The 230590-nt window shown below is 46.7% G+C and overlaps 3 protein-coding genes, 1 long non-coding RNA gene and 1 pseudogene across 4 annotated transcripts; 2 read left to right on the top strand and 3 right to left on the bottom strand.

Annotated features, from left to right (window-relative positions):
* Window positions 1-47782: 47782 nt before the first annotated feature.
* LOC121836442 lies at window positions 47783-48435 on the bottom strand (annotated as a pseudogene).
* A 19531-nt stretch (window positions 48436-67966) lies between these two features.
* LOC120848992 (protein fuzzy homolog) lies at window positions 67967-98033 on the top strand. Its single transcript, XM_042291338.1, has 10 exons — window positions 67967-67984; window positions 76583-76704; window positions 81617-81770; window positions 87615-87731; window positions 89030-89227; window positions 91758-91853; window positions 92531-92664; window positions 93449-93642; window positions 94637-94763; window positions 96703-98033. The coding sequence occupies exons 1-10, from the start codon at window positions 67967-67969 to the stop codon at window positions 96758-96760; spliced, it is 1218 nt and encodes a 405-aa protein (XP_042147272.1). The 3' UTR covers window positions 96761-98033.
* Window positions 98034-107916: 9883 nt separating this feature from the next.
* Window positions 107917-185866, bottom strand: LOC120836177. The gene is made up of 21 exons (XM_040222056.3): window positions 185765-185866; window positions 177224-177334; window positions 176740-176804; window positions 171258-171438; window positions 167343-167473; window positions 163642-163768; window positions 160549-160631; window positions 158507-158590; window positions 157794-157894; window positions 156436-157708; window positions 152285-152433; window positions 150608-150722; window positions 147312-148550; window positions 145732-145896; window positions 141339-141452; window positions 133563-133670; window positions 132094-132206; window positions 114455-114764; window positions 112913-113054; window positions 108704-108836; window positions 107917-108112 (listed from the first exon to the last, which is right to left on the bottom strand). The coding sequence occupies exons 1-21, from the start codon at window positions 185864-185866 to the stop codon at window positions 108039-108041; spliced, it is 4920 nt and encodes a 1639-aa protein (XP_040077990.1). The 3' UTR covers window positions 107917-108038.
* A 4843-nt stretch (window positions 185867-190709) lies between these two features.
* LOC115323820 lies at window positions 190710-195293 on the top strand. Its single transcript, XR_005717799.1, has 2 exons — window positions 190710-190770; window positions 194849-195293. It is a non-coding gene; the product is annotated as an uncharacterized LOC115323820 (long non-coding RNA).
* Window positions 195294-225273: 29980 nt separating this feature from the next.
* On the bottom strand, window positions 225274-226452 carry LOC120849758 (zinc finger MYM-type protein 1-like). The gene has a single exon (XM_040222006.1). The coding sequence runs from the start codon at window positions 226450-226452 to the stop codon at window positions 225274-225276; it is 1179 nt and encodes a 392-aa protein (XP_040077940.1).
* Window positions 226453-230590: the final 4138 nt, after the last annotated feature.

The raw sequence follows: 230590 nt of genomic DNA, 5'->3' as shown, positions 1-230590 counted from the left end.
TGGAGACTTTAGTGTGAATAAAAGACATCGAACGAGAACTAACGCGCCCTGTGTGCTTTCAATTCGGCTGAAAGGCGCGCGGCTCGCTGGGCTCGTCTCTCGCCTGTTCTCGGCCGCTGGCCGCCATGTTTCATAAGGAACACGCTCGAAACGGTTTTGCGGAAGGCAGACACAGTGTAGCGTGTTAAGTTTACACAGCACCTCATGTGTAGACGAAAAACACAGATGGCCTCGTGTAAAACGAACACGTTTCGACGTGTCCGCTATGGGACAACGGTTTACACGTCTGGGCGTGTTATTTTTGCTAACAGTGTAGTCGCTCGCTCACCAAGGTGTAGTGTCCTCGATGGAGGTGGATCGCGGGGCCCCTGGGACTTGTCACGGGGTAACGGGGAAGCTGGTCCCTGGTCGGTGAGCTGGCCGACCACCGCGCGGGTCCCGTTGAAGAGCGAGCAGTCCCTGACCGGATGTCGATCCCGACGCGCACGACGACGGCAGGTCGCTGGTTCGGCCCGGGTCCGGCTGGGGTAGTGGGGCTGCCGCGCGGCCGTGGTCCGTGAACGCCGCTGAACCGCCGAGGCCAGGAGACAGCAGCTCCCGAACGGCGCGAAGCCCCGTACTGGCTGAGGATCCTCTTCGTGGATGCGGGGACGTACTGCGGTCGAGTGACCACTTGGTCTCCGACCGCTTGTGACGACGCTCGCACGGTCGCACCGCGTTTCTGCGGTGACGTGTTGGAAACGTGAGCGTAGGTGGCAATAACTGACCAATGGCCGTTATGCTTCCCTTTCCCTCGGATGCCGTAGTTCGGGGGATTCCCCTACGGGTTGATCCGGGAGCGAACGCTGAGGTGACCTTTCATCTAGGTCACTTGCCAGTAAAACAATGATGTCTGGCGTGTTCGCGAAGGCAGCAGGTGCATTGTGCTTTGCACTTCCCTTAAAGGCCGACTTACGAAACCATTTTCCGCAGGGTAGGAAAGTGCTCCCCAGCGACTTTCGCTCCCTCCCCTCTCGCACTCCTTCCTCCTCCTCCCCTGAAAAGGGCGGGTCCGGAAGCTAGTGTCCGTGGAAAGGAGAAGGGGTTTCCTCCTTTCTGGGTGGCAAGGAGGAAACCTCTTCTCCCGCGGAAAATGGTTTTGTAGGTCGGCCTTTAAAGGAGTCATGAAACGCTTTTTCAACTTTTTCTGTTCAGCTTTCCTCCTCAACTCATAAATCGCGCATTGTACCAAACAGTTCAAGAAGTCGGAAAGAAGGGAGCCCCCTCTTGCTCGGAATCTCGCTTGTGTAGCCCGGACACAGCCATTGTCCCCCTGGAAGATTAGCCCGTCGCTCAAAATTCCGTTCACCCCGAAGCTGACAGTGCTGTGGAAGCTACGTGCTCGTTGGGCCAGCCACACATTTTCCACGTGATCACGCCCTCTCGCGCATACCGACCCGCAGAGAATAAGGTCAGGTGATGAAAGGGAGGCGGCTGATTGGTCCGGCAAGCGCGTAGCTTCCACCGCAATGTCAGCTTAGGGGTAAAGGGATTAAGTGAGGTCCGGTGTCGTGTGACGTGCGCTTGGGCCCTGGTGACGCGCTGCGGGGGCCCGGTTATGGTGGCTAGTAGCCCGGTGACGCGCTGCGGGGTCCGCGGATGTATCACAGTGAAAAGGCGGAGAGTTTACGAAGGGAAGGAGGTACGAAATAGTCCGCTGTGTTTTGCAAATTTTTGTAGCGAAAGTCAGGCTTCTGACTTTCTACCTTTGTTCTTTTCGCCCACTGAACGATGTGCTATTAGTAAAATCCCAATATAAATTGATTTACTCCAGCCCAAAATTCGTTTCATGGGTCCTTTAATGTGACATTTCGCCACTTACTGGGGCTGCCTCTACGAAAACTTCGGATATTAGTTTTTCCGAGTTCGCAGATTGTAGCGAGACGCCTGTTGTTCATCGTCGGCGTCGTCTCGCGTTTTGCGTGCATATTGCTGCGGGGGCTGCGTTTGTTCGTCCCCTTCTTCTTCCCTTTCGTTGTAGGGTTTGAGATCGCAGACATGCACAGGCCCGCTGACTTTTTTTGAGTTCTTCTCAGTCAGCTTGTACACGAGTGGTGAAAATACTTCGTGCACTCGGTACGGGCCCAACCACTTTGGTGCCAGTGAAGCAGAAAGGCCTTTGCTGGCGTCGCTCAGAACATGGTTTCGTCTGAGCACGAGATCGCCTACTTTGTAGCGGAGATCCCGGCGAGAGCGGTCGTACTGAGCTTTTTGTTTAGCTCGTGCTACCCCGAGACTGCGACGGGCCTCCGAGAAAGCTTTCTTCATCCGGGTTTGTAGCGTGCGCGCATGTTCAGTCTGTTTCGACTGTGCGTCGCTCACCCCAGCGTTTGCCCCCAGGACGCGGTCCATTGGATTCGGCAATTCTCTCCCAAATGTGAGGAAGGCGGGGGTGAAGCCTGTCGAACGATTGACAGTGGAACGGAGTGCGAACCCAATCTCGGGAATGTATGCGTCCCAGTCGCGGTGCTTTTTGGCAAATGCTGTCAGCATGGGTTTGATGTTTCGGTTACATCGCTCCGTGATGTTCGCCTGTGGGTGGTAGGGTGTGGTTGTTCTGTGCTTGATGCCCAGCGCTTTGCAAGCGTCCACAAATACCTTCCCGACGAAGTAGCTTGCTCTATCTGTTAGAAGAGCTTCAGCGAACCCGAATAGGGTGAACACCTCCATGAGCTTTTCAGTGATTGCTCGGGCCGTCAGCTTTCGTAGTGGGAAAAGTTCTACCTATTTGCTGAAGTGGTCAGTGACAACCAATTGATACTGGTGTCCTTTGGGGCTCCTTGGTAAAGGCCCGACCACGTCGCAAGCCGCCAAAGACCATGGTTCTTGGCTGTGGATCGGCTGCATTAGGCCCGGAGGTTTGCCGCCTCTTGGTTTGAAGCTTTGGCAAGTGTGGCACGTGCGGGCGTAGCGGAATACGCCCCTTTTCATGCCCGGCCAGGTTGCGATGTGGCATAACTTTGTGTAAGTCTTGGAGCCACTCGCGTGTCCGGCCAAGTGCGAGTCGTGATAGTAACGCATTACTGCGCACCTCAGACTTTTTGGCACTACCACCTTGAACACATTATCTGTGTCCTTCTCAGATGGGATATACTTCAGCAGGAGCCCGTCGGCGTTCAGCAGATATTGATCCAGCGTGTCAGTACCAGTACCAGATACATCCCGACATTCGGCGTTTACTGCAATACCAGCAGTCGCCCGGCGGACGCGCCGCCCGACTCCACAGAGTCCGACTCACTCGAGAGTCCGTCGATCACCTTTCGACAAAACGGATCATTCTGCTGAGCTTTCAGTAGCTCTTCTTTGCTGAACACGATCCCCACTGCGCTCACTGCGTCTATGTGGTTCACGTTTTCGTCTGAGGAGGTCTGTGGTGTTGCCTCCATTTTGGACTGATTTTCGGCTCCGCGTGGCTTGGGGTTTGCCATTGGCTCGGCCTGGGTCCTCGCGGAAAGATTTGCGCAGTCTACGGGGGCTCGCGACAGTGCGTCCGCCACCACGTTTGTGCTGCCTTTCCTGTGCCGCACGACATAGTCGTATTTTTGCAGTAGCAAGGCCCATCTCGCTAACCGTCCTGCGGGTTCGCGAAGTCTGGACAGCCATATTAGGCTCTGGTGATCTGTTTCGATCGTGAACGTGGTCCCGTCGACATATATGTCGAAGCGCTTCAGGGCGAATACAATGGGCAAGCACTAGGGCTGGGCAATTGATCGATTAACCTTCCGATTAATCGATTAAGGGTTTAATCGCGACCAATTCATTTACCAGTTAATCGGTTTTTTAATCGGTGCTCAAACAGAAGTCAACTGGACGTACGGATGGCTCTATCCTGGACGACCTGCCTGAACGGGGTGACTCATGCCCCCCCCCCCCCCCCCCCTCTCTTCCCCCGTTAAGGAAAACGCTGCGTGGCGTGTATCCGGTCGTTCTGTCCCGAGCGGTTTTCCGTTCCCAGCCAGGTGCTATGAGCAAGGTTAGATTCTAGCGCTGGCGAAGCGTCACGTGCTCGAGGATAGACATTACAGCTCTGCCGAAGCCAGACGAACAAGCCGGGCCCGCAATTGATTCCCGGGCGACCGCGAAACTTCACGTCTTGAGGATCTATTACACATCCTGCCCAGGCAAGACAAACAAGCAAAAAAAAACCTGGGAAGCTAACAACGCCATGGTTACTTGTTCCAGTATTCGGCCCGTAAAAATGAACGAGTACACGAGTATGAAAGGCAATCTCGCTGGAAAGTTTGGGTTTAAGCCTTTAAGGTAAACTCCAGCGGCGAAGTTTTTAACTCGAAGGAAGTCCACTGCATCATCTGCAAAAAGCAATTTTCGTACAGTGGGAGCGTAAGTTCGCTTCAGTATCACCTACGAGCGAAGCACCCATGTACGCCGCTGCGGCAAGGACGATCCGCCAAAACGCAGACAAAAATCAACGCCTTCTCATCGACGCCCCTTTCTCTGAAAAAAGAAGAAAGCATCGACCAAGCCCTGACTTCTTGTGTTCCTGTCGGAGAATGTGGACAAACTTCTTTGTCTTCGGAGCTGGAGCAAAAATATGTCAGTCTGAATCGTTCAGCTATATGTATCCTCAATTCTAAATGTCTTTTGCGCCGTGTAACAGAGAGTAAAATAAGTCTTCAAAGGCAAGAGAAGTTGCTGCACTCCTTTTAATATAGTATTTATAAAAATCAACGGCAACCGATTAATCGATTAATTAATCGATTAAAGGGTGGCGATTAATCGGGTTAAAATTTTTAATCGACGCCCAGCCCTACCAAGCACTCTTGTTTACATGGGCTGTAGTTCACCTCAGCGGGTGTCAGCGAGCGGCTAGCAAATGCTACCGGACCAAGCACTCCCTCGTGCTCTTGGAGCAGGACCGCTCCCAAGCCCAGTTTGCTCGCGTCCGTTTGGATCACGAAAGGCTTGTTCAAGTCGGGCAGCTTTAGTTCAGCTGTGTCCTCGAGCGCTTTAGAGGTGCAGCGAAATGCCGCCTCCTGCTCGGGACCCCAACTCCATCTCACGGTCTTTCTCAGTAGCCGTGTCAGTGGCGCTTGAAGTGATGCGCAGTTTGGGATGAATTGGCGGTAAAAATTTATCATTCCCAGATAGCGACGGAGCGAGTTTACGTCCGTCGGCGCCGGAAACTCCCGGATAGCCTTTAGCTTCTCGGGGTTCGGCGTGATGCGCCCGCAATCGAGCGTGAACCCAAGCAAGTTGATTCGGGTTTCGGCTATTTGGGCTTTCTCTGGGTTTAAAGTGATACCCGCAGCCTTTAGCCTGTCAAACACATCCTTCAGATCTCGTAGATGATCTTCGAAGGTGTTGGAGTACACGACAATGTCGTCGAGATAGGCCATTGCATGTTTCCATTTGGCTTCTCCCAGTACTCGGTCAATCAAGCGTTGAAACGTCATTGGCGCTCCGCACAGACCAAAGGGCATTCTTGTGAATTCGAAAAGCCCGAGGTGACACACAAAGGCTGTTTTTGCCTCGTCACCTGCCTCCATTTGAACTTGGAGGTAGCCTCGGCTAGCGTCCAGGGTTGTGAAATACCGTGCGCTGCCGAGGTTGGAAAGGATCGAGTCAATGGTCGGAAGGGGATATGCGTCTTTCCGCGTTATGTCATTTAGACGGCGGTAGTCTACGCAGAGCCGTGAGCTGCCGTCCTTTTTTGGGACCAGCACAACGGGAAATCCCCAGGGACTGTTTGACCGCCGGACAACTCCGGTCTCGATCATTTCGTCCAAAGCGACGTCGATGGCTTTTCGTTTTGCCAGACTGACGGGTCGTGCGTTTTGCCTCCGAGGAAGCGCATCGCCCGTGTCGATCCGGTGTCGCACTTCGTTTGTGCAGCCGGGACGCTCTGTGAACATGGCGTCATAGCGTCGCAATAATGTCGACAAACGGGCTTTTTCTTGCCCTAACCCGCAGCATGACTCAGTCAGCAGGGGGTGGGTGACCTCCGACGCTTCGGCGCTTGTTTGCAACCGCGTCGGGGTACCTGTTGAGGGGTTGATACCCGGTTTTTGGGATTCTGTTGCCTTGTTTTGGCAGCTGCTGTCTGCCCCATTGACCAGTGTTTTTTCTAGCGTTGGGGGTTCGCAGCGCAGAAGGGTTTCAGAGGTGCGAATGTGCCCTCTCGGTAGCCACCGCTACTCACGTCGATCACGATCCCTGTTTTGGCGAGAAAATCTCTGCCCAGGATGATCGGAACGGAAAGACTGGGAAGATGAACGAAGCGTTGCCGTCTTACTCGATTCTCCCATCTCGCAACCAACCGCACAGTACCGCTTGAATGGGCGGTACCGCACGCGAGTCGAAAGGCTGTGTTGCCCTCCCTCATATGCACTGAGTTTTGCTGGAGGTGGGTCAACACTTCGTCGCCGAAAAGCGAGGCGCTGGCTCCTGTGTCCAGCAGTGCCTTGAACGTCCGATCGACAATCGTCAGGGCTATGAATGGCGCTAGCGTGCCGGTCGGAAAGCCTATTCTGTAGGCTGTAGGCAAAAGAGTCTCTTGCTCCGTGCCGTTTTGAGCCACCGGGTTGGTTATCGGCGGCTTTGCTCGTTTCCCGACTGTTGGGGAGCAGGGTTCTGCCGTTCTGGGCATTGTCGAACCAGGTGGTTGGCGCTATTACAGCGAAAGCAACGTTGTTGCGGGACTTTCCTTGAGTCCTGTCGTGTGCTTTGATGTGCGCCGCGCCTTTCGTCCTGTGTGTTTGGACGCTTTGGCCGCGTTTCCTCCCGTGGCGTCGGTAGCTCTGTGGTCCGATCTCGCCTGTTGAACTGCGGCGCAGTCTCTGCTGCCCGCCGTTCATAGGAGTACGGGTCGAGCGCACGATCTGATATGTCGTACGTGTTTCGACTTCGCTCGTCTGCGTAGTGGGCGGCTTCATGTCTCCTGTTTCGGGACGCGGCGTCACCGTTCCACGCGCAGCGCGGCTCAAGTGCCGCTGATGCTGGGGGTGGGGGACGATACGCTCGTGCGGCAAGAATGTCTCCCTGAATCCGCCGAGCCTCCGAGGCCAGTTCGTTCAAGTCGCGAATGCGACTGCCTCGGAGATACGCCGCAAAAGTCGGGTGCGATTGTCTAATGACTCGCTCTACCCGCTCTGCATTGGGCGCTGAGGGTTCTGCTAGCTCAAAGAGCTCTTGCATCGCCCTAACGAACTCCAACAGTGACTCGTCTGGGTGTTGGGTCCGTTGTTCGAGCTCTCGCCTCATCCTGCGTTCGTAGTCTGCAGGGAGGAATTCCTGGCGAAATGCCTTGCGGAACTGCTCGATCGACGACAGCTGGCTTCCGGTTAGTCGGAGCCACCGCGCCGCTTGGTCCACCAACGAGATTGGCAAGATGCGTTCAAGTATCTCGTGGTCCGACATTCCCATGGCCTGTTAGTACTTTTTCAGGTTTTCGAGGAAGTCTGTCGCACTCACTCGGTCTCCGTACCCTTGGTATGTCTGGATAGGGATTCTGACCGGTGGCCGTGTCGGCGGCGGGGGCCTAACTGCTGTTTGCAGTGCGCCCGTCAGGCTTTCGATCACCCGAGCTGCGTTTTCTAGCAGGGGGTTGTATCCGCCTAGCGTGTTTTCTCTGTGGTGAGAATCGCTCTCCGCATGTGCGGCTGGCGGGTTGTTCCCTCTGTATGGGCCCGCCAAGTGGTTTGTTGTGCCTGTAGCAGCTGTGCTGTGCTGCGGCTCGTAGACGGCGTCAGTGTTATCTCGGTGCGGAGAAGCTGACGGCCAGTCTGGGGTTAAGAGATCGAGGCTGTAAGAGGCTGCATTTGCCTGCTGTTGCGTCATTGTCTCTTGCCTCGTCGGACCCGTGTTGACTTCGAAAGTCGCGGGTGAGCTTGGCTCAGCGATGAAGGCTGGCGCGCACCGAGAAGGAGTGCCACGGTTGCATTCCGGGCATTGTGAGTCATACCCATTAGGGAAGCTCGGCTGGAAGGACACTTGCTCATTGTGTCCGTGCGTGGCTGGCGTGGCCACAAAGCCGTTGAGTGGCATCGGGTGTCGGGCGTTTGCCTCTCCCTCCGTCCACGAAGTTCTTGGCCGGAAATTGGCCTGGTTCGCTGTCATTGCGAGAGTGCTGCAGTCGCCGGACAGGCCCCACGTTGGGCGCCAGATGTGGGAATCCCCTTCTTTGGGGGTGCCACTTAAAAACACAGAAGATTCCTTGGGTCCGGATAAAGACGTGTTTGTTGACTGCAATGCCAACACGCTTGCCCGAAGGCCAACAATGCTGGATATGACGGCGCTGTCTCTTTTGACAGGATCACCGGTCGGAGTCCGCGCTGCCGCTATTGACACTATCACGGAGGGGGAGGATCAGACAAGGATATGAAGGCTCTGTCGAGCAGAGCCTCCCCCAGCGAGAGTCCCGCCCGTTGGATTAGGGCCGTCTTATATAGCCTGCGGGAATGGACGCGCCCAGGGTGGGTCGGATGTAGGTGGCTCCCCGGAGGGGCGGACGCGTCCAAGTCATGATCCCGAGGGGTGTGCCTTAGGCAAATCACCCGAGAAGGACGAGGGAAAGCCGCCCACCAGGGAATACGGCTTCGCCCTCGCATCCGGGACGCGCTCCCACGTGGCGACGTCCTACGGCCTGCCTGAGCTAGGCCTAGATAGGGATGCGGGGAACACCGTGGTTCCCACAATCTATAGAGCAAACAAGGACTTAAACGAATCTGCGCTTAGACCCTTTAGTGACAAGCAACGGAATTAAACATATTGAAAAGTTTTTGAACGCAAGTATGGACAAAGGCCAAACAAGGGCGACAGACAGTGTGTGTCCTTCGTCCATACTTGCCTTCAAAAACTTCTCAATGTGATCAACCAACAGGTTTTCCTATTACTTTCAAAATTAAAGAGGATTTCACAGGAGACCGTTGTATGACGTTCCTCCAACCCGTATACTGTCCAGTTTGAATAGCTTAAGTGAAAGCACATTTGTTTGACTGATTTTACTATTTTTGTGTATTGGCGTCTAATTCGGGGCATTTTTTTTTAATACATCGTGTAGTTTTTATCTCTAGAAATACGCGATTTAATAAAAGAAACCTCGGTGCCTCTCTAAGGGTGTCCCGGAAAAATGACAACGCTGGGAGTCGAGGAGAACTGGGTTGAACGTCCTGCATGCTTGAAAAGAATCGGAAAACAGTAGCGGCGGTCGATGTTTTTTTTCACAAGCTTACTGCCTCCCGAAACTCACCGAAGTTAACTCTCAGCAAAACGCCCGATGTCAATCCGAAGTTTGCACGAAAATTATATTTTCAAGTTATATATTCCCAGCTTCGACATCCTTCGTAATCTTGCTTGCTGAATTTTTTTTTTCTTTTATGCGCCAGAGAGGTGCAAGTTGTTTTCTCTTAAACACACTGCAACTTGTTTGTTGACCCATTTTTAAAATAATTGTGACTCCTAAGTCACGGTTAAGTAGTCACAGAACCTGTACCTCTCTTCAATAGAGATAACCGACAAATCTATTTGTATTTCCTGCGTGTTGTAGCGGTGGCCGTAAGCTTGGTAGCATGGTCGTGGTATTCTTTAAAATTCCACTTGCATTAGCTCCCGCTGATCATTTACCGACTGTAAAATTTGGTGCGGAAAATACGGCTGTTATTCATCGACTTGCTGCCAGCTGTTATGAAACCTGAACTGAAATAAAGTGGTGGTAATGCGGAATGGGCAAATTTCCGTCTATTATGAGAGGTTCTCGGTTAATTCAGCTTATTTTGCGATAATAAATTGTACGGCCGGACCGTGTGTCACCCTGATACACCTTATTCGTAACTGACGGTTTTGGAAACGGACCGAGCAGCTGCAGGTCTTTCCACGCAGCCTCAGCACTTTCAAACCTGCAACTTCGCTTTCTATTGTTTAAGGGGGAAGGGGACGCGAGGCAACTGATGGTGCTCTAGAATATGGCAACCCGCAGATGATTGATCGTTGTTTGGAAAGGTGCGAACCAGACACGTGCGCGGTAAAGACAAAACAAAAAGAAAAATCACAAACCTTTACAGTTCACTTGCTCAAATAATAGTTTCCTACATTACCAAGTCTCGGGTGCATGGAAGGCGTTACTGTGCGTTGATTGCAGCGCGTGACTTTACTTATTATTTTTAAGATGAAACGAAAATGAAAACTGACGGGACGCTATATTTTGTTTCAGCATATCTCGGGATTTGTCAAAAGCCACCGGGCTCCAACGAGCCAAGGGGAGAGTCAGAATCTACACAATTGCACTGCTGCGTTGTCACGTGTCTCTCTCCCAAGCGCTGGTTGAACAATTGGGGCCGTGGCCATTTCCCAAGATATGCCGAAACGGAGTACAGCAAAGGAAAGTGCGGCTTTAAGAACAAAACGAAGCGCTGAATTGTTGGTGCAACACACATCGTGCAGTTTACCCGTTTTCTTGGTGTTCTCTTTTATTGTTTCTTGGGTACCGTGCGACAGAGTTGGTGTATCTAGCGTTGAGAGCAACGGTACTGTCCTATTTTGTACATACGGTTTTCCAACTGTCCTTTTTTGCGCTTCAGAACACTTATATAAATAAACATGTTGCGAAAAGACAACGGCCTTCAACATATTCGTCAGCTGATTTTTGCCGTTTTGTCAATCGTTTTTTCAACCCGATCTAAAAAAGTACCACCTGAGCCCTTTCCGAAACTGACATACTCTTCTCAGGCGCTCGTCACTAGCTCAGCAGCGCGACGTCGGTGGTTCCACTAAAGACACTATGCCGATATTGGGACGAAGTAATTGAAACGACCATTTCACTCGACTTCAATAGAGGCAGGATTTCCGGCGCCATTTTTGCTTCCAATCTCAAAATCTGTCGCCAAAAACGTGGAAAATGATCGATTAATATCCTAAAACCGTTGTCTTTCCGCAATCGTTTTTTGATCTATTGAACTTGTCACTAATAGTAATTTCCGTCAATACTGCAGTTTTATAACGACCCATCAATCCGTCAATTCAAAAATTAATAACATATATCTGATGTACCGGTTAATTTCGGACAATGCGAGGATATATTTATTTAACTGTTTAGGTTACAATCGGTAGGTGTTATGAGAAGCGTCTTGTTTGGTCATGCGACCGCGAAAAATCTGTGGCTTCCAGGCGTCTCGTGCTTGCCCGTGGCTCGCTGTCCACCGCCGGCGTCTCCGGTTGTATCCGCCGTCGTTGCCTGGGCTCAATAGGTCGTGCAGCACATAATACAAGTGCCCAGCGGCGCAGGTGGCTGGTGCGTTTGTCTTGATCTTCTGAGAAGAGGAGGGCTGCTTCCCGTGCCTTGGTCACGGGTGCCACTAAGCGGTGTGGCAGGCGAGCTTGGATTTCCTACGTGGTCGTGGTTGGAAAATCGTCGCTGGAAATTGGAGACAATGAACCGTTTCGCTGATTGATGCCGCGAGAAGGGGCGAACTTTCTCGATATTTTAGCTCGCCTGAGGCTATAGTCTTGAGTCATAGATGTCCCCTTTTCCTTCTTGGGTACATGTCTCAGCTATTCCATGAACCGTTTCCAGGTATTTCCGTCGTTCGTGAGGATCTCATATGTTCGGTTTCCTAGAACTCGGACGACGACGCCTTTCGACCATTTCTTGCCGTTCCTGTTGCCGTTCCCCAGTCCTGGTCGTTCTGAAGTAGACGGTTCTATAGAGTTGCGCGAGGCGTGCCGCTTTGCCTGTTTTGATCGCACGACATCAGTTATTCATGGTCTAAGAAGCTCGAACCTTGTGCGAAATATCTCTCCCGTCACCATTTTGGCAGGTGTTGAGCCAGTTGTCGTGTGCTAAGTCGTATGGTATTCCACCAAGAAGTTATGGCATGCCTCTTTCATGGTCAGTCCCGACTTCAGGTTTGCGTTTACAGACTTCTTGAATGTTCCCACGAAGTTTTTTGCCGCACCATTAGTTGCGGGATGGTTTGGGAGTAAGAATGACTGCTGCACTCCGTTTCTTGTCATGAAATCCCGGAATTCGCTTGATCGGAATTTCGGGCAATTGATTGTCATAATCCTTTCTGGCAGTCTATATCGTGCAAAGAGAGTTATAAACACTCTTATGGTGGCATCCGAAGTCGTCAAGGTCATGGGCACTGGGAGGCACTCACTTGATCGAATGACGTTTTAACGAATACCGACGTTTCACCAAATGACACTTTAGCAGCGCAGCGCGGGGGCGGAGGGGGGGGGGGGGGGGTTACCACGCGCTTCCGTTATTCGATAAAGCGTCGATTCGCTCAAATGTCGCTGTTCGCTAAAACGTCATTCGCTCATGGTATATAGACCTCATGGACACTACGTCGGGCCAAATCCTTGAAAGGGTCCTGCAAAGTATGCATGCAAACGATGCCTTTTTTGGGGGGAAGGGGGGGGGAGGGGTATTTTAACGGGTGTAGGTGAACTTAAGGTGTCTCGTTGCTCACTCCCTGGCACAGCCGACAACTTCGGACCATCGTTTCTATGTCATGATCCAAAAGCGGCCGCCACACGTAGTGTCGTGCCACTACCTTCACCTTTGTCATATCCGGATGAACTTGAAGTCGTGTAAAACTTGTTTTCAGTACCTCGAGGGTACGATGACGCTTGTTCCCCACATTAAACATTCGAGCTCCACGGTTAGTTCCGTTCTGCGATAAAAGTAAGGCTAGAGGTCATCGGAATTCACTTGTCCCGGCCATCCAACCATGGTGAGTCTTAAAACTTTGGTGTACATTCTTGTTTCTCCGCTTATCCGCTTATGTGTCAGTGGAAGTGCTTGAAACTTTTCTAGGTGGAGACATTTGATTTCGCCGATTATTATAGTTTCTGATCTTGTATCGCCCTTGTCAGTCATCGGGAGTCTTGACAGTATGCCTGCGACTACGTTCTTATCGGTCAACACATACTTTATATCGAAGTCATACCCTTACGAGATGATAGCACAAAACTGCATTCTTTCTGCAGCCGTGACTGGGATTCCCTTACTATGATTGAAAATCGATACCAGGGGTTTGTAGTCCGTCCACAGCGTGAAGTGTGGTCCAAACAAATACTGGCGAAATTTTTTTACACCTTCAACTTGTCTGCACCAATGCCATGGCTCGATTCGTCACAGTGCAGTTTCAGAGGAAGATCAGGGTCATAGTGCACTAGCAGACTCTGCTTGGCAAATCGCTTCTTCGCTTCGTTGAAGGCTCTCGGGCATGATTTCGACCGTTACCACCTTTTATATTTCCGCAGCAGTTCATGTAGCGGATACGGGGTGTCGGCTGCGTTGCTGATGAACTTTCCGTAGTAGTTCAGAAGTCCCAGAAATTCTCCAAGTTCCTTTTGATCCTTTGGGGCCATCGCTTGTAGGATCGCGTCCACCTTCTTGAGATTTGAATGGATTCCTTGCTTGTCTACGACATGTCCTAGGTACTTGATAGGGTCCTGCATGAAGCAGTATTTTCCCTTTCCCAAGCGAAGGTTTCCTTGAGCTTTACCAGTGCGATGTCCAGGTTCTGGAGGCGATGGTTATCGTTCTTGCCAGTTACCAAGATGTCATCCTGAAATGCACCTGTGTACGGCAAGTTCCCAACGAGTTCTTCGATGACGCTTTGGAATATTGCTGATCCTGGGGTTATTCCAAATGACACTATGTTCACCTGATAGAGGCCTTTGTGTGTGTGGATCGCAGTGACATTTCTTGATTCTTCCGCTAAAAAGATCTGAAAGTAGGCTTGTTTGCAAGCCTACATGGGCAATCTTCACAAAGAGATCTTGAGTCTTCGGTTGTGGGTACCTATCTGGCTTCAAGGCTTGAGTGTAACCTTGTAATCCCGCTTATGCGAACTTGTATGTTTGCCCTCATCACTGGAACGATTGGAGTCACCGACTCACCCTTCATCAAAGGAGTGAGTATGTGTTCTTTCTCAAGACGACCGAGCTCCTTCTCCATCTGTTGTCGGAGGGCCTATGGAACTGACCTTGGTCTGTGAAACATTGGTTGAGCATCATCATTCACACCGAGTTTCACGGCGTAGTCCTTCAGTTCTCCCGGACCTTCAAAGATGGGACCGTGTTTCTGGATCGCACTTGCGAGAGTTACGGTTTCTGCACGCACGTTACGTAATTCCTCCCAGTTACTTGAAAATTCTGAAGCCATATCCTTCCCAGTATGGGAGGTCCCCTATTCTTCACACTTGGATTTCATGACACTTGAATTGCCCGTTGTACCACATCTTCACTTGAACCATTCCCTCTGGAATGATGGGCTTGCCGGTGTACGTGTCTTCAGCGCTACTCCCGAAAGTTACAGCTGTATGTCTGGAATAATTTCTTGAAACGTCTCAAAGTTTATAACAGTCACGGGTGAGCCTGTGTCAATCTCCATCTGACTACCCTATCGAAAAAAACAGCACAAGCTGGTCCCAGCATCCCAGCTTAATGCTGGTTTATTGCTCCTGCATGCCAGGTCTGGCATGCTAGTCATGCTGCTTAAGCTGGTCATGCTGGTTGATTTGGTCCTAGCTTCAAGCTGGGTTATTACGGCAGCATGCCCATTTTGATATGATGGTCATGCTGGCTGAACTGGTCATGTTGGTTAAGCTGGGGGATTTCCCCACCAGTTTGACCTGTTTAGATTGATAAACAGGGTAAACAACCCAAATTCTTCAGAAAAGCCAGCTCGGCATCCAATTTATTATTTCGTACTCGCGGCCTGCTCACATGACCTCAGATGCTAGACATCCTCTGCGCTGACACAGTACTAGCCCTCGCACAGAGAGTGCTTCTCGGTACAAAAAACAAACAATGCTATAAAAACTAGATTCCTTATTTCTCAACACGGATAATACAAGACACATGCCAAAAACAGGCAGTAACGATACAAAATACTACACGGATGAAAGACGCGAACCTGGGCCCCGCCAGTAATGGGGGCAAGCGACCGCTTGCGTAGTCGGCAGAGGTGGGGAAATCCGTGTGGCTTGGATGGCATTGGCGATACTCCTCGGGACCAGTGTCATTCACGAGCACACACATGTTTGAAGACATGAAACGATACCTCAGTTGGGGCGTCCGACTTCATCCCGCGCTGAACGGACTGCCGCTCGCTGTCTTCTCAAATTCCGCCCTGCATGCACCGTCGCTCAAGTAGCCTCCAGACAACGTGCAGGCAGCCGTCCCTTCGAAACTCTGCCCAAGATAGCCAAACGTAACTCAAATTCTCCGTTCCTACCACTCTCTCTCTCTCTTTTCTCGCACACAAAGGAAGCTCGCAGCGCGCCTGAAGCGCCCGGTCGTCTACCAAAAACGGGAGTACAAAGAACAGGACGTGGCCTCATCCCAGCCCAAGCCGTCCTTGGCGCGCGCGCTCCAAGCAATGCGAGTTCGACCAGCTCTAGCCCACTTTGGTGTGCGCGCCCCAGCAAGACCAGCTTGACTACTCGAACCAGCTTGGGCCAGCTCCAGCACCAGCTCGAACCAGCTCGACAAGCTTGAACCAGCTTCAGTACCAGCTCGAATCAGCTTGAACCATCTAGACCAGCTTGAACCAGCTTGACCAGCTTGAACCAGCTAAAACCAGCTAAACCAGGTTGCCGAACTTCATTTTCTTGCTGTTTTTTTTTTCTATATGGGGGGCTTGTTCCGAATCTCCAAAGTTACTGTGATGCGTTTCGGGCACCTTGAGTCGATTAAGTGACACGGAGTTTCGTTTCCCGAGTTCTGTGTAGTAACATGGTTGGTCGAGTGGTTTATCCTTTTTTTCCTTGAACCTTTTTTATCTCGTTTCCTGTCTGGGTAGACCATTTGGAAGTGTTCTGTTCTTTTGCATATTTTACAAGTCTTGTCCCATGCGAATCAGTTTTTAGGGTCGTGATTGCTTTTGCCGCAACGGTGACGTGTGAGATTTTCCTTTTCCCTCGCTTGCGTTTTTCGGAAGTGACGTCTTGTATTTCCGCCTTTGCGCCAAGCGATTGACATCTTGTTGGGTCTGGGTCTCGCTCCTTATTTCCTTCGCATCGTTCATGGCTACCTCCATTGAAGTGGCAAGGTCAACCGCTGCTTTGAATGTCAGCGAAAGTTCAGCCAGCAGCTTTTAGATAATGTGTCCATACTTAATATGCCGTCAATTAGCTTGTCTCGAAGTCTGTTTGAGCGCAGCTATGTAGTCTGCGATGGTTACGGATTCCAGCTGCTTCAGGTGATGGAATTCGTAGCATACAACCGTTTATTTGGGGATCGGGCCGATGTGGTTCTGCACCAGTTGAGCGATCTGTACGTACGTCTTGGTGCTTGGATTGGCAGGTGCCGCCAAGCTCCGTATTAGTCCGTACATTTCTCGTCCGACGATAGAGAGAAGAACATCGGCTCGCTTTGATTTCGGAATGTCGTTCGCAGAGAAGAACACTAGGATCCTTTCGACGTGCGAAGACCATGGTTCCGATTTCTGATCGAACTCTCTCATTTTCCCGATGCGAGGCATTCTTTAGGTTTGAGATGGGGCGTCAGTCAAGGTAGCGCTGTCTCCTTTGTTCCGATGTCACTCAGTTGTTTTTATCCGTCTTTGTTGCATGTATCCCATCATCGTCGCCATTGTGATGTACCGGTTAATTTGAGATAATGCAACGCTATGTTTTTTAACTGTTTAAGATACAAATGGCTTTTGCCATGAGAAGCGTCTTGTTTGGCCTGCGATCGCGCCCACAGTTGGCTTCTAGGCGTCCCGTGCTTCTCCGTGGCGATCGCTCTCCCACGCCGGCGTCTCCGGTTGCATCCGCCGTCGTTTGGGCTCAATAGGTCGTGTTCGCTTTACTTGCCGAACACGCACATAATTCACGGCAATATCTTGATTAGTCTACTAACTGTGTCGCTTATCCTCCCATCTAATGTTTGCAACCTCGAGAGACACATAGCAAAAACAGCATTATCATAGCAGTTATCTCGTTCTTTTTTTTTTTGTTTTATACAACGAAGCGCCCTGGATACCTGTTCTATATATCTTCCTCCGTAAACAGAACAAATCGCTTCTACAAATATCCCGTGAATTATGCTAGGCATGTATCTATAAAAATACCACACAAAAGAATCTCAATTGCGAGTCGGCGGGTTACTTGCAATCTGAACACGCCGATCTGGATTAAAAATATGAAGACCTCAAACTTAAAAAATAAAAAAAGACAGCGAAAGTCTGGAAATTAACCGAGTTTACTCGACCATCCAGTCGCGGCTCTCAAGCCATGCACGCGTGAGATAGGCGATGATTGAAGGCGACGCAGCACGGGTATCGCTTCTTCCGTCCTGCCAGGTGTTAGCTCTACCTGCATAGTTCAACTCGTGCACTCCCTCTAAACCCAATCTGCGTTCTCTCGGCGCGGTGTTGGTTTCTCGGCCCCCCCCAGTCGGTATTTGGGTCAACTCGACGGTGTTCCATTGAAAGTCACCTCTCTCTCTCTTTCCCCCTCTCTCTCTCTTTATCGCCCCTGCGTCCAGCCCAGGTAGCAAGCAGTGATTATTTTACGTGCCCACTTTCCACTGCGAGAGGCGAGGGTACCTCCAACCCGTTCGCGCAAACGTTAGGGAGACCGGGCGGTGCATTAGTCACTTCTAGAGCAACGCTGCGTGAAATCGGTCTTCCGGTAGGTTAAAGCGTCCCCCGTCGCGTATACGCCCATGCAAGCATAGGTGCTCGAGGTGGAGATCACGAGATTCAATCCCCGCTTCGACGGGGATGGCCGATGTGACACCGAGCCCGATACTTGGAATGGTTACGTCACTTTCAATATTACCATAGAGTGCGCTAGAGTCGTGGAGTGTTGCGGCCAAGCACATATTGCTAAAACCGCCGTCAGACTGACATCATAGAAAAGACATGTTCGAGGCAAAAATGATGACAGAATCGTCTGCGAACACAGCTTTAAGCCGGGGTCACACTGCATCATACCAAAAGACAGTCTGCATAGAGATTCGAACGAGAGTCACGGCGTGATCCGTGTTTCAAATGCCGCGCGCCAGTGAGTTCAAGGAGGAAACTTGGCCAGCCGGCATTCGATCCACGGATATTGCGGTGACACGGGCAGGAAGTATGAGCGGTGTGACCCCGGCTTTGAGCATGCTTCATCCATACGCGTGCTTCGAACGTAGAGTGACCGTGTGTGACCGTGATGCAAGCAAGAAACTGTTTCCGGACTGTCCTTTGCATGATGTAAGGTTATAAAGGCCTTCACAGGTGCACGAACGAAAATGGGGGCGCTGCGAACGAGATGTTTGTGTGTTCCGTTAAATCGTTCTTTGATGACGCCTTTTTCAAGGTCAAACGACGCACCATTGTGGCCATCTTTCTCTACCGGATAGCAGCGATCTAAGCATACGTGCTTAGTAGCTCTCTTTCGCGAAATATCGTACGTCGCACCTGCGTCTACAGCCGGTGAAAAGGCATAATTCAGCCGCACAATAGGGATTGGAATGATGCGAGTATAGATAGGAAAACTGGATATTGGAACACGGCTATAAGTGATAGTAATCTGGAACATGCTCCTTGAGAGCAGTGTTGGAACTAACGTGTTACAAATAACGACCTTACTTGTGACGCGTTAGTTGTTTTCCTAACGTACTAACGTACTCGTTAGAATCCCAAATGAGTAACGAGTAAATGACTTTTAATATATCACGGTATATTCTCTCAAATCACGTTACCCTTTACTCGTTACTTTTGATTAAAAATGGCCGCGCGATCGTTTGAAAACAAAATAATTTTTATTCTGTACACTACGTGAAAGTGCCAAAGAAACCTCGACAAAGCTATGTATAAGCGGCTTAATTTCAAACTCTATCTGAAGGCTCTTTTAACGGACCCACGACCGGGCTGCAAAGGTGCGAGATTGTAGCTGCGCGAAACCCCTAAGCGTCCTTGGTTCAGTCTTTGTGTAGAAGCTGCTAAGATCACCGTCACCGTAACCTGATCATCCGTCTCGCTGGAAAGAGGCATCCGCTTAGAAGGCAACAGTCTGCCGCCGCTCGAAGGATTTTGCCTCAGCGTCCTTAGCTACACCAGCTGGTCACGTCCTTCTCTTCAAAGCAAAAATATTCTCGTTTCGTCAAAAACTAAAAGGGCAAGCTTTAAGTTTGAAAGCGTTGACATTTCAACGCTTTGAACGAAAACAACTGTGTTAGCGGAGACCGGGTGCTGACGTGTCGTTAATTGCAAATGTTGCGTTGCATTGTGAACGAATAAAATGACGTTTATTTTACAGGATTAACTTTGATTACATGAAGCAGTCGATTTTGCGTCAGTTACGTGTCTCGCATCCGGTTGCTCTTTTGAAAGCGGTTTCTTCTTCCCAGGCAGGTGCTATGGGCAAAGCTTAGTTTTCCAAATCGCGCTCGCGAAGCGTCACGTGTTCGAGGATATACATTACACATCTGGCCGGCAGTGATTCCTTTACTAGCCTGATCAATGCAATGTGAATTTCTATGTTAGTGTTTTTAGCGTTATTGCGATTTCGAAATTTTATTATTCTGTGTTGTTTACGGGTGCATATCGCATGAGCGAATGACGTTTCAGCGAACAGTGACGCTTTAGCGAATTGACGTTTTAGCAAATTATGGTGGCGGTTGTAAACCTCCTCCCCAACACACACACACACACACACGCGCGCGCTTCGCTTAGCCTCTGCGCGGCGGCAGTCTGCAGCGGCTCATTACAAAAATGTTAACCCACTTGGCCCACACTTAAACGTCGCCTCACGGCGGCCGACTATTCGCTAAACTGTCATTTAGTGAAATGTCGGCGTTCGCTAAAACGTCATTCGATCAAGTGAGTTCCTCTCTTGAACGAGCGTGTTGTCGCCGAGGTTTATAGAGGTGGTTTATTATAAACAGCTGTCATATACTAACAGTGAAACCCAAAGCAACGACAAACGTGCGTAAACGTTACGTCCGTTAGTTATGGCAAGAAACGAGACCGGTATTTCATTACATCTGCAAAATGGTAAAGGAGCTCTGTAATGCGTTAGCTTTTCTCTATTCTAACGAGTAACGCTGTTTGACTACTTATTTTCGGTAACCCTTACAACATTGCTTCGGGGTAGGAAATTTCATTTTAATTCATTTTATCCCGTGGCAATGTAGAAGTATAAACGATATAAAGGCAAAAATAAAGAAAAAATTACTACGAGACATCATTTAACAAATTAGTAATGGTATTCCTAAAATCAGCTGCGTTAGTAAATTAAAACTATTACTACGGGAAGGCTATTCCAACCAATGGAGTTTTGGTGCAAAGAGGAGGCATTAAAAGATGTCCCGTGAAGAGGGATCCTTACTTTTAGTTCGTGATTGGTTCGGGATGATATGTATGATAGTTCTGAAAATGCCGAATAAGTAGCGGTAGAAAATAATTTGCGTCGCTGTACCCTGATTTATGGGATGTGAGCGAGCGAATCTTTTTAGAAAGCTGGCCCGAGAAACATCGCTGAAATTTGTCTGATATGCGTCCCCACCGAGCGCCGAGCTGAAGGTATTCGTAACGGTACTCCCCATGTCATAACGCAGACTTTTTCCGTAGCAAGTGTGCCTAAGCAAATATATACACTAAGAAGCATTGGGCGGCGAAATGGCATCAGAGTATCTACATCCAAAAAGACATGCTCGGGCAGAGAGGCGCCGCATTGTGACGCCTACATTTCACGAGCCTCTGCGTACTCTTGTGTCTTCCTTTATTTCTTGCGACGTACTGCGAGCCCGAGGCCGACATTCGACGTGACAGTTCGGCAGCGCAATATCTTGCGGGTCTAAACTAAGACACCGACGATGTTCGCGGGAGACGGAAGGCGCCAATCGACAGTGATTCACGGTGATCCAAGCGGATTCACAGACGACAATGCGCAAGTTCCGCTATTGCTTTTTCTTTTTTGTTCGTTTTTGTGACAAGATTAATATTATACGTATGTTCGTTCCTTCCTTTCGCGTCACGCTTTGGCGCCTGTATCTCTCGCGAGTTTCCGTAGAGTCGTTCGGGCGGTGATATACAAGAACGGCTAGAATCGCTTTTGTCGCAAAAAATAGTTTTCGCGTAAGTAATGCCGTTTTTGTCTCTGAAGTTTCCGATTTCTTTTAATGCGGAAATAAACGAGGCATTTCTGCCAAAAATTGCCTAAATATATTTTAGGGGGAAAAGGGGGGGGGGGGGGGGGGGGGAGGGGGCTGGAGCCTTATAAGCTTCCTGGCTACGCTACTAGGCCATAGACTAAAGCGAGCTCAGGAAAGACATCGTTCGTGATTTCAGACGTAATATTTAAAGAGGGGAAATTAAATTAAATGCTTCTTTCCAGAAAAAGAAGTTTTTAAAAGCATTGTTGTTTTGTTCTCACAAACCACTATAGTCGGTTACAAGTCAAGAAGGTAGGAGAAGCTCCTCCCACAAGTGTGATGCGCCCGTTTCAAATCTCTCCGCAGTCGAAAGAAGAGTTCACTGGAAACGCTCCTTGTTCCGCTTCTATGGATTCCCACTTGTCTCCGATCCCACTTTTTAAGAAAGCGACCTTTGTATTTATCGGAGAGGGAACCGAGCCCCTGAAAGCAGCCTTTGTATCCATCGGGGGGGAAGCTAATCCCCGAAAGTCGTATTTGTTTCCGTCGGTGGGGGAGAACTCTAATCTCCCTCTCGTGGCTTCCACAATGCTAAGTCAAAGTCAAAAGGTAAAGCAAATATGTACAGAAAGGCAACACCCTCCTCGCGCGTTGGCCGCGACGTCACGGAAACGGTGGGACGCTATTGGATGCGGAGGTGGCGGAGGGATATCTGATTCCCTTTGAGCGGCATTTGCCGCTACCTTCTTAACCTGTAACTGACTATAGTAGCATTGGAGGGAGGGAGCGCTCGGCCCCAGGTCGACCTTTTCATAGCAGACCGACACTCGCGGCCTTGAGATCCATCGTAGCTGACAGCTTGAGAAGAGCAGAGTGTGGCTTGTTGTGGAGGGTAAGGCGGGGCAAAATGAGACATTTTGACATCAGCGCCATCTGTATTCGAAGCGTGCAATGTGATTAATTGGGTATTTGGCGAACATGGGCCGGCACTTCTCCGGTTTACTTCGTAAACAATATGCTACAATGGTGAAAGCACGCCGAACGTTCGTGGGTGTACGAGCCACCAAAGCGAGGTTAAATCCTGCACTTGCATTCTTCTGGAGGCGTGCAGCTGAGCTTCACTGTACCAGGTTAAGCCTTTATCACATTTGTCTGCTTCGCTATCTAACTCGGGATAAGGTTTTATCGCTTTAGTTTTGGATTGTTCATACGATGAAATTGTTTAAATAAGAGCGTATTCAAGGGGCAAAACGCGACAATATTGCAACGCTCGTTGCAGACCGAGCGAGAGTGGCCAAATGGTTACCGTACAATTGGCATTCGCGCGGACGCTTCTTTTTTTCTTTAATTTTTTTTAAAATTTAGCATACTCGTAAATTCGGTAACCCTGTCGCCTCATCGACATACGAATGTTCTACGCACCAAACGTTCTACGTCGAATGTTCCGAAAGCCTATAGGTGGGTTCTAAAGATGCTCCGAGTGGCGTTCGGGGACCAGTCTCGCTCTTTCGCTCGGTCGTGCTATTCCGCCGACCTCCGACGCCGGCGACGCTACCTCCTTTGTTTTATTTCTTTTTGTTTTGTTTGTTTTCGGCACAAGTTTGCCCATTTAAACGTTTAGTTTCTCTTTATTCGTTGCCTCATCATCTACCATTCGTGACAATATCCCCACCAACAGGCGCAAAGTGATCCTTGGTGGTGCAGTGTTACTGCCTGTTCTAAAGCCTCTTTTTATTATTATTATTAGGACAATCTGGACGTCTAAGAAAACAGTTGTTAATAACCCATATATCACAAGAAGAAAGCGCTTGAAAGTGCGCATCAGCAGCGGCAGTTCATTTGCGCTGTAGAGAAAGTCATCGGTAAACTAAAGACGTAGTCGGAGGCTTGCAATAAATTTCAACGAATAGAAAAAAAAACAAAAAAACAAGTTATTTGGAAAAGTCAGTTAGGGTTCAAATAAGAAGTTTCTTTCGATCAGCAAAAAAAGGAAAAGCTCGTTTAGCATATTGTGTGCACGCAAATGTTCCTTTTGGGGCTGACGTACAATGATGTGCAGAGAATAGTTTACGCTTACTGCGGAACAAATGAACCCTATACCGGGTGAAGGAGCAAAGCTTCGGACTATTTGTCCACTGAGTAAGCCGGTAACACACAAGCTTCCTACAAACCGCGCGACGAACGCCAAATGGGACTGACTGTGCCCGATATGCTAATCACTATGGAACAAAACAGCTCCCGCGTTGTATGGAACGAATGCACGACGAATGAAGTGCGGGATCGCGAAGATTGCGCAGGGGTCCTGGGAGTACACTTTGAGTGTTCCGAGTCCAAGGACCGAGCTCTCAATTTCTTCTTAACGGGGTGTCTCATTTTGCCCCACTAGCTGACTCGTTTTGCCCCGGGGATCGGGGCAAGGTGAAGCATTTGTAACTTTTTAATAATAATTATTATTTTGTAGTTCTACTAGCTCGAGTCTAGTCATTTTTACTGGGCACATCACCAAAACGCCAAAGCAAAAAAAAAAAAAAACTGTTTTCGCACTGCTTTTTGTTTTTAAATTTGGAATAATAATGGAAAACAAAACAAGGTATATTTCAAATCTTTGTCTCATATTCGCCCGCCTTACTATACACACTTCCTGTTTTGTTATTATTTTGTCGTTCTACTAGCTCGAGTCTAGTCATTTTTACTAGGCACATCACCAAAACGCCAAAGCAAAAAAAAAAAAAACTGTTTTTGCACTGTTTTTTGTTTTTCAATTTGGAATAAAAATGGAAAACAAAACAAGGTATATTTCAAATCTTTGTCTCGTATTCGCCCGCCTTACTATACACACTTCCTGCTTCGTTGTTCGGCGTTCATATTGGCAGGTGCGGCAATAAGGTTAGCTGAGGAACTTAAGAAGCTCACGGCTCGCCATGCTCTTCTCAGACTGTTGGCGACTCTGGGACGCGTTGGTCTAACCCTCATTACGGAACCGTAATGCACGACTATCTCCCCTCTCTCACGTACCTATAGCGATACAGCAACTTTAGATCCAAACATTGAAAGGTCCACGAACTTTTTTTTTTTTTTCGTTTTGATTTTACTAAATACCCTTTATACGCAGTCCCATATATTCGTGATATAAAAGAAAGGCGTTCGTGTTTAGCTCTACGCTCTACTCTGTTGATATGCGTTTTGATGGTGGTAAACAACTATACTACAAATATAAGTAACGTAGAAAATGGTAAAAAAAAAAAAATTAAGAAAATATCGAACATCGCGCCAATAATTGAAAAGAAGGAAGGCTGCAACGAGTGAGACGAATCCGATTACAGTCAATATCGATTCGACATCAACACAGAACCGAAACCAGCGAACAAGTAAATATATAGAAAGCGCCGCACGGCACGCGTGTATGGAAAGACTCACGCGTCGCCTTCCTCGTCCCAGTGACAGATTAACCCAACTGCTTGACAAGCACACGCCTCGCATATAGTTCTCAAGACGGAAATGGCAACGCGCTTAGAAACGCTTCCCTGAAATGCGCGGTTCTTTGATGCGACCGCCGTAGATCTGCTACCCGAAAGCCGCTACGAGACACTCTGCAAACCAGCACCCGGGCAGGTCCCCCGCCGCAGCTCGTTGCGTTCATTTAAACTCTCGTCTTGAAAAGGGAAACCGTAATACATTTTGATCGCGTGCCACATTAGAAAATGCGCGACGCTGTGGATTTACTTCATTTTATCGGGAAGCTTGCAGTCGCACTGTTCGTAAAGTATGCGGAGAGCAAGTCGTCTGCTTCTTCCGCAAGAGTTGCGGTGACGTCAGAAAGACGCCGAGCACTGATTGGTTCTGATTGAAGGATGGTGGGTAGACCTTAAAGCAACCTGCCTTGAGGTCTACCCTCTATCTTTCCTTTAGAACCAATCAGAGCTTGGCGTTCTGACGTCACCACAACCCCCAGCAAAAGAAGCAGACGAACTTGCGGTCCGCATACGAAATACACGGCGTTCAGTGCAGACATTACGAGAAAATTACCTGCGGGCACTCCTCAAGCATGTTCGAACGTTCTATAGATATGAAGATATATCTATAGAACTTTATATAGATATATGCATGCTTGGAGCAGGGCTGCAGACATTTTTTGTATGTCCAATGGGACCGTCACACAAGGAATGCCTCAGACACTGTTTGCAGATTGTCTCTTGAGGGATGTCAGTGTGACAGCGGCTTAACTGTCCACAACATGCCATCGCAACACATCCAAATCGACCACAGCGACCTGTGAAATATTGGGACTCCTAGACAGCGAGCATAAAGTGCCGAGTCGAATCGAAATCGCGTCTTTAGACTGTTCGACGCAAAATATCGGCCCACCAATATAGGTGAGCGCCTTTCGCGTGCGAAACCTGTCGGTGACAGGCGCGCAGATTGCTTAGCGGGGGTGTCTCCCACGCTCGAGGTTTCGTTCCTTGGGAAGTCAACGCGGTGTCTTCTTATTGAACGTCTGCAGCGTGTGGCTGCTCGCCGAGACACGCGGCCGCATCGATTCGGGTTTTAATTAAAGACGTTAGCGTCGGAAGCGCTCTTGCTTGAGCGGCGCCCAAGCCAGCTTGCTCCACCGGGTGCCTTTGCTCCACCTCACCAAAGAAGGAAGCAGAACTCGCTTCCGGAGTAGTTCTCGCGCATGCGCGCCGGTAGCAGACGAGATTTTTTTTTTTTTTTTGCCCATGTTCAAACTTTGTCCGGGTTTGTATGCGCACGAGGATTGGTAGCAGACGGACATGCGCCCTTTTTGCCTACTGTGTGGTTATACGCGACAGGGGAGTGCACTAAGAAAACGGCAGGGTTCCGAACGCCGATGGCTGATTGCGGCGCTCGGTATTTAACCGTTATGTACAAAACTACAATAGGGAGTTTTCGTAGATCGTTTCCGCTGTCCCGCAACGCTCTCCGCAACCAGCTACGCTAGCCGGAACTCTACAGTCAAGGCAATCGGCGCGCCGGTGCAGTAGCGGCTGCTTCGTTGCGGAGGGCTTAGCGGAGGGGGAAACGCGGTCTACGAAAGCTCCCTAATAGTGACAACTTCCCTCTCCTACTTGAAAAAAAAAAGGAATTTTCGGGGTGACATTGCGCTAATCAGCAACAAATTTCGAGCATCACTGAAAGTAATTTTAAAATATTCGCAGGTTTTATTATATGGTCGTTTTGACTGAAATTAGATAAAGACAAAAAGAACGGAACGTGCAGCACAAAATGTTAGCCTTCCAGAGTGGGGGCAGCTTTTTTGTACTGCATGCAAAAATAAAATCAATATTAATTTTTTTTTTTTCTGTGGTTGTTTTTTACACCACTGAGAGCCGAAGGAAAACGTTGAAGTCACCCGTTTCGTTGGCACGGAGAAATAAAAACCAACAAAAAGTTTTTTTTTCCCTTTATTTTATTTTTCCAATATGGAAAAATAGAAATAAAATACTCGTACTGCTATATCATCTTCATCACTGGTCGAATCGTTCTGCAAAAGTTCCTCGAGTGTGGCTAAGGCGGTTGTTGCAAAACATGGCAGCAGAGATCGCGAGTACTTCAATCACATAGCTATGCGTGGAGTCGAAACAGATCCCTAAGCTGTCTGGGTTCAATCCCCACTCCTGCCCGCTTCGATCTGGATGAGCATTGTACCGGCGTGCGGTCGTGTATCACTACTGCGTCGTGCACGTTAAAGACACCAGGCTAGCGGTTCCACTGCACTGGCTAAATTGCTCATCTACAGGGAGTGACTTGTCGCAACTTTGAAAAGGCTGGCTAACTACACGCTGTATAAATATCCACACAACCGCCAATTATCTCAAAGCTGCAGCGCCGTGACCTTTCCAGGTCATCCCTTTTGGACTGTGTCGCCACGGCAGTTCCCATACCCATCTCTATTGTTTAGGCCGAGCGTCGCCAGAAGGACTTGATTTGTCTGCGACCTTAAGCCCCGCTTCACTGGTATTAGACAGTGTAAACCCCGTCTTGGACGCACAGCATGCATCCGTAGTTATGAAATAATATCACCAACAAATATCCACTGTGAATTGTAAACTCAAAATTTATTTTAGCGTCCCTTTCACCTCCACTGTTTTCATACTTTTCACATCCAACGAAAATGAGTCCAATGCGGAACGCCAGTTAGTCTGCTGCTTTTGCTGGGGTTGTGCTGACCTTAGAACGCAGAGCTCTGATTGGCTCGGACTGAGAGCTCGTGGGTAGACCGCGAGGCATGCTTGCTTTGACGTTTACCCACTATCCTTCAATCAGAGCCAATTAGAGGTCGGCGTTCTGACGTCACCACAACCTCAGCAAAAGAAGCAGAAAAACTTGCGCTCCGCTATATTATCGCGCTTAGTCATATTTCTATATCTGCCTATTGCAGCGCTCTGTGCTCTAGGACGCTTCGTCGCAGCAATCGTATGATGGATCATAAAAGGAAATTGACGGCAGTGACGTCGATTCTTTTTTCTCAAGTTTTACATCATAGCTTCTCAGAGGACTCTGGACTCGATCCCAGCACTCGCCCACTCTGGCACTTTACCCATTCTAGTAGCGGCTGCAACCAGTTACCGTAAGAAAGTGGGGTGCAGCATTCTGGCGCTAGTGGTAGTAGAATACTTATTTACAAGGGCACGAAGGTGTCAACTTGGTTGGAGATGCTAGTGTGCAACGCTCTGGGAAAAAGAAAAAAAATGTTGAGTTGCGACATGCGGCCATTTTGGTACTATGTCGGATGCAGCGAAAAAGAGAGCCGTAATGGCGAGTTAGGCGTTCTTTTCAGGATACCATCAATGATGATTATATGACATCAAAATACGTTCGCAAAATATGTTTTAATGTTTCTTTATCGTTGAATTGTCTTTTTTTTTGTGGCGGCATTCTCGAAACGGAGTTTGAAAACGCGCATAAAAAATTTACAGAGTGTGTGTTCACTTCTTGCCAATGTCGAAGTGCAGTCTGCAGGTGATATGATTACTGCGCGATTTGCGCCGAACTGCGCCGAAGGGCTTACCCTGTTACCTCCTGCTACATTCATCCCAAATATAAAGAATTTATGTCAACATTGTTCCAAAACTTGATTTCATTCAATTAAAACTTGGGTGGAAAATAAAAAAAAATCAATATAATTTAAACCACCATAGCGGAAAAAAGAAGAAGAAAGAAACGAGACGTGCAACGGAAAAAGGGGGACCGCCACAACGGTGTTGTGGTTGTCCCCTTTTTTCGTTCCCTGTCTGGAGGTTTTTGTTTTTTCCCTATGATCGTTCCCCAGCTCGATTGCGCAAAAACTCTCATTTCACGATGTAAAGGGCAACTCCGCTCAATTCCGAAAAATTTAGGCTTCCATGTGATTCCACTTCACAAAGCACTACTAATCAACTCTACGTCTTCGGATTCGCGAAATGTGGAATATTATTTGTGTAATCCTAGTTTAAACATCAGCAGATACCGAAACCGAAACTTCGGTAGCGTCAGGCAACATTGGTCTCGAGTCGTCAGAGTCATGGCACGTCACGTCGAACCACGTGGTCCTGTGACGTTCGGGAGGCGTATTGTGAGACCCCCCACGGCAAAGCCCCGCGAGAGAGAAAAGAAGGAGGGAAAGGAGGAAAGGGAGGAGGGATGAATACCGCGATTGGCTGGCGCAGTCACGTGGTACGCGCGCGCTACGGGCTGTTCTAAGCTGCGTGCAGCCCCCCTCCCCCCCGCTACCGCCGACGCGAGCAGACGCCCTGCCGTTTTGTTTTGGAGTACTCCACGCCCCAGTCGAAAAAGTGCATTGGTGCAGTCCTAGATATTGGAAGGTATCGTTAGTGTGAAACTGGATAACATACGCGCACAGGTCTCAATGCTGACTGGGCAGCTACGCTACGGCCGTTTTATGCTTTCTGCCGTAACGTTCGCGTACTCCAGGGCGGAAGGGTGTGTTTAGGCCTAAGGACCCGTGACCGCTGCCAGCGTTCCGAAGTCATTTACGGCCTGGAAATAAACCCAGCTCGTTTGGCTTTCGCTAAAACGTCCAGTGTAGCTAATGTTTTATTTCATTCGAACGACGCGCCGCTGCGGTGTTGTGTAGTCTGCCCTACAGCGATGCCCAACTCGCCGCTTGGCAGCATTATTCACGGGTGTAACATCATTCGCCCGTTGCTGGCCTCAACAGGAATCGCGCCAGGTACGTATGAGACGCCAACGGAGCACAAGCGGTGATCTGGACCGCGAGTGCACGTCTGAATTGTGCTTTGCATATACACTGTCACGCTTCTGCAAGAATCAATCGCGCTCCCCGCAGCTAGTCGAAATGGAGAAGTGCATTGTCAAGCCTGTAACTTTGCGGCGAAATTGATCTATACCCGATGTCAGCTTTTTTGTGCTCCACTGGAAACGGTACTAAAGCGTGAACGCAGCTGCTTCGACCAGTGCTTTTTTTTTTTTTTTTGCGCGATCACTCGAGGGGCTGAAGCATGTCCGCGGGCAGCGTGCACGCACTCGTACACCCACAGTGGAGTGACGCGAAGTGACGTAGCGATTGTTACAAATTTAGCGAAGGAAGCGGGCAGTGAGAAAATATTCCACAAGCCGACTGGCCATCTACTGTCATCGTCCTCACCTGCAGCGACGACTGGGCACGTGTGTGAACGAATTGGTTGATGTCAAGGGTCGTCCTCGCTGTGCTTACCAATTAGCCTCTGCAATGTGATATGCCCACATGCCCACTGTTATGCGTACGCATGCTGCAGACAGCAGGTGTCAGATTTGTCCTAGCTAAGCTTACCTCAGAATATCTTCAAAGGATTGTATTCACACATGTCCGCAAGCCTCGGATAGTTTTGCCCGAGTGACTTGGAGCCTGTGCTCGTGTGAATGAACGTGTCTTGGCAACTTCTGCAGATACTGTCATCAGCGACTACACCAATCAACATCCAGCGAGCATCGTTGACGTCACTTCCTTCTCCCTAGTCTCCTGGGAGTCCAAAACGTGCAACATAGCCCCCCGGTGCGAGGGCTGGCTTTGCCTGCCTGACCTCCATCTTTCTTTGCGACTACGAAAAGCTGGCCAAACTGGCACCTGGCATTGGTGAATAGGTAGTCTAGACATAAAGGGAAACCGAGGTCAGCCAGCGTGAACTTTGCTTCAGCAACAGGGTTTCAAAATGCAGCCGCAAAAAGATGCACTACATGTTGGGCACATTGCCATTGACGTTTCTGTTTCCAGCAGCTACAAAAATAAGCACTCTCATCTCAGTTCGTCCTCTTTTCCAAACTTGGTGATGTTAACCACTTGCGAGGTTCCATCAACCCAAATTTCCACTACAGAATACTGACACTTCTGGCTGCATGACCTCCACTGGGCCATGTGCAGTCAAATCATGGAATGCCTAATTTTTCTGAAACCAGTAGGGAAAATATACGAGGCAAGACATTCTCAGATGATCAGCATGGTCGACTATATATGCAGCAGACCCGACAACAAAACTCCCTGCACACAACTTTAGAAATCCATCCATTTATTTCAGGCACATTGCACTTGCGAGCAGGCAAGCACGAAAGCAAGTTTACATCACGAGCACTGGCAGTGCAACACAAGGCGCGCAAATATGCCCAACAAAAAATATGAAGCATAACGAAAAAATAATGGTTATCTCATTATTGAAGACGGCAATAGAAACAAGGTTGTCGTGATTCATGTATGTGCACTACACAGTAAACAGCGTCGTGACAACAGGAAGGGCACAAAAAGTGCATTAAAAACAAATCGCAATAAGGAAACCTTGCACTCTATGCAACCAAAAAAAAGAAGAAAGCCTAATTCCTACCAATAAAATCATACTATTTTAAAATAAAATAAAATACTATTTTCTATCAAAAGAACAGATGCGATGCGAATACACGAGTCTTGGTCAGTCATGTATCGGAGCCGCTTCTAGCATCTCCCTTTCCACTTCCTTTCCTACGCCTTGCCACTTGCACACCGTTCAATGCAGATGAACATCCATAAGCTTTGCAGTGCATTGGCAGGTGTGATCCATAAACACTGATAAGTGAGGCCGCACTGATTACCATGCCTCTTACCACAAACCAGCAACTTAACCTTTGGTCCCGAGCATTGCAGATATTGGAGAACTTGCAAAGGGTCGTAATGATGACAACCACACAGAATTTGGCTGCTACTCTTTTCAAGCTGTGCAATATTTTATGTACATAAGGCATGACTTCAATTTTTTTGTGATGTTTCTTGAGTACAGTATTATGGCTTTTAAGTTCTGAAAGGGACAGTGACACCCCCCAAAAATTGCTTTTATTTTTTGCCAGGCAATACATTATGGTGTCGGAAGACTACCCTATCAATATTTTGCGACAGCGTCACATATATTTTTTATAAAGTAAAAAAATGCAACTGCTTGAAACCGAAACTGGACTGGGGAAGAAGAAATATAGAGAAAGTTACCAAAAATCACATGGTTTCGCAACTTTTTTTTTTTTCATTCAACATAGTTGCAGCTTTTTACAAGCCACGAAAAATGGGCATCATATTTTTTGTCTATATTTAGCATCGGGTGTGTGCCTTCGATTACCCACGACTTTGATTATCTTTGGTGATTGTGTCTCAACCATAGAAATCGGCACGTGACCATGGAGAAGAGGGTGAGTGCGACTCAAACCGTCCAGTTTTCGAGCGGAAAGAAAACGAATTTCGAGCCGCAAATTGTGTTGTGTAGCCGCCGCATCTGTTCATTTAATGGAAAGAGTGTGATTTTATCAAGAGGGATTAGGCTTTTTTCTGTTTTGGTTGCGTCGAGTACAGGCAGTTTCCTTGTTCTGGTCTTTTTAATGCTCATTTTGCGCCCTTCCTGTTACATCATGACGCTGTATTTAGTGCACATACATGGATCACGACAATTGTTTCTATTGCCACCTTGAATCACGAAGATAACTTTGTTGTTGTTTATTTTTTTTTTTCCGAATGGGCTGTGTTGTTGTTATTCATCAAGATAGCTATGGCATTGTGCCACGTGTGTGTGCACTAGATATGTTTGCTCGGCAGAATTTTTCAGTAAACCTTTTAGTTGCAAGTTAGCGCTCGTTTTGCGTTCTGCTTCTTCTGTGTCCCGTCTTTCTTGTGCTACTTGTCAGCGATCCGGAAAAACGTAATGCCGCGCTCCTTTCACTCTTTGCGCACCATCTCAGGACTCTGTGAACGAGAGTATGATTCTTTTACTCTGGAGCAGCGTGCACAGAAAGTCGCTTTTTGCTGTCTAGTGGAAAGAGCGCAAGCTCGTTGACTCCCGGAGCCGCTACTGAGCGCATCTAATCATCATCTGCACTGGGGTTTTGCACCAAAAGTAGTATAGCCTCATTTCACTAGGGCAATAAACAATTGTTCCACTAGTGCAACAAAACAGCAGCCGTTCCACTAGTGCAACAAACAGCAACCAACGAAAACAAGCAAAAGAGTACACTGGATAGATTACCTGTTTGTCGGAGCTCACCAACCCATCTGGCGCACACGACGTAGAGCACACTGAATGCATATTTGTTTCTCTAGAGGGACCTAAGCTGGCAACAAGACTATGAAATAGACAAACAAGCAGTGTCGGATGACACGGCTTTCGTGTTTAATTCCCTGGGCGAAATGCACACTGACAAACGCAGTATCGGTAGAGGGAGTTGGTTTTCTTGAGTAAGGATTTTAAATCAACCACTTCTTTATGTGTTGTTGACTCTTCGCGTGACCAGTGTGTTCACAACGCTATTTTACTCGCACCCCAAGGTATCTCTACCGCCAGTGTTTGCAGACATAATGGTATGAAAGATGAAGAGGATAAACCATAGCAAATGGGATCATTGTCACTTACAGGTCTGCAATGTTACTAGAACACTCGGTTGGGAAACTCGCCGTCGAAACTTGGGCCGCTGGGGTCCACCGAGACCGAGCTAAATACGACAACAGCGCCACTCTTTATAATTTGTCTGTACTGTGGTCACCTTGAGCTTTTAGAAAGCATGTTTTTGCATAAAAACAAACGGAAAAGACTCTTTTTGTATGAAATTTATTGGAGTTTAGTACCAAATGATGGGCGCGTGATGTTTTTAAAATCTTTAGGTTGCAGGGTTTTGCAGCACAATTAATATTGTTTTTATACAACCATGCCTCACCGGTGCTTTCAGGTAGCGCGTCCCGACCTAGGTGCATTTTAACTTCAGTAGTAAGTCGCGGTGCGTTTGCTGGGGAGACGGGGGTGGCACCCCTGTAACCTCTTCCGCTGTATTTGTTTTGGCTCAGCAACGGCCGATTAAAGCCAAAATAGAAGTAACGTACAGTTCCTCCAGTGGCCGCTGCGGGAGAAATGGCGGCGTTGTGTTCGTCATTAGCTCGGTTCTTGAGGACAGATCGGGGCCACTTTTTCAGATTAGTCTCTGTGGCAGTTTTCCAACTGAGTGTTTTATGGCGAATTCCACTGGTCGTTTTGGAGCGCGCCGGGATCGACTTTTCTGGAGTGAGCCTATTTCACTGGGCGATCAAAATCGAGGCGACCCCGTTCGGATCGTGTGCTCCAGTCCGGATTTGGTCAACTGATCCCGGCGCGCTCCAAAACGCCCAGTGGAATTCGCCATTAGTAACGTTGCAGGTCTGGTTGTGGAAGGGTTGAGAGGCTAGTCATTTTTTGTGGCTTGTGACATAACTGGACACTGGAGTATCTACAAATGGAAGCTGACTGGAGTCATTGTCAGCACAATAAGTAATTGATCTCACGTTTCATTGTATGAATATTTAATATTAAAAAAAAAAGTTTAATAAAGTATTAATAGTCTCATCGTGGTCCTCAGTACAAGTTAAGGGAAAATAAACTTATCGTCATATATAAGCCAGCCACAGTTCTGAGTGCGAAAATATTGTGCCCAAACCTCGCTGTCAGCGTTCTTTGGTGGGACTGCCGCTCTGCGATTGCGACAATAAAAGTCAGATGGGCCTGTTTTGTGCCTGTCAGGCAATTGCCGTCCTTTTTATGTTGCCTCTCTCTCTTGTGACAGCACGGCGCTATGAGGTTTTAAAATTAATACAACACGACAAACAAGGACTTGTTCGTCGTCAACCGTTGATCGGAGTTTGTGCTGATACGTCAATGTCTGAGGTGTCCAGGAAAAAATCGCTGTTGGGCGTTCCAGTAGTACGACACAATTAGAAACGACCAAGGACATACTGACTTTTGGTTTGCAGCTAATTAACATGTATAATTCCTGAGCAGAACGTAAGACTATCAAGGGGAATAACAGTGAATAACCTTAATAAAAACATCAGCGCGATATCCACCACAATGAAAAGCGATCAGACTGTACCAAAACTCCAGAAGGACAAAAAACAGGACCAGTACCTCTTTTTTTGTGTGTAGAGCATGTAGAAGTTAAAAGAGACGGACAACGCGAGAACGAACCCGAAGACTGTTCGAAGAGCACCGACTCCGAGCCAAGGAGGATTCTCCGAAGATAACGGCGCCATTTTGTCCATATGGTGGTGATGATGATGATGATGGTGGTAGTCGTGTGTGTCGTTAGCGTCGTATTTGCGTGTTCCAAAATGCACTCGATCTTACTCTAGTGTTAGGTGTTTTTTTTTACTTAGGCGTTCTAAAACCTGACCACGTCCCACCGTTACTAGACCCGCGTCCAACGTTTTTAATTAGTTTTTGTCAATTTGTGATGTCACGTGACACAACCCGCCAGAGCACTAGTGCGCCAGAGTAACTCGAATTCATTTGGAATACGGCCTTGGTTTCGTTGTTTCGTAACCATAGCGTAATTAATTATTTAAAAAACTAAAACATTTAAATTTAATTACTAACACTGTTTACAAGCGTTTATTTGATTTTGAAATCTACTCAGGCGCCTTCCAATCCACAGAAAACTGCACGCACATCGACATTATCAATGGCGGCCGTCGATGGTTTAGCTGCAGCTGCGCTCCTCTTCTGCACTATAAGGTTTGGAGTGTGTCTTCTACATATACGGTTTAATCGCCTAGTCGTAAAGTTTGCTCTGGGGAAGGTAAGAGTGGGTGCCCATTGTCCAGGCAGGTGTTTCCGCTTCTCGAGTGCTCGCGCAACGAAAGCAGTGGACGTAGCTTCATGTACGTACGTATGACACCTTCCCCAATAAAGCTCGCGCGCACGGACGCGCACAATGTTTTGTTTGAATTTCTAAAAAGCTTTGAACTCGCGCCAAGGGGTGGGGGATCATGGTAGCTAGCGTGAGCAACGCAAAAGGAATAAGTCTCTTAGCGGAACCTTATATCCCTTTTTGAGGCTTCTACGAATTTCCTTTACAATTTTAGCGCTCTGCCTAATACAAGAAAAAAAAAAAAGAAGAGAGAGAGAGAAGACATCTGAACAGTTGAACAAATGAGTCAGTAAAGAAGAGTGTGACATAATTTTGTTGACATTAAGGGCTTCAAACTGGGAGAGGCAAGAGTTGATAGTACACTGAGTATACTGAGCACCTCTGCAGTTTTAAGCGTTAAACGTGTGGTGTAATGAACAACCTGACAGCACTTGAGCACCTGCTGTGCACCTGCAACTCCCACATAGCTCGCAAGTGTCGCCATTGCTGGGTACTGACAGATTGTTCCAGTTAGTGGTTTCTTCAAACTACAACTTATGTGGTGTGAAGCTAACACGACGAACCGAACGCTCGCGGCGCATAAAATATTGGCATGGCTGAGAATGACGTCACATGCAAGCTGTGTACCGTAACCACAGAAACATCCCAGGTACAGTCAGCATCAAAATGAGGTGGAGCGACGGCCAGATTCAGCTTACCCCTGACGGGATAAGCCGTGTAGAGCAAGACTGGAACAGGCTGCTGTGATTTTATGCAAGGGGGAGGTTAATGGTAATGATAAGCTGTGCATTTAGCCAACAACAACTGATTGTAAACAAAGAAAACATGACAGGCGTGATGATGCATCAAAACCAACAGCTGGCCCTGCAACGAGTTCTCCCAACCTTGGAGCCTCGCCCATGCATGAAATCTCGGTGGTCCGTTCCAGCCTCGCTCTCAGTGCTATTGCGACAGTGGCACCACATGTGAGATTTTTGCCACTCTGGCCGGTGTGGCGACAAGCCAGCTCATTTTGATGCCGCCTGTACAAGAGCGAATCCAGCCAACGTGTTGAAAGCCCATTGAACAAGCTGACCTAGCAGAGACGATTGTTGCACCTTTAGCAACAAATACAAAAATCGCACAACCGAATATGCTTACTCTTTGGCCTCCCATCAGCAGGAGGATGGTAGGACTCTTTGCTAAAAAATCACACTTCAATAATGTTACGCCCTCGCTAGCCCACACAAAAGCTGGTTACATTTTGAACAACATATTACTCTGATCATATCTAACAAAACTGATGTACACTGACTATTTACACCTCCACCCGCCCGCTAAATTTACCAGCCGTGTTTATTGTTTTTATCATGCCCTAGACTTGGAAGCAAGCCCTATAACACCTTCGATGTTAAGACCCGAAATCACAGCATGTGTGTGCTTACGCTAACTTCCTACCAGTCCAGACGAAAGATAGTTGCACTCTTAAAGGGGCCCTGCAAGGACTTTTTTTACTGGTTTTTAATTTGCACCGAACCTGAGCGCATGGAACGTAGTAACTCGAATTTCGCTTTATTTTAGAAGTTATAGGCAAATTAAAATTACAAAAACAAGCAAAAAATAACCTCCTTCATGACGTCCTTGGTCGCTTGAGTGGCCGTGAACTAGAGAAGGGGTAGCGAGCTCAGCGAGCGCTCACGGCTGCCGCACTCCGTTTTGACGGCTCAAGAGGACGCCACTAAAGCATGTTCTGGATATGAAGCGGGCAGCCAGGGTGGCTCGCAATACATGTGCTGCGCAATTAAACACCAATTCGGCATGACATTTCATTGGCCACAAACGACAGCAAACATACGGTAAAGATCAGTTCAGAACAAGAGCCACTTTGTGCTGCCATACCGCGCAACGGCCAAACCGCAAGCGAAACCTGCTTCGAAGGCCTTCAGAACGCTCGGAACCGGTTGTATCCTCGAGCCGGTATACAACCACAGCGCCGCCGCGTACATCCGGGACCTTTGTAACTCACTGCTCGTTCGTGCCTCATCCCACTACCCTTTTCTAGTATGCGCAGCCTTTTCCACTGCTTGGTGGCGGGTATGTCGACGGGTCATTTCTTGTTTCCGTACTTTATAAACTGCATTTGTTTCTTTTCTGATCTAAAATACTGAACAAAAGCTACTTTCATAAGTGATTGAAACAGTTGTCAAGATGTGGAAACCACAAAAAAGGTAGATGCTTAAATATGATTGCCGGGCCCCTTTAACAAACCACAAACTCTTACAATAGGTGAAGAATTCATTAGATGCCTCTGCCACAAGTGTTATGCACAGGCTTAAAGTCGCTGGTGCAAAAATGATTTCATAGAGATGCCCCTGTGCATTGTCTGTTTCATGACATTGGCTGAGGTGGGGGGAGGGGGCATACCATTTTGGATGGTAAGAGCGACAACCTCTTCTGTCACCCCACACAAACCCTTGCGAAGGAAAGCAGATAGCGCTATGACTTTGCTGCGTAACTTGAGGCAGGGGCTTGTAGAGAAGCAGAGAGTGAAGTGTCTCCCAATACCAGCTATGACACTACCATAAAACACTGATAAGAAACTACAGCAAACAAAACCACATATAGGCATGACTTGCCAACATAAACCCGTGTACCGTAAAATCCTGAGCAAGCGCCCACTCAAAATTTCTAGACATTTCCTCAGAATTTAGGGATGGGTGCTTCATAGGTCATCAATATGCAAAAAATATGTGTCCAACATATGGAAGGTTACTTAAAGGAGGGGATGGACAACAATGACTTCCAATAGACAATATGCGAAATTGTTTGAACGCCTGGCAACACTCTGTGCGCTGCCATCTTTGTTGCGTCGAGATTTCTCTGCTGTTTGTCACTTTCATAGCGTTGTCGGTAGCAATTGCGGCCTACTGCTCATTCTCATCGCTCCTCATTCACACCTGCGAGCTAAGGGTTAGTATTGTTTGACGCCTCTCTTGCGCATGTACATGCTTATTGCCACACCGGTCGCTGGTTTCTCGCCGCAACCAACATGGCAGACATAAACTTCAGCTTGAAATTTGGCTTTGAGTGCCGGCAAAGGCGCGGGCACGGGCTTGGGCTTCTGGTTTTCGAAAGCGCTTTCTCTGCGCAAATGTTTGTGCGAGTAAAGGATTTTTCAGAACTACGCTTTTGCACCCTGGCCTTTGCCAGCACCGAAACCAACTAGTGAGACAGAGCATGCTCTTCGGCGCCTCACTAGATGGCACTATGCATTTCGCATATTGTCTATTGGCAAATGCATTTACTGACCCGAAGTTCACATATATAGGTGAAGGAGGGAAAAGGGGAAAGTGAAAGCTGCCACAGTGACAAGAGAAAAAAAAGTAATGTTTCACCCTCACCTCTTTTTCCTTCTCCTATATATGGTAACTTCAGGCCAATAAATGTTGTTGCAAGTTAGAAGTCATTGTTGTTGTCTGTCCCCTTCTCTGTGTTACCTTCCTTATGTTGGATACTGTTATCAAATCGCTTATTTTGTACTTAAAGGGGCCCTGCAATCATATTTAAGCGTCTACCTTTTTTGCGGTTTCAAAGTCTCTTGGAGTTCGGGCAAGGCAGCGGGCACGGGGAGAGTAACTAAATATCAGTGCGCCATATTTTAACCGGACGACGCGGAAACCTCCTTCGCCGACGGGAGCGACCCACAGTACCGAAAGCGCGCAAAATGTGACGTCTTTGGTCCTGGGCTTACTACTGGTCAGAGCCGCTAAAAGCTTCTTTTTAGTCGAAATACAAAATGTAAGTGGCGCGAACCATTTTAATTATTTATAAAAATAGTTTTTGTTCAGTATTTTAGGTCAGAAAAGAAACGAATGCAGTTTATAAAGTACGGAAACAAGAAATGACCTGTTGACATACCCGCCACCAAGCAGTGGCACCGACACGGAAAGGTCCCGGATGTACGAGGCGGCGCTGCGGTCGTATGGACAGGAGGATCCGACCGGCTCCGAGCGTTTCGAAGGCCTTCGGCGAGAAGCTCTGTCTTGCGGTTTGGCTGTTTGGCGGTATTGCAGTGCGAAGTGGCTCCCATTCTGAACTGATCCTTACCCCATGTTGCTGTCATTTGTAGCCAATGAAGTGTCATGCCGAATTAGTGTTTAATCACGCAGCAAATGCAATCAGAGCCGCTCTGGCTGCCTGCTGCGTACAACCTATTCAGAACGTGCTTTGGTGGCGCCCTCGCGCTGTCGACACGGAGTGCGGCAGCCGCGAGCGCTCGCCGAGCTCACTACCCCTCCTCTAGTTCACGGCCACTCAAGCAGCCAAGGACATCATGAGGAACGTTATTGTTTGCTTGTTTTTGTCATTTTAATTTTCCTATAACTATTAAAATAAAGTGCATTTTGATAAAAATAAAGTTTAACTAAGTTACTACATTCAGTGTGCTCAGGTTTGGTGCAAATTAAAAACCAGTAAAAAAGTCCTTGCAGGGCCCCTTTAACTTTGTACACAAATATCCTTAGCCTATTTTGCAAATGTTGCACAAAGTGGGGGTGGGGGGTTATTGTTGCATGGGCAGATTCTTAATATTTCACGGTAGGTAAAGAGAAAAAAAAAAGTGTCTGTGAGAAGTTGAGGCAGCTATGGTCGGAGGTGACAACAGTGTTCTTGCCAATCTCCTGTTTAGTGTCCGGTTCCGTGGTACTTGACGTGAGGCACCCACTCTTGATGCGGAAGTGCAGATCATGTACCTGCTTGCTCCTCTTGGTGCCGGAGCCTTTGGAAGGGCTGCCGGCGGACACTGGACCTGCGCCTCTAGTGATGTCCGGTCAACACCTGGCAATCTCTGTGGGCTGCACCTTGATGCATCGCCCGTGCTTCCTGGCACTGCTGTAGGCCGCTTCCAAACCAGGTGCAAAGGAATCGCCTGCAGCTCCTTGTGCGCTTCATTTCTAACAGCACCTGCTCCAGGCAATGGTACCGCCACTGTTCTTATTGAATCTGCTGCAGTACGTCAGCAGCATCCTTTGAAAGAAAGTATCATGGTGTATCTTTTACTAACAACCCGTTCAGGACCAGCTAATATTCATCCTTTCTTTGTTCCTCATGTGTCACTACTTTCCTCTCCTTGCAAAGTTCCATCCTCTTTTTCAACTACTGCCTGTTAAAGAGACTGTAACAGATATGTAGATAGATAATTGACAGTTGCCAAGGTGCTGCAGAACAAAAACATTGTGCAAGTTTTAGCATGTACAGAGAATATCATCCCATGAGTCGACTATGCCACGCTTTCATACGATCCGAGGGCCGTTTTGAGGGGGTGCAGCAACCGCAGACGAGCCTGGAGGGGCCTCATCACGACCAGCATGTGTCAAAGGAACCAATTAGAAGTTCCTAATGGTGGCCGTGTAACCCATTAACATTCATACAATATTAACAGAAAGTATGGTCTGTGACATATGAGCAGGGAAAGTAGGCAAAGTTTTTCCATTACCTTGTTGGGTTAGGAAGTTCCCAGTCCATGATCCATGACATATTCGTAGCTTGGAGGTAGCTTTCCAGCCACTGGTAAGTATCTCGGTCACTAGTGAGAGTGACGCGAAGCACGTCGATGTTGTCAATGCAGTTCTCGGTGTCTCATATCTGTCCACCTCGCACGTAAAAAATCTCAAAGTCCATCATCATCACAGGTAGAACGAATAACGGAATTCAGCTGCTGTAATGCAAAACCTTGCAATTTTCACGCCCTCGTGTCGGTAGGCACGAGTGTGTTCGCTGCTTGTAGCGCGCATGTTTAAATTTGCAAAAATAAAAATGCATGTGAGCTTATTAGTTGTAAAGGCTGAACTGCAAATTGTGCTAGAACTCTGAGTGTATAATCTGTTTTCTTTAATTGAGAAGTTCTACTGAGGGGCGTCTGCTTTTTATAAATGGCGGGGCGTGCTGGCTGTAGCATGTAAGACCTTGCTGCGCAATCACGTAGAAATACAAGTTGAACAACATATTTAGACTTGCTTTGGTGTTGTATGATATGCTTTACTGGTGCGTTATCATAAATTATGAAACAATGCTTCCCACACTTGCGGGAACAGAATCTGCTCTAGAATCTGGTTAAATAATGCATACTCATCGATATCAGTAATGGTAACAACTATGAAAATAGCAAGAAATAGGAGGCGACATACCAACTCAAGGCGGCCAAACAAGAAAATCCCAAGTGAAGCCAAAAGTAGAGCTCGCGGTCGGTGGGAACGCCCCTGTGGAATTAGGGAAAGAACTCATTGTTTTTTAGTGTAACAGAACATGGTTTATTTCGAGTGAAAACTGATTTCAGTAAAGCAAGCGAAGGCACGGCCACCTTCGACCGTCGTTTGAACAAGAAGGGAGAAGTGGCCCCCAAGCGTGGGTAAAGAGGGGGGCTCGTCATTTATGACCCCGCGGTGGGGCGCGCTCTCCCTGCGGCTCCCCGTCCCTCTTCGCAGTTTCCTGAAAAGGGGCCGGTGCCTCAATCTCGGGTCGTCCTAGTCGTTTGCCGCCCTTTCTTCCCTGCTCGGGCATCTCCAAGTTCTCTTCTTTTTATTTTACAACACGTTCCCCCCAAAATGACAGCGTCATTTTTTTTTTGTCCCGTTATGCGATCTCAAGAGGGTGCAATAACTGTACTATAGGTTTTTTGAGCGTTGACCCTCTGGGCATCTTGAGCAGGCATGATCATACTTTGCCGTCTCTTCCCGGAAACACCTGTTGGATCCTAGCGAGTCCCCACCGCTGTCGGGGTCGCAGGCCGTTGCGAAGAAGAACCAGATCACCCCCTTCCAGCAGTTTTTCTTGGCGTTGTTTCTGGCTTTGCACATTCCTCAGTTCCGCCATGTACTCTTGGCTCCATCGGCGCCAGAAGGCTTCCGTTGTCATCTGTCGGTGGGTCCAAAACCTGCGAAGGTTGGTGTGAACACCTTAGACATCTTTCCTCCCTATGCTTGGCTGCGTCGTCAGTCGTCTGCCCGTTAAAAAGAAAGACGGACAGAGTGGCACGGGCTCTTTGGGTTCAGCAGGGCAGGCAGCTGTTGCACGGTTTTTTCTTTGCAGAAGAAACAGCTATCAAGTTTCGTTCATTGATGCAGTGATGCAGTAATGCTGCGGAGGATTGATAGCGTTCTTCAGGACTTCCCTTCTTCTCGTTTTTCTTCTCTGCCCTTAATCCACGTGGCTGTTGCCTCGTGCCTATAGCTTGTTGTGTAGCTAGGTTCCCGCGGTTCTGGACTTCGACTCTCAAAAAGGCAAGCAGTCGTGAGATTAGTGGCACGATACCTCGTTCAATGGTGCTTGTCTCCATCGGCCGTTCCCGAGAGTCCTCAAATCTCGTGGACATCCCACCAGCTGAAACGTCCAGCATCGACACGTCTGATGCCTGCTCGTTCACGATCGTTCTGTTAAAATTCAGCAAGATTTCTTTTGTCAGTGCACGGTAAACCATTGGAAACAGAGGAGCACCAAAGGTCTGATGCTTCTGTCCAAGTGCCTCCAGCCTTTGTAGATGGGAGATGATGGTGTCGTAGAGTCAACGGAGACCCCGGACGTCGTCGGCGTTTCGCACTGGCTGTAGATCTAGGAGCTTCTGCATGTGTGTCTGAACGAGGATGTCCTCATTTCTGAAGCGTTTCTTCAGCAGAAGCACCGCGTCCTCGTAGCACCGTGATGTGAGAGGCAAACCCCTGATGGCACTTGACGCCTCGCCGGTCACCGCAGCCCTGTGGTACCCGAACTTGTCGAAGGTATTACTTGCTCGAACTGCTCCCAGAACTCTTGCCAGGAGAAGCTTTTGCCGTCATACTTGTGCAGCTCGAGCTTCAGGTGCTTCACTCGACAGGCAGTCGTTGTCGCGTTTCCGTTGTTGTGCATCGCCGATGAATCCGAATTTTGTGGTGCCCTTGCTCGGACTTCCTTCAACTCTTCCTGAAGTGTTGCAATATAGGTGAGGACCTGATCATTGTATTCAATTGTTTGCACAAAGTTTTGCTCGGCTTCTTCCGGCACCAGTGGCTCGATGGCGGCGTCCACCTCGTTCAGTTGGGCTTGGAGGGCACCAAGCCTTGCGGAAAAGATGCTGAGGTTCTTTTCGTTTTTCTCATTGCTTTTGATGTATGAATCAATTTCAGAAAGGAGTTTGGTCACCTGTGTTTGCAGGGCAGTTCGTTTCCCCTTGAGTTGTTCCATGGTCCGGAGCTCGTTGCCTCAGCCGTTGGCGAATCCAAGATGGCTCCTGCCTTCTTCTCGTTCGTCTTTTTCCCTTTTCTGTCGTTGGATGTTCTGCGTTGGAAGTCACGTCCTAATTTCCTTCATTCCCGGGTTTCGGCACCAACTTTTTAACAGTGTGGAATTAGGGAAAGGACTCATTGTTTTTTAGTGTAACAGAACATGGTTTATTTCTAGTGAAAACTGATTCAAGTAAAGCGAGCGAAGGCACGTTCACCTTCGACCGTCGGTCAAACAAGAAGGGAGAAGTGGCCCGCACAAAGCAAGGTCCAAGAGGGGGGCTCGTCATTTGTGACCCCACAGTGGGGCGCGCTCTCCTTGCGGCTCCCCGTCCCTCTTCGCGGTTTCCTAGAAAGGGGCCGGTGCCTCGGTCTCGGCTCGTCCTCAAAGTCGTTTGCCACTCTTTCTTTCCTGCTCGGGCATCTCCAAGTTCTCTTCTTTTTATTTTACAACAGCCTCTAAAGGTGTCCTTTCTTGTCTATGGAAGTAGGAAGCTTCTGGAGGCGACATGAGGTTACCAGGGGTGAAGCCAGAAGCGTGGAGGGACACGCCCCCAATGATAACCAAAAACCAAGAGATGCTATTGGACAGCTGTTGAGCCAGCTCTCCTTTTCGTCCACAAGCGTCTCTTGGTTTTCGCTCATCGTTGGGGGCGTCGTGTCTCCTCCACAAGCTTCCTACCTCCATGCGAAACGGCGCTCTGTTGTTTGCAGACCAGTGGCGTCGCTGCGTTTCCATAGGAGCTAAGCCTTTTTCTTTCTTTACTTTTTCCTCAGGTAAAATCGCTCTTTGCAAATTTTACAAAAAAAATGCACCATCCGTGGGCAACGCTGCACAAAGTCGTAGAGCGATAGGTTAAGAAAGCGAATTTTCCGGTCGATTTAAAGAGCCTGGCGTCTCCTTGTATCACCCTGTAGAATGCTTTCTTGCTGCACTTGTGAAGACAATTGTATCTGTTTTTGTATTTTATCCTCGCAGTACATGTATTGCAGTATTTGTGCTCCAGAATAGGTTTTCGAGTATATCTGACCAGCCCTGGCTATCTTTTTCCTGGTGGGCAGCTTCTATATAGCATACAGATGGTCTTCGTCCCAAATTCAGAGGCTAGAAGTATTCGATTTCATGTGGCAGACTACCTACCGAGCAAGTGCCCACTCAAAATTTTGAGATAGTCACAAACCATTGGGGGATGGGTGCTTGTTAGGTCATCATATTAACATGTATATATGTGTACTGTGCACATTTTTTTTCTTTCTTTCAAATGTTATAAAATTTGGGGTTGGGCACTTGGAATGGGCAGACGCTCTAAGCACTAGAACAGCGACCACGATCATCATTCTTGACCCCAAGTACACATGGTTTAAACTTTCAATGTTATTTTACACTAATAGGTATGGGGATGGGTTAAACTAGTTGGTACGTGTCTGTTATATGCATTGGCTTGTGCAAAATACACAAACACACACAGGAAGGAATGGGGCTCTGACCGCTGTCTACAAACTAAGGTTTACTACTCCTTCCTCTTCATTCCTGTTTACTGGGACCACTAATAGTGTTCACTTTTTTGATGGCTACTTAAAAATGATTACCCCTCTCATTGGATTCATATGTGCAATGTTTGACAAGTAGTGAGCCTGCTTAAAAATAAGCAAGCACATTAGAAAAGAACCATGCCAGTGTGTAGTTTTACTTTTCCCACATCATTTTAACAGCAATCCATCGAGCTTGGCATGTTGTAAAATTGTGAGCCACCATTGTCGAGAAACATCACAGAAAACTTGGGCGATGTGACTTTCCTCCAAGACATTCCAGCTTGTCTCACTACCTGCCCCGCAGTTCCATGAATGTGACTTAGAACTCTTATGCCTTGGCACCCTACTCACTGGATCTGGCACCATCGGACTTTCATCTATTCCCTGCGCTCAAACAAGATCTGTAAAGACAGCCGCTCCAGCAAGGAAGCCGTCGTAGACGCTGCACGTGAGTGGTGTGAGGACCAAGAGAAATTACTTTTTTCTCAGTGGGTGGGCTCCACTAGAAGTGCATAACACTCAAAGGAGACTTTGCAGAGAAATAATAAAGGGCCATTTGCATGTGACAGTCCCATCAAAAATAGGCTCACTACTTCTCAAGCTTCCCTTGCAGACAGGTTGTGTACCAATCTTTAACAACTTTCTACAGTACTAGCCCACAGTTCTTCGTTATGCTTCATATTTTTTGTTGGGCGTATTTGCGCGCCTTGTGTTGCACTGCCAGTGCTCGTGATGTAAACTTGCTTTCGTGCTTGCCTGCTCGCAAGTGCAATGTGCCTGAAATAAATGGATGGATTTCTAAAGTTGTGTGCAGGGAGTTTTGTTGTCGGGTCTGCTGCATATATAGTCGACCATGCTGATCATCTGAGAATGTCTTGCCTCGTATATTTTCCCTACTGGTTTCAGAAAAATTAGGCATTCCATGATTTGACTGCACATGGCCCAGTGGAGGTCATGCAGCCAGAAGTGTCAGTATTCTGTAGTGGAAATTTGGGTTGATGGAACCTCGCAAGTGGTTAACATCACCAAGTTTGGAAAAGAGGACAAACTGAGATGAGAGTGCTTATTTTTGTAGCTGCTGGAAACAGAAACGTCAATGGCAATGTGCCCAACATGTAGTGCATCTTTTTGCGGCTGCATTTTGAAACCCTGTTGCTGAAGCAAAGTTCACGCTGGCTGACCTCGGTTTCCCTTTATGTCTAGACTACCTATTCACCAATGCCAGGTGCCAGTTTGGCCAGCTTTTTGTAGTCGCAAAGAAAGATGGAGGTCAGGCAGGCAAAGCCAGCCCTCGCACCGGGGGGCTATGTTGCACGTTTTGGACTCCCAGGAGACTAGGGAGAAGGAAGTGACGTCAACGATGCTCGCTGGATGTTGATTGGTGTAGTCGCTGATGACAGTATCTGCAGAAGTTGCCAAGACACGTTCATTCACACCTACGTCACTTCCTTCTCCCTAGTCTTCTGGGAGTCCAAAACGTGCAACATAGCCCCCCTGTGTCGAGCACAGGCTCCAAGTCACTCGGGCAAAACTATCGGAGGCTTGCGGACATGTGTGAATACAATCCTATGAAGATATTCTGAGGTAAGCATAGCTAGGTCAAATGTGACGCCTGCTGTCTGCAGCATGCGTACACATAACAGTGGGCATATCACATTGCAGAGGCTAATTGGTAAGCACAGCGAGGACGACCCTTGACATCAACCAATTCGTTCACACACGTGCCCAGTCGTCGCTGCAGGTGAGGACGATGACAGTAGATGGCCAGTCGGCTTGTGGAATAATTTCTCACTGCCAGCTTCCTTCGCTAAATTTGTAACAATCGCTACGTCACTTCGCGTCACTCCACTGTGGGTGTACGAGTGCGTGCACGCTGCCCGCGGACATGCTTCAGCCCCTCGAGTGATCGCGCAAAAAAAGAAAAAAAGCACTGGTCGAAGCAGCTGCGTTCACGCTTTAGTACCGTTTCCAGTGGAGCACAAAAAAGCTGACATCGGGTATAGATCAATTTCGCCGCAGGGTTACAGGCTTGACAATGCACTTCTCCATTTCGACTAGCTGCGGGGAGCGCGATTGATTCTTGCAGAGGCGTGACAGTGTATATGCAAAGCACAATTCAGACGTGCACTCGCGGTCCAGATCACCGCTTGTGCTCCGTTGGCGTCTCATACGTACCTGGCGCGATTCCTGTCGAGGCCAGCAACGGGCGAATGATGTTACACCCGTGAATAATGCAGCCAAGCGGCGAGTTGGGCATCGCTGTAGGGCAGACTACACAACACCGCAGAGGCGCGTCGTTCGAATGAAATAAAACATTAGCTACACTGGACGTTTTAGCGAAAGCCAAACGAGCTGGGTTTATTTCCAGGCCGTAAATGACTTCGGAACGCTGGCAGCGGTCACGGGTCCTTAGGCCTAAACACACCCTTCCGCCCTGGAGTACGCGAACGTTACGGCAGAAAGCATAAAACGGCCGTAGCGTAGCTGCCCAGTCAGCATTGAGACCTGTGCGCGTATGTTATCCAGTTTCACACTAACGATACCTTCCAATATCTAGGACTGCACCAATGCACTTTTTCGACTGGGGCGTGGAGTACTCCAAAACAAAACGGCAGGGCGTCTGCTCGCGTCGGCGGTAGCGGGGGGGAGGGGGGCTGCACGCAGCTTAGAACAGCCCGTAGCGCGCGCGTACCACGTGACTGCGCCAGCCAATCGCGGTATTCTTCCCTCCTCCCTTTCCTCCTCTCCCTTCTTCTTTTCTCTCTCGCGGGGCTTTGCCGTGGGGGGTCTCACAATACGCCCCGCGGTGACCCAACTGGAGGCAGCTCGTTCACGAGTCCCCCTTGCCCTGGGGTTGGCGATGATGGCAGGACACTCGGTATCAGCAAACCACCTTCCTCCTCCTCTGGGGTAGAGCTCTCCCGCTACCGCAGGTGGTCTTGGTGTCGCCGCCACACGAAGGTCCCCCGCGGTGTGGTCACGCGAAGCCTGTAGGAGACCGGTCCGGATCTAGCCATGACGACTCCGTGCAACCACCTCTCACCCGGCCGGAAGTTCTTGACGTACACCTTATCACCCGGCACGAAGTGTCGGTGTTTGCCACTGTGCTTCACCTGTAGCACGTCCTGCTTGCGGTGAACAGTTTCCTCTGCAGAGGGTCGCAGTCTGTCGAGACGGGTAGTGAGCCGCCGCCCAAGCAGCAACTCCGCAGGACTCTGAAGGGTTGTGGCGTGCGGTGTGTTTCTGTAAGCTAACAAGAAACTTGCTAGTCGACGGGACAGAGGCCGGCCCGGCATCTCTTTTCGTAAGGCCTCCTTCAGGGTGCGGATGAAACGCTCAGCCAGCCCATTACTTGATGGATGGTAGGGGGCGGTCCTGACGTGCCTCACACCGTTCTCTCGCAAGAAAATCTGAAATTCTTGGGAACAAAATTGGGGGCCATTGTCACTGACAACAACATCCGGCAGACCGAAATGACTAAACAGCTCCCTCAGCTTTTCAATAGTTGCTTCGGCCGATGTGCTGTTCATCACAAAAACCTCGGGCCACTTGGAGTGGGAGTCGACGCTCACCAGAAAATGACGGCCCTGGAAAGGTCCCGCAAAATCCAAGTGCAGCCTTTGCCACGGACGAGTTGGCCAGGACCACGGATGCAGCGGGGCTGGACCTGGAAGACTCTGCTGCTGTTGGCAGGTATCACACGACCTGACGCGATATTCAATATCCGCATCGACCTCCGGCCACCATACATAGCTTGAAGGTAAACATCTTCGACAGACGTCTGTCTGGTTGGGAAGTGATAATGGAAAAATATTTGACTCCAACCAAAAATTAAACTCGGACCCAACGTTTCAAAACCAGTTCGGTTTCTTCTTCAGGGGCGATTGATCTCGTGCGTGGGAGCAGCCTCGTCTTCTTTGGTGATACGAATATTTTCTAATCGCGCTTCCGCCTTGCCATCCAGTCATTTTCTAATCACGTGTCGTAGTCCGCTCACATAAACAGATGGTAAGGTACCCATAGATCTGTTGATGTTTCCTGGTGTATTTTGGATGTGCCATGATTCAAGGTGATGTCTTCTTCGGAGATTGGTTTCAACATCAAGAACGGACGCGTTCTTGATGTTGAACGCGTCCGTTGCAACGATGTTGAACGACCGAGAACGCAGTGCTCTTGCGGAGCACTGTGACACCTTTGACCATCCGATAGACTTCGCGAACGCGTCCGTTCTTGATGTTGAAACCAATCTCCGAAGAAGACATCACCTTGAATCATGGCACATCCAAAATACACCAGGAAACATCAACAGATCTATGGGTACCTTACCATCTGTTTATGTGAGCGGACTACGACACGTGATTAGAAAATGACTGGATGGCAAGGCGGAAGCGCGATTAGAAAATATTCGTATCACCAAAGAAGACGAGGCTGCTCCCACGCACGAGATCAATCGCCCCTGAAGAAGAAACCGAACTGGTTTTGAAACGTTGGGTCCGAGTTTAATTTTTGGTTGGAGTCAAATATTTTTCCATTACCATACATAGCTGCGTGCCAGTTCCTTCATCCTTACGATTCCAGGATGCCCTTCATGCAGCTCGTCCAGTACGCGTTCGCGCAGTCCCTTCGGGATCACAACCCTCATTCCCCACAAAAGGCAATTCTGGTGCCACGTCAGCTCGCTTCTTCTTGCAGAGTAACGCTTCAGACAATCTTCTACTTTTGCGGGCCACGCACCGGCAAGGAACCTTGCCACTTGACAGAGCTCTTTATCTTTTGCTGTAAATTGTGCGATCTCTTGGCTGCTTACCGGAAAAGACTGCAGGCGGAGACTGAGAAACGCCGCGACGTCATCCTCGTAGTCTTCATCCTGAAAGCCAGGAACTGGAAGTCGTGACAAGCAGTCCGCCTCCACGTTGAGTCGACCCGGTCGGTAAACCAATCGGTACTGATAGGCGGAAAGGGTAATAGCCCATCTCTGCAGACGTGCGGCAGCAATGCTCGGAATTCCCGTCTTTGGACCAAGAATGGTTTGCAACGGTTCGTGATCAGTGACCAACACGAAGGATCGTCCAAACAAGTAGATGTGAAATTTCTTCACGCCAAACACAATAGCCAGTGCCTCCTTTTCTAGTTGGCTGTAGTTCTTTTCACTCGATGTCAAGGTTCTCGACGCAAACGCGATAGGCCGTGTGTCGCCGTTGGAGTACACCCTGGACAGGACGGCTCCGAGACCGTATGCCGAGGCATCACATGACACCTGAAGGTCTGCCTTGGGGTCGTAGTGTGCCAGGACAGGTGCGTCAACCAGAAGCCTCTTCACCATGTTAAAAGCGTCTTGACAGCGCTTGCTCCAGGTCCAGACGACATCTTTTCTTAGTAGCTCGTTCAGCGGTGCTATTGTGGTCGAGAGGTCTGGGAGGAACTTTCCGTAGAATGTCACCATTCCCAAAAACGACCGTAACTGTTTTGAGTCTTGCGGTTGAGGTGCATCGAGGATCGCTTGCACATTTTCTGCCAACACAGCTACCCCTTGCTCGCCGACTTGGTGCCCCAGGAACTTCAAACTTGCCTTCAAGAACTCACACTTTTCTTTCTTGACTCGGACGCCCTTGTCACTCAGTTTCTTTAGGACTTGCTCCAAATTCTTCAGGTGATCCCCGGCGGTCTTCCCTGTTACCAGGATATCGTCGAGATAGCAGGTTACTCCTTGAATTCCCGCCAGCAAGCTGTCCATTATCTTTTGAAACAGTGCTGGAGCTGAAGCGATCCCAAACGCCAAACGCTTGACGCGGAAGAGACCCTTGTGCGTGTTGATTGTCAGATAGGGTTGTGACTCAGGGTGGACCGGAACTTGCTGGTATGCACGACTTAAGTCTATTTTCGAGAAAACAGTCGCCCCAGCTACCGTTGCTAGAATATCTTCCAACCTTGGCAACGGGTACTGCTCCACGTCCAGGCAAGGGTTTACCGTTGTTTTGTAGTCCCCGCAAAGGCGTACAGACCCATCCTTCTTCAAAACCGGGACAACTGGTGTAGCGTAGTCACTATGGGCCACCGCTTCAATGACACCTGTCACCTCCAGTCTCTTTAGCTCTTCTTCTACAGCTGGCTTCAGGGCGAACGGCATACTTCTAGCTTTCAGAAACTTTGGACTCGCACCTTCCCTTAAGCTTAGCCGAGCCTCTTCCCCCTCGCATGCATCCGAGCTCGTCCTTGAACACATCCTGGTAGCGTATTAGGATGTCTTGGAGAGACGCTTTTACATCAACGCTGACCGCGTTTAGCGATCCCAAGTCAAACTTGAGCTTGTAGACCCAGTCTCTGCCAATCAAAGGTGGCCCATCTTCTCCCAGTACGTGAAGCGGAAGTTTTCCTTTGAAGTCTCGGTACTCTACGTCCACCGTCGCCACTCCTTTTGGCTTGACACGCTCGCCGGTGTACGTGCGCAGTATTAGTGACGCCGGAGACAGCTCTGTGCGAGGAAACAACGATTGGAACTGGCGTTTCGAAATGACAGACACGGCAGCACCGGTGTCTAGTTCCATCTGAAGAGGAGCGTTCCCGACCTTGAGCGTGTAGTAGAACGGCGCATTCATGTTTCTGTCTTGAAGCCCGTATATCGCTTCACTCTTTTCTTCCTCAGCGGAGAAGTTTTTGAACTGATTTGCTCTGCCTGGTGTATTGGCCAGTGATGCTTTACAGAAACGTTGGAAGTGACCCTCACGGTTGCAGCGATAACAAATAGCGTTACGGTGCGGGCATGACGAGGCAATGTGCTTAGGGGACCCACAACGGAAACATTTGTCCTGAGCCCCCACTACCGCTTTCGGTTTCACCGCCGTCAGTTTCTGCAGTTCGTGGTCGTTGTCCGCCTTATTATGACACGCCTGCACATTCATGGTGGCTCTTTCAATAGTTAACGCTTTTTCCACCGCTTTCTTGAATGTCAGGCTCTCATCTTCGGCAAACAAAACTCTCTGAATGTCAACACGACTCAGACCGCTGACGAATCTGTCTCTGAGGGTTTCTTCCAGGTTACTTCCAAAATTGCACGTCTGTGTCATTCTTTTGAGCTCGGCGACATATTTTCCGACCGATTCCCCTTCCTGTTGTTCTCTCTTATGGAACGTTGCCCTTTCTGCGATGACCGACGGCCTCGGCGACAAGTGGTTTCGCAAAACGGCCAGCACATCTTCAAAACTCTTCAATGCCGGGTCCTCAGGCGCTACTAGAGTCTTGAGCAACTTATACGTGTCAGCTCCTATGAGGCTTATGACCACGTCAACTCGGTTTGCGTCCGCTACCCCGTTTGCTCTCAAAAAGGCTCGCAACCTTTCCTCGTAGGATAACCAATCACACTTCGTGTCATCAAAAGGTTCGACTTGCCCGAATAAGGCCATCGTGACTGCCTTCCGGTCCTCTGGTCCTTGATTCAAGATGCCAGATACTGGAACATCAGTTGAAAGGCCCTCAGTTGCTGAGTCGTCCGACGGTCTCTGCATCCCGTTGTAGCAGCGAAATCCGTGTCCTCGTCGCCACTGTGTGGTATCTGGAGTAACAGGCCGATGGGGTTCTTCGCTGGCACATCTTTATTGCAGGACTACCGGAGTACGACACATAGTCACGGGCGTGAGAGAGCGGCAGGATAGCAGCGGGTGGTGCAAACGGTGCGCTGGCTCAGATAGATATGGCGCCCCGGAACAGTGGCGCGAGACGCACGAGCGCGCGCTAGCTGTTGCCCGCTTATTGTGTCACCCATACAACAGCAAACTCCACGTCTTCTCTGCGATATGTGTTTAAGTAAGTGTGTATGCTCGTGGTGTACTGTGTGGTCCAGCCTCAACTGCGCTGGACGTATAGTGGAGCAGCAGTCGCGTCCAACCCACACCTACGCAGTGGCCTTCGGTGCGTGACGTATGGAAGATATAGGAGTAGGCCTTGTTACGTAGGGGGGTGTATGTTCGCGGGACGCAGGAGGAGCGCCCCTGGCGCCCGGTCCTTTCGGAAGGGATAATTATAAGGGCAGCCCGTTGACGCGCAGAAGTGGTGCACTACTTACCCGGAAAGTTCTCCTCTCCGGGTACGTGTAGCCGGGTCGCTGGGAAAAAAAGGCCGCCCCCTGTGTACACCACCGGAGAGTAGAGTCAGTTACGTTTTACCTTTTTTTCTCCTTCGCCTTGGAAGCTAAATTACTCGGGAATAGCCGCTTCACTCGGAGCTGGGGTAATACTCTCAAATTTGTTTCCTGTTCTCGTTTGCGCCCTATTGCCGGTAACGTATACGCTTACGTTGCAGTCGGGCATGTCGTCATCATCATCATCATCGTCGTCGTCGGTACTCGAGGGAAAATTCCGTCACGGTGGTGTTTCGTGTTATCTCTGCGTTACGTGAACCGCGCGAGTACGCGAAAAAAGAAAAAGAAGAAAAAAAAAAAGAAAAAAAAAAAAAGAAGCGTTTTGCATAATAAAACTGTTCCGCTCTCGATATAGGTAATTTACTCGGTGTCTGTGCAGTTTTGTGATCGGGCGCGGAACGTTACTGCTGTGCTCGGTGCTCCCTGTGCTCCTTCTCTTCTTCTTTTCTTTTTTTTTTTTTAGGGGGCGAAGTTTTTCAGGGTTTAGCCTTGTCCGTCCGGCATCCATGCTCACATCGATTGCCATCCCATTTGTCTTCTTAAAAAAGAAAAAGAAAATGTTTGCGCAGTCGACAGGATTCGAACCTGTGCGGGGAGACCCCAATGGATTTCTAGTCCATCGGGGTCTCCCCGCGACTGCGGGACGAGTAGGGGGCTATGAGATGTGGTAGTAACTCAAGAGCTGGGGTTTTTGTCATGGATGAAACGTTGCATGTAGCCGCTCAACGTCTATACAGGAGAGGGCGCTGCGGTTAAACGCGTATATAATCGCGTTAAACTTTGCATGCATTCGCTCAACGTTTATAGACGAGAGGGCGCTGCGGTCAAATGCTCAAATGCGTATATAACCACGATCCACACCACACATTCTCTTTCTGACATGGACCGTTGACTTCAGCGGTGGAGATGCGTTCCCACGGCTTCTAGCGGATCCAAGCTGATCCGCTAGAAGAACCACTGGCTGTGCATTTCACCGACCATAAAGCAGTAATAATGAAGTCGAAACGGCAACCCCGAACTCAGCACTACCTATGAGCAATAAAATAAAAAAAATTGGCACCATCAGCACTACGCACCATCAGCACTACCTATGAACAATAAAATCAGTATCATCAGCACCACCAGAGCTTCGCCCCAATCAACATCATTCACCACAAAAGGATGCGGTCATTTTTTTTTTTTTTTGTGTGATTGCGGGTAGTTTTGGTTACGTGTGCCATTGTGATCTGTCGCAATCTGAGAGGTATACAGGAAAGTCTCATGCCCGAATACCCAGATAGCGATGGCGTCACGACGCCACCCAGTTGGAACGCATCATTTTCCTGACGGTCAGGAGTATCCGTCATAACAAGCGATTTGGTCTTTGTATATATATATACGGCGTTCCCATTCACTGCGGGTCCCCGAAAGGAGTCGAAGAAAGAGTGCGCGTGCTTTCGCGGGAATCTTCGAAGTCCCTTCGAACTTGAAGAACCGTTTCAGACCACGTGACACGCTTTGCGCGCCGTCCATTCTTTCGATAGAGGGAGAGAAGCTCGAAGAATCCGCGCAGGTACACCGAAAGAGGTTGCGGAGAAGAGGTGGCGGGGAGAAGCCGATGGGAATGGGTTCTTTCGATTGTCGAAGCGAACTTGGAAACCGTGTGGCGCGCAGCCATTAATAATTATAGTACGAATAATAAAACAACAATAATGATAGCGAGGAAGAAAAATAAAGAAGAAAAGACACGGGAGATGATGTTGGCTTGGCTCGAAGGGCTTTTGGGAACGGGGACAGTTGTTCGAAAAGGAGGTCGAACGATCGCTCCGTTCTGCTTGGACAAAATACTCGTTGCGTTCTAATTTCGCGGGATGCCGATCAAAAAACGTCCATTTAAAACATGATCAACAGAAAAGTAATGGGCAGTAAGACTATTATCGACGAGTTAATTTGTCGAGAGCAAAGAACTGCGTGTCTCTTCTCTAGGCGAACGACGAGTAGATCGTGTCATTAAGGCCAAAAAGCGCAATTTCACGGCGTTCGTGATGCTTACTTTTTTTTTTTTTTTTGTGAGGGGTGCCCTGTTGTTGGCTAAACCAATAATCGAGCGCATTAATGCACCGCGCAGTACATGTGTTGCTAAAGTTTCTGTATCTGGGAAAGTAGTGCCCGATTGTCGGGTACCACATGCATATGTCGTGCCCGACAGAGTTTCCGTCACATCACAGTTTGAACATTTATTGAAGCATGCATAATTTTCTTAAGAAACCATAAAGTAAAGCAAAAAGCAACGTCAGAAAATATCAGTCACGGTATCGATACTGTGATACCGCCGATGAATGTCAAGAACGAAAATATATTCAATCGAAGAAGTTGTACTCGCACCTAGTTTTCCTACGTAAGAAGGGAGACGACAATAGGAAATACAATTTCTGATACCACATTGATCAAAAGTTCAAAACGAAATTTTTAGGCATTTCCTATTTCCTACAAATAGGGCATATGCTTATAATGTTTTCTTTTTATTTGTTTAGAAACAATAATTAATCATTCTAGCTTTAGAGCAAACCCTTTTTTAAGGTGATACGCCAAAAAATATTGAAAACTCATATGAAAGAAGAAAGTAAGACAGGGGAAAACGTAAAGCAATAACGAGAAAGTATGCACCAGAGGCCAGATTCACGAAGAGCTTCTTAGTTTACGACAACTTAGTTAAGAAGTTCGTAAGTTAAGAACATCGTAAGAAGAGGAGAAATCGGTATTCACAAACGCGTTCTTAAGTGAGACGAGGAAAGCAACGTTGTCCTACGGAAAAACTAAAACTTACCGGTGCTGTTCTATGGCGACGGCGTCTTCGGCAGCACGAACAACCAATCGGAGAGCTCGGCATTTGTTCGGAGCCGTTCGGAGCCGTTCGGAGCACGTGGATTTTTCATAACAAACACAGGCGGCCTTTCTGCCACCGCTGGTCTGGGGTTCGTATCCGTGCAGTGATATGTCGACGCTAACACGATTTAAACTCGCCCGAATGCCGAGGCCGGGATGCGTAACCACCCCCATTGACTGCTACGAACTCGATCGCTACCAAGTCAACACAACTGTCATCGTTGGTAAAAGACGGCCCGCAGTCGTTTGCAAAGCGAGCGACGTAGCTGGGAACAAATTGCCGCGGCGTTTTTTGCGGCCTCGGAGATGCACGAGCGAGCCGACGTTAAAAAAGATACGTTTGAACTACGACAGTGTAAGCAAGAGCCACGTAAATGCCTGTTCACACTACGGAGCGGACGCGCGCGTTTGATCGAAGTGCTGGATTTGCGCTGTTGGACCGCGAATTGATAAGCGCTTTGGGACCGATCCTTTACAATTGCAACTCGATGCTGACGTGACACCCGGCGAAGAAAGGTTGGACCGGCATTGCGACCCACGAACTGTTGCAGCGATCGACAGTGAGGTGCAGTCGTGTCAGAATAAAATGGAATACTAATAACAAAGTGTACATACCATGTTGCGAAGGTAATCCATACGGCGTTTATTTGGGCTTGATATCACACAAAACAGAGATAGAATCGATGAGAGCCCCTTTTCGACGACAGTGTTCGTCACCGTTGCCTCGGAAAACAAGGAGATGACAAGAGGAAGAGTTTGACATCTTAATCTAGAATTGAGGTCAGCGATCAAACTATAATACGGGAAGGGTTCACAAGGGTCGCGCGGGCATATTCCACTCAGCACGCCAGCCGGTCGTGGGCAGACGGTCTTCGCCAAGAACCGTCAGATCATCGCTGCGCCGAGTCGGAGTGCCTGCTAGGCCTATCTGCCGATCGGTCGGAGTCCGTACTCGTGGCCCTTGGAGTTTTTCCCGGGTGTCTGTGGATCCAGCGTTCTTGTTCGTTCGTCGTGGTCTGTTTCAAGTTCTTTTTACTTGTTTCTTGCTGCTTGAAGTCGGGACGCGTGAGAAGCGCACGTGGAAAAATAAACATCCGTTGGTTGTCGCGACCAACTGAGCGACGCTGTCGGCCATGCTGATTTGATCGTAAGAAGTGCGTAAGACAGCTTCGGAGCTGTCGTAGGATTTCGTCGTAACCTGCGCAAAACTTACGAAAATTTCGTGTCGTGAATACGGATTTGTTCTTAAGTTTTGTCTTACGCACATTTTTGGCGTAAGATCGTTTCGTGAATCTGGCGTACACCATACACTTGCTGCATGCGCACCTACGAACCAACGTTGTGAAACAAAAAATTGGGTTGTGTGTGTGTTTATACAGCCTAGAACTTGGTCTGCCTCACAGGGGCGACGAGTCTCCCAGCTGTAGATGAGAAATTTAGCCAGTGCGGTACAGCCGCTAGCCTGGGGTCTTTAACGTGCATCACGCAGTAGTGATACACGACCGCACGCCGGTACGATGCTCATCCAGATCGAAACGGGCAGGGGTGGGGCTCGAAGTTGTGAAACACACGCTCATATATGCAGCCGATCTCAACGCAGTAGCGCAATAAATTAACGCGTACCAGAAATTCCAAAGCATATGCATGCTCAATACTCTTCAGACCCGCTGAAGATGCACGTCAGAGCTCTGGGTGGCACTCAGTTGGTCGAACGACGTTTTGGCGAACGATGTCCCGCCCCCGACTTTTCACCAAAAAGAGCGACTTGAGACACGCGGCGTGTACGGGTGGGCCAGGTGGGTTGACAGTGTTCGTAAAAACGTCGTTCGCTAAAATGTCATTCGCTCATGGTATTTGGACTCCACTGTGCTTGATTGGTGCGCTGGTACGAAGACAACGAGCGTCGTGACGATGCAACAGTCGTACCGCACTTGCGTGTGTCTTATCTATAGCGATAGGCGCCCACTGAGACTGGATAACTTCCCGCTGCCTAAACAAACACGCAACACAATTACTTAAAAAAGAATTAATTAAAGCGTCGGTTCTCCTCTTCACTTTTTTCTCGCGCGCCTTTTAAAAACGCACGCACGGAACTTTTATTTTTATTTTTTATTTATAGTTATACCAACGCGGTGTGCGATAACAGGCGAAACCTCTTCTCTGTTCTCCTTCATGTCGAAGGAGCCAAGGAGCAGCGCGGACGAGAGGCGACGAAACGGCTCGTACTCTGATGCCACTCGCTCGAGCAAACAACGGTTTCGCGCAAAATAAATATTAAGTATTTTTGTTTTTGTTCTTTGTAGAAATTAGGGGGGGTGTACATCCCCCCCCCCCCCCCTTCCCCCTATATGGGGTGTGTAGGGAAATCACGGCATATACATGTACGCTTCGAATTCGTATGAGCAGTGCGAGAGGACCTCCATACAATAGGAAGAAACGCGCCTCAGTGCCTGCACACTGTCTTTTGTATTGTATATTAGCAGCGACAGCGGTTTTATGCTGTCACTGACTGTAGGGACCACTATATGTACTCGGGAAACTCGTAAGCGCCTAGAGAACACGAGGACGGGGACATGGGCGAGCGTATACCCCATCCTACTCCGGGTTCCCGGATCAAGAACCTCATTTTAACGAGCTTCAATCCATCCTGGTGCCTAGCTGGAAAAGCATTTTTGTTTTTCTTTGTTCGATGCCCGCCAGCTGGTAGCTGTTGCAGTTGCCGCATCGCACTTTCCGTAATGGCGATGATGATTGACGTCGCGGCAACGCCCGTGGCGTTCATGAATACTAAGCAGGGTGCTGCCATACTGTTGACTGCTAAGCTGGCTCCTCCGTTCGCTGCAATGTGACGATTACTTGTGTTTTTTTTTTTGTTTTTTTCGGTAGGTGATGTTTTTGGAGTTATGCCCGCGTGCGAGTGATCATTTATTCCGCATACGCTTAATCAAAATTCAGAGATAGTCACCGTTGTTCATTGAACAGTAAAGCGCGAAACAGGAGTTATGAAAAGATTGTTGGTCCCGCCTGGCCCCCCTTTCCCTCTTTTTGTATCAGTAAGCAGCTACCGCTTGAATATTTTTTTTGTTGTTTTTTGTATCGCTTCCTTTTTATGATGCGAGTTATATATATATATATTTTAAATACAAGGATATAAATGATAGCGACATACTCGCCGCAAGGTCGAAATAATTACTTGGAGGCAGACAGTTGGGAGCTCGGAGCACGTGGAGCGAAAGCTCGCGCTGCAGAACCTAGGGATGCTGGGCTCAATCCTCACCCCTGCCCGTCTCGATCTGGATGAGCATCGCACCGCAGTGTCCAATCGTGCAATCACCACAAAAAGAAAAGAAAAAAATGGTCGTGTGTATGTTTATACAGCCTAGAACTTGGTCTGCCTCAACGGGTGACGAGTCTCCCAGCTGTAGATAAGCAATTTATCCAGTGCAGTAACCGCTAGCCTGAGGTAAGTAGTGATACAGGACCGCACACCGGTACGATGCTCATTCAGATCGAAACGGGCACGAATCGGCATTGAACCCAGGATCCTGGGTTCTGCAGCGCGAGCTTTCGCTCCCCGTGCTTTGAGCTTGTGTGCGCTAGTGTGCGCTAGACCGCAACCACTACTGCGTCATGCACGTTGACCACCCCAGCTAAGCAGTCGCGCTGGATTGGCTACAATTCCTCATCATAGAGCGTGCGATGTCGTCGCCGTACTCTGACCGACCAAGCTGACGCTGACTATACATCGAACTTCTAATTAGCTTTAGCAAATAGTGTTTAGCGATTTTTCGCTCGAAGCGCGCGGTCACACGTGCTCGTACATCAAACCAAAGTCACGATGCTCGAATCATGTTTGCTCCATACATGCCGACCACATGTGTGCACGAAGTTCATCTATGGCCAATGTGACAGGACTCTCGTGCAAGGAAGCAGGACGCCTCAGGCGGTGTATATATACTCTATTTCACCTTAAGATGTACCGCAGGAAAGGCTAGAAGCGCGAGCTCCCTGTTCTAGGGCACATATCGGCGGCACAAGCTCTCGTGCACTAGGAGCAGCTCCCAGCGCTATGAGCTCGCGCTTCTAGCCTTCGCTGCGGTACAACAGAAGGTGAAACGGAGTATATGGTGTAGACCGTTCTTTGTACGGACAATTCGACCACGGTTTTATACCTCCCACTGCAAAAGCATCTGAACAATCGAGAGGAGCGTTTGTGTGAAAGTGCGTGTGGGGAAAGGCGGCGTTAAAGCACCCTGCATGGTGCTCTATACTGGGGCGCTGTAATCTGGACAATTGGCGAAAAAGTCGGCGAGGAATCTGGCGGCTGTGATTGGCAGGCGCCACGCTTGACCTTGGCGTTGTCCAACCACGGCGGTCGAATTCCTCGCAGGTCTTTTCGGCAATTGTCTAAATAAAAACCTCTTTACGCTTTTTTTTTTCTGGGACGCCATCGCAGAAGCGGAAGATGACATCGCTGAAATTTCGCTTGTGTATACGCGTCCTTATCGAGCGCTTCAGCGAACCCTCGGCGTGTTCATAACGCTGCGCCTGTTTTCTTCTTTACTAGATAAGCTCAGTTGTGGAACTCCCACAGAAAGAGGCAACCCCCCCCCCCCCCTCTCCCCTCTCCCTCCAGTTCGCCGATGATGTGCTGCGCTGTGCCTCCATAATCTTGCCAAGGGCTGCACGTTGCACGTCACTCTTGCATGGACGCACCATGCTCTGCTTTTAAAACAGGAAGGGGCTTTACTACAGAGTACGGTGAAGCTGTGCTTTAAATCATATGTCCCATAGGATACACTGATCAGCCAATTACCATGGCAGCCGCCATCCCCGAGCGATGGCGCGTCGAAAGACGGGAGGAGGAGGAGGAGGAGGACGGAGGGGCTCGTGGAAGCAGCGTCCATGGGCAGTGGGCAGTTCCGTCACTGAGTCGATCCCTTTCACAGGTAATGAGGATGCGTCTTGCTAAGAGTTGGCTTTGTGTTCGTCTTCCTGAATGCCGTCATGTCCCTCTGGTCACAGACACGCCGTGTTCTTCTCCAGAGCAGGGAAAAGCAGAAAAAAAAGAGACGCTCAATTTTGTTAATTTCTTTTTTTAAATAAATAAATATTAACATCGCTGGAACGCGCGTTTCTTGGTATTCATTTCGCGTTTAATATTTCTTTCCAACATTCATCTTTAATAATCATTGCCTCCCGGTTCCTTTGACATGGACTGACCTCTCCTGCCCCCATACTCCGTTTCACCTTGCCATAGACCGCAGAGCAGGCTACGAGCCATCTGCAGCCAATCTCATTCCGCGTAGGTGTCACGTGACTTTCGGGAGGGGCACAGGGACGCGCGGTCACGTCCGGTGCGGTAATCTGAAACGCAGTATTGTAAATGACCTGCCCCATGCTGCTGCGCTTGACCCCACTGTCTCGAATAGACGTTTTGTTATTTGAATTTTCGATCGTCCCTTCCCTATAGTTCAAGCCCTGTCCGACGAGGACAATCACGCAAAATAACAACAGAGACGGCGACAGCGACAATGAACCTCGAAGAAAACAATGAAGAGAGGCGGTATATGTAGGTGTTTTATTAAAGGGGTACGCACCACGTGAGCGTTATCGTTCGCCGTGATCGTTTCTCAGCGCAGACGGCACTTTGGAAAACGACGCTATGCTAATGAAAGTCGGCAGGGGTTCTTCGCTCGTGTCGCGGTGCCGGTTAATTGGCGAGTGTGGAGCGCTGCCCCGGTGCGGCGACCTTCTTCGGAGGTCTTTCGACGAAAATATGTGTAGACGTCGCGAACCTGCCAAGGTCCGCGGGTTCGACTTTGTCGAAGTTTTTTTACGGAAAGTTGGACGAAAGCTCTAATGAAGTTTGGCTGTTACGCGCAGCGCTGATCGTCGGGCTAGTGTGTGCCGAATTGAAGAATACAATACTCGAAGCCGCGGACAAAAGGAGGAGGACAGCACTGCGCGTCAGCTTTCGTCTGTTTATGTTTACCGCTTCCATCTACTCTCATGTCTTGCACGTGCCCAACAATTGAGAACGATCGTTGCAGACGGCACCTGGCGGACGAAGGTAGCAAACTTTAACTAAATTATTAAAATAATGCGTTTGCTTTTACATTGCGTAAACATTGGCGAAATCCGTTTTCTGAAAAATTTTAACTATTTTCTTAATAACTTTTCTTGGCTTAAATTATCCCTAAATACGTCACGGTCGCAGCGGCGGCACCTCGGTGTGCTGCACCATGAAGGCTGCTCCCTCCGTCTGCTGCGGAGACATACGGTAGTTGTTTGTTCCTTCGGCGCCTGCTTTGATCGCGTACTTTGCATCCGAATGGCAAGTATGCATCCTGTAAGCTGCGCGCTGTTATCGTCGTCGAGCGAGAAAATGCGTCCTATATAGCAACACCCATCCTGGATTACGAGGCCGCCGTGCTGGGATTTCTACGTCACCCACTGGAGGCTGCAACCCGAGGGGGGGGGGGGGGGGGGGGGGGGGATTTGGACACGATTGCTGCGGCAGCGTTCGGCCGGGACGATCGCGTGCTCAGCGTTCGAACACGAGTACCGTGCCGAACGCTGTGACGCAGTACTCGTGTCCAAATCGTGCCCCCGGCTGGCCTCCATTTGGTGACGTAGAAATTGCGGTACTGCGGCCTCGTCGTCAAAGCGTCAGCCGTATACATACGTTGCTGGGGTGCGGTACTCGACGCCTATTCTTCACCTGCGTGTCCTCTATCATAGCGTATGCCTCCACACCAGACTTGTACGGTACTCCTTGCGAGTAATGATTGGAATCGATTACTTTTTGGAGTGATTTTGCAATAATTTGTTCGCTTTTATTAGGAAGTAATCGCGAGAGCAGTCTGATATGAGTTTTGGAAGTACCCGAAATTACTCGTAGTCGCCCCTTGTTCGTACGAGTTTCCTGCCCAAGGAATCGTCGAACTGAGTCTCCGAGAGGATCACCGTGTACTGAAACTGTTGGATTTAAGAAGACGAGTAGTTTATAGATGGGTGATTTTAATCCAGTAACGAGCGGTGTACGAAAGGGTCACCTTTTTCGAACCAGCAGCAAAATCCGTCGTCTTGGGAACCGGAAGGAATCGGTAAACTAAGGGTTTCTCTTTCGAGTAACGACGAATTACGTTTCTTCTCAAGTATAATCCAGTAATCTGATTAAATACATTTTAACCGAGACTAATTGCGGTCAATGACCTTTCTCGAGTAACGTGAACACAATCTGTGCCCAGAGCCAATCATGTGTTACGCAATCAGCCAATAAGAACGGCGAAGAAGAGATTCCCACGTAAGCGGCATGAAGCCACGCATTGCGTTTTCTTGAGGCTGTCGGCGACTGTACGGCGAGCAAGTGTCCCAAAACGCGCGCTCCCATCGGTTGAGGTGGTCGGGAAACAGAAGCACGTCGCGAGTGCACGGAGCAGACGAACGCGCACGTCGTATGGCGAACATTAGTCCGCGATTGAACGTCGGTCGATTTCCAGCCTGAACACTCGTGGAAATCGACCGTACCGCCTTTTGAGAACTTTTTCACCGGAAAATGACGTCTGCGAGGTGACACCATATACGAACTATTGTTTCACAAGCTTTAGCCATTCTGAACACACACACACACACACACACACGCACACGCGCACGCACGCACGCACACACGCACAAACAAACAAAAAAACACTGCGTTTTGGAGAGTTAGTTTGCAATATGGCCATAGCGTTTTTTAGGGCAAACAAATGAATTAACCATATACGGCGCCGGCGAATCTCGACGGTGTTTTCACATAAAGTCAATCCGCCATTTTCTTGTTACAGTGAGTAAATAAAAAAAATTATTCCTTTATAAAAAAAAAAAAAAAAAGAAGAAGAAAGGAGTGATGAAAACTTGTAAGCTTTTGCGCACTCCCGATTTGAGCGTGTCGTGCGAATCTTGGGAAAGACACGCCTTCAGCACGCGCTGCAGAGATCCCATAACACCAAAATGGCGGACGAAATTACGTCAGTGAAAAGAACCACCCTATATGGAGCTAAAACGGACCACCCGCTCGCGCCATGCTCAGTCTTACTACAGTCTTACAGCGTAGACTGTTTTATGTGGAAGCATATTATCAGGAGAGAGGGAGAGAAAGCGTTGTGAATGTAGATGTTGGGAGGGGGGGGGGGGGGATAGGGTGTATGCGCAGTGGGCGCTTTTGTCACTGGCTCTATATTATCAGGTTCGTCAGTGGCCGAGCTAACTCCGTAGGTTGCACCGATTGGCTCTCCCTCACCCGGAAAATATCAACGCACCAGATTTTTTTACGTGTGAACATAAGCGAGCGACACTCTGCGTTCCATAACAGTGACCCCTGCAGTGGTGGTGACAACTGACGAGACGTTCGCGGCTCTTGGTACCGTTCTCCTCTTGAAAGAAATAAACGCCGCCGATTCAGGAAGGCCCTGCATTTTTCTCTTTTTTTTGTTTTTGTTTTCTTGTTTACAAAAAAAAAAAAAAAGAAAAAAAAAAGTGGAATGAATAAAAAAAAAAAAAAAAAAGAAAAGCGAAAGTAGAGTGGCGCCATCGCGTGAGAAGTGTCGACGTTCCGGGTCAGCGCTATCTACCTGAGAGGAATTCTCTCCTTTCGCGTGCACGCGATGGATAATGTCAGGGGCAGAGACAGTCCCCTGGTCGTCCGCTTTTCAGCACCGTCCGATTTGGTTGCCTGTGAACCGAGTTGCGTAACTACAAAGAGTATGGCCGTTCGTAAAAGGGACTTTTTCTTTAAAGAGGAGGATATATAAAAAAATAAATAAATAAAGAATGTGGTCGTAGGGACACTGCGCGTCGAGCTTCTAGCTGCATCTTGCACATCTTGCCAAAACGAGTGCTGGAGGACCCCCAAATTTAATTAAAACTAACTTAAAAAAAAGAAAAAGCTGTGAAAGGTGTAAATTAAAGAGAAGCTGAAGATATCCTTTTAAATTCGAACAAAGAGTAAAAGTTGTAACGTACATATCTTAATAGTTAAGTGTCTTAAGTTTTATTTCGATCTTATTAGTAGGAGCGTCGAAATGGCCAATTAAAATTTCGAGGTATAGCTTCCGGTAGGAAGGGTAGGTTAAGAAAGCGCGAAGGCGGAGAGAAAAACCAGCAAAAGTGCCGTCATCAGCGGGGTCAGATGACCTTCGCTCGCCACTAAAAACCTGGCTCGGGATGTGATCTCCCTAAACACCCCCTCCCCCCCCCCCCTAAAAAACATGTAGACCCCCCCCCCCCCCTTCAATTTCGATTCCTGGGGAAAGATTTGGGCTCGGGGACGCCGTCAATGACGTCACGACGCTCTGGACAGATAACAGGCGCCAGAGAGGATCGCCGGATGAACCGGCGGCGATCGCTGCAGGTATTTTTTAAAATAAATGCGTTTTACGTTTACTTCCAAGTGCGATCACTGAATTCACGGGGGAAAGGCGATAGAAGTCCGCTCCTGACTCAGATTCCTGGAAAAATGCTTCCCTTTAATGCGGTCTGTGCAGGTGAGTTATACGGCCGAGGAGGGGGACATGATACAGGTGTCTGATCGCCACGATAAGTCGAATGATTACTTAAGATTTGTGCATACGGTTCCACTTAGAAACTTGATCCGTCGACTTGAGAAGGACTCAAAGCACGTGGTAAGCTCGGAGGACCGGTAAAGTTACCGCTTGTGCTCAGACGCAAGGCTGGCGGCGCAAACATGCGGACGATAAGATCATCATCCGCCGGCCTTGCCCCTGTTGCACTTTAGCGCATCCCCACGCTTCCCGTCAAACGTCGCGCGTCTCTTGTTGAGGCGCGCGTTCACTCGACACTGGGTTCCGATCGATGGCTTCTGCAGCACTCGTGTTCCACGAAAACTCAGTGTTTTATAGGTAACATGCCTGACGTCCCTGCCAAAAATGTGTGCGCTGACCAGGCGCGCGAGCGGTCGGATCGGCAGTCAGCAAGCAACACTACTAGCGTCTCCATTGTCTGCGGACAAAAGGTGACTGAACCGTCGTTCGAACCGTCGGAGCCGAACAAAGGGGAAGGGGGCTGTTTAGGCTTCGTTCGGGGTCCACGGGCGTCCTTCGAACCGAAAGGGTACCGGTTCACCGGGCACATCCCGGCCGGTGCTTCCCGGTCAGGCACCGGAGCGTCGCGGGTAAGCCCAGCTCCTTTCAGCTGAAAGATGCGGACCAATTTTTTCGAGATGAGCTTCCGGGCGAGTGTGATCGGTTCTTGTTTCACAACACTGATCTTTGTTGGATCGATGGCTTGTGGATGTTTAGGCCGCGCGCGTTGGAGGCTCCGAAAGAGAACCCGACCGGATCCTCCCTGTCTCCACTGCGCGTCACTGCATGCGCACGTGACTCGGAAGAAGGTGGTGTAAGAGTTGAGGGTGGATTGGAGGCCCCCAAAACCTCGATTGTCTGACTTTTTTTCTTTCTAAAGAACTAACGCGCGTAGGCAAGATGTGTTTTCAGTTCTTTAGCTCGCACGTGACTGGGAACAACTAAATAATTATTTGACCCAAGTTCATATATTGTTGCACGGCCCCTTTGAAACCTCTGTTAAAGGAGCCACGAAACTAGTCTTCTACTCTCCCTATATACTACCTGAATCACCCTCTAACGTTAATAACTAAATAAACTTGCCTTATTTTTTTTCCCCCTGGCAGTCACCGGAAAAGTTTCAGAAATATGAGCATCGTTCATCCCCTCACCTCGGAGCCAGAACAAGCGGCCACGTGGCCTGGTGCCTATCCTATGCCGCCAACGTTAATCGTAGCCACAAGCTGGGGTTGTCAAAGTAGACAACGCGTGCTGAACTCCAAGCATTGTTAGAGTTCGGCTCTTCTCATCACCGCAGTGGTTGGACACGAGCCACTACCCAAGACACGAGAACTGCGTGAGCACTCGTCTTCGAATCCATGAGCCGCGCTCGACTGTCGTCGGGCGGGTGCTTTCGATCCCACTGTTACGGCATCAAGCTCTGCGAAGGCAAGACTGGAAGAAACAGTCCCCCTTTATCCTCGCAATTTCACAGCGACAGGGAAGCTTCTGAATCAGTAACGGTTCGTGCGAGAATAATTCGGCCAGACTGGATCAATACGCCTCTGCAAAGTCATGAACTTTCCAACGCGATACCGTTTCATAACCCCTGTCAAGTAAAAGTATGTAACAGATCCCATTAAACTATACTTTCGCTTTAGCCGTTCACTTCCAAGTTGCTGGGGAGCGGGAGCAACTGGCAATTGAGTGCATTTATCTACGAAGGTTGCGTCTTTCAGAGCCATAACACTTCTCCTGCCTGCGATCAACTTTTTGCGAAGGCAGGTACGCATACACAAACGCAAAACACCGGGCATCACCGAGAAAATAATGCCTCGCAAGAGCGTTCTACTCGCCGCAGGACCTACGTCGGTAATGACACGTACGCACCTGCGAGCGCGGCCCAGATTTCGGCGGTCGCAGTTAGGCCTAGTTGTTGCCCTTATGCCTTAGAGACCTACCAGTTTAGATACAACTGTTTACGTTAGAACATGAGAGTTTTGTATTGTTCTATAGTTTCGAGGACCAGACGCCGTAGCTTTGTTGCGCGAACTATTGGGAGGGGAGGTTCAGCCGTCTGGGACGACTTGGCGTTGCGGTTGGGCGAAAGTTAGGCCTAGCACTTGACGTTAGGCATAACTGTGAAGCCCGCGGCGATGCTGCCGCTGTCCCGTTGGCTCGCCAGGGTATTCTTGGAAAAAGTAGAAGGACCTTTTGACCTTCGTAAACTTGATTGCACACCTAAATGGTTCCAAGGAATCGGTCTTCTTTTTTATTTTAGTTCTCGTGACGTATGGGGCAAAAAACGGTTCGTCCGGAGGGGAGTGGCGAGTGGACGGTACTTCTTTTTCTCCTAGTATATGAATTCTTTCTGGCGTTTGTTGCGGCGTAGCCGATTTTTTTGTGTTAAGATGACGGTGAAGGTCTACGTAAGAGGGTTTTCTCTGCCACTCCCAGGCAGGTCGGAGAATTTTTGCGCAGTTGTTTGTATATTGACTGCGGCAGCTTCGGTATTTCCGTCTTTCGGCGTTCGGAGAGACTTGCCCCCATTGTTCTTTTTGTTGTTTTTGTATCCTTCGGCGGCTGGTATGTTTCGGCTTTGAAGATTGGCTTTTGGCGGAGGCAATTGTTCCTCTCAGCGGGTTGCAGGGGACCGCGCCCATGCCTTTACCCCGCCAGCGGTGTTTCGAGGGAGCCTCCTCCCCTCCCCCCCCCCCCCCCATCCCCCTCCCTCCCCCCCTCATCATGAACGGCGTTTTGGGTTGCATCTTTGCCGTATAATTGTTTCCTGCACTAGACTGTTTGGCTGCTGATGGCCCTGATTAGAGGACGCACCCCTGTTGCGAGGCTCATGGTTCTTCGTCTCTCGGAATCGGAGATGTGCTCTGGGTTCGCTTCGGGGCGCTGATGCCCGTGGGACTGAGCTCCCGTCGTAATAGTGATTACGCCAACGAGAAAAGAATAAGCGGATCTCGGTGGAGATATGCCCCATCCGTCAGAAACCATAAATAGCGGCTGCGGATCTTCTGATTTGTTTTCACGTCGTATCACTGACAGAGCGAGACCGGCAGGGCGTGTCTTTCGAACGCCCGGCTTCCAGCACGCGCTCCGTGCCTTCCGCCGTGCTTTGGATGCGGGCGCTCCAAGTGTACGAGACGCCAAAGCATCGTCGAAGATGGTGGACAACCGAAGCACCTTTCCTGCCGTTCCCACCTGTAACTATAGTATTGTCGTTTTGCTTCGTTCGAAAGCGTGGCATGCTTTAGAACGGGAGCACCCTACTTCAAAAAGTTTTTACGTCGGTGCGCTCGCGCATGCCTTGTGGAAGGGCATGTCAGCATAACCGGTTTGGGTATACCGTGACAACATAAGCGAAACAATGTACAGAGGCACTTACTCGGAATTAGACCACTCTTATTCGTCCCCCAACAGGAGTCGAACCCAGAACCTTACCGATTTTCAACCCGATGCTCTACCTCTGCGATGGCTGGACGACCTTCTATGTGCACCGGCTAAGGTGCATGCTCGTCTCTTCCCACTACAGTTGCCACATGCCAATACACTCCCGAGTGCAGAGTGATGTTAAGGACGGTGCTTAAACTCTCCCGTAAGTCGCGGGGGGTCTCTACAAACTGCGGTAAAGAGGGAGGAGAGGTAATATTAGATGCACACAAAACTGACTTGATTAAAACGTACGCGTGACCCGGCATGTTTCTCACGAGACAAAGCCGAACAACAGAGTGGATTCCGATTACTTTTCTCGCCATAGTGTCCCCGAAACATACGCCATTTTGTTTTACACGAAATCGACATGACTACTCACAACATAGTTTTTCTCTCTCTAAAGCCTAAAACAAGGGCACTTTGCACGTGCGTTCATTAGCGCCTTCTTTCGGTTACTTCGAATCTTTGACGCCGATAAAGCGAGCGCGCGGGCAGCGCGTGTACCATACGCTCCTAGCATTCTCCCTGGTGCTGGGTAAATTGGATATTCGCAACTCCAGAGCGGGCGACACCACCCAGCGGCAAAGACGCGACTTTGAGAAACGAAACGCTCGCACCTGTTGAAATGTGCTGCGAAAGCTTCCACAGCCTGGCGGCGAATATGTGATACAAATGAACGAATATTTAATGCGCACCGTTGAAATCGCCGAAGTTTTCGTCTACAAAGGGCGACGAAGGCGCCGCGCTTTTGTCGCAGAATCGGCGCGCTCCGCCAACTTTCGGCTCGAACTTTGTGTTTGACGGTCCCAGACGGTTCATGGTGCGAGGGGGTCCTCGTACCGCGAGGACACTTACCGCGGCAGAAGAACAAAGTTGGCCGCGCTGTACGGCCCGGAAAAGACGGAGGTGGGTGTGGAGGATCAGGTGCACACCTCGCACCGGTCAGGGTCAGGGAGGGGTCAGGGGGGGGGGGGGGGCCCACCGGGGAAGGGGATAAGTGGGGCCTTCCAAAATTAATTGGGGCTGCTCGCTCTCCGGACGTCCGGCACGCGGACACTGAAGGTCCACACTTTAGAGTTTTGTATATGTGTGTGAAGAAAAAAGAAGACCGAAAAGAACAAAAGCAAACTGTGATGTTTCTTTTTTTTTTTTTTTGTATTTTTTCGTCGTTATTTGTGCCTCAGAAAGGTGGGTTTGTAATTTTTTTGTTTTCGTCCGTTCACGGTAATTGTAATGGGGGACGGGCGTAGAAAAATGCAAACGAACGGCCGCAGTCCAATCGTACGCTTTTCGATTTTACTTTCGTCGGGAAGAGGGATTCGTGTAGTCTGTGGCAATCAGTTGGACGAATGACGTTTCATCGACGGTTAGTTTCATCGCAAGGTTCCCGCGACCGTTTCATAAATTCCTGTTTTTTTTTTTTTTTTCTTCCATATTTTTCAAGGAGAGAGGTTAGAGAATTTCAGAAAGTTTTGTGGTGCTCAAGACAAAGTCAGTCGCCTGACAGAGGCACCAAGGCCAGAACACAGACCTTGCGACGTTTCGTCGAAAGCGTCTTTCCGCGCCCTTGGCGGTACCGACGAGGCCTGATCCAAGCTTGGGTCCAAGGCTCTTTTAAAGTTTCCGCGAGCGGAGCGAGGGGTGCCCGCGCGTAGCGCAGACCGTTTGGAAGCCTAGAGTTAGGGCGCGCGAATTTGTTTTTGCCCTGTCGGAGCCCTCTGGCTGCGTCCGCTTTTGTTCCGGTACGCATTCGGTAATCCGATCCCATCCACTTAGTAGAAACAGCGAAATAAATACGCTGTCGACGAGACAGGTTTTCGCGCAACATCGCAGTGTCTACGAAACGCGTGTCCATGAAACGTATGTCCACGAAACATGTTTCGACAAAACAATACCCCCCCCCCCCCCTAAAAAAAAGTTTTTGTTAGTGTTTTTTGAAACAAAAAGCCAGTCTTGTAAAGAAAGGTTTTTAAAATGAGGCCCAAGTAGGTTAGAAAAAAAAAGTATACCTGACTTTCGCAGCGGTGGTGCAAGATGATGTATGGTTTCATCTAGACCTCCGTGGCACATGCAGCATTCCTGAGACCCCGATATATTATTTTTGATATGATACTTTATTGACGAGAAAAATCAACGTGCTTGCAACCTTATCGATTGCTGGGGCAATCGCCGGCGAAACGAGTGCTCCTCAGATGTCGAGTGTACTTTTATAAGGGGGGGGGGGGGAGGGGGAGGGGGAGGGGGAGGGGGAGGGGGAGGAGCGGATCAACGTTGCTGCTTGTTAACCGTGTGGGGATGTAGGGTGTCCAGCCGCAAGGAGTAGAATATCTTTAGAGCGCCGCTTGAATCTCCAGCATCTTTCTTCCAGGACGGAACGCTCTTGGCGTGTTGGCTCTGGAACAAACTGGCTTACACCCTTAAGGGAGTTTTTCTTTTTAGAGCGCAGCTCTTAGGGGCCCGTTCCCGGCTTGAGCGGCGTCGCCGTCGGCGTCGGCGTAACCAAGGTCATCCCAAGGTCACGTGACCCCCAAGGTCACGTGACCCCTCCCAAGGTCATCTCAAGGTCACGTGACCCCCTGAAGGTCACGTGACCCCTCGAGGTCACGTGACCCCTTCCAAGGTCATCTCAAGGTCACGTGACTCCAAGATGACCCCACGTGACCCTTTGAAGGTCACGTGACCCCCAAGTCACGTGACCCCTCTGAGGTCACGTGACCCCCGAGGTCACGTGGTCGCCTCCCCAAGGTCACGTGACCCCCGAGGTCACGTGACCAACAAGGTCACGTGACCCCTTCCAAGGTCAAGGTCACGTGACCCCACGTGACCCCCAGGTCACGTGACCCCTCTGAGGTCACGTGATCCCTCTGAGGTCACGTGACCCCCCGAGGTCACGTGACCCCTCCAGGTCACGTGACCCCAAGGTCACGTGGGGGTCACCTTTGGGGTCACGTGGCCTTGAGGTCACCCCCAGGTCACGCCTCCCCGAGGTCACGTGACCCCCTCCCCGAAGTCACGTGACACCCCCCCCCCCGGAGCATATTAAAGAATGAGGGGAGGAGGAGGAGAAGGGGGAGGGGTCTACCCTCCCCTCAGTACCCTTCACTCCTCCTCCTCAAGAGCTGCGCTCCAATTCGGCGTTACAGGGATTTGTAAACGGCTTTCACTTTTTTTTAGTGTGTACCGCCTTCTTCGGGGTTAAAATGTCTCGGAAGTTCGTCGTTTCACTGGTTCCCGTACGGTGAGCCAAACAGTATGGATAGCGAGGTGTGTCAATAATTCTGCCTTATTTGTAAATATGGGGCTCCTGAGCTTCGCTGCGTCGCCAACCATAGGAAACAGAAAGCACAAGAAACCACCCAAGGAGAGCGTTAGGTCGGGGTGTGGCTGTGCAGCTGTTTGCTTTTTCGTTACATTTCATAGGAACGATGTCTCAGCCAGTTACGGTCGTTTCAGCGAACGTCGTAGAAATCGAATCATCGGAACGAAATCGACAAGCTGGTATCCGACTGTCGCTGGTATCAGGAGACCGGGAGAGGGGTGGGGGACTCCTTTGCACTCTAAAAACAAGTATGTGCTTCTACTTTCCCGCACAACACTCGGAGAGCCGATCACCGCAACTTACGGAAGCAGCTCAGCGAATGACGATGCCGAAACATATGTTTAGACCAAAAAAGGCTGTCTGAGTTGTGACATTAAGCAATGCAAAACGTCACGCTTGCATTGCTTAATGCCACAACTCAGTCTGCGTTTTTTGGTCTAAACAGATGTTTCGGCATCGTCATTCGCTGAGCTGCCTCCGTAAGTTGCGCTGATTGATTCTCTGAGTGTTGTGCGTGAAAGTAGACGCACAGGCTTTTTTTAGAGTGTGGCGTCCAGATAGTTTTATTTTTTCGAGACCTCCCAACTGCAAGGTTTCTTTAAAAGTAATTGGATAAAAAGAACACTCATCACTCTTCCCTACACCAGTGCTTCCCACACTGCCCTGCACAAAGAGAAAAAGGAGAAAAAAGTGGGTTGCAGTTTTTGTAAGTGTGGCGAAGTCTTTTCGAATCGTCGCAGCGTCGCTTCGTCTTCTCACTTGCCTTTTCCTTTTTCTTTTGTTGTTGGTGATAGCTTTTCTGCAGATGGCGAACCCCATTCTCCGACTGTGCCACGCCATGCGAGCGGAAACTGACTTTCGCTAGCGACGCTCGCAAAAGCTAGTTTCCGTAAAAATGCAATTCTAAAAAAATAAAAATAAAAAAAAATAAATAAATAAAGGAGCGAGAAAAAAAGGCTCCGATTTGAGGTCGCATACCGATACACCTCCATTAACAGCAACGCGTTCCAGAACCGCGTCGCCGTTCCATTTAGCGAACACGGAGTACGAAGGTCCCCCCTGGACGGACGCCATGTTTTTGGAAGGGACCGTGAAACCGCCGGTCCGAGTCGGTTCTCACGCCGCGCGCGTGCTGGCGTTTCGAATGGGCCTTTCCCCCTTCCTGGAGAGCTGCGCCTGAGCCGTCTTCCACGCTCCGCACACACAGCGCCGTCAGAGCTTGGTCCGAGGGAGGTCAAAGTTGAGGCAGGTGCATCGGGGAGGTGCCTTCGCCAGGACACACCGCACGGCACCTGACGCCGCGTCTTTTGAATTCGTCGTGGTTTTAATGGTTCTTTAAAGTTTGCTTTCTGTCCTCTTCGCTGCGTATGTATACATGCTCCACGGCAGCAGGGTCAGGTGATGAATGGGAGGCGGCTGATAGGCCCGGCGAGCACGTAGCTGCCACCGCACTGTCAGCTTACATAGGAGTGCGTGGCGTTCGTGTGTCGTGTATCTTTGGCCGGCGTCGGCTGGAAGTGATTGACCCGGATCGGGTACGATGCTTCGCGGCTTTGATGTCTCTACTTCTTGGGGGTCTTTAAAGTCGTATAAAAAGGGCTCAAAGAAGGAAAGTGGGTAAGACGGAGGTCGATGTGGGTGACCCTCTTCAGGTTATTTTGGATCGGGTTTCTTAGCGGAGAATCTGGTATGGATGACCTGGGTGACCTGGCAAGGAGATTCTAGAGAGACCGGGGAAAAACCATCGCGGTAAAAAAGCAAAATTTAATAATGAAGACCGGAGAGATTGGTGCCGAGTTTGGAATGGCGGTTCAAGAACCGGCCCGTGCCGAAAAGAAACTCGTATTTTGCTCGCAAAGAAAGACAACGTTAGGTACACTCTCGTAAGCGTAAAAATAGCCTGTATACTTACTATTAATAAAACCTGGATACGTGCTCAAAACAGTCGGTGAACCGCGGTTTTTCTTGTTTTCTTTAGTTGTAAACGTTTGAATTGCACGCTCATCATTACCTTTCCCCGATTATGCCTACAGGCAGATACGTACCTTTAGACTTTTTTTAAACAAATATACCATGAAATATATATTTTAGAATTATACTTCAAGTTAGATCTCAAACGTAAAAAAAAAAGACTTCTAACCTCTTTAAAATACAAGGTGCTTTTTGTTTGTTTGTTATAAAATGCAAAATATAAAAAAAAAAAAAAAAAAAAAAACGGCGGAACGTACACAAATGCGGTCTGCGCGAGTTATACTGCCAGGTGGTCATTATGTTCAAGAGAAAATGCAACTAAAAGATAAGTAATTAACAAAAGTTAACTATCAGACGTTTTAGAACACAAGTGACAATTAATGTTAAAAGCCAACCCATTTTTCTTTTTCCTAAGTCGCGGTTTGATTACGCAGGTTGAGTTATTCATTGTCCCATTTTGTTTTGGAAATCGGTCGTTACCGAAGTTAAACGCCCGATGCCCGCCGGAAGGACAACCCTCGTTTGACGCCGCGGAGGGCCACGTGCTGCTAAGGACGAAATATGCGTCACAGCGCGCCGGAGCTGGTTCCAGTCGGCGCTCCGCGGCTGGCCGCCGTGACAGCTTGCTTTGCTTTGCCGGGCGATATCTCCGAAGGACAAGTAACCCTCCGATGTCAAACGGGGGTTGTCCTTCCGGCGGGCATCGCGCGTTTGGTTTCGCTATCGACGGATTTCCAGAACAAAATTTGACAACGAATAATACCAGACAGACCCTTTCCGAAATTCAGTGCCATCTGGTGGCTGAAATGGCGGTTTAACTTTTGTCATACGAGTGGCGGCAATGAACTTGTAGCCTGCAGTATTTTATCGGGCCCCGTCACTTTTGCATGTCAACGGCAGACGAGAATAAATTTTTCGCTATACAGGTTTTTCTGGATCATCTCTTCCAGTGTCGATTCCCACAATGATGCAACCAGTCAGAACGAAGCGCCTTCCCAGACAGACACCTTGATAAAGTTCTATAAGTCAAGGGGTTTCGAAGTCGATTTTGTGCCACTAACAGGTTCACTGAGCTTGAATTAGAGAAATGAACACTTACGCAGCGCTTGCTTTCAATTCCGGTTTCGCAACGTGCTAACGTCTAGAATGTATAGGCCTCGAATCCTCAGCTTAGGAGTATCTTCAACATGTTCTTTCATCAGTAAATAGAAAGCCGCCATTGGTATGGCACATATGCCATTTTTCAGATGGTGATGATAGTGATCAAAGTGGCCAGACTGAATTTCGGAAAGGGTCTATACCAACTGCGTAATCCAAAAAAAAAGAAAAAAGATTAATTAATATATTTCTTTAGCTGGTTTTGGCGTTGGTGCCACTGCCACTGGCAATACTAACTTGTCGCACGGCAAAAGTTGCGCACATCTGTGGCTTCTATAAACGTCGATACCTTAAAAATAAACTGCCGCGCGAGGTGGAGTGGTAAAGGATGCAATAGGGAAGCTTCAACTGCCCCTCTTCCAATTTTATGCAACCTCTATGGCCCATAACTTTAACTGTTACAAAAACACAACCTCTCCTTCCTCTTTAAACACAAATAGTATGGCCCAAACTGGAAAGCAATTCAGAGGCTTTTGTCGTGACCCGAAATTACAACAACATGTCGTCCTGAACCTTGACGAGATTAATCGCTAAGACCCCTTTTGTCAATGATCCGAGATTTGAATGGTAACTGTGGTGGCATTTCCCCGGGACCATTGACCTTGTGCGCTGATTGAGCTCAATTGTAAAATACCGTCTTTATTTAGTTTTTTTAGGGGGGGAGGGGGGGGGGGCCATTGGCACATCAAAATTTGTAGTTTATCGGATAAATCCGAATTCCCAAAATGTTACCGACAAGTGTTTTACGGTTTAAGAAAAAAAGAGACTACTTTGCATATTTGGTCTCCTTTCCTAAAAGGTTATACACTAAAAGTATACCAATTTTGTACTTGTATAAAAAAACTGCCAAAAGCATACTTAAACCATTACCAGACTGGGTAGACTGGAGGATTACACCGCTAAAATGCCAAGTACACTAAAGGTATATTAAAATTAGGCCTCACATTTAAAAAAAATACTAATATAAACTTTAACTGCCCTTCTGTGTTTCACAGTAGTACAAAATGAGTATACTTTTAGTGTATCACATTTTACCAAGGGGCGTGTTAGTATAATTGAAAGCCATGGCCATCAGCACGTTCGAGAGAAATATTTCTCAGCACACATTTACGAGTGTACTTTTTGTTGCTCGCAGCTCCCGTTCGCGGTGGTGGGCACGCTGAACGGCGTCCACCTTTTCTCTCGATTGCGAGGTGCCACCCTGCACAGCACGGTCACCAGGGGTGCCAAGGTGGTGTGGAGGACATACCACGACAGGTACTGGTGTTTCTCCCTTTGTACTCCTGTTGGATGCAGGGGTTGAGGCTTCCGAGAGAAGAATCAATATACAGGGTGTCACAAAAGAAAATTTACACGGTCTTTTTAACCGCTAAAATAAACTAAGCATCGCCGAACGCTCATTCTCCGCCCAAAGGTAGAGCTAGAGGTCACAACCAGATGCCAAAGTGTCAGCCCGATATGATAACTTAATCAAAAGTTATAAGTGATTTTCTGAAAATTTCAATGGGAAAATGGCGGCCGACGGAGTTTTCAAACATATGGGGCTCTATGGTATCAGAAACCGAAAACGGGCAAAATGGGGCTCCATTTTCCCATTGGAATCTTCAGAAAATCACTTATAACTTTTGATTAAGGTATCGGATCGGGCTGACACTTTGGCATCTGGTTGTGACCTCTAGCTCTACCTTTGGGCGGAGAATGAGCGTTTGGCGATGCCTAGTTTATTTGTGCGGTTAAAAAGACCGTGTAAATTTTCATTTGTGACACCCTGTACTTGTTGGCTTTTTTTAATTACGCCTTAATTTACTCATGTTCAATGTGTGGGTAGTGTTTTCAGGAGTGGAACCATCGATATCCGGGTTGGTTTACGTTATTGCGACACAATTTCCTTCCTTTCTGCTCCTGTCGGAGGTGGGGAAGTGTTTCAAAGTGGGGGATTATCTACATGTGTAGGGTGGCTCACTTCACTGTACCATCATTCACTCCCTTTTTAGTACTGCTAAGTGTGACCTAGTGGTTCCAAGAGGGAAAAAGTTGTGAGACTGATTTTGTAGCGTAAAAAGAAAAAAAAAAGGGCAGCACGGTGAAGCGCGCGCAGCAGTCTAAGGAACGGACCTTCGTGCTAATTGTTATACCAAAGGGCGTCTCTCTGTGGACATTTGGTGCTGCGCTACACAAGTTTTCGTGATCAAGTGCACGGGCACTATGATGATTTCACTATAGACTGTAAATTAGAGTAAGAGCGAACATCGATTCTGCGTCATACTGGGCACATAAAAAAGAGACTTTTGAAATGATTCAGCAGGCTTGTGTCATAAGGCAGTGAATTTTGCGAAGTGTTTTAAGTGGCACTGGCGCTTCAGGAACGGCAGAACATTGCTGGAAGACGAAGGGCGGTATAGGGCGACCTTATCCGACCTCTCCTTGACTTCAGTGACACTCTGCCGTTCTTGAGGCACGAGTGCCACTCAGAACACCTTGCACTCCTCACTGCTTTTTGACATAAGCCTTCTAAATTTCAGAGGTCTCTGTTTTAGGTTTGTAGAGTTTGATGTGGTCAAACAAACTCTTTCAGCGCAGTTCCCAATGTTCACAGAGCGATGCCCTTTGCAGTGGTGGAACTGCCTGCGCCAATTGTGCCAAACTGCGCCAGAACGAATAACCTGCTACATGCTGCCCCAAAGGCTGTATTTGTACATAATTTGCGCCATGTCTGCGCCTGAAAGGAGCTGTTCCCGAGAAGGAAATTCACGTGACATTGTTGGTGACGCCACTGAAAATTAAGAAAGTACAGATATTTTTTTATGCTAAGTACTATGTGCGAAGAGTAAGGCTGCGCGAATATACTAATTTTCTAATAGTAGTTTTACATAATACGTTATTTGATATTCGCTCGGGTTAGCCCCCTTGAGTGCGCTTCTCCTCAAGCACAGATGCACTGTGGAGAAGCAATACCCGCGGAGCGGACACAGCGATCACGCGACTCACTTCGCCGCAGCGCAGCCTCGCGCTTAGGCGAAAAACACACCTTCAAACTAGTATAGTGCACGCGCGCGCCTAATGTATTTAAAAAAAAAAAAAAAAAAAAGACAGGGAATTTTGTGATTGTTGAAATTACATTGCAGTAAAATTTTCAAAATTTAACTGTGGCTATTATGCAAGGATAAATGTTAGGCAGCGATGTTCTAGGTACCTATGTTCATCATTTGTGTGCTTGTTTCTTTTTAAATTCAGAATCGAAGAAAATATTTTCATATGGGAAGAAGATTTATAAATCCTTTCAATTAGGTATGGCTGGGCTTCTTTATAGGTTTAGTTTTATGTCCAATCTGTCATTTATTTGAAATTCCAATGTGGGTACTGGACCTTCTGAGGCTACAGTCTATAAATATAGCTAGATTAAATTGAACTGAGCTCATCAATGGACAATTAGGAACAGCCTTCGTAAGTCCAGCTGAATTTTGTTTAAGCATGGTGTAACAGTAGTAAAAAGCATGGAGAAAGGCACAAAAACGTTTCAATATTTAATAAAAACATATTCGGCCAAAACCACTATTCACTTTGAATTTGCTTTGAACCCAAAATGCATTATTTGCACATGCCTAACGAAGAGTTATCAGTTTTTGTGCGAATGGTGCTCACATCGATCGCAGTGAATAGCTAGCACTACTCGTGATCGGTTAGAGTAGCTATGTGCTAAAACTGTCCGTTCAATGTCAAACTCATGGAAATTACGTCACCGTGATACAAACTTTCTACAAAATAGCCAAAAACATATTTTTACGTCCAACACAGATTTCAAACGCCATCGGTACTCCTAATAGGTTAATTGAGAAATCTACAAGATTGCCGGCGTATGATTTTTCAATAAATAAATAAATATTTGTACAGGCCAGGTCTTCTGTATGCATAACGCTCGAGTCTCCCAGCGCTCCAATAACTGCAGTTTTTTCTACGGGCTAACTTTCAAAGAGATTGTATAAAATTTTCTGACATGAAAGCTCAAAATTGTCTGCTCCCAAGCAGGGGAATGTCTGCCCCGAAACCCGTTTTTCCCTGCTACAAGGGCTGCTCCAAATCACCACTTGTCAGTTCCACCACTGCCTTTGGCATAATGACACGGGAAGGTCCCATGCCTTCGACTACTGACCGCGCATCACTGTGCTGCCCTCTCATTTTACGCTACAAAATCAGTCTCGGGACTTTTTGATCACACCTCATACAAAGTTGTTCACTTTATTGCACCATTTACTCGCTTTTTACTCCTGTTGTATGCAGGGTTGCGTGTAGGATGTTTTTTTAATGTATCGGCATTAGAACGCTTGTTTTGACAAAAACCCAATGGTGTCTTTCGTTTGTCATTGTTGGGGAGAGGGGGAGAGGGTGAGAGTGACACATGCGGCGCTCCCATTGGTCCTAAGCGCTGACGTCAGCACACGTCACCCTCTCCCTTTCTCCCCGGCACTGACAAACTGACAGACACCTCCGGGTTTTCGTCAAAAACGAGCGGTTTTGTTTTCTTCAAAGGGGCATGCACAGCTGATGCGTTGCCAAATACGAGGAGACACCGCGGCAAGGCAAAATATGTGCGTACTCAGTTGCCGCTCTGCTGTCACCAATTGTTCTCCGCTCTGGGTTTCCGTAGTAGCGGTGCTTGGGCTGTGATGCGTGTGTGTGTTTTTAAAACGATGGATGCGGTTCCCTCCACGAGTCATATGGCGTCGAGAGTATGTTGACGCCATACGTCGACATACCTGTCAGAGTCCTGTCTGCCTGTCAGAGTATGCGTCGACATACTCTGACAGGCAGAGTAAAGAAAAGGGGTGAAAAAAATTACCGGAAGATTCATTGGTGGATTCTTAGGGAATGCCTTAGCATAACCCTTAGGAAACACCACATGGGAAATGCTAACATTATGGAAAGTGCTAATGCTGTCCCCATAACAAGGCCAAAAAGAGGCAAAATTAAATAAATAGAGCAAGCAAAAGAGAAAGTAAAAAGAGAAAGCCAAAAGAGAAAAGTGAAGGGGTCAGCAGTGGCGTTTCCCAAAGAGGGACGTGTGTGCTGTTTCCCACATTCTAAAGCATTCCCTAAGAATCCACCAAGGGATCTTCTTGTAGTTTTTTTAACCTGCCACGGCTTACTTTCTTTTCACTACTGTTGATTGTGGGATAGTGTTTCTAAGAGAAGGAGCCATCGATATGCAGAGGGCTTCACTTTATCGTGTTGACATTTACTCCTTCTTACCCCAGTTCGACGCTGATCGGAAGGAGGGGGGAGGTAGGGAGGGAGGGGAGTGGAGGGGTTCAAATAGAGGGAACGTGAATTTATGAATTGCATGCAAATCGGTTTTACTCCACAAGTAGAAATATTCTACAGTGATGCAGTTGAGGATGTGTGTGTAGTAATTTAGCCCCGTAGCCTGTTGCCTGCTAAGCCTATTTTTCGCAAAAGTAAAAACATGCATCCTTTATAGGGTGTCCATAATCGACAGCATAAGAAATGGGACTTTAGGGTGGGGGAGCAAAGCTGGGAGCTGAGACATAAGAAAGAGCAAGCTCTGCTGCTATTCAGTTCGCTGTACAAATGCACATTTTTCGAAGTTCTTCAATTAGTTTAGTACACATGCACCTTTCTTCTTCATTATTACACAAAATCGAAGCATGCCAAATATAGTAATATGGAAAAGTGAGCCGAAAAAATGTCTGTGTCAACATAATGTATTGACAGATAGAACCACAGAAAGAGGTCTAAATTTACTCTATGGGAGGTAACAGTTTTATAGTATTTTTTTAAATAAAATGTATTATGTCTTCTTTTCGATTTCTTCTATCTGCTTAGCACTCACTTTGCAACTATGCATGCACGTTCCCGCTGAAACGGGACGCAAGGCTTCGTTGTATGACAAAATGACAGGACGGCAGAAATGCACCTCTTCAACGGGGCTGTCCCTACCAAAACGGCACGTCTGGTCACACTAATCCGTGGGCAACCTTTACTTTGACAAAACCCTGAAACATTGGGAACGCTATTTACCTTCTCGTTCCTCAATCACTGAATTGCTTAGCAAAAACAAAAACAAGAAAAACAACCTATATACGGAAGCTTTTTTAATCATTTTTTTATTGTGACAAAAAGGAAACAGCCGAGCTCGCATTACCTCTCACAGTGTGGTGTTACTGGTGGTAACGTGCGACGACGGCGCGAGCGACGACCACCTCGGCTTCCTCTTGGACAACGTGTTTGGCGCCATGGTGATGTCCGTGGGGTTGGACGCAGTGCAGGCGATACGCAACGTCGACAGGCTCAAGCGGGACCTCAGGGTGAGCGTGACGTACAACACCATCTGCTGTCGTCAAGATTCAGATCATGCAAGCAGAAAAGTCTAACAAAAAGTCGAAGAAAAAAGTTGAACAAAAAGCCACGAAAGCTAAACTACTGTAATATCCTGAGAGATAGCCCACATAAAAGCGAGAGCAAATAGAATGAAACTAACTAGTAGATTAACTTTTAATGTGCAATCAAGAAAAATTTTAAAAATGCTATTTTTGTATTTTATGATTTGCCAAACTTGTTCTCACATTGAGAAGCAATACCGTATTTACTCGCACAATGAACGCACTCGCGTAATGAACGCACCCCCCAAGTCGGCTCTCAAAATTTCGACTATTTTTTCCCTCGCGTAATAAACGCACCCCCAACTCGGACGTCAAAATTTCGACCCCCTCCTCCCACGCGCGCGAAATGAACGCACTTTTCTATCCTGGTGCAGCGAGGTCGCGAATGCATGGGCAGCGTGGTCGAACAAAACGCCTTGCAAAAGGCGTTAAAAAAATTCGCAAAGATCCAATGGAAGCAAGAAAAAAAAACATGCGAGAGGAGCTTTTTTTCTTTTTTTTGCACAGCGCAGTCTGGATTTTGGGTTCGCGCGCCGCCGCGCGCAAGGAGGTAAGAAAGAGAAGCGGAGAAGCCCGCTAAGCAAACGAAACAGCTTGCGAAAGGCGGCAAAAAAAATAAAAACCCACGGAACTGAGAAAAAAAAACAAGGAAAAGAGGAGCTTTTTTTCTTTGCACAGCGCAGTTTGGTTGGTTTGGTTAGGGGGGTCGTGCGTCGCGCGCGACGAGATAAGAAAGATAAGCGGAGAGCCCTCGCCTAAGCAACGTCTAAGCAAACAAAACAGCTTGCGAAAGCCGGCAAAAAAAAAAAAAAAAACCCAAGGAACTAAGAAAAAAAACAAAGGATTTTTTTTTTGCACAGCTTAGTTTGGTTACGGGGTCGGGCGCCGCGCGCAAAGAGATAGAAGGGTGATTCCACGTCAGTTCATGCAATGATGGTCCGGGTCATAATTTAGATATTTTTGTTAAAAATATATATGAAAGCCATGTTCTTGGGAGGAACATTCAGCTAGATATGAACGCCGTAACAATTTTTTTCGCTGAGAAATAAAATGGAGAAGCTTGAGGCGTGGAAATTGAGAAGATTTCACAATGCTACTTTGCACAGTCGTCATTTCCTTATCGAACCTTTCACGGCACCATAACTTTTTTAATAGGTTTTACAAAGGTTATACAACAGATACATAAAAAATTAAAAATATCCATAAAATATTTCAATGCAAACAAAAATATCAAACATGGCACAAAAACGCGTTTTAGAGACATATTCACAATTTTTTTGCAAATAAACCATCTTTCATAATACTTCACAAAACATATCAAAATGCGCGTATTTAAATATTCTTTACGAATATATAAAGATAATATGCCCACCCTTAAACATATTTTTGTTATCAACGCGGAAATTCGGCTGATTTCTCGAAATGTGGCAAGATTGGGCGTCGATATTTAAAAAAACTCCATCTTTTATTTTCTTTAAACTCCCCTTGGCACTTTGCAGTGACTTGAACTAACCTGTGATGGCAAAAGATTGAGTAACATATGACCTCCAAGCGGGAAAAGCTACGACAAACCTTTATCGGAGCGAGCCGACGTCATCGTCATAGCGGCTTTGCCGCACAGCACCAAACGTTTGGGCGTTAGTTATGGCATGTATTTTATATTATTAAAATTCTTTTTTTATACGCGGTGAGTATTAGTGACGTGAAAAGGAGCTTTGAGCTGGAATGCCATTAATTAGCTTACAATTCACAGGAATAAAACGGCCCCACTCTGCAAATTCGCTACCTATGCATCATACATAAGCTTAAAACTCTCAGTTGCGCGAATGGCCATGTATACATCTTGCCTCTCGGCATATGCTGACTTTCACAGATGAGTTTCCTGGAGAGTTTCCTGGATTCCTTTGACAGGTTTTACGGTGGTCCACTTTGCTTGCTTCACCGCACGAAACTCTCGAACTCGAAGACAGTTGTGAGCACTGCGCAGAGTGGTTTGACGCGTTTTGCGAAGTGCTGAAGGCATGTAGTTCTCACCAGGAACGCAAGCGATTGTACGTGCTTCTGCCATCAATCATCCTGAAGAAAACAATATTGCGTCTGGTGTCGGGTGCGACTGCCTACATGATTGATCAAACATGAAAACTGAAGCGCAAAGGTGGTGTTTGGGCAACCCCTGATCCCTACATGGGGAAAAAGGCGAATGCCGAAGACGGGGGGGTTGCAATTGAGTACTACACACGCGACGACCTCGCATGCTCTGTTCAAAGCCCCGACAAAAAGGACGTCGTCAAAGTCATGATCAACGACATGTTCAAAGTCGTAAAAAGGTTTATGACCCGCTCTATTAAGGAAGCTTACCAGCTGTTTAGGAAGGACCATCCCCAACCCGAACTAGGCATCTCCAAATTTTATTCCCTACGACCAAAATAGGTCAAAAAAAAAAAGTCCCGAGCACGAGGTGTGCGCATGCATATATTGCGTCAATTTTCAGTTGCTTTTAACGGCAATAACAAATGCCCCAAAGAAGACATTTACTGAAGACGACCTCAAGCGCATCTACCTCTTCTGCGCTCCACAGAACGATTGCTTTCTGTGCCGTTGCGAAAAGTGCCCAAAAACGCAGAGCATCCCGCTGCAGTCGCTTCATCTCGACGAAGACCAAGAGATCTGTTTCGCGTTATGGGACGCTGGCGAACTCGTCAAAAAGGTTATGGACACTTCTGCCTTCCTGCGGCAATAGGAGAGCGAAAAGTATATGAGGCATTCTTACATCCTTGACCTTGAACGAAGCCTGATACATGACGCAAGAACCGCCTTACCACCCAAGGCAGTGATGTTCCACTTCGATTTTGCGGAAAAATGGACAGTACTCTTTCCAACGGAATTGCAGAGTTTTCATTGAAAAAAAACTCGTGTCTCTCTCCACAAGTGTGGTTACGTCCACGCAAGGCACGCAAAGCTTTGCCGTTGTCACCAATGGTACACGAAACATGACACAGCTCACGCTCTTCTAGCCACATAGGCCATAAAAGAGTATGTTAATGTTCATTTCCCAGTCTTTTTTGAAATAATTTTTGTATCAGACGGAGCGGCGGCGCATTTCAAGAATCGCTTCCAATTCCACGAATTGTCTCGGAAGCCGCACTCTTCGGCAAGATGGATCTTTTCAGCCACTGGACACGGAGAAAGCGCTTGTGATGAAGTAGGTGGAAGAACCAACGCTCACCAAGTTCCTCGCTTGCGTTGAGTTGAGCGAGATCTTCGCTCAACTCAACGATTGCCACCGCTAAAGACTTTGTGGAAGTGCTACGTAAAAAAGTAGCAAATGTCTGCATGTTCCACCTGTCTGTGGAACGGGTTCGAGAGTTTCGTGCGGTAAAGCAAGCAGAGTGGACCACCATAAAACCTGTGAGAGGAATCCAGGCTTCTCATCTGTGGAAGTCATCATATGCCGAGAGGCCGGATGTATACATGGCTACTCGCATAACTGAGAGTTTTAAGCTTATCTATGCATAGTTAGCGAATTCGCACAGTGGGGCCGTTTTGTTCCTGTGAATTGTAAGCTAATTAATGGTATTCCAGCTCAAAGTCCATTTTCGCGTTACTAATACTCAGCCCTTATGAAAAAAAAATTTTAATAATATAAAATACATGCCATAACTAACGCTCAAAACGTTTGGTGCTGTGCGGCAAAGCCGCTATGACGAAGACGTCGGCTCGCTCCGAGTGAAGGTTTGTCGTAGCTTCTCCCGCTTGGAGGTCATATGTTACTCAATCTTTTGCCATCACAGGTTAGTTCAAGTCACTGCAAAGTGCCAAGGGGAGTTTAAAGAAAATAAAAGATGGAGTTTTTTAAATATCAACGCCCAATCTTGCCACATTTTGAGAAATCAGCCGAATTTCTGCGTTGATAACAAAAATATGTTTAAGGATGGGCATATTATATTTATATATTCGTAAAGAATATTTAAATACGCGCATTTTGATATGTTTTGTGAAGTATTATGAAAGATGGTTTTTTTGCAAAAAAATTGTGAATATGTCTCTAAAACGCGTTTTTGTGCCATGTTTGATATTTTTGTTTGCATTGAAATATTTTATGGATATTTTTAATTTTTTATGTATGTGTTGTATAACCTTTGTAAAACCTATTAAAAAAGTTATGGTGCCGTGAAAGGTTCGATAAGGAAATGACGACTGTGCAAAGTAGCATTGTGAAATCTTCTCAATTTCCACGCCTTAAGCTTCTCTATTTTATATCTCAGCGAAAAAAATTGTTACGGCGTTCATATCTAGCTGAATGTTCCTCCCAAAAACATGGCTTTCACATATATTTTTAACAAAAATATCTAAAATATGACCCGGACCATCGTTGCATGAATTGACGTGGAATCACCCAGAAGTTACTTCGATTTTTCAGGATAAAAGGTCCGTTCATTATGCGAATAAATAACGCACGCAAAAATTTTACTTCGCGTAATGAACGCCCCCCCCCTAACTTTGCATCGATTTTTCGGAAAAAAAAGTGCGTTCATTCTGCGAGTAAATACGGTATTTCACATTGAGAAGCGAGAGATAAGCAATATTTGCTTATCTCTCACCATAGCTGTCTAACACCATTTTGGCCGAGGGTGCACCATGGCCAATTACTAAAAGTAGGCCATCTTTCAATGTTTTTGAAAAATGGCAAATCATATAACAAATGGGTGGGCTATCTTTCGGGATATTACGGTAGTGCGGTTTGTGCACGCGAATTATACAGCCAGGGGAACATAACATAGGGGGCTAATTGTCATGATAAGTAGGCTAATTAACTAAAATTTGTTCATTAACTTTTTAGTTTGTAAAAATAAACGTACGGTTCCAGTTGGAGACTCGCCGAACATCTTTGAAAACCACCGAAGCAGTAAATTCTAGAAAAACTGAGCGCGTGGGAAGTGCGGCGGCGCACTAAAGTTACCGCTCTTGCAATGGGGGCTTGACACTGGCAGTGTGAAAACGTTGTTGATGAGTGCCCGGTCGCGTCACCATCTGCGTTTGGTGGTGGCGTTAAAGATGCGCCAAAGACGTTTCGGAGATCTTATGCTCTTGGTGTTAACTCATTGTACAAGATCTTAGCATCCCAGAAATCGAAAAATTATGATCGTGCAGCGTTTATTTCCCTATTAAAAATGTGATGGAAGTTTCTGCCACGCTCCTTTCTGAGTGAAAAAATCTGGAGCACAGAATTCAGCGGAAGCGCTGGCGGCGTGACGACGGGTGCGCGTCAGCCAGTCACAAGCAGAGGCACCTCCGCTGGATTCTGTGTTTCAGATTTTTCCACTCAGAAAGGGGCGTGGCAGAAACTTCCATCACCTTTTTACTAGAGAAATAGACATCGCACGAGCATAATTTTTTGATATCTGGGATACTAAGATGCCAAGGGACGTGGCACAAACTTCTATCACATTTTTAGTAGAGAAATAGATGACGCACGATTATAACTCTTGGATTTCTAGGATGCTTGAAGCCCGTAAGATAAGTTATCACCAAGAACAGACGATCTAAGTCCTTCGAAGAATCTTTGTTTGAAAACAATATAAGAGGTTTGTCGGGCTCGATTGTTTTACGAATGACTAAAAAAATGCGACGCGGGGTTATTGCGGGAAGATTCGGTTCGGTTACCGCCGCCCTTTACGTCGTTAATGCGCAACTAGTAGCGACATGCAAACCGTGGAATCCGAAGTGGCGGGTACTGACACCTGGAGTTTTCTGCCCGCGACCTCGCAGGGCTGCTACCCCTTGGTGGACCACTTGCTGAGCCAGCTGGACCAGGACTCCTGCACGCTCGGGGACCTGACCGGGGTCGCCGACTTCCTGCTCTGTCCGGAAAGCCAGGCACTCCAGGTACGTGTCCCAACTATGGAGCCCGAACACGTGACGTCGTCGTAGAAGCGTCACGCCATTGCCTGCCACGTTGCTTACCACGGCAGCAGAGGTTCTGAAGCAGGTTGCTCTCCGGCACGATGGCCCTTGGAAGCTTCGGCATCGCGGAGTCAGGATGCTGCAAAGACGGCGACGTTCGCATTCTCTCGTGGTTTTTGCCGAAAGTTAAAGGCCCGTTCACACTCTTTCGACTGAGTAAGACCGAGAGAGACCAGACCGGTTTTTAAGCCTCTTGCGATCTCTTAGGACCAGCTCCGCTGCATTGCATCTGGTCCTAAGAAGTCGCAAAAGGCTTAAAAACCAGTCTCGTCTCTCTCGGTCGTACTCGGTTGCAAGAGTGTGAACGGGCCGTAAGACCAACCGCTGGGATCACTTAGTTCGACAGCGTGATGGTGTGGCTTCCGTGGCGTCGTTTGTTGCCGCTTCGGGACGACGCTCAATGTGTGGGCGGAATGGGACGCCAAATGCACCGGTTGGAGACGCGTTCTAGGTGTCGTAGTCGGAACACACTCCTCCTTTGTTTCTTGTTTTGCGGGCAGGCTCGTTTTCTTCATTTTATGCGAGCGTTGCACGTTGCACACAGGATTCTGGTGCGAAGGCACCACCGTTAAGTGAGGTCGAGACTGAGCAGTCTCCTGGAAGAAATGACCACAATATATCTACAAAGCTAATTATCGAGGGAATCGTGGAATGAACTTATCGGTTCAGCTAACTGTGCCGAGACGCACGTTTCTCGGGCAGTGCGGTCGGAGCTAAGCATGCGCATTATTTGCCGTCTCCAAATGCTGTAGGAAGTTGTCCCCGAGAAATGGTGCCTGGCACAAACACTTTGTATTCATCGAGCAGAAAAAAAGCATCAGGTTTTGTTTTCATGCTCGTTTTGCTTTGGCAAAAAATGTATTCCAGAGAGCCAGATTTCTTTTCTTCTTCTCGAATGGCTCCCTCGGTCACCTCCCTCATTGAAACTCGCGAGAGAAGAGCGACCATAATTAGTTACAGTTTTGTCGTTGTAACTGCAATTACAGTTCAAGTAACTGTAATTAGTTAGTCTCATCAGCCATAACTAATTGCGGCTCAAGTAACCGTAAATGGTTACTGTTATTTGAGCCATATTTACAGCTACAGGTGAAATAACTGTAGTAATCCTCTGTGGTATCTCGGCTGTAATTAGTTACGGATTATGCGACCCTAACTTATTTATGTTTTAAGGGAAGCGCTTATGAGAGCCCGTTGCCACCCCCTTGCGCGCGTCCTTGCAGCCGTACCTGGAGTCGTTTGTGGAGGAAGTGGACAGCCTGTACGGCTGCCTGCTGGTGAGGGGCAAGGTGGCCGTGGCCACCAAGCACTGGCTCAGGCTCAGCCCCCAGGAGACCGTCCTGCTGGCAATGGCCGCCCACGCAGGAACCAAGTGCATTTCCAGAGACCTGCCGGTCTACCTGCCCAACAGCTGCCCGTCGGTGAGTCCTTCCTGTTCCATTCAGTATCCTTTGAGGAGCTGGTCTTTGCATTTATATAATAGAGCAGTGCAGAGGCCTAGAGACTTTGTAAACAATAGGGCACATGTTTGTAATTCAATTAAAAAAACACCAAAAAGAAAAAAAGTTTTTAGCAATTTGAAAAAATGACAATTATGGTATTACAAAATAAATTTTAAGCAAAATAGGATTTTTTTTTTTTTGTAAAAATATTACAGGACATTTAAAACTGCTTACGTGTAGGAATGCGATAGCATTCCTACACGTAAGCATTCCTACACGCTGTCACATTCCTACACGCTGTCCTTTGCAGAGGCCAGCTGCCGTACCAGCCTCTGCGGTGACCGCAAGTGTGCCACCCTTTCCCTTTTACTGGCGTGCGGGCCGCAGTGCCAGGAAGGGGGCTTTTCTGTGGGGTGGCGTTCCTTGGAACTATGACGTGTCGCAGCCAATGGGAATTTATTGCTCATTTCGCTCAGCCGGAATTTAGGTGCCGTTTTTCGTCGTTACAGACAATGCTGGCTTACACTCCATGAGACAGTTAATGCTTTTGCATTAATATATTTACAGTGCTAGATTTGTTTTAGTTTACAGCTTCCAAAAGCGCGCACCAACAATAGGGACATAACGTCACCACATGTACATGCCAAGGACAGCGTTCTCACTGGCCGCGTCTCCTCTCCTCTCCTTACCTCTCTTTAGCGTGCCTCAGTGCTCCTCATTTCTATGTTCCTTTCCCGCACATGATTTTGCTATGCGGAGGAAGGGTAAGGAGAGGATGAGGACACTGCGCTTGGCATGCACATGTGGTGAAGTGGTGGTGACGTTATATAGCCATTTTGGGTGCGTGTTTGAAAGCTGTACGCTAAAACAAGTCTAGCGCTGTAAATAATTTTACAAAAAAAATCTATTTTGTGGAAAATATATTTCGTAGTGTTAGTAATCTTTCCAGGCTGTTTAAAAACATTTTTTTTTCTTCTTTTTAGTGTATTTTTAAGCATCAATGGATGGCTCAGATCTGCAAAAATAGTGCTTAAACTGGAGAAACACTTTACTTAGGGGCAAGAGCAGTTCAGAAAATTTGGGGGCTCGGTGAACCCACAGTGGATTTCTGGGGAACCAGTTTGAGAACTCGTGCTCCGAGGAAACAGCAGTGAAACAATAATAAAACCACATTTTCTCTGAACTCATCGATATACTCGACATCAACTATTTTGCGCTACTTTGTCGAGGCTAGCGTAGCTTCCACAGTGCTCCATTGCCGACAAAACTAGAGTCACTGGATGTTTCCGAGTACCAAAAGTCCCAAACACAATAACAATTTAATATTTTCTTCTTTTTTTTTTTACAGTGGTCATTGTGACAGCCTTTGTGAGCGACGGTGACCGACTTTTCACGGGCAAAAGTTCTGGAAGCGTTTCTCGTCAATATCAGCAATTAGAAAGCATGTTTTCGCGTAAAAACAAATGGAAGAACCTCTTTTTGTAAGTACTTTTATTGGAGATTAGTGCAGAATGACAAGAGCATGATGTTATCATAAATGTTTAGTTCAGAAGGTTTTTCGGCACAATATTGTTTGTATACAACCTTGTCTCACCGGTAATTTCTGGTAGCACGTCCCTACCTGGGGCGCGTCCTAACTTCGGTGATAATTCGCGGCTTTTCTGCTTGGGAGATGGGGGTTGGCACAACTGGAAACCCCTTTCACCGTATACGTTTCGGCGCCAAAATGGCCGATCAAAGCTAAAATAGAACAGTCATAGCTCACGCTATCGAATGCGATGCTCTGGTAATAACCAGTGACTCTAGTCAAAACCACTTGCACGAGTGTGTGTGAACAAAGTGCAAAAGGAAGCTACATGCCCTTGCAGCAGTGAGGCGCAGCGGCACTGGGAAGCTAGGCTAGCCTCGACAACATGGCACAAAATAGTGGACGCTGAGCATAGTGACCTGTCGGACTGATCTGGGTATGACTGTCCATGAAGGATGATCTTGAGAAGAGGCTGTTACTCCCGTTCTGTGCAGCGTCTTCCAAGGGAAAAGCAATAAACCATTCTATTCAGTGTCTTCCGAGGGAAGAACTCTGACCTCAATCGAAGTAATCAGTCGCTAGCAACGAGTCTTTACAAGACTGCTCAGCAAGAAAGATCTTCTATTGACTCCTTTCTTTACAATTGCCACCAGGCGGTGCTCCAGTCTTTGAGGGCATTTATGCTTTCTAGCACTGGTGACATAAGCAAGCTCAACAGACTCGCAAAGACGAAGTGACTGGAAGTCGCGTGGCATGCAAGCAGCTGTATATGCTTGTAAACAATAAAAGGGTCTATAGATCGACTGAGTCATACCGGCACTTCATTTCTAGCTTGCACCAAAGACTTATGTGTGCTTTCACATATAAAAAGTAACGATCGAGAGGAGAATACTATATCCGCATGCTTAGCTCTTTTTTTATTTCCCAACTGCCGACACCGAGAGTACATAGACTGTGTTCCGTGTTTTCTTTTTTCCACAGGTTTGCAACAGGCTGGTCACTCTGCAGCTCACACAAGGCGTAGAACTCTGCCTCCTCTGCGGTCCAGCACCGTCCTTAGCGGTACTCGAAGAGGAAGTAAGTCGGGCCACGTGCCAACTTAAAGGCCGACTACGATTCATTTGAGGGAAAAATCTTTAGGGTTATGCAGTGTTTGAATGTGAGGTGGAGAGTCCTTTCTACAGTTGATGTGAGGAGACGAGAAAAATGATGGTGCATCGGTTGCCTCACAATTGCACTGGGGATTTTGAGCACCCCGTTACACTCCATTTGCCCGACGCAGGCCAGTGCTTAGAGTCCAGATGTTATTCCAAATTTTAATTATCTGACTTCTTATTGTAAATTTCATCATTTGGCTCTCCGTATGCTGCGAGGGAAAGTAAGCATACTTGTTTTCTTCACAGAAAAATTATTAGATTCAATTAAATATGATAGGTCCCATGCAATTGTGCTCTTAGAAATAAAACAAAATTGCTCTTTCGTCCAATTACTGTGTGATTCAAGTTGTTTTTTGCACCAGTGTTGCTTTAGTGAGGTCTTTCCTAAGCAAGTTTTTCAAAGCGAGAACTACCATTTTTCTCAGTTTATTTTCTCTTTTCATGTGTTTCTAGGTTCTGTTGAATGACTGATCATATTATGCCCTCCCTATGCATTGCTTGAGAGGTCCTTTAGAGTACATAAGTAAATAAAATAATAAAAATTTTGACCATTTTGCGTGGTTGCTGACATTGCATTTTTCTCTCGTTTTCGATCAGGTGTGCCGGTTTTGGAACGATGCCTTTGACTTGCTCAAGTCTGCCTCCAGCTTACACCCCCGCAACTTTCCTCTCTCTTCGTCTTCGGACAAGAAAGTGGTGGCCTTTCCTCCCCTCGACAAGAACATCCTCGGGTAAGGAGGACTCTCCGTAAAGATCCCTAGAGAGGAAAGTCTTTGAGGGGAAACTTTTTTTTACAGAGGGAATTTCCTTAGAGATAAGCTTCCCTAGAGGGGCACTTTTGCCAAAGAGAACTTCTCTGGGGAGGAACTTCCCCCAGAGAGGACTTTCATACAGAGACTATCTCTAAAGATTACTTCCCTAGAGTGACTTTCCTAGGAATTATTTTCCTATCATGGGATGTTCCCTGGAGACTGTTTCCTAGAAAGGGAGTTTCCCCAGAGAGAACATCTCTAGAGAGGAACTCCCCCTAGGGGGACTTTCGTACATAGACTTTCCGTGGTGATTAACTCTCAAGGAGTAGCTTCGTTCGATTTACCCACACCGGTGCAGAGAAGTGCAGGGCGGTGTACTTCCGGTCGTATCTCGATACACATACAGGAAGTGCAATGCCTACCTTTTTCTGCACCGGTGCAGGGAAATCAAACGAAGCTACCGACTTTTCCAGAGAGAATTTTCCTAGCAAGGGACATTTCGTAGAGATTACATTTCCTAGAGAGAGAGTTTTCCCAGAAAGAACTTTCATGCAGAGGGAATTTCCCCAGACGAAATTCTCACTAGAGGGGCACTATCTCCAGAGAAAACTTCCCTAGAAAGAAATTTTCCTTAAATAGGATTTTCATTCAAAGAGGTTTTCTTCAGCAATATCTTCCCTAGAGAGGGACTTTCTCAAACAGAATTTCCCTAGCAAGGAAAAATTCTCGTTGTGCAAACGGTGGTCTGCGGCTGTTGTTTCAGGTTCTTGCTGATCAACACCAAGAGGCACAAGAGCCTGACGAGCGTTCACCCGCTGGAGGACGAAATAGCGAGGACAAAAGAGGGCAAGTGCATCAGCCTCCGGAGGCGTCAGGAGATGCTCAGGGTGCTGTACAAGAGCGTCGTGGGACGCCATTTTCCCGCCTCTCCGCACCAGGAACAGCCTGCCGTTTCGGGTGAGCACAGTGTTGTACGCTGCACGCTGCAGTCAGCATGAACACCTTTCTAATGAAGAATGCTTTTTAATGAAAACGAAATTAGGATTTGCGTTGCGGTGCAGTCGCCCTAGCCATCTTGTAATGCTGGGCATCAAGTCATGTAACGTGGCGTCACGTCATGCGATCCCGTCGTGCGACATAAGGTCGCACGAGACAGTGCCACATGAAGTGGCTTTGCATGGCATCATGACTCAAAGCCGCTACGACATGCCGCTCAGATTAGCGCATGTGTCGGTAATGCATTCTGTGTATGAAGCGTTCGAGTGGTAGAACAAAGGAACACTTTGTGATGTTTTGCATTCTAGTTATGTGGGTTCATATTGAACACCAAATGGTGCCACCTATGCTAGTGCCCGACAGAAGCATATTCCACTGCAGTTGTAGTTTAAATGACAGCTTTTTAGTTGAGAGAAAAAAGTGGGGAAAAGCTGGTCGTTGCATGTTCGCGCCGACACCATAGTGTCTGTGCATGTTGTGGCCAACTGCTCTCCGATTACTTTTATATTGTTCTTTGCTCCATCTCGTATTCACATTAAACTGCAATGCGACTGGAATGCAGATTCGGAAAGAGATTGCGAGCAGCTTCAAAGATAAAGCGTGTGTGAAGAATGCGGGAAAGTGTAAATAACATTCATAGTGGCGATAGAAAAGTCGGCTGGTCGTTTGAACAATTTTTTGGAGCAAATCACACTCGGTACATTTAGGTTGTTTGTTTGCAGCAAGTGCTTCGAGTGACATGTCTTTTGTATCGACCCTAGTACTAAGCCCATTTTCGCCTCATTGCACTCCCTACACATTCTAGTTTGAAAAAGCTTCTCAGTTAAATTTGCGACACTCGTCAGAAGTCCGTCGGTGTTCGAGCAAAGCTTGGCATGGAGAAAGGGGAAGCCGCAAGTACCGCACGTTACGAGTCTGCAGAATCGAACAACAATCGGCGGTGTTTTGCTTGCAGGTGGCGCGGACCATTCTGCGACGGAAGTCTACACGTGTGCCGAAACGCACAAGAGCTACGCCATCCGGACAGCCGACCACCAACTCTACCTCCTCTTTTCGCCGAGCATACCAACATTTGCCATGAGGTAGGCCTACAAGCTGGCCCTTTCAAACACCGTCCCCGCGAACACAGCCCAACAACGCTTTCACGTTTTACTCTCGAGCTACGCTGACTAGATTGCGTCTCAAACTGGTGCGTTTAGTGCCTCCTCAAACGTGGTCCCTCGATTTCCACCCGACGACGTCAAAGAAGCGCCTTGCCGCCATCCACTGCGATTCTAGCGATGGCACGGCAATGAAGGAGGATGCGGCAAATGCCCGTTCTGCAGCAGCTCGTTCTGCAGCCAGATGGTAGACGGAAACTAAAGCGGACATCCGCTCGCCCTTGTCCAGCTCCCAGGACTGTGACATCCGACGGCGTCACATAATTTTTTGGCGCTTCGGAACCCCTTTTGACGTGGGGAGGGGTGGAGTGGTGGTAAACACACCAGCCGAAGACGCATTTCTATGTTTTACTCTAGCACGAACACTTCAGTGTTCCAGCTTAAATGGGAGAACGAAGGTTTTCCCGTTTAAATCTTACGCTCTCTCTTACCTTCCCCCGAGAAATGAGCCTTGACATTTCCGCACCAAAATACTGCCGTATTAAATTGTTCCACATACTTTAATATTGATCAATCGTGTTATATTTACACCCCATTGTGTGCGTGATAGTGAAGGGCAACTCCGGTAGAAAAAGAAACCAAAATAAATGACTGGCATCGCTTTGGTGGCTTACAATATGATCACAGCCGAAATATTACGTAAAAGCTGAATACTCCACTGAAACCGATTTTAAAGATGTGACTGCTCTTAGGAGGCAGCAAGCGGGTGAGCTCTTAATCAGTGAACACGAGCGCAGCACTCTCGTGATGTCATGCCACGTCACGGTGGAGCTGCAGCTGTTTGGTTGTACCGCATACCGCGGCACTCTTGCGACAACACATTGCGGCCGTACGGCTGATGATCAGTGTTGCCATCCCTTCAGCGGATAGTTTCGGTTTTGCCGTAGATACCCAAAACTAAACTCTGAGCTGCAATATTTATAAAACTACACACAGGATTTAAAAAAAAAAAGAAAAATTATACCTTATAATTAAGAGACATGCTTTAGCTGAAAACAGTCATAATCCCAAATTAAAAAATATTGAATGGAGTTGCCCTTTAAAGGGACACTGAAAGGGTATTTATGCTTGCCAAGGTTTTTATTCGTATATGACATGAAAACCAAGCTACCCAGAAAACAGCTTGCGGCGGAAATTCATTTTCGTTCCGCCCGAAAACTGGCGATCGAGAACTGGCCGGTTTGATTCGCGCTCACTCTCTTCCCTATAGTCACGTGCCGTTGTCTATGGTTTAGACACAACTACCAAATAGTATAATTAAACTTGTGGGTCATCGAAGGCACACACACAATAAAAATAGAAATGTACCCATTTTTTGTGGCTTCTAAAAGGCTGCAAATACGTTGTTTGGAAGAAAAATAAAGCTGCTCAGCCATGCGACTTCTGCCAACTCTCTCCTCCTCTATATTTCTTCCTCCCCAGTCCAGTTTCGGTTCCGTGCAGTTTCGTTTTTTTACTTTATTAAAAGATATGTGACACTGTAGCAAAATATTGATTGGTGCTGGCTTCTGACACCATAATAAATCACCTGGCAAAAGATAAAAAAATTAATTTTGGGGGTGCCCCTTAAAGTATTTGCCATTTTTTCATGTCGAGGATGAAATGTTCAAAAGGTGTTTATTGCGTCGTTTCTTTATGCTTATGCTACGATAGTCTAATTAGATTTCCCAGACTATTTTCGAAATATAATAGAAATAAAGAGACCAAACCTTCTCATACTGAGGGGGTTCCAGTGACATCTTAATTGTTGCATACTAATTGGATCTTATTTGTTCCACTAATAGACTGATTTTTGTGAGTCTGTTAATTAAAATACTCATCTTCGTATCCCATTTTCCTTTTCCTGCTTCAAACTTTGCAGGTCGGTCAGCCACAAAACTCTCAAGGTCTTGACGACAAACAAAATGTGCGTCCTCTGATGGAGCCAGCCAAGCGGCCAGGGTCCTCGAGAGCCAATCTAGTCTGTGATATTTATGGCTGCGTCCTGCGGCGATGCACACTTTGAATGTGTCTACTTACCTCATATAAGAGCTTAGTTAATATATTGCCATCTGTTTTGGAAGACATCCCCCATCCATATGTTTCTGTACCTTAAAAAAAAAATATTATTAACGGTGCCCAGATTAGTTTTGTTGGAAGCGATCTCTATCCAGGGTTGTGTGCTAAAAAGCCACTTATTTTACGCAAAGATATTTTCGCGCAAGACACGCGTTAGAGCACACGCACATGCTACATTATCTTCACATAGTATTTGTTTGTTTCAACGAGAGTTGTGCGAATAGTGACTTTTCAGTTCAAAGCGAATAGTTCTTTCGTACGATTAATCTCGAATCGAATCGAGTAATTTCAAAGCGAAGCGAATGGTTTGCGGCCGTCAATACAGTCATGGTAGAGAACCTTGGAGACTAGGGAACAAAAAGAAAAAAGGACAAACACGACAGGGTCTGGAGGGTTCTCTACCACGATCACCAGCTTACCCTCACCAGTAACTGTTATATCAATACAGTCACATCTCATTATTATGGACGCTTCCGTTTCCCGGAGAAATCGTCCATAATGTAAATCATTCATTTTATTTTTAGTCTGAATTAAGGCTATGCTTTGGAGCATTTGAAATTTCGAAATCCTTGGAAAATATTCGAAGTTGCCGAATAGCCCCATTCGATTAGACTTTCGGATTGAACATGGCATTATTGCTTCAATATTATAAAGTTCCGAATATTCGCACAACCCTAGTTTCAACCGAAATCACAGGCCTTGGATGAATGATAAGAATCTGTTGTTTGATGTGTCATGTTGTAATTTATGCCATACCTATGTTCACAGACAGTATGAGACTCCTCCCTGCCGTTCTAATCCCGTCATTTACCATAGATGTAGTTGGGTTGCTGTACTGTATATGCCAAAATATCTGAAGATTAGCTTACGTTTTTTTTAAACAATCTGTTGCAAGAACGTGTGGACGATGTTGGTAGATTGAGGTACTTCAGCTGATGAGTCAAAGAGCTTTCATCAACCAAATGAGTATTTTATTTCTTAATTTCTACTGGCTCTTTAACTTGATCTAGCAGTCTTTCGGAGCAAAGGTTTTCACCCCATTGAAGACAGCTTCTGCTGCATTAAGCAGTTGTCTCCTCTTAAAACAAATGTCACCAAAAAACTCTCAAATCAATGGTACTCAAAGTTTTGCCATCTTGTAACTTGCAGCAGTTATAAACTGCCTGGTGATGACTACTGCCATCACCAGGCAGGTAAGCTATTTTAAATTTCCATTGCCAGGCAGGTAAGCTGTCTCTTTTAAATTGCAATAGACTCAATGAAGATAAAAAAAAAAAAAAAGAAAACTTCCTAAATACTTTACAAAGCTGGTCTCGCAATGTTTCCATGTAAAAGCGAGGAATTTTCGTGGAAATTTTTATGTTTGGGAAAATATTTTGCATTTGTTTAGGGCATTTTTAGCATGTGCATTAGACCTGTGATCCCCATGCCTCCAATGAAAGACAAGAGAGAAACATTGATATTACATGGGTGCTAATGTGTGTCAACATGAATCGGGAGGTTTTCTTCTCCTTTATGCAAAGCTTTAGCTATATAATATTGATGTGTGTCGAGCGTTTTCTTTGTCCTGAAGGCCTTAGGATGTGGTCACAATTGAAGAAATGTCAAAATGTTTTGTCTGGCAGAATGTTACAATTTCATTGGTGTCATGATGCAAGCATGGGGAAGGTCTGTCAGGAAGTGAAGTTACTGCTACTGGAATCAATCCATTTTCTTTTATTACATATACACTACTATTCAGAGACATTGTATTAGCACAAAATGGAAGTTTGGCCAAATTGACAGGTTGTTTTAACTATTTGGCAAAACTTGTTTTACAAGCTGCTTTTGCATTTAAGTGTGCCTGCAGTACTGACAAATTTGGATGGTCACCGCTGAGCTGTTCTGTAGAAATCTTTTTTCCGTACTAAACAAACTTTTCAATATTTTTTTTTTTTTTTGCCTGCAACTTTACATTTGCATCCTTCCACCAAATCCATGTGCCTAGCAGCTAAAAAAAGTTTCAGATTATGTCGAAATGGGACATAAAAAACAACTGAAGGGTACAATTTGATGTCATTGCTGTGCAAGTATATCTGGACCCTGTTGTTCCCACATATTTAATCTCATTGTACTAGTCATTTCATGAGACAAGTGAATTAAAATCTAAGTGAAAGCGTCGACTTTCATGCTCTACCAAATCCTCTCTCCTTCTTCCATGTTGATGTTTGCCGATCAAATAGAGTTGCTCTGTAATTTTACGAGTACACGACCAAAAACAATATTTCTTTACCTTGAAAGCACAAAAGGACATGTATTGCTGTCCACTAAGTTCGTATTACCCAAGCACATGTAATCGGCAAATGGTGTCATACTGATGTGCACTTTGACAGTTACGAATGTCAACGATTCATTCTGAGCACTATTTAGCAAAAGCATGGAAATCGTTTCATGGCCCTTTAATGAAGCACACAATGGTCCATTAGAGGTCAGGAAAAATGATGTACCTTATACGTGGAGGGGAATGACAATGTATACCCTCTTTTGCTCAGCTTGGTGAGCTTTTCTGATTGGACACGCTTCAAGAGGCAAACTCTCGTCATTCACATTAATTGTCATTCACATTACTTTAAAATCTGCTCTATTTACAGTCAAAACACTAGAAGTAAAAAAAATAAAAAGTTGATAACGGCAAATAACATATATCCAAGAGGTCAATTTTACAAGATACGAGAAGTGCTACATCCCAAAATATATTAGAACATAATATTAGGATCAGAGTAAGTGGGTTTATGAATCCGATATAGCTTCATCATTGTGGGCAATTGCACGCCCGACATATTTCTCGCAATTTATTCGCACGCCCAAAATTTTCAAAAAAAATTATTGCAAATTATGTCCTCGATTATTGGTTCCTAGGACCCCCAGTGGTTTGTTAGAATACCCTCATGCATTCTTCCCGAATTTTTTTGGCCGCCCCAGCCTCCAAACAAAGTGCTTTCTCATTTTACACACTATTTCAGAAAATCCGAGGCATCCATTGATGCATAACTATGAGGAAACATTTGTTAGTACATGCATTATACTTTACAAGGTCTGTAGACTTCTGCGGTGCTTTATTGCATCAATCTTGGGACAGGGGGGGATATTTAGATATATAGGAGTTACTCAAGTTTAAAAGTGTACTGCATCAATTCCCAAACTTGAGAATTAAAATAACCAGATTTGGGGTACCTGACAAATGCCCGTGTCTAGAATAATCCAGTTTTCAGTGATAGTGGGCTGGGCACCCCCGGTATTTTACGGTAGTCAATAAAAATTTGTCTATTCCCTTTATCGTCGAGTCGGCACCTCTGATGGACTTCAATGCCATAGGTGCTTGCCTCAGACCAAACCCGATTCGAAGAGGCAGCAAAAACCTGGAAGCAAGGGCATGGCAAATTCTTACTGGACAGAAAAAATAGCAGATCACCACGCTTTACAGGTGCAGTGCTCAAACAGTTACCGGTGACCCTACCAGCTCAGATTCAATGGTTCCCTTTTCATTCACATTTCCCCTTTTTTCTTTTCTGTGTGGCAATTATTTTGTTAATTGATATTTCATCGACAGATTGTCTCGTCGCCAGGCGACGTTTCACCGACGTACCCTGCAACCGAACTCAACCATCCTGTTTTCGCGACAAACTTTTTGCGTCTTGCCTGGTTTACAGGGCAGAGAGGAGGGGGACAGACACTTAAGAAAACATGCCTCAGTGAATCATGTGCTAGCCTTTAGTGGCTTCCAGAAAAAAAAGTGGGGTGGGCCACGTCCCAACCGATAAGTACAAAAAAAAAAAAAAGCTATAAAGTTACTAATTTTTTGTATATATCTAGCACGACTGCACAAGAGATACGTTAAACTCAAAAGAGTTTCATTGTTTTATGCAAAAAATGCTTATGAAAGAATGTTTTACTTGTCAAAGTCCTTTGCTTGCAAACATGCAATGAACACTGTCAATTTGCATACAGTGCAAACTTTTGTTCTGTGAAAGCACATTTCTAACACTGCCATGTTCTCTTTGTTAGTAAAAAAAATAAATAAATAGAGTCAACGAGGAAATAGAAAAACCAAAGAGGGTGCCTTGTACTTCGTCACGGACGTCCTCCAACTGCAAGGTCCACAGCCACGTCATTCGGGTAGGATAAATGTTCGCAGATCGCAAAATCTGCATTGGAGTATTTTTTTTTTTTTAGAAATTAATATTCACCAAAAGAGTGGGATGGGCCATGATTCAGGATATTACGGCAGTAAAAAAATATATGTCATCGACGGAACATGTGTCTATGAAACGAGTTTCCACAAGATGCCAGTGTCGATGCAATGTGTCCATGAAAGGTTGTCCACAAAATGGGTTTTACGAAACATGTTTCAACGAAACAATGGGGACCTTTTTTTTTGTCTTCCTACATCACGAAATAAAGCACACAAGCTCGGACATCTGTACATAGTTATTTATTTGCTTGGCAGGAGCGTGAGATTTTCCTAAAAAAATGGGATGATGTCGTGATGCAAAAGCGAAAAACACTCCAAGGCCTTTTTTAATCGTCTGTGGGCTCATGTCCGTCGCAGACGCCCGGAAATAACTTACAGCGGTGGCCACTTCAGACGTGCACAAACGCAGACACGATTTGGAGACGACGAGTCTAAACCTCGAGAGTGGACGTGGCAAAGAGAGATGTGGAATCGAGGTTTGCGCAGAGAACAAAGTAACGTCGACAACAGGGTGTAGTACTTGGATGGAATTCGATGCGCAAGCGACGGCTCTAGTCTGCATCAATAAATGAAGCAATAAACGAACGGGACTTGCTTTTTCTTTTTACAACACCGTGTCACTGTGATTTTCACTTCAATCCCGGGATCTTCGCACCAACCACGTTGGTCTAGCACCCAGCACGACTACGTAAAATCATACACTTTCAAAACGCTTCAAAAGTTTCACATTCACAAGCATCCCAAGCAAACGTGAAAACAACCCGGGGGAATTCAAAACTGCATCACACTGCGGTAACTCGCGCAAAACACAATTCGAAACCTTTTACTAACAACAAACTGAGATTGTTTTCTGTACAATATAATTCGCAACTGGCTCGGTAGAGAGCTGAAATAAGACGACTCTCAATTTTACACGCCAGCCGAAGGTGAACAAAAAAATAAAAAGAATCAGGGAACCTTGAAACCAAAGACTGGTGCTTTAAAGGCAACTTGTGCGACAAGTTCTCCACACTGAAAACACGACAGAAAATAAAATAGTAAAAACAGGTACAAACAATCCCATAATAGACACATGAAACTCTCCGTACCCGCACAAAAAGTAGCCGCCTTTGTACCACTACGAAAGGTACCACCTTACACAATTCCAAGTGCACCCCACCACCCCCTACACAAGTTCCCAACAGATGAACCACGCTTCAAACGTTGCAAAACACTCTTCAAAACTGCACATTTGGAAAAATAACCAATGTACACGGAGGCGTTGCTCGGATCCCCCACCTTTGGCGTTTTCTAGGTCCATAACCACTTTACGGTACGTCGCCAGAAATGCAGAAATCGGCAGAAGCAGCGACCAGACGGTGAATCACTGCGCTACGGATGACGTTCCGAACGGGATTTAGCCGATCTCTAACTATTCCTAGATGGCTTTTCTTTGGCTGCACGGCTAATTTGAGAAGACTAGATGACGACGCAGCTAAAAAATAGCTGGATCTTTAAAAAAATGAACATGTTGGCTTTTTCTAGGAGGTTTCTTTTGGCATGCTCAATCCGACGTTGGGGGCGGCACGAGGTCGTACCTAGAATGTCGACCACGAAATAAAACGGTGCAGACAGATGCTCGCAAGCGGTGCTCGATAAGCTACAGTGTGTCTCAAAGACACCGATGGGGCCTCAGTCGGGCCACTAGACCTTGTTTTTACGCGCGCTGCAACTTGGCGGGCAGATACGTTTTGATTTGGCGGACAAAACGGCACCCAATTGTGGTGTTTAAGAAGATGTTCCTCGAGCAGAACATTCTCTGGCCAATTACCGTTGCAATTTGAGTTCGCAGGACGAGCGAGGGAAAGCGCCCGCCAATTTTTAAATCTCATCCTCGACGTTGTGCGGCAGTCGCACTCCAAAGTGCTTAGATAACATTTTCTTGCTCATGTAATAAAAAAAAACAATACAGAAATTTATGGCAAATAACAGTCAGATGTAACTCTGCCTAGAGTTGCAATGTACATGGACATAAAGTTGCAATGTACACGGACATAATTTTTTTTTTTGCTTTTAGAAGCAACTGTAGGTGTTAACTTTTTGCTAAGGATACCCGCTATGTTTACACACTTCTCTGTCGGGTTAGACATCGAATGACTAGTGAAACCGCAATTTTCGCACACCACCAAAGCCCCGGCGGCGGCTTCGAGACAACTCACGCACCTGGAATGTTTAACCGACGTTGCCCTCGCAGTCGGGGCACTTGACTAGAACTGGTACGAGAAAGACGTCGTCGCGCTTGACGGCGCCTCTCGCAGCCCGACGATTGGCCAATCGGACGGTGCATTAATTTCAGACGTCTTGTCGGCGAGGCGCGCGACAGAACGAAAAGACGCGGTTGCCCCGATTGCCAGGAATCCGCATCCGCATTGCGCGGTGCGCGGTTTAGAAAGAGCTGCGTAATGTCTCTCTGCGATTCAATGTCTCTTGGGGTGGATCTGTACAACTGTAACAGCATAGATTCTCTAAAGCCTCTGACAGCTCAAAAAATGCAGGGCATAACCTATCATTGGAAATCAGTTTTTCGGATAAATCCGAAAATCCGAAAAACGCTTCCCAGTAAATTTCTCGTCAATTCAAATTTACCCAGAAAATATGACATTTCGATGTTGCGACGACGCAATAAAAAGCTAAGGAGATGGCGTTTTACAGATAAGCTTCACGAGAGCAAAGGTCGGCGGTCCCGAGGAGATGCAACTTCACTTTCCCTCGAAATCTCAAACTACTGACAAAAGGGGTTTGCCCTTTAGCTCGTCGAAGTTCTTTTGGGACAATAGGGCACGGTACGCTGACTTTATTTATATTACTCGAAATGGAGAGCGTGTTGGTAAGGGTAATATAAGTACATAATAGGAAAAACATAAAACAGAAGGATGGCTTTGTCCGTTCTTGTGTTTTATGTCCTTCCCATTATACCCAAAATTATACCCTCCTTGCAATCACAAGTTTCGCAGGTTACGAAATCTAAAACTGGCATTTTTTCACCCTTTTTTTTTTCATTTCACACCGAAAGTTAGCTTACTCCTTATTTTCGCCCGATTTGCTTTCGATTTTAGGTGGGCCGTCTCCCGGGACGTTACGGCAACCTCCGAAACGTGATACGAAGAAAGCAAAACGCAGACAGGGGACAGAGAGAGCATGTACATGTTTGTCTCTGTACCCCGTTGGTGCTTTGCTTCCTTCGCATTGAGTATTTAACCCAACACGCTCGTGAAACTCGTCTGAAACATACCCGCCTGATTTCACGCAAAACAAACTCCGAAAACGGAATCCTACTCGTTGTGTTCACACTTCCTGCGCCGCGATTGGTTTGTCGGCGTTCTTGTCGGCAAACGCCGCAATCTCATTGATCATAGGGTGATGATTAGATGTGGGGACGTGCTGCACCCAGCGTTTCTTAAGCTGTCGGAGATCGCAGCCATAGCAACAGATTCTGGGAGCAGAAACGAAGACTCCTCGTAGTCGAGGCAACCGCCCTTACGTTGCGCCGCACCTTGATGACCAGGACAGGCCGTCAAACGCTGTCCTGCGGATGCCAACGGCTCGAGCCGCCACACTGCTAACAGACAGTCTCTCGAAACGACGAATAAGCTAACACTTCTAACCCAGAAACGCTACCGTAAACCGGTCTTAAGGGCGGAAATAGTCTCTCGTTGCTACTGGGATTGAACCAGTCGTATGATTGCGCGACACCGACGGTGCGTACACCGCCAAAATGCGACAACTCGCGTGGCTGCGCTCCGTTTTACAGATTACAAGCAATGCAGTCAGAAGCATGAAGTAGCCTTCAGATATGCGGGCAGTGGTAATTTAGAAAAGCACCGAAGGATATTTTCGGTTTGCACTCAATTAATGACGAAACCCCGTAATGTTCCCAAAGGTGCCGATGAAATCTCGAATATGCTTGAGAGCAACTTCGCCACTACCAGTGAAACAGGCTTAGGCTTATGAGCAGGGGCGGACTTGCAGACAGTCATCACCAACTAGCCCAACAACAAGTACTTTTACCAATAGGCAGCTGCCCAGGGCAGCAAAATTTTGGGGGCGGCCAATTTGTGGTCGTCCCCAAATTATTTGGCTCCTTTTTTTAAATCTAGCTCCAAATTTAGCTACTTTAGGAATTCTAGCTCCAAATGTAGCTACTTCTAAAAATGTGTACTCTAAACTTAGCTACTCCCCTGCAATACCCCCCCCCCCCCCCCCACTAACCCCCATCCCCATGGTCACTGACCATCAGAAGCGGGGGTTGGGGGGGGGGGGGGGGGGGGGCCAGTACTGAGGCCGCTTAGGGCAGCAAAATGCTAAGTCTGCCTCATGCTACGAGCAATGTACGTACTGGTGGCAGCATAATTAACACTGCCTGCCAATGAACCTAAAATTGTGAAGATGAAGATTTTGGGCATAAATTCTGCTCAACGCAGAGGCATGAGGTTTTGAAAAGTCTTTGGGCAACGAGCTATAATCAAACGCGAGGAAAATGAAAAAGATTCCTTGATGCTTGATTTTCTAGAAAAAATCTTCACAATCGTCATTTAACTTTCATGGCGAAAGTTCTTCAGGAGTATGAATAAAAGACAGAAAGAAACAAACATATTGTCTATAGTGTTTGGGGTTTTTCGGGGAATTACTTTACGAGAAAAAAAGCCGTCCAAAAGCTCTCGAAAAAAAACCCCTTTTCCGAGTCTCCCTATGGCGGCAAAAAATGACTATTTAAGTAAGCATCAAATTGCCTTCAGCATTCCTTTACAAACACCCACACAGAAAACAGCAAGCCACCGATAAGCTTACGGCACCGCAAGAAGTCATCGAGGTAAAAAATAGCCGTCCCAAAGGTCGTCATTAATATAAAGACTACGAGAACAAAACCTGCCTCTAAATTAAAAAAAAATAAAGCAAGGACTAGCATATATTCGGCAGCTAAAAGAATTAACATGAAACCCAAGGGGAGGGTATTGGCATCACCCACCAAGTATCAATATCTGGCCTCGATGCTATTGTGGCATAAGCTTGCGTGCGAGATGTTCTGTGCTAAATGTGGCATGTAAAGGACACAATTAAGAACTATGGATGGGAATCAGAAAGAAGTGATAACAACAGTCTTATGTCCCTTACCGCTATACAATTTAGCAAAGGCCCACTGCATTAACTTGCCAGGTACCTTCACACAAATATTTAGGCAACAAGAAATGTCTCGTGTTTTTTCACTAATCTCCCTAGCCTTGGGTTTTTGTTCCTTAGCTTCCCCAGTGTCGGAGGTCTTCTACATATGTTCAGTAAACGTTTTTTGCATTACACGACTAAAGGTGTAGAGAAAGTTTAGTTATAAGGTTGCGATATATATTTGGCAGGGCATGAAAGAGGTTCCACAAGCAGTCCACCTTTACGGCAGCCAAACTTTGGGTCATTGCCTTGAAACATGCCTCGAAGAAACAGCTTGAACAAAAAATGCTGCTTCCTAGGTTACGTGCCAGGCTTCACATTCATTACTTCGTTGGCACAAAATCAAACATTAGATACTAGTGCAAATAAGCTAGTAGCCTTCACTGTACTGCACATAGTATCAGAAATAAAGAATGGTTAAAATGGCCTTTCCTTTGCGTCAAGGAGGTGGCAGCCTTTATGGCTTTGCAGCTGAAACAACTCGCCTCCTAGAAAGAATCTAGCAGACCATAGCACTTCGCACAGTTTATAAAATTAACCTCACTAGAGTGACCCCTCTTCTCATCAGAAAAGCTAGCAGCCTTTAAGGCACTCTGCCAAAATGACTTATCACTCACCAAAAAGATGCTTAGTAGCATTCCCTTTCATTGCATTACACATACTGTAGTTGATAAAATGAAAGTAGCTCAAATAAGCTTTTTTTTTCACCCGGAGCTAGCTGGTACCCTTACAGCATTATACAACCAAAATGACTTTCTTCTCCAAAATAACCTAGCTGTCTTCACTGGGTTGCACACTGTCCATGGAACAGAGCGTAGCACGAAAAACAGTCCACCTTTGAAGGATGGATTATTACATATCCCCAAACAATAACTCCCGTATTCGCTTGCACAAATGCTTTTACGTAACTACTACTCTTTCCCAGAACCATTACATAATGAAACCGCCTACTTTCCCATATATTTACTTCAGACAATGCACTTGAATCAATTGAATGCCTTTTTGATGTGTAACTCTTGTTTTGGGCTTTTTGGTTCGCTGTATTATATTGGGTAATATATAACGTTTTGTCTAACTTGTTGTTTTTGTTTCCTGCACATCTCTTTATACTTTCCACCTGCACTGGTTCCCTTCTAGTATTGCAATGTACTGTAAAATACCGGGCAAGCGCCCACTCAAAATTTGAGATGGGCGCTTGTCCTGTCATAAATTTTACGTATCAATCTACTGTGCATATTTTCTCAGATCTTACAAATTTGGGTATGGGCGCTTAATGTGGAATGGGCGGATGCCCGGTATTCCACGGTATAACCTCTGATAACCTAGCTCCACATAAACGTTACATCCACTCCTGCTGGGGCAAAAATATTGGCCTGCAGTATACTGTAAATAAAAAAAGAAGCTGCAATGAACATAGCCCATCAAATGAAGCACAATCAAAAATATCTCGGCCCTCCCACAAGAAAGTAGACAGCCTTCATCACTGCAATGCACGTAGTACGCAAAACAGAGCGCAGTTGGAACAACGCGGCTCGGACCCGACGCCCGTTCCGCAAAGCCGTAGCAGCGCAATTATTGCCGCTGAAAATACAGCTTACTAGACAAGTAAAAAAAAAAAAGGAAGAAAGGTTGCAGTCGCTTCAGTGCCAGAGGTGCTACAACCCCCGGAAGGGAGCCGTGGAGATTGTAGAGCTCCACTGGGGGGATGGTCAGGTTGTGCTAGCGGTCTCCAGGCACGCAATGCAGAAGTCGCCAGGAAGACAGCACTTGTGGAAACAATGCCCTTTGTAGTAAAAAAAAGAAAAAGAAAAAAAAGAAAAGAAAAAAGGGCACAAAGAAAGAGACTTTAATGAGTTTATGAACATGCAAAGAAGGCAGTCGCAGACTATGCACACTTTGCTCTGCTTTGCGGGCTGTCGTCTAATTTCACAGCAGTTATGCGTAGAATAAACCAATATCGTCACAAACACTTCCATTATAAGCCGCAGCAACGGGTAGACTCGTTAAATGGGAACTTGTTGTCGACGTCATAAAAACATGTTGAACAAACAGAAAATGGGCCAGGATTTCATTGGACTTAGTTTAATGGGCATAATCGTATCAGAGGCGTTTGCTTAAAAGGAGTTTGACTGCATTACCGATAGACACACTAACAATAGTTGTTGCAAACGCAAGGAGAAAATACCAAATTTCGAGCGGGAGTTGGAATGTGCAAAATACGGGTTCACTTATGAGGGACTACTTTGATCGTGGACCCACTTCACCAAACTTCAGAGTTCCAAGCGCGCTACGCTCCAAAACTGCGGCAACGTTTTGAATGGGACTCTTGGCGAGGGGGTCTAAGTGAGCGAGGAGAGTGAGCAGTGGGACTCACCACAGTGGAACGCCACTACGGGATGGGCACCCTTTGTGGCACCCAACATTTGTGCACAGTGCGCACAAGTGGAGAGGAGAGGCACACTCCTCCCCCAGTGACTTTCGGGCTCCTCCACAAAGAGGCTCTGCATCTGCGAGGACGACGTCCCGCTCTTTCACATTTCCGGCACACTCTAACAGAAACACCTGGCGCATCCAATATCCAAGTGTCAGATATCCAATTATCCTGAGGAGAAGCTTACTGTTTGGGAGAATCCTCTCGCAGCAGTCTAACCCTTTGACAAATTTAGGAGACAATTTCTCCCATAGTGAAAGGGAGTCCATAGGGAGTTTATGCAGGAACTATATTTCCCCCTCTCTTTCCTTCTCAAAGGGTGAAGAGGGATAGATATGTTTAATGAGAATACAATTTCTCCCCAATAAAGAAAGGGTTTCTACGAGGAGCAATTCTCTCACAGGAAACTTCTATTATAGTAAAAAAAAAAACTCATAGCCATGTGCGAATAGTGAATTTTGAGTTCGAAGCGACTAGTGATTTTGGCCAAATATTTTTCAATAAAATACTGAATAGTTTCTCCTTCTTTTTCACTACTGCACCGTGCATGCTTAATTTAAACGAAAACCCAGATGAACTTGTGAAGATTGCTCTCAAGCTTCCACTTGTCCATTTCTAAGCTAATTTTAATCTAACTATATTTATGGACTGTAGCCTCAGAAAGTTCAATCCCTACATTGGTACAGCAAGTAAATGATGCATTCGACATAAAATTAAACCTCAAGAGATGCCCAGCTATACCTAATCAAGATTTATAAATCTTCCTGCTACATGCAAACCTTCTTCCTTAAATCTAGAATTTGGGCAAAAAAAAAAAAAAAAAAAAGACAATCATAGATGATGAATGCAGATTGTCAGGACATCTCTACATAACACATACTCTTGCATAATAGCCACAGTTTAATTTTGAAAATTTTACTGTAGTGTAGATATCAACATTTACAAAGTTCCCGTTTATTTTTAAATGCACACACATGTGCACCATCCCGCTTAAGTGTGCTTTTCTTCTAAGCACGCCCCAACTGCATTATTTGTACCTTTTTAAGTGATGACTGCAGTAAGTCAGCCCCTTTGAGCATACTTCTTACCGAGCATGGGTGCACCTAGAAGCAGCAACACCCGTGGAAGCGAGCTCCGCGGGTGTTGCTTCTCCGCAGTGCACCAGCGCTCGAGAAGAAGCGTGCTCAACAGGGCTAACCCACCGCGACCAACGCTTCGAAAAATATGAACATCGCAGTTCATCTCGAAGCGAATATCGAATAGAGTAATGTTTTAAACTACTATTCGAAAATTCGAATACCGTATTTACTCGCAGAATGAACACACTTTTTTTTCCGAAAAATCGATGCAAAGTTGGGGGGGGGGGGGGGGGGGGGGGGGGGCGTTCATTACGCGAAGTAAAATTTTTGCGTCCGTATTTACTCGCATATTGCACGGACCTTTTATCCCGAAAAATCGAACTTCTTACCTCTTTGCGCACGGCGCCCGACCCAGTAACCAAACTAAGCTGTGCAAAAAAAAAGACAAAAACTCATTTTTTCTTTTTCTTTTAGTTCCTTAAGTTTTTTTGTTTTTTTGCCGTCTTTCGCAAGCTGTTTTGTTTGCTTAGGCGTTGCCATGTTGCTTAGGCGAGGGCTCTCCGCTTATCTTTCTTATCTCCTTGCGCGCGGCGCGCGACCGCACGACCCCCCCTTACCAAACAGGGCTGTGCAAAAAAAAAAAAAAAAGGTTTTCTTTTTTTTTTTGTTTTTTTTTTTTCTCAGTTCCGTGGGTTGTATTATTTTTCTTTTTGCCGCCTTTCGAAAGCTGTTTCGTTTGCTTAGAGGGCTTCTCCGCTCTTTCTTACCTCCTTGAGCGCGCCGCGCGACCCCCATAACCAAACTGCGCTGTGCAAAAAAAAAAAAAAAAAAAAAAAAAAAAAGCTTCTTTTTGTTTTTGTTTTTTCTTAGTTCCGTGTTTTTTTTTTTCTTTTTGCCGCCTTCCGCAAGCTGTTTCGTTCGCTTTTAGAGTGCTTCTCCGCTTCTCTTTCCTACCTCCTTGCGCGCGGCGGTGCGCAAACCCAAAATCCAAACTGCGCTGTGCAAAAAAAAAAAAAAGCTCCTCTCCATGTTTTTTTTTTTCTTGCTTCCGTTGGATCCTTGCGAATTTTTTTAACGCCTTTTGCAAGGCGTTTTGTTCGCCCACGCTGCCCATGCATTTGCGACCTCGCTGCACCAGGATAGAAAAGTGCCTTCATCATTTCGCGCGCATGGGGGGAGGGGGTCAAAATCTTGACGTCCGAGTTGGGGGTGCGTTTATTACGCGAGTGAAAAAAAAAGTCGAAATTTTGAGAGCCGACTTGGGGGGTACGTTCATTACGCGAGTGCGTTCATTGTGCGAGTAAATACTATTCACACAACCCTAGAAGAGAGCATTCCGTAATGAAAAATTCTGTACATGGCAGCAAAAACGATTCCTTTAGAGAAGCTAAAAATGTACAATCCCATCTTCACAGAAGCTCTGGTACATGCACGTTGGACAAGCTATAACCAAAAACAAAAATGTGGCACATGCAAAGCTTGCGTTAGCATCCCACACTAAATGGTAAGACTAATACAGACCCAATAGAGGCAGCTTTCATTGCACATCGACCCCTAAGCGTCGATGCAAGGCAAACAGGAGAGCATTGCAGTCATGCAGGAATGGGTGAACTAGTATGAATCCCTTTTTTCAGGGTCCACTTTTCCAAGTTTTGAACAAACCAACCACTGCTCTATTTCAAACAAACTTCTACTTATATCTCTTTTTAAAAAAAGTAGTTTTTAGCAAAGTTAAAAGCCACAAAGGCCAAAAAAGAAAAAAAGAAAACAAGAAACAATTAAAAAAACAAAATGGAAAGGTGAGGAGAAGGAAACAAAAGCCTTAGAAGAAAAAAGCAGAGAGAAAAGACAAATCAAACAAAAGTGGAAATTATCTAACTGTATAAACTGTAGCTATAGTAAAAACTAAAAAATGGTAGAGTTAGGGAAGATGCCCCTTGCACATACTTTTTTCTTTTAATATTTAGGTTAGGAGGTGGAAACTTCTGCAGTTAGCGGAGACTGGATTCTTTTCTCATTTATTCACTCAGTTTTCTCATACTAGCTGCTCTAGTTGAGTATGGCATGCATAAAAAACACTCGTTTTGTGCACACAATTTGCCGTATTAATTATTAAGATAGAGCAGTCTAAATAGCCAAGTTGGCTCCCCACGAGCTACAGAGCGTGAACATTTAGTGCAATCCAGTATACCGGTTTGTTTTGTCTCTCTAAAGATAAAAGAAAAAATGATTGTCTCGGTGTTTTTGAAGCTTCACCTTTAGTTTAATAATTTTCCTACAAAACTTAGTAGTCATACTCCTCAGTAGGGTTTTGTGTTTTCGGATAAATCCGAAAAAATAAAAAAAAAACACTCGCCATTAAATTTTTTGTCCATTCAGATTTATCCGAAAAACTCTGAATTTCGAGGTCACAACGACAAAATAAAATGCAAAAAGATGGTGTTTTACAAATGAACTTTATAAGAGGACGGGGTCAGCGGTCCTGAGAAGAGGCTTCCTTTGAAATGTTGAGCTACAGTCTAAGCTTGTTATAACAGACCTTGATTTTGACCAAGATTTCGGTCTGTTATAAGAGGAGTATGTGGTGTGCAGATATGCAGTTGAGTCAATGGTACGTAGAGGAAAACCAACCAAACTTCACAAATCGGTATGTTATATCCAAATGTCTGTTGTAATGACCTTAGACTGTACCGACAAAAGGGTTTTGCCTTTTTTAGCTCGTCAAGTTTCTTTCAGGACCACGGGCCATGGCCCCAAACTTAATTTATTTTGTTTTTGAAATTTTAAAAATTGGGAACACCGTAAAATTAAGCTTGGAATTTCAAAGGACTGGAAATATAAGAAAACAAAAAAGAAAAGAACTCCGATGAACTCTTAATTTTTAGTGAAAGATAAAACTGACAAACACCCTCCGAATTTAACGATAAATAAAATCCGAAAACACGGTCCTCTACTAATAAATAACAAGATTGGCAGCACACTCTACTTATTCTCAGAAACTTCTGTACAAGATATCATCTGTGACACAACAACCGCCCTCGACCTTCAGTGTCCAACGTCTCCGTCGACCCACCTGAATGTTGGCAAGGTCCTCAAGGCCGGCGAGACCCTGCTTCTCGCGGCTGAGCAGGTCGGCCGCCTGAGGTGGCAACGTGACCAGACGCCGGGACCAGACGTAGCTCTCCAGCCGCGAGAGCATCCGGTGGCTCAGGGCCCTGAATTCACGAGCAGAGCGCGGACAATCAATCGAGATCGTGCCACACCCTCGAGAAGGGAACGTGGCATGGAAGATCGAGAAATTTCCATAAGGAGTGGGCTAACTTTCAATGCGTGATCGAGACATGTTAAAAAAAAATGCAAATTTTAGGTCATTTATTTCTGCCAAACTCGTTACTGCGGTGAGTGGCAGTGAAGCAAAGATGACTGTACTTCCCAAGCCGACAATGTTCGCTTATATCCCGCCATAGTAACTAGCCGCACTTAAACCGGCATCATCATTGATTCGAACAGTATGATTACCAGGAGCGGGCTACCTTTTGGTGTTTAAAAGAAAATAGCGAATCAAGCCAAAAATAGCGGGTGGGCTATCTTGGGATTTTACGGTAGACATCTCGAAAACCCGGGACAGAGACAAAAAGACTTTGATGTTGGAAGTTCACCAGCTTGCTTGCATCTGCTATTCCTATCAAAAGAATAGTTTCTCTCTCATTCCTCGGGCCTTCCAAGAACATTTTTTGCACAAACGTGGCTTGTCCGAATATTCTAAGACGTCATCTTAATTTCCCAAGGTTCCTCGTGATGGAAAAACATTAACTGAAGGGGGCCATGAAGCAATTTTATTACTTTTGCTAAATACCGCTCCAAGTTAATCTTGAAGATTTGTGACCCACCAAACGTAAATTAGGTTTGCTTTTTATGTACTACTAGCAGCTGCACAACAGCAGCTTTGAAGAAATTGTGGGAAGCAAAATGCATTGAGTGTGTTTTAGCATTTTAGTAATATTAGTCCCTTTTCAGGTGTATTCCTCTCGAAATTTTTGGGGGTTTTTGGATTTGTTTGAGAGGCAAAGACACACAGAATGCATTCTTAGTTTCTCAACTTCATGCAATGAACCAAAATAAGCTGCAAGTATTTTCCCATTAAATCACAATCTCCTCTGAAGTCACATGTGACCTCACATGCCTCATTTTAAGGGAAGGCTCAAGTTGTCTTCAGCATCCCCTAGAAGATTCTACCACCCCAAGGGTTTACACTTTCCAGGCTTACAAAATAAATCAACAAATTAAATGACTGACCAATAAATAAACAAACAAATCAACCAATCGAGCAATTACAAATAACAAACTCGTAGCTGCCACTGCTTGATCAATCAATTACAAATAACAAACTCGCTGCTGCTTCTGGTTGATGTACCAACCAATCAATCAATACCAAACTCATAGCAGCCACTGACTGATCAATCACAAACCCACAGCTGCTGCTGGCCAATAAATCAATCAGTCACAAATAAGGAACGCATAGCTGCTACTGGTTCATCAATCAATCAATATTATCAAACTCACAACTGCTGACCAATGAATGAATCAATCAATAAGTTAGAGACAGCAAACTCACAGCTGCTGTTGGTCAATCAGGGTGAGGAGCACGCTGGCAAAGAAGAACTCCGGACTCAGCGAGCCCCGGGGAAGGTCGAGGTCACGCAGTAGCGTCGTCGTCTGCTCGAAACCCACCGACTCCAGCATGCGTCGTGCCACGCTCTCCACCGTGATTGTCGTCACTGGCGCCGCCGGGGCGTCCGTCCCACTCCCCGCCAGCGTCTGCTCGCAGAACAGGCATGTCGGCAATCCAAAAGCACCGCCGCCGTGCTGCTTCTGCGCCAGTTCCACGGCCAGCCGCCACTCTTCCGACGAACCAGGCAGCAAACCTTCCGACGACAGAGACAAGATCGGGGTTCAGTCATCGGCAATCCAAGGTGCGTCTTCCTAGAGCCACTGAACAATTTATGCTTAGAGCAACAACAATTGCCTTGTGGGCGGCTCCATTTTTAGTGTGGAACATTCTTCGGCTAGGTGCTCGGCATTTTGTGAAGCCCAAAAGTAAAGCCTAGATAAAACCGACACCGATTGGTTGATGGGTAGGAGAGGAGTGAGGCGCTTGATGCTGATTGGTTCTTTGAGAGGTCATGTGACCAGAGAGGTAGGCAAGGAGGAGCTCGACCCCTGTGCGCACCAAAGGAGAGGAGCTTGAGAGTACGGAAGGCTCTGGAAGATCGCCAAGTTTATCAGCCCGACTAGTGGTAGTACAGTCGGACCCGTTTATAACTAACTCTGCCGGACGCAATAATTAGTTCGATATAGTGGGCAGTTCGTTATATCAAAACAGCCTTTTGGTCTCCTGCAAAAAAAGTCTATAATCTGGAAAAGACTAACTGTAATGATATTGGCGGCCTATAGATAGGGCAATAGGCAACTTTTGTAAAACAGTCAATTCCGCGAGAATGTCCTCTGGATTGAAGCATCTGTACTTGCAGGGGGAGGTGGAGATCATTCATCTTCCTGCTTAAGAAACGGTAAAATGTGTGCCGGTCTGGAACGAGCTCGAAATGTTTGGATATGCCTATGCTCTTCCGTCTGGGCTTAGAGTTGCATCCCACTAAAGAGACGCAATAAGATGCTGAAATCAAAAGAAAACTGTTGGACCGAGCACGAACATGTCATGCCTAATGCGGGCAGGAGCGCGGAACAAAAAAGAGCGGTGCTTACAGAAGCACTGCAACCTGAGAAGATCACTAGTCGAACAACAATGCACAGCGAGTGCCGCATGTGATTTAGCTTTTGTCACACCAGTGTAGACAAGCGGACTCGTGAATGATTGATTGATTGAGTTTTATTGGTGTAAAAGTGTCTAAGGCTATAGGGCACCAAAATCTGCTACTATTTCAAGAAATGGCTTTTAAAGAAAAGGGCTCTAGTGGTCAGTAATGGGATAAAAGGATGGGCATGAATCTGTATGTAAATAATGTAGATGAAAAATTTAAAAGTTGTAATAAAAGTCCAGTTCTTTCTAGATATATGAAAACATATGTATGATTTGTAAAAGGTTCATCTCCAAGCAGAAGAGCAAAGTGTAGAGGCATGTGTGGTGAGTAAAACTTGGCAAAGTGCAATTGGTGGTATCTGTGTTATGTGGGGCACTTAAGAAGTATATGCAGCACAGTTAATGGTTTTGAACAGTTTTCGCATGCAGGTGAATCCTCTCGGCAAAGCGGATACCCATGTGTTAGGTGTGTGGGGCCAATTCTTAACCAACAAAGGACAACCTCGAAGAAACGGTCCCTATGAAGGGCACTTGCCCACTCCGTAGCATTGGCTTCACAACATAAAGTTTGTTGTTGGTTTTGCGAGACCACTCCTCTTGCCATTTACACCCGATACTTTTCTTTACGGTCGCTTTGTAGTCTTGGTAGGGTAGGTCGTAAATATCAACCTTCCTTGTAGCACATGTGGAAGCGGCACGATCAGCAGCTTCATTGCCGATTACACCCACGTGACTAGGCACCCAGCAAAAGATTATCTGCCATATGTTTTCCCTAGCTGCAGCAACCACTTTGTGTTTCAGCCGAGCGATTAGAGGGTTTTTCGCTTCAAGGGATCTCAGCACTCTCAGTGCTCTTAGTGAATCAGTGCAAACCACAGAGTATGGAAGCCTATTTTTGATAATATGGTCTGTGGCCAATATTAAATCATAAAACTTGGCAGTCAAGATGGTTGCACTGGAATTAATCATCCGCACACACTTCTGCGATGATGCAATCACGGAACAGCCGACAGAGGAGTCGGTTTTTGTGCCGTCAGCATACAAGCTGGTGTAGTCTTTATGTGTATCTTGTAGCTGATAGAATGCCTGTTTTAAGACACCTGGTGGAGTATTTTCCTTAGAGTATTCAGTGAGTGACAAGTCTGTGATGAGTAGACTAGGCTCCCGTGGTGCCACTGTTCCCCAAAGCTGAGCAACAGGTGGGTTCATCTGAAGGCTAGCCGAGACAGCCGCGGTCTTGTTCCGCGATGAAAAGGGAGGCAGTGGGTTTACTTTGGAAGGTTTGTTCAGAACGTTTCCCCTCGATTAGTTCCAGACACGGATGTTGCAATAAAGACCGTATCCTAAGGGAATACATTGGACCTAGGGCAGCTCGCCTTTTCTCCGGGGTCATTTGATTAGCTTCAGCATAAAGACTCAACAAAGGGGATGTACAAAATGCATTGGTGACAAGGTAAATCCCTGTGTGATGGATTGGATCCAACATTTTCAGTGTTGATGCACTCACTGATCCATACACGAAACATCCATAATCTAGGCGTGACCATACAATAAACCTTTCAATTCTTAGCAGGCAAAAACGATCGGAACCCCAAGTCATGTGGGAGAGTACTCTCAGAATATTAAAGGACACACGCAAAGAAAAAAAACATTTTTTTAAACAGCTTAGATGGAAAAAGGATGTCATAAAACGATTTTACAACGAAGAAAAAAAAAATTAAGCGCTATATTTACGGCGCTATACAAATTTGTAGTTGGCGCCGCGGGAGCCGCCGCTGGTCACGTGGTAGGCCCGCACGCCGCTGCGCTCCGTCGCCGCCGCCGCAAAGTAACACTGCCGCCACACGCTGAGCGTTGTGCGAACGCCGCTTCAACGCGTTTCTCCACGCCGCCGTCGCCACCGCCGCACAAGTTCGTCTGCTTCGGGGCGCCGCCGCCGTCGTCTGACCGGCGCACAGGTCTATTACGTCTGCTTGCGCTTTTTCAGGAGTTTCCTTTGGGCTCATACTTCAAACAAAGATGAATAAGTTACTTTTAGACGCCATACGAAGCTTCCGAAAGAGTGCAAGCACCACGTGATAAATAAGGGCCAGTCACGTGATAAATAAAGGCCACTTTTCCTCGGCGCCGGCGGGCACCAACTACAAATTCGTATAGCGCCGTACATATAGCTCTAAAAATTTCTTTTCTTTGTTGTAATATCGTTTTATGACATCCTTTTTCCATCTAAGCTGTTTAAAAAAAAATGTTTTTTTCTTTTGCAGGTGTCCTTTAAGGGGTTTACGGCATTTTAGTTTTAACAATTTGATATGTTGGCTGAAAGAGAGCTTAGAGTCAAATATAAGCCCTGGAAACTTATACTCCATATTTTTATCTGAACTAGGGTGACCACCCGTCCCGCGAATCGCGGGACTGTCCTGCATTGAGGGCTCGTGTCCCACGTCCCGTGAGAAATTCCGAAATCTTCATAATGTCCCGCATTTCACACTGTTGTAAAATTCACTCTCAACTCATGGTGTTGCCGAACAACGGGGCACAGGGAAGCACGGAGGGTGATGGTAATCGTCTGAACCAAAATGGTACGCCATTTTCTATCCAAGCATTGCGGAAGCGATCATCGTTGCTGCAGAAGAACTGAAGCGCACGCGCCGTTGTGCATCTCCCTTTGGTTGGAAAATATTGTAAGAAAAATTGCTCACCAAAAGTTTCAATATAAAATATTGTAATTATTTTCAAATTGCTGTGTCAATGAAAAAGGATTGCTGTCGATTTTTTTTTTAGTGAAGACAGCCACACTCGCAATTGTCGAAAAAGAACATAATGTTAAAAATTTGTGTAGGACCATGTTGATAAAAGTAAGCGTTGACAGGCAACAATAATGCGAAAAAGATTTACTGTTTCTTATTTCCATCTGATGCATTGAGTTCTGATCAGTCGATTTTTATGTTTTCAACTTCACATTTAATTATGTGTTTGGCATTAAAATAATATATCACTGGGAGTGGAATTTATTAGAGCTTAATTTCTGCAATACAATTAGCAGGTGTATAAACAATGCAGGATAATAAATGTGTTAACAGAACCTCGGTTCTTTGTTTGTGTGCCAATAAATTTTCTCCCCCTCCTCCCCCCCCATTGCCCCGCATGTCCCGCATTTTGCTAGCAGGAAGGTGGTCACCCTAATCTGAACTGGTGCATTACATATGGTCAACGAAGGCATCGGCATCACATCACGTTTTCGTGAGAAACAAACACAAGCAGTTTTCTCGGTGGAGAACTTAAAACCGTTATTGTCAGAACATCTTGTCATATTATTAATAGTTAGTTGAACATGGCGCTCGCAGATAGAAAGGAAAAAGTGATTTGTAGGTCATCTACATACAGCAAATAGTGCAACTGATGACGGTATGGCAGGCGTGATAGAAGTGATTTTTATAACAGAGTAACCCTTAGGACACTGCCGTGCAGAACACTTACAGCGTCTGGGTTTCCAACGCAGGTGCTAACTGAAGTGGTAGGAACTCTGATAAAAAAAGTAAAAGGATGCGAAAAAGCTGCACGTGATATCAACAAAAAAAGAGTGGTTATGGTTCCATATATACACAGAATATCTCACAATCTCAAACAGGTATTGTAAGCAGTGAGAGAGTGCAGGCGAGCTGGTAATTAATCGACATCTTGTAAACCCTGAGATGGGGAACGATAAAAAAACGGACGAACCCAACAAAATCTCAAACACAGCTGAATTTTATTGATAAGAGCATACCAATAAATAGACTTTCACACAAAAGGAAAAGAGGAAGGGCAAAAATAACTCAAAAGCAAAAACAAGACGGCCAATGCGTTCACCCCAGACAGCCTGAACCACTCCCCGGCTCCAACAACTTTCGGAAAGGGAGCCGACCACCCGAACAACAACAACCCCACGGTCACCACATTTGGCGACCTCCAAACCGCTAAAGCCTAATCCCCATTTCCTACTCCAAGCAAACGCTTCCCGGTCCCCCCCCTTTCTCAAGGTTTACAAAGCTCCCCTCATACAAGCAAAAACTCTTTCATCTGATCACTGATAACCAAGGACGGCTGGCTCACACAACTCCTCCGCTCACGAATGCACAAAGTCTCCTTGATTAGCCTTCTAAACAATTCTTTTTCGTTACACAGAACAGAAGTTTCATCCCAAAGAGGGGAACAAAAATTACAAAAGCTAACATGATTAACCAATTCAGAATTCTGCGCTATATTCTTTACGCACCTTTTATGCTCCGCAAGGCAGTCATTCAAACAACGCCCTGTCTGACCAACATAACACAATCCGCAGTCAAAGGGGATCTTGTAGACCACCTCTGCGACACAGGAGACTGAGGGATCTCTGTGTTTTTTCCCGCAACATCCCTCACATCTGAAGGCAAACAGAGTAAGCCTGTCTAAACGGAAGTCCGTCCTAAAAACCACATTAACGTTAAATTTCGCACCCAAGGCTTTTAGGCTATGAGAAAAACCATGAAAATAAGGAATCGCAGCAAAGGTTCTACCTTAAACCATCTCGGCGGACACCGACGCGCGTACAAACAGTCTACGTGCACTAGAAACGATAAAATCTAAACTATAACCCGCCGACAGTAAACGTTTGATTTGAACGTCGAAAGCGTTGCCAACATAATGAAAACAAGATTTCTTCAGTGCACTGCCAATTAATGATCTCACCACCCCCCTTTAACCAGTTTAGAATGAGCGCTCCATCTAGAAAGAACCTTCTTTATGGTTTCCCTACCATAAGACCAGCAAAGCCCCCTTTTATTAAATAGTTGCAAGCCCAAAAACTGTAACTTCCCATCTTTCGCTGATTCAGAGGTGAATTCTAATTCCGGTGCAGCGGTCAAAATAAAATCATGGATCTGAGTAGCAGAAAGCTGATTCGGAGCACAAACCAAGATATCATCAACAAACCTCCGAACCAAAAACCTTTCTCCACCCAAAGAGCCAACAAAATCTGTTATTTTCTTGTCAAGAGTGTTAAGATAAAACTCAGTCAACACGGGAACCACCGCCGAACTGGTGCACACACCTTTCCGCTGTATATAACTGTCACCGTTAAAGTTAAGCACAGTTGCCTTCAGATAGCCCGTCAGAAGCTCCAGTACCGCATCTACAGAAATATCCGCTTTGGCCTGAAAAGAGACTAAATTTTTTTCTAAAAGCTCCCTAACCCTTTCCAGCAACAACACGCTATCTAAAGAATAATACAAATCTCTGATGTACAGGGACATCAACGCGCACGAGCTGCGATGCAGGGGAGAAATGCCCTCGATTAGTTCTTCCGAGTTCTTAAGGGCAATACTGCCCTCCAGATTGACGTGGCCCAAACATCCCTGAAGGAAAACCGCAAGCGACTTTTGCCAAGAACCATTTTCATTAATTACCGCACGGAAGGGGAAATCTACTTTGTGATCTTTTACTAAAAACTTTAAACCAAAAGAAGTTACAGTTTTTGGACTTGCAACTATTTAATAAAAGGGGGCTTTGCTGGTCTTATGGTAGGGAAACCATAAAGAAGGCTCTTTCTAGATGGAGCGCTCATTCTAAACTGGTAAAAGGGGGGGTGATGAGATCATTAATTGGCAGTGCACTGAAGAAATCTTGTTTTCATTGTGTTGGTAAAGCTTTCGACGTTCAAATCAAACGTTTACTGTCGGCGGGTTATAGTTTAGATTTTATCGTTTCTAGTGCACATAGACTGTTTGTACGCGCGTCACTGACCGCTGAGAGGGTTCAAGGTAGAACCTTTGCTGTGATTCCTTATTTTCATGGTTTTTCTCATAGCCTAAAAGCCTTGGGTGCGAAATTTAACGTTAATGTGGTTCTTAGGACGGACTTCCGCTTAGACAGGCTTACTCCGTTTGCCTTCAGACGTGAGGGATGTTGCGGGAAAAAGCACAGAGATCCCTCAGCCTCCTGTGTCGCAGAGGTGGTCTACAAGATCCCCTTTGACTGCGGATTGTGTTATGTTGGTCAGACAGGGCGTTGTTTGAATGACCGACTTGCGGAGCATAAAAGGTGTGTAAAGAATTTGGCGCAGAATTCTGAATTGGTTAATCATGTTAGTTCTTGTAATTTTTGTTCCCCTCTTTGGGATGGAACTTCTGTTTTGTGTAACGAAAAAGAATTGTTTAGAAGGCTAATTAAGGAGACTTTGTGCATTCGCGAGCGGGGGAATTGTGTGAGCCAGCCATCCTTGGTTATCAGTGATCAGATGAAAGAGTTTTTGCTTGTATGAGGGGAGCTTTGTAAACCTTGAGAAAGGGGGGGGGGGGACCGGGAAGCGTTTGCTTGGAGTAGGAAATGGGGATTAGGCTTTAGCGGTTTGGAGGTCACCATGTGTGGTGACTGTGGGGTTGTTGTTGGGGTGGTCGGCTCCCTTTCCGAAAGTTGTTGGAGCCGGGGAGTGGCTCAGGCTGTCTGGGGTGAACGCGTTGGCCGTCTTGTTTTTTGCTTTTGAGTTATTTTTGCTCTTTCTCTTATCCTTTTGTGTGAAAGTCTATTTATTGATATGCTCATATCATTAAAATTCAGCTGCGTATGAGATTTTGTTGTGTTCGTCCGTTTTTTTATCGTTCCCCATCTCAGGGTTTACAAGATGTCAAACAGGTAGCCAATAGGTACGGAGTCCCCTTAGTGATGTCAGCCCCCCAAAAAATGGGTCAAATTTGTTCTAAAGTTCGAGCAAAAATAGAAAATATTACAAAACACAGGTTCCACACAAAACACGTCCGCCCTTACATGCCCTGTTCAACCAGAGTGGTTTATAGCATTCCCCTTTCCTGTGGTAGATCCTGAGTAGGACAGACAGGCCGGTGTATTAATGCCCGGTTAAGGGAGCACAATCTTTCTCTAAATTCAACGGTGGGGGGTCACCTACCTCTGCATTGTCAAGCGTGTTGAGTGTACACCTTCTTTACAAAAAAACCTCGATAATTGGCAGATTCACCGAAAAATGCACTCGGGAAATTTTTGAAGCTTCTAGTACTATACTCCGCTTAGGCGAGCGTTGTGTCAGCCATCCTTCTGTGGCTTTAACCGACAAGGAAATAGCCTTTCTACCAGTGTTGCGGAGTTGCCACTCCGGAGTTGGAATGATTCCGGAATCATTCCGCATTTTCACGACCCCGGAATGGAATTGGAAAGGAATGGCGGTAACAATGAGGGGAATGGAATGGGAATGGATTTAAATGCCTTTTGCCCGGAATGGAATGGGAGTGGAATGGGCCTCATTCTTTATTATTATATTTTTCTGAGGGGGGGGGGGGGGGGGGGGGGGGACTACGTTCAGCTAAACGGAGCCAGTCAGTGAGTCAGTTGCTCAGAAAAAGATATGCGTGGGAAACTGCTAGCAATACAAAAAACAAGCGTCAGAGCAAACACCAAAGGGGGAGGAGGTAGTGGTTGTGCCTTTCACGGACGTGCAGACGACGAGCTTTACTGGTGTTACACGAGAGCGAAACAAGAAACCAAACACCAAGCAAAAGAAGTGAAGGAAGTGGCAAAGAAAGAAGCCGCCATGCACGGTTCCTCATCGTGCTTCTTGTATTAGCTTTTTTTTTTTTTTTTTTTCCACAGCATGGAGAATGTATGTGCGTGCACAGACTGAGATCTGGGAGCAGGGGGCGACTCATAACTCGCAGAGCTCTGATAACTCGTTGACTCGCACGCTGCCGCAAAAGGATGATCAGTTATTGTTTTCTTGTAGTTCAAGGAGCGCTGTTTAGCAGATGGCCAACCCTGCTGCCTTCCATGTTCATTCGCGCGCACTCCTTTGAGGTGCAAAATCTGGGTTTGCTTCGGCATTAAAACAAAGCGAGATTCAATTCTCACTTCTCCTCTCACGCTTTGCGCCGACGCTTGTTTTTTTATACAGCATTTTTATGTGTAAGTCTGCCTTTTACTTGGTCTTTGTTCCTATGCTTGTTTTCTGTGTTATATGTTTTACATTCAAGTGGGTTGGGGTTACAAACAAGCTAGCGGATGCCCAATCATTTTCTTTGACTTTAATTTCTGCATACCTTGTTTCACCTTACGATGGGCCGCTGCGGACGCTTCGAGTCACCCCAGGCAATCCAGCATTGTGAGCTTGGTAAGATCAGTGCTTTTTTGAGGCATTTAGCATTTTTTTCTCAATTGTCTATGCATTTGGCAATGTCAGCTTTATGCTGCTTATGCCGGAAACATTGCACAGTGCCAATTTTTACGTTTAGGAATTGGAGGAATGGAATAGAACGATTCAGCCATTCCAGGAGTGGGAATGGGCCCAGTGTCCCCAATCCTAGGAGTTGAAAGGAATTGAATTATCGAAAACTCTAATTCCCGGAATGGAATTGGAATGGAATGGAGGTGCCCACTCCGCAACACTGCTTTCTACAGTCGTTTGAGTGTGGTTGATGGTGTGTGTCCTCCGCGTGCTCGGGTGCCCCCGTGCGAGTGTGGCCTCGGCTCGAGCTGATACCGGGGGCTGTTCCTTTGTCTTCCTTCAATACATCGAGTTGTAAGTTTGCACTTCTCTCTTCTCTCTTCCCTCTTCTCTGTTCCTTTCTAATTGTGCGCAATTTTAACTATGTTCAATCATTACCAACTCGCCCAACTAACCACTTTACTAAAGTAACTCAAAATTCCATACCGCCAAACAGTATCGTATGCTTTCTCAAGACCGAAAAACACCGAGAAGCAGCACTGTCTACTCACAAAATCCTCTCTGACAGTCATCTCCAATTGAACCAATTGATCCTGTGTCGAACGGAACGAGCGGAAACCGCGGCGGTATTTATTCGGGATGCAACGTTTTTCCAAGTACTGCATCAATCATCTATTAATAATTTTTTCGAGGGCTTTACAAAAACAGCTTGTCAATGCTATGGGCCTGAAACTAGTAGCAGCCTCCGAGTTCTTTCCTGGTTTAAGCAGAGGGATGATTGTAGCCATTCACCATGCTGATGGAAAACGTTCCTCCTCTCATATTCTGTTGAAGAGATATAAAACCAGATTGAGTGTACATAGGTGCAGATGATTCAACACGAAGTAGTGGATACTGTCAGGCAGGTGCATTTATGGTCCTGGCTTCTTTCTGCTGTTTTAGTCGAAGAAATAATGGTGAATAGTGCCTCGAACTTGAAGCAAACTCGAAATGTTCCCCGAGAATATCAGCTTGTTCCTTTAGACTTTTTGGACAGGCTCCGTTGCAGGATAGCAGGGGGATGGTGAAAGCGCGATAGGATCTATTGATTTTTTTAATTCAATCCCAAACCTCCTCTGGGGATATATGGCTATTTATTAATGTCGCAAGCCCTCGGAAATTTGTTCTTTTCGATTGCCGGCGAATGTACCATGCACGGGCCTTCACTTGCTTAAAATGAAGAAGGTGCTTGATGTTGGATATCGTCGAAATATGCTCCATGCCTTGTCTTGTTTTTTTCGTGATTACGAATGTTCTTTATTCCACCAAGGCTTGGGACCGCGTGGGAGTCCCCCCGAGGTTATCGGGATTGCCATTTTGGCTGCCTGAAGGATGTAGTTCATTAATTGTTCGTTCACTTCATCAATTAAACGCTTGCCAAGAGATGTGCATGCAAGCAGTGAAAACTGGCTGATTTCTGATCGGTTTGCATTCTCAAATTTCCAGCGGGGAGTTTGGGTGGGGAGGGTCACAACTGCATTAGTCCGTCTTAAAACAATCGGCAGGTGGTCACTGCCCAAAGGATTATCTGTAACCTGCCATGATAGGGGTCAAAATAAAATTGGTTCACTTATAGAGAGGTCAACTGATGAAAACGAGTTTGTGGGTGCACTAAAATATGTAGCTTTCTTTTTGTTAAACAGACACAAATTTGTAGACAAAATAAACCGTTCGATGATTGCTTCATGTGTATCGCGCCTAGCACTGCGCAATAAAGGATTCTGCGCATTAAAATCACCAAGAATAGTGAATGGATGGGGGAGTTGAGCAATGAGTGACTCAAGATCTTCACACCCTAAATGGAAGTTTGGAGGAATGTACAGCAGCAGTTCCCGAAGAGGCTCGACGACTTCTGCGTAACGAGGAATAAGCTGCGCATAGTAGCCAACCATGCTGAGAAATGCCTGCAGCTATGTGGGTGCTGACGCAGCCTAGATTGCATCCATGTTGCTCTGCGGTGGCCATACTCCCTTGCTGCTAACTGCATGTCCAAGGAAGGACAGTTCTTGTGCAGCCAAAACGAAATTATTGTTAAGTATAAAGCCAGCCCTCTAGATGCAGTCCAGCACCTGCATCAGGCTCTCATCATGTTGTTTGAGGTTGCTGCCAAGGACAATAATGTTGTCGATGTAGCCCAAGGCATTCTTGCAGCTTTCAAGATCGTAACCATCATCATCTGAAAGGCAGGAGGTGCAGAAGCAAGTCCAAAACAGACTCATTTGAGTCTGTACAGGCCTTCCTCTGTAATGAAAGCTGTCAAGTCTCTGCTTTCTGGGCTGAGAAGAACCTGATGGTATGCAGCTGCCATCAGCTTCTGCTTTTCGATGACATCTTCATGTTCGAGACGCTTCAATTCTTCCGAGCCTTGCTCCCTCACAGTGAATGGCAGTCGGCGCAACCTGGTAACAACAGGTTTGATGCCTTCACATACTCTTAGTTTGTGAACAAAGTTTTTGGCGAGGCCCAATTTGCCGTCAAACAAACGTAAAAGTCGGCAATATAGGTCAGGCGAGAGTCCTTCTGGCGTTTGCATAGTATGAAAGCAGCGCGGAGAGGTACCATTGATTTGCAGACCCAAGGAGATGACAGCATCTATTTCCAAGATGTCCAAACATTCGAGAACTACAAAAGGGTATGCCATCACAGCGGTCCTGGAACAAAACAGGAGCAACGAAGTAACTCTCGACGGTGATCTCGTGGTGTGACAAGTCGAATAGCGCCGCCGACGTTGGTTGCAGCGGAGCGGAGTGCTTGTGGTTGGAGTAAGTTGAAGATGGGATTGAAACGGTGTACCCCACTTTAACTAGGAGCAATAAGGTAGCTGCTTGCACTCTAACATCGATGTGCATGCCCGCAGTGTGCTCCCCGGCGAGGCACAAAATGCTCGGGAGTTTGGACGTATCATCGCACTCGACTCCTCAAATGGGGACGGCTCATTTCGCCGACTTTTCGCTTTGGCAGACTCGTTGGAAATGGCCAACCCTGCCGCATCTGCTGAAGTTCTTGTCCTTGGCCTTGCAGCTTGGAGAATTAGCGATATGCTGTGAAGACCCACAACAAAAACGATGCTTGGAGTTCGGCGGTGACGAACCCGGTTTGGTCTGTTTTGGCGGTCCCGTCTCTCGATGCTTGTCTACTCTCCCAACGTTCGCACACGTGGAAGACGATGACTGTTCTTTTGAATTCCAAGCAGCTTCCTCGAGGCTTCTTGCAATGTAGAGTGCACGCCCCAGCGTGGGCGTCGAACCTTCGAGAAGGAGTCGCGCGCATAGAAGGTTGGTGGTCATTTTCGCCACGATGTGGTCTTGGATGAAGTCGTCCAATTTAGGACCAAAGTCGCACGTCGACGAAAGGTCTCGCAGTGCAGTGACAGATGAGTCTACAATCTCGCCTGGGAGTTGAGCACGCCACCCAAAACAATGCCGCTCCACGACGACACTTGTACTTTAAACAAAGGAGGTGTCGAGTGTAGCCAAAGCTGTGTCGTATTCATTGAAGGTAGGCGTACCTCTGTCAGATGTTGCAGCGGGTGTCGGCGGCTGTTTTTCGGGCAGGGTGTAGAATATTCGCTGGCCTTCCACTCCCAAGCAGTAAAAAAGAAGAGCCTTACGACGCGCGGGCGGGTGGCTGTCGTTCCCCGAAGAAAGTAGAAAGTTTCAGAATAGCCGGTGCCATTGATTCCACGGAATGGCGGGCTCGCCGGGCGTCGGCGGGAACGACGGCGGTTGCTGAACGTCCATGGCTCAGTAGGATGTAAAGTTTAAGCCTCGTCGCCAACTGTTGCGTCGTGCGACGTGACCACCCGCTGTCGTTCCCCGAAGAAAGTTTCAGAACAGCCGGTGCCATTGATTCCACGTAATGGCGGGCTCGCCGGGCGTCGGCGGGAACGACGGCGGTTGCTGAACGCCCATGGCTCAGTAGGATGTAAAGTTTAAGCCTCGTCGCCAACTGTTGCGTCCTGCGACGTGACCACCCGCTGTCGTTCCCCGAAGAAAGTAGAAAGTTTCAGAATAGCCAGTGCCATTGATTCCACGGAATGGCGGGCTCGCCGGGCGTCGGCGGGAACGACGGCGGTTGCTGAACGCCCATGGCTCAGTAGGATGTAAAGTTTAAGCCTCGTCGCCAACTGTTGCGTCCTGCGACGTGACCACCCGCTGTCGTTCCCCAAAGAAAGTAGAAAGTTTCAGAATAGCCAGTGCCATTGATTTCACGGAATGGCGGGCTCGCCGGGCGTCGGCGGGAACGACAGCGGTTGCTGAACGCCCATGGCTCAGTAGGATGTAAAGTTTAAGCCTCGTCGCCAACTGTTGCGTCGTGCGACGTGACCACCCGCTGTCGTTCCCCGAAGAAAGTTTCAGAACAGCCGGTGCCATTGATTCCACGTAATGGCGGGCTCGCCGGGCGTCGGCGGGAACGACGGCGGTTGCTGAACGCCCATGGCTCAGTAGGATGTAAAGTTTAAGCCTCGTCGCCAACTGTTGCGTCGTGCGACGTGACCACCCGCTGTCGTTCCCCGAAGAAAGTAGAAAGTTTCAGAATAGCCAGTGCCATTGATTCCACGGAATGGCGGGCTCGCCGGGCGTCGGCGGGAACGACAGCGGTTGCTGAATGCCCATGGCTCAGTAGGATGTAAAGTTTAAGCCTCGTCGCCAACTGTTGCGTCCTGCGACGTGACCACCCGCTGTCGTTCCCCGAAGAAAGTAGAAAGTTTCAGAAGAGCCAGTGCCATTGATTCCACGGAATGGCGGGCTCGCCGGGCGTCGGCGGGAACGACAGCGGTTGCTGAACGCCCATGGCTCAGTAGGATGTAAAGTTTAAGCCTCGTCGCCAACTGTTGCGTCCTGCGACGTGACCACCCGCTGTCGTTCCCCAAAGAAAGTAGAAAGTTTCAGAATAGCCAGTGCCATTGATTCCACGGAATGGCGGGCTCGCCGGGCGTCGGCGGGAACGACGGCGGTTGCTGAACGCCCATGGCTCAGTAGGATGTAAAGTTTAAGCCTCGTCACCAACTGTTGCGTCCTGCGACGTGACCACCCGCTATCGTTCCCCAAAGAAAGTAGAAAGTTTCAGAATAGCCGGTGCCATTGATTCCACGGAATGGCGGGCTCGCCGGGCGTTGGCGGGAACGACAGCGGTTGCTGAACGCCCATGGCTCAGTAGGATGTAAAGTTTAAGCCTCGTCACCAACTGTTGCGTCCTGCGACGTGACCACCCGCTGTCGTTCCCCAAAGAAAGTAGAAAGTTTCAGAATAGCCGGTGCCATTGATTCCACGGAATGGCGGGCTCGCCGGGCGTCGGCGGGAACGACAGCGGTTGCTGAACGCCCATGGCTCAGTAGGATGTAAAGTTTAAGCCTCGTCGCCAACTGTTGCATCCTGCGACGTGACCACCCGCTGTCGATCCCCGAAGAAAGTAGGAAGCTTCAGAATAGCTGGTGCCATTGATTCCACAGAATGGCGGGCTCGCCGGGCGTCGGCACGAACGGCGGCGGTTGCTGAACGCCCATGGCTCAGTAGGATGTAAAGTTTAAGCCTCGTCGCCAACTGTTGCATCCTGCGACGTGACCACCCGCTGTCGATCCCCGAAGAAAGTAGAAAGTTTCAGAATAGCCGGTGCCATTGATTCCACGGAATGGCGGGCTCGCCGGGCGTCGGCGGGAACGACAGCGGTTGCTGAACGCCCATGGCTCAGTAGGATGTAAAGTTTAAGCCTCGTCACCAACTGTTGCGTCCTGCGACGTGACCACCCGCTGTCGTTCCCCAAAGAAAGTAGAAAGTTTCAGAATAGCCGGTGCCATTGATTCCACGGAATGGCAAGCTCGCCGGGCGTCGGCGGGAACGACAGCGGTTGCTGAACGCCCATGGCTCAGTAGGATGTAAAGTTTAAGCCTCGTCGCCAACTGTTGCATCCTGCGACGTGACCACCCGCTGTCGATCCCCGAAGAAAGTAGGAAGTTTCAGAATAGCTGGTGCCATTGATTCCACAGAATGGCGGGCTCGCCGGGCGTCGGCACGAACGGCGGCGGTTGCTGAACGCCCATGGCTCAGTAGGATGTAAAGTTTAAGCCTCGTCGCCAACTGTTGCATCCTGCGACGTGACCACCCGCTGTCGTTCCCCAAAGAAAGTAGAAAGTTTCAGAATAGCCGGTGCCATTGATTCCACGGAATGGCGGGCTCGCCGGGCGTCGGCGGGAACGACAGCGGTTGCTGAACGCCCATGGCTCAGTAGGATGTAAAGTTTAAGCCTCGTCACCAACTGTTGCGTCCTGCGACGTGACCACCCGCTGTCGTTCCCCAAAGAAAGTAGAAAGTTTCAGAATAGCCGGTGCCATTGATTCCACGGAATGGCGGGCTCGCCGGGCGTCGGCGGGAACGACAGCGGTTGCTGAACGCCCATGGCTCAGTAGGATGTAAAGTTTAAGCCTCGTCACCAACTGTTGCGTCCTGCGACGTGACCACCCGCTGTTGTTCCCCAAAGAAAGTAGAAAGTTTCAGAATAGCCGGTGCCATTGATTCCACAGAATGGCGGGCTCGCCGGGCGTCGGCACGAACGGCGGCGGTTGCTGAACGCCCATGGCTCAGTAGGATGTAAAGTTTAAGCCTCGTCGCCAACTGTTGCATCCTGCGACGTGACCACCCGCTGTCGATCCCCGAAGAAAGTAGGAAGTTTCAGAATAGCTGGTGCCATTGATTCCACGGAATGGCGGGCTTGCCAGGCGTCGGCACGAACGGCGGCGGTTGCTGAATGCCCATGGCTCAGTAGGATGTAAAGTTTAAGCCTCGTCGCCAACTGTTGCGTCCTGCGACGTGACCACCCGCTGTCGATCCCCGAAGAAAGTAGGAAGTTTCAGAATAGCTGGTGCCATTGATTCCACGGAATGGCGGGCTTGCCAGGCGTCGGCACGAATGGCGGCGGTTGCTGAATGCCCATGGCTCAGTAGGATGTAAAGTTTAAGCCTCGTCACCAACTGTTGCGTCCTGCGACGTGACCACCCGCTGTCGTTCCCCAAAGAAAGTAGAAAGTTTCAGAATAGCCGGTGCCATTGATTCCACAGAATGGCGGGCTTGCCAGGCGTCGGCACGAACGGCGGCGGTTGCTGAATGCCCATGGCTCAGTAGGATGTAAAGTTTAAGCCTCGTCGCCAACTGTTGAATCCTGCGACGTGACCACCCGCTGTCGATCCCCGAAGAAAGTAGGAAGTTTCAGAATAGCTGGTGCCATTGATTCCACGGAATGGCGGGCTTGCCAGGCGTCGGCAAGAACGGCGGCGGTTGCTGAATGCCCATGGCTCAGTAGGATGTAAAGTTTAAGCCTCGTCGCCAACTGTTGCGTCCTGCGACGTGACCTACGTTCCCAGGCCACGACAGAAGCAGACCGTACGCTCGTACCGAAAAGAATGTCTTTAACCTCGAAGTTGCATGATTTATATACAGGACGCAGGTGGCCATACCTGTGGCGCCATCTCTTATGATGAATGACAACTTAAAATACCGACAGATGCTCTATGGGCACGGTCAGAAAAGAGTTAAAGCGCAGGGTGGAACGAACTCCAAACTTCACGTGAAATAAAACTAGCACAACTGGGAAACCAGGCCACCGAGCACGGCAGAAAGGCATCTGTGCACCTGAGAAAGTAAGAAAGGGAAAGGAATATAAACAGGCAGTTGCAAAAGCCTCCATCCGTTAAGAGACCAGTTCAAGGTGATATCCGCCCGGTCAAGATCAAGCAAGCACGGCGCAGACAGGCAAAGAGGAGAAAACAAATGGGAGCGGAGCAAAACGAAGAGGGAGGCCCAATACATTGCACCGGCCATCTTGAATGGCAGTTTCTAGGCGTGACAGCCAGGAAGGCAAATGCAACAAACGAGAAATTAACGCGGGCGTTTGACAGTACTGGTGTTTGTGAGCGCAACAGCCGGGAAAACGTATGGGCCGAGGACGTATCGACGACGTTCTACGAGAGTGTTTGATATTCATGGAACATTAGGCCACACGTATCATGCCCAGCAAGGACAACAAAATGCATAGGACAATTAAGCACTTAGAACTCTTTGACAAACAGTCACGCACCCAACAGTTCTGAGACTGTGAGGCACTGTTTCACGGACTCCGAACAGAGCGTGAGACCACATTCGGCGAGATTGCGTCGTTTACAGACCATGCCAGGCACGACTGTCGAGTGAACGCCGTCTGGTCTATGGCGGTCACTCACCCAATGGATGGCTATCCGACAGCAGTTCCACGTCCCCCAGCTGAATCACAGTGACTAGGTGCTCCAGTCGGTAGCCCAAACGTCTCAAGGAGCACAGGTAGCCAGGCCAGAACCTAGGAAGGCATTCCATTCACAAACACACGCAATCTCATACATTATCGCCGACTCATCTACAATAAACTCGTGTAGTAACAGACGTATATGCAGACATGACTGGGGTCAAGAGGTTTGTGACATGTCATCTCAACAAAAACACTTTACTACTAAGTTTGGTTTTACCATAAGTGTAAATAAATGAAGCTGGAGCTACAAACTAGAGCATGTTGCCTTAAATGAGGCCTTCAATGCACAAGCGCATGTGCACAGCGTGCACAATCAAACCAAGATACTCTCCCTATAAAAATGGTGGCCAACTCATATAAAAATTCAAGGGTTTGTGGTTTACTATATGGACTGGTAAATGCAGGTAAATATATTTGGTAAATATTGGTTCGACAGCTTCAGAAGAAAACGGACAGTAAAAATTGACTTTATATGTTTAAAATTTTTGGAACTATTTTTTTTTTGCAAATAGATTCTGTCGGGTTCACATGAAGTAAGCATCATTCTCGGCAAAAATGCAATTAAAAAAGCTGGACCACACACAGGGGAGTACATCGTTGATCGTCTAAGAGTGTTTCGCTTAGCGCCAATCACAATTTTCTTGCTCAAACTACGCATTTTGCAGAAAAAAGATAGATGTCATAATTGGTCACGATTAATTGGCCTATATAAAGATATGTATAGCATCAGGGGTAATTATGGATGCTTAATTAATTTAAAATAATAATCTTTCTTATGTGTAAACATACGAGTGCATGGCTTTAATTGAAAAGTAGCTGAACCTCAGTGGGAACAATGGAATAAGCCATTTCTAGTAAGATTTATGGTGTGTGCAGCACTCCAATCTGAATACACCACCCAGGATTTAGTTTCCTATCAGCCACGTCATCGTGCCAAAAGGCGATTGATGCTAAGCTTTTCATGACAAATGCTAGCAAAGAAAAAACCGAGAAAAACTGTATGATTACGGGGGTGCAGATAAACAAGGCATCCGCAATGTCGAAGCTCCACAAAGAAAGTAAGCGAAAAACAGTACTATATCTTTCGGACTAGTCTGCAGGGGCAAATTTCAGTTTAAAACAAAATGGTTGTCCCTGAATAATCTACACTTGGTGTATTGTCAACACCTAGTGCAGACTACACACAAATCATCATTAATACTCCATCATACTAATAATCCGTCAGTGTCGTCATTATGAACAACCTAAAAAACATAAAATCTTTATATAGCCCGCACCTGTAGATAGTCCGCACCGCATAAGCCAAAACTTTTAAGCTTGTATAGCCAGTGGACTAGCACAGTCTGGGCAACATGGCACTGAGTTGGCAAATAAAGAGATGTTGACTTGTCTATTGCCCACACTCACCCATGCAGCTGACAGAGCTCCATGCTCCTGACTGAGATCCATTCCTCGAAGCAAAGGACAGCTTTGAGCTGCTCCATCATCGGCCAGTTGATCTTGTGGGAGTTCATTCTGAAAGTCAGATGTGCCAAGGCCTTTGTTGCTTGAATGGCTGCTTCCACATCACAAACCCACAACCACAGCAAAACCTCACTGACATGTCCTTCAATGGCCCAAGGCAGAAAAACATACTAACATACACGAAACTGCAACAACAAATAAATACTTATTTAGGCGCAACAACTATTTGATTCAAAACAGCCATCACACTGCAAGGTCTGTATGGGTTTCGGATGTTAAAGGAATACTACAACGAAATTTCGGCGCTTTTTTTTTGGTCTTTACGTGTTCAAAGAAGCAGTATCACATTGGACACACCAATATCCTGTTACAAAAGACGCGAAAAGGAATTTTAAAACAAATTAAACGATTAGGAAAGAGCACCTGGTGGATGTCACTAAAGCCTCATTTGTAATGCCTGTCTAGGAACCTTGACAGGTAGTGACGATAACTGTTTCGACTAGAACTAGTATACATGCTTTGAACCTGATGTCATCCCGGCAGCTCTACAGCCAGCACAAGAGAAGAGGGGAGGAAGGAACTTCCCCACTCAATGGGACTCTCTTTTGTATGTCCCAGGCATTGCTATTCTTCCTCTAGAAGATTATAGAAGATTAACCCGTCACTCCAAAATCCCACAAAAGCAGATTTGGGGTTAGTTGCGGTGGTCCAATCGCCGGCATGCTTCGACTGCTTCGGTGGCTCGAATGACAGGGCATCCAGACGGTGCCAGCCTCGCCACAGCTTTGCTCATCCCGAGACAGACTACGTCACGATCGTGCCGGATGTGACGTGCTCTCCGCTGGCTGCTCTCCAAGCGCTTGCCAGAGTGGGCCGTTTCTAATGTTAAATACAGCCATCAGGCTCGAAGTACAAATGTGCGATTGTCATTTACAGATACTGTGGATCATATTCAGCCAATTTCTGAACACGACGGGAATATTTCAAATTTCGTTGCAGTATTTCTTTAGAAGGACATTAACACCACCCAATTTTATTTTTTGCCACGTTATCCATTATAGTGTCAGAAAACTACCCAATCAGTATTTTGCTACAACGTCACATATATTTTTAATAGAGTAAGAAAATGCAACAGCTTGAAACCGAAACTGAACTGGGGAGGAAGAAGAAATATTGCCACGCTCGCCGGCGAGCGACCGCGCGCGTGATTGAGTGGTTAGCGTGCTTGATTGTCGCGCAGAAAGTCTGGGTTCGATTCCAGTCAGTGGAATGATCTTTTATTTGTTCTTTCAACATTGCGTTCACGTGTGTTCGAGAACATTCTCGTATGATCGAGTTCCGAATGTTCCAGTCGTCGAACAATCTAAGCCGATTGTTCCAGAACCCAACGCGCGTACATAAGGGACTCCGCCTCCTGATCTGCAAGCAGTTTCGCCCCAGCGCTCGACTCTGCTGTCTCGCCGACCTCGACGCTCGCGACGCTTTGTTATTATTTTCTATTCCCCTTTTTGTTTTCGGCACAAGTTCGCCACATTAAACGTTTATTTCTTCCTGTTTATTTATTTTCATTCTGGTCACCACCCGTGACATTCTTGGTGGAGGTGCGGGGTACCGCATGCCCGTGCAGCGTTCCCCTCCAAGGGCCCGCAGTGCAAGTCCGGTTCCCAGCTCGGTGAGAAGACCACTCACCGCGGAAGCTGAAACTCGGACCAGCCGCCGCACCAAGGAAGAGGATCCTGACTACGGTTTACTGCTGGACACGCCCAAGCCGAAGACGACGACGATGGCCAACCAGTCGCAGAACCCCGCCGCTCCTGCCGTCGTCTACCTACCCGTCGCTCCTCGGACACCGGCTCCCTTCCACGGCGAAAGCCACGAAGGCATCGACGACTGGGTCCAACAGTACGAACGAGTGGCCCGTCATAACGGGTGGACACCAGAACAGTGTCTACAGAATGCTTACTTCGCCTTCAAGCAACCGCTCGGAACTGGTTCGAGAACCACGAAGCATCGATCACCTCCTGGGAGCAACTCAAAGCTGAGTTGCGAAGAACGTTCACAAACCAACAACAAAGAGAACGCGCGGAAGAGCTTCTTCAAGCGAGGATCCAAGGCCCTAACGAGAGCATCGTCAGTTTCGTGGAGGATGTCCTGCGACTCAGCAACCGCGCCGATCCTCAAGCCTCCGAAGCGAAGAAGCTGAGAATCCTGATGCGAGGCGTCAAAGAAAACATCTTCGGCGGCCTTGTACGAGCGCCGCCTACCACAGTCGAAGGATTCATCACGGAGGCAACAAACATTGAACGTGCCCTTCAAGCACGGGCCTCCCATTACCAGCGACTTCCCGGCGTCGCGGCCCCCTCGACTTCCAGCTGCAACAGCCCGGACCTCCGCGAGATTATCCGGGACGTCGTGTGGGAGGAGATCAAGAAACTTCTACCTGCGGCCGCAAGCCCAGCTTCGCCCTCAATCGCCGAGATTGTCAGGGAAGAAGTTCAGCAAGCGCTGCAGCCTGAGGTTCACGTCAGCACCGCTCCAGAACCACCGACATTGAGTTACGCCGCAGTGGCCCGACGGCCACCGCCTCCTCTTCGCACCTATGTCGCGCCGCCCCGACGTCAGTCTCCTGCGCCGCGGCACGACCGACGCCACGACGACCAGGTCCAGTACGCCTGCCCGGAGCCTCTTGCACCCCGCAAGACCGACGTGTGGCGAACGCCCGACCGACGCCCTCTGTGCTTCCATTGCGGGGAAGCGGACCACATCTACCGCCGATGCCCATACCGACGACTCGGGCTACGCGGGTTCCACCCGAACGACCCGCGCCCCCGTCATGGTGAACGCCCTACTGAGATCGACGAGTACCTGCGAAGACCTCAGTCCCCCGAGCCTGCGTCCCGCCGAGAGTTCCGGTCGCCGTCACCGCGACGTCCAGCTTCGCCGATGCACCGACCACGACGTGAAAGCCTGTCCCCCCTCGCTCCTCGCCGGGGAAACTAGGCGCGGCAACCCCTGGAGGTGGAGTTGCCGAAGACGACCGACGCCAAGATCCTCCACGAACGTCGGGGGGCCCCCACTCGAACGCTACCAGAGACCAAAACGACGCCGCTGCAGTGGTGCCCAATAACCTAAACGTCGTCATCGACGGCCACGACGCATCTGCACTCGTGGACACCGGAGCAGACTACTCAGTCTTGAGTGGGAGGCTCTCCCGCCGCCTTCGAAAAGTCATGACGCCGTGGGATGGACCTCAAATACGAACCGCCGGAGGGCACCTCATCACACCCATCGGGAGATGCACTGCTCGCGTCGAGATCCGCGGTGAGACGTGCCCTGTGAAGTTCGTCCTTCTACAAGACTGTTCCAGAGACGTTATTCTCGGCATGGACTTTCTGTGTGAATACGGCGCCGTCATCGACCTTGGTGAGAACAGATTGACGCTGCGCAAGCCTGTTCCGTCTTCAGAGAAACCTCAAACAGCGTCAGCCGCCGTCCGAGTCGCTGCCGACCACGTGAACCTGCCACCGCGATCAAGTGTTGTCGTACCCGTTGTGGCTGATGCAGCTACCTGCGGCGAAGTTGTTCTTGAAGGCAACCTTCAATTACTCCTAGAAAGAGGAATAGGCGTCGCAAGAGGAGTGGCTGAACTTCAGGATGGGCGCACCGTGGTCTTCGTGACAAACTTTCGACAAGAAGCGCAACACCTCACGAAAGGTTCCGCTGTAGGCCACGTCGAGGAAATTCGGAACTCCGCCGAAATCGCCGCGATTGCTGATGAATCATTCCCACCTCAGCAACACATTACGGCACCAGCGCAGCTCGACATTGACCCCAAGCTTCCAGGCCCGAAACGACGGCAGCTAAGGGAACTTCTCGCCGAATACAGTGACTGCTTCGCGACGTCGTCGAGGGTGCGCCAAACCGCCATTGCGAAACACCGCATCGTTACCGAGGAGGACACGCGCCCTGTGCATCGATCGCCGTACAGAGTCTCCGTTAAAGAAAGGGAGGTGATCCAGGAGCAAGTGCAAGAGATGCTGAACGACGACATAATCCAACCTTCAAGCAGTCTGTGGGCCTCTCCAGTTGTACTGGTTAAGAAGAAGGACGGAACGCTTAGGTTCTGCGTGGACTACCGGCAGCTGAACGCAGTGACGAAGAAAGACGTCTATCCACTCCCCCGCATCGACGACACGTTAGACCGGCTGCGCCCCTCCCGATACTTTTCCTCCATGGACCTGAAGAGCGGCTACTGGCAGGTCGAAGTCGACGAGCGGGACTGAGAGAAGACAGCTTTCGTCACGCCAGATGGGCTGTACGAGTTCAAGGTGATGCCCTTCGGACTGTGCACGGCTCCTGCAACTTTCCAGCGTGTCATGGACACCGTACTGGCAGGACTGAAGTGGCAGAGCTGTCTCATCTATCTCGGTGACGTCGTAGTGTTTTCCAGCGACTTCGACGAGCACTTGCGACGACTCCGAGCAGTTCTCCAAGCCATACGGACCGCCGGACTCACCCTGAAGCCGTCAAAGTGTCGGTTCGCCTATGATGAACTGAAGTTCCTAGGTCACGTGGTTAGTAACGAAGGCGTTCGCCCCGATCCAGAGAAGACTCGCGCTGTCGCAGCATTTCCAGCACCGACAGACAAGAAGGCCGTGCGAAGGTTTCTTGGACTACGTGCCTACTATCGGCTCTTCATCCGGGATTTTGCAAGGATTTCCGCACCACTCACAAACCTCACAAAGGACGCCGAGAAGTTTGAATGGGCCGAGAAGCAGCAGCAGGCATTCGACGAGCTGAAGCGACGACTGCAGACTCCTCCTGTTCTTGGACATTTCGATCAAGATGCGGAAACCGAAATTCACACGGACGTAAGTAACGCTGGACTTGGCGCGGTACTGGTTCAAGTGCAAGACGGCACCGAGCGAGTTATCGCCTACGCAAGTCGGACACTGTCCAAGGCGGAGAAAAATTACTCCACGACTGAAAAAGAATGCCTTGCTGTCGTCTGGGCAATCACGAAGTTTCGTCCGTATTTGTACGGGAGCCCGTTCCGTGTAGTCACGGACCACCACTCGCTCTGCTGGCTTGCGAACCTCAAGGACCCGTCAGGACGCCTCGCTCGATGGAGTCTACGACTACAAGAGTTCAACATGACTGTGGTCTACAAGTCAGGCCGCAAGCACAGCGACGCTGACTGCCTGTCCAGAGCCCTGGTCGAAACACCTTCCGCCAGTAGCAACGACGATGACGAAGAGTGCTTCCTAGGTGCAGTAAACACCGACGACATGGCACGACGTCAAAGAGACGATCCTGAGTTGCGCACGCTAATCGAGCACCTCGAAAAACGAGGGGGTAGTGTCCCCCGTGTCTTCTCGAGAGCCCTGCCGACTTTCGTCCTCCGACAAGGCGTACTTTACAAGGAGAACTTCGGAGACAACAGCACACCATGGCTGCTGGTAACCCCTACCGACCTTAGAGCGGAGATCTTCCAAGCCTGCCACGACGACCCGACGTACGGACACCTTGGTTACAGCCGTACGCTGGCCCGAATCCGTGAAAGGTATTACTGGCCCAAGCTGCCGAAGACCGTTCACTTCTACACACGGTCCTGCCACGAGTGCCAGCAACGCAAGAAACCGCCGACGAAGCCGGCAGGTCTCCTGCATCCGATCGCTCCCCCGACCGTACTGTTCCAGCAGATCGGAATGGATCCAGCAGATCGGAATGGATCGCCGACATGATCTCCATGTATGTCGACGTGGAGCACAAGACATGGGACGAGGTGTTGCCGTACGTCACGTTTGCTTACAACACGGCCGAGCAAGAGACCACCGGGGTGACACCCTTCCAACTGGTTCATGGTCGCAAAGTAACGACAATGCTGGACGCGATGTTACCCCACGAACTGGCTGTCAACGGAAGCGACGACGCCCAGGTGGTTGCCCAACGAGCAGAAGTCCGCCAGCTCGCCAGACACCGTATTCAAGCCCAACAACGTGTCGACACTGGCCGCTACAACCTCCGTCGTCGGGACGTCCACTTCCAGCCCGGAGACAGGGTGTGGGTGTGGACACCGATACGTCGCCGTGGTCTCAGTGAGAAACTCCTAAAGCGCTACTTCGGACCCTACAAAGTACTTCGTCGACTCGGGGATCTGAACTACGAGGTGATGCCCGACGGAACACGGACTTCATCACGCCGCGCTCCACGACCGGAAGTCGTCCACGTCGTGCGCCTCAAGCCTTACTACGCGCGATAAGACTGCGAACTGTGATCTTGTGCACCGCTTGATAGGATTGTGTTTCGCGAGCCTCCGTATGTTCCCATTTTTTGTTTGTTTCGCTCTGTTTTGTTGTCTTTTATGTGGCATCGAGACGATGCCTTTTTTAAAGGGGGGAGTAATGCCACGCTCGCCGGAGAGCGACCGCGCGCGTGACCGAGTGGTTAGCGTGCTTGATTGTCGCGCAGAAAGTCTGGGTTCGATTCCAGTCAGTGGAATGATCTTTTATTTGTTCTTTCAACATTGCGTTCACGTGTGTTCGAGAACATTCTCGTATGATCGAGTTCAGAATGTTCCAGTCGTCGAACAATCTAGGCCGATTGTTCCAGAACCCAACGCGCGTACATAAGGGACTCCGCCTCCTGATCTGCAAGCAGTTTCGCCCCAGCGCTCGACTCTGCTGTCTCGCCGACCTCGACGCTCGCGACGCTTTGTTATTATTTTCTATTCCCCTTTTTGTTTTCGGCACAAGTTCGCCACATTAAACGTTTATTTCTTCCTGTTTATTTATTGTCATTCTGGTCACCACCCGTGACAATATAGAGGAGAAAGTTACCGGAAGTCACACGGCTATGCAACATATTTCTTTCTTTCAATCAACTTATTTGCAGATTTTTACAAGCCACAAAAAATGGGTATAATATTTTTGTCTATTTTTAGCATTGAGTGCGTGCCTTTGATGACCCACGACCTTGATTATCTTTGGTGCTGTATCTAAACCATAAAAAACGGCACGTCGCCACAGAGAAGAGAGTGAGCGCGACTCAAACCGGCCAGTTTTCGGGTAGAAAGAAAACGAATTACGAGTCGCTAATTGTGTTCTGGGTAGTTGGGCTCTCATATGACATGTACAAATAAAAAACCTTGGTGAGCAGGTATACCCTATCAGTGTCCGTTTAAGATGAAAGAGTGTACCAAAGAGACAGATGAAATGAATGCAGTTTTATCCTTGAAATTGGCTGACAGCTTGCACCACCTAGAAAGTGTGTTTTTAGTTTTATAGACTAAATAAATCTCTCGGTATGTCCTTCAATATACATAGTTTGTACCGTGTCATACTATTACCTTATTAATTAAGCCTTAAAAATATTGTTGGGAGAGCAATGAAAAGCTCCATACTGCCCTTCTGAACAGTCGGCACAGTTCTTGTCATGAAAACTCTTTAATGTACTATGGTTCGGCGAAACATTCAAGCAAATATTAAGTTGGAGCTTGTGCCCTGGGGACCCGTCATGAGAATGTGGTATTATAGAATGTGTTGAGAATGTATTAAGATAATTTGTCAAGAAAATGTGTCACAAGATTGTGTCATGATGTATAGTACCTCGATAATGTGTCATGAGAATGTGCAAAAAAAATGTCAAGAAAATGGGTCATGGGATTTTGAGGATACCGCCCTGCCATAGAATGAGAAGCGGAAGGTTCCAATTCCATACCTTGGTGCTCCACACGAGCATTTGAGGCACTGAGAGTCGCACGATCGCAGAGAATGCTGCAGCCATTCCCACCGAACTTCTTCATTCTTCAGGTACTTCCTCACGGAAGACAACCTGCAACCAGTAACAGTAAGTTCACAGCACGTCAGAAGAACCAGTCACACTCAATCAACAGGACTTCACTGCTCTACTCATTCATGTGTGGATATAGACGCTTTCAGGCAGCTGTGCATGGGCTCTGCCATAACCGACCTTCAGTTTTTGTTTCCTCTTATTCCGTTCGCTTCACTTCATCGTTGCCACAGTAAGACAGGTTATTGCCACTCTAGGCGCTACTGTGTCTTTCTCCCCAGCATAGGCTTTTGTGGAGGCTCAATAACGCCCACTTCAATGGCTCAGCATCTAGCTAAGACAAGAGAAGGTCGGCAATGGCGACTCAATCTGGCACGCGAATAAAGCGTCTATAAAGAGCAAGGAAACGAAGATTCACAGCAAGAGGTGGCAAAACAAATAATGCATTAAAAAAAGTATAAGGCTGGCCTTGAGATTCCCTTCTTCCTCACTGGCCTTCTCTAGAATCAGCAATATAATAGTTTAATCCATAAGGTTGGAAAATTAGAGATTGAATGCGCAAAAATCGATAGAAATAAAGGGAAATCGCACAAAGTGTTGCCTTCGTAAAAGGGGCTTAAATTTGCTAACCCCTTGGTGAACGTAGGTTGGCAGCTAAAGTAAAACATCTTTAGATGACGTTTAAAATTCTGAGGAATGTTGGATGCCACACTGAGGCTTCGAGCGGGCTTCTTTTAGAGTTCTTCAACCAAGCTTCTGCTAATTTCGTGCCTCGTTTGGTTTCTAATACTAAACCCATAACATGCCAAGGCCAGTTTTAGTAAAACCTTATGTAACAGCCAGAGCAAATCATCCAAACAGAATCAGTGTCTGTTTTTGTCATTCCAATGGTTTCACATTTCTAATCTTTTTTCTTAGAGGCACTGAGCCTGCAAGAAGGGAATGAGAACCTAAACTTTTTTTGTCTTTATGAGCAAGGCCTGTGGAACAAGGCCTGTGAGTCTCTTTTTCCACAGAGATTGCGTTCAGCATATCATCACGACCCACAGAACCACCCCAACGAATGAAGCAACAGTGACAATGTTTCCACACAAACACTCAGGGTGCAACAGTTAGTGTTATGGCAGATTACAATCTCTAATCTGGTACGAAAAATTTCCGTGAGCCTCATTGCTTGTTAGGCCCCCTCATAGTAAAGGCCAAATAGATCTAACCATCTTTAAAAAAAAGTGTCAAAGATCAATTTTGCACGCTCCGAAGTTCCAATTTACCACGAAAATATGACAAGGTGGTGCATTTGTTTTGTAAAAATATTGAAGTACAAAATTTTCTTATGCCTCAGTTTGGAACCTAAAAGGTGTCCTTGTGGGCCATTGGGGTCGTTTCTTAAACAAAACAGGGCATGAGAGAAAAGTCCAAATGATCATAATCCAAACCCTGAGACAAGAAGAAATAAAGTAACAGACAAGACGACACAAAATCTCAAACACAGCTGCATTTATTATTAGTGAGGGAACAACAATTTATAGCCGTCCACAGACAAAAAAGAGGGAATGCAAAAAGACATGCCGCCACAAAGATGCAGAATTAAGCCAGGCTGACTGACCTCCACCCAGACACCACACCAGCAGCACACACCCACTGCCAAGCTACCCAACAAGATAATCCCCGTCAAGGCAACGTGAACCAAGCTAAAGACCACACACTCTCTCCCCCCCCCTCCCTGACCACCCACACCTCGACAACAACAACAAAAGCCCACAACAGAAGGAACCTTCTCACATATTACTTCAAAACTAGTAAAGACTGCTGGCTCACACAATTTTCATGGTCCTCTATACTAAAGGTTTCCTTTAAGATTCTCTTGAAAGAATCGCTCTCTTGCCACAAGATTGAAGTCTCTTCCCATAATGGTGAACACGCATTACATTCAGCAATACATTTGGCTAGTTCAGATGATGGAGATGTGTAAATGACCATCTCTCTTTGAACACAAGAGAAGTGTGAAAAATGTTTCTCCATCACTTGAACTAGCCAAACGCATATTGCTGAATGTAATGCGTGTTTGCCCTTATGACAAAATACTTCAATCTTGTGCAAAGAAGGTGGTTCTTTCGAGAGAATCTTAAAAAAACCTTTGAGTATAGGGGACCACGGAAATTGTGTGAGCCAGCCGTTTATAGTTTTGAATGAACACGTTATAAAGTTCCTTCTGTTGTGAGTTTTTGTTGTTGTTGTTACGGAGGGCTGAGTGATTGGAGGAGGGGAGTCTTTTGCTCGGTTCACATAGCCTTGACGGGTAGCTTCTCAGCAGGTGTGTGTTGCTGGTGTTTTGTCTGTTTGGAGGTCAGTCAGCCTGGCTCAGCTCCGCCAGCTTTGTGCCGGCATGTCTTTATGTCTTCCCTCTTTCTTGTGCGGACAGCTACAAATTGTTGTTTCCTCGCAAATAAACTCGGCTACAATTGAGATTTTGTGTCCTTTGTCCGTTATTTTATTTCTCCTCATCTCAGGGTTTAGATTATGATGTTTAGTAAAATCTTATGCAACAGCTTACCTGCATACTTTTGCTCCTTGCAAATTAATATAATCACAATCTGTTTCGTTTTCATTAAAACGTCCCAACAGCCCACAACAACATTTTTTCACATTGGAACAAAAAGGGCTTAACTCTATGTTGGTCTGTAGAAAAATGACGGTTTTTAAATTGCAACTTTTGTATGAGGCAAGTTCACTCTTTGATATTTTCACAAAACAAACACAGCACCTTGTTGCTCATGGTAAATTGCAGTGCTGAAGCACGCAAAACCTATTATTGCGATTTATATAAGGCGGGTTACATCAATCAGGCTTACCCCATAAATTGAAAAAAAAAAAACAAGAAAAAGATGCAAAACTCGACAGCTTCATTTTTTATTTATTTATTTATTGATATTTAATTTATTCATCATTTTCAACAAAAACCTGCTGCTGTTGCCAACACTTTTGCTTTCAAATAAAAACACTGACCTGCCCAGACCAGCTGCGCCAGTAGCTTGGTGGCTCCAACATACGACTACCACCTCAGCGACCCAAGTTCGAGCCACGCCCCGGGGGCTTCAACTTTACGTATAAACTTTTTATACAGACAGGGCCGTGGAGACAAATCCAGACTTTTTCCAGATTTCGTCTGGCAACAATACAGTGAAGCTAACCGGCCATATTGCGCTTCTGAGGCCACATTATTTGACAGCGGACCATCGCATAATGAATAACTCTCTGCCCTCCGCAGTACTGCTGCGGACGGCAGCCATACTTGATTCGCTTCGCGCCAGAAAATTGCCTAAGCAAATCATTGTGTGCTTTGACTACAAGAATACGCAAGTTTACAGCATTGCCAAGACGTTCAGGAAAATTGCACAGCCAGGAAGACGTTACGGCAAACCGAGCAAAGAACGAAAAATGGTTGAATCGCAAAAAGAAACAAAGAATTCGTTTGCAAACTGAAGCGAAACATTGAGAAGGATCCTGGGCGCAGTACGAACGACCTCGCCAATGGAATGGGAGTGGTGAGGTCAACAACAAGTTTGGCAGTGCATAAAGACCCACATTTCTTTCTTTGCCTCCATGTGTTTCCCAGAATATGGTGAATTTTCCGGAATTATCTCGACGACCCTATATAACCTTAAATGTGTGCAACGCTCCCAGCGCATCGTGGCACTCGCCACGATGCTCATTATGATGCTTGTTTGTAACGATTTTCTCACAGAAAACGCCGCATGAAAGACATTCCGCGTTAAAAAGCAGGATCATGGCGCATTCGCCGCACACAACAGGTTTCGCCGGTTATAGCAAATGCAGAAAGATGACGAGTGCCGTGACGATCCATTCTTAGTGCTGCTCAGCTGCGGCTGGACCAAAGACCGATTCGCACACTTGCGACAGGTACTTACGACAGCATGCCTTAAAACCTCTTACGGCGAGAGAACACGCTGGAGCCACCTCTCGGGTGGCCCTGATACACCACCATTTCCGTACATTTCCTTTTTCTTCGCGCATTTTTTTTTTTTTTTTTTTTTTTTTGCTCGAAAACTTGTTGGCAGTGTTAAAAAACAATTGTTATTCACGGACAGTACGTACATTTGATATCGGAAATACTGTGAAACCTTCGCTCTAGCGAAATGCAGTTCCAGAGTCACCTTATAGATGGCGCCAGACGTGCTCTCTCGTCGCAAGCGATCGCGAGAGCTCGGTCGTCGGCAGACGCAAGCGTGTGAACGGGGCGGGTGAAACGGGGTGTAACGAGTTCAAACGGAACACTCGAGTCCGGTGGGCGAGGGCTCACGTTTGGGGCGGTGAAAAGGACGTCAGGGCCACCCGGACCGCCTTGAGGAAGAGGGACGGGTGGGCGTCAAAGTAGCGGGTCAGGTAAAGTACGTCCCTGGCCGTGAGGCAGCCCGCCTTCTTCAGGAACACCTCGTCCACCCTGTCCGGAGCCACTTCGTGGAGGCTGGGGATGGGCGCAGACGCAAACAACCGCATCTCTAAATGCCACTCTTTGTAAAAGAAGTTTTCTACGGCTAAACCCCTTTACTACGGCGTGCTACGAAATGTTAGCCAAAATGTTTGAGCAAAATCTAGAGTCACTGCCAGAGTGCCACCACACTTTTCTCTAAATCACCTCTCACTACCGTCAGTCAGGTTGTTGCAGTGGAGATGGGCCAAGGGGGCTCGGCTTCCGCGGCAACCGATAGTAAAATAGGTAGTGGGTAATATTCATGACATGTGAGGAGATAATCTACCCAACAAACTTTTCAACGTGCTACTTAAAAATTATTTTTTTTTACATTTGTAGTCACTTGTAAGGAACACATACTCCTTAGCACAAAGAAAGAAACTTGTTTCTTAACTCATACTTCAAATTCTCAGAGAAGCAGTTGCAAACACTACGAAAACCTTAATTGTCTAGCTCGCCACTCAAATTGACGAAACCAAGGAAACAAGATTTCTAACTATGGGCTAACTTTTAGAACATATTGAACGACAAAAAATTAGCAGAAAATGAATGGGTCATCTTTCGAATTGTTATGACGCATAATTCACAATCCTCCGGAAGAAAAAATTGAATGAAAATAATTGTGCGATATGTCGTTGACTCGAGCATCCACAATCAAATCGGCCACACAAGAAAAGCGGGGTATCCGGAAAGCAATCTGGTAGAGATTGCTGAAAGCCTCGTGTCAAAATGAAAAAGAGACAAATCGAATGTTCTCCCAAAGAAACAACAGAAAGTGGTGGTATTACCCATGTTCACAGATTGCCGCATGACCTCGATAAGATTGCTGGCCACTTTGGCATTGCCAGGGTATTCCCAGCATCATTGAACCTAGTACCTAGCTTATGCCCAAGAGTAAACAAGAGCATGCACGAGGAGAGCACGTACACGAAAAACAACAACATGCAGACAAATATGTAGAATGCGCCACCTCGGTAGCCTACGACACATAAATGCATTAATGAAAGGATGCAAGAGCATGAACATTATGTAATGTAACATTATGTACTGGACGGCATAGTTCCCCTTCGAAGAACTATGTCGTCCAGTGCAACAGGTGCCCGTGTGATCTTGTACTAGTTGAATCATAGATTTTGGACAAGTATAAAAACAAAACAGAGAGAGAAATTTTTAAAGCATTTAAAATCGGTGTATGGGAGGAGGACGGGTGCAGCAGTGTGTCGTCACTCATTATGTAAGGTAAGGAATTCAGATTTATTTCGCGTAAGGTATAATCAAGTGTGTATATATGTTCATGCTTCCCAAATAAAACTCGGTTGTCGGTAGTACTCCGTGCGACCATCCTTACTTCCGAGTCCTCTATTTTTTGTCACTTTTACGTAAAAACGTAAGGCCTTTGCCGTACTCACAGTGCGAGGTAGCCAATCAAGGGCCCCAACTGGGCCCCGGCCTTCTCGACTTGCTGCAGCACCCAGATCCAGTCCTGGTTCCCGCTCTCCCAGAGCAGCCTCCTCCGCGCCTGCAGGCAGCAGCCGGACGCCAGCGCGCTCCACGATTCGAAGCACGGATCTTCGGACATCCGGACCGCATCCCAGGCCACGTCGACCTCCAGGAGGTGGAAGTAGCAACGAATGAAAAGTGCCACCTTCGTGTCGGAAGGATTGCACCTTGGTGCCTCCTTCTTCCGCGGCGTCTGGAGAACCATCGGCATCCAGGACATTGAAGTCACCTCACTCTGCGAGGCCTGACTAGGGGACAGCTCCGCTCCCTGGCTCGCGGCGTCCGCGAGGCATGCCCTTAACAACTCGTCGTGGTCCGCGCAGCCGTTGACGCTCGTAGATTCGGAGTTGTCGCGATCTGCGAGCTCACGTTCCTTCGGCACGATTGCTTTCTCCCACCCATCCACACTCTCGACGAGTCGTTTGTCGTGGTTGGGTTCTTCCGGTTCGCCGGCTCCATTGCTTCTAGCTTCGTCGTTCTGGATGAGAGCGGCCTGCCTCTTGGGCAAAATCTCGGCGGGTCCGTCGTCCAACCGCAGGTCCAGGTTGATGGAGTGGGCGCCGTATGACGACGACATGCTCTGGAACATGGCAGACTCACTCGCCGAGTCGATCGTCTGCATGTCCGACAGGTGGAAGCCGCCGTGCTTCTCCGACGTCGAGGACCGCATGGAGAGGCTGAGGTCACAGCGTGTCGAGGCGTCCTCGCTGCCTGGCGAAATCGAGCTCCCCCGCTGCGAGAGCTTCGAGTCCGTCGTCCCGTCGAGAGCAGATGACGGCGACTTCTCCTGGTTCTCCAGGTCGGCCATCTTGGACGCCACCCTCTGCACGTCACCCAGGACCGCCGTCTGCAGGCAGAGCATGGCGAGCTCGCGCGCCTTGAACTTGACGTCGGGCGGGAGGCGGAAGGGGTCGCAGACGAAGACGGATTTGAGCAAACGGAGTCGCCGCTCTGTAGGGGAGGAGGGTGAGGCACCCGGGGACCTCTCCGGGGCGTCGCGGGGAGCAGACGGAAGCTCGGAGGCGTCGATGGAAGCGACGTGCGACACGACTTGGAGCTGGCTGGAGTGGAGGACCTCCACCCAGTTCTCGAGCACTTTGGAGAGTTTGGTCTCGTCGTAGAACACGTTGGGGTCGCTCACGCACAGGCTGGAAGCGAAGGGTTAAAAAAGAATTGCACGGTGCCCGGAAGCATGGTTGTGGCGGTAAAAGTGTATTTGCACGTTTTCATTACAGCGTAATCGAGTGCGCCACGCTCGCCTGTGACCTTTTGCAACCAGAGAACACAATGGCGCCATCTATAAGGTGGCCCCCCCACACGCCAATTTGCATACAAGGTTTCGCCGTAGTATGTGCAGAGGTGAAATCTACGGTCTTTGAGAAATAGTCGCTCATAATATATTACCAGATTTACTTCAAAACCCTGCCAAAAGAATGATGCATATAAAAAAAAAAGAAAGAGCAGTCCTGGTACAGCCGCGGCAAAGTCGTTGGCTCAATTGGCTTCGTTCTCAAGAGCATGCACCTCTGCAGATATCTCTGTGACGAACGGCAGGACACGTCGGCGTCGCCACCGACGTGTCTTTTGGTGTCGGGCAGCGGCTCGCGTTAAGTAGTCAGTGCTGTTAATTTCGACGATTAACTCCGATTAATTTTGAAATTAATTAAGAATGAAGAAGAATGTTTTACTGCGACGTCGCGGCAACCGTGGCCACCTAGCTGGCATCGCTCGAGACTCGTACTCGTGTTCGTTCCGCAAAAACTGTATAATAAAGCAGATCGCCGATGCTGCGGCGTAGCTCCGTGGCAACGCGTCCACTTTGCAGGCGGTGGACCCGGGTTCGATTCCCGAGAGCCGCAGGCAATCTTTTTAGCAGCAGTTGACAACATTGTGACGGACGTCGTGTGCCCTATTATGCCAATTAAAATGTCAACAACATTAACAACTACCACGACGACAACGGATGTCATTTCGGGTGGTGTGAAGAGCCCCAACAGCCTTCGCCGTAAGAAGGAGGCGGACGTTAGACGAGGAAATGATTGTCGTGCTAAGTCGACTAATTAACTAAAACTTGTAAATGGACATTATAATCGTTGGTTTTAGATGCCATGTTGGAATTGCAGTGTTAACAGTAATCATTATTAGAGGCTGAACCAATTTAAAGAATTTTCAAAACGGTAACGGTTTTTGAAATATTAGTAATCAATCAAAGTTCGCTATTTATCGCCAGATTTAAAAAAATTTCACAAAAGTAGTGCATCAAGTCCTGCCCACAACGACGCTTGGAAGAGTGATCTAGTGATCCGGGTCATGTCGTCACTCGTGTCGTCGGCGTACCCACCAAGGACGCACTGTCGAAATAGTAGAATCTGGCTGAAACGACGACGCCACTCTTTCGGGAGTCATTGTGGGTTAGGGCTTGCGACAAAGCAACTCTTTCATTACAAGAGTTTCTCATAATAACTTTGATCCATTCCTTGCCAGAGGGAGGTAAATTCGTAAATGCTAAATTAAATGCCAACAATCGCCGAAACTCCTAGGGAATGACTTTCACGTTGGACCACTCACCTCCACAAGCGTAACGCGGCTTCTAACTCTAAACCAGGGATCTTCAGCTCAAACATGTTTAAAGGGATACTGAACCGAAATTTGGAGCTCACAAAACAAAACAAGGCTGGAAAGATAGGCGGGATGCTACAAAACCCTAAAACAACACTCATACAGTGATATCTCTAACAGATGGTCGTATTTTTAGAAAATAAGTGCACAACCGAACACGCCTGGAAAGGCTGACGAAACATAGCACGTAATGATTCTCATTCCCTCTCCTCTTTACTTCGTCCCCTCGAGCTGGTGAACCGAAGTGAGGAGGAGAGAAGTGAGACCAGTTCCACTCATTCTCAACTGTTCCAGGAGGATCGTTAGGAAAAAGTCTTCGCTTGATCGCGCCCTTCTTTTCCAAAAATACGGCCGTCCGTTTGAGATATTGATGTACGAGTGATGGTTTGGAGTTCGTAGTGTCACGTTCAACGCTTCCGTAGCCTTTATTTTGCGAAATTCAAATTTCAGTTCAGTATCCCTTTAACAAACAGCCTGGATACAAACACAAACTCAACATTACAGCCCCAACCACTGCTGTAACGGCACGCTCGACATAGCGGCAGTTTACGTGTAAACCGCGCGAGGCTCGTAAAAAATTGCTTACCTCGCTTTTTCCGTTGCTTCTATGAGGTTTGTGTTGAGCACAGGGAGAAATGACCAGAATTCGTCCTTGGGAGTCACAGTGGCGTTTGTACCCGAGGGTTTTGAACTTGTATCAGCTGTTTCAAGAAAAAAACACAAAAAAAAACAAAACCAAAAGGTTTTGGTTTAGTCACCAGTTTAGTTTTCGTCATTTGTTTATCTCGTTGTCGAGAAAAACCTAGTTTGAGACTGTAGACTTAATGTTCTATTCACTGTTTAGAGGCCAGTGAGGGGCTGACGAAGTGTGCTGCGATGCGCCTACCAGTTGTACAGTTATAGCAGGGGTCTCAAACTCATTGGAACTTGGGGGTCAAATTTCTGACTCCCGAAAGGTCAAGGGCCAAAGTAGAAGGGGGAGGGTGCTATATTAGGGGACAGAAAAATAGCTCTGGAGGTTCACGTTGCAGAGCAGCTTTGTCTACCAGAAATCCTATAATATTGATTTCATACTCTATGCTGCTTGCAAACTCGCCATTTTTCCAGCGGCATCTGTTGCTTTGAATAGTTTATGCGACTACTTTGGAGAAATACCTGATGAAGCAAGAAAAAGGAAAAAGGCACCGCTCTGAGAACATGTTGACATCTTCCAATTGAACAAGAGAGCATACCGTCATTGCCCCGTCGTTCAACTCACCCAGAGATTAATCAAACTCAATGTTATTAAAAAAACTAAAAAAACTTTTTATGCGGTTTTTGTTATTTCGGCAATTTTGATAGGAGCATTATAAGAATTAAGTCTCGCATTTGAGTGTTTTTTTCTGGCTGCCTGTTCATATTTTAACTTACGACATGCATCAGTGAAGGCGAGACGCTCAAGCTTATAAGCTTTGACAGTTAATCCTGCTACTTTTAAGCTCATGCATTCGAGGAGTGTCCTTGAGCAAGAAGCCCGTGCTTGTAGCCTAGTAGTGGATCGTTGCACAGGTGACTCAAATGAGAAAACGGTGGGAAAAAAACTGAATACAAAACAGCACTTCAAGGAAATGAAGGAATCATCAACATTAGAGTTTTATGGTACCCAGGATACAGTAAGAAACAATTTTTTTTTTAAACTTTCTTTTCCATCTAGACAAACGGAATTTTGCGCACACATTCACGCAACACCAAGACGGCGTTTTCTCCAGTTGGTTTTTACGGAAAATACGCTGCAGATTTGAGCGACGGCGAAGGAGATTTTAGTGGAGAGGAGGACCTTGAAGATGACTCGAAAGTTTCTGCAATGGAGCCTCGGATAAGGATTGCGACAGTTCTGCGAACAGAAGAGACGAAAGAGTTGTACGGACTTTTGCCGTTTCTCGAAGCCGTTCACCCCAAACGGGTGCAGACCGAGATTCTGAAACTACTCGCAGAGTTCAAGATTCAGCACTTTCAGCCGTTTTCCGCAGACGGTTTAACGATGAACTACACTTTACGACCACCGAGTCTCAATTTTTCTTTCGGGGTAAAATAGTTCAGGCTCGGGGGATCGACAAGGTGAAAGGACGCGTCACTTTAAACGTTTAGGCGTCAAAGGGGCTCGAGTGTTGTCCCTCTGAAGCGTAATCATTTACTGCCTCTAGCAGGCACTAATGACTAGCAAAGCAATTGATACCAAAAGCACGATCGTCGAACATACGAGGCAGCGGTGCCTAGCACGTACCCGGACCGTGCTCGGGAACGGTCGACAGAGGCGATGCCAGGTCGAGCACGTCGGCGGCCTGGTCGACGGAGACATACTTCAGCTTGGATTCCAGGCCTCGGATGTTTTTCAAGATGGCGTCCTTGCCATTGGAGATCTTTGAACACAGGCTGAGGGTCGAAAAGTAAGCGGGAAAATCGAATCAGAGATGCGCAGAATGCTTTTCCCGCTAAATTTAGCATGCGGTGATCGTGCGTAGTCTTCGGCACGCCATGTGACGTTGCCGCGTCATGTTGTGGAGCCAAGCGAGGTCCCGTCATGCAACTCCACGATATCATGAAGCCATGTGAAACGACGAACCGGTGGCGTTTTGCGATATTCATGGCTGTTATGTGATTGCGTGACAACTATATAGTGGTAATATGATCACATAACTCTGGGGGATCATGTGATACCTATAGTGGTCATGTGATCACGTAACTATAGCTTTATGGCACCATGATCCGTATGGTAATTATGTTATCCCATAATGTACGGTGACCATGGGATCATGCGACATCACGTGGTACCTCCCGATGTTTTGCAGCAACACAAGTACATAGCAGCTGTGACGACATTAATCCAAGTTGCTCCTCCTCCGTAGAATAGACCATGAGACTTCAGAGCGAGGGGTGGGGTTTAATTCCTCTAAAACAACAAACTGTCTTTTGTAAAGACATCTGGTCCCGTTATCATGTTTTCGCAACAACTTTTGGTCACACTCTAGACTCGGAAACAAGCCCACAGAAACATACTGGTTCAGAAAAAAAAAAAAGCAGGCAGGTGGATTCTTTTTTTGCACTCCGGTTTCTTTTCCACATTGCGAGTGAAACTGAAAAGGGCAAGAATAAGCTGCTATGAGAACATCCATCTGCAAGTACGAGAGCAATCCGATGAAGGTTTCCACCACAGACGGCCACCAAACTCAACATAATCATATAAACAGAGTGTGCCTAAAACCGGAGTGATGAAAACCAAAATTTTGAAAACTAGCATTGCGACAGTAAACAAGTTGCAAAAGGCATACACTGCTATTTTAAATATAACGCAAAAAAAAAAGACAACAATTGCAAAATGCCATTTTTTTGTTAGGGTTGCAACATGTCACATAATAATTGACGACATTCCAGATGGCTAGACAGTAGCACCCTGTGCTAGGAAGGGGAGAATGCAAAGCTGCAAGCACTTCAGACCTGCTATCTCTTACCACACTGGCATATTAGCCTGCGGTATTTCTCCCATAACCATGGAGAAACTGTCTCATATCGTTATTATGATTAAGCATCTATAATCTAGTCGCCGATAATGAAACTGACTAAAGGCTGGTTCAGACATTTGCACTCGAGTGTGACCGGCCACTTCATGACTGCTTGCGACAGTTCACGATGAAAGGGTCATGCCATTTTTAAAATGAAATTACGGACAATAAATGCGCAAGATGTGGGCTGCATCGACATTTACGACAAGGGAGACGTGGCAGAACACCCGTCGACGGCCTGCTGTTCAGGTGGTTCAAAAACGGCCTGAAGTGCGGCAGCACGGACTGTGGCTGGAGAGACTGTGCTCCACCCATCGCAGCACGCCGTTACCATATGCAACTTATAAAGTACCAACTTTTGAAACCTACTGTAACATCCCGAGTCGTCGCCCATCCCCGAGTCATTGCTGACCCCACTTTTGAACCAATCATGATTTCCAAAAAGCACAGAGTGATTGCCCACCTATACAAATACCGAAATGCAAACTCCGCGATCTGCGAACATTCATCCTACCCGAATGACGCTGCCGCGGACCTTAGGGCTGGAGGGCGTCCGTGACAAAGTGAAACGAAAAAGGGCAAGACACTTAAGTTTGTTTACGCATTTCCTACCCGATTTCTGCGACCCTGAAGTTGGAGTACATGCCTGCAAAAGGAAAACCATGGAGACACCAAAAATATTTGATCGGACAAAAAAAGAAGTTGGAAAGATAACACGAGCCGTAACCCATTCAGGGATCATGAGGTCAGCGAATGCACCACATTCTGGAATGTAACCGCGGAGTGCAAGGTTGAAGATGTATGGTCAATGTCTTTCTCCACCAAATTAAGGTCCACCGCGAACCCGCTCCTTCTCCCGGAACGTCGCGACCGCGGTTGGTAAGGTTGTACAATGTTTGAGACGAAGCCAACGGGTAAATAAAGATTTACTGGAACGTCGCACGCAGACATTTGTAAAGCGTCCCATTTCGAGCTCCGCGTTAATGGTGCCGTCCACGCCATGCAGCAACGCCGCCTCAACTCGTGTTGACAGCATGGCAAATAATTTGGCACGAAGCCAAATTATTTGCCAATGCAATCGCCGGCTTCTCTACTTCCCCAGCATCACTCATTTCGCCCGCTTGCTCGCTCTCTCGTTGTGCCTAATTGTTTTTTCTATTTTCTTGTTCACTCTTTTTTTTTTTTTATTAACAAATGAAGAAAAAAGTTAGAAACACGCTTTCACGAAACACACACCCGCACTGTATGCCGATCGCTGGTGTTCATTGCGCGTATGCAAGCCACAAACTTTGCAATAGTAAAACATTCTTTCATGAGCATTTCTTGCATGAAACAATGAAACTAATTCAAGTTTGATGTATCTCTTCTGCAACCGCGCTAAATACGTACAAAAAAATGGGCGTTTTTTAGCTTTTTTCGACAGCGAAGCTGTTAAAGAGGCACTGACACGTCAAAATCACTTTTTTTTTTAATTATCCGAAACGATTGAAAATTTTGCCTCGACATTACCCTCAAAATTTGAAACTTGGGAATTCGGTACTTGTGAAGTAGAAAAACAATTTCCAAATGCCGAATTTGAAGTTCCCAAGCGATCCGCGCTACTGTAGTGACGTCAAATATTGAGTGGCCCTGCGAGTCGACTTTCTTTCATGCCTCCGCTCCGAATGTGCGTGTGTGTAAGCGTTTTCCGCCGTTGCCGCTGCGACCCGAAGCGAGGACGTGAGGAGCGGGAGAGAAGGGTGCCGGCGTACCAGGAAAAACCGGTTACCTTCGTGCGTGCTGTGCCGTCTGTCCATCGCTGAGAACAGACGACGCTTGACGTCTCGCCGCTTCTGCGTGAAAGGCTGCCCCAGCGGAGTCACAACCAAAACAACGATACACAGACACCGAAAAACCCAATTGTTTTGACCGTCTCACTATTTCTTTTCGAAGTCTGAGAGGTCGTTGGGCACCTAAAAAAGACCACTTCGTCAGATACCCCGACTCACCGATCAGCCATGTTTTCTGAGGGAGGATAAAAATCCAGGAGGCGACATCACAATGGACTCCTATTTTTGGTATATCAAAAAGAAGGGCCGTAGTGCATTCGCAATTGCGTTAAAACACATGTTTTACGATTGCCGTTATTAAATGTTACAGAAATGACGTCTACAAAGCTTAAAAATTTCATGATAATTGACGTCGCAAATCAAAAGAAGCGAGGCGGTCAAAAGCGGGAGTGAAAAATGCCAAAAATAAAAAGGCGCGCCCGCGAGTGGGGCAATTTATTTTGTGATGCGGTATTTTTTTGCGTGCCTATGACTACAATTTGTGTCGTTTTAAACAATAAAAAAAAATAGGACCTTTGGGGTGTCAGTGCCCCTTTAAGGGCTAGTTTCCCCAGGATCGTGTCTGCCAGCAAATAAATGTCGACACAACACTTCGGACAGCTACCTCCATCTATGAGTGACGGCGGCAACCAGACAACCGGCTTACCAGTAGTCTGGATGACGCTGTTGCTCATAAATGGCGACAACCTTTTTAGCCTTTCCACTTTGGCTTGCCGACTTGCGGCCAGCCGATACTTCATTCCCACCATAGTACAGCTTCGCTGGTCTTCCTTCTTCACCAGAGTGGAAAGGCTGAAAGCTTTTTTTTTCCTTTTTGTGCTTATCCACTGGGACATGGTCCACCCCACTTTTTTTATGAATTTCAGGTGGCAGGGAAGTGGGCGATGATTCTGGATATTACGGTACGATGGTGAGACTAATAGACTGGAAAATATTATGGTTATTTTACGGCTCCGGTTAAGAGAGTCACCGGTGCCCCACTTCGACAACCCGACCGTCAAGAAACAAAGTTGGGAACGGACGTGCACGAAAACCCTTCCACTCACGTCTCCCGAAGCTTGCCGAGGTCCGCAACGTTCCCGAGCTGTGCCAGTTCCGCACCCCGCATGTTGAACGCTCCGGATGCCATGCTGGACGTGTAGAGGTTCAGGTACTGGTAGATGCTCTCATAGCCCATGTCCTGCTCTGCATACATGCTCGCGAGCACTTCCGGATCCACCCGATCCAAGGGACTCATTGGCGACTCCAATGGAGATGCTGGTATCACCGGTAGCGTTCGGAGCGCGCTGCCAAGAGCTCGCCTGTTGTTGTTGTTGTTTCCGTGCTCCGAAGCAGAGCAGCCAGGCTCCGGAGCACCGTCGGAGTCTGCTGGACTTGCGTCCTCGACGGAGTGACTCTGACTGTCAACCGTTTTATTGTTATTATTGTTGTTATTTTGTAACCTATGGACTAAGCCCCTGCTTCCGACTCCGATGCCAACTAAGCTCGGCACGGGAGAAATTGAGTCTGCGGCGCGACCGAGGTTAGAGAGCTGGCTTGGCCGTTCGGCCAAGTGAGATTCTGGGTTGCGCCTATGTGCTTCAAGGCTACGGCTTCGGCTCCTCTGCGGCCCGGCTGCAGCTACGGTCGAGGCCGGAGACGAGCTGCGAGATTCGGGCACGCTTGCAACTCTCGAAAGGGCGGAACTAGATGTCGTCGGACTGCAAGCCTTGATTGGCTTCGGCTTTGGGATGCACTTCTCGGTCGAAGCCGTGCGGCTCAGAGATGCCGGGGGAAGTGGATCGCTTCCGCGTCTCGGAATCCTCCGGATCGGCTTCGGGCTCGGAGTCTTTGCCTTGGCTATGGCCGGCTCCGTCGAGTGGCACCGGACGTGGCGTGGCGATGAGAGCGCATCGCGGTCCCTCGTGACATTGGGGCCGTTTCTGTGGTTGCGGATGGTCGGGGACGGCTCTAAATTTGGACGGTCTGGCTTCGGCTTTGGCTCGGCAAATCCCGGAATAGATGGGGGCCTTGCGGTGGCATCGAAGCCGCAGGCGTCGCTTAATGCTTTTGAAACGGCCTCTGCCACGGAAGCCTCTCCGAGTTCGTCGAGCTTGTCCAAAAGTTCGAAGACGAGGGTCGGTGGAATGGTTGACTGGAAGACAGCACTGCTCAGGCAACAACTGTTCTGGAGGAGAAATTGTGCACACAGGGCTGTCCGACCATGATGCATCAGACACGGGACGACCTGTTCCGGAGTGAGGAGAGCACACGACCGGAATTCACCATTGAAAAGCTGGAGGTAGATGGTGTTTCGGATGCACCGTGCATCTTTGACGTCTGCGGAGAGAGAAAACGGCGATGCGGATAACCAGTTCCAAAGTGCAAACTTTTGCCGTACGTAGCAGGAACCTTTTGTCCTCACCTTTTAATTGGTCATTCCATAACATGACCTTGGCTCGATGAGGGTCGATCACATACAGGCCCCTCGCACTCCAACTCATCAGGAACGGCATGCTTTCCCCGCTGCGTGCATAACCAAGTGTCACGCGACTCAATCAATAAGACTCACAGGAAACAAACTTCAAGGTCTAGCACAATGCATGTGAACAGTGAAATGATGGACATGGACACACAGCACCTTGCCAGCTTCTCCTCTGACGTACAAGTACTCGTGTACCACTGCTGGTTGGCTGGTACAAGTGCTGGGATCCTTGATCTAACAAGAGCGAGGTAAAATTGCTAGTAGCTTGGTACTGGAACCTCTGGCCTTCCAGTATTGAGGCACAGTACTGGCAGGTCATACCAGTACCGGTATCACCAACCTGCTGACAGTGAGGTACCAGTAGTGGAGGGCGGTTACCAGTACTTGCAGGCCGCTACCAGTGCTGGTCTGTCAGTACTATGATGTGTAGCAGATTAAGAAAGGCCGGGCAGTCCCCTCCCACAAAGCTCTCTGCTTGCCATCATTGCTGGTTTCCACCTTTCCACTCACCTTCTCTCCTGCTCTGCTAAAGCAGAAAGAGTGAAGAACTTCGAAGGAGGAACCTGCCCCGCTTTTTTTAACATGCAACAGACTATAGTACTGACCTACCGTCGAGAACAGATCAAACAAATCTGATGACAACTGCAGCCTACCTTGCCCACACAGTCAGCAGCTTGCAGAATGCCGTGCCCTGTCCGTTTCCTGGTGCCACATTTTCCACTGCATTGTTGTCCGACCTGGAGGACACGGTTCCAAATGAAAGATGTGAGAAAACAGGCCCCGCTTGATCCGATAGATTTTGAAGAGGTAAAAAAATCTTTGATTAGTTTTGCATATTTAAAAAAAAATTTGGTTTAGAAGAAAGAGTGCTGCGAGTCAGTGTCAAAATCACCACCTACACCGTCTGTCCTTCATGTTTTTGTGGCCATCCTTGCCTGTTATAGGATCTTGCTGCTTACAACTTCTATTCTTGCTTTAACCCTTTGCCTACCGCAAAAATTAAAAAAAAAAAAAAAAAACGGTTTGAAAATACTGATTCTTTTTATGTGCCCCATAAATTTAATATGCAATACAAGGCCAAAAACAAATAACAAAAATTTATTATAGGAGAGATCTTTGAACACACTGCAAAAGAAAAGGAGACTAAGTTCGGCTTCACTACATTACTGCAGACAGTTCACATCACCTTCCACATGGACGTTCAGGCCGGGTGTAGCAGTACTGCAGACAGTTCACCTTACCTTGCACGCAAAGTGAACGGAAAACGTGGAGGGGCAGGAGGGGGATTTTTTACGTTGATTCTAGTCCAATGCCAACATGCCGACACGATGTCCTCATCGAAATAGAAGTCGTCTGAGCTAAAATCCAATAACTCAGTTGCATCGCTCTTGCTGTCCGATGAAAGATTCATTTCCTCGTCTTCCGAATCTGAAGAGACGTCACAATATCTTCGTTTTTGCCCCAATTTTGATGCCAGATCGTCACTACGAATGCAGCGACCAGAAGATGTTGCCGTCATTTTGAAATCCCTTGTTGCCTGCATTGGAATAATTTTCCACCAAATTCAGAAAGTTACCATGTTTTTATTTTCCTCGGAGCGCCATCTATCCACGGCAAAGCTAGCTATAAACACGTGGACTAGCCCGTTCGTCCATGGTAGCGCATTGGAACCCTAATCAACATGGACGAGCCCAGCTCGTCTTCGGGAGGAGCGGTACAAACAGTGTGGGACGAACTCAGGTCGTCCATGGTAGGGAAAAGGTTAAAGCTGAAATCGGGCTGCGATTGTCGGGTTTCAAAAGCACAGTACGAGCCACCCCCAGGACCGAGAGACCAAACTATGGTCGGTGACAGGTTAAGAGTTCAAGGAAGGCTCCCACCCCTTACCACTTCAGCAGAGCAAATGGTGGAGAGGAGGCGACCTCCTCTCCAGCATTCTCTCTGCTAAGTGCAAAGAGGTGGGAGGAGCTTTCACATCACTCTTAACCTGTCACAGACTATACGCTTAATTACTACCTTGTGACTGGGGGCACCACTAGGTCAAGGTCCTGCACAGCTAAATAAAAGGAGAATGTAGAGGTTTGGTTTTCAGATTCCGTCCATGCCCTCACAATTATCCCAAATCATTGAAATCGTCATCACACTGCCGGACACTGCCGTACAGACCGTAAAATGTGTACAACAAATCTAGAGGGAAAGGTCTGCCATCTTCCCATGCTTTTTGGTCACCTTGAAACAGTGAGGCATAGCAATAGCCATTAGTGGTTGCAGTGGGCCCATATTGCTGGCAATAATTTAAGAAAGGAAAATATACTAAGGATGATACCTAATTATTCTAGGTTTATTTCAGAAGAAAACACTGGCATCACACACTAGATACAAAAAAGAAAAAAGTTGAGAGGAAACTGACGACTTCAGAACATTGCAAAGAAACAAACACGCCAAACATTTCATCTGCTTTGGTTTTACGTTTCTCTGTGGTTCCCTTTTAGAGTGATGTCTCGCTAATATGGACACCTCCATTCTTCCAGAAAAAGCATGCATAATGTGAGTTGTCCATAACAACGTGACAAAAATGAACGTATTTACCGTAGTTCATCCTCGAAAATGCTGTCAATATAATGGGACCACTGGTGTCAGTGCCTACAATTTGCCGCACTTGGCCCCTCTTATCACCCTCTCCTGTCAGACTAACCTGTCAGTGACCAAAGGAGTAGGTGCAACAGCCAGGGCCTCTTTGAACTGATGGGTCTTCAAAACACTTCCTCGCAGATCAGCCTGAAATGCAAGCATGCGAAAAATGTACCCTCCCGAGAAAAAAAAGAAAAATAACACCTAAACAATCAAACATTTTTCTTATTTTTTTATTTTTTTTTAGAGAAGGACGTTGTAAGCCATTACTACAGTGCCATGGTCCCTCGATCCCCTCTCCTGTTGCCCTAGGAGTGACCTGCCAGTCTTCCTTGTGAACAAAAGAGTGTTCGTGAGGGGGAAAAGTTCTGTCTGCCGTGATGGACAGTGAAAACCGCGAAAGCCAAAGTCGTGTTGAAAGTGTTGAATGCGGCCAAAGTCAAGGCGTTTTGAGCACTTTTTGCTGCGTTTATCTGCGCTCGTGTGAGTAGCCTGATTTTGGATGAACATTAAAGCTCACAAAAAAAGTGAAAGCTGTTTACAACTCCCTGTAACGCCGAATTAGAGCGCAGTTCTTGAGGAGGAGGAGGGAAGGGTACTGGGGGTCACATGTCTCAAGGGGGCTCGGGAAGGGGGGGGGGGGGTCACGTGACCCCCCCCCCCCTTGAGGTCACGTGACCTCGGTGGGGTCATGTGACCTCGGGGGAGGGGGTCCACGTAGGGGGGTCACGTGAGTGACCTCGAGGGGGGGGGGGGGGTTACGTGACCACGGGTGGGGGTGGCACGTGACCCCCCAGGTCACGTGACCCCCCAGAGAAATTTTTCTGCTAGATTTAGCGGGAAAATTTTTCCGCTAAATTTAGCGGGGAAATTTACTCATAATGCACCGCGCAGTTACGCCGAAGCCGACGGCGACGCCGCTCAAGCCGGAAACGGGCGCCTAAGAGCTGCGCTCTAAAATGAGGACAACAGGGAAGAAACACACACCACACACAAGCACTAGCTCACAACTGATCGATTTATTGTTACTTAGTAGATAAAGAAAACACAGAAAAAGAACACTCCCCCCAATACAGACCCTGCACAACTCACTTAAAAAAAAAAGAATAAACAAATTGATTTGTTGTGAGTAAGCGCTAGTCTGTGGTGCATGTATTTTCCCGGCTGTCCTCATTTATGATGCGCTTTAATCTTCACCACGAATCACTACCAAGTGGCCCAACCTTCCACCCTTCTGCAGACTGATTTTTCAGTCATTTTATAGAGTAGTTTTTTAGAGTTGCTGGGTTTTCACGGGAATTACGGGGCACGCAATGCCTAACAATTGCAGCCTGCCGTGTTGCAAATCTGGTGTGCCAAGAAACCCAAATCTCCGATATCACGAGGTGCCATCCAATGAAAACCTTCAGGATGCCTGGTTGCGAAACATTTCACGGCAAGGCACCAAGATCCAGGGCCGTTGTGCGCTCACTATCAACGACTTGGTAGTCACTGACAACAAAATAGGTGAAAGCACATTTTTTTTTTCTTTTCGGGACAACTTTTCTAAAGTTTAAACCATGGGCAATCTATCTATAAAAACAAAGATGTGTGAATGGGTCTCAATATATTAGCAATTAGTTGTAAACTGCAATAAAAGAAAATTTTTTACATTCTGGTCAAAGGGAATAAACACTACAATAATCACACTCTCACTATGAACTCATGCCATTTAGAAACGCTATAAATTGTCAAATGTTTTGGTGTAATTCTCAACAAATGCATGCGGCGCGACGAAGCAGTCCAAATGATCGAAAGCTACTAAACATTGCAGTTATAATATACGAGCAAAAAATATATTACACTTGTTTGTACCATCTTATTTATACCTCTGTTCCGTGCTCGCTATATTTACAGTTTCTTGGTACGGGGGAAACACAACTGTTTCTCATTTTTATCTTGTCCATAAATCGCAGAAAAGATTTATTCGCCTTTTTAGGCAGTCAGAGGCATGACAGCCACACAGCCCTGCTCTTTGAAAAGAATTAGGTACAATTGTTCAAATAAAAATTTTCAATGATAATAAATTTGGTCTAACTACAAAAAAAAAAAGAAAAAAGAAAGCTTTGAACAATTCAGATTGTAATTTGCTTTCAGTTCCTTCCTTGCAATTAAAAAGGTGCTTCGTATGCCATTCTCCACCTCGGTGTCTACACAGGCCCGCGCTCGAGGACAAACTATGGTAATATCAGATGACCTTCCCTAAGGCTTTAAGTTGTCTTTTATAACTTGGGGACCAAGGGAACATGCTAGGCATGCTAGGCATAAAAATATCCGAAGGGAAAAGGAACAAATAGAGACATTCTCCTTTGAGTCGCACTGCCCGTTGAAATTGAAATCTGTGATCACCGCTTCTGACCAACGCAAGGTCCCTGCTGCAATCGTGCCTCCACTTCTGGCACTGATGGTAATTGCAGAGTTGAGCCGCTTTACCCAGCGGCTTCCTCGGCGACTTGTTTGTTATACTCCGTCTCACTAAAACTGTGCAGTACAGCCAAAGTTGCAGGGGAGAGAGTGTACCCCCACCTGTTCAAGAGGAGGGAAAAGAGGAACTGGGAAATTCTAGCCCTTCTCTGGCCGTTCCTCCTTTCCCTCTTTTTGAGCAGGTTGGCATACATTCTCTCCTCTGTAGCTTTGGCTGTACTGTGCGGTATTAGTGAGACAGAGTATAGGGATCCCCTGCTATGGTGTACCATAACCCCAACCAGCAATCCTGAGGCAGTGTACAAAAGGAAAAACGCAGCAGAATACTAGCATAGCTGAGTACGGACAAGCCTGTGGAGTGAGGAAAAAAAATAATTTAATTTTACAAATTAAAGGAGACGGCTAGACCTACTTCTTAAAATAAATGTGACGGCGGCCGACATCACCATTGGAAGGACTGCACACACTAAAATAGCTCAAATTTATGCCTTTCTGGATCGCCGAGAATTGTTTAAAGGCATATTTGACTAATTTTGCAATTACAACACATAGTTATTATTTTTATAAATAAAATTTGAAGATCCAAACACCAAAAAACCCAAGTCACGCTTTTTTTTTTTGCAAAATATTGTTGTGTTTTTGTTTTGCCCCTCCCGTTATTCTCATAATGCGCCGGAGTATAAACAGGGTGTACCTCCCAGAGCCGTGAGCCCGGACGTGCGGCGTAGATGGTGACCGGGTCCTGGGCCCTGGCACCCGGAACGAAGCAGCCACCAAACTCTCCATCCCTCAGTTTCTTGCCCACCTGGGTAAACTTCTCCCTGCATTCAGGAGACGGGCGATTCTCGCAAATAAATCGGTTCTCAATGAAAGGCGTTACCTTGTGCCTTTGTTCCTCTCGAAAATAGGCAGCTGCAAGTGCGTAGCATTTTGAGAACAATGTGATGAGAGACGTCGCAAACCTTCCGAGATTCGAATTCGAAAGGTTTTGGCATTCTTCGAACCTTGTTCGGGTTCGCGTTCATGATGTTTGCAATGCTGGTAAGCCCGGCAAGGTTCAAGGGGGGACACTACCTGGGAGTGTCAACTTTTAAACCGCTCACTCAATCGGCGTGATATTTGCAGGTGGTATTTGTAGCCATATAGAAGAACGGCATGCACAGTTTCAGCCCTCTGAACCAATTTTATGAGGTACTATATCCCCAGAACGAAGTAAAGCATAGCTTTGCATGGAATCTGCTCAATGAATCTATGAATCTATCATAGAGAAATGGTGTTGATAACAACATATTTTTCAGATGGATTGCATGTTGGAATACCTGCTGCTGGTTGCTATGAAAAGAACTTTCAGAAAATATGCATTTTCCAAGTGAAAAACAATTATGACTTTTTTTTTTTTTAACATTTAGTAAGTTTAGGAAATTACAATTTTTCATAATAAAGGAACATGAAAATGCAAAATCTAAGTTCATAGTAACCGGCTTCTTAAAATTTCGGTCTATAAGCCGCAAAATTAAGTCTCGCAATTGTTTCATACTGAAACGATAGATTTATTAAGCGAAATTAATGCAAAAGATTGGAATTGAGAAAAACGCGTTTAAAGAGCTAGAACCTCTACTTTTTCTTTAGCATCGAATGACTGAAAATAATTAAAAAAAAATAACTATGAAGTGTAAACAAATAAAACTTTCTGAGAATACAGTTAAACCCACTTATAACGATAATAAGAAAACCTGAAATTACAATCATTCTAATCAATTATCGTTGTATCTGGTCAACTAATCGTTTCCAGTCTAGAAACTCTAGAAACTGATCGTTATAAGCGGTACACCATTATATGTGGTATCGTTATAAGTGGGTTGCACTGTACTTTCTAGATGTTGGCAGATGTAAATATGGCATTTTTCAAAATCAACTTTTTATTAAGAATTTCTTTTTTTCTGTGCAGTATTGCTCCTTAAATTTGCAAAGTTTGAAGCTTTCGAGGTAATCTTAAAAGTTTTGTTTTGATGGTTTCTAATTTCCCTAATGATTGGGTTAGAAAAGTTTGATTTCGAATTCCTTTCAAGTTCATGTTTGTGAAGTTCTCGACTCTCGAGGTTAGAGTTCCGGTTTCTGATTCGTACACAACGGTATTTTAATGACTTTCGGAGCTGACAGAAGAGCCAGGTTTCGCAATGTGCGAGTATATACTGTGAACAGTCCACCTGCATTAATTCAACCTCGGTTAATTCGACTTATCGTTTAATTCGACCCTGTTCAAATGTCTTGGCAATGGCCCATACATTTCTATAGAGAAAAAAACTTGTTATTTCGATCTCGAAATATAAAATATTGGTTAATTCGACCTAGCGAGAACTGGCAATGGGCAAACTACAAGCACGATTGGCCGTGCGTGATGCACCAAAACAGGCCTTTTTTTTAATTACGCATTGGGCAAGTTACAAGCTCGATTGGCCGTGCCTGTCGGCAAAAACGCCTGCTTGCAAATTTTGAAGCGCGCGACGCATTGCAAAGAGAGAGAAAAAGAGAGCACATGTTGAGACACGAGACAAGGCCGGGTCTCAACACAAAACAACCTTTGCAACATCGCTGCAGAGCAGCGAGCGCCGATTGGCTGTTTGTGAGAGAGGGAGGGCCGCTGGCAACATCAATGCGTACAACAGTGACATTTGCCTCTTAGCCGCTGGTGCAGTGCGGTACATTCACCAGCCACCGGTCACCACCGCACCGCACTGAACACGTGAAGGACATACTGCGGCGACTCATCGTAAAAATGTTGGTCCACCACGTCCCATCAAGGTCAAATAAACGGAAGTTGACCGTAGTACAGTACTATTCACCCTAGTTCAAGGCAAAGTTGGCAAAGCCATCACCGCCACCAGCCTGGTAACTGACTTGCTTGCAACCTGAAGTCTGGAGTACAGTCTTCTATGATAGCGACCATACAATTACCGTAGAATACCGTGCATCCGCCCATTCCACGTTAAGCGCCCATTCCCAAATTTGTAAGATCTGAGAAAATACGCACAGTACATTTGTATGTAAAATTTATGACCGGACAAGCGCCCATCCCCCATTTTTTTTGTGATTACCTCCAAAGTTTGAGTGGGCGCTTGCCTGGTATTTTACGGTATGTACTTGTACTTGATTGCTTTGATTTTTTTTTTTTTTTATCGTACAGCTTTGTCAGCACAGTACAAGTGCGGTTGTTATAGTGATTTGGAGCAGTTGCTAAGGGTTAAAAACATGTCAAGTTTAAGGCATGTTTTGGAGACTCAATTCATTAGCATTCAATTCACCTTTAAAGTGCAAACCATAAACGTGGTTTACAGTTCATCAAACTTTTAAGCTTCGCAGGTTTGAAGATTCAACATATGACAAATCTGCAGCAGAATACTTAAGAAAATTGTTGAATTCTTCAATGTAATAAGTTTGCAAGTTAAAATATCTTCTAACCTTTCATAATTCTTAGCTTCATATTTTAACCCCGGGTAAGAAATTAAGCTGCGGCACCTCCAGTTACGAAGTCAAAACCTTGCAGTTTTCTTCTCAGTCTTGTGATCTCAGTATCATTGAGGCTTTAGTTTATATTAAGAAATTTCCCTAACTACACGCAAGTTAAAAGGAGTTCCTGCCATTCTTTCAGTTCACCCTAAAGTTCCCCAGTAATCCCCAAGGTGCACAAACATTTCCTCAATAATTTCCCTAAGACCACTCAAAACTCCCCAAGAATGCCCCACACTTTATATTCCCTTTCCATGAAATAGGCCATGGCACTAAAAAAACGCCAGAGTTACCATAAAATGCAGAGCAAGCATCAACTAAAAATCAGGGAAAAGCTTGAAAAACTGGATAATCATTATGTTACAGAACAAAAAAAGAAAGCCGTTTACAACTCCCTGTAACGCCGAATTAGAGCGCAGCTCTTGAAGAGGAGGAGGGAAAGGTACTGAGGGGAAGGTATACCCCTTCTCCCTCCTCCTCTGTATGGTCAAAGGTCATGCGAGGGGAGGGGGGTCACGTGACCCTCGCACGGTGCATTATGGGACATTTCCCATAATGCACCGCACGGTTACGGCGGCAGTGACGCCGCTCAAGTCGGGAACGGGCTCCCAAGAGCTGCGGTTTAAAATGCAGAAGGGGCATGTGATGGGTGGGCTTCACCACTTTGCACAGGCAAACCTGGAAAAAACGGCCGACATGGAAGTGCACCTTGATTAGTTAGGTGGGCCCAAAAGTCTGGGTTGGGTGTTTGCTGTGTCCTTTGCTTATTTTAAAAATGTTTCAAAGGGAACAGGTAGGCAGTTATTGTGACATGGGCGCATGCTCGGCATTTTACAGTGAACGGTGAAAGACTGTTCATTTTCAGAGTGAGCAGGGTTGAGAGCTCACCTGACGGTGTCTCCCAGGTAGCACCTTGTGAGGGTCGAGGCTAGCAGTCGATCTTGCGCAAAGTCCAGCTGGACCACCCTCGAGTCCAGCTTCATCAGAGTGCTGGGAGGAGACTGGAAGAGGCTCTTTGCCTACATGTGCCAAGCCAAACAATAGCCAATCCATTTGAGTAAATCAGAACCAGCACCAAAGAAGTGACAAGCGTGAAACTGCAACAAAACTGACTCGCAATGATCGTCCTTAGAGGGGCACTCAAGTGGGTTCTGAGATTGTCTATTTATGATGATAACTCAATTTACGGGCTCCCCAAAGTATCCCCAAAAACCTGAAATTACACTCATAGGTGGCCAATTTCTCTACTAAAAATCTAATCAAATATCGGGAGGCGCCCCTCTTTATGCGCCTTGGAGCAGAGACCAAGGGGCGCTGTCAAACGGCAAACAACAGAGCCATATATAGGGGAGAGTTTGGCCAGTTGGTGTGGCCTCGTTCACAGCTGGACTGTGTCAATGACACGCCACGCAAATGCCATGGCCACGCCCATTTCACCATCTTTAGCCCAACCGACGCCGAGGACTTATGCCCGTATGCAGGGATGGGCAAAATACATGCAAATATGTATTGAAATACAAATACAAAATACTTCGTCAAAAATGTATTTAATTAAAAATCTAATTACATTTCCTAAAAAGCATTTAAGTAAAAGATACAAATACAACCAGATGTATTTGGTCTCCTCCAAATACTTTTCCAAATACATTCCTCAAAATTAGCGTCAGCGACTTCAGGGCACCTGCAACGGGTTTCTGGGTATCACATTTTAATTTTGCATCGCACACTCGGGAGTTAGTGTGCAAGGCTCTAGTAAAGTAATAGAATTATAATCACAAAAAAATGTAATCAGCTTGGACGTAATAGTTGAAAAAAGTACAGAGCTTCAAGCAGCTTTTTTTGTCGATCCCATTTTGGTATAGACCAACAAAGACCCGATATGACCAAGACGCGCAGCACTAGCTAGAGATTATTTTATTGTTGCAACTCACACCAGTTACGAAAATCTGGACAACCCGCGCATTTAGAATGTTCCAGGCAAAAACATGGAGGGAAATCAGGCTGGAAAGCATCACAAGTTGTCACAGGCACTTATTTAGCCAGTCTGCCTGTGAACGTCGATTTCGTCACTATTCTTGCCCTGGACTAGCGTCGTAATCACAAAGTCACTAAACGCTTGTGCTTGATTGAGAGACACTGCATTCGGTGCAGAACGTAGTTTTCTTCCTCCTCTGGACAGTGACAATAAATTTGAGGGATGTATTTTCGCCCACAAAATTGAATTTAATTACAATTGTATCTGAAATACCCACTTTTTAGTATTTAAATACACACGTCAAATGCATTACCCAATTTGTAATTAAATACAAATGCAAAATACACAAAGTATTTGAAATACGTATTTCAAATACTTGTATTTGAAATACTGTCCATCCCTGCCCGTATGCTTGGCTCTCAGTTTCCTCCAACGTATGATTGTTTTATTTTGTTTTAAGTCATCCGCTAACAGTATTTGGTCTGTGTCGTGTTTATTCAGGAGCCATATTATTAAGTTAGCACCCGGTTACCTTGTCTGTTCTCCCACCGTACACGCCGTGTCACCAGCCCATTCATACGCTTCGCAAAGATTCGGCGCGTCGCGCAAATTACGCTCGCGTAAGTATTTTGCAATTTTTAGTTCTAGTTGACTCCTCTTGTTATTTTAGCAGTTGGCAATGATAACAACTTTTAATTCGCAGTTGAGGGGTTTACCACAGACTGTTCCGATAAGCGAGCGAGTACGAGAATGCCACCATTGGCCGTATTTTCAAAGAAAATTATCTGCTAGATTGTAAAGCAAGCTTAAGCCCTTCGTCCGAGAGTTTCCCAGAGTTTCGTTTCTTTCTATAATTACATTTCCTCTCATGCGTCAGCATGTCAAACGAGATGGCTTGATTGAAGCGATCCCTATTCCTGATTATAGGATGGCAAGCCGTGCATGCTCACTGAGTGCCTCCACCGAACTCTCTCACCAAGAAAACATCGATCTTGCTCTCCAAACATGTAGAAAGCCGGAAGGTTATAAATAAATAAATAAAATAAATGAAGGTTGTACGAGTTCGCTGGCATTAAAAATGGCGCTGGCACTAACATTTGTCACAACGTTAGAGACGTGTATTTTATAACAGAAGGTTACGAAATAAACATGGAGCGACTCAGCGCCAGGTGGCTCTTTGCCAATGGTAAGCTTGCTCGTTTTAACAGATTTAACTCAATTGATTGGCTGTTCCTAACGAAGCTGACATCTCAACATCTATCGTCATGTTATTACATGAAAATTAATGAAAGACAGAAGGACAACAAAATTAGCTTTTCCATACGAAAAAATAACATTTATTAGAAGGCATCAAATAATAAATTCATTAATTTTATGGTTTGGAGAAGAAAGCAGGGGAAAGAGGAGGACGTCTGTGTCTTATGCTGGAATTATTCACATTACACATTACATGCAAGCTTTCTGTAGCAACTATACTCCCACCTCAAAGAACATAGCAAAAATATTGGTTACTCACGCAGCATTACTAATTTCCCCCTTTATCTAAATATAAAAGATATATGCCAGTTCATTTTAGATTCGACGGATGTTATCTCATCAACATGTACACACTTCAAATGCCAAAAACATAGCTTCTTACTCCGACGACCAAACCTAGTAAGAACTACTTCACGTGGCGTATGAACAATACACAACCTTCTTTTTCTTTGAGGTTGGAAACGCATATAGTTTGCTAGTTTTCGTCGCAGTAGCGACGAAAACTGCATTTTATAGAAAGTTTTAAGATAAAATAAGCATTTTCACCTCACAAAGACGGGAGCCTTCCGTAGGCATCCACAATTGCTGTGCTTGATTTTATTTAACCATATTTTGCTAATTTTTGTTCTTTATATTTCAAAATTATGAATGAAAAAATGAAAACCATGACTGCCATCATTGGAACACCCAATCATAGAACAACCAACCATTTTCTCAAAACAAAACCTAAAAATAAGGGTCTGTGCACAGGATACCATGCAGCCCCTGCAGGCGCGTGCGTTGGGCTGGGGTCGGTAATGGTAAACAGGCCCGCGGCGCTCCCTTGGCATTTTCCATTGCTACGCGGTTGCTAGGCCCGACATCAGTTCTATGGGAGGAGTCTGGGACGAGCAACGGTACGGCGAGAGGTCACCGAGGACAATAGGTATCCAGTACTTCGCCTATATATGGCTCTGGCAAACAATAAATGCTGTGTTACGTGCATAAAAAGAACAATAATAGTAACGTTCGAGATCTCCACGCTTTTACTATTTTCACTGGTCAAATTTTATGGAGGTGGTGGGGACCCAAGGGTGACCCCCCTCTCTCCCCCCCCCCCCCTCCCTCCCCCAAGAGAAAATAGTGCCCTTGTATTTCTTTTGCTGTGAGTTTACTGGACGTCTTGCCACCTAGAACTGGTCGTTTTTATTGACTGAAGTCCAATAAACAGCATGTCAACAAAAACAAGCTTCTAGGAAAAGCACTTGAGTGTCTCTTTTAATTCCACTGTTACTACAAAGATGTAACACAATTAGTTGAGTTTTGCGCAAGGTTCATTACGTACGAATACTAAAAGGTGCAGACGAGGCGCTCGATACGGCGAACATCTGCCGACACGAATGATTGTGGTGAAGAACAAACATTGCTGTGCCGATTTATTACGGCTCAATTAACCAAATATTCCGCTATCCGAGATAGGCAGGGTGGAGAATCATTTGAAAAGTGTGGCATAGCTTCGGTGCATTTGATCCTACTTGCGAGACAAACAGAAACACATCAAGGGGCTCTTCTGGAAGAGCGAGAGGCACCACCTTTGAGGAGGAGATGTTGAGCACCGAGACCTTGCCCGCCCCGTCGGCCGCAAACAGGCGGCTCCCGGCACCGTTCCAGCGCAGGCACGTGACGCAGCTCCCTTTGTGCTCGTACGACAGCTGCAGCCTCTGCGGCTGGCCGCAGCCCGCATTGTGCTCCAGCACCAGCACGTGGCCGCGGCTGCTCCCCCAGAAAACACGCCGGATGATTATACGTACTGTCGACGGACGTCTTGTGAAGACTAGGGCTGTGTGTATAGAGGTGCCTCTGCATAGATCTCACGGTGCTAAAGCAATTCGTGACACGCTGGCTCTCACTGCGGTGCTTAAGCTAGGGACAAGGCTACGCTATTCGATCTGAAGCGGCATTCGCACACCCCTAGTGAAAATGTACTGGCTGTTTGGTCTATCCAGGCGGTCAGAAAATACCTCTAGTTAAAGCTGCAGTCCAAGATATTTTCCCATCAAAAGACGAGAGAGAATAAGCGGAACTCGTTTAATGGGGGACGCTACCCAAGAGGGTTGACTTTTGAACCTTTGGCTCAATATGACTGAAATTTACAGCATATACTGGACGTTGCGAGGAAGAATGCAGTGCAAAGTTTCATCTGTGTACATGAATTATAAATGTAATTATAGTCGTTTTTATGAGGAACACACTGACTTTGTTTAGGAAAACTATTGTTAGAAAACTAATGTAATGCGGAGGGCAAGTTCGTCTGCTTCTTGCGCAGGGGGTAGCGGTGACGTCAGAACGCCGAGCCCTGATTGGCTGATTGCGACCCCCTATCTGAGTGTCGTCTGCTCCTCTGCAACGTTGTCTGCTCGCAACGTCGTCTGCGTCAGTCTCACCTTTCCTGCGACTTTCGGAAGTGCAGAGGCCAGATTCACGAAACGATCTTACGCCAAAAATGTGCGTAAGACAGAACTTAAGATCAAATTCGTATTCACGAAACAAAATTTTCGCAAGTTTTGCGCAGGTTATGACAAAATCCTACGACAGCTCCGAAGCTGTCTTACGCACTTACGATCAACTCAGCATGGCCGACAGCATCGCGGTCGCGACGACCCACGGATGTTTATTTTTCTACGAGCGCTTTTCACGCGTCCCGACTTCAAGCAGCGAGAAAAAAGTAAAAAGTACTTGAAATAGACCACGACGAACAAGAACGCTGGATCCACAAACACCCGGGAAAAGCTCCAACAGCCACGATACCACCGAACTCGACCAAGCGAGCTGCGCAGTTAGGCCTAGCAGGCACTCCGCGACTCGGCGACCGTCTGCCCACGACCGGCTGGCGTGCTGAATGAAATATGCCCGCGCGACCCATGTGAACCCTTCCCGTATTATACTTTGATCGCTGACCTCAATTTTAGATTAAGGGGTCAATTTCTTCCTCTTGTTATCTCCTTGTTTCCCGAGGCAACGGTGACTCTCGCCGGTGAAAAAGCGGTGAATCTCCAACAGACGCAGGAAAGGTAAAGCAGCCATCGCTTTGACTAGCAGATCTAAAGCAGACAACGTTAACTGCGCCAACCCGCCGGCGCCGTTAAAGAATGAGGGGTCTCGCCGCACACGAAAGGAGGGAAAAAGTATTTGGGAGGGAACTTGCGGACACTAACCACCCTCACTCTCGGTTCTTCGCAAACAAACCTCGGCGCCTCGGGACACCTCGCCAGTGAGTCCCTTGACTTCCCTCCTTGATGCGCGTCTGCTAGTTGTTAGACAAAAACAACGTACCGCTCGAGTTATTTCGTCTGCCCTCTCTGAAAGGCGAAGTCGAGCTCGCTCGTAAAGTCCTGCACTTCCGAAAGTCGCAGGAAAGGTAAGACAGTCGCAGACGATGTTGCCAGCAGACGACGTTGCAAAGGAGGAGACGACGCTGAGATAGGGGGTCGCGATCAGCCAATCAGGGCTCGGCGTTTTGACGTCACCGCTACTTCCTTTCTCATGCGCAGAAGACAAAAATGAGCCCACTTGCGAGGCGTATATCCAACGCTTTTCTTCTCCAGATCTGTAGCAGAATGCCTGGAGAGTGCAACTGTGAAAACAAAATTTCCAAAAAGTAATTTATTTTGCACTAACATTGTGGTGAAAAGTCAGATAAATTTTCTCTTTCATGTTGTCGACAAAATCTTAACATATTTTATAAAAAGACATCCAGAAAGTAAAAAAAACAATTCCACAGTTGCATTGCCCATAAAATTTCAGTTAGGAAAAACAAAGAGTGAGCCTTTTCTTCTGTAACAATAACAAACAATAGTTTTCCTAAAGTGAAATTTATGCCAAAAAGTGGAAGGGAGAAAAATGCGTTCAAAGTGCTTCAACCTCTACCTTTTCTTTAGCATTGGTGGACCGAAAATACTTTATAAAAAATTAACTATGCTGTGTAATCTAACGAAACCTTATGGGAATACTCTGTAGATGTTGGTGGATCTAAATGTGGCATTTTTCAAAATCAACTTTTTTTCGCAGAAATTGTTTTTTGTGGGTAGTGTCCCCCCTTAAAGGGGTACTCCGCCGATTTTTGAGCTACCTCAACTAACTATATTTTCTGACTCCCAGGCCTTTACCCGTTCTGGAATGCTATTTAATATCGTGAAATTCATAATAGTTATTGCGAAATCGGCAAATGAAAATGATGCAAAAACAGACATTCAAATATACCCGCCCTTTTCAGGGCCGTGACGTCAGTGGAAGTTCAGCTTGCCAGTCGGGCGAGCAGTCTAAAAAATAGAATATGCCAATTATTTGTTCCGTGCTGGAGCGCGGGGACTGGAGCGAGCTTCCAAGGCATTCATTTGACACCATGAAACTGCTTCAAATCAGTTGGGAACAAATTCTACAGTCCAAAGAGTGAACCCCTGCACTTCCAATGACGTCACTTTTTCATTGTTGCCAGTAGAGACTTTCAGTTTGAAAAACACGGTGAGGACCAAAATTGTAAATTCAATAACTTTGTGAAAAAACATTATTTTGACCTAATATTTGGGATACTATTTTGGCGATGTTGTTTGGCGAGTTTAGCAAAATTTCAAGCAAATCGGGGACCATGAAGAAATCGGCGGAGTACCCCTTTAATGGCCGTGGCGGACACCATACCTTTTTATTTTCACTGCCTCCCGCTTGCACCAAAATCAAGATATGGTGTTCTAAGATTTCTTAAAATATCTAACCTCTGCAAAGCCACATTTTAAAGAGGGCCCCCTTCTGGACAGTCTTAGAATGGAAACTGACCTCATCCCAAGCCAACTGGTTTTACCAAAGTCCAATGTCGCCTGCGATTCTCACGCTTTCTGGTGACAGATCCCTTTGGCGAGTGTTTCTACCGATCTATGCCTTGTTGAAGGCTCCACTGGACAGGATTTTGAATCTGTCCAGACACGACAGAACCCGTTAAGAAAAATTGACTGTACGTTTGGTCATTGTGTCAATAGTGTCTAAATGCGGTAGCTTTATAGGGCCATCATTGGCGAAAAGTGTTTTGAAACTAAATAAATATTTTTTTTTTAAATACCTTTACGTTACTGTGGTGATTATGCAATTCGACCGCACGCAAACACACTGTAGCAACCGTTGGTGGCACTGCAGTGGCCGTCATGGTTCTTGTCGCTGTTTTTGTTGCTCTTGAGAGCGTTGCCGCTGTTTTCTGGTTTGGACGTCTACAGAGCAACGGTTTATGTTCCAAGAAATATGCTACAAAGTCCGTGCAACATAGTCCAAGAGTGCCTCGCAAGAAGACGCAATCGAAGGTGGTCGTTCAAGCTCCTGGTCGTCAGGGCCCTGATCTTGAGGCGGGCGCCCGCGTTTTGGTGGCACTGTGAAGGCCAGGGGCTAAATGGCACGAGCAGAGAGATGCTCGGTTTCGTATAGAAACAGATCATGACACAACATTGTCATTTGTGATGCTGCATGCGCTTCCCTTCAGCACCAGCCGACTACAAAGATTTTGGGCTGAATTTTCTGGGTCACCAAGAGGGGGGCAGCACTCTTTCCTGCCCTTTCCACTTCTCCTCGTTCAACACGCTCTTTCTACACTATCCATTTCTGCTGCCCTCTTTCATGCCATTTTTTGAAGATTGTTTAGCAGTTATGAACTAACCGACTTACACATTTCATGCTTATTTATGCGGCTCCTGAGGTTGGCTAGCACTATACTCTGTTTCATACTTAGCGTGCAATGCTGCCAAAGCTATTGGCGCGAGCGTGTGGCTTCATCTATTGTTTTGTTTGCGCGAGAATGCGTGCAAATGATCAACGAGATCAAGCCCCATGCAGCGCCAGTAGCTTTGACAGCGTTGAACGCTAAGTATGAAACAGAGTATATAAAGCTACCGCTTTAGAACCACTGCCTGCTAGGAGACGGAAACCACAACTTAATATGGTCACAAAGTAGTGGTGCGGGCCAGCTGCTTCCTTGTATACCAGAAAAAGCACCAAAACTAACACAGAGGCAACGAGAGACTGAAACAGAAAAAGGCGCCCCGTCCGCCCCGTCCTGTTTGTGCCTTGTCCCGTCTTGGTTTCTCTCAGCCCTTATTTGTTTTGGTCCTCTTTCTAGTACCTACATGCAAATGGTCATCTGTAACACTTTTACCACCTGGTGAAAGAAGAAAAGAATGTCTTGTGGTTTTTCTGACAAATATATCCTTGTAATCTTTATTAAAAAGCTACCCAAAGTGAATTCATTTTCAGAATACTCAAGTTTTAGTCGTTCCGGCATTCCATTTATTACCTCTAAATAAATTTAAAAGAGCCATTGAGAAAAGGGCACATAAAGGCTACACCAGAACCGACATTCAAATTTTCCTGCACATGCTGCATAACTTACACAAGTTGAGCAGGCATTTTAAAAACGCAATATTTTATGCGCTTTTTTTGTCGGTTTGTTGGCATGAGCTTAACCAATATTTGTTTCACATCATCATGCTTCTTGTAACCTGTCAGAAACAAGCTGTACTGCACCCATATTACAACACTCGATGTCAGCTTTTCAATGTTGCCATTAAAGCCTTTCGGCCTCTAGGACCACATCTAAAACTTTAATTAAACTTTACACACACAAAAAAAAAAAAAAAAAGCTTATTGCGACTTGTTTTTTTTTGGCTACTGGTTCAAATGTGTACGCTAATATGTTGAACCAATTTTGAGACAACTGAATGACAACAAAAATTTTGCTTTAAAGGATTTTACCGAAGTGCAGTGCATGCCATTTCGCATTTTGACAGCCAAGTGCTTAAATTAAAAGCACCGTGCCACTAGTCAGTATTCAGAACCTACTGAGAATCGCCATAATAAAATTTGAACCCTTCTTTCATAGGTAAATTTGAGTATGGCAAACATCTAAGTTTCTTGGTTTTAAATGTGTGTAGCTCAGCAAGGTACAATGGCAACAATCAACGTATGGTGTACAGAAGCATGTTATAATAACAAAGTAAACAAAAAAAGATGGCTGCACTATGGGGACAGACAGAGCCATACCTGGTAGCAAGTGCAAGGATGTTTTCGTCCGGGCAGAGAGCAACCTGTGCAACTGAGCCGCCCTCCTTGAAAGGAAGAGAGACATTCAAAACAATCAAACGTGGAATGCTAACCTAAATTAGCTCAAAGCAATGGCTACATTGGCAATGTGCTCTAAATCAAGGCAACCTAGTGCAATAAGAAAATGCAGAGCTTAATATGTAAGAGATAAAGAAGAATACTTCGAGGATTTTGCAGGTACGATAATGTGCCTCTGGAAAAATTGTGGGAAACACAATACTGTTCTGTACAGTAGACAGAACTGCAAAAGTCCACAAGGCGGTTCAAAATCTATGGTAATTTAAAGTGTCGTTTCTTTCAAAGGCTTCTTTAGTTTTGTCAGGTTTGTGGGCACTCAATGATGGATGAAAAAAAACCTTCTTAGGGTGTGGTGAATGGTGTGGCGAATGGGCAAACTGCATCCCCCCAAGAAAAACATACCAACCTTGTTAGCAACTGTTCCGACGTAGGAAGAAGTGTCTCGTTGAAACATGAAGACATCCCCACTCGTGGCTCCCAGAGCAAGGTAGTGCTTTGAAACGTCAAAGCAGACATACTAAAGAGAAAAAAGGAATAAACAAAAGGAAGACATTACTCCCAATGCTGCAAAACAGAAAAACAACCAAAGAGGTAAGCTTTAATCAAACCAACGTTCAACCAAAAGTGCCACAAAATGATTCTTTATCCTTGACACAAATAATACTCAGAATTAATACTCAATGCATAGCAGCCACAGAAATCATACTTATTTTTCATACCCCACTCCAGTTTTTGTGTTATTGCTGAAAAAAGATTGGGACATGTATCCTCCCTCAACTTTGTCAGGCATTGGAGGATAAAATGTCTTCAGGAAACCACACTCTATCAGAGGCCATCCATACTTTGCTTCACGTCCACCTATGCGATGCTTATGTGATAAGGGCAAATAAAACAGAAAATAAAATAAAAATAAAAGAGGTTCAGAGGATAACACGCAGCTGTCTCTTAGCCTCACATTTCATTTCAAAGTAAACACATACTACCATGCCTGTTTTTCTATGCATCACATCCACACAAGTTCCTTTTAAGACAGCAGACATAATGGGGGATTTTGGGGGTCTGCATCCAGAGCACCAAGGAAGGCAAACTTTTATACCATGAAACAAGCGATTCCGAGTTTCCAAAGGCGACTATATAAAACATTGTATTGGGAAGTAGAACCTTTACCTGTCAAAGTTACAAAACACAATATTTAAAAGCAATAGCGTGAATATGACCTCTGAAACGTTGTATACTTGATTTACCTCGATCCCATGGATCGAGGTAAATCGCAGAATGTGTTGGTTTTGTTCGCTTTCCCCAATCTTCTGCAGCTCTTTAAAATACTTTTCGTGACATCAAATTATGTGATACGGTCATATCGTATGGTCCCGCAAAGTAAAAATCGCTTCACAAGTCTTTCCCTTGGCGGTGTAAGTCAGGCTCAGAATCTTGGGGTCCTGAATTCAATTCTGGTTGGGGGACGTCTGAAATTTCATTCGTTATCTTTAGTTAGGTGTTCTTTTGTGGAGATTTTCCCCCACAATCCACGTCGCAACATTTCACGACGGTCTTCCGTAGCAGCTTCCTGTGGCGTTCTGTCACACTTTCCTTAAGGATATCAATCCTACACACAGTTTGTATTAAAAGACACAAATCTCTTAAAACTGTGTTATGGTCTATAAGTGACTAGCTCCACGTAAGAGTAACACATAACATGGTGCCCGGAAAGCGTCTCCGACTGCTGGGTTTACAGAGCCCCAAAAAGTGGTTCTTCGATTTCCGATCAACGACGTCGCAAGAGCGTCGCATTATCGCTGGCCACGATCCTGGTAACGCCACAGCGGCATACCTGCCAACCTGTGGACTTCCAAATTCGTAAAAGCTCCGCAGCCGCGGCGGCGAGGGGGGGGGGTGGTGGTGACGCAAAGCGATGTGCAGCTTAAAGCCTGGCCAGCGTGCGAAACGCTTGCATCACATGTGCTTGTGCTACAGAATCCAAACTTCTCTCGCTTTTTGGGCGGCACGAAGCACGGAAATTTCGACGTGTAGGACTTAAGGAACACCTGAGAGAGATTTTGGGGGTTTATGGCGCAATAGCTACGAGGCCATCTGCGCCAAACTAATTGAAGGTTTGTACTATAAAACAGGTTTTACAAAACGGCTAACCAAAAAGCTATAATCGGTATAAAAGGCCAATACTACCAAGAAATTCTATTACTCGTTCAAAAGAGACCAGAGGATTCTCTCCCAGAAAGAGAGCAGGATGAAATGGGATATGATGTTGAAAAAATTCAGGGAAATGAATGCGGCGCTTGGGCTCAAGACCAGGGCACAACCACAAGATATGCAAAACAGTGAGCCTATCACCACACTGATCGCAGACTGGTGGATCTTCTCCCGAAAGCAGATGCCTATGGGTTACAAAAGAGTGTCCGATTCTCAGACGGCACAACAACGTTTCATGGAGTCGGCTCTTGCATGAAGAGCTTTCCCAAACTCCCAAAGCCGGTTTGGTAACATGAAGCTTGTTACCACACTCCATGTCCCATTCCAATTGCCAAGAATGAAGAATTGAGGACTTTACCAAGGGCTTAATATCTTGATAGGGTAAACAGGACAGAGATTGTGGAAGGTTACCGGCAGACCCTGCAAGCTTGTCGGCTTCTTCATTGCCATGTATGCCAATGTGACTGGGTACCCAACAAAATTTTATATTTTGACCTCCATGCAAAGCAGTGTTAAGTTTATATTGAATCTGTTGTACAAGCATATTTTTAGTGTCTTTAAGAGAGCAAACTGCAAGAATCACACTTTGAGAGTCAACAAACAGGACCGCCCTCAGTATTTTCCTATTGATAATGCATTCGATCGCCATTGATACCGCATAGAGTTCCGCCGTAAAAATGCTGGCAACACAATCGAGTCGTTGAACCTTGGAAAAGCGTTCTGAATACACAGCGCAACCGACAAAAGAAGAAGTCTTGGCACCATCTGTATAAACATGAAGATAACCATCATACTTAGTTTGCAGTTCACCAAACTCTTGCATAATTACAGCTTGGGAAATGCCGTGCTTGTTGAACTTCGCAAGAGACCAGTCAGATTCAACTCGCTGTGCTTTCCAAGGTGGAATACCGTTGACTTTCCTAATGAGGCCGACCTGGCCCAGAGGAAGGTGCAGAGAAGTGCGAAGATGTTCAATACGGAAGCTTAACGGAGTCACAATGCTTGGTTTATTTTCAAAAAGGCGAAAGAACCTTGACCTTGTAAGTGAAGAGTATGTCGGATGCTGGGGGTCGGCCAGAATCTTATAAGCATATGTTAGACTAAGATATGTACGTCGTTTGTTCAGGGACAGCTCATTGGATTCTGCATACAAACTGAGGACGGGCGATGTTCGAAAGGCTCCTGTTGCCAGTCGCAAGCCGAGATGGTGAACTGGGTCCAACATTTTAAGGGCAGAAGGCCGAGCCGATCCATACACTATTGCACCGTAGTCAAGACCGGATCGTACAAGGGCGTTGTATAACTGCAGGATACATTTTCTATCAGACCCCCAAGACTTGTGAGATAAAACTTTCAAAAGGTTTGTGGACTGAAGGCATTTTTGCTTCAGAGCTTTAAGGTGGGAAATAAAGTTAAGCTTTTTATCAAATATTACACCAAGAAACCGGTGCTCCTTTTTAACTGGAATAGGTGTTCCATTTAATTTCAGGGAGGGATCCAAAGACAGCCCGCGTCGCAAAGAAAAAGGAACACAGACCGTTTTTGAAGCAGAGAACTTGAACCCATTTTCGTCGGCCCACTTGGACAATTTGTTTATGGCTAACTGCAACTGGCGCTCACAACTAGAAAGGTTACAGGACGATGATGAAATCTGTATATCATCAGCATAAAGAGAATACGAAATAGATGGTGGCAGCAGTCGTGCGAGTGAATTCATTGTCAGCAAAAACAAAGTCACACTTAAAACACCCCCTTGAGGGACTCCATTTTCTTGAACAAAGGAGTCAGATAGGGCTGAGCCGAGACGAACTTGGAAAGTCCTGTCTGTCAGATATTCCTTTATGCTTCGTAGCATACGGCCCCGGATATTACAGGCATACAGGTTTCGGAGAATCCCATACCTCCATGCTGTGTCATACGCCCTTTCTAAGTCGAAAAAAACCGCAACACAGTGCTGCCTGTTTACAAATGCCTCACGTATCACAGTCTCCAGGCGAACTAAGTGGTCAAGGGTAGATCGACCTTGGCGAAATCCACATTGATTGTTATCAAAGACCCTCTGGCTTTCTAACATGTAGACCAGTCGCCTGTTTATAAGCCTTTCATATGTTTTCCCAAGGCAGCTTGTGAGTGCAATTGGGCGATAGCTTGATGGTTGTGAGGGATCTTTGTTAGGCTTTAGGAGGGGGATGATATGTGCGTGTTTCCAAGCCTGAGGGAAACATGCCTTTTCCCACAAAAGATTAAAAAACAGGAGAAGGTTTTCAAGGGATTCTGTAGAAAGGCGGCGCAGCATTTCATAATGGATTCCATCGGGACCAGGGGCAGAGAGCTTTCTCACATTAAGAGCCATCTCAAGCTCGCATCGCGTAAATGGTTGGTTATACGATGCCGAGTTTCCTCCTGACATGACAAGCTTTTGTCGTTCCGCACGAACTTTTAACTGTCCGAAGGAAACACTGTAGTTGGCCGAACTGGATGAATTATAAAAATGTTCCCCGAGTATGTTACCAATATCTTTTAGAGACGAAGAAGGAGCATTAAACGTTGGAATGGCAAAGCACCTGTAATCCCCATTTACTTTCCTGTATCTGTCCCAGGCCTCCTTGGCTGGGACAAAGCTGGTTAAAGAAGAGAGATACTTCATCCACGACTTCCGCTTTGCCTGCTTCCTAGTCCAACGAGCCTTGGCTTTTCGTCGCTTGAACTCAACAAGGTTGCTTGAAGTGGGGTACCTGCGAAATCTGCCCCACGCCCTATTTTGGTCCGCCCGGGTTGTGGCACACTCCTTATTCCACCAAGGTTTACATTTTTTGGGTATATTACCAGATGTTTGGGGAATGGACTGCTGAGCAGCCTTTAGTATCTGCTCAGTAACATAAAGTGTAGCGTTCTCAGGGGACATAGACGAAAGAAGCGAAGGATCCAAAGTGGAGTGAAGATTAAAAAGTGCCCAGTCTGCCTTGTCTAACTTCCACCTAGGAACCCGCTTTAAAAGATTAGGCAATGGAACGGTACTTTCTAAAACAACTGGATAATGATCACTTCCAAAAGGGTTATGGAGAACCTTCCATGAAAAGCAAGGAAGTAATGAAGGTGAAGCGATAGAAAGATCAATAGATGTGAATGTGTTGTGTGCCGCACTAAAAAAAGTTGGCTCTCTCCCGTTAAGAAGGCACAGCCCAGAAGACAATAAAAGACGTTCAATTACACCACCACGGGAGTCCTGACGGGTACTACCCCACATGGGATGATGAGCGTTAAAATCACCTAAAATTAAAAACGGTTGAGGAAGCTGTCCAACAAGTCCCTGCAGCTCTTGAAGATTTAAAGGAACATTTGGCGGTAAGTATAAAGAAACAAGCGTTACAAGGCGGTCCACGAGGAGACGCACTGCAACTGCCTCCAGATGTGTGCGGAGTGGGACTTGAGAGCAAGCGACTCCACTCTGCACAACTACTGCAACGCCACCTGAAGGAGTGGAAGCGGGACGGTCTTTCCTGAAAACCTGATGGCGCCTTAAAATGTTAAAAGAATTAGAGTGAAGATGGGTTTCTTGCAAGGCAAGAGCGATGGGTCGAAGCTCATCCATGAAATGATTGACATCATCAATATTTCTTAAAATACCGCGACAGTTCCATTGCATAAAATGTAACTTCGTCATCTATTAAAAAAGTGTGTAAATATGTAAATATAAGAAGATAAAACCTGGTAAAATAAATAAAGCTATGGAGAGCCAACTTGAGCTAGGTGGAATATGTGACCACAATACGGCAGCTATTGGGGTCATCACTTGGGCGCTACTACAGGTTGTTTCTTTTTAGATTTACGAGAAGCTGTCTCCCATTCCATACCATCCTGGTCGGACCCAGGAGTAGACTGACTGTCAGCATCAGTTGGTATCTCCATGTCCTGCGAAGTGTCCGATGGATGGAGTATGACGGAGCTGGTCCGGCCTGGTACGCGCGGGGGAAAACCCCGGCCACGACCGGATGGAGGAGTGGCGGACGAACTGGGCGAGGGGTCACCCAAGTTCGTCTTGACACCTCCTTTCACAGGAGCTGCATGGGTACCATGCTGCTCCTTCAGTAGGGGGACCCTCTCCACCGAGCAGGAGCGAGAAGCTCGCTCCTCCCTAGGAGGGGACCTAGGAGAGGGGGAAGGCGCGGCTGCTGCCGGCCTGTCCTTGGATGGAGGGGCAGCACGCGTGCCACCACCAGGGGCTGGAGGAAGCTGCTGCTGCCCCTGTCGAGGAGCTGGGGCCCTGAGGTCGGCCGCCAAGGTCTCGGGAGAGACCTGCGTGGCCCTCGACTCCGAGCGTGGTGCAGGGCCCCTGCGCACCACGTCGGCAAAACTCCCCTTTGACACAAAGGAGAAACGTTTTTTCGCTTCCGAATACGAAATGTTCTCCTTCACTTTAATGGCAAGGGTGTCTTTCTCTTGTTTCCACGAGGGACAGGTACGATAGTAAGCGGGGTGTGGTCCACCGCAATTAACACAGTGGGCCACAGCCTCCTCACAAATGTCAGAAACATGGCCCTGACTGCCACACTTTGCACATGTCTCCTTCCCTCGGCAGCTGCGTGCTCCGTGACCAAAACGTTGGCAACGGAAGCACCGCTGGGGGTTGGGGACGTAAGGGCGAATGCGGCAGTTCAGGTATCCTGCCTTGACGGTCTCTGGGAGTGTGTGCTTTTCAAAGGTCAGGATAACATGTTTCGAAGGAACCTGTTCACCATTTTTCCGAAACATTATGCGTTTAACAGCGACAACGCCGGAACTTTTAAGTCCCTCGAGAAGTTCTTCTTCGCTTGTGTCCAGAAAGTCGTCTTCAGAGAGGACTCCACGAATGGTGTTAAGTGTGCGGTGAGGACTCACCGACACCTTCACATCAACAATGGTGGTGAGGTTGAGGAGTGCTTCGCTTTGCTTTTTTGTGTTTACCTCCACAAGGAGGTCTCCAGAATACAGTTTTTTTGCCTTGTAGGAAAACCCTACAAGGTGCTCTAGAACTTTGGCTACAATGAAGGGTGACATCTTTGCAACTGTCTTGTGTTCATCAAGAGAGTGAACAACAAAAAACTTTGTGAAGGATTCTACCTCGGGATCTTTGTCAATGGTTTTGTGTTCAAGGCAACGCCTTTTAAGGGCGTGCCCTGAACGGGGTTTAGAGGGGTGGGGCGCCATAGAAGGGCAAAGAATGTTCGGAATCCGCGGTGCACCGCCCACCACCGAGCCCAACAAGGGGTTAGGTAACGCACCATAACAAGATGAGCTTGGCTGGAGACGTTACACTAACAGTGCTGCCGGGAAACTATACCCAAGTGTGGGTCAAGACAGAGGTCTATTGCCACCCAAGGTTAGCCCTTGCCGCCAAAGAGGGGTGAAAAAGGAGTAAGATAAATGAGAGAGAAGTAAAAGAAACAGGAAAGGTAAAGGTGAAAGATTGGAGGGGATAGTAGAAGAAAGGCGACTAGACTGAATCATCCTGGCCGGGCCTTACCAGGACTCCCGTCTACGAGAAGCGGGGGCCGAAGTGGTGTATTGCCTCACCCGGGGGGCCCCGAAGGGTCCAAACCTACCCCGGGCTTGGCTCAACCACCAGGATGCCCTTTTCCCCGGACACGGGAAAGCCACGCACAGCCAGACGTGGGCGGGCGAACCCGCATGGCTCGGGGTCCGTGGAGACGCCACTCTCCAAACACCTGCTTTCACAGGTGCCCCCTGCGGGGAAGGAACACCTGAAAGTACCTCGTTTGAGGTTTGGAGTTCGGCATTGCGCCGCGAAGCCACAGTGACCAGGAGAATGCTACAGTTACACGTGCAACAAACACAGACGCCATACTTCTCGCCTCGAAACTGGCCGAAGCAACGAGGCCCAACAACGTCTGAACACGCCGAACCAACGTGCACCTGTGCACCGCCGAACACACGAACAAAGGCTTTGAGCTTTGGATTGGCTTTCGATCCGTGGCCACCGGATAGACTGATAGTAAAAACCACGACGCTGCTGTGGACGGTCCTTATCGTCCTCTTGTGGCGGTGCAAGATACCGCCAACAACGGAGTTACAAAAACGACAAAAAAAAAATAAATAAATAAAAATAAATAAAAAAAAAATTAAAAAATTAAAAAAAAAAAAGTTTTTCGTAAGATTTGAAGCAAGATTCGTAAAATCGTAAAATCACTCCCAATTCGTACATTTTACGAAAAATTCGGAAGAGTTGGCAGGTATGCAGCGGTAATGGCGGATGCCTTTCGTGCTACAGGTTGCCCTCCAGGTTGACAGTTCACTGAAGCTTCAAGAGCGACACTCACGTTCACTCATCCTTTTTGCCGGGACTTGTAGCACCAATCGCTGGGATCGCGACATCCGACAAGATGGTACGTCGGCTTCTGCGAGGTCCTCTGTTGCCACTTCAGAACCACTTTTGATGTATGGGCGGGATAGGTGGCTAGGCAGATCAGTCAAAGACGCATCCCAAGCACCATGTGCATGTGCAGAGTGCAAGTCGTCTGCTTATTGTGAAGGAGTTCCAGTGGCACCAAATTACGCCGAGCTCCGATTGGCTTTGATTAAAAGGATAGTGGGTAGTCCTCAATGTTACATGCCTTGAGGTCTAACCGCAATTTCTTTCAATCAGCCAGTAAAAGCTCGGCGTTCTGACACCATCACAACCTCTGTGTGAGAAGCAGACAAATTTGCGCTCCGCAGTGACCCCAGGAAACCCTCGACCTACCTTCACTCTTGTTGTGTTCCTGATGGGCACGAGAATTCCATCCAACAACTGCAACTCCGCGAGAATGAATTGCGGATGTAGAGCGGAGCCGGCTTCGGCCATGGGCGGTTGAAATCGCCTTGCAAGCCGAGCCCCGTTCTAGCAGACGGGTGTCCCAACATGGCTGCTCGTTCCTGGCGGCACTCTAGGGAGCATGACTGCTCGGCACTTTCCCTAGGAACGAAGAGAAATTTTTTGTAGGGGCAAGCTTAACGTTCTATGTAAACAGGTGCCTTATTAGAAAGAGTGCGGGCTTTCAAATGTTTTAAAGATCAATCGCAGGGCAGCGCAGGTGGTGTGCTTAATGCATGTATTTGATTGCAACCCAACACACTAATTAAAAATCCCAACTTTAAAAATTGAAAAAAAAAATTTTTGTGTTGGCACACTGCCGAATGAAAATGAAACTCAAGCCCACTTTATAGATCGCCTAGAGTAAGTACCTTTGTCTTCGTAACTTTTTCTGCTTTTTGCACCAAAATTCCTTTTATAGTACCAATTGCCCTAGCCTCGCGACGATTCCTGATGCCATCCATTTGTCGAGGTTGATGCAATCTTAAAGGCATCAAATTTTTAGCTGGATTCTTTTACTGTAAATAATCCACATGGCATCACTAGTCATGGAACACAATATAGAAGATGCCGAAGCACTGTAAATGGTTTAATATGGCATTATTGGATTCGGCTTTGATTGCTGGAAGCCGGAACCTTATGATGACCTCACAGACCAGGGAGCATAACTACGGCAGCAGTCACATGATCCCAAAAGTTTGTGATATTGGGACACAGTAAATAGGAAGAGCACCCGTCCCGCGACTCAAGGGGCTGTCCCGCTTTCTGGGCTTGTGTCCCGCGTCCCGAAAAAAATACCAAAAATTTGCAAAATGCCCTGCATTTCACACTGTCGTAAAATTCACTATGCAACTCACTGCCCTGCAGAACAATGGGGCGCGAGGGAAGAGCCGATATCACTGTTAATCGTGTGCACAGGCGCAGACTACGGGGTGGGGGTGGGGGATAGGGGGCTTGATTCCCCCCTCCAAAATATCACAGAAAAACCAGACCCTTCCCCTGAGGGGCTCCTCAAGAAAGCAAATACCCTCACTTTGGGAACCTAAGGGGTGCACTGGGGTGAGTGGGCAAGACGCGTTAGTCGGGCCCCAGCCCTCCCTCCGGGAAATTGAAAACTTTCCGCCTATGATCCTGTGAATCGCAATGGTACAACATTTTTTTCCCAAGCATTGCGGGAAGCGATAGTCATTCTTGCAGGAGAACTGACGTGCATGTGTTATTATCGTGCCTCTCCTCTTGGTGGCAAAATATCGCAAACAAAAATTGCTTGCCAAAATTAAGAAAATATATTATTGTATTTATTGGAAAACTGTGCTGTGTCAATGCGAAAGGGCTGCTGTGTAAAGCTTTTTTTCGGTGAAGACGGCCACACAAGGTCCAAAACCTGCATTTCACAACAATCGAAAGAAAAAAAAAACAACAAGATAAGGTTCCAAGGTTGTGCAGCGGCATGTTTGTAAAAGTGAGCATCGACAAAGAACAATAAGCTCAAAAAGATTTACCCTCCCTTCTTTCCTACTGATGCATTAGAGTCTGCTGCAGTAAATTTTTATGATTTCAACTGAGACACTTTCAATAAAATGTTTGGCATTCAAATAAAAAAGAAATACATCACTGGGAGTGAAAATTATTCAAGCTTAATTATTGGAACACAATATACAGGTGTATAAGAAGCTTTCGGAGAGCACATGATGCTAAAAGAGCCACATTTCGTGGTGTGCCTGTTGATAAATTTACTCTAACATAATTTTGTTTTTCTGTTGCCGCAGCCATCATAATACCATCATAGCTATACATATAATAACGCCATACGTATAACATCTGATAGAGGTAGCCAACCGGGTAATTAACATGGACACTCAACTGTAGAGGTGTCAAAGAACAGAGGTTCCTTGCAATGCCAGCAGTAATAACGTCAGATGAAGGTAGTTAATTGGTTATTTAATATGTCTACTCTATCCTAGAGCTGACAAAGAATAGAGATTCCCAGTCCAAGTAGACGTAACACCAAAACTAGACGTCCTTATTCGTTGGCTTATGGTAATGAGTGTCCTTAGGTTCACGTAGGCTAGTGGGTGTCAGAATCACAAGCCTACAACGAAGTAGGATTCGTCCCATCGACTTCGGTTTCGCCTTCACGGTCATTCCTTTGTCAAGACGAGAGGTCAAGACTAGCATACCTGCAGCAAAATATATTGGGTTAGCATTAAATTTCGAATGAGACAAAATAGCATGAAAATCTGCATCACAACCCAACAGATCTGATAACGCAACGATATTAGTGCCGTAATATAAAATTTAGACCATTTTTACGAGCTCCTAGAGGAAAATTGACAGGTACTAGGTTTCTGGCAATTTTAGTCGGTTTTATCTTAATTACGTTCATAAAAAACTAGACCCGGTAAGGAGTGTTAGCCAAGGATATACTTCCAAAGTATTAAGTTTGAAACAGCGTTGTTTATCAAGAAACATTTCGTCGGCGTTTTGCGATGAGGCCGAAATGTCAAACCTCTCTGCATCCACCGCGCGTAAGAAGCGATCTTTTTTTCGACTCCAAGTTCAAAAACGATGGTGCATTAACGTGAATTTTTCGACTAAACGACAGATCAAGATCGACGGGAGCTAGAAATGACGATTAATTTGAAGAAGATTACAGTATTTAAGCCTACCAACTGGTCCAAACTGTTTGACGGTGAGTACCGCTACGTGCACTCGGCCAGCTGTTAAGTATTCACCGTTTGGACTAGATCCTCCCATAGACCGCGATGGAAGCACTTGTGATCCAGAGTGCTGTAGCCAAGGGAGCTAGCGCAGGCTTTTCTTTTTCACGATATAATTTAAGCACATGCGTCGCATACAAGTCAAAGATTACGGAGCGACAGACTAGACGAACAGAAGGATGCCATTTAAAGCGCACATTCGTTTATGCCACTTCAGGTACAACATAATACGCATGATAACTCTTATCGGACAAAAATGACGCACGTTTACTAAGCTTCCTAAGCTTGAACCGGCTTGAACCCTTAAGAGTTAAAAAGAGTTACTTTTGGGAATCACATGGTAGCACATCTATTGTTCTAAAAGTTGACTTATCGAACATTTTGGGGAGCTAGTGGCGTCCTCTCTGGAGATTTTGAAAAACTTGGACGAGGAGACTTTTCGCACCTAGCTACAGGAGGCGCGGTGAGTGTTTTTCTTGCATGGTTTCGTGTTTTGACGAAGTTGAGCTCAGTAAAATTGGTTAACTCAATAAAACAAGCTTAAGCACTGTTCATCTTAAAGTAAAAAAAAAAAAAAAAAAGAATTTGGCTAGATGGCAAAAGTCACCTCGCGATTTAAAGGAAGTGCTTCCTCCGACGGGCGTCGGAGGAGTGGGACCTGTTAGAGCACTATATAGCTCCTACGGAGCAGAGTAGCGCAATCCTTTGAACTCCGTGTTTTGCCGACAACATGGCCGACAGAGCGGCTCGGCGCGAGTCACGTGGTACTCAGGGTTCCAGGAGGCGGCCCGCCCTATGGGAGAATACATGGAGATCGACATAACACGGCTGATTAAAAAATGAACGGCGAGTTCACACTTTTCAAAACTAGTCTGTCATGAAGTTAGTAAAGCACTAAACACTTTATCAAAGTTTTAACAATATCGGATGCGTGTGAAAATTTTGAGAAGGCAATTTCCAAGGCAATGGCGTTTGAAGCAGACGATTTTTGCTCGCAGCGGAAATGGGCTTTTCGGGTTGGCCGGAGCGGGTCACGTGAATGGTGTGACGTCGCCGTGTCGTCTGCTGCATGATGCCTCTCAGGCAATTTTTTAAAAAACGTCAGGTCCTTGCGGGGCACAAAACTTAGCGCAAATTATTCTAAAGTGTTCCATTATTATGTCAAAAATGATTGCGATTCCGTACATTCCCACAATACTGGAGAAACAACGATTTTCTCACGTTCTCCATGCATTTCTGACCGCAGTTGGAACCTCCGGGCGTTCGCCGCTAGTCGCCGAGAGGCGGCGTTCTAGATTGCGCTACTCTGCTCCGAAGGAGCTATATAGTGCTCTAGGACCTGTGTGCAAATCGTTCCTCCGACGCCGGAAGTGATGTAGTCGCGTCGGAGGAAAGACGGCCGTGTGGAAATCGTTCCTTCGACGCCGGAAGTAACGTATCATCCCCGGCCCCGGATGTTGCCTTTGTTATGACATGCGGCCGACCATGTGCGTCTGCCGCTGTAGTCTTCTGTGGTCGGGTCCTGGCCGCGCTGCTGTCGGCTCCGGTCACGCAAGCTATTTTGACTGATTTTTCGCACTCTTTGAAGCATTTTGTTTAGCATTGTCTTGTTCTTTTTAGCAATACATTTTTCCGTATCTAGTGCTACTCTTTGTATTTTAGCTTTAATCGCACCCCCAACGTGCCTCGAGTTTTGGTAGCCGGCGATTCGATGGTGAAGTACTTGCCATTGAATAGTCGGTTGGCTGTTGAGGTTGCGCCGTTTAGTGGTATTAGAATCGTGCACTTGTTTTCCCAGGTGTCTGAGAAGCTACCCGATTTTGATGTTGTCATCCTACACGTTGGCACTAATAATTCCCATATTAGTGCCAGCGTGTACATCGACAAATATCGTCGTCTAGCTGCCCAGATCTGTGAACGCAATCCAATGATGCAGATCGCCTTTTCTGCCGTTCTTCCGAGACGGGAGAATAGGTTCTGCTCATTGGAATGGCAGCGTAGTCACGCTGCAGAGATCGAGGCGTCGAGGCTTCGAATGACCGTTACCGAGAGGTGAACTCGCTGCTGCGAGAGTTGTGTCGCAGGGAAGGGTTCACGTTCCTTGACGGGCTAGATGACGAGTGGCACCAGTGGATCCACCGCGACGGCGTCCACCCAAACCGGATCGGCAACAAGGTATGCACACGTGCGTTAAGTCGCTGCACTAAAGAGCGCGAATATAGGGCGGCTACGATTGCAAGGCTCACCGTAAAAAGGGGAACTGAAAATTGACCTGCGCACGTGGCGAGCTAAATTACTGGTTGGATTCAACTGGTTGACAGAACGGTGCCAACTCCAGCAACGAAACACGGCACAACTTGGAAGGTTGACCAGTCTTTATTGTCAAAAACCGAGAATGAAAATAAATAGGTTCGGTGACGTTCACGTTTCCGGATTGAAGGAAGCACAGCGTAGCTCTAAGGACCGCTTCAGTTGCCTCGTTAGCTAATTGCGACGATTGAATCGCCCTTTCAGAGCGAGTATTTGTGCGAGGTGAAAGATTAGCCGCTGGCGTCTGTCAGCATCCGTGACGACGTCCCTAGCTTCTCTCCATCGCGTGAAGAAAGGTGCTCACCCGTGTTTCCGCGTTGCGCAGGTGAAGTCCCGATAAGATGCGGTTGCGCTCCCACCTTACAATCAAACAATTCCAATTGATTGTGTCACAACAGCTGCCAGTTCGGGTAGACTTTCCGCCATTTTTACCATTGTGCTCTCCGCGGCTGTTTTCTCTTCCGTCTGGTTTCTCCCTGGCTGCCCTCCGGTCGTTGAACCGCATCTTTCTGCCCTCGAAGTTCACCGTTGGGTCGCAAGAAGCGCAGATATGGTTTTGACATTTTCATAACCACACGTTTATCAATACACCAACTTTGGCGATGGTTTTCCTTCTCTACCGACCACTGGATGGACGGATGGATGAATCCGGCTGAGCCCTTTGGATCGGGCGGTAGCTTACGCCACCTAGCCATTCTGTTTTACCATTTAAGCTTAGAATATTTAAAGGTGAAAGCTATATTCACTCCGCACTGCAAAGAAAGTGAGGCTATAAAACACCCTTGCCATCAGTTAATAAGAAAATACCTAGTTTTCTCTCGCCTTCTGCCACCATTCACTTAATATTTGCTTGGTAATCTCTACTGTCTTGAAATCCACTGTTCCTTCGCTGTTTCTAAAACCCAATGACTTTATTAAATCTATGTTCTCTTCGTATCAAGTATCAAGTGCTCAGCCGTCTCGTCCTCCTCTCCGCAAGCAGTGCAAGAAGCATAAAAGCAGCAATATTACAATATTAGTAAGTTAGCTATAAAAAAATTAAACAGTTTGGTTCCTGCATGGGACATCCTGATTCAATCGACTTATAGATTCAGTGTCCATCCGATCGATTCCAGAAAAGCAGACCGTACCGAATTTCACCTGCAGGATGCAAAGTTATCTAATAGTATATCAACAAAATGTTGGAAAAAAATTGTTCAGCCCATCTTCATCCCTTGGCCATCCCCCATTGCCCTCGTATGAAGAATTGAGGGCTCAATGTCGCATGCTGCAAATGAAATGATTGGCAGTGGTCATGCACTGACACACATATACACAGGGTGGAGGATAAAAATCAAGTTGATTTAAATCGAAATCATGATTTAGACCACAACTTTAATCATACAGGTAAATTACTTTTAAAATGTAATTTAATTACAATTACTTTGCTCCAAAAGTAGTTTAACTACAGTTACAATTAATACTACCTGAGAAATAACTCATTGCAATTACAAATTACTTTGCTGATGACATCATCAGTGATGATGACAATGCTAATGTCGGTGACGTCATCAGTGACGTCACTGATGTCATCATCAGTGTTGATGATGCAAGGATTTCCGGTTGGCACCGGAAATCCTTGCAAAAGTAGTTGTAATTGTGCCTCAAAGTTTGTAATTACTGATGCTAAAAAGCAAATAAAGTACAATTGCAGCTCCGTTTAGCAGGAAGTGATGAATTACAAATTACCAGAAAAGTAATTAAATTACAGTAATTTAATTACTGTAATTAAATGACTACCCAAGTATGATTTGAATACCGATGTTTCAAATCAAACATTTTGATATATTAAAAAAAAACATTAATTTTACCATTGGAACCTCAACTATTTTATTGTTTTCAGGTGTATTTATATTTTCATTCCATGTAAAATAATTATCAAGTAATATTGATATGGGGATAACGAGCAAATATAAGACTTCTTCGAAGCACAAGTAAATTGTAGGATTGAACGCTCTCTCTACTTTTCAGCTCGTTCTTCAGGTATAGCAAAACAAGGGAAAGGGTAGAGTCAACAAAAGAACTGCGTGCGTGAACAAGCATACAAACTCAAATACCAGCAGAGAGAGGTATAGAATCAGGCAGACAGACTAAAGTATATGTCTCTGGTTGATCTTGCATATTCTAGTGTATTTATTCACTCCGCACTGCAAAGAAAGTGAGGCTATAAAACACCCTTGCCATCAGTTAATAAGAAAATACCTAGTTTTCTCTCGCCTTCTGCCACCATTCACTTAATATTTGCTTGGTAATCTCTACTGTCTTGAAATCCACTGTTCCTTCGCTGTTTCTAAAACCCAATGACTTTATTAAATCTATGTTCTCTTCGTATCAAGTGCTCAGCCGTCTCGTCCTCCTCTCCACAAGCAGTGCACACTGTATCCATGTCCTGGTACTTCGCTCTGTGTGTTCTGGTTTGCAGTACACCCGTCCTCGCCTCAAACAACAATGAGCTTCCCCTAGAATGGTCATAAATGCTTTCTTTGGCAATAACTGTTTTGTTTAATTTATAGTTTTCCAGAGCCGTCTTTGTCTGCATTCTCTCTAGCCACCAATCTCTTTCTGTGGCCTTAACTGACACCTGCTCTTCCTAAGTCCACTATAGCCTTAAAAACTGTCCTCCTAACTCCCTAGTGCACTGTCTCCAGTTTGTATCTATACTCCTCGTGTATAAATAGCTGAAAACCTTTTGTGCCCATTGCCACCCATCCATTTGCCTCAACCAATCCTCAAATTCTATCTTGCTCACCGCTTCCCTGCTCTCAAATGACGCCCATCCCATGTCTCCTTGTACTAGCTCCCTGGTTTGGTGTTTTGCAATGTGTCCCCAAAGCCAGCCTACCTACTCTGCACTGTTTTATTTCTAGTCTCGCATGCACTTCGGATTTCACGCATAGCACTGCATTTCCAAAAGTCAAGCCAGGCACCATTACCCCTTTCCAAATCTCTCTCACCACCTCATACCTGTTGTAATTTCAAAGTGCTCTATTTTTCATTACAGCTGCATTTCTGTTGCCCTTACCTTTTTATATACTTTTCATGCTCACTGAGATATTCTGCACCATCACATATCCATACTCCTAGGTACTTGTATTTACTAGCTTTCTCAACTGTAATATTCTGTACCTTCAGCCTCTCAACTTTTTCATCGTTAAAAAACATGATTGGTGATTTTTTCACTGCGTCACATGTGCCATCTGTCGACAACGCGCAAAACTAATCCGCATGCGGCCTGCTGGGTCCGATTTTAAAAAAAAAGGGAGTAGGTCTTTGCTTCAATGTTTAATACATTTTATACATGTACATAAATGTTGATTTAAGTAAATATTTTTTATGCCACTAATTATATTGCAATTTATAAAAAGATATGTACATTAAAATTTGACATATTTTTTTAAATACATAAATGTATACCTAGTAATTAAAGGTTTATCCATTTCTGTAAATCTATATATTTAAGTTTTTTTTTTCTTCACTAGCAAAGATCAATACACCCCCATCTTGTCGAAATGGACACGGCATGTGAACCCTAACAGGGAATGGGAAAACAATTGAAACTTCCCCTGGGAATCCCTCCAACCAGTTAACTCATTAACTGGTCCCAGTTACCCCTACCCGTTCCCCATCTGGGCATAGTCAAGCCAGTTGACTCCTCAGCTAGTCCCAGTTGCACTCCTATTGATAACAGCCAATTCCAACTTGAAATCAGTTAGTTCCAGTTGTAACCAGTCGAGATGCCAACCGGTCCCAGTTAGACATTTTGGCATAGGTGCCTTGTATGTAAAGCTAAAGGCGCAGCACCTTTTCTGTGAAATCTTCAAGGCAACATCTTTAACAATTTGAACGAGTGAGGTGACTGCAGCTGACAATCAGCCTTGGTGCTAATGTCAAGTACCGTGTGCAGGTCCTCGCTGGGTTCATGGGCCAGCAAGTATGGAGCATCCTGGAGAAGATGGCCAGGGCCAAGATCCAGCAGGACCACAAGGAGGCAATGCCAGGGACCCGCTCGTGGGATGGCTGGACCATCAAGGGTGCCCTATTGACCGCGCCATGTTGTCTCTTCAGAATTCTCCGACTTTTCCAGCAAAGTTTTGTTAATCTGACGACATAGTCTTTCTAAGAGGCTGGGGAAATTATAGCAAAAAGTTTGTGGGCCTCACATCTGGTAACAAGAAGGCTCCAAAAACAAGGCCCCTTGAAAACTGAGCAAGTTGCTACTTGTGTAAATTGGCTCTGAAGAAACCAACAACTAGGCGCTGCACAGTCCGATGATTCTTTCCGAGTCTGAAGTGCTTCGAGGGAATCGGAATTTTGTGTTATAATGTGAATAAACTGTTCTGCATTGCAAATCGAGTTTGATGTTGTTTACTTACATTTGGGGGGGTGCCAATTTGTCTTATACCTTAGTAGTTACATCAACACACTGCATTTGATATCAATCCTGCCCCAACAATAGCTAGTGCACATGGGCCCCTTTTTTCCTTTCTGATCACTCCACAAATAATGCCCGGTGCTTCTCTGCGTGCACCAGAGCAAAAATTCGAAAGCTAACTGCGAGAGCACTGACTTTTCTCCGCAGCGTGGAGAAGGTTACCAAAAAAGAGCTAGTGCTTTTCACATGCACCGGTGCGATGTGGGAAAACTTACAGCGTGAGCACGAGTGCTTCTCCGCGTGTACTGGTGCAACAAGGAAAAGCTTAACACGAGAGCATTGTCGCAAAGTATTAAGCTTGATACTAGCATTGTATTGAGAACACCACAGTTTGCAGAGACGTGGTTCATTACTCCGACAAGCTGGAAGTGCGCTGTGGAGGCATTTGTTTACAGCATTTTCAAAAAAATTTGTTTTACTGTCGAAGGATGTATGGCCATATCAGTAGATTATACAAAAACTTTCCAACACAAAGAATGGAAAGAAACTACAGTGGACTGCTTCCTTCAACCAGCAATGACAGTGATGAATTTTGTTGCTGGTTGAAATAAGTAGTAGTCGTCTGGAGTTAGTATTCTATTCCTTTTATGTCCAAAAGTTTGAAACCAACACTTTATTCTTATTTTCCTGCTAATCCTTAAATGAATGCTTTTCAGAGGCTGCTGGCCCAGATAGCTAACAATTTCTTTGTTTGCATTGTTCGGCCAAGCATCACAGCTACCAGATAACTGGGTTCTAGTTGCCTGGTAGAAAAGCTGTTTTTCTACCAGGCAACTGCACGTGCCGTCTCGATTTTCTTTCTTGAATGGCATGGGATTGGGCCTGGGTGCCATACTGCAGGAAACAAATGATCCGGAGCCCAGGTACCACTTCCACAAGATGCAAGGAAATTCCTTTTATTGGGAGTGACAATAATAAGACATTAATATTTGGCTCACAAATTCATTGCCTTGGTCGACACGGGAGCCACAAATTCCTGCACATCACATGCAGAGTAATTACTACGGGCAACGAACACCTATTGCACATGGGTAATAGCAAATAGTTACAGCCTATGCGATGTGGAATGATGTTACTGCTTCTTGCAGGCATGTCTACCCTATTTAAAGAAGGAGTCTGTGAAGATGTCCACCGATGCCTTTCTAAACAACTACAGGCAAACTAGAGCAGAACTGTTTCATGTTCCTTCATGTGTAACCAGACATTTCGTATGCTTTTATGTGTGCTCACTGTGAATACCTCACGTCTCTCGGATTCAGTCATATGATGCCATCGCTCCACCTCGCCTTTATATATCTGCATCTGTTGCAATGTACCGTCGCCATTTGGATAATCTTACATTTATTTGTTTGTTAACTTTATAAGTGTGTTTAGGATTTTTTTTGTTTGCTGGTTTTATTGTTTGTTTTGGTGCACCACGGGGCATCCAAGATAAAGACTGATGACACCAAAATAAAGATGATTATTATTATAAACCTGTTGCTGACCCTCCTAATTCGAGGACCACAAATGACAGCCCTTTTTTGCCAGCACTATCTACTATCGCTGTAGCGCTGCCAAATCATTATTTGCAAAGAAAAGTGGTGTAAGATAATTCCTTGTGTCTCTGCAATACAAGGCAGTGTTTGCCTTTGCCTGATTGACACCTACACAGAGTCGCAAATACTTTTCCAGAAGCTCTTGTCTCCACAATAATCAACTATATAAAGAACATGACATTGCCACTCTTTCTGAGCATTTGTGCTACCCACTTATCTACACACTTGAAGCATAAAAGCAGCAATATTACAATATTAGTAAGTTAGCTATAAAAAAATTAAACAGTTTGGTTCCTGCATGGGACATCCTGATTCAATCGACTTATAGATTCAGTGTCCATCCGATCGATTCCAGAAAAGCAGACCGTACCGAATTTCACCTGCAGGTTGCAAAGTTATCTAATAGTATATCAACAAAATGTTGGAAAAAAATTGTTCAGCCCATCTTCATCCCTTGGCCATCCCCCATTGCCCTCGTATGAAGAATTGAGGGCTCAATGTCGCATGCTGCAAATGAAATGATTGGCAGTGGTCATGCACTGACACACATATACACAGGGTGGAGGATAAAAATCAAGTTGATTTAAATCGAAATCATGATTTAGACCACAACTTTAATCATACAGGTAAATTACTTTTAAAATGTAATTTAATTACAATTACTTTGCTCCAAAAGTAGTTTAACTACAGTTACAATTAGTACTACCTGAGAAATAACTCATTGCAATTACAAATTACTTTGCTGATGACATCATCAGTGATGATGACAATGCTAATGTCGGTGACGTCATCAGTGACGTCATCATCAGTGTTGATGCAAGGATTTCCGGTTGGCACCGGAAATCCTTGCAAAAGTAGTTGTAATTGTGCCTCAAAGTTTGTAATTACTGATGCTAAAAAGCAAATAAAGTACAATTGCAGCTCCGTTTAGCAGGAAGTGATGAATTACAAATTACCAGAAAAGTAATTAAATTACAGTAATTTAATTACTGTAATTAAATGACTACCCAAGTATGATTTGAATACCAATGTTTCAAATCAAACATTTTGATATATTAAAAAAAAAACATTAATTTTACCACTGGAACCTCAACTATTTTATTGTTTTCAGGTGTATTTATATTTTCATTCCATGTAAAATAATTATCAAGTAATATTGATATGGGGATAACGAGCAAATATAAGACTTCTTCGAGGCACAAGTAAATTGTAGGATTGAACGCTCTCTCTACTTTTCAGCTCGTTCTTCAGGTATAGCAAAACAAGGGAAAGGGTAGAGTCAACAAAAGAACTGCGTGCGTGAACAAGCATACAAACTCAAATACCAGCAGAGAGAGGTATAGAATCAGGCAGACAGACTAAAGTATATGTCTCTGGTTGATCTTGCATATTCTAGTGTATTTATTATTTTCAGAGAAATTATATTTCTCTCAAAAAATTATTTTGAGAAAACAGTTTAAATCTAATCAATGATTTTTTCTTTTTTTAATTTCGCCAGTGAGAAATCTGTAATTTGGTTATTTGTAAAGTCATGTTCAGTCAATCAATGTGGCCTATTGCCATAAGTGCTCTTCGGAGGATGAGATTCGCGCATGGATTTCTTGCAATAAATGTAGATAATGAAGAAGTGTTTCTAGGTCGCTTTTCCGCAGTACACAACTTTGTAAGGTGAAGCGCACTTGCGGGTTTTTTGCTTTCCTGCAAAACTCGGTGTTTAAGGGAGAAGCACGCTTATGGAACGTTAGGTCTACTGCTTTCCCATCTTACTGCAACTGACAAGTACATTTGCTGGTTCTGCGCTTTCCCACAAGGAAAATACGTGCAAGGGGAAGCGCACTTGCGAGTTACTTGGTCCGCCGCTTTCCCGCCGTACAGCAAATAGAAGGGGGAAACCCTCCTTCCAGGGTACAAGCTCTTTTCTGAGTTTCAAACTGTTCCACAAGGCACATTCTCGTAGGAAGAACCGCTTTTGCGGGTCGCGCTATTCTGGATAGCGTGCGTTTTTAATTAGAAGCACGCTTGTGGGCTTTTTACTGAACAGATGTCATAGAAAAATGTCCTTCCACTGGCAAGCAGACTTCCAAATTAATTGTATTTGTTCCTTGAAACCTCTACTTCAGCAATGTTGCTATTGTGATGAAGCACATGTTTCCTCCCAATTATAAGGTTAGTACAAATAAATGGTGTACAAAACACGTCTTAGCTTCAGCCAAAACTCTGTACTCAGCATACAATGTGTATGTAAAAGAAAACACATGGTGGTATAGATTTGAATGATTAAATCAATATAAAACAGTAATAATAATAAAACTTTGTGGTGGAGGAACACTTCAAATGTTAAAATGTAAAGTTGCATAAGTAACGATGTACTAGAATAATGCTTTCTTTTTATTTCTTGCCTGTTTAATAGTTCCTACACTTGGAGAGTTCCTTTAATAATTAATAATCGCCACAATTCAGTACCATCTAACCTCTGAAACAATAATTACATTCAGGAAGTCATCTCCAGCTATCCCATACTCACCAGTTCAATCAATCATTCCCTTGCACAGACACATAAGCTACCCTAGCCTCGCATAGGACTCCAGCTCGACTGACTCAGGCTTTGCCCTTTCATACATAATTTTTTCTGAATAATCATACAAAATTTAAGGTTTCATCAGCAAATTTTAATGAGAAGGAGATGGTGGTCTTTGTGTGAAATATGATTAATAAATGAAAGATTGTGGAGGGAAGGTAAAAAGAAAGGATCAACCAATCTATGGGGGGATAGAGGTAAAAGAGATGGAAGAATAAGCAGAGAAGGTGCTTGGCCCCACAGCTTCATGAATTCTTTCAGAGGGGTCAAATGATGGTGTTCCCTTCGGTCATAATCTCAGACATAATCTCCTACACCCGCTGTAAATGGTTTGGCTCTTTGCCTATCATCTGTGTATTGCTTGCTGTGCTTCTGGTAATCAGCAATGCATTGGCGGAGTTGCTGCATCTCGATGTGAACGGGCTCGTCAAAACTTAGGAAGCCTAAGATGTCCATACGGGTACGCATTTTACGTCCGTGGATGAGCTCAGCGGGGGAGAGCTTCGTCGCTGCATGTGGTGTACTTCAATAGACACCCGGAAACTCAAGGCCTGTACGAACGTTGGTTTGTTCCTGCAGGATAGTTTGGACGTACTGCTTAAGCACTCGGTTGAAGCGCTCAACCTGACCATTGGCTTGTGGATGGTATGTCGGAGACCGATGGTGGTAAATCCCTCTGGACTTCAGGAACTCCTGGAATATGCGGGATTCAAACTATGGGCCATGATCAGAAACAATCGCCTTTGGATACCATTCTCGGTTGAAGATTCTAATGAGGAATTCACATACAGCTTCAGCAGTAACTTGGTTACAAAGAGCTACCTCTGGCCACTTACTGAAGTAGCCGACTAGGGCGACTGCAAATCTGAATTGCGATGGAAGTTTGTAAAAAGGTCCGACAATGTCTATTCCTATTTGTTTACATGCACCCGATAGGAATGGAACTGGTTGTAGGGGTGCCGCTGCCGTCACAGCTGTCTTGTCGTTCGTCTGACAGGTGTTGCAGTCTCTAATGTAGGTGTCGACCTCGATGTCGACTCTGGGCCAACAGAAGTGCTCGTGTAGACGCTGCTTCGTCCGCACAATTCCAGGGCGTGACTCATGAGCTAGATCAATGAGTCTATGCCGTAGCCAAATAGGTGGAACCAACACTTCACCACGTAGTAGTAAGTCATCCACGGAGGAAAGCTCTTCTCGCAACTTGTAGTATGTAGATAGTACTTTATCACATTGTTCCTTGTGACCCCATTCAGTGCAGATACACTGGATTACTCGAGGCAAATTAGGGTCTTGCCTGGTTTCTTTCTTGATCTCTTCTTGATCGATTGTGCATAGATTGCGTACCGGCAAGTGAATTCTTCCTTGTCGTCACTAAACTTGCTGCAATCCGAAGGATTCGGAGTAGGCAGGCGTGACAGTGCGTCTGCTACGACACTCTTGTTTCCTTTCTGGTAATGTACCTCGTAGTCATACCTGAGGAGTCTCATAGTCCACCTGGTTATCCTCATTGGTTGTCGACCGGATCCTCGTGTAGAAAGCAAAGTAACGAGAGCCTGATGATCTGTCTTGAGCGTGAAATGGCGCCCGAAGAGAAAAAAGCGCCATTTCTCGCAGGCCCAAAGGCACGCCAATGCCTCTTTCTCCCCTGCAGAGTAGTTGCGTTTGACGCTTGAAAGTTTTCACGATGCGAACGACACCGTTCGAATTCCTCCCGGATGTACTTGCTGCAGAACCACGCTTAATCCGTAATTAGATGCATCGGTTGTGACGACGGTGGGCAGCACCACGTCAAAGTCAGTGGATTGCTGTTTCGTATCAGATCCTTCACAGCAGTGAATGCCTCTTTTTGTGCCTTTTTCTATTAAAAGGGAACATCCTTCCGCAGGAGCACGTGCAGAGGCTCCACGATGGTCGCAAAGTTTGGTACAAACTTGACGTAATATGCGAGCAGGCTGAGTAATGATCGTAGTGATGTTATGTTTGGGGGGGGTGAAGCCTGCATGATAGCCTCAATATTATCTTCGCATTGCTTGATTCCCTGCGGTGTCAGCTCGTGTCCTAGGAATTGAAGCTGCTGGACTGCAAAAAAAAACATTTGTGCTAGTTTAGTTTCAAGCCTGCATCTTGAAGGCGTGAAAGAACTTGCCTCAGGCGGGCATCATGCTCTTCTCTTGTGCGCCCGAAAATAAGTACATCATCCAGGTAGACGATGGTACCTGGAGTACCTCAGAGTATGCAGTCCATCATTTTTGAAAGGCAGGGGCAGCGGATGCCAGCCCGAAACATACTCTGGTGAACCTGAAGAGACATTCATGTGCCACAAATGCCGTTAGGTCTCTGCTTTCCTCTGCCAGGTCCAACTGGTGATATGCCAATGAGAGGTCTAGCTTGCTGAAGATGTGGGCACCGGAAAGCTGATGAAAAAGTTTGTCGGGGCACGGTAGAGGGTGGGAATCCAAAACTATTGCAGTGTTCGGCTTGCATAGGCCTACACAGAGCCGGATCTGCCCATTCTTTTTGCGGGCCACTACGATGGGAGACACCCACTCCGAAGCATCGATGCGCTCGATAACCCCGGAGTGTTCCAGCTTCACCAGTTCCTCAGAAACTTTCTCCCGCACTGCGAAAGGTAGTCTTGGTAGCTTTTGTTGGAAAGGAGCGACGGAATCTTTTGTCTTTACCTTATGTACAAATCCTTTCGCATGACCTAATCCCTCGGAGAACAGATGGGGGAAGTCTTGTGTGATCTCTGGAAGGTTTCTCGCGGAGACCGTTGCCACCTGTCCTCCGGTGGGAGGAACAAAGTTTAGTTGGATGTCCAATGCACAAAAGGCGTTTAGGCCCATGACAGCCACGCCTGTTCGTACGACGTGAAATGTGCAGGTGCTGCGTCTTTGAGCAAACTGTCCCGGTGCGTCGAATTTCCCCAGAACGGGAATGTCTTTTCCAGAGTAGTCCAGAAGTGTTGTATTCAAACATTCCAACTTGTAAGAGTGGAAGTGTCTTCGGTAGACGTCTTTTGGCAGGATTGAAACGGATGAACTTGTGTCGACTAAACGTTTGGTGGGAACATGTGCCAGATGTATCTCGCACGTAACCGATTGTTTGGTAAAGCTGGTAGTTAGCACCTGGACTTGGTCGTGCGCTTGTTCCACTCTTCGTACATGGGATTTTGCTTGTGAAACACCCTGCTTGCAAACGGAGGCGAAGTGTCCCTTCTTGTTGCATTTTCTGCAAGCTTCATTCTTTGCCAACACTTAGGATGGTCCGCCATGTGGTGCGGTGATCCACATCTGTAACAAGTGCCGGACGACTTGCTGGGACTTGCCCTCGAATTTTTGGCTTTTATTTTTGCCACTTGTGAACTGGATCCCTCTTCCGTCAAGAGCTTGGCCTCCTTCATCGCTTGCTCCACTGGAGAGGCGATGGCAAGAGCAGATTTTAGGGAAAGTTCAGACTCATGTAGGAGTCCTAGAGTCCTGTCGACTGCACCAATTGTGTTTTTAATATGAACGCCTATGTCAGACAGTACAGAAAAACCAGCTGCTCCATCTCGTGCTCCCTTCGTATCCCCCTTCCTCTTCGTCCTCGTCTACCAGCAGCCAGGATCAGCTTGTAGACACAACAGAGAGTATACGCTGCTATTTAATAGAGTTGCAGGACGGCGAGGGCGACGCGCTCACTGAATGAGTCGAGTATCACATTCATACATTCGTCCCCTTCTGTGTTCCTGGGTCTCGGGTTTTATTACCATGTATCACATTCTACTCTGATAACACTCTACGCATTCTACTGCAGTGACAGGGCCAGGCAACATATGTGACCGAGTGGTCCGGTCAGCTTTAACCGTGAGTGTGTCATATGGTGGGCACACCTTTTCAGTACTGCTCGGTTTGATCGAAGGCGCAAGTGTCAACACCTACACAAAAATCAGCCTCAGAAGAAAAAACTAAATCTGGTTCTATATAAAAACAAACACAAAGAACAAATGCATAATATGTAAAATTAATATGCACGATTACAAATTGAGTTAAATCTGCAGTTACAATTCTTTGCTTCAAGTTGATTCCCAGTTAGGTCTCCATTGGTTCCCAACTGGAACCGGCATATCTCAGTAGTAGTGAATCCAAGTGGACCCAGTTTTAAATATAACTGGCGTACCCGCAACGACCCCCCTCCCCCCTCCCACCCCCGTTCCCTCCCGGGGTTCCGCGGGAGGTCCCGGGGGTCGCTCCTATCCGTTCAACCTTTTTGCAGCTGGGTTACGCACACTTACCACCTGTAACTGAGAACCTTAACGTAACTCAGTTGTTGGCTCGTTGAAAACTACTCATTAGGTGCGATAATCAATGATAAGGTCTTTGCAACAGCGAACACCCATCTAAGCGCGCGGGCGCACTCGGCCGGCCGTCACTACCGCCGGTCACGCCGGTGCAAGAAAGAATTGAGCGTCGTGCTATGTTCCGCTCGCTGGCAGTGTAACGAAGGCTACGGGCACGAGATCAGCTGCGAGACGTTTTTTTCACAGGACGAGCGCCCGGGCTGGAGGAGCGTGCAATGTACAATGCAAGGGACAGCCGATTCGGAGCACACTACCGCACGCGACGCACGCGCTAGGGCCACGGCAGCCACGCCCACGATAATAACGTCACGTGACACAAAGACAATAAAAATGTATTTGTATGCATTATTACTATTTTTATAACTCACAGCTTTTGTCAGGCTGCGTTTAAAAAGTTGTAAATAAACAAATGTTGTGACAAAAATGTTTAGTCACGTGACCTTTTACTGTAAAGCTACATTGAAATCAAACGGGTTTATTTTTATTTGCACTTATTTTCAAAGGCGCATTATATTCTGTATATAGTAATGATTTATATTAGTTATTAATAATTAACAATGTGACGTCACTTTTGTTACGTCACTTCCGGCGTCGGAGGAGTGATTTGCACACAGATGTCACTCCTTCGACGGGCGTCGGAGGAAGTGCGGCCCGATTTAAAAGGGAGCAACGCATGTTCGCTGCAGCGCTAGTGAAGCCACCGGATGGCAACCTTGCTGGGATACGATTTGCAGTTTCGCTAGCCTTTTGCTGCGGTTTTCCAGCCTGCTGTAGACACGTTTTCTACTCGTTCGTCGTCATTTGCCAAAGAAGTTTTTTAGGACTCAGTGCACCGTTGAGACTTGCCGTTATGAACACGTAGAAAATTTTACGAAAGCGCAGTACCGCAGGAAAAAGGCACAACTCGTCGAAAGCAAGCTTCGCCGGTCTGGCGTCGTGTTCAAAGCTTCCTTGGCACGCCGAAGTGCCGTGTCTCTGTGCCTTCGCATGCTTGGATCCCGACCAAGAATTGACGGGGAATCGAAGAATCGACGCAGGTAGGCAACTGTAATGCAGGAATGTCCCATATCCACCCGAATCCGGACCTAGCTCCTTGGCCTTCGAGCCGAGGCGACGGCGCTACGCGAGGGCGTTGGCGAGCCAGGCCCAGCAGAGCCGTTTTGAGGCCCAGGTGGCGTGCGACGTCAAATCTCACGAGCACCGACGTCAGAGAAAAGTGGAGGAGGCGAGGAGAGGAGTCGTGATCGTGAAAAATTTCACGACTCCTGCAAAAATTTTTACGACTGCGACAAATCGTAAAGATAGAAGCGTCCGCTTCAATTTTCACAATTTGTCAGAGTCGTGCGTTCTGTAGTGTCCTGTTTGGACACCCTTCCAGTCCGGCCGTGCTAAAACGTTTCTGATCAACCATTTCGTCGTTTACCCTGAGACTGGGGGGTTATTTGAAGAGCAGAAGTAACAGAAAAAACAGACAGGTCTCAAACTCAGCTATACGTTTATTTCAACAACTTCCTCTTATATAGTTCGTTTTCGTCGTCAACAACCAATCACATACGACTTGTCCCTTGCACCGTGACTTTGCAGGTTCCACTATATCACAAAGAAGCGGACACTCCCAACGTTTCCAAGTGAAAAGGTTCTAGCAGAAGATATGCCTCACAAAGCCTCAAGCAACTCTTTTGTGTCCTCACAATAAACAGGACAACAGCCCACAACAACATCCCACTCAAAACTGGTCACCTCCAAAATTGTAGAACACAGACAATACACACCAAAGAAGCCTTTCAGAATGACTAACTAAAAAAAAAACAAAAAAAAAAAAACAAAAAAACCTAAAATTGTAAAAATTGCTTGCAGCGGTTCCCTATTTGCATGGAAGGTTGACCTCGTTGACCTGATCATTCATTTTCGAAAACCGCGCGGCCGTGGCGCGGTCTCCGAAACGAAACTAGAATTACCACCTGAATACAATTTGAACATAACTATACTTTAATGGGCATATAACGTTGTTTAGTTAGATTTATTATCCTTAAGAACCAAAAAAAAAAAAAAGTTTGTTCTTCGCATTGTGAAAAACAATACATTTGGCGAATTTTGTATTTTGTCTGACAACCTCTCTCCGTGTTTTCTTTACGGCGTTTTTGTTTAGGGGTGTCGGGAACTTTTGTCGAACCAGATTTTTTGGTAGAACTTTCGGGGTTCGACTGGGTCGAACCGGTTCGACGAACCTTCGACCTTTTTACCCTTTTTACCAGATTCGACCGGTTCGACCATAGAGATCATATACTAAATCTAGAGGAAAAGGTCCGCCATTTTCCCATACATTCTGGCTGCCGCAAGCGGCGGACCATGCAGGCAGACCCTCTGGGTCCCAAACACGGTTACATCAGGTTACATCATCAGAGCAGTTTCGTGAACTTCAACAATCCACGAACTTACCGGTGGAAAAATACTCGCGTTCCTTTCGAAGGTTTCTTTTTGCATAGCGCGCAGATGTACGGCCTCGCGTTAACGCTAAACTAAACCGACTAAACCATATACCCGGCTTCGCTGGTGGGGCGCGGCTGGGCGCGGTTGAGGAATACGAAACTGCGCAACCACCAGATTTCCGAGATTTCGACAGAAGGGAAGTTAATGCAGCGTAATGACTTTATTGCTTTTTATAAGCGTTAGAATAGCTCAGAATTTAGTTTACAACGTTAAATTATCACTGTTTATATTGCTGAGAGTTTACACTCTTCGCGTTTACCGCGTTTACCATGGCAACATTGCTTTCTTTCTCTCGTGTTCACAGAGTTATTATAATGTACGCTAGAGGTTCAAGTGGCGCTAGTGTGCTGACGCAAATTGAAGCAGACAGCAACCAGTCGAAAATTGACTTCCGGTAATGCATTTCTATGGGAAAAAGCGAGTGCATTTTTTCTCTGCGCTCGATCATAAGAGCAAATATCCCGAATAATTCGTACGTACTAGGTAGCTTGGAATATTTCTCAGTCAGGCCGACGAAATAATTGGTCAGTTACGGCGTTTTTCTTTCAAATTCATCGCATTAAAAACGGTGCTAAAACAGCTTCGTACGTGTATTTATGTGCACTGTCGGACACTGTTAGCGCGAACACGACGTCGGCGCTTTTCAGCGTGGGGGATATACGTGCCAAACGAACGAAGAACATCTGGAAATTAAGAATGACGGCAAGAACTACGCAGTAACACCGGATCAGTAACTACACGTGCATATACGATCAAAATTAATCGAAGGCCACGCAATCTATTCCTATTTTAAACAAGTAAGTACAGTTTTATTCTTTCTGCTCTGAGCGAAGCTGCTTGTTCTACGTTCAAAATATCACTCGCACGCTCGAGATCTTTGAGAACAGGTGCCCGATAAAAGCTGCCCGGCAGAGAAAACAATACGAAGAGACAACTTTTATAGCCCACGGACATTATTCTCTACGTTTTGAATGTTTTTATCCGCTCATGCACGACGGGGTCATTTTTATATAGTGACAGGACTGGCATATTATCAATATATAAGCGTCACCGGATTGCTGGCGAGCCTTGAACACACTCTACATTCCTTTCTATTGTAATTTTGCTTCGAATCGTCGCTTGTTTTTACACACCTGCTGCGGAACACCCGTCTGGGACTGAAATGTAGCGAAGTTAAACATCGGTCACTGATGAAGAAAAATGCGCTAACTAAAGCAATTACACTTTTACAGTGTAAATCAAGGTACATACTATTCGGTACGACCCAAATAACCAAAGTGTTCCGTGTTATTTTCCGGCGAAGAGACAAAATGCACGCGCGCTTTCCCATAGGAATACACAGGAAGACTGGAAAAGTAGACTGGTTGCTGTCTGCTTCAATTTGCGTCACGGAAGTCGCATAGACACTAGCGCCAGTTGAACCTCTAGCGTACATTATAATAACTCTATGCTCGTGTTTTGTCGCTCTCTTTCGCGATCGTTCACTCGGGACCCAGGATGTCGGCGCACGGGATTTGCCCAACGAGGTAGAGGGGCTTAGAGTGATAAACCGGAAGTTCGGAAGTGGCACCCCCCCGGTTGCCGCCATATTTTACGCAAATGTGACCACTCGTCACATGACCTCCCAAGAGCCGTGACGTCACAGGTAAGATGGCAGCGCCCAGAGCTGGCGGATGCGAGTTTGTTCGGTGCGCGGTAGCCGTGATGTGCTGCTGCTTTCCGACGACTTCGGGCTTCTTCGTGCTCGCTGACGCAGGTATAATGTGAAAATATGAAGGAATGATACTTTATACCGTTTTTGCGCAAGATCGCTCTGGATCATCTGGATATTAACGCCTGTGAGACAGCATCAGCTCTGCATCGCCGTACCGGTGCTCGGATTCCGGGATGTGTCCGAGGATCGATAGAACTTTGAGTGCTTTTAACATGAAATTTTCGCATTCTCTTAGCTTTGTTTGAACGTTGAAATATCTGAGAATCTACGCGAAATGTATACGTCACGTTAGGGCCTAAGGGAAGTTGTTTCAGCCCTCCGTCACCGAACAACCATAGGAACTTTTAGCGAGGAAGCTCCTGCGATTTTAACCTTTTGTGCTAATCCACGATTCTACATTCGATCGCTTTTCTTCCTTTTTTTTTTGTGTTTGTGAGTGCGAAGTGCACCCTTATTTTCAGCTACGAGGATGGCGTTTTATTGAGTATGGGGAAGAATAAATCGTTGCAGGCACCTGCTTCAAAGCTATTCGACTTGCTATAAGAACAACTGTTTTGGTGCATGCATAGATTAACTGCGCATTTTTTCTGTTTTGTAGGATTTATTGCAGCTATACTCTTTTCCATCAAGAGTGCATTGTATTAGTCGGTCAATTATTTAATTGTTCTAATTACCTGGATAAGATGATTCATATTTTTGTTCATCCCTTGCCTGGAGAGCAGTCTTGTTGAAAAATGTTGACTACCATTCCTTTCGGTCTCTTCAATAGACTCTTTTTAAAAGTGTGGGCTGTCTATACTTCGCATCACCGTAACTTGGAAAAGGCCAACCGCCACAGCCCCCTCGAGCCAATCAGAGAGACCGAGCGAAGGTGTGTGACAAATCTGTGCAGACGAGCACTCTGATGATATGTTGTCATGTGCCTCTGTCCAATGTGTGTATTGACTCACCGAGACTGTAGCCTTTGCCGTCTGACAAATTCTGATGAAACAAATTACAGTAGCTACTACTGTAATTACCCCAGGCTTTCATACTTTGGGCATTTGTTCGACAAGAATGTTATGTCCGCCATCCCTGTGAATTCGGCTCAGCACCTATTGGACTCGAATGCTGCATTAGCGTTCAACCTGAACTGGGGCCCATTCGTGTGCTTTACGCCGAAAAAAATGATGGCAGTTGTGTTGCTTGATAAGGTTCTGCAAAGGGTCTATTGTGTCATACATATAGGAAGTGTCATGCTATATAACAATGCATCAACACATACTATTAAACTATATGCTCAGAGTTGTGTTTGTTTTTCCAATTAACAAGTTACAGCAGTGTGCTTTAATGCTATTATCATGTGTGTAGTTTTAAGTATCCTCTCTGCAATGCCTACGAAGGCCCCTGGAAGGAATAAATTAATAAATAACATTTTCACATCACTGGAGTTGGTTTTCGGATGCACCACACGTTCAGGAAAGCTCTAACGAGTGCAGCCCCTTGCAAGAAGTCTGCCAGTCTGGTATGACCCCTTAATTAATATTGAAGGGTCAGAGAAGCGAGTGTCCTCGTAAGGTCCAGAGCGTGCAGTGGACACAATTCTCGGTGTGTAGACTCTCAAGGCATGAAGGCAAGCGGAAATATGTTTATCTGGTTAGTGTATCAAATATGTCTATTTCCATTTGATTACATAATTATTGATCCTTAGTAAATGGTTAAATAACGAGTTCTTTCTGCGACAGTCTCGTGTCAGGCGTTCAGTCGTAGTACCTGTGGACCTTGTTGTCGGATGACGCTCCTGGCACGTCGGTGTTCAGTTTGGTCGAGTGGCAACTTTGACCGACTGATGCTGTCTTGTAATCATACGTCATGTGCGGCCACTGACGTCTGATGCAGTGAAGCTGCAGGGCTGGCTTCTAATCCGAAAATTTTCCTGGTAGTTTTCGGCATCAATGTAGCAAGCTCGGGCATGTATTGCTTACGTGGCTGTGCCTTTTGCTGTACCGTTGACTTGATAGCTGGCAACAATTTTTGTTTGCTATCCAAGTCTGGTGATGCTTGCAGTTCACTTTTGAGAGCAACCAACCATTCTATTCCTTCAAGTCACTCAGGGCCATTTTCCCTCAAAGTTGGAAATTGTGTGCTTCATTGCATGGACACAGATGAATGGTGTCGGCAAATTATTAGGTATTGTCCTTGGACGACAACTAACACCAAATCAACTGTCACTGCATCGCCGCTCACCTGCTTTGTCGTGCTTACCTCTTGTTGAGGTGATGGACATGAGGAGCTACGGGGTAATCAGGGATTCAGAACCTTCGATTCAGCACCTTCGGCATCAGGGACAAAGGTCGCCGAAGGTAATCCTTAATCTCCCGTGGTCGCTCCTCGAGACGTAATCGAGGGTCATTTGGCACGAACCCTCGCAGACCAATTCATTGGTACGGGCTGCTTTGGTAGACATGGTCGGCTTCATGCAGTGGTAGCAAAGTGGTCTTCGGTCGCACATTCGCATCACCTACGTTTTCCTCGGTGTACTTTGTTGAGCACAGACCTACACACAATGTCGGGAATGCTTCGGCGTTAGAGTGTCTCATTGAATTGGCATTGAATACTAAGGGGCAGCCGGTGGCGGTCGTCGTGCCATTGTGGCGTAAGTTGCCCTCGGTTTGTCAGATGCCGCTTCGCTCGCAGAAGTCTCGGTTGAAATACCTGTCAAACTTGTTCTGAAACAATCTTGGCAATCAAAATAAAAGCCGGGCAACTGATGGCAGGAAGTAGCTTCCTGATCTCCTCCCAGACAACGTCGTGGATGATGTCGTGGATGCCTGGGAGGCTGGCGTCGAAGTAGAAGCTGGACAACTCGAGTGTCGAGACGCCGGGAAGTTGTTCATAGTGGCAGGCTCGGGCATGCAGTGCACATTCCATGTTGGAAGCCTCGGTGATATGAACACTTCGACTGTTGTTGGGGGGTTGCGGACAAGGCTGCCGAAGGTGTTGTCCCTCACGTGAGGGGCATGGGATTCTTAGGTTCTTGTCTTCTGTAGCATCAAGGTCGGCGTGGGCGTAGGCGTGGGCGCTCGATCAAGCGCAAAACACCCTCTACGAGTGCGGTGGCGCTCCCGTTCGGGCAGTGTCCTGGACAGAATCAAGAATGCGGCTCTCTCTCGTTGATGTTGGCTGACGAATGCGCGCTTCAGCTCGATCTTGCAAACTTCCCATGACGTTAAGGAGGATCTATGGTTCTCAGACCAGCGCCGGCAGTTTCTTCCACGAGAAGTAAGGTTCTGCAGGAGCTGGTTGTCTGTCCACCCAATGTGGCGGGCGACACTGTCATATTGTTCAATCCAGTCCTTGATGTCTTCATACAGCTTGCGTGAAAAAGCGTCGGAGTGTGATTTGCGACGGGCATGCAAACAATGGTGGGAGGGGACACGGTTCGCTGCTACAGGTTTGTCATTGTTGGCTTAGTAAGCTTCGAAATTTCAGACAGGAGACCGAATTCCGGTGGTTTTTCCTGGTAGCAGCAACTGACTCGGATTTCAGGTGCTTCGTGGTGTATTTCCGAGGTTACTCCTTGTGGTACTCGGTCGTCTTGAGGTTGTTCTGCCAGGCTCGGGTCAGGACTTTGCTTACGGCTCGACGGGGGTATAAGACGCAAAATAGTCCGCCAGCCGTGTCCCATTATCGGGTAACTCGGCTGACACACAGAGTGAAGGGCTATGGGTAAAGTGCCCAGCACCTCCACCAGAACATACGATTACAGTTGAGCATGACCTGCAGTGTCCCAGAATAGCGAATATTGATAGAAGATAGGACTGGAACAAGGATCCGTGACAGTATAACAAAACTCGCAGAAGAGAATCTATCCTGACCACTGAAGAAGCTGCATTGCTTTAGTGGCATTCTGTCCGAATAAATCCTCTCCTTCGGGGTTTGGCGACTGCCGTGGACGAACTGAACTGAAATGGATGTGGGACCACTTTTCTGGTAATGAGCCACTGCAGACTGTTGCCACAAAGCGGCGTGAGCTGGGTAGGTAACACGCTCGATGAAATGTCCGGACAGCTTGCAATTCGCGTAACGAGTGTGAATGAAACGTTTGTGTTGACGAAACGTGCGACAGACCAGCGGGACCAATACCAACTGCAACACCTGTGCTCCGTGAAAGTGCACGTCTACGCCGGAACAATTTCGGAAGCAGCACAGCATCACCTAAAGCATGGCACAGGAACTACCAGCTTAAAGGCAGCTCTTCGGTGCGCCGCACGCCTGTGCTCCGTGAAAGTGCACTTCTACGCCGGAACAATTTGCAAACAGCACAGCATCATTCAGCACGGCACGGGAACTACCAGCTTCAAGGCAGCCTTCCGGTGCGCCGCACAACCGAAGTGAGCCCTCGGTCATTTGATCGAAGCTGCACCGCGATTGCACACCGCCAAGCACGACTCACGCAATTTCCGTCGCTAAACTGTGTATCCAAATATATTGCACACACTTCACTGCAAACCTCGAAGATTCCGATGGTCAACGAGAGCACAGAAAGGTCGCCTTAAATTTTATCCTAGCGGTATCCGATTCAATCCGAGGTCCGAGCAACGTAGGTCAGATTGTCTCCTCCGTGGCAATATCCCGGTCGGTCACCAGCGAAATGCACACCGTTCCTCCGTATTTTCACGTTATACCTACGTCAAACACCACGCTGAACTCCGAACTCGCTTTCGACCGGCCTCATATGACGGCTTCCGCGTCTGAAATCAACTCGCCGAGACGAACGACAACCAACAAAGCATCCGACAAGCTCCGGCCCAGCTGGGGCCAGCCGCTGCATGGGCGCTGCCATCTTTCCAGTGACGTCACGTATTTGGTTTGGTCATGTGACGTGTGGTCAAATTTGCGTACAATGGCAGCCTCCTTATGGGGGTCACTTTCGAGTGCAGACCGGAACCCCGGTTTATCGCTCTAAGCCCCTCTACCTCGTTGGATTTGCCACTCCTCCTCACCCACCTTTACCCCCCTGGATGGATGGATGTTACTGGCTATACCCTTTGTAGTGGGTGGTAGCTTGCGCCACCTAGCCTAAGTCTAAGAAAGACAAACATTTGATTTGATTTCCCGCGCCCTTCTAAAGGCGCATTCACACTGAGCAAAAAACGCGCGTTGCGGTCGACGTCGACGCCGGCGTCGTAAAATACGAAGCAGTCACACAGGACCACCCCACGGCGGCGTCGTCTCGGGGAATCTCACGTTTGTCGAGAGAACACGGAATTTATTTATTCGTCTGCTTCGCATGATTGTTGTTGCCTTGCCTTCGCGATTGCATATGCGGTGGGAGACAACCGTCTTCACTGAATGGACAGCGGTGATGATTATATATACGTTTACACTCCAGTTATATGCAGCATTGGCGAAAGGCACGGACTCGAACGGGCAGCTTCAGGTGCTCTTTTGCCGCGTTTTTGTGCAAACAAAGCACGGTGCTACGCCGGCGCGTCCCAGAGCCTTCGCGTCCGTACCTTTAACACTGCACGCAGCCTGTGCGAAAGTGTTTTCGATGGAGGACTGTTGTATTCCGTAGTGATGGGTGTACACAAAACTACACAACACATTGGGAGTGATCGCTTTCGCACAGTCGGAGGTCGGAACACACCGCGAACTTCGGTGGCAGCTATCGCGGCAGCTTCGCGCAAACCGATGAAAAGTTGCTTCACGGCGTTCTACACGCACATAAAACACTGCTCACTGTCAGATGTTCCAATCGGCTTGCTTCTTTCCACGCTGAAATGCTTCCGGCCACGTTTGGCGGCGAGTGCACGAATCCCCCGAGCTCTCTGCCTTTTCGCCTTCATTGTGAGTCGAAAATAAAAAAAAAAACAGCAAAAACATGTCCTAACCGGAAAAGGGCGTACGTCACGTCCGGACGCTCGCTGATTGGCTCAAGCGCGCGCGTCGAGGGAGAAATTGGGTTCCGAAGCGTCGTCTCCCTGCGTCGTCCTCCTCGGCGCGCGACTTTTTTCAATACAAAAATAAGCAAAAAATTCCCCCCACAACGCGCGTCTTTCCGCTGTGTGAATGCGCCTTAAGCCAATTTTCTGGGTTCGACTTTATGGACAGTGTGGCCAGACCTTGATACAAGCATGTCTAGGTTTGGATTAAAACTTGTGTTTGGGCGAGTTGGTTCATACTGATTTAAAAGGTTAAAAAGCGCAACACAACAAGGACAATGAAGACACGAAGACGACAGGACGGGCGCTAACTCACAACTGATTTTATTAGAAACAACACTGTCACTTTTATACACAAGATCGTATGCCAAACCCACACTGCAACCAATCACCGCTCTCACAAGCAACTATCTAGAAACATTACTTCTTTCTGAAGCAAAAAGAGAGAGGGCGCGCTAACGCATTTGTCATCTTTCTTTTTGATATAAAACGCCTCTATAATCTCTCTCTCGGTCTTATCTTTTGATTTCTTTAAAAATTTTGTTTCAGCCAAAAGAGGCTTACAGTCAGCACATCGCCTGCAGTGGTCTGCCAGGTGTCCCCCCGCGTTGTTCTGCACAGAAAAATTATGCTCGCGTGCCCTATCGTTAAAACAGCGCCCGGTTTGTCCAATATAAACTTTTCCACATCTTAATGGAATCTCATAGACAACATTGGTCACACATTCAGTGTACTGTACAGCGTGCTTTTTTGAACAAAGTGCTTTTTTCTGCCGTGTAAGCATCGGACAGATTTTTGAGAGCTTGCAAGGGGCTGAAAAAACAACATTTACATCGTATCTACTAGCTATCTTTTTAATGTTGTGAGACACTTTATGCCAATAAGGAATCACATGTACACGTCTTTTAACTTTATTTGTCTGGCCGCCCCCTTGTAAGTTAGTTCTTTTTATTTTTTGAAGTAGGCTCTCACAGCAGCTCGAAATTAGGTTAGGTGGGTACCCTACGTTTTTTAGCCTTTTTACTTGCTGAGCAAAACTGATGTCCATCTGATGTTTGCAACTTTTTGCAAGGGCTGCCTGAAGACATGTTAACGCGATTCCTCTCTTGACCAGTTTGGAATGTGCACTTTTGTAAGAAACAAGGCTTTTCTTAGAACGCGGGCTATACCTCCAACAAACATGGTCGTTGGAAAACATGACCATAAGGTCCAAAAACCGAATGCAGTTCAGCACGGGCATTTCCCATGTAAACTTAAGTCCACCTGACGCTTCTTTAAAAGCTTTAACGATCCCCGCAACAACCTCATCCAAACCCAAATTTGTGTCTAAAATTACAAGATAATCGTCAACATATCTAAAGACTTTAACTACATGCAATTCAGGTAGGCATTCCAAAATGCGTCTGTCCAATGACGCTAAAAATATGTTACATAAAACAGGGGCAACCGACGAGCCATTGTGTCTGAGAGGAACACGTGGCAGTTTATGGTTGGCCGTTATCTACAGCGCAGCCTGGCAACCTTGGCTTTGAGGGTCCCTTTTCTTGTACGAAACTCGGATGAAGTGATTGACGTGTTTAGAGAGGGGTGTAAAAATGCCCTCTCGGCTTTCTCTGTAGATGTTGAGGACCTCTATTATTCTGTGCCTCACGACGGGTTACTCCGAGCTGTTCGGGATAAGATAGACGAGTCGGGAGAGGTAAACTTTCAAAGTGTCGCGGGCGTTAGTAGCGAACATTTTTTAGAGCTGTTGGTCTTTTACCTCCAGTCCACTGCTGTCAATTACAATGAGCGTTTCTTTGTACAGAAATCTGGTGTTTGTATTGGCTCGTCGGTTGCCCCTGTTTTATGTAACATATTTTTAGCGTCATTGGACAGACGCATTTTGGAATGCCTACCTGAATTGCATGTAGTTAAAGTCTTTAGATATGTTGACGATTATCTTGTAATTTTAGACACAAATTTGGGTTTGGATGAGGTTGTTGCGGGGATCGTTAAAGCTTTTAAAGAAGCGTCAGGTGGACTTAAGTTTACATGGGAAATGCCCGTGCTGAACTGCATTCGGTTTTTGGACCTTATGGTCATGTTTTCCAACGACCATGTTTGTTGGAGGTATAGCCCGCGTTCTAAGAAAAGCCTTGTTTCTTACAAAAGTGCACATTCCAAACTGGTCAAGAGAGGAATCGCGTTAACATGTCTTCAGGCAGCCCTTGCAAAAAGTTGCAAACATCAGATGGACATCAGTTTTGCTCAGCAAGTAAAAAGGCTAAAAAACGTAGGGTACCCACCTAACCTAATTTCGAGCTGCTGTGAGAGCCTACTTCAAAAAAATAAAAATAACTAACTTACAAGGGGGCGGCCAGACAAATAAAGTTAAAAGACGTGTACATGTGATTCCTTATTGGCATAAAGTGTCTCACAACATTAAAAAGATAGCTAGTAGATACGATGTAAATGTTGTTTTTTCAGCCCCTTGCAAGCTCTTAAAAATCTGTCCGATGCTTACACGGCAGAAAAAAGCACTTTGTTCAAAAAAGCACGCTGTACAGTACACTGAATGTGTGACCAATGTTGTCTATGAGATTCCATTAAGATGTGGAAAAGTTTATATTGGACAAACCGGGCGCTGTTTTAACGATAGGGCACGCGAGCATAATCTTTCTGTGCAGAACAACGCGGGGGGACACCTGGCAGACCACTGCAGGCGATGTGCTGACTGTAAGCCTCTTTTGGCTGAAACAAAATTTTTAAAGAAATCAAAAGATAAGACCGAGAGAGAGATTATAGAGGCGTTTTATATCAAAAAGAAAGATGACAAATGCGTTAGCGCGCCCTCTCTCTTTTTGCTTCAGAAAGAAGTAATGTTTCTAGATAGTTGCTTGTGAGAGCGGTGATTGGTTGCAGTGTGGGTTTGGCATACGATCTTGTGTATAAAAGTGACAGTGTTGTTTCTAATAAAATCAGTTGTGAGTTAGCGCCCGTCCTGTCGTCTTCGTGTCTTCATTGTCCTTGTTGTGTTGCGCTTTTTAACCTTTTAAACTAGGTTTGGAGAATTTCTTTTTTATGCAAAGGGTTATTTTATTTTGTGAACAGCTGCAATTGAAAGAAACTTATTCTATTTACTGAAGAAATTAATAACTTAAATTTTAGTACTGTATTGACTGAAATAGCCGATCAGCGCTGCACTTAATTCATCTCATAGCCATTACCATCCAATCCGAAGCCAACTGGCCAGCTCGTCGCGCATGCGCACACGAGTCGAACCTCAATACAAGGTTCGACGAACTTCCCACTAAAAGTTCGAAAAAGTCGAACCTGGTCGAACTCGAACCGCGGCCGGTTCGCGACACCCCTAGTTTTGTTTGTCCGTTTTGTTGGCGCGCACGTGTTTCATCTTTATTTGCGTCGAGAAAATGGGTATAAATTTTAAAACATACAGTATGATGACAGTTCCTCTGTACGAAGAACTGTCATCGTGACATTCAGTGCATGCATCTCTTTGGTAGGTAAGCGAGTCGGCGAATTCTTGAAACAAGACGATCTCCGTGCATGCTCTCAACGGTGCACATTGTTTTGATTCAAGTCGACGTGACAGCCTGCTTTCTCAAGTAAGTGGCAGCGTTTCCTTGCTTTTCTGTTTTAAAGTACGAAGGGTCTAGCGTTACGCCCGGTGGAACCCGAAATAAAAATTAACGTCACGTCCGACGTAACTTTACCCCAAGGTTTCTTATAAACGACCCCAAACAACGCACTGATGTTCTATGCCCGCTTCAGACAGAGGATGGAGTGCCCTGCATCGCTGAAAAAAAAGAAGAAAAACAGCCTCGCATAACATCATTCGCGCACAATCTACAGATCTACAGAAAATAACAAGCCTTTTTTAATGCCGGAAAGAATAATCTAGCCCTTCTGAACAAAGAACCAAACTTCGGAATGATCTTGGCTGTTAGCTGATTTGACATAGTTCCACGTCTTGCAGTCGCTTCCGTCTTTTTGGTACAGATTTGAAGCTAAGGCAAACTTCACGCATCACGACTAATTGGGAAATTGACCCCAAGACACAGATATCCAAACATTCTAGTTTACTAGTAAACAGTACGGTGGAGGAAGGCACTCAAAACATCCCTCCCACTTCCGCTCCCGCCTTTGCCTCCCCATCTCTCAAAGAGTTCCGCTGCTACTGATGGACCTTGAGCGAGTACGCAGCCGAAGTGCTCTTTTGTGAAGGACAATCAGCGCGAGAATGGAGTGCTCTGCATCGGGGGAAAAAAAAAAGAAGAAAAACAGCCTCGCATAACATCATTCGCGCACAATCTACAGATCTACAGAAAATAACAAGCCTTTTTTAATGCCGGAAAGAATAATCTAGCCCTTCTGAACAAAGAACCAAACTTCGGAATGATCTTGGCTGTTAGCTGATTTGACATAGTTCCACGTCTTGCAGTCGCTTCCGTCTTTTTGGTACAGATTTGAAGCTAAGGCAAACTTCACGCATCACGACTAATTGGGAAATTGACCCCAAGACACAGATATCCAAACATTCTAGTTTACTAGTAAACAGTACGGTGGAGGAAGGCACTCAAAACATCCCTCCCACTTCCGCTCCCGCCTTTGCCTCCCCATCTCTCAAAGAGTTCCGCTGCTACTGATGGACCTTGAGCGAGTACGCAGCCGAAGTGCTCTTTTGTGAAGGACAATCAGCGCGAGGATGGAGTGCTCTGCATCGGGGGAAAAAAAAAAAGAAGAAAAACAGCCTCGCATAACATCATTTGCGCACAATCTACAGATCTACAGACAATAACAAGCCTTTTTTAATGCCGGAAAGAATAATCTAGCCCTTCTGAACAAAGAACCAAACTTCAGAATGACCGTGCCATGATCTTGGCTGTTAGCTGATTTGACATAGTTCCACGTCTTGCACTCGCTTCCGTCTTTTTGGTACAGATTTGAAGCTAAGGCAAACTTCACGCATCACGACTAATTGGGAAATTGACCCCAAGACACAGATATCCAAACATTCTAGTTTACTAGTAAACAGTACGGTGGAGGAAGGCACTCAAAACATCCCTCCCACTTCCGCTCCCGCCTTTGCCTCCCCATCTCTCAAAGAGTTCCGCTGCTACTGATGGACCTTGAGCGAGTACGCAGCCTAAGCGCTCATTTGTGAACGATAATCAGCACGAGGATGGAGTGCTCTGCATCGGGGAAAAAAAAAAAAGAAGAAAAACAGCCTCGCATAACATCATTTGCACACAATCTACAGATCTACAGACAATAACAAGCCTTTTGAATGCCGGAAAGTATAATCTAGCCCTTCTGAACAAAGAACCAAACTTCGGAATGACCGTGCCATGATCTTGGCTGTTAGCTGATTTGACATAGTTCCACCTCTTGCAGTCGCTTCCGTCTTTTTGGTACAGATTTGAAGCTAAGGCAAACTTCACGCATCACGACTAATTGGGAAATTGACCCCAAGACACAGATATCCAAACATTCTAGTTTACTAGTAAACAGTACGGTGGAGGAAGGCACTCAAAACATCCCTCCCACTTCCGCTCCCGCCTTTGCCTCCCCATCTCTCAAAGAGTTCCGCTGCTACTGATGGACCTTGAGCGAGTACGCAGCCTAAGCGCTCATTTGTGAACGATAATCAGCACGAGGATGGAGTGCTCTGCATCGGGGAAAAAAAAAAAAGAAGAAAAACAGCCTCGCATAACATCATTTGCACACAATCTACAGATCTACAGACAATAACAAGCCTTTTGAATGCCGGAAAGTATAATCTAGCCCTTCTGAACAAAGAACCAAACTTCGGAATGACCGTGCCATGATCTTGGCTGTTAGCTGATTTGACATAGTTCCACCTCTTGCAGTCGCTTCCGTCTTTTTGGTACAGATTTGAAGCTAAGGCAAACTTCACGCATCACGACTAATTGGGAAATTGACCCCAAGACACAGATATCCAAACATTCTAGTTTACTAGTAAACAGTACGGTGGAGGAAGGCACTCAAAACATCCCTCCCACTTCCGCTCCCGCCTTTGCCTCCCCATCTCTCAAAGAGTTCCGCTGCTACTGATGGACCTTGAGCGAGTACGCAGCCTAAGCGCTCATTTGTGAACGATAATCAGCACGAGGATGGAGTGCTCTGCATCGGGGAAAAAAAAAAAAGAAAAACAGCCTCGCATAACATCATTTGCGCACAATCTACAGATCTACAGACAATAACAAGCCTTTTGAATGCCGGAAAGTATAATCTAGCCCTTCTGAACAAAGAACCAAACTTCGGAATGACCGTGCCATGATCTTGGCTGTTTGCTGATTTGACATAGTTCCACGTCTTGCAGTCGCTTCCGTCTTTTTGGTACAGATTTGAAGCTAAGGCAAACTTCACGCATCACGACTAATTGGGAAATTGACCCCAAGACACAGATATCCAAACATTCTAGTTTACTAGTAAACAGTACGGTGGAGGAAGGCACTCAAAACATCCCTCCCACTTCCGCTCCCGCCTTTGCCTCCCCATCTCTCAAAGAGTTCTGCTGCTACTGATGGACCTTGAGCGAGTACGCAGCCGAAGTGCTCTTTTGTGAAGGACAATCAGCGCGAGGATGGAGTGCTCTGCATCGGGGGAAAAAAAAAAGAAGAAAAACAGCCTCGCATAACATCATTTGCGCACAATCTACAGATCTACAGACAATAACAAGCCTTTTGAATGCCGGAAAGAATAATCTAGCCCTTCTGAACAAAGAACCAAACTTCGGAATGACCGTGCCATGATCTTGGCTGTTTGCTGATTTGACATAGTTCCACGTCTTGCAGTCGCTTCCGTCTTTTTGGTACAGATTTGAAGCTAAGGCAAACTTCACGCATCACGACTAATTGGGAAATTGACCCCAAGACACAGATATCCAAACATTCTAGTTTACTAGTAAACAGTACGGTGGAGGAAGGCAATCAAACATCCCTCCCACTTCCGCTCCCGCCTTTGCCCTCCCATGTCCCAAAGAATTCCGCTGCTACTGATGGACCTTGAGCGAGTACGCAGCCTAAGTGCTCTTTTGTGAAGGACAATCAGCGCGAGGATGGAGTGCTCTGCATCGGGGGAAAAAAAAAAGAAGAAAAACAGCCTCGCATAACATCATTTGCGCACAATCTACAGATCTACAGACAATAACAAGCCTTTTGAATGCCGGAAAGAATAATCTAGCCCTTCTGAACAAAGAACCAAACTTCGGAATGACCGTGCCATGATCTTGGCTGTTAGCTGATTTGACATAGTTCCACGACTTGCAGTCGCTTCCATCTTTTTGGTACATATTTGAAACTAAGGCAAACTTCACGCATCACGACTAATTGGGAAATTGACCCCAAGACACAGATATCCAAACATTCTAGTTTACTAGTAAACAGTACGGTGGAGGGAGGCAATCAAACATCCCTCCCACTTCCGCTCCCGCCTTTGCCCTCCCATGTCCCAAAGAATTCCGCTGCTACTGATGGACCTTGAGCGAGTACGCAGCCTAAGTGCTCTTTTGTGAAGGACAATCAGCGCGAGGATGGAGTGCTCTGCATCGGGGGGGAAAAAGAAAGAAGAAAAAAAGCCTCGCATAACATCATTTGCGCACAATCTACAGATCTACAGACAATAACAAGCCTTTTGAATGCCGGAAAGAATAATCTAGCCCTTCTGAACAAAGAACCAAACTTCGGAATGACCGTGCCATGATCTTGGCTGTTAGCTGATTTGACATAGTTCCACGACTTGCAGTCGCTTCCATCTTTTTGGTACATATTTGAAACTAAGGCAAACTTCACGCATCACGACTAATTGGGAAATTGACCCCAAGACACAGATATCCAAACATTCTAGTTTACTAGTAAACAGTACGGTGGAGGGAGGCAATCAAACATCCCTCCCACTTCCGCTCCCGCCTTTGCCCTCCCATGTCCCAAAGAATTCCGCTGCTACTGATGGACCTTGAGCGAGTACGCAGCCTAAGTGCTCTTTTGTGAAGGACAATCAGCGCGAGGATGGAGTGCTCTGCATCGGGGGAAAAAAAAAAGAAGAAAAACAGCCTCGCATAACATCATTTGCGCACAATCTACAGATCTACAGACAATAACAAGCCTTTTGAATGCCGGAAAGAATAATCTAGCCCTTCTGAACAAAGAACCAAACTTCGGAATGACCGTGCCATGATCTTGGCTGTTAGCTGATTTGACATAGTTCCACGACTTGCAGTCGCTTCCATCTTTTTGGTACATATTTGAAACTAAGGCAAACTTCACGCATCACGACTAATTGGGAAATTGACCCCAAGACACAGATATCCAAACATTCTAGTTTACTAGTAAACAGTACGGTGGAGGGAGGCAATCAAACATCCCTCCCACTTCCGCTCCCGCCTTTGCCCTCCCATGTCCCAAAGAATTCCGCTGCTACTGATGGACCTTGAGCGAGTACGCAGCCTAAGTGCTCTTTTGTGAAGGACAATCAGCGCGAGGATGGAGTGCTCTGCATCGGGGGGGAAAAAGAAAGAAGAAAAAAAGCCTCGCATAACATCATTTGCGCACAATCTACAGATCTACAGACAATAACAAGCCTTTTGAATGCCGGAAAGAATAATCTAGCCCTTCTGAACAAAGAACCAAACTTCGGAATGACCGTGCCATGATCTTGGCTGTTAGCTGATTTGACATAGTTCCACGTCTTGCAGTCGCTTCCGTCTTTTCGGTACATATTTGAAACTAAGGCAAACTTCACGCATCACGACTAATTGGGAAATTGACCCCAAGACACAGATATCCAAACATTCTAGTTTACTAGTAAACAGTACGGTGGAGGAAGGCAATCAAACATCCCTCCCACTTCCGCTCCCGCCTTTGCCCTCCCATGTCCCAAAGAATTCCGCTGCTACTGATGGACCTTGAGCGAGTACGCAGCCTAAGTGCTCTTTTGTGAAGGACAATCAGCGCGAGGATGGAGTGCTCTGCATCGGGGGAAAAAAAAAAGAAGAAAAACAGCCTCGCATAACATCATTTGCGCACAATCTACAGATCTACAGACAATAACAAGCCTTTTGAATGCCGGAAAGAATAATCTAGCCCTTCTGAACAAAGAACCAAACTTCGGAATGACCGTGCCATGATCTTGGCTGTTAGCTGATTTGACATAGTTCCACGACTTGCAGTCGCTTCCATCTTTTTGGTACATATTTGAAACTAAGGCAAACTTCACGCATCACGACTAATTGGGAAATTGACCCCAAGACACAGATATCCAAACATTCTAGTTTACTAGTAAACAGTACGGTGGAGGGAGGCAATCAAACATCCCTCCCACTTCCGCTCCCGCCTTTGCCCTCCCATGTCCCAAAGAATTCCGCTGCTACTGATGGACCTTGAGCGAGTACGCAGCCTAAGTGCTCTTTTGTGAAGGACAATCAGCGCGAGGATGGAGTGCTCTGCATCGGGGGGGAAAAAGAAAGAAGAAAAAAAGCCTCGCATAACATCATTTGCGCACAATCTACAGATCTACAGACAATAACAAGCCTTTTGAATGCCGGAAAGAATAATCTAGCCCTTCTGAACAAAGAACCAAACTTCGGAATGACCGTGCCATGATCTTGGCTGTTAGCTGATTTGACATAGTTCCACGACTTGCAGTCGCTTCCATCTTTTTGGTACATATTTGAAACTAAGGCAAACTTCACGCATCACGACTAATTGGGAAATTGACCCCAAGACACAGATATCCAAACATTCTAGTTTACTAGTAAACAGTACGGTGGAGGGAGGCAATCAAACATCCCTCCCACTTCCGCTCCCGCCTTTGCCCTCCCATGTCCCAAAGAATTCCGCTGCTACTGATGGACCTTGAGCGAGTACGCAGCCTAAGTGCTCTTTTGTGAAGGACAATCAGCGCGAGGATGGAGTGCTCTGCATCGGGGGAAAAAAAAAAGAAGAAAAACAGCCTCGCATAACATCATTTGCGCACAATCTACAGATCTACAGACAATAACAAGCCTTTTGAATGCCGGAAAGAATAATCTAGCCCTTCTGAACAAAGAACCAAACTTCGGAATGACCGTGCCATGATCTTGGCTGTTAGCTGATTTGACATAGTTCCACGTCTTGCAGTCGCTTCCATCTTTTTGGTACATATTTGAAACTAAGGCAAACTTCACGCATCACGACTAATTGGGAAATTGACCCCAAGACACAGATATCCAAACATTCTAGTTTACTAGTAAACAGTACGGTGGAGGAAGGCAATCAAACATCCCTCCCACTTCCGCTCCCGCCTTTGCCCTCCCATGTCCCAAAGAATTCCGCTGCTACTGATGGACCTTGAGCGAGTACGCAGCCTAAGTGCTCTTTTGTGAAGGACAATCAGCGCGAGGATGGAGTGCTCTGCATCGAGGAAAAAAAAAAAGAAGAAAAACAGCCTCGCATAACATCATTTGCGCACAATCTACAGATCTACAGACAATAACAAGCCTTTTGAATGCCGGAAAGAATAATCTAGCCCTTCTGAACAAAGAACCAAACTTCGGAATGACCGTGCCATGATCTTGGCTGTTAGCTGATTTGACATAGTTCCACGTCTTGCAGTCGCTTCCACCTTTTTGGTACATATTTGAAACTAAGGCAAACTTCACGCATCACGACTAATTGGGAAATTGACCCCAAGACACAGATATCCAAACATTCTAGTTTACTAGTAAACAGTACGGTGGAGGAAGGCAATCAAACATCCCTCCCACTTCCGCTCCCGCCTTTGCCCTCCCATGTCCCAAAGAATTCCGCTGCTACTGATGGACCTTGAGCGAGTACGCAGCCTAAGTGCTCATTTGTGAAGGACAATCAGTGCGAGGATGGAGTGCTCTGCATCGGGGGAAAAAAAAAAAAAGAAGAAAAACAGCCTCGCATAACATCATTTGCGCACAATCTACAGATCTACAGACAATAACAAGCCTTTTGAATGCCGGAAAGAATAATCTAGCCCTTCCTAACAAAGAACCAAACTTGGGAATGACCGTGCCATGATCTTGGCTGTTAGCCAAGATCATGGCACGGTTAGAACATTGTTAGAACATTGCGGCATAGTGAGGCTGAACGAGCAAAGATGATAAAAATCGAATGCACGTCAAATCTTCTTGAAGTCGCCTGAAAGTGTTCCACTCTGCGTCCAACTTGCTTCCAATTTCTTCATCGTACCGTAGACCGACTGCTGGAAGAACTGCTTTCCAATCCACAACTTGTTTCTTTTGAGACAAGCAAGCGTAAAAACACCGCAGCGCTGCTTAGCAGTCTACAAGTCGTTCTCGGAGACTCGCGAGAATCAGTTCTTTGTACTTTGTTAGTTGGAATGCTAAGCTTTTTTGGTCATCGGGTGTTAGCGCTTGGATGTGAGTGCTACTTTTCTCTAGGTCCTGCACCGATGTGTTTACGTCTCTGAGCCCTCCTTCGACCGAAAGTTCCACAATCGCCTCAGTTGTTGCCTCGACAAGAGGACATAAGTCTACCGCAGTCGTAGAAGTATTTTGAATGGTGCTGTTCAAAGACGCCAATGGCTTGAACAGACGATCCACAAAAGAAATAATTGCAATCGTTTTCTCTGACCGCAGTTGCAGCAATAGCCCGCCAGCTTCACTGCTCATGTCACCACCATGTTGATAAATGCTTTCTAAGGCCACCAGCAAAGGCTTAAGTAGCCTCAGAATCACGGACAACGACTGCTCGTGGGAGAGCCAGCGAGTTTTTCCGGGTCGCACTAGCTTCAGCTTCAATCCTAAGGCATCCTCAATTTTTTCAAGGACGCTCAGGCGCTTGGCGCTCTTGCTGAAAAAAAAGTAGAGCGAGGAGACCAAGCTGATGGTCCGCTTGATTTCCTTTGACGACTCTGCAGCTCGCACCAACGCAAGCTGCAGAAAGTGTGCCCTGCAGTGAGTATAACAAAGATGGGGGTTGCATTGCTGCTTGAGTAAGGCTTGTACCCCTCCATGCCGACCAGAGAAGTTCGCTGCCCCATCGAATGCACAGGAAGCCATCTTGGTCGAGTCCAACCCAGACGTGCTCAACTCTTTCAAAATTTGCGATGTCACAGATGCGGCCGATGTGTCATCAATAACCTCGACAGCAAGAAATGCGTCCGTGGGGAGGCCGTTGGCATCAAGATAACGAACGCAGTGGCTTAAAATTTGTCTTCCATTGATGTCTGTGCATTCATCAGCCATGTAAGAAAACTTCTCGAATGTCGAGAAAGATGTCTTCACTTTCTCTACGGTCGTTTCCTTGATTGTCGCTCCAAACGCCTCCAACCAGTCTGTTGAATTTCTCGCAGAAAGGTAATGAGCGTTGGCTGGTCTTGCCTTGAACCACTTCTCGACCTCGGGATTTACTTGTGTCAGAAAACTCAGCAAGGGTCTCCACGACGTGTGCGCCACTTCTTGCTTGAAAAGGAAATACGATGCGACAGCCATGTTCTTCCTCATAAACCGAGTTTTGTCGTCAGCACTTTTGCCGCCTCATTTAACACTTCTGAAATCGTCTGTGGCTGGCTTAAGAGGCGTTCAGCGTGTCTGTGCTGTCCCGAGGCGTTGTTTTTCGCGGCCTTTTCTGCAAGTTTAGATGCATTGAGCTTGCTTATTAGCTTAATTATCCACGCACCACTAGTTTTTCTGTCAACATGGAGTCTCCCTTCATTATATGCCTGTTTGCACGTTTTGCTCCAATAACCATCTTTCGAAGCCTCATTGAACGGAAAACGCGTTAATGAACGACGGCTCTGCACTTTCGGCTGCACGCTCTCGTCGGCTGTTGGTTCCACAGCTGTTTGGGACGAACTAGATGAGCCGGGTGAAGTAGACACATCCCCACACGGTGTTTCAAAGTCGTTGGACTTCGATGTCTTCCGTGACATAAAAAAGTTCTCAATAGGTTGTCGCTTCATTTGCAGCGTTACCTGAAGGAAAAACAAAAGAAACGCGTAAATAATGTGTCTCGATTTCTCAATTACGTTGCTACAAGACAGTTTTCTCAAAATTAGTCTGTGGCAGCTGCTGCCAAAGTGCTTCCTGTCTTTTCCTTTCCTGAATTATGTCCCAAGCCTCATTAACTTACATCATCCGCCCGCATCTTGTCCAAAATAGCTTTCTTTCTTTCCGCGGGGCTCAGATTGATGCCCAACTCTTGACAAATTTTGAGGTCTTGCACTCGAAATGAGTCCATCACGATTGCGGGTCTCGTGCCGTTTTATCTCTCCGAATTTAACTTTGCATCCGAACCATTCGAGTCTCGGCCGAACCAAGCAAAGAAATTCAAAACCGAATTCGCCCGCCGAAATGGCAACACTCCTAACAACTCGCAGTGTTAGCTGAGTCTGGCGGATTGAGAGGAAAACCAGCCGAATGCAGCTAACGGCGTTCTCGTTTGGGCCGATAGGGGCGCTGCGTCGCTGGCTTCTCTCTCGTACGTCCACCCAAAGAACAGATTCGTTGGTCTAACCAACAGTCTCACACCAGACTGTTTCGCCGCTGTGCTTTTGAGCGCTGGTGTCGTGGATAGGATCTTCGCTACACCAATCAAGCAAACGAGAAAAACAAACTGAAAAAATAATAATAATAAAAAAGGAGCGGGAGGGAAAGAGAGGAGGAGGAGAGCCGGAGGGTGCACGCGCACGCCAACGACATTGGTGGCGCCATCTGGCGGTCTCCCAATATTTTATTTTATTTTATTCACGATACCAAAGGCACTCCTCCTACAAATGCCCGCCCTGTTTTAAAAAAGTTTTGGCCCATTTGACTGACTGACTGATTTACTTTTTTCAGTCTCACACCATACTTTCTGCGACTTGTGGCACTAGTTTCTCCTTACCATGGTGGAGGCTACAGCTGCACTCGGCTGGGAAAACGTCAGGCACTCACCACGCAGAGGGTAGCTGACGGCCTGACTCGCTGGTCGATCCCACTTGCTCGTAGGGAGGGCGGGCGCGTACCGTTCCACACCTTACTCTCGGAGTTTCTCAAGGAGGAGATTCCTTTTCCCGGCATTGCTTCATCCGCGGTGGCTGGAGAGCGGGAATTGCCGAAAAGATTCTAGGCCGTTGAGTCCTTCCGACTTGTTTTGTTTGTGAACTGTTTTCTGCCTCCGGGACCAAGGTCACAGCTTGTCGGCGAGAGTTCGTTGGGACGCACAAACTTTCTGGAGCATTTGAGAAAGCGCCAGTCGCCGCTCTTGTTTTGTTTACAGTTTCTTTCCTTGCTCTTTCGTTGTTCGGCGCAGCTCTCGTCGGGGCCGCTCGGTTTTCGGGGCTTGCCGGAGGCTTTTCGAAGAGCGTGGATGGCCGGATGGCCACAGCGACAGTAAAGTTGTCGAGATTAGGAGACATTCGGACCGCTCTGTCCCTTTCATAATACTTAGCCCAGCGAATAAAGAAGATACTTCGATTTGAAAGCCGAAACATCATTGACCGTCGATGAAAAGGTTTGTTTGTGCGTCTTGCCTAAAAACGAATTGATCTATCGAACGATCGTGCCAATAGCTCGGCGACAGAAAAGTGATGAAAAGACGGTCAGAGGGCTGCCTTGCTTGGAATGCTTAGCCCGGCCGCAGCGAATAAAGATACTTAGATTGGAAAGCCGAAACACCAGTTAGCGTTGCGGGAAAGGCTTGTTCATGCATACCGCCTAAACACAAATTGACGTGCAATCGAACGACGGTGTGCCGGTATCGGCGTAGCTTCCGTCTCGCTGCGAGACGGAACCAGAAAATCTGACAAATTTGAGGGTTTTCCTGCGTCGACGAGCGGGTTCAAGAATATTGTCTTTACTTTAAGTAGGAACAGCATGCATGGTCAATAAATAGATCAACCAAGGTAACCTTCCACATATGTGCACGAAGCGAGTCTTCAAACCTTTCAGAAATAAACGTTTGTAGAAAGTTCATAACGTTGCCGTCTCTTTTGCTTTAGACTCTGCCGCTCCACAGGGGGCTAATTATTTATCTTCGAAATATTTTCGGCTTCTGCCACCCGTATCCACGGTTGGTAGGAGCTCATGTGGCCGTGGCCCGTCGATAGTTTTTGGCCATGTTCCAAAACTTACTCGATTTAACTCTAGGGTTAAAGTCGTTATCAAAAACCTGACCTACCCGCGTCCATCGTTTCTCTATTTTGTTGTCACGTGACATAAAATGCCAGGGTAACTCGGATCCATTCGAGTAGGTTTGGAACGCAGCCTCGGTGTGTCGCGCTCCTGTACGATATCCGCCGCTTAGTTGCTGCGCTCGGAGTATGAAACTCGGAGTGTCGGAGTAGGAGTAAAGGAGCGCCGACTTAACGCACCTAGTGACGTCATTAATGACGTCATCGGTATCCACATCGTCATCGTCACTGATGACATCATCGGCATTGCCATCGTCACGTGACCCCCCCCCCCCCCGGTCAGTTGACCACCCCCTCCCAGTACCCTTCCCTCCTCCTCCTCAAGAGCTGAGCTCTAATTCGGCGTTACAGGGAGTTGTAAATGGCTTTCACTTTTTTTCTAGCTTTTTATATTGGTTTTTATTATTTTAAATATTTTCTATGTTTTTGCAGTCGTCTAGGGGCACAAACTTTTCTGCCTTTTCACATACTGCAAAACCCTCCAATTTCACGGCATATTAGTGGCTACTAATATTCGCGAATTCTTCTAGCACGGGAAGAAAAACTCTCAGTGACTAAATTTTACAAATTCTGGACTCTTGAGGCCAGGGATCGAAAATCCAGTGAACTTTGCAGCTTTGATAAGGGGCATTTTCTGGAATTTTCCATAGTTCGTATTGACATAGTATTGCCAGTCCTGGAAAATTCGTCAGTTTTTACTTTACCCCGTACAGGAAATAGATTAGCGGTCACAAAAGGATAAGGTGGTACAGAGTTGCTTTACGCCTTTGTGAATATTGAGCGTAAACAGGAGGGCGTGACAGTATGCATGGGGGTAAACGAACGTACGAGCTGCGCAACTAGCAGACTGCTTGCCTGCCATATAGAGAAGTTAGAAAGGAATAGCCTGAAAGTATAAATCTTCAGATATTGTAGTAAGTTACGTTTCCATAAAGCCGGAACATGACAGAGAAGTCTATTAATTGAATGCATACATTAGCGTCTACTAAAAGAAAAGAAGTATTACAGATGGTTAGAGAGTTTTTTGCCTGCGCAGAGCCTGCCTACATTACGCCAAAGTGAGCGTCGCGAACGGCACCAGCATCGCTAGCACACATTCTGCGCCATCTGTCGCCAGCCAGCACAAAGTCCGCAGGCATTGTGCCAAGGCCAGCACCGCCAAGGACGCCAGCACGCATAGCTGTGCCATCTGTTGTACAGTCTGCAATGTCGTGAAGAGAAACTTACTCTCGCTGCAGTTACTCTCGGGCTTAGAGTAGAGTATGATTGTGGGAGGTGCTTGAAGAAGAATAACTTCTATGAAGACAGTTAAAAAAGTGCAAGTTCAAGCAATTACTCTCTTTCGACACCTTTTTTTTTTTTTGTTGAGTGTGGTCGAAGTGTTATTTGGCAAGGTGTCGGTTTTTGCTCTCCTGTGGCAGAGCTGAAGCAACAGACCATTATTGGATATACTTTCA

The sequence above is a fragment of the Ixodes scapularis genome, unplaced genomic scaffold (genome assembly GCF_016920785.2).
Source record: "Ixodes scapularis isolate PalLabHiFi unplaced genomic scaffold, ASM1692078v2 PGA_scaffold0__279_contigs__length_252992795, whole genome shotgun sequence".
NCBI lineage: Eukaryota > Metazoa > Arthropoda > Arachnida > Ixodida > Ixodidae > Ixodes > Ixodes scapularis.
This window is presented reverse-complemented; position numbering and strand designations above follow the sequence as displayed.

Bases quoted from the DNA above. Each gene is read 5' to 3' on its own strand.
- LOC120849758 (XM_040222006.1), bottom strand. From the start codon at position 226,452: ATGGCTGTCGCATCGTATTTCCTTTTCAAGCAAGAAGTGGCGCACACG.
- LOC120836177 (XM_040222056.3), bottom strand. From the start codon at position 185,866: ATGGCCGAAGCCGGCTCCGCTCTACATCCGCAATTCATTCTCGCGGAG. The intron at 167,474-171,257 runs GTGGTGCCTCTC...TGGCACATGTAG, and splicing joins TCAACATCTCCTCCTCAAAG to GCAAAGAGCCTCTTCCAGTC. The intron at 113,055-114,454 runs GTGAGTTTGCTG...TCGTGAATTCAG, and splicing joins CTGATTGACCAACAGCAGCT to GGCCCTGAGCCACCGGATGC.
- LOC120848992 (XM_042291338.1), top strand. The intron at 81,771-87,614 runs GTGAGCGTGACG...GCGACCTCGCAG, and splicing joins GGCTCAAGCGGGACCTCAGG to GGCTGCTACCCCTTGGTGGA. The intron at 92,665-93,448 runs GTAAGGAGGACT...CTGTTGTTTCAG, and splicing joins CTCGACAAGAACATCCTCGG to GTTCTTGCTGATCAACACCA.